This window comes from Rhinolophus ferrumequinum, chromosome 12 (assembly GCF_004115265.2).
Source record: "Rhinolophus ferrumequinum isolate MPI-CBG mRhiFer1 chromosome 12, mRhiFer1_v1.p, whole genome shotgun sequence".
In the NCBI taxonomy this organism is placed as follows: domain Eukaryota; kingdom Metazoa; phylum Chordata; class Mammalia; order Chiroptera; family Rhinolophidae; genus Rhinolophus; species Rhinolophus ferrumequinum.
Window position 1 is genome coordinate 69,946,899 of NC_046295.1, and position 288,358 is coordinate 70,235,256.

Below are 288,358 nucleotides of genomic sequence, written 5' to 3' on the forward strand. Positions count from 1 at the left end.
CTCTCTCTCTCTCTCTCTCTCTCTCTCTCTCTCTCTCTCTCCTTCCCTCCCTCCCTCCTTCCTTCCCTATCTCCTTCTCTCTCTGTAATATCTTCATATCTAATCCCAGAGTGAGAGGATGGCTGTCATTTTTTTTTTCTGCTCGTTTTGATTATAGCTAATATATTATGAGTAAATTCTGTGTCAGGAACTGTGCTAAGAGCTTTATGATCATTTGCTTATTTAACCTTATAACTGTGTTATGAGGCAGATATTAATGTAATGATCGTTGCTACTATTATTGTTATTATCCCCATCTTAAGGTGAAATGAAGGCTTATGAAAGTAAACCAACTGTTTCGTTGAATAGATGAATACAGATCATGTGTATTTTACTGATGGGGAAGAACCCCAGCTAATACCTGCATGCCGCCGTGGATTAATCTTGTAACCACCATCTAATATTTTATAATTCATCTATTAGTGTTTTTTATTCAAGATGAACTATATTTTATATACTTGTAAATTGATTCACGTAGGCTATAAAACATTTTTTACAAATAATGTTGTCATCTAGCTCTCACTTGTTCATGGAAATAAATGGCCATCTTGTCTTTTAAAACTTTTATTAAAAAAGAAATGCATGCATATGGTGAAAATTTTAATAGTTTAATGGTAAAATAATGAAAACCAAGACTCCCTGAAAAGTCGGCCTTATGCCCACACACTAAAGAATACTACTATGAACTGTATATTTTTGTTTTGTTTTGTTTTGTTTGTGTGTGTGTGTGCGCGCGCGCCCGCGCGAATCTTTCCAGAAATGTTGAAAAGCACAAGCAAATATGTGTATCGTTTATTTAATTTGTTGAAAACAGGTGAGATCATACTATATACTGCTCTGCACATTGATTTTGTTGTTTTTCTCTTGATGTGGATTAAATATCCTTTTGTAATTATATATAAGAAAATTCTTAATCTTTTGAATTGCTGTAAAATATCCCATTGCATGGATGTACCTTAATTAGTCTGTTTTGGACATTCAGAGAAAATTCTTACACATATGTGACCAACATGCCTATAGGATGAAGTCTTAGAAGTTAAATTGCTGGATAAAAGAATCTGTATGTATTTAAAGTTAATTGAGGTTGCCAAAGTGACTTTTAATCTACGTATCCATCAGATACATGAAAATGCCTGTCTCCCTACATACTTGTTAACACTTTTTGACCTTTGGCAAAATGATAAATTAAAAAGGTGTTTAGTTGGTATTTTAATTTACTTTCCTTTAATTATGAGACATTTTGGTAATCTTTGTCTGATACTTCTTTACTGCCTATTCGTGTGTGTCTGTGCAGGAGTGAATTTTTCTGTGAACTGTTTATGTGCTTTCCAGTTTAACATTGGGCAATGTAGTTATTTTTTCTTAGTGATTGGTAAGAGTTCCTTATTCATTAGGGGAATTAACCACTTTTCCTGCGTGTTGAGTATCAAAATTTCATGTTTTACTTTTTTATTTTGGTTATTATTATAAATGTTGCACATAATTATTTATGTTTGTGTACCTAATAACCTGTATTTTGGTAGTTTGTGCTTTTAAGCCAAATATACCAAGGACTTCCCACCTGAAAATTTCTTTTAATAATATACTTTTATATATTTACAGTTTCACACTTCATCTTAAATCTCTGCTCCATGTAGAATTTATTTTGATGTGAAAAATAAGATAGGGATTTAGTTTTCACTCCTCTGCTCACACCAAATGGCCAGCCTGTTGTCCAAAAAAAATCTATTTAATACGCCATTTTTCTCCCTCACATTTGAAGCTCTATAACAATCCATTTGTTTAATGGACATTTGGGCCTATTTGGAGAATTTTTATCATGTTCCATTAATTTGTTAGTTTATTCTTGCTATAGTAACATAATTTTATTGCTATGTCCTTGTAATGCATTTTCATATACGATGGTAGTAGGCCCCTTTCATTTCTTTTCGTGTTCAAAATGATTCTAGCAATTTTTTCTTGCTTATTTTCCAGATGAATTTTGGAGTTCTATATTCAAATTCTAAAGTGAAATTTTATATTAATATATTTGTTAGGATTACATTGAATATTTAGATTAAAATAATTGATTTTTCAACCATTTACACTTTCTTATACAAGAATAAGGTATGTACTTTCATTTACTAAAGACTTCTTTTATGATTATCAGTAGAGTTTTACAATTTCTTTTCATGTATGCCCCATACATATCTTGTTAAGTTTATTCCTAGAAAATTAATCTTTATTATTACTTTTATAAGTGAGATATGTTCTTAAATTAAATTTATATTAACAATTATGTTATTGGATTTTTATTAACGAGTCTAACCAATTACTTTATAAATTTTCTTCTAATAATTTGTCATTTCTCTGAGTTTTTAATGATATATAATCATTTTATGTGTTGATAATAATCTTCCATCTTTTTTTATATGTCTTATTTTCTTCTCTTCTCTAGCAATGGCTAATACTTCCAGAACAACGTTACATAATAACACAGTATTTTCCTTGCCTCTTTCTTGATTTTGATGGAAACGCTTCTATTGTTACAAAATTAGCAACTTTTTGTTTGACCTGGGTTAAGGAAATATCCATCTATTTCATATTTTATTAAGTATCAAAAAAAAACAGGTATAGATAAATTTTAACATTTATCTGTTTCAGTATTTATTGAGATAACCACATGCTGAGTCTCTTTTCCTGTGATTTATTAAGATATTGAATAATATTAATTTAATACTTAATCTTGAATAGTTCTTTCCTTCTAAGAGAAAAAAGAATTCCACTTGGTTATAATGTGATAATGTGTTAGTTCATGTGGAGGAGGATTCTATTTGCTAAGAATTTAGGGTTTTTATATCAATATTCAGAGATGATGTATCTGCATTTTCCTATTTTATCCTAATTGTCTGATTTTGGTATCAATATTGTCTATTTCTAGTCACCTTGCCCCTCCGCTCAACACATACAAACACACAGATACTTTTTTTAAGTCAATAGTTAATGGATGATCTATTTTTTCCTCCCAAACAGCCCCGTGTCTTTTTATTTATTAAGTCTACTGTGTTTCTATTTTCAAAATCATTAATTATGGATTTTACTTATTAATTCCACCTTTTGCTTTCCTCTTATTTTTCATTTTGTGACTTTTTAGTTGGATAATTAATTCATTTATTTTCATGCTGTTTTATATAGTCATGTGCATACAACTATGAATTGTTCTCCAAGCATAATTATAACTCTCACATAAAGTTCGACCTATGGCATTTTCATTATTGTTATTTTCTAGATATTCAGCAATTTTAGCTGTGCTTTTCTCTTTGTTCTGGGGTCATTCAAAGAAGAAGGTGGAATTGGAGGATTTTCTGACCTTGTCCTTGTCCTTGAAAATCCATTATGATGTTATTATGATCAGAAAATATAATCTTTCAGTTTCTACTCTGATCAACTATTGAGGTTTTAATAATAAACAAATACAAGATTGAAATATGTAAATAGTCCATGGGCACTTGTAAAGAATGAGTATTTGCTATACTTTTGTGTAGAATTGATAATACCTTACCTGCTTCATTGATTATGATATTTAGGCAATATCTCATCCATTTTTTTTCTTCTACTTGATGTGTCATTCTTAATCTGAGAGTTTAATTGAGAAGCCTTACCAATGTTGTTTTTATGTACAAATTTTGACATTGTCTACATTTTTTTCTTAATGTCAATGCTGTGATATTAGGAACATAAAAACCCATGGTAATGACTCTCCATCATTGTATCATTATAAAGTACCTTTGTTTGTCTTATTTAGTTATGTTTCCTCTGACTTTAATTTATGCTTGCAACTTAATTCCTCATTTCTTTTTGCTTGAATAGTATGCCTTTATTCAGCATTTTGCAATTTTTCAAAGGTACTTGTTTTTATTGCTTCTAACTCCATGTTATTTTCTGAATCAATATGATGATTTTTTAAAACAATTTGTGAGTTTATCTCATTGTAATTAAATAAGATGTCTGGGTTTTGTTTTAGTTCTCTCATTTTATTTTGTTAACTTTTTATTTTTGTGCCCATTAGATTATTTATGTTTTGTTTTTGTATATGTGCTTCTTTGATTAATTTTGTATTTCTGATTTCCTTCTGATACTTGGGAAAGTTCTCTGACAGTTAAAAACAACACCCTATTTGTTACATTGATAGTAATAATGTATCCAAACATGTTTTTTCTCAATTTAACAAATATAAGTAATATTTATAGAATCCTCCCACCACAATGAAAATTTTTAAAGTTAGCACATGCATACACACACTCAGACATACACACTTCCTTCCACCTCCCATGTTCCCACTTCCAGTTTTTGTTTGTTTCATTGTCGCATGTATTTTCATGGTTTATAGCAGTAACATTTTGTATAGTAACCCAAATCCTCACAATTCTTTAACCTTAGTTCTACATTAAAATAAATTCACGGCCTAAGAACTGTGTTTCTATACTTATTCCTTTCCGTGCATTTTATTTTGCTTCATTTCTTGGTCCACTGGATTTTATGACCACGTCTTTTTGTAAGAAAGGCTCATGGGAAACATTTCCTCTGAGCTCTACCACATATAAAAATGGCTCTCGGTTGACTTTATGCTTGAACACCAATTTGGTATGGTACAAAATTCTTGAGTCACACTTCCTTTCCCTTGGACCTTGGTAGACATTGTTCATACACATTGCTTCAGTCTGCTAGCACTGAATGTTGTCTAGACAAACCGGAAGCCACTCCATTCCTCACTCCCCTCACTGAAGGGGATTATGTGTATGTTAGAATGCCTGTAGGGGGTATTTCTTTAACTCAACATTTTTTCTGTAACATTATAAAAATATTGGGGATTTTTATCTAATGGAACATTAATCATCCATATGTTACTCTCTTCTATATTGCATAGCTATATTTTTCTTTCTAATCACTTACTCTTTATTTTATTTTTCATGTTATTTTACATTATGTTTCTAAACCTGCCCTCCATAACATAGTTTTTGGTGTTCAGTGAAGTCTTAACTCTCTTTTTAAAAACTTCTCATGATGATTTATTTTTTATAATGGAATTCTAATTATTTGCTTATTCTCTTCTAATCATTCGCTATGTCCTCTTCCCAGGGATCACTCTTCTCCTTAGTGACTGATTTCTCTGTTTCTGCAAGACTAAGTCTCTTGTGTCTCTGTGGAATCCCTACATGGTCATGGTTTGCTAGGAGATGATTTAGATCTGGTTATCTTTGTTCAGCTAATGATGCCATGTGGGAAAGTTTACAGAGACGATCCAGCAGCAAACCTGTTTTCCAAAGTGGTATGCAGGAGATGAATTCAGAGACCCCCTCAGAGGGCATGGTTGCAATGCCTAAGAGATTCATCAGATCAGAGTTGTTACCAGCTTAATTTTCAGACGTCTAATGAGTGAGGATTTCATATAACACAACCCTGTGCAGTTGTTTATCCGATGGTCATGGGGAAAGTCATCTCTTGCTTCACATCACACCTTCCCAGCTACCCCCACACCTCTGTCTAGAGCCAGTAATGCCAATTCCACTTCCTGGCTGTTGCCACTGTGACCCCAGAACAATTGAAGCTTAAAGGATGGCTAACCACTTCATACCTATTAGAATGGCTGATACAAAAAGCCAACAATGCCAAATGGTGGTAAGAATAGAGAGCAGCAGGAACTCTCCTTTGTTGATGCTATGAGTGAAATGGTAAAGCCACTTTGAAAGATAGTTTGGCAGCTTCTTACAAAACCAATATAGTCTTGCCATGCAATCGAACATGTGTGCACCTAGGCTTTTTCTCAGTTGATTTGAAAACTTATACCCGTATAAATCTGCACATGAATGTTTATAGCAGCTGTATTACAGTGACCAAAAACTGGGAACGTTTCAGATGCCCTTCAATAGGTGAATGGATAAACAAATTGTGGTGTAACCATAAAGTGGAGCAAGAAAGAAAATAAGCTATTAAGCCATTGAGGACATGAATGAACATGAAACACATACTGCTAAGTGAAAAATCCAGTCTCAAAAGCCTGTATACTGTATGATTTCAAGTATATGCCATTCTGATAAAGGGAGAACTTTAGAGACATTAAAAATATTAGTAGTTTTCAGGGGGAAAGTGTAAGAGGGAGGGTTAATAGAGAATGTTCAGAAAGGTGAGTCTCTTCTGTATTATGCTGTAATGGCAGATACATGACGTTATACATTAGTCAAGCCCATGGAACTTTACAGCACAAAGAGCAAATCTTAACATATGCAAATTTAAAAAATCATTTAGAAGTTTGATCATTTCAGGAAGGAATGCACACTGTGACAAGAGAAACTAACTGTATTACAAATGTATGAAACAGCCCCAGTGAAGGTGGTGGTGGGAAGGGAATACAGACTTAACGAACTCTGGAAATGAGTAGGGTCTGTAGACAAAAGACAAAGAAACTGCACATGAACACTCTACTCTAGTTGATAAAGTTGTTTCTCATGGGGTGTGGCGTACAGAGAATTCTGCATTACACACCTACACCTGCGAGGAACAACGGGTCGTGAAGATGAAGATGCTACGCACTAGAAATATCAATAAAAAGAAAACTTTATTTCATCGATACTCCTCATCAGCTATATATGTTGACCATTTTACAGAAAATTGAGCTTTTAGAGGGAGGAAACACAAAGCTCAAGATCATACATTTAATTAATAGCAGAATCAGTGCTCACAATTCAAAACATCTGACCACTAATCCAATGCTCTTTCTAGATGATGTACTGTCTCTGAGTCTGCAAATACGTACCAGTCTCAAATGGAGTTCTCGGGTTATTCCAAATCCCTGTTTATCTCAAGAATCAAACACTGAAATTCAAGAACGACCAGCAAACACTTAGGGCCCCTTCGAGTTCCCACTCCGCGGTCTAGACAGACATTTGAGACAATGGGAATGCGAGCTGGCTTTCAGGCTTGTGGCAGACAGTGCCACATAGTGTCTGTGGCAGGACCTTTGCATTGGCTGACTGGGTTTGAACGTTGCTTCTATTATGTATCAGCTGTGGGAACCTGGGCAACTTATTTGATATCCCTGCGCATCCATCTGTGATTATTTGTAGCAAGAAAAGTAAATTCTGTCTGGAAAAATGCATGGAAAATGAGCTGGCACAAGTGAGATATTCGATACAGCTGCAGTAATTGTAATGGTAACCAGTCGTTGGTAGAATTCGGTTGGAGGTTGTCCGCTCTCGCTTATGGCCTACAAGGCATGGCATAATCACACGTCTACTAAGTTGCGTGTGAGCTGTGTGTGTGTGTGTGTGTGACCATGACCCCTACGAGCTCCTGGAGAACACACAGAAAAGCAGCATCGACTTTTCCTCACCGAACACAGTCCTGACCGTTGAATAATAGATGATTGCGGATACAAAATGGGAAGTCATCATAGATCACTTCATATTCTAAGCTGATTTCAGGACCCAGGTGCCTCCAACAAGGATGGCAAGAAGAAGAATTATGGCCATGGGGTAAGCCAGCTTCTCACTATACTTACCAAGTCCTTTTATTCAAAAATGCTGGATATGATTCCACTTTATTCTGCTGGGGTCCCAGGCAGGCTGCCCTTAAATATGCCCAGAATGGCATATGGATGATTTTGAATTAAATACTTGAAAAACAACCTGTACTAGAAAGGCATGTTGACCCTCTTTTGTCTCCTTGGATGCAGGAGCTAAATCTCCACAGTGAACGTTGCCCTCCTTACTCCAGCGGGGCTGAAAGGGACATCCTTATTACCAGGTGAAGGAATTCAGAGATCCAAAGCCTATATAAACAAACCCCATTACTTCCTTAGTAATTTACTATTCCAAGCCCTCCTTCTGTTCAATTTTTTTTTTTTATGAATGAGCACTAAAATCTAAGTGTCTTTGTCCTGTCAATCATCACAGATTTATTCTTTCTTTCACTAAAAAGTATAAAATGCTGACTGCTTCTATTATTTCAGTGAGCATCATTTATGATGTCCCGTGTGCAGGTAGTGTCCCCTCCCCTCTCCCACCGTAATCTGGTATTGTGTCAATGCTATTATTCGTTCAGCCTTAAGAACTCCAGGGGCATAGACGATGGGATTTCCCCTTCCCCAACAATTTTGTATAAACTATTTGGGGAGAAAGACATGTTAAACATTATAAAATGTTACTGACTTTTTTACAGTTTTATGTTGATAAAAATAAGAGTTCATTACAGAACATACTTACATACTTTATTTCTATGAAGTAGAAAATAAAAATCACTTTTAATGCTACCAACCATAAATATTCCACTTCGTTTTAAGATGTTTCCATTGTTATTTTTAATGTATACACACATATATTTATGTGTACGTACAATATGTCTATAATATATTTAGCATTATGGAGGGGAGTGAATTTGATGAATATTTTGAAAGATATATAGCCTTATCGGTTTCCAACTCTACCACTGACTAACTAAAGGAAACGTTTACAAATAGGAAATTATTCTTTGAAGAACAAGTCTTTAGCGTTAATGAACAAACACAAAGGAAATTGTTTATATGTTGATGGCCCTTCTGGAATCCCTGAAGATGTTTGGGAACACTGCCGTTTAAAAAAGTGAAAACTTCTCCGTTCCCTGCAGTCTTATTTCCACCATTAATTTATTTAGAAAATCTTTTTACTTCTAGATAACACAATGTTATGTTTCCATCCAACCTGAATTAGTGGAGTCTGAATTAATGAGGTTTGCCTGTATTTAATTCAGCTTCTTCAAGCATGTGTTTCTCCTGATAAAATCACCTCGGATGCAAGAACAACACAGTAAAAATTAAAATATGCAACAGCCCAGTGCCAGCTCTATACATACCTTAAGAAATCAATGAGATAGCATGAAGGCTTTAAATCTTGCCGTGAAACCAGGAGGTGAGTTGATTGTGTTTCAGCTTGGATAAGCCATTCCAGGACACGGGCTTGGCATAGAATGTGCCCTACAGGTACTGGGTCTCTGGAGGTACAATTTGGGCTGTCAGCAAGAGCCTTGCAGCAAAAGGCCTTAAGGGGGCCGCAAGGAAGGCCCTGCCGGAATCCGAGTGGCATTTGTGCAGGTTGAGCACCAGGCTGGTGTTCAATGGAGCATGTGGTTTAAACCATCGTGGTTAGTGAGGAATCTAGATACTGAGGACTCCAGTCCAATCATGAGAAGATGCTGGGAATAATTGGGAAGTGGAGCCAAAAGAAGCAAATGGAGGTGGGGAAGGTCGAAAAAGAATAGATGTTTTTGCAATGCAACTAAGAGATGAGTGACTCAGAAATGGACCACTCTGTCATCTGTACCTTGACTTTCTCCTGCAAATGCTTCTGTCATTGTTCTTAGGATACATATATGCATTATTTGTGAGCATGTCCCACTTCGTAAAACTGAGAGTAAACCCTTTGAGGCAAAGACTTAGTTGTTGTATCCCCCGAAAATAAAATAGCATATGACACATAGCTACAGCTTAATGAATGTTTATTTAATAACAAAGAAAGGACTGAAACTAAGACACAGAACCCCTGTGTTTCAGAATAGCTTTCATAGTCTGTAAAATGGGAGAGAGCTGAAATAGGGCTCGAAAGGGGTTGACACACAATAGCTGGCTGCATTCCGATATGATGTGGAGCAATTTGAGCTCAATTAAAGGTTTATGCTTATTTTAAGTATCAGGTATGGGCTTTGGGAAATAGTCCTGGGTCTGAAGGGAGGGGAGTTGTTTTCCTTAAACAGATGATGTAATTAACTTCAATAAAGGTTACTTAGGGCAGTTTGCATTTTAAACATCTGCAGTACTTTACACCTTTGAGACCCTGAGAGTTGGAAGTCAACAATTAAAAGCACAGTGCTTGCCATGAAGTCAATGTACAATGAGAATGGTGTTGGAGGAAACATCCCCTCAAGGACCACTGGGAATTCTAGTGTCCTGGTAGCATCACTTACTTTTTTCCCCTTGGCTCACTGATCCCAAGCAGAAAGGTAGAAGCACATTTCAGGCCACTTTCCACCTCATTCATTCCTCACTTGATAGTGGAGTGAGTGTTATAATGGCTGCACTTGGAAGAGTGAGTGACCCCTTTTTTCTCTGGGATCTGCCTACTTGCAGAGTAGTACACTTCTGTCCAACATGCCAACACTTGGGCTAGAGGCTTTATCTTCAAGGAGAGAGGTCTGGCTGTCCAGTAACATTCTGTGTAACTCTGGTACACACCTAAACCAAATCTCCCAGTCTTTCCTTTAACTGTGTGACAGGTGATATTTAGATTTTCAACTGCTTAGCCACCCCAATCTCCACGGGTTAAAATGCAGAGGACATTGAGCAGCATGAAACGGATATGACAAAACAGGTGCTCTCTGAAGTTTGATGAGGAATAAAGAAGATGATGGGTGGATAAGTGGATGGTTGTTTCAGGGTTGCCCAAGACCACCCTGAGGCTCAGTGATTCACTAGAAATACTCACAGGACTCAGAAATTATTATACTCACTTTATAGATTATTATCGCAAAAGGATACCGTTTTAAACCAGCAAAGGGAAAACGTACATAGGGTGAAGTCCAAGAGAAACTAAATGCAAGTTTCCAGGTACCTGTTCCCTGTGGAGTTGTACAGACATCCATAATTCTCCCAGCAGTGACGTGTGACAACATGGTGAAGGATTGCCACCCAGGGAGCTCACCCAAGCATTGGTGTCCAGGGATTTTACTGGGATCAGTTATACAGGCATGCAGTGTTTATGTGGCTGACCTCAGCTATTCTTACTCCAGGTCTTCAGAGCAAACACAGACATTTACCCTAAATCACATTTATTAGCAGGGACTATCTGGTCAAACTGGTACTGCATGGCCCAAGGCCCAAGGCATACAAAAACATTTTTATCAGGCAGGATATTCAAAGCGCTCAGAGCTCATCTCCTGGGAGTTGGCCAAGAGCCAGTCATGAAGACAGGCCTTTCTTGGAAATGAACATAGTTTGAGCAGCCCAGGTCTGCTAAGTTAATGCTTTCCTGTGTGATGGTCAATTATAAGTACTGCAGCAAAGCCCCGCCCTCCCCCTTATCTGCAGGGGGATATGTCCTACAACCCCAAGTGGATGCCTAAAATTATGGATAGTACTGAACCCCTAATACTCTGTTTTTTCCTCTACCTACACACCTATGATAATGTTTAATTTATAAATTAGGCACAATAAGAGATCAATAACTAATAATAAAATAGAATATTTGTAACAATATTGTAGAAAGTTACGTGAATATGGTCTTTCTCTCCCTGATAACCAATCAGATAACTGAAATGGCTACTACATGACTAACAGGTGATTAGTGCGGGGACTCTGGAAAAAGGGATGATTCACATCCCCCACAGGACAGAGGGACAGCACGAGATTTCATCACGCTACTCAGAACAGCGTGCAATTTAAAACTTAAGAATTGTTTATTTCCAAAATTTCCCGTTTAATATTTTCAGACCATAATTGACCATGGGTAACTGAACCGTGGAAAGCAAAACCACTGTAAGAGAGACTAACTACTAGACTCATCTATAAGGTTAAATTTCTTAATGTGGAAAAGTCCTAGAAAGAATGAGGCCCATATTTCCACTGGAAGACTGTTATCCTAAAGAATATTGTGAAAGCTTTCTGACTGGGGAGGATCCACCATTTCCTTTTGAGGCAACAAGGCATCTAAGTACAGTGCCAAGCACATAGTAGGTGCTTGAGAAAATGCATGACTTCAATAACATGAGTTTCAGTATGAGAGCTGGTGTGACTCGGCGCTTCCAAACTCTAAAGGCAAACACATTTCCCGAGACTCAGTTTCCTCTTCTTAAAATGAGGATGGCTATGCCTATCTTTCTTTCAGAGTCCTTTAGAGAATTAGGAATATGAACCTACAGCTCAGTGGTCGGCACATAAGTAATATATGGGTCTTACTTTGTGAGGCACAGTCAGAAGTCAGTCCAGCGCAGGGAGGCCCACTGCTTACCTACGACTTTAGCCTCGTGCTGAACTGATATCAAAGCAAACCAAGGAAAGGCTTAAATGAGAATATCATCATGCCAGACCTTTGCTCTGGCAACCATGAGAAATATGCCACAATCCAAGTATGAACATCTCCTGATACAACACGATTCCCGCTTTCTACACTCAGCATGATGTTTCCATTCTCTTTGCTTCCTATCAGGTGTCTTAAATTTACATATTAAGACTTCAAAATGTTTATGTTTTAATCAGCTTATTAGGGAGTTCATGTAATGTCCTCGGTAAAACCATTACATGGCAGCCAATCCCAGCTGCTATGAAGGGTTCCTTGCAACCTGACAGATTTAGGTCAGCGTCATTAGCAAACATCCAGATTGATGTTGCCAGCTCGATGATCACAGAAGATGGTGAATTCCCTTTGCCAGAGGACAGAGAGAAAGAGGGTTTGTCATACTAGATCATTTTGCCCATCCGGTGGCCTGGACGAGGCAGAATCCTGAACCAGATGCTTCCGGAGAAAGGATGTGAAATACCTACATCGGCTTTGAGTAGAGCCCTGGAATGGAAGTGAAATCGTTTCATCCCTGATTTGTGTTACGCGCTAAATGTTTACGCACCCCACAATTCACTTCTTGACACCCTACAACTCAATATGATGCGATTAGGCGGTAAAGCCTTCAGGAGGTCGTTAGGCTTAGACGCAGTCATGAGATGGCATTCTCAAGATGGGAGCAGGGTCCTTACAAGGAGAGTCTCGAGCTCTCACTCTCCGCCATGTGAAGACAAGATGGCTCTCTGAAACCAAGAAGAAGGCCCTCACTGCAAACGGAATCCGGGACTTCTCAGCCTCCAGAACTGGGAGAAATAAATGTTTGTTCCTTAAGCCTCCCACATGAACCTACTTTGTTATGGAAATCCCAACTGACTAAGGCACCCTGTGTCTGTCCATGGCTCAGGATCACCTCGACTAGGTCTCTTTCACCACTCTGAGCCTCTGTCTGTGCATGTCTGAAATAGAGAAAACAGCACATGGGTAGTCTGCTGTTTCACTCAACAAATACTGAACACACGCTTGGTGTAGGCACTGTGCTCGTACTCAGGGCACAACGAAGGTCAAGGTAAATATGGACCTTGCTCTGACACTGTGACTTCATAGCTGTCTTGCCTACTTGGATATAATGGATATTGGTTTATTCCACAACCTACAGGTGCTAGACACGTTACGTTTCTTTTTCTTTTCTTTTTTTTTTTTTTAAATTTATTGGGGTGACAATTGTTAGTAAAATTACGTAGATTTCAGGTGTACAATTCTGTATCACATCATCTATAAATTACATTCTTTTCTTTTAATCATGTTTCTGCGTTGTTACCTACCTGACTAGCAGGATGACTCTCACACTCCTTAAGAGGGTCCCTCTAACCCTCTCTTGGATACTGAATTAATCAGGCACACCTACGATTCCAGCAAAATGAGTCAGAGGCCTGGTCCTTGGTCTCTATTGCCACTACCTAGCAACTGTTACCTGGAGATGCTGTGGAGGGTCTTCCTGTCTGCTGCTTCTACAAAGGGCCACACTGAGGTCGCTCAGAGGTTCCTTTCAGGCCTCAGAGTCTTCACAAGGTGACCTAAGCCTTCACCAGGTGTCCATTCTCCGAGGCACCTAGACAGGCAGGCAGGGTGTCCTCTGAAACCAAAGGAGCAGCTGGCCTTTCTCAAGGGTTGAGAAGACCCCTTAGGGGACCAATGATGCATGCTGTGGGTGGTCCATGTGAATGCACAAAAAGGACAGTCAGGCTGGATGGTTACTTCTCGTTCATTTCTGACGGGACTGTAGTCAAGAAAATAAGACACAGTTAATATCTCAGTCAGGGTATTCTGCTTCATTAGTGATAATAATTAATAATAATAGCTGCTATTTTCTTGTGTTTACTATATACCTGGTGCTTTATATGCATGATCTCCTTTAATCTTCCAGTCTTAGGAAGTCATTGTAAGGATCAAATCAGAAGTGTAAGCAGATAATGCACTTGCAGAGGAAGGATGGAGAGGAATAAATATTTTACCCCTAGTCTGTGGAAGGTGCTAGTCTAGCTATTTTCTCTCCGTAAGTCGTTTTTAATCTTCCTAGCAGCCCCCAAGAGGTGGGTGCTAATATCTTCATGTAAGGATGATGAAGCCAGAGTCAGAGGGATGAACTAACTTGACAAAGGTCACACAGCTAAGGCTTGGTAGAGGCCAGTGTTTACCCCCAACGGAAGTTGATCCCAGAGTTTGTGCCCTTAATCACTATTCTGAAGAGGCGGTGGGCCAGATGGATTTCTTGCAGCATCACTAGGCTGACCCAAACTTGATATGAGACAAGTCCTTTGAAGTGGATCAGTTCCTGGGCAAGTGGTTGATTCAGACGCAGCTGCAGGCTATGGGAAGATGACCACTTAGTGGGCTTTACCAGGTAACAGCAGGATGAAGAAAGAAATTGTGAGTGACAGGGAGGTAATCCAATCAAATAGCATCATGGGAAGCCATAATGGTACATGGGGTAGGCAGGAGGGGCATGAGTCTTAAACAGGCAGAGTTAGAAGGGGAGAGGTAAATGGACGATACATGTGCTCAAGTTCAAGCGAAAACTCTCCGTTCCTCAGGGAACGAGACAGAAGACCAAGCCAGGAGTTCAAGAGGCTAGATGAATGCCCAGGTACTGGGATGCCAACAAGAGTGGGATGGCAGAAGGGCTGACTGGACACTTGTAGGACATTTGATCACATGTTGTCATGCTTGAAATTCTGCAATGGCTGCCAGTTGCTCTTAGGATAAAGTCCAGAATCCCCATGTGAGTTGCAAGACCCTTCATTATATGACTACATAATACCCTTGTCCTCTGATATTCCTCCTCCACATTCCCATCCCCAGTTCTCTCTCTCCCTCTCCCTCTCTCACTTCCTCTCCCTCTCATTCTCTCTCCCTCTCCCTCTCCTCCTCTCTCTCTCCCTCTCTTCCTCTCCCACTTCCTCTCTCTCTCCCTCTCTCACTCCCACTCCCTCTCTTTCTCCCACTCCCTCTCTCTCTCTCTTTCCACCTCTCCCTCCAGCAGAACTGGACCATGGCATGAACTGTTTACTCCACATGGAACAGTGTTTCCTTCCTTTCTTCGTTCAGCAATGACTTTTCATTCAATACTTTTATTAAACACCAGCTCTTCTGGTGCTTTCCACGACCAATCTTGGTCAGGGGCCCGCGCTATACCTGCCCCCACATCATCTTATGGTACCCCCTCCTTCAAAACTAATGCCTATCTTCCTTTGTAAACTGCAAACTTCAAAAAAAATATTTGCTGAATGAATGAATATAGAGTTGAATTCTAACACCTTCAATATCTACTGTCTAAAAACAATATTTTTTTTTCCCGATCTACTTTGAGATTGAACTTGTGGGTAGTAATCAAGTGGCTGCAACTGTTGGGAGAGGTGGCTACATGAGCTGCAAACCAGGCATGTCGCACAGGCAATTGCCATATCAATATTCAATGAGGCCCTTACCAAGCCCTTAGCCTGGCAAAGCGGTCTTGGCACATCAAGTTTCTGCAGTGTTCGACAGAAATAAAAAATTCTATGTTTTCCCACTAATTTAGACTGAGTGTTTCCCTGTTTGTCTGCCTTTCTGCTCAACCTAATCTCTCAGAAGGCTCTCCTCCCAGGTGCTTCCCATTTGCAGGTGTCCCTTGTGCTGTAGGCGGGGTTTCAAGGGGAAGTTTGGTCCTTTTCAGGACTGCAGTAGCAGCCCTTAATGCACCAGCTCAGAGCTCACTCTGCTGTTCTGGGCTAGGTTGCCAAGCAACATCCCTGCTTGCCGGGAAATGGGGTGAGGCTGTACCAGGCTCTGTCAGAGAGGACACTGGGAACAGTCTCTGGAGCTGCATGTCTTCATTAATTCTCTTACAAACTCAGGCTTTCATTCTCCTTTTCCCTGATTCCATTTTTTATCATTTAAAAATGATGTCTTCTTTGATAGTATCCTGCCCTTATTTGGGGTTTCAAATATGTGTGTCTTCATTAGTCGCCTGTAAACTTTTGGAAGACAGAGATTTGTCTAACTCTTCCTTTGGTTCCTGTGCTGTTGACGATTCCAGAGGACTCACAGATGCAACAGGAGAAGCCGACGGGCATATGGGGCCATGATTTCAAGCCCCAGCCTTGAGCCACGCCTGGCCCAAAGGAAGTAGGAAAGCTCACTTTTATGGAGTGCTTACAATGTATCAGGGAGGATAAGCAGGGTACCTGCACGAAACTCTTGTCAAGGGTGGAAATATGGCAAAAGAAATATCCTCATGGCAACCGGATGAAATGGGAGTTATTATTCTCCCCACCTGCCAAGTGAAGAATCTGAGGTACACAGAGATTAAGTAACTTCCCAAGGTCACAGAGTTTGTACAGGGGACCAAGAATTGTCCCCTCAGGCCTTAGACCTCATGCTGCTAACCACTCCATCTTACCACTTAATTTTGTGCTAAATAAGTAAGTTTAGTGAAACTGAAGTTCCCTGACAGCTCAGTGTTTCAGTTTCCTCACCTGTCTGATATAAATAATAACACCTCTCCCTTAGGGATTTATGAACATTGAGTCAGACACATGGCAAGTAACTGGGACATAGAAGGATGCAGTGAACACTGCATGCCTTCTTTTCCTCTTCTCTAAATGTGTGCTGAATCTCACTTCCTAAGACCTGGCTGGCCTTACAAGGTTCGAAGGTGAAAGGGGCATTTATAGTCCTCTTTCCATAGACATCGCGTGAGAAAATACATGTACAGGTGATGTGTTTTTGTAAACACTTAAAATCCTTTCATCACAATATAGTTTATTCATTCTGCCTTTCTGCCAACGGGGTCTTCATGCCCCTGTGAAGGAAAGAAAATTGCTTTGGGTCATGTGGGTGAGAATTCTGGGACTTCTGAGATAAGGGAGATGCAAATAGTTTGAGAAAATTGGGTGATAGCGGGAAGCTGAACTAGCAACAAAGAAGGCTGTCTTCACACTCTCCCTCTGAGTATCACTCTCCCTCCTCCTTCTCAAGATCCCCTCCAGCTGTGTGAGTCTACATCGGATGGGCAGAAACCTGGGATCAGACTGGCTCCAGCTCCAACCACTTTGTGGGAACTGGCCCAGCTGGGGATCATAGGCCACCCCTCGGGATGGCAGCCATGATGAAAGACTGTGGTTTTCATCGCCTGCTCCCCACCTGCCCATTTCATTCCCTCAGTACTCTGCTTTTCCAGAGAAGAGTCAACAGCATTTTGCCCAAAGAGGTGGTGTTCCTACCTGGAGCCAGGAGGCTTCCCTGAGCTTTTAGAGAAGGAGTATAAGATGTATTTGGATTATGTATCTCTCTGCTCTTGCAGATGGAGCATCTATCTTAGACTGCCCATTCCTCCTGGGTCCCTATGGAAGCTCTGTGATTCCAGGAGTCAGAACATTTCACGCTGTCTGGATACCTGTGACTCTGGCTCACAGAGGAATTTAATGGTTATTGTGGGGACAGAGTCCCAGAGAGCAGTTTCCAGACACTTGGCCTCATGTGGAAAGGTGCTGGCTCAGATAGTAGATGGCCGTCAGCTGTGGCTAGTTGGCCATCAGCGGTAACCAGTTAGCCAATTAGCCACTGATATAACAGCCATGGTTAGTTGGTTGGTTGGCAGGCAGAGAACCGGACAGCGAATTGTGGATCCTATGGATCCTACTTCCTGTGTCTCACCTGACTGCCAGCGAGACTGGGGTGTGGGAAGATCCCTTGTTGGGGTACTGGCATGGCAGATGTTTGCTCCCTGTGTCTCCAGCACAGCCGCCAGCGAGAATATAGTGGTATGACTCCCCTATCTATGGCTCCTTTTTGGCTTCACTATATCCTGTGTTCTTGTACGGGGAGCGGGACCAGAGACCCTGCATGACAGTTTTGTAGTAAAAGAATAGTGCCAGGTGTCTTTTAAGGTCTGGGTTATTCTTACAGATCACTTTGTTAGACCACTTATTTGCAATTATTGGGGAAACTGTAGCATAGTTAGGAGACCTGATTTTGGAGACTGACACGTCGTAAGCCCATCACTAGCTGTGTGGCCACAGACAAGGTATTTCATCTTTCTGAGACTCTTCCTATGTAAAAATTGAAGTGATGATTAGCCCCCACCTCAATGGGTTGCCATGAAGTTAAATGTATAACTCACCTCAAATTCGTACTGTAGTGTTTGGTCTGGAAAATGAGCTCAAATTGATCATAGCTATTGAGATAATTTGCGTATCTATCTAAAGTATATTTTTATGTATATCATGTATTTAACAAACAGAGAGGCTTTCAATATGCCAGTCACTGTTCTAGGCTCTTTAAACATACTTAATTCTCATAACCATATTAGAGAGGATCTATTAAGAACCTTGTTTTTTCAGAAGCAATTGAAGCACAGAGAGATTAAATATCTCAGTGAGTTGCATAGGCAGAAAGGGGATGAGCTTTAATCACTAGCCCCTGTCTCCAGGAGAATTGTGCCACCAGATACTTACCCATGTCAAGAATAATGTTGAATGTGATGGTTAAATCACTCACCGGGGAACTGGGAAATTTGAGTTCTAATTCCAGTTCTGTAGGTGCCTAATAATTCAGGAAAACCTGGCTCCTGGGTCTAAGCTTTAAGCTCTGCATCTGTTGGCACACTAACAAAATATTAGGTGACGTTATTATTAATTTGTAATTATGTGTTATATAATTAATACCATATAATTAGCAATCCCTTGGCAGTGTTTATAGCCATCCTCTCGTTTATAAGACCATTACAGTTTCCTCAGTCGTGTAAGCCTGTGGCAAAGTCAGAGCAATCTTCAGTCTCTGGTTAAGGCTGCAGCGATCACTTGACAGGGAGAGCACAGCATCCCGCTGACATCGGTACCAAAATGGAGACCTGCAGTTTGGCTGGCGAGCCCTTCTCATCAGCTCTAAAGCCTTTACATGTTTTATCAAAGTCATTGTCTTCTTGGGGTAAATGACTCCATTTAAAAGTTTCATCGAGACTGAAACCTTGACTGGGTAGGGGCTCCTGTTCATTCTTAGGGAAATAGTGGCCCGTGGGTGGAACCAACACCATTTTGTGGGGGTCACCTACCAGACAAGGAGGTTTGGGGGAAGAGGTCAGATACTCAAGTCAGAGCAGCTCACCCTGTGATTCATGAAGCTGCTTTGTTTATTCCAAGCTATTGAATGGTGGCTTTTCTCTTCCTGATTTAACTGGTGTATGTTGAGTGATTTTGTTCCCCCAAATGCATAGGTTGAAATCCTCACCTTCAAGGTGCTGCTGTGAGGAGGAAGAGGGCGATCAGGTCATGAGGGTGGGGTCCTTAGGAATTGGATTTGTGCCCTTAGAAGTGCTTGCCTCTTCTGCCATTTGAGGACACACTGGGGACATAGCCCTCTATGAACCAGGGAATGGATTCTCACCAGACATCAAATCTTTAGGCACCTTGATCTTGGACTTTCCAGCCTCCCGAATTGAATTGACTCAGACGGACACTCTGTTCTTAAACTTCACATACCCCTGTACCAGGTTCAGTGAACCAGGCTCTCTAATTACTGGTGATGCAATTCTTATTAGTGCATTCTTGCTCGTCCTTTAACCTAGCACACTCTTTTCCAGTTTAGAGACCTCTTTCTCTTAGTACCTACAAAGACTGTATCTACTTAATACATTTGGGATTCCATATATGTTAGGTTTTATTAAAGTGGCCATCACTGCCATTTCCATGAAGATAACTATCTTTATGTTAAAAACTGCCTTCCCTGAGGGCAGGATTTTGCTGTAGGAACTACATAACTTGATATGTGATCCTAGGCCAAAATGTGCTTGAGATGGTGAAAGGGGGACTAGGCTCATGCTCGGGGTGTTCAAAACTCAGTGTAGAATAACTTCTGGTGTAACGCCTCATCTCTGAAGGTTGAAGGTGTGTAAATCTTTAAGGACCCCTCTTGTCCTGTAAGTCTATGGTTCTATGTACTCACTCTTCTCTCCACCTTCCCTGGTAAATTGGCCGTCTTTAAACCTAATAATGTGTTTTGCCTTAAAGTCTGTTTTGACTGATATTAACAGTGCTACATCAATGTCTTTTAGTTAATAAGTGTCTAGTATATCTTTATCGATCCTCTTATTTTCAACCTTTTTTCCCTTTATTTCTTTAAAATTTATAACTTGTAGTCTGATTACCTCTGTCTTTTTAATGATCATTTTTGTCCAGTTATGTTTATTGTAATTATCTGTGTGGTAAGTTCTGATATCTTCCTTGTGTGTCCAGCTATTTTAATGATTCTTTTCTTTTCTCTTTTTCTGCTTTCAATTTAAAAATTTCCCTATTAATTTAAAAGTTATACAAGCCTTATCAATTATTTTAGAGGTTAATCACTCCTCACCTTTTGACTCTATGATCTCTTCCCTCAATCATTGATCACCATCTAGTGGATCCATGTTATTCTTCTCTTTTTCTTTCCACAGCAAAGAGAATAAGAGAAAATGTTTGTCATTGAGATTATTTTATCAGCATAGACAAGCGAAAAAGATACTCCACATTTAAAATTATATTCTTACACTTGGATAATTCCGAAGCCTCTTTCCTTCTATTGTGTCCATTTGTTTTACTTCCTAATATTCTTCTACTTGGTAACATTGTAGTCTCTGTGCTGCTATGATGTTAAGTCACTGAAGGGAGCCTTGCTGTTAGTGTGACCTCTTCTTGGCCTCCTCTTTGAAGGGGGCAGATATGCCAGGGTCCAGAATTTTCCAATAATTTTATTTGATAGCTAATTAATGGCCTTCTGTGGTTTCCATGGAAATGCCACGCTTTGCTGCCAGGCGTTGTCCAAATGGGCATTCTGCTCACTCTTCTGCCTTACCATCAGCATGTTAATCAGCCAGGATAAGTCCTTGGTTGCTGCATCAAATTGGTAAGACACTAATTGAATTAAAATCTCACTTGAAGCCTTCAGGCTTTTCTTCCTCCCACCTGGAGGGGAACTTTGCTAGCTCAAAGGGCCAGACCCAAGGAGGAGACATTTGGAAATCCACAGAACTTCATGTCCTTTTATAGCAAAGTATTTTCCTTTCACCTCTGAATAAATATTTTGATGTCTGAATCTTTCCCTCTCCTTGAAAATTTCTCTATTTCCCTGACCTTTTCAATCATTAGACATTGCTGTATTCTCTTTGTATAAAGGAGTTAGTATTTTCAAGATGAAGGAAAGAGGCCTTTCCTATACACACACACAAACACACACACGCACACACAGTTGGTGAAGTCTGGGGAAGAACTCAGGTTGAATGGTGATAAGGATTAGATAACACAGTACATATGAAGATTGCTTAGCAATATATAAAGTGATGGGCAAATACAGAAGGTTATTACATTGTGAATTGTTGGAAGTGCTTGGAATGTAGAGATGAAAGAGAAGAGGAAGAGAGGTAACTGGGAGATGATCAGTTTTAAATTCATTGTTCATTAAGATTAGGGGTGATCATTTCAACTTCCCATACAGTCAAACTCCTCACTCTCCTTGGTCGGCATCCCATTTAAAATGATAGCTTTCTAAAACTATCATTTTAACTGACCCTCGAGTACACCATGCCTATTTATACCTTTGTGCTATTGCATTCGCTGTTCCTGGGCCCTTTGCTCCTTGCTATTTGCACTAGTCCTATCCATTTTCAACACCCAAAATGAACTTGCCCATATGATGCCTTTACCAACCCAATGAGCAGAGTTAAACACCTCTTTAGGGCTCCTTTCTGTGTGCCTAACCCCACAACAGCAGTCATCATGGTATACGGTAATTATTGTTTCTTTTATAATTGGTTCATATGTCTGTCTTTTTCATCAATTTATGAGTGGCACAAAAGCATGGATCGTTTCCTTATAAATCTTCATTTTTCTGACATGTTCCATTCATGTCAGAGATGTCCTGACATGCTCTATTCATGTTGAAGAGATGTTTGATTATGTACTGACCTTCTACAAAATCTTGTGCTCGATGAATAGCTGCTATGTGACCTCTGGAAGGAAGAACTTAAATGAACCTAAATGAACACTGAATACTCTCAAAATCTGAGGTCCAAAGAACTATGTTAATTCATACTAAAAACTGGAACATTAAAGTTGTAATTTACTACCATTAAAAAAAAACCCCTCTAGACACACTTAAATAAACTATTAGGTTGGTGCAAAAGTAATTGAGGTTTAAAAGGTTAAAAAAAAAAAATTGCAAAAACCGCAATTACTTCTGCACCAACCTAATAGATAATTCTTTACCTCTTATGCACTAAAGCCCTCTCCTTCTTTCATCTTAAAATATAGTGGGAATAGTGTTTTCTTTGAGTCACATTATCATAGACTCTGGTGAACTCTAGATAGGCTCATTGTATTTTATCTAGGCTAGCATTACTGGGAGAGAGAAATGCACATTTCTTAAGTGGAAGCAGTGGCTGGAAGATACGCAAAAGCTGGTCAGGGTATGGAAGGACTGTCTAAGAATTGGATCTGCTCTGTAACACAAGCTGGAATGAGCACTATTGCTCCCTTTCAGTGAAAGAGGAATCCACAGAAAGTGTAAGGAGGAGCTAATTAGCTTCCTGTCCCTGAGATGGTCCAGTCAGCCAACAGTGGTGATCTCCCTGAGACGGTGAAGAGGCTATTTGTCCTGGGCAGAAGTTTAGACCAGAGGTGTTGTATTTTTCTCTTCCAACCCTAAGATGTGTGATCTGTTTCTTTGCCAATACAGAAATGAATTTCCAGATACTCAGAAGCATGTCTAGCAAGTACCATCTTAGCATAAAGATACAAACATCATTCCTAGAGACTGAATGATATCTGCCCAAGTCCTCTGCAGGAATGCTTTGAGGCTCTCATTTCCTTTTAACCCCAAGCCCCACACAAGGCTTCTCAGCTTTCATAGGTGAGACATAAATGGCAATGTTAGTGTGTGTGTGTGTGTGTGTGTGTGTGTGTGTGTGTGTGTGTATTCTGAGTTAATCAAAGAATAATTTTTTAGATACTCGGGGAAAATGGTTTGGCAGACCAATGCAATATTTAAACCTACCTTGTTTTATTTTGTTTTGGTCATTGATTTTTATTCAAATTAAAATTTAATATGCAAAGCATTTCTTTTTGGAGAAAGAGGTGAAAGGGGTTTCTTGATTAAAAGAAAAAAAAACAAAAACTTGAGACTGAAAGTCCGTCCCTTGGCAGTTTAGTTGAAGGAGAAAACACCACAGTGGCAGCATGATTTAAAAGGTGGAGCACTGCCGAGGGACTCAAAAGGTGGGGCTCAAATCCTTAATCAGGCAGTAATGGTTGTAGCCAGGGGCATGCCGTTTCTATTTCCCAGAGTAAACCCCCTAGTAGTCCGACAGCCCATATCTAAGGTTCCTCATTGTTTTAACACGCTTATGATTCTGTGAATGCCTCTCTCCCCAATCCCACTGTTGTCCGGTTTTCATGAGCTTCCATTTATTCAGCATGAAAGAAGCTAGATGGATAAGATAGCGCTGTCATTGCATCCCCCCACCCTTGTGTAAAAAGGAGTCAAAAGAACCACAAGGAATTAAGCAGAAAGAGGGAAGAAATCATAACCGAAGAAATATCTTCTTTATCTATGTCCATTTCCTCCCACAAGGAAAAATGGCAGTGTCGGTTGTACATTACATACATCTCTCTTTCTTTTCAGTGTTTAATCTTAGCACCTGCACAGCAGAGATCTTCACAATTCATCGCATATGCTCTCCCCCACCTGCCCCTCAATACAGCACCTGAGGCCTAAGAAGCACCTCCCTCCGAGCCCCTCCAATGGCCGAGACCCTTCTTCATGACAGAGTACAGAAATAACAAACATGCCCCACGGTTTTATACAGTTGCTAGAACGTTTTAGCTTCCAACGGATGAAGATTTTCCTCCTTTTCTTCGAATAGTAATTACAGTTTACAAATTTTTGTTGGTTTCATTTTGCTTTGTTTTGTCCTGTTACGTTTGCACAACAAAAGGGAAAGTGCGTGGCAAGGGGTCCCAGGTTAACAGAGTTTGGCTGTCATCTGGTCCGACTGTTTGAGGATCTCGGTGTTGTAGAGGTCCAAGGCGTGGTTCACGCGAATGATCTCGCTGTTGGTGAGTTTCAGGCGGTGCTTCAGCATACAGGAGAACAAGTCCAGCTGGGGTTTCCCCGGGGCCACGGGAGGGGCCAGGCGATTAATTCGGTCCCGAATATCCAACAGGAGGAGCATCACCGACGAAGAGGAGTAGAACTGGCCGCCTTGCGTGTAGGACTGGTTGACCTGCTGCACCGCGCTACGAAGGAGGTCGGCGTTGAACCTCAGGCTGTAGCCGAACACCTGCACGTCCGAGATCTTGATGTAGAACTGCCTCTTGGAGGGGTCGGACAGGTCCACGGGGCCCTGGCCGGTCTCATTACGCAGGAGGGTCGTGAGCCGAGTCCGACTGCGTAGGTAGATGTGGACCGTCTCGAAAAACGTTTTCCACCGATTGCCCAGCAAGAGAGTCCAATTGTAGCACTGGCTGTTTTGGAGACGGACCTTCTCCCAGCGCGGGTAGCCAAACTCCCCGAAGGGCATATTCCAGCCCTCCGAGTGGCTCCCACTGAAGGGGTTCACGTAGACAAAGAACATGGGGTCCAGGCTGCTGTTGCGCATCTGGCAGATGCGCATGGACATGCCGATGACCATGTGGACGAAGTCCATGCGGTTCTTGTTGCTCTTGAGCGTCAGGGACATGCGCTTGCGCCACCGGGGGTCAAAGAAGGTGTCGAGGCGGATCTCGTTGCTGATGAAGGTGGTGTGGACGTAGAGGCGCGAGTCCATCTTCTGCAGCAGGTACTTGAGCTCCAGGTCCTGGAAGTCCAGGTCGGTCTCGAAGCTAATGAACTGCTCGCTCCGCTCCGAGTCCACGTTCTGTGGTTCGCAGCGGCCTCGGTACAGCTTGTAGCCCTTGTTGCAGGAGCCGCAGAGCGAGATGTTGGCCAGGCTGCACATGGCACAGCTGTTGTTCCCGCCTATGATGCAGGGGATGGGGCGCTGGCACAGCGTGGTGCTGCCATGGCACACGCAGCTTCTCTGGCTCTCCAGGAAGGTGCCCCAGAAGCCGTTCTCGTTGCAGTAGAGAAGCGACTGGACCCTAGCAAGCCACTGCTGAATTGTCCTGGGGGGTAGAGGGAAAAGGGAGAACGTTAAGCACCGTGGGGAGGACGGGAGCGATGGTTCTCCCACTGATAATGCACAGTGGAGATGCCCAACGAATAAAAGGGCTGGGTCGCCCAGTTACAACAGGAAGGGCACTGGGCGTAAGTTGTAAGAGCTACAACGTCAGTCCTTCTACTGCCACAGACCTGCTACGTGATACCGTGCTTCACCCTTCTAGAGTTCAGGGTCTTCATCTGTAAAGTGGTGGCGTCGGGGTACCTGTTATCTGGGGTCCTTCTAGCTCTATGAGTCCATGTACATTAGCACCAAAGAAGTTTGATTCAGGAAATTAAAGTGTTTAAACTCAAACACCCCTTCTGGATAACAACAAAATAAAATCAGCAATAGATAGTAACTAAGGGGTTATTGCCTTTCCTTTGTCCGGCATCAGATGGTTCAGCCTTCTTCACAGCTCCTCCCACAAGGCTATAAAACATACAACAACGTCAACAAAAACAAATAATACATTATAGTACTCTGGAGGCCGTGTAGTGCTTTCATGCTGATGGTGTTACATGATCCTGACAATGGCGGTTCAAATCATGGAGGAAAGATGTTTTACCCCCATTTTCCCAGAGCTCCAGACTCTCAATTCAATGGACTTTCCATCGCAACATGCATCTCTAGGTCACCCTCCCCGCGGCCGCTCAACACCTTTATAAACAATAGCCAATCCGGTCCCCAGATTCCCTCCAGTGAATCATTCCAAGTAAGGCAGATACTCAATCGGATAAGAAGAAACAGAAGAATAGGTAAAAATATGTAAGGCGGTCAGCTTAGCGGCCTTTCATATTTCCTCATTTTTGTGCAAGTCACCTAGGCTGTCTTCCACACTACGAATAATCCCTTACATGTGTCTAGCACTTTTTCCCCTGTAAGGGCACATTCACTCCCATTTTCTCACTTGAGCCTCACAGCAACACCCTGAAAATAGCTTTGGACTTCAGGTCAGTCCGAGATTGCTTAAAATCCTGGCTCCCGCACATATGAGCTGAGGTAATGCCAGGCCGTTACCTTCACCGTCCTAATCATCCCTACCACATAGGGCTGTCGTGAGGATTATATGAATTTTTATGTGAAAGCTTAGCCTCAGACTTGGTAGTTATTAAGGGCTCGATAAACGTTAGCTCTTGTTATTCCTGCAAAGGGACTGTCAGCTCCATTTTATAGACACTGCAATAGAAGCTCAGAGGTGAAATGATGGACCAAAAGCCAAGCTGTGTGTGAGGAGAGCAGTCTCTTGGCTCATGGCTCTGGCTTTTTTCATTGAATGTCAAGCGAGAGTCAAGAAAGCCTTTCTGAAGTGGTGATGGTGGTGGTCACGACGATGGTGGTGGCAGTGGTTCACGGTCCCCTCATTAGGATGCCGGGCACAGAAGCCCTTTTTCCATTGTACGGGCTACAGTAGGAAGCAATCCATCTACTCTGTCATGTCCACCATCAAGCCACATGGCCAAGGCCAAAAACAGTAAGATCGGTGGTAGAGTCTAATAGGGAAAGTATCTGTGACGGCCCAAGCAGGGCGGAGTTCAAAGAGCTCAGTTTTGTAACCAGGAACACATCTCTTTGTCTTTCCGCCTCAGTACCTGTATCCGAAATGAGAAGAATATTGGCCCATCTTATGTGGTGAGTTGGGAGGATTGAGTGAGACCATATATTTAAAGCATTAAGCACAGAGCCCGGCACAGAGCAATTATTGGAAAGGTAATAATAATATGCACTCTTATCCCAGAGAATAAGCTATTCCTTTGAAGGTATTGAGACACTCTCAGGGATTTCACTATCTCTCTGGAGTTTGAGGAAAACCATTTTGTCATATGAGACATTTGAAAACGGATACTGTTGAAACAGCTTCCCAGGATGCTTTGCTTTAAATGAGTTGCTTATCAGCTGAGAGAAAATGGAGGAATAATTAGTGCTCTCCTTGAAACTGCTCTGCCTTTTAAATCCACAGAACCATCCAGTCCCCAGCAATGAAACCTCCCTCACAAAATTCAAAACATTATATTCAAACCCCTGGTTTTCTTGTCAGTTTCCCCTCCATGCTCTAAGGCTCAAGAGGGGGAGATGCCATCTTCTCTAAGCATCTAGCTGAGAGCCTGGCTCCCTATTAGTGTTTGCTGAATGAATGAATGTTTGCTGAACGAATGAACGACCAAAAATAATATTTTTCTTCTTCTTTTTCATTAAGAAAACCCAATTCCTCTTCTCCCCTCTGGACTGCAGTATTAGTTTTCGATACCGTCCACCCACACAGCTTCAGCACCCTCCCCCCCCCACCAGTCTTGCTGCGTGAGACCAATCCTATTACAGCCTGGAGAACAGCAGCAGGCCCAGCCTTCAGGAAACGGACCTGGAATGCTGATGAGCTATGAGGCTCCACCCCCCAAACCAGAACATTGACTGAATATTGGCTATGAGTCATCTGATATTTTTGTGAGCTGCAGGGACCCGCCACACGTCTCTGATTGCGCGGTTCCATCTGACGACAGCGTCATTTCAAAATGCCTCTTTCAAATGGCCCACACTTGCCCCTGTCACTCCCTCTCCAAGTGACAGGACAGTACCCCATTTAGAACTCCTCTGTTCCCATCTGCAAGGCATTCTATAACCCCGCAGAGCACCCCCTTTCTCGTGTCTCATCATTGGGGTCCTTTGTCAGGACTGCAGCCCCCACTCCTTGAATCAATGCTTCATTGTGGCTGAACTCTCAGAATCCTCCGTGGGGGAAATAAAAAAGATGAAAGTTCCTGGTGATGCTGCAACAAGCAACGGGGCGAGTGGCACATTAGGATTCCAGCCCTGTCGCGCAGGAGGGACTGGGGACAGAGGCCCTCTGAGGCGCGTTAGCGAGCTGCATGGCACCTGCATCTCCTGACCTCAGAATAATCATGAGGTTGTGGGCTGTATCAAAGAAGGCATTAATGATACAGGGAGAAGCCTGCAGGGGGTGGGGGCTGGCAGCAGAGGCCCAGGGAAAGAGGGTCGAGAGAAACAGAGAGAGGTGGAGCCTGGGGAAGGGTGGTAAGAGAGGAGAAAAGGACATGGTGTTGGAGATGGTGGGGGAAAAGTGAAGGAGCCTGACCTATATGAGCAGACAGGGCCATGCAGGAGGAGGCAAATGAAGAGAGAGGATGTGACGGAATGAAATTAGAGTGGGTAGGACGAAGCAAAGAAATTCAGCCAAGCTTTAAATTGTCGTAACTCACAGATTCAGGGACTGTGGACACTGGATGGACCATTTGATGGCAAGTAGTCCTTTTCTGGAGAGGCAAGAGGCAGCATTTGGTGGCGGTGGAGGGTGCAGAGAGGGGAAGCAGTGTTACCAATGAGTCCTGATTCCCAAGGTCAGTGAAATTTCCTTTGCTTTTTAATAATTTTGAGAAGAGTGAAACCAGGAAAACAAGCTCATTACAGTTTTGTTTTGTTTTTTTATGTGTCTGGTTTTAACACAAGCAACTTCCAACAATGAGGACTCCAATCTCCTACACCTTCTCCATCTCCAGCTGGTACTCTAAGTGGTGGCACTGATATTCACAAGCCCTGCTCTGCTCAGTAGCAGGCAGCACCCTACACTGGCCAAGGCAATCAGTGCTGACAACTATTGAGCACCACTGTATACCAGGCTTTATGCTGGAGGCTCGGCCCCACCCACCCCGCAGCATGGATAACCACCCATCTGCGTCACAGATGAAGACAGTGAGGCCGTGAGAAGTGAGAAAACTTGTCTGAGATTACCCCACATTCAGATACCAGGATCTGTAACTCCAGCCCGGCACACCTCCTGCGAGGTACTCTAATGTACAATGACCACAGCGAGGCAAATAGGAAGAAGGAAGCCGGCCGCAGAAAGGCAATAAATTGGAATAATGGAAAAATACTGAAAGTTTGAGCATGTGAAGGGCCTATTATCACATTCCTCGCTTCCTCTGGACCTGCCAGGATCCCTCTCTTCCATTCACAGATAATTGGAGCTCACCAACAAGTGCATGGGGAGAAGCTGGGGACCAGGGGTAGGAGGGACTGCGATCTATAAATACCATTTCCCAGGCTACCTGGTGACAGCCTGCCTCAACCCTGGCGACAGAGGAGCAGCTTAATAGGCCAACTGGAGGAGGGTGAGTGGGCGGGGTCTCACCAAGGGCTGACACAGCTCTACTGCCAGGCAGTCAGTGCGAGGTGGTAAGGACCAAGGTTTAAAATGCTCTTCTTTGTCCCTGGGGACTCAGAGCATGGTCCGTTTGCAGCCACAGCTGAACTCCAATAGCTCTAAATCAGCATGTTTCTGCTGGATGGGATTTCGATTCCTTCTGATGGAGGGCTGAGGGGAGGGAGAAAGGAGGAAGGAAGGGAGGACAGGAAGATGCATTTGTATTTCCAAAGCTGACAGGGAAGCACCCGCAGACTCACAAGGAACAGCTTGGAGCACAGAAGTAGAAATCTAGAAGCAGCCTCGGAAACGTTCAGACCTGAACACTGAGACTCCGTTGCTTCTGTGGAGGATCCCTGTTTCTTGAGTGCTCTCTGCATCATGGCAGTTATCCCTTGATCCTCCCATCAAGCCCATGAGACAAGACTCCCTGGTCATTTCGAATCTACTGATGCAGATGGTGAAGGCCAGAGAGGGACTGTGACTTTCCCACACTCACACAGCATGGATGCAGCAGACTCGAGCTCAGGGTTTCTAGATCCAAATGCAGTGCTCCCACGGTTCCTCCACTGTACTTCCTCGACCCTCTAAAACCCAGACTGGAGGAGAAGCTAGGCTCCAGGCCATGCAGACACCTACACTGCTCCCCTGCAGGCCTTGTCTTTGCCTCAGCCAGGATTTTCTGGCGACATGACAGGTCTCCCAGTGACACAGCATGGAGTCACTCATCATTCTGAGGACAGAGGCTATACCACCCAGGGCTTCCCATCAGTGCTTTCAAAGGCACACATCTCCCTTTTAGAACCACCTGGGTGGGGAGCCCAGGCTGGGATTCCTAATTCAAGCAAACCTCCTGCTGATTTTAATTGGAGGTTTTGCCTAAGACAGGAATGCAGTGTGGGGCCAGTGGCATTTGAGGGAAGATCATACAAATCTGTGCCAAGGAGGAGAGGGGGAAAAATAAATCTAGGCTAAAATAGAAAACTGTAATCCATAATTCCCATTTGCCTGCCAGGGGTGTTTCTTTAAAAGTGGAGAGGAAATGAAAAAAAAAATGGAGTTCTGAATTATTCTGTTATTTATGCCCTGTGCTTCTTCCTTGGCATTTGTTTGACATTGTAATGGGTGTCTGAGTAATTTCGTGAGACTTCACAAAATATATACTCTCTAGGCCATAGACTAGACTGGGAAGATAAACAATTGTTTGTAGGTTTCTGATGGTGCATTGTTTTTTGGATGTGCTGTGTATGACTCTGTGTGTGTGCATGCATAAGTGTGTGTGTGTGTGTGTGTGTGTGTGTGTGTGTGTGTGTGTGTGTGTGTTTTAAAGGAATGATGCTAATAAAGAATGAATACATCGATGGTGACAGAATGCTTGGGGCTTAACTGAAAGAAGCCTTGGTTTATGTATATGCTCGTATGAATTATAACTGGCCATCAGACCCACTCTGTGTTCATCATTTTTCCCAGATAAATATTTAGCTTTTAAATCATTCCCCTCTTGAGTTTCTATCATTGCCTGAATAACTTGTTTTCCCTTCTCCTTCTCAGCTCTTCACATGCCGTCAGAGCCTCATTGCAATAAGGAAGGAAAGACCAAGAGAAGAATTCTGTGGTCCCTTGCCACGATGAAGATGCTTTCTAGTTTGGTTTTGTGGAGGCAACAGGTCTTACTTGCAGAGGCCATGGGTAAAGTGTAGAAGGAGGAATGGGAAGAACAGCAATGTAAAAATCCAATAGAGGAGTCTTTAAAATTAGGTTGTCAGGAGCTTAATTGGGGAGGATTATGAAACAATTTTTGCAATTACACAATTCTGTGTCTGGGAGGAGGTGACAGGCAACACCAGCTGCATATTCAAATTCAGCTGTGGCTTTGGGGCATGGATGTGCTGGAGACAAGTGAAGGAAGGAGCCAGAAGCTTCTTTAAAGCTGACAGAACGGCTAAGAGCAGCAGGGTTCTCCAGGTGGAGGGCTGCAAGAGTGGTTTATTCTTCCTGGGCCGTAGTTAGGCAGAAGAATGAGACTCAGACCAGTAGTTAGGCAGAAGAATGAGACTCAGTAAGAAGGGGCTCATTGAGTTTAATGGTCTAACAGTGAGGTACAGTAATGGTTTTCTAGGTCAGTGATCTGGGCAGTCAGGTGGGGGTGAACGCAGGAGTGGGAGTCAGTTAAGTTAATGCTGGACACCACCCTACCACTAGTTGGCCTTGTGAATTTGACCTTGGATAAGTCATTTCACCTCTTTGATCCTCAGTTTCCTTATCTGTCAAATGGGGACAGTAATACCTACCTTACATTTTGAACTCTAGTCCTGAGTTCAATTCAGGACTAGAATTGAACATGCAAAGCTCTTGGGAGGTTTGCCGTAAAAGGAGGTTACGACTGACCATTAACCATTGTTGTTACTGAGGACAAAGAATAGCTGTGTTTTATAAATGTTCCAGGTAAAAATATTCCTCTGGGTTACTAGAAAACCCAGTTGATTATAGCTTAACATCCTACTCTCACCCGTTACTCACCCTCCACAGTATAATGAATGCTGTCACCACGATGCTTGAAGAAAGATCTAGAGACGTGGGCTATGGAGTCAGAAAGAATTGCGTACTGAATCATAGGTCTGCTACTCATTAATTAACCTTGAGCTAATTGCTTGTCTTTTCTAAGCTTCAGTTTTCTCAACCACTGAAAAGAGTAATAATACAGTACTTGCAGGTTTGTTTGGAGGATCAGATAAGACAATGTATATAAAGCTTCCGACAGAAAGTAGGAGCAGTGTCCTCATGAAAAAAACTACTGTGTTCCTCTTGAGCTCACCTAGAAAATGGTCCTTTTGAAATAGGTAATTATAGATTTAAAAATCCAGGGAAATGGTTCAATACCTGTTACTGGGTCAGCTGAATATTGATATTAAAACAGCAAGAACAAAACCTCTTCTTGACACTTCATCTCTTCTGTACCCCTAAATCATTAACAGGTGGATTACAGATCTAAGTGTGAAAAGTAAATAGTAATAATACCAACATCAGCAAAACAAGTTTTCGAAGAAAACACAGGAGAGCATCCTTATGATACTGGAGAAGGCAAAGATTTGTTAACAAAGCTCCCCATAAAGAAAAAGAAATGATTAATAGGGATGTATTAAGAGTAAAACATATCCATCAAAAGATACCTCTCAAAAAGTGAAAAGCCAACCGTTAATTAGAGAATGTATTCGCAATACCGCTAGCCAATCAAAGACTGTATTTATTTATGATACGTAAATAACTCCAGCACTGGTTGGATGCTGGGCATCCATACTCAAAGGCATTTATGCTGCCTGAGGTTTGCCACTCCTTTCTGGGTCTCTTTAAACCAGAATAGATGCAATTATCACAAATTTTATTTATCTTGAGAAGGTTCTCACTGAATTATTTAATAAATGTACTTGGTCCCAGAAAAAAACATAACAAAGTACAAATCAGTAAGAAAAAGTCAGATCACCAAAAGGGAAAACATGCAAATGATGTGAATAGGCCCTTCATAAAAGGATATTCAAAAGGCCAATTAGCACATGAAACTCCACTTCATTAGTCATCAGGACAATGCCAATTAACATTGCAGTGAGATACTACTGCAGCGGGATGACTAAACTCAAGATAAAAATAAAAACAGAAGAGATGGGAAACACTATGTATTGGCAAGGATGCAGAGGGCTCCAAACCCTCCTGTGTTCCTGGTGGGAGAGAAAATCGGTTCAGCTAATTTCCAGGAAAACAGGAAGTATCGACTCAAATATCTATGAAGCTGAACCGGTGAACACTCTTAGGTCCCAGCAATTCCAGGCTTGGTACACACCCAACAAAAGCGCACACAGAAGGTCACCCAAAGACATGTGTAGGACAGCAGCACCATAGGTCATAGCCCCAGACTGGAGACTATGCCAATGACAGCAGCATTACAAGAGATTTCTACAAAGACAACGGAATACTCTTGAGAACGAACGGGCCAAAACTACACAAAACAACGTTGAGGCATCGCATCAAAGAATGAAAAGGTGAAAGAAGCCAGACACAAAAGAGGCTATACTGAATAAAAAGAGGCAAAACTGCGCTCCAGAGGGTGGAGCAACGAGAGGAGTAATTTCCTGGAGAAAAGGTTCCTAGTGCCCAGAAAAGGGGCACAGCAGTGGTTTCTGCAGCGCTGATGAGCCCTATTTTATTTATTGATTGATTTTTAAAAATCGGGGTGCTGTGGGTCACACGTGTGAATTCACTAGGTGTAAATTCATTTTGCGGTGCACTCAATGATCTTTTCACTTTCTGTATATCAGTATTACTTCCATACAACACCTTAAAAAAGTCATCCTTTAAAGGCAAGCAGAAGAATACTATTAAGGCAGCAATCCTTCAGATTTTTGTATCACTTTTAAACTTTCCCGTTGTGACATCACTTTTTACCGTTCTAAAGCTCTTCTGTTTGGGACTCTAATGTTGATCTTTACGACTTTTCTGTGTCCTAGGTTGGGTTGAGAGGTTATCATTGAATGTCGTTGTACCAATATAACAAACTGGGCTCAGAGCGATGTGACTTCCTGAAGGTCACCAGTATGTTGTCCCATCACTAGGATTAGAACTCACCCATGTGTGGTTTGCTGGCCCGGGGGAGGGTGGAGAGGGGGAGGAGTGGGAAGTGGCTGTGAAGGAGGATAAGAGAGAGCCGTCCACAGACACTGTAAGAACCTTGTTCTATTTCTGACTCCATGTTCTGAGCCTCCAGATTTTATTCCGAACAGGAAGCCACTTCTGAGCCCCAAGGGAGGGAAAAAAAAGGCTAAAAACAACAAAAAGGGTCTGGAGGTGCTTATTTTCTTGCCTTACGTCAGCCGAGTGAGTCAATTACCCTAGTTGTTACAAGTGCAGAATAACAAACGGGGAGGAATGGAGATCTGACTAGTACTGTTGCGTTGCACAAACTCTGCACATCGCTCAGAGAAACTCAGCCGCTGGCACGCACCTCCCTGCCCTGCACCCAGGTTATACACCCCTGGGTGGCTGAGGAGTTTAGCCTCGCTGACTGCTTTCTTTTTACCCCCATAAATACAGAACAAATGCCAAAGATGTTCTTAGCTAAAAGCTTCACTGCCCCAGGGGTGGGAGGGCACTTGAAGCTTCTGTGATTGACAGCCAACTGTCCCCGGCTAGCCCGGGGCTATCTGTGGGCTCCTACCTCTTCTTTAATAGGACAATTTAAGACACACTTAGAATAGGTCTTTGTCCGAAAATCGCCAACAAACCTCCCTCCAAAACCAGTGGTCAGGGACTATCAGCAGCAATTTACTCCAAAGGGAACTGTCTGTGGGTATGGGATGGCGGATTTCTGGAATCCTGGATCTGAATGATGCTAAGACAAGGCCTGGTCCATGGGAAACAACCCAGACAGGTTATGTGACTTGCTTGAGGTCACACAAGTAGTACTTGGAAGCCCAGCACCAGAATCCTCCCCTTGAGGGAGGATCTACACACTGTCATACAGGTATACAGGTCACCTTCCCCGCAGCCTCTCCGAAAGGGACCAACAGCATTTTACCTGGGTGACTGTGCCTTGGGGAAAAGGAAATAGTCACACTTTTCCAGGATTACTGGACCCTGGCTCTGAACTGATACTAAATCCAGGAAACACAAAATGTCACTGAGGTCCCCCAGTCAGAATAGGTGTTTAGGGAGATCAGGAGATTGATTTTAGCTCAGGTCCTTATAGTGGGTCCAGTGGTTATTTCCTGCAGTTACTTCTGTGGTTCCAGAATGCACACTTGGAATTATTCCATAGTGGGAATACTCAGAAATTGGCAGAATCTTCATCCTTCCCACCTTCGATATCCACACTATACATATACCCACCAAATAATAAAATAATATTGTAGAACATCCTCTCCCACGAACCAGCTTCCAAGACAATAAAACAACAAAACATGCATGTAGCAAGGGGTGTAAACCTTCAGATAAATCCGCTAAACGACAATCTTAATTGACAAGGGTTCTAAAGGGCGATTTTATATTACAAAATGTTTCCTCACAAGGTCTCTGAAGAGTGCAGTCCCCTCTGTACTAAAGTGTATTACAATGGAAAAATAGGCAAATGGTAAACATACTATGTGTGGCAGGTAGCCACAGACCCTTTCACCTTAGATGGGAGGTCTCTGTTCCCTCCCCGGAATCTGGCAGAGTCTCCAACTGCTTTGACCAATACAATAGGGCAGAAGTGATTGATACAGTTTACGGACTCAGCTCTCAAGAGACCAGCAGCTTCTGTCTCTTGGAAAACTCCCTCTTGGAACTCTGAAACCACTTCCAAGCAATCTGCCAACCCTGCTGGAGCAACCACTTGGAAAGACCCTGGAGAGGGAGAACTGTCCAGCTGAGCCCAGTCTTCTTCCATCTCTGTGAAGGCACCAGACATGTGAGTGAAGCTCTCTTGGAACCTCCAGCCCACCCAGTTGCCAGCTGACTACCAACAAGTGCCTTCAGACAACTCCATGTGGAACCGGAAGAATTACCCAGCCAAGGCTGGCACCAATTCCTGACCCATAGATCATGAGTATAATAAAATGATTGCTGCTTTATGCCCCTGAGTTTGGGTCAATTTATTATACAGCAACAGATATTCAAACTACTTTATACCACGAGCCCCAAAGAAAACTCAGGATAGCTCTTCCCCATATATTACTGTGTCAGGCAGAATTCTAAAACTGACCACTGCCTCCCCAAGATTCCAAGCTCTAATCCACGGGACCTGTGACTATGATATGACTTCCAGGATAGAGTTCTCTCTCTCTTTTTTCATTTACTAAATTTATTGGGGTGACACTGGTTAGTAAAAGTGTACATTTCTATAATACATCACCTATGTAATGCATTGTGTATTCACCACCCAGAGTCAGGTCTCCTTCCATCACCACATATTTGATACCCTTTTGACCTAAAGATTGGGAGATTATCTAAGTGGACCTAATCTAGTCAGATGTGCCCCATTAAAAGCAAAGTTTTCTCTGGCTGTTGGCAGAAACAGAACTCAGAGATCTAAACCATGAAAAGGACTTGCTGCATCTTTCTTCTTTTGAAGATGGAGGGGTCCATGCGCAAGGACTGGAGCTAAGGGTGAACCCCGGACAACAACCAGCCAGGGAAAGGTGACCTCAGTCCTACAACCACAAAGAAGTGAATTCTGACACCAACCTGAATGAGCTTGCAAGGGGGTTCTTCCCCAGAATCTCCACATCTTGATTTCTGCCTGTGAGATGTATGCAGAAGATCCAACTAAACCATGCCTGGACTCTTGACCCATGGAAACTAAGATAATGAATGTGTGTTGCTTTAAGTCTCTAAATTTGTGCTAATTTGCTACCCAGCAATAAAAAATTAAGATAGTTACTTTGGCCAAGACACTTCCCCTAATGAAATGACAGGAATAGATCAGATGATATTTTTGGTCCTTGACAACTATGACATTTTATGATTCTGTGATTTCAGGTCATTTAAACTTCCTGAACCTCAGATTCCTAAAGTAGGGAGAGTATGGGTGCAGGACCGGTCTGGTGCCAAGTTTTTCTTATCTACTAGATTTCAAGCTCACTGGGAATAGCAATACCCTTTGTCTTGTTCACCACTCTACCACTACCCCTTGCATAATGCCTGGAACGTAGTAGCTGATCACTAAATATTTGTTGAATGAAGGACTGAATGGATGAATGAATGACGATCTGTATAAATATTCATGTAAACATCCTTTGACAAGAACAAAGGACGGCACCTACGTAGGGGGCAGCAGAGGAGGACTGGTTCCTAATATTCGGTCGGTCATTAATTTCTCTGAGCCATAATCATCTCACCTGTAAATGGGGAGACTAATCCTTGCTCCAGCTGCCTCACAGGTTATTATAAGGATCAGACAAAATCACTGGTATGAAAGCCCTTTGGAAACTTTAACCTGGGCATGAGGTATTTGTCTTACCGTGTTTCCCCAAAAATAAGACCTAGCTGGACAATCAGCTCCAATGCGTCTTTTGGAGCAAAAATTAATATAAGACCTGATGTTATGTTATGTTATGTTATATAAGGTCCGGTCTTATACAAAATCTGGTATTATATTATGTTATATTATATTATAGACTTGGTCTTATAGTAAAAAGAATTAATTTTTGCTCCAAAAGATGCATTAGAGCTGATTGTCCAGCTAGGTCTTATTTTCTGGGAAACACGGTAGTAATAGTTTATTTTTTTAAGGTTGAAGAACATACCTAAGCCAGATGGTTAAAATCATTCCCTAGATAACAGAAAATGAGCACCTTCCCACTGTTACTGTGGTGGCTGCTTTTCGGCAGTCACACCAGTTCTCAGCCCCAGTGGTACCTGCTGGGACACAAAGTACTTCGTACCCATTCAATCAGTGTTAGAAACTCAACTCAAAGAAGACTGGCTGAAGGATGAGGATCTCTAGTGACCGGAGGGAAGCACAGCCTGTGGGACCACACCAAAGACTGGGTTACCGCCTCCTTCTCTGGGGGAAATCACTCTTTTCCATGGCTGTGTACTGAGGAACGCAATCTCTTGGAAAACTTCAAAAAGAAGGGGTTCCATGGCCAAATAAGATTGAAAAGTATGCATACTTGACCCCTTCTCTACTTTTTTTTTTTCATTCAACATTTCCTAAACTTATTCAACCAAAGATACTACTTCCTTTCTTCCCTCCCCCTGGAAATATTCTATAGGATTCATTTGAGGGAATTCATTTTTGCTTGGTCTCTACCAAGTGCATGTATAGTGAGGAAAGACCATACTATTTACGGCAGTGAGGGGAATCTTCTAATCCAAGTTTAGTGTGGTCCCCAGAGCAGCACATTGTATCATCTAAGAACTAGGACCCATCCCAGACCTACTGAATTAGAAAACCTGGGGGTGGGGCCCAGTAATCTGTGCTCAGAAAGCCTTCCAGGTGGTAGTGGTGCTCAGTCCTGTTTGAGAACCACCACTGTAACCCACACATTTGTGGTAAAGCTCGTGGCAGCACAGGGAAGAAACAGGGAATTCTTTTACACTTAGAAGAAGAGGTTCCATTGATTTTCTAATTCATCTTTCAAATGGCTACCAGAGAGCACTAATTGCATTCCTTCTATTTTTTACCCCAATGGCTACTCAACACCTATAGGATAATATGCAAACATCACAACTAGGTATTCAATCCCTCCACAGTTTCATCTCAACATACCGGACTAATCTTATTCAGTAACAATAAGGACAATTACACAATGAGCTAGTATTTATTGACCACTTATTATAGGCTAAGAACTCTGCATATGTATCTTGGATAATCTTCACAGTAACTCTATGGAGAACGTACTGCTATTATCCTCATTTTACAGATGCGGACACGTCCGGGCTAGAAGACACCGAGCGTCCAGTTCATCACCATTTAACACCAGATCATCTGGCTCCAAAGGCCATGTACTCAATCTTAATTTATGTGTACACTCTGTCTTCTGCTTTCCCATTTCTGGCTAAAATTAATCTCACATTCAATTCTTTGTAAGTACGTGTTGTTTTTTTGAGTGGAAAACCATTCTCTCCACCCCAAGTGCAAAGTATCGTTGTCACTCAACTCCAATCTGACATGCTCCCTCACTTCAGTTCAGCAAATGCTGTGTCATTAGGTGCCAGGCACTTTACCTGTCACTTTGGGGTGCTGGTGGGAAGCAAGAAAAAGAGTCCTTGTTCTCATGGAATTGGGATCAAGTAGGGGAAGGCTGGGATGAAATTGCAAATGTGCCAAGTGTTAGGAAAAAATGCTATGTGGAATGCAGTAGAGACATATTGCACTGGGTCCAGGAGAAGCATCCCTAAGAAATGGGGATTTGATCTGAAATTTAAAGGATGAATAGAGTAATCCAGGCAAAGAGGGAAGGGGGTTCTCTACCTTTCCCAGCAGGAATGTATTTCTCTCTTCTTACCTTTGTTGCTATTTAAATTCAATGTTTATAAAGTAGAAAGCATAACAGAATGTGTTTATAGGGTTGCTGTAAGGATTAAATGGATAACTATGTAAGCATTGAAAACTATGCCTTGTACATAATAAATGGTCAATAAATGTTAAGTATTATCATCTTTTTTTTTTTTTTTTTTACCATATAACAATTGCAAGTTGCTCAACTAATAGTGGCAAATTAGTAGGAATAAGAACTTCTGTCTCAGGGTGAGCTCTCGCAATTAACTTCCATGTAAGTGACTGCCACACACCTAACACTCTCCCTCCATCAGGTGATTGTGGTGTGTGAAGATCACAGCTCATTTAATACTCAGGGCAGGTTGGTAGTGATCCTACAGAGCCTGCTTCTGTTCCCTCCACGTGACAGACACACCTACGGAAAGTCAGTTTTGTGTGTTCCCAAACCTGTCCATGCCAGTTGCATTTGCTATTATTAATCACAAAATTAAAAGTCAAATAAATGAAAGAAATACAAGCTTTTTCTGTGGACACTAATGTGAATTGTGTGAAAAAAAATCGACAAAGACCAGTTGCTGAAAAAATTCCCATCCATTTAAATAAAGGGGGAGCATCTGAGAAAGACTGGAAGGGTTCATAAAGTTCTACAAACGTGTAGATTGTTTCTCAAGAGTCTTCGTCTACTGTTCTACTTTAAATAAACCAAAGTTGGAAATATCATACTATCATTGGTCAGGTTTATGCAAGGAAGCCAGTAAAATGTCAAATGGAATATACCTGCATGCTCAAAAAAGATGTTGGCCTTATTTGAAAAGGCTGGCCAAGGAACATATATTTATATATTGTAACTTAAAATAAAATGTGTTTATATACGGCAGCAAGTATACTTTTTAGGATTCCCTATTTAACTTAACTTTTTCTATTAACCGACAAATTATTGGCCTCCAATTTGTCTGTGAAAGAGCCCTGTACTTTGACTTTTAACTATGTATTCTTTTATTGGTTTTCCAAAGTTAGGTATTATTTTTGTCTCCACCATTCCAATTAGGAAACTGAAGCTCAGGTACCTTAACACAGTGTCAAGGTTACACAGCTAGCAGATGATAGTCACTCACCTTGGCCTGTCAGACTCCGGAATCTGGCGTCTTAGGTATCTTAAGTTTCATTGCCTCCCTACATTTTGTTGAGCTCATGCTTGATGCTTGATTCTTCTCTAATGGAAACATCTGTTTCTTGGAAGCAGAAACAGTGTCCTCATCAAACATCTAGGGTCCACTACTGCTGTGCTCTTGATTGTATTATTATTGTATCTGTTCATTTCTTTACAGGTTATGAAGAGTTTTCACATATATTACGTGACTGACAGGGGCATAAACGCCATGGGATAGCTACTCTTATTATCTTGATCCTATAGATGAGGAAACAGAGGACTCAGGGTTAGAGATTTTCGGAGGTCATGCATCTAATAAGTGGCAGAGCAGGAACTGTCAGACTAATAAACTAAAATTGACTTTAGTTTAATAAAATATAAGTCACATCTGCCTGCCCCACTGCAGGAGTCTGTGCAGATGAAATCCAGAGGCAAGTAAGTATATGGTTCAGAGAGAAGAATCAAAGTCACCATGGATCTTGAGGGTCATCCTAATAGAGATAACAATTATCTTGGTAGCCAGAAACTTTCCATAGACACCAATTAAACACTGTATGGAGCAGGAACTATGTTGCAAGCTCACATAGGTTCAGAAGCTGTGGCCCCAGGATTGGAGCTGGAGGCGGATGCCCCCAAGAGATTTTCATCTCAACAATGCATAATTACACTGTGCTTGACGAAGGCCTGGACTGCTAGGTCAAGGCCATGTGAATATGAGAAGTAAAAATAAACCAAGTCCAAGAGTCACCGGAAAATGCCAATAAATATACTGCCTGCTCCTCAAGTTAAGGTTCCATGGACCTGCTTCTCTCACGCTACTACAACCTCTACAAAAATCATGTGATAGGATATAGGAAAGAAACATCACATCCCAATGACATGAACCATCAACTTGGTGAGAGGACTTTTTCTTCATTTCATTGAATTTAATAGACTCCGAGAAATGTCTATTTTTGCCCTTTTATTTTTTTTTTTCAGTAGGGTTCATTTCTCAAAGTTACAGACTTAACAAGAGATACTTTCAGGATTTGGATGCAGGTTAGTTGAAGACAATCTCCTTTTGCAGCTCAGGAGTGGGTGGGTGGACTGCCAGTCTGAGGGCCTGACTTTTAGTCAGTCGTCGTCTGTTCACAAATTCCTGAGTGACTTTGAACAAGTCACTCCGTTTGGCCTTCATTTCTTCACTTGTGAATGAGAAAGACGATCTAAACATACATAATATATGTGAGGAAATCTGTCGGTTGTTTTGATGGCAATGGACACAATCTTAAAAGGTTATGTCAACATGCCCTTGGAACCTCATTCCAAGTAGAAAATAATTTCTTTGTCCATCCATTGAACACAGTTTTTTCAGCTGAGCTCTGAAGGATAGGTAGAAGCTACTTCAGTGAAGGAAAAGGAAGGGTTACTCCAGGTAAAGGAACAGCCCCTGTGAAGCCTGTAGAGTTGGAGGGAGCAATGCACATTTAGCGAACTGAAAGGAGATTAGTGGGGCTGCAGCTGAGAGAGCTAAGAAAAGATGTCAAACCCAGAGTCAGCGGCAGGCAGGGGCCAGAAGATCGCGGACCTATAGGTCATCGTGAGATTCTGCTCTTTTTCCACAGAGCAGTGATCAGTCACCACGAGGTTTTCAGCAGGAATGTGACAAGATAGAATCTGATTCTTAATAATTCTGACTGCCCTGTAGAACGTAGATTGGAAAGTGATTAGATTTGGGGAGACTTAGTGAAAAAGCCATTGGAATTTTGGGGAAAAGAAGATCTTAGTTTGAACATTAGACTACTTATCAAAATGGACTAATTAGCATCATCGGAAAGCAATGCTGCTCCAAGATACAATTACTGACCTTCTGTCAATATTTTGGAGATGAACGTTCTCATTCTCTGTTAGTGATATTTCTCCCAGTGTTGGGAAGGACCTCAGAGAAACTAAGCCCAGTTGTTTCCAAATTGTTTTAAGGAAAAAACGAAAGAAAGAAAGGAAAGAAGGAAAGAAGGAAGGAAGGAGGGAAGGAGGGAAGGAGGGAAGGAGGGAAGGAAGGAAGGAAGGAAGGAAGGAAGGAAGGAAGGAAGGAAGGAAGGAAGGAAGGAAGGAAAAAAAAGTCACTTTATTTTCCCAAACGCGTTTTAATTCAAATTCCATAAAGAAAACGGATAAAAGGTGACACAAAAGGTGAGGTACTTAACCTGAACCCCACCCTTGCAAGGTGCATTTATTGCACCAGGGTTCTCTGGAGTAGGTGCCAGGCCTCCTGTATTTAGTCCGGCTCACACAGGGCAGGGCCATGACTTGAACTCAGGACCACTGGTTCCAACCAGTGTCCTTTTCACATGCCCTGAGGCTAGATAATGACATCCTGAGGACAAAAGCCCTGTTGCTTGTGTCTTCAAATGCCTTCCAGTGTCTGGCACAGGGCTGGGGGACCAGGTGGTTAGCAAACATTTATGGAATTGCACAGAAGTCAGCTAATTCAGCATCGCTCACGGTGATTTTGTGTTTCTTCTCTCCCTTTCTCCCTGCCTTCCTGCCTTCTTTTTCGCTCTCTCTCCCCCATTTCCTTTCTCCCTCCCTCCCTCCTTTGCAAGGACAGGTGATTTCCACCACCATGCAGCGTTTCCTCAGGCTTCCCCTTGAATCATCCTGCCTCAGGGCCTGGCAGAACAGCAGGAGGTTACAGGAAAGAACTGCCTGGGTTTGAATCCTGCCTCTTATTTGCTGTATAATCTTCAGCAAGTCACTTCACATCTCTGTTCCTGAATTTCTCCATTCATAAAATGGGAAGAGTTAGTCCTACCTGCTTAAATGAGGTGAAAGTGGGTAGAACAATACTGGCATGGCAAATGCCTTAGAAGTATTAACTATTAAACGTTGTCTTGGACCTAAATTCGGCCCCATTCATTCTCTTCCCGATGAATCTGGCTTGAAGTTCATCCTGCTTGCAGAGCCTCCTTTCAGAGAGCACTCGGAGTTTACGAAGTGCTTCTGGACTCAGGTGAGCCAGGGACCCTCTGAGGCAGGAGGAAGAAATTACTATGCCAGTTCTACAGATGACAAAACCACGGTTCACAAAGTCTCCGGGCCTCGTAATAGTAGTGACCAAACTTAAAGCCCGCTGCCCAATCTTTCTCCCTTTCTAACTGTGTAACATCAGGATCTCCTGAGAGTGAAACAACCCACAGAAACCTTCCTTGTGGGTCCCCCGTCTTTCCCCGTGGGTTCCCCGTCTTTCCCCGACCTACCCAACCACAGTGCCATGGTCTGACACTGGGCCAGGTCCTGCACAGGCTAAAAGAAATCCACTGTGGTATTCCTGGGACCCCCCCAAAAAAACCTTCTACACGATGGGCACCCAATAAATAAAAAGAATCCACCACGGTATTCCTGGGACCCCCAAAAACCTTCTACACAATGGGCACCCAATAAACATTTGGTTGGGTGTTGGATCCCCTGGCAAGTGTGGTCTAGAAAGATGCCCTCATCCTAACGAGTGTTGAGCCTGAGACTGGGATGAGTCTTCCTGATCTGGGGGCTTCCAGAGCTTAACACAGAGTAAGCTTTCAGGACATGCTGGCTGCACTGACCTGCACTGAACCTGACCTCTTCTCTCTAACCACAGATGTGTCTGATGTGTCTGCCTGGGTTTCTGCCTGGGCTCTGGAGCTGACTCAGGGCTCCACGACTGGGCCATTTCCTGAATGTCAGCACACCATAGGAGACACTATAAAACTCTAATCCTGGTCCGCCACCACCTCCATGACCTTGATGAGCTAACCCTGCCTTTGGCATCACTACACACTCAAAGCAGGGGGCCCCGTCCAAGCACGGCCACCTCTCCACGCTGCTGCACACGGCTTCAAGCCTACACAGGGCTCCTGACCACCGAGCCCAGCAAGGAGTCAGCGAGACAACTCCAGTTCTGCCACTTCCCTGCCCTGTGACCTTGGACAAGTGACTGACATCTCTGGCTCCTCAGTTTCCTCATGGATAAAACAAGTCCAAGAGCATCAACGTCACACAGATCGTGTGAGGATTAGAAGAAAAAACTGTATGTCACCTTCATCAGTACTCACGCTCACTGAGCATTAAGGTACGCTCAATAATTGACATGCAAAATATCAGTGCCTGGTAAAAATCACAATAAGAAACGTAGCTAACATGGAGAGCGTGTTTTCCATGTGCCGGGCACCACCCGGAGCATTTCATGTGGGTTACATCACTGAATCTCCAAAACAGCCTTAGGACGTCGGCACTACTATTGGGCCCTTTTTATACATGAGAACACTGAGGCTCAAAGATGGTCGTCAATTCCCCAGCGTTACAATATAAGCAGGTGGCAATGCGAGGATTTGAACGCAGGCCGCCTGATTAGAATCGTTCCAGTTAGCCAGCTCCATTGCCTGGTATGAATACCTGCTCAATAACCGATTATTATTGTTTTGTGACGGTTATTATTATCGTGAAGCTCCTTTGCCCACATATAGAGTAGTCACCTGTAGCTCTAATTATACTCAATTTATCCTGCGATATATAATCTCCAAAGACTCCCTCTGCCCTCAGGAACCCACACCTGTCAGTATTCACACCCTCGAATGTGGGGTTGGGCTTTCGGCTAATAAAACATGACAGACGCGATGCTCTCGGACTTCCAAAACTAATTTGTAAGCAGTCTTACAGTGTCCTTTTAGTCTCAGGGTGCTGCCATGCTGCCAGAAGCCCAGGCCACACAGAAAGGGCCCCTGTAGGCACTCTGACTGGCAGCCAGCTGAGCTCCCAGATGATTTCAGCACCAACTTGAGAGACCCCCCCCCACCCCCAGCTGTGTCCAGTCAACATACAGAACCATGAAAGACGATCCTAAACTGTGGTTTTGAGCCACTAAAGTCTTGGGGTGAACTGTTTAGCATCAGTTGATAACCAGAACACCCCTTTTGCCTTCCAGCCCAATATAAAGTTTCCAGTATGCCTCGAAACAGAGGTCTAATGATCTGTATTGGACGTCTCACTAAATTTTACAGGTAAACATGTCTTTGACGTACTAACAAAATAATGAATATCTGTTGATCTTGGGCACATTACTTAACTCTCTGTGCCTCAGTTCTCTTATCTGTAAATAAGAATAGTAAGACAGCAAGAGTACCTCGTTCATAAGATTGCAGTATGGAATTTAGTTAGTTCATATAAGATGCTTAGAACAGTACCTGACATTTAGAATACATATACCAAGTGACAACTCTCCCTCCCTCACTTTAGTATCTCTTCTACTTTCTTTTAACGAAGTCAGGCACTTTCCTAGGCTTTTTAAATTTTAAAATCTTAATTCCCACACTTCACCCAAAGCCAGCGTTGTCATGCCCCATTGCAAATGAGGTGCTGGGACTTCTAGAAAGCCTCCTGATTGGTAAATGATGGAACCAGGATTCGGACCCGCTCTGTGTGCAGCTATCGCTCTTTCCCTCTCCCACCCAGCCTCCACAATGCCACCTCTCTGTGACACAAGTAAAAAGCCCTGTGACACGTGCAGCAGTGACAGCATCTGCTTGGTGGACTCACCTCCCACGGAGTCTGGCATGCCAACAAATTGCAGCCTAGAAATCAGTTCATTTACGTATTCCAGCTTGCTCAGCTCAGGTGGCCCGAGGTCCCCAGTGTTAGCACCTCTGTCTGACACTAGTCCTGGGCAGGGAGGTGTCCTCCCTGCTGGTGTGAGAAACGCTCATGAAAGCCTTCGATTCAGATGTCGGGAAGCAGCCCACAGCCAGCAAGGAGGTGCCGCTTCAGAGGACCCAGCCCAGGGCCGACCTTCTGTTCCCCACACCCCCACTACCCAGCAGTCAACACTCCTTAACTGAACATAATTGAGTGGCGCGCCAAGGTGGAATTCCAGACGTCCTCTCCAGGTGAGTGGAGGAGGAACGGCATGGTTAGGGCAAGTTTTCTCATCTCAGGATGAGAGATGGCAACATGGCAAGTTCTTCCTTTGAAGGTCCTGGTGGTCGCAGGACACCTCTAGTGTCTACACCTGACAGCTTGCACAGGAAGAGCAGCTTGTTCGTGTATGTGAACACCTGTGCTCAGAGAAGTGAAGTGACTTGCTCAAGGTCACACAGCTCACTAATTAACGGTAAGGCACCATCACCCAGTTTTGTCTCTCCTTCCTCCCTTCCAATGCCTGTCTAGCTCCTCTCCTTCTGGAACTCCCCTGAGCTGTCCCTAGACCCGGAATAGCCGTGGTGCTCTGCTCTATGCCTAGACATTCTTCTCACCTTTGATAAACGTGTCTGCCCAGTGTCTTTAGGCCTTTGGACCCACTTCATTCTCTGATGTGACAACCAGCAAAATTGAAGAGACAGGTATCTGTTTAAAGCCAGGTGATGGTTACTCTTTTCCACCAATTTGCATTCAGCATGGTCAGGCCTGGGGATGCAGTTTCCTCACCTAAAGGTCTGATCAAAGGCCACCTTTTACAGAATTTTTGCTCAATTATTTCCACCCCCAAATTCCTACGTTCAAGTCCTCACCCTGAGGACCTCAGAATGTGACTCTATTTGGAGATAAGGTCTTTAAAGATGGAGTTAATGTAAAATGAGGTCACTGAGGACTGGTGTCCTTACAAGAAGAGGACATCAGGGCACAGACACACACAGAGGAAAGACCATGTGAAGACGCAGGGAGAACATGTCTACCCACAGGCCACAGAGATGCCTCAGAAGAAACCAACCCGGGTGACACCCCCATCTCAGACTTCCAGACTTCAGAACTATGAGAAAATAAATTTCTGTTGTTTAAACCACTCAATCCGTGGTACTTTGACTATGGCAGCCCTAGCAAGCTAATATATGTATGGGGTGGTTTTCCTGATGGCCAACAGAACTCCTCACTCTTTCACAACACTGTTTACTGTGTTCGCCTCCAGTTCTCTCAGTGCTGCAGGTCACATAACAGATGCCGGATGGATCTAGATGGAATCTACTTCAGACACTCACTCATGGAGGCAGCTTGGGCATCTGTTGCAGATGATAAGAAGGGGTTTTGTGACTGGACCGCTTTCTCAGTCCCTGGTTCTGCGGCCTTGCAGCAAGTAAGCCACCGCCAGAAGGAATTCTATATGATTCATAAAAAATAACGATCACATACTTGGTGCAAAGCAATGGGCTCAGAGTTGGAGGGAATGGGGAAAACAGGGATGAGCACAGACAAGGGTAGAAGAGAGAGGTTTCATAATGGGCAGAAAGGGGAAAAATATGCTGACGGAGGCAGGAGTTTTAGATTAATGGGAACTTAAAATAAAGAGCCTTTGGCGGGTGCAACCAGAGAAGACTTCATGAAGGAGGCAGTACTTGATTTGGGTCTAGAAAAATGAGAGAAAAACGGGTGCTTGGATGGGGGTGGTTGGATGGAGGGAGACTGCTTAGATTAGTCCGGTGATTTTTAAATTGTGAGTGCCCATGGGGCATGGTGATTAAGAACACAGCATGTAGATCATTGAGTCAGGGGACCTGACCTCTTGTCTCTTTCTCTTACAGCAGCAACACTTACTTTGCTGGGGGGAACCGCACTATGCAATAGCACCACCACCCCTGTTAAGATAATCAAAACTCTCTTCAGATATTTCTAAATGTGCCCTGGGGACAAAAATCACCTCCAGTTAAGAACCACTGACTTACACTGTAGGTTTGGACCAACCACTTGACTTCTCTGAGCTTCAGTTTTCTGGTCTGTTCAATGGAGTAGCAATCATATATATTAATATGTGGCTGACATTGAATCTATTGAGTGAACGTGACTTAGCCTCAATCTTTTAAAGAGGAGATAGAGCTCTTTCCAAATAATACTGAATGTGGAATGCCCAAACATGAAACGGATGCTTTGGCTGACACAGGGTGGAGAGCCCCCAAACCTGCAGGCTTGCTCTCCTGTGATGCCGTCAGGGATACCCTGGGGCCACCACTACAGAAAACCCCAGGGGCAACGCACAGAGGCCCTGGGAGGTGGAGTCTGAAAGATCTGGGTTTGAAGCCTGGCTCCTTCCCTGGGGGTCCCTGAGAGAGCAGATCAAGCCTAAGAGCTGTGAAGCCACAGCTGTCTGTCTTGTTCACCCCATGTGCCCTACCACTCATCAGACGATATCAAGAGCAGGGCTGGGGCTAGCGTGAGGCTAAGGGGGCACCCAGGCGTGAAAGGAGGCACTGGGTCTCAGGGGAGGATCCTGCAGTCACATGACCCAGAGTGGGAGTGCCCCTGACACTTTTCATGGGCGGTGCCTTGTTTGCTTCACTCTGCTCCTGGCCCTGATCAAAGGCCCTCAGTAAAGAGCTGACTGCTCAATTAGTTAACCCGGTTTCTTCGCCATTAAGATAGGATGCTAACATTTGCTTTTCCAAGTAATTTTAAAGTTAAATAGATAATGCATTTTAAGCAACAAGAATCACGTCCCATAGCAGTCAGGACTAGTATTAGTTTCCTTCTTCAGTCAGGGAGATCAGACAGAACACAGAGGCCGAAAGCTCAGGGTATATTCAGGAAACAATGAGCAATCCAGTGTAGCCAGAGCCAGTAGAGGAGAAGCCCGAGACAATCCAGAAAAACGACTGGTCCTGCACCTCCCAATGCATCGTCTGCATTGCACTGCCCTCTGAAACAAGTGAGTGCACGCTAGCACAGGTCCGAGCCTGCAGAGGCGGTTGGGGTGCCAGCACTTACCTCTCTCTAGGCAGCTGGTGGTTGGGATTGTGGCGGCAGCGGACACTGAGGCCGAAGAGCTTGCGGGCAGTGCGTTGAATCTTCTGTCTCTGGGCCTCCATGGCGCTCTGCAGGAGCTTGTAGCGATTCTGCAGGTCCCAATCGTTGCCCCAGTGCTGATGGATGCTCCCAATAGTCAGGAAGTGATTGCTGGGGAGGCGCTTCATAAACGATTTGAACTCATCTAGCAAGAAACAAAGGCCGGGAGAGGAGGGCTGAGCATGACAGCCGCCACCTGAGGCTGCCCACCCACCAGTAAAGCAGGCCAGCAAATAGAACTAAGTTGTGTGTGGTCCAGAACACATGGCAGTGCCTGCTCTGCTCCAAGCAGGCAGTGCACAGGCCACTGCACTTCCAGCGTGCTGCTGCAGGAGGAAATGCACATGCTGCGTCCGTGTTGCCGACAGGGCATTCGGGACTTCTGTCATCTGAGTGCCACCTGATAATGATATTCACATATCACTTGTACTTTTACTTCCTCAGGACCAATTAAACCACATTTGTATCCAATTCTACATAGAAAACCATGATCCTATGCCTTCAGTAAAAGGGGAGCTATAAAAATAAAGCGGTTAAAATAAGGATGATGCAAACATGGTTAATTAATTCTAGCCAGATACTGTCACCTGCTAAAAGACCAAACCCCTGTACCTGCTCTTACTTTGAAATACAGGAAAGTAGCAAGTGGTAGAGGTGTTAAAGGCACATTAGCACCAACTTAAACATTCTCTTTGATGGAATCTGCAGGTTTGATAGAGAGCCAGGTGGGTCAGTCTCCCCATTGTGTGATCCAGTCTTAGGAGACGTTGTAAGCATCTTACGGCATGTCCCATCTTGGGAAATGCCAGTTTAAGAGATGGGGACACACTTGTGGTTCTCCTGGGGGAAGGTTTCTGCCTCACTTTGTGATGCTGAGTTTCGGAATATCAGCTAGCTTTCTAGTTCTACATATACGGAAACTGAAGTCCAAGGTGGGAAAATGACTTTCTGAAGGTAGAACAGCCTGTGAGTGACAAGAGGAAGGACTAAAACCTGAGTTGCTGTTTTCTGGTTTAATATTTACTCCCCACCCCAGCCATGCCCCCCTTCAACTAATGGGAAACTGAAAGAATTAAGGGGTTGATCATTTTGCAGATGAAAAGGCGAAGTGATTACCGTATTTCCCCAAAAATAAGACCTAGCTGGACAATCAGCTCTAATGCATCTAAATTAATATAAGACCTGGTCTTATATTAATTAATATAAGCAAAAATTATCTTCAGATAATCCCGGTCTTATAGTAAAATAAGACATATCATAAGGTCTATGATATGATTGATATGATATGATATGATATGATATGATATAAGACTGGGTCTTATATTCATTTTTGCTCCAAAAGACGCATTAGAGCTGATTGTCCCACTAGGTCTTATTTTCGAGGAAACAGGGTAGATTACATACATAATGAAAAATATATATATAGTAACAATACATATACAGAGGGTGCCAAAAATATATGTATACACATTTTAAGAAAGGAAAAAAAAATCTTAAAATTACACTGATGGTAACCATTTTGAGCACCTCTTGTAACTGCAGAAGTCAAACATGACTTGTATTCATCTTTTGTTACCGGTATATATTGAGTATTACAATTTTAACTTTTTCTTTCTTAAAATGTGTATACATATTTTTGTCACACTCTGTATATGTATCTTGAGCCTAGTATTTTCACTTTACGTTATAAAACTTACAAGGAAATTTCAAGTACATTAGGCATTCATTTTATTTTTAAAAATGCTTACATAGCTCTCGATAAGCACCAGGCTCGGTCTTAAACACCTAATACATATAAGTAATTTTATAGCAAACCTATAAGGTGGGTACTTTTATGCCCCTTTTTATAGAAACTAGGACACAGAGAAGTTAATTAACTTGCCAAGGTCACACAGCCAGTAATGATAGAATTAGAACTCTAGACTGGCTCCGAATGCTATGCTCCTACTTAGCATATTATGCTTATTCTCAACACATAACAAGGATCAGTGTACTGGGAAAAGAATAAAAGGTGCTGGAAACATACATCTAGGTAGACGATCTCTAACTCCTGGAGAACTCCAGACACCTCATTACAGACAGACAGGCATGCACTGACATCGCATCTCGCCCACCCAACAGCTGTGTGACCATTATTCTCTCAACACTTCAGTTTCCCCATCTGTCAAGCAGGTATAATAGCATCTAATTCAAATGTTGAGAGGGTGACATAGGATTGCATCTGCCTACATAGCTCCCGATGTATAGAAAGTGGTCGATGGAAGGTAAGACGGAGAGGATAACACAGGACTGCATGATTGATTTATTCAGTGAGCTGGCTGGAGGCGGGGCACTGGCCCTAATGACTGCTGCTTTGGCCAGCCCAGCCCTTCTTACACGGAACATATGCAGCTTATCTTGTAAAGCTCTGTTGACCTCGAAGGAGATAATAGTCCTTTCAATGAACTTGAATTTGGGTCAGATAAGAAAACACCATTTCAAAGTTAAAATGATTTCATTTTCTTGACTAAAAGTAGGAGGGTTCCCTCCCAATAAAGGAGACAACCTCCATTCATGTGTGTAAACTAAGTCCTCTCTGACCACGGACACTCTGGAACCATCAAGGAATCAACACCGGCTTTTATCTTTGGCTGGTCATGAATCCACCCAAATTACCTGGTGCTAAGATATTAGGTCATGAGCTGAAAATGAACAGGAGGAAAGTACACATGCACAAGCCACACAGACATGTATGAGTGGATGGATTTGCCTTAATGGGTGAAAACATTTCAAATGGATAAAGCATACGTGTGCTCTTTCAAGGAGAAAGCAGGACACAAGTAATTCCCACGACCTAGTCAGCCTACTTTGCAGCATCGCCACTTTCTGTGTTTCCTCACCCACCCGCCCACTCAAAGTGTTTTCTCTTCCTTGGAAATAAGGATTAGATGCTAAAGACCCCTACCGCTTGTGCATACAGCCTACGTTCTCTGCTTTAAAACAACTGGTACAATCCCCTTGCAAAAACATTTTATCAAAAAACATTTTTTTTTTTTGAGGCCAAAGAATCGTCACAATACATTTCCATCATGACCCTCTCTCTTTTATGTGTCCCCAGGATTTCAAAGGGACTAATGGGTGCAGGTTCATAAGGCATCCACAGCTCCACTGAAGCTGATGCATCGTGTGCGCCCAGGGCTGGGTGGGAACCAAGAGTTCGTGGAAACCAGCAGTTTTCCAACACAGCTCAATAGAGCTCAGCTTTTATCTGTGGTACACAGTGGCTCCAAGGTATGATTTTGTTTGATCAAAGGGTTTCTTGGCTAAAGATTTAAATAAATTCAAATATTAAACACATAAACATGTCTTCTCATTTACCAGATGAGGGAATTGAGGACGGGGGTGGCGGGGGTAAAGTAGAATTAATAAGTTACAAATGCTGCTATGAGCACTGGGTTTGGGATCCGGGATCCCATTACAGACGCTGTCGTGTACTAAGTATGTAACCCTGGGGAAGACACTGGGTTTTGGCACCCTCCCTCCTCTATAATATAGGAATACCATTACTTACTTTAATGCAGCTGGTGTAATAGATTTAGGGAACATAAAGCTGTTTTAAAAGCAGGGATGTTCTATAAATATGCCCATTCATTTAACAGATACCTGAGGACATATTATAAGCCAAGTATCTACTTGGCATCTCTTCTTTGAAGTCTCAAAGATTTCCAAGCTTTTCGTGTCCAGAAATGAGTACACAGTCTTCTTTCCAAACCTTCCAGGGTGTTCTAGCTCAGTGGATGGCACCAACATCCATCAAACTGTCTAACAGACATACCTAAAAGAAGTTCGTGGATCTCACTGCAATACCCTTCTCTTCTTCAGTCCTGTTAACTCATCTTTCTAAAGATCGCTGCACCTGTTCCATTTCTACTGCCTGTGCCATGGTCCTCACCCACATCCGTCATCTCTCTCCTAGGACACTGGGATGGCCTCCTGTTGGTTGGCCTGCACTCACCGTCTGATCTCTCCACCACAGTCAGGAACTTTGACTTCCGCTCCCCCTCAGGGGGGCCTCTCCTGACTCTCCCCACCATATTAACCCCGCCATGACATGATTTGCTCACAGTAGCTTCTCATTCTTTACCCACGTATGATTAAAATGTCACAGTCACTAGCATGGTTCTATGATTAATGCCTGGCTTTCCCATTAACCAGAAGCTGCCCGAGGGCGGAGCTCCAACTTCACACCTCACCTTTGGGTAGCTGATTTTCCTCCCCTGACACTCATTTTTCTTAACCAGGAAAAGCAGGAATAGCTAAGTCACCTGAAAAGGGACTTCCAGCGTTGACAGCTTGTGAAGTCTTTGGATATCCCTATTAATATCTACATACATATGGACGTGTACATATTTACACATGGATGTGCACTTTTTATTTAAAGAGCTAGATAGACACACAGACTCAGGAGTCAATACAAGTACCTTTGACTCTCCCTTCTCTGGAGGCTTCCTACGTGCTATTTCTCTGTCTTCTGGGTACCACAGAGACAATGCATCACTGGACCACAAACGTGACTGTGTTATCCGTGATCCCATTCAGTGGAGATTTATTGAGTGCCAACGCCATGGCAGCCCCTAGTCCTGGCTCAGAACCCTCCAAAGTGAAAGGGTAGGGAGGGCGGGACTATTCCCTCACAGCAGTCACAGCGTCGCCTTTTCTAGACGTGGCTCAGGGCCATTCGTGCAGCAGTACTAAGTGAGGCACGTACCTGAATTCTCCAGGTCCTTGTAAGCTTCGGCCCAAGACTTGGCCATGTTGGCCAGCGTGAACTCCATGATCTGGATGTCGGTGAAGGGGCAGTTGCACTGGGGAAACTCCTCCGCGCACTGGCAGCGGCACTGGCTGTTCTGGCACACGTACTCCCCCTCACCGTTACACATGATGTAGCTCAAGGCCGACTGGACAAACTTCTCTTGCAGATACTGAGGGAAGATTATCTGAAGACCTGTTTGAGAAGAGCCAGAAGGGGAAACAGAAAGGTTAAAAAAGGTGTTTCATTAACAATTTAGAAAGGTGATGCGTGGGATTCTGAAGCTGCTAGCTGTTTCCCGGTGTATTATACCAAAATAGTTCTGGGCCTGCCTGGATCCAGGCAGGGCATTACCCGCAAGGCCGCCAGTGGTACCGCTTCTACTTAAACATCTCAGGTCATGACCTTGGCCATCTCTGAAATGCATCCTCTATTCTGTTTTATTAGGACTGAGGCTAGCAGAAGATCTGAAATCCACTTTTTCCATTTGGGGAGAAAACTATTATTCAAAGCATGAGATTATTGGTTTTCCTTATTTCCTTCATTTCTTTCCTTTTCCTTTCTTCAAATGTTTATGAAGCGTTGAGTCGTGAGCTAGACACTAGGTCTACAGAGATAAACACACACACACACACACACACACAAAACAACAGACATGATTCTAGCCCGTGGGGAGTTTACCCTGTAATCAGCAGGGATAGACATAGACACACATCATCATAACACAGCTTTATAGACCTGAAGCAGAGACAGCCACACCAGGCAACGGGGCAGCAGAAAACGGCAAATGACACTGCTTGGAGAGCAGGCAATCCTTTTTACAGGAGATGGTACTTGGGCTGGTTGAAAGGTGAATAAGAGATCATCGTGTAAAAAGAACAGCAAGTGCACTCCAAAGAGAGGAACAGCAAGAACAAAGATATAGCATGTCTGGCAGTTGCCGGTCAATGAAATGAACTTCGGTGGGTGGGGGTGCAGAGCTGTAGGAGAATAGGTTTTAGAGGAGAGTGGATGCCAGAGTGCAAAGAGTGTATGCTAAAAATTTTGGACTTCATTCTGTGGATCATGGGGGTACTTTGGTACATTTCAAGGGGAAGAATGATATATGAAGAGTGCTCTAATTTAATAAGATCACAGTATCATAAAAAGAAAAAAAAATGCCAGTGGAGAATGACATCAGAGAGAATTAATTTTCTCTTTTTGCTCTAAAAATAAAGAAGCCAGACCCACGGAGGGAAAGTGACCAGCCCGTGGTTTTAGGAGGAGCACTCTGACCACATCTCATGATCTTTTCTCTATACTTGACTAAGCAAAGCCTTAATCCTGAGAGCAGTGATAGGGACGGATTTATCTGGGCGTGAGCACTACTGCTGTACCCTTGAAATGTCAGCAGAGCAAGCTATTGCCGATGGTGCCCAGATAGGATAATTCTGGGCTAAATTAATTCATTAACACACTTTTACCTGGGACATTTCTCTCCACCTCATTGGAGCTGCTAACAGTTTTTAGCCACCAATGCATATGGACATAATGGTTTTACTACTCACTGTGTAAAAGAGAGCTGGGTTATTTGGATTAATTTTTTTTTTTTTAAATCATTCATGCTTCAGGGACACCCCCTAATGCTACTCATCAGAGAACTGCTGAATAAGCTCAGCATTTCTCTCTCTCTCTGTACTTCACAGTTGTTTCCAGATTTTTATCTTTCCTCTCTCACCTTCAAATTATTTAAAAAAAAAATGAAGTGCCATCATTTCAACCTGTCTTCATACGGCAGCTAAGACTAAAGGCTACGTTAGAGGGGGCATTGTGGGAAAGAAGATTGTCCTGCAGCGTGCCTGATGGTAAGAAACCATGATAAGGTAGTTAAAAGCAGGGCATCGCTGGAGTCAGGCTCTTCTTCTCACTACCTAAGTCACTGTAAGCAAGTTATTCAACTTCTCGAAGGCTCCACTTTCTCTTCTATAAAGTGGAAACACTTTTACTACCTACATCAGAAGGTCATTAAGAGGACTAAGTGAAAGAATTCCTGCAGATTGTCTAGCACAATTCCTGGCGTGGAGCAAGCAAACAATAAATGGCAATTATGCCTGGTTTTGATGATAAAGATGATAGTGAGGAGCTTACTCTTTTGATTACAGTTTTCTAAAGTTCCAACAGAACCTTCAGAATAAGTGGACAATAGCTGTGGGTATTTAATCAAAAGAAGATAATACTCAGGAGGCAGTCTTTAGCAATTCGGAGAGATTTCATGAGAAATGGGGTTTAGGGTTCTATGCCTGTTGAATGGGCAATGAAGGGAGGGCTATTCAGGAAGGTGGAGCCTATGTCACTACGCACGGAAGGTGCTCTAACAGATCGAGCTGAATAGCTTGGGCAGTGGTCCACTGAAGACTGAGAGAGTTCCACATCTGTGAGGAAGGGGTCCATGTGAGTTTGAGAGACTACTCAGAAGGGCGTACTGTACAGGGAGGGGTATGATACAAATACCAAAAGGTGGAGCAAAACAAGTCAAGCGATAAAGTCCCTTCTAAACCAAGTCTACAATTCTTTCAGCGTATGCATTATTGAGTCACTTTATCTGTATCACCATTTTCACTTCCAAAGCAAAATTTATTTTTAGCTGCTGCTCCCAATCCCCTATAGGCATCTGAGTCTATGGATTGGGGTTAAGTTTCTGTTGCTTAAAGGAACTCTACAGACTACACTCTCAGTCCTGTTTTTCTAGCTTGCTCATCATTTTCTTTCTCCCTTTTGTAGGGGATAAAATATTCTATTCTTGGTCCCAGCCCAAAAGGAATTCGGGGAGAGCATTTTTAGAAAATTGCGTCAAATCATTTCTCCGTTTGGCAAGGATACAAAAGGCAATATTACCTACCCCATTTAATGCAACTGAAAACAGATGAAGTTGGGGTTGGGGGGTTTCTGGAAGCAGCTGAAACACAAAACTGGCTGCTCTTTAAAAATGGAAACTCAGAACATGTGAGCTGTCTCTGAGGCAGAATCTCCTGGGCAAATTTGAAAGAGAATAATGAAGACATAGCAATTAAAAAGCACTTTTCTGCAAAATGTCATTACTGTTTAAAGTTACATAACCATTTCTACAGCAGCGGAGGTTCACAGAGCAGTCACCACCAGAGCCATCGCCTGATGACCTGTGTCCAACAAAGAGGCCATTGCTGACCTCCGCGATGGGTGCCTGAATCCTGCCCACTTCAATGGGAGTCGTAAATAATTTGGAGGGGGATTTGGCCTGTAGATCCACTGTTTGAAAGATATACAGCTGCCGGCTGGGGTGGAATATTGTGTCGCCATAGTTCCCAAAGACAGACAGACACACACACACACACACACACACACACACACACACACACACGGAAAGGAAAAACTGAGAAAATCAGAGAGAGAAAGAGAAAGGCCACCATTATTGCCAAGCATATAAATTTTGCCTCACAAAAATCCAGGAAGGCACTAGTTGAGAGTTTCATTTGAACACCAACGCACCCACGCTGAACATATGGAATATTTTCCCTTCAATCTCATTATACTTTGGGGGGAAAAAAGAAACAAAAAAACCTGATACTTTAAAATGGAATGCTTCAGTGTTCCACAGAGTGAGTGGGTAATGTAGACGTGGGAACACCCACGTCGCCTTTATTCTCTTTTCCTCATTTTTGCCCCATCTTCCTCAGTCCTTCTTCCCCCATCACCTTCAACACATACATCTGACAATATTTTTTTTTGTATTTTACATACAGACTGAGATATTATTTCTCCTTCTCTCTGGCACAAGGTAGAATAGCTCTATTTTTTTTTCCTCCCTCTTTCCTCTTATCTCCTAATATTCTTTTCTTTGTTCAGAACACACCAGGCATCCTGCCTTTTCTTCGATCCCTCCGTGTGCCAGCCATATCATTCCTACAGCTTTGCACTTGTCCTTCCTGTGCCTAGAATATTTTCTCGGATCTCTGCATGGCTCGTTGGTCCTATAATCCTAACCTTCCCAGACCACACATATTAAAGTGCTTCTTCTACTTTCTTTATAGGATTCGTTACTTACTAAAAGTACGTTACTAATTTGTTTTCATGTTTATTTTTCTATCTCCCCCATTAGAGAGTGGGCTTTAGCGGGGACAGGGACTTGTCTGTCCACTGCAGACCCCCAGAGTGTAAATAAAGGCCAAGCCCAGCACAGGCTCTGGGCTCTCATTTGTGGAATGCAAAAACTATCCTCCTTTTTATCCCAATGAAAGAAAGAGTTGCCCCATTACATTTGGAAGATGTTAGAATTGAAAAGTTAGGTGATCTGCCCAAAGCTCCATAATGAAAGGGACAGACTCAGGACTCAAATCCAGGAAGGCTGACTGAGTTCTGAAATACACGATGGTCCTTCCATCTCTCCAGTGGGCAAGTGTGGAAACCGAGACAAAATCCTGGCTGAGTGTTCCTGCACAGAGTGGCCTCTGGGAATGCCGTAGCCTCTCGGAAACTCAGTTTCCTTGCCTGTGAAGTTAAAATCCCAATAACCACTTTCCAGAGCTGTTGTGAGAAGTCAGTGAGGGGAAAACAGGCATAAACAGCACTTAAACAAGAACTTGGCTGTCACAGGCTGAATGTTTGCATCTCCCTAGAATTCCTATGTTGAAACCCGAAGCCCAATGTGAGGGTATTAGGAGGTGGGGCCTTTGGGGGGAGATGATGGCTAGATTAGGTCATGAAGGTGGGGTCTCCACAATAGGATTAGTGCCTTCATAAGAAGACGAAGAGAGAGTCAAGCACCCCCCTTTCCCCTCTCCCCCTTCTCCCCTCTCCACTTTTCCCTCCATGAGCACACACCAGGGAAAGACCACGTGAGCACACAGCGAGAAAGCAGTCTACAAGCCAAGAGCATGCCTTCACCAGACACGGAATCTGTTGGCTCTTTGATCTAAGACTTCCCAACCTCCAGAGCTGTAACAAATAAATCTCTCTTGTTTCAACCACCCAGTCTATAGCATTTTGTTACAGCAGCCCAAGCAGACTAAGACATTGGCATAATTAAGTGTTCAATAAATGTTAAGTTCCTCCATTTACATCATATCAGAACATAATCCATCACCTGGATCCAACTTGAGCCCTTCCTGGAAAAATTCTCCTTCAGTAGCTCCATTTGGGCCAGTAGGAAAGATGCCAAGAGTGCATTTTCTTTTTAATAGTAGTTATTATAGGTCTTCATTATTTCTCACTCTATTGTTTGTACTTCAATGAATTTTCCTCCCTCCTTCCTTCCCTCCCTTTATCCTTTTCATCTTTCCCTCTTTCCTTTTCTCCTTCTCTCTCCCCTGCTTTCCACACTATTGCTTACGTCCTACTATGTGCCAGGCACTCTGCAATGGATACCAAAGTGAATACGGCGGGCAACCCCCTGCCATTGCAGACCTCACAGTGGTGGAAGGAGACAGACGTGTGAACAACTTCCTGATGTAGTGAGACCAGTGTTCTACCAGAAGCACAAGGCTGCTCCAGGAACACAGAGCAAGAACACGTAACCCAGAATGGAGTGATCAAAGAGGATCCTAGAAGAGGAGGCATTTAGGCTGAGATGTAATGGATGAACAGGAATTAGGGGGTGAGAGATCCACAGGAAGAGTGGTCCAGAAGACGAAACCACCATGGGCAAAGGTCTCAGGCAGGAGGACTCCTTCCAACTAAGAACCAACTTAGCAATCACCTTCCTTTCTGATTAAGGTGCATCTGTTTTTGTGTGTTTGATTCCAGGTTCCCTAGAGAAGAGAAGAAAGAGTTCTGATACCTAAGAGAAGATCAAAATTCTAAAGGGAAGAATGACACAGCCCGAGATCTGCCAGCTCAATAGAGGAATAGCATTACATAGAGTAACAAAAAACAAGGTTTCATGTCCATTACAGGCAGGAAGAATAACTGAGACTCAAAAAAAAAGAAAAAAAAAAAGAAAGAAAATGAAAAAAAGGAAAGGGGTGGCTGGTTAGCTCAGTTGGTTAGAGTATGGTGCTAATATAGAGTGAGGTGCTAATAACACCAAGATTGCCCTTTCGATCCCCATATGGGCCACTGTGAGCTGTGCCCTCCTTAAAAAAGAAAAGAAAGAAAGAAAGAAAAGGGTTGAGTTTCAACCATTAGGCAGTGCTAAAGTAACAGAACAACTTTCAGGGAGACCCTATACTGCATCGCTGGAGATCTTCCATTGTCAATATTATTACAGCCTAAAGCAAGCACCGGGTTTAGGTGACTATGCTCAGTGAGGCTGGGGAACATTTAATGTCCGGAAAAGAAGACCCAATCCACCAAAGCTAATGGTGCCCCTCAGATCTGAAGATTGTGGTCCAACAGTACCTCTGACTGTTCTTTTTTCAGCAAAAGTACCTGTTCTTTTGCCGAAAGGAACTCTAGCCTCCTCCTTCTTCCTTCAACAAAGGGAACTGTTGGAGGAGATCCTTCCTTCCTTGTAAGGACACAGAGGGGCTACTTGGAGATCCTAAACTAACGCACAGAATCCAAGACAAGAGACAAAGGACTTAACTGACAATTAAAACATAAAAAGTAGCATCATGTCTGGTACATAGTAACAGACTATGTTTAATAAATATATTTAATAAATATTTCATTTAATAAATATATTTCAAATACCGAATGAGTCAGATCTATTATGAAGATGAAAGAACGTTAAGTCTGGAGACAATAGTTATGGAAGACTCTGTGGTGTGTGGGAGAGATGGGTAGAGTCTTGAAACATGGACATGGTCTTAATAGGTGAAGGGCGGCCACTGTGTTCCATGAAGAGGGCAGACCTTGAGCAAAGATTAGTGTGTGAACACCTTGAGCAGTCCAAGCCTGGCTCCAGGCAAGGACCATATATCTATCTTCCTGTGCGTTTTTCCTCAGCTTTCTTTTATTCTAAATCCTAATTACTTAACAGAGACTATTTTTGATAGATTTGCGCTCTTCTGACCTATTTCATTAGATAGTAAATGCACGCTCTCGTGGAGTGCTAAGAGGAAGAGAGAGAAAAAAAAACAGGTTAGTTTCTATTTTGGTTGAGTATAAATATTTTTCTCTCCTGTTCTTGTGTCAGGATGTGGCCGCCTGCAGACATCTCTAAGCACTATAGGAGTCCCAGCTGTTGTCTTGTACCTGCTAAGTTCTGCTTGTCAGATTCCGTCTATTTCTGAAAAGCACGAGGAGGGGAGAACAACAAGAAGGACTGCACCTTCTGCAGAAAGTCATTCTGATCCCCTTCCTTGTGAAAGCCCAGGGATCTCAGACTGGCAGATAAAGGACTTTATGGCTCCAGCAGCCATTCTGAACTCCAGTGTAATGAAGGCATGCAGGTCAATTACCCATCTGTTTGTGTTTCTATTGCTGTGAATTACAGTATCCATCGCTGACAGCTCATTGGAGTGGAATGAAAATAAGACGATAATTCACCGGGTGAAACTGTGCAGAAAGGGCAAAAAGGCTATGATCTCATTCAGAAGTTCAGCCCTGTCTCCGTGATGGGTCATTTGTTCTCTAGGAAATAAAGGCAGCTACCTGGGGGAAAAGTGGGTGGGTTCTGGCTCCGCCTTCTGGATAGAGTAACCTCTTCTGTTATCACATGTCATCATCTACTCGGCAGGACCTGCAGGGGTAGGTAGACTTGGAACCCTTGCATGAAATATGCAGGCCAGTGAAACTCAGCACAATACAATTACCATCTTTTTAACTACCAGAAGTTTTGAGGTTCGAAGAAACAGGTTGCTTTAGTAGGTAGAGGACTCCTTCTTCGTCATTGGATGTGTACACGCAGAATTTGAAAGTTGACACAGTAAGAATGCTCTAAAGAACCAAAGGTCCAAATGGCATGTGGTAAGTTGGGTTTTCATTCACTCATATTCTGTCCCCCTCCGTGCACAGTCCTTCCTTTGGAAAAAAGACAAATCACACACCCCTGCCTTCTGAACTCAGGTGGGTTCATACGATATGTTCTGGCCAATGAAATGGGGGTGTAAGTGATGTGTGCAACTTCCAAAATGAAGCTATGAGAACCAACATATGGGTTCATCAGTTTCTCTTTTCCCATCACCACAAGAACAGCAATGCTTATTATACAGGCCAGCAGAGGAACAGAATCACAATTGACTTGTGTCCCCATCCTATCTGGAATCATCAATAAGAAAGGAGCATTTACTGTTGCCAAACACTGAGATTCAGGGGTTGCTTGTTAGCACAGCATAACCTAGCCTACACTGACAGGTAGAGGAGTGGGCAACCATGGGGCATGGGCCAAATTACCCCACCAGCTATTGCTGTAAGTTCATTGGATTGGAGCATGGCCACACAGATTTGTGTAACTATCGTCTATAACTGCCTTCATATCACAATGAAAGAGTTGAATACTTGCAATCGTGACTATGTGTGACCCGCAAAGCCTAAAATATTTATCAAAGGGCATTTTTTCTGAAAGAGTTTGCCAGCCCTTATACTAATCGATCATTACGATTCTTGATTTCCTGTGAGTGTTCTGTGCTGTTGTTCATTCACTTATTATGCAAAGATCAATTGGTGATCATTATGTGCCAGGAACTCTTCTAGGCTCTGGAGAAAAGACAGGGAACTAGAAACAAAATCCTTGCTTTCATGGAATTTATCTTTCATGAGGGAGATAGACAATAAATGAATAAATAAAAAGAGAGGAAGATGTAGACTCATGAAAGGGATTGGGGGCAGGGAAAATTCTAAATGGTAATTTCAACTTTAAAAAAGAGAACATAGTCTAAACTATGACATCACCAAGGATAAAGAGGCCAACATACTTTTAAAGTTAAAGTTCATAAAATTTCAACATGAAGATACTCTTGAAACTGTAAAAAGAGGTTGATTCAACTTAAATAAAAGCTTCTTCATAGAATTCATGATAAAAATCAGATTTCACACCTATAAGACTCTGAGTTGCCTGATCCCAAGATCAGCTGATGTCTCCGAATTCTCCCCTAACCTGTCCGTCTCTTGCTGTATCCTGTAACACCAGTCATGCCAAGTTCTCTCCTGCTCAAATTTTGGCTCAGCTCTTACTAACCACAGTTCCTCGGGAAGTTAAGACTAAAAGGCTTAACTTCTCTGATTCTCAATTTCCTCCTTAAAGCTTCCATTGTAGGGCTGGTATAAAAACTAAATGAATAATTTTCTATCTTGACTGTGGTGGTATCTTGATTATATGACTGGATGTGTTTGTCTAATTGTTAGAGCCCATTCGCCTCAAAAGGGTGAACTTGTCTGGATATAAATTATACCTCAAATTGGAAAACAAAATCAATGATATAACACGTTATAACTGTCTTAGTACAAGACAGTCGTTCAGCTAATGTCATTTGCTGCCCTCACCCTGTTTTCTGTTGCTTTCCCTGGAGGCCTGTGACAATCTCAGGCATTCCTTGTGTGGGAAACCAAAAGCACTTCGCATATATCTGAAATTCTAACAGAACACTGATCACATCGTATTATGTGTGTTTATGTGCATGTTCCTCCTGGTCTGTGAGCTCCTTGAACGGAAAAGGCAAAGTCTCATTCGTCTCCCATTTTCCTGTCACTTAACACATTAATGGGCACCAGAAAATATGTTTGAGTGAAGGTGAACTTGGATAGAATATGCTTCAGAGAGGCCTGGGGTTGTCTGCTCTGTGCTTGGCATGCCCCACCCCTCTAGAGCTGCCCTTCACGAGCAGGACCTGAATCGTGTTTCCCTACATGACAGCTTGAAACCTGAAGCTATATTAACTTCAACTCAGTAGTGAAACAGACAGGTGCTCAGAAACATCTGAGGGGGAAAAAAAAATCACAGATCCACAGAACATCCTAAGAGGGCAATGATACTAAAGGACTTGACCAGTAATTTCAGTGCACATTTTGTTTTAGATCCATAGCTACAAATTATGATTCTTGAGGACTACAGCTGTTTTTTTAATTTTTCTTTTTTTTAAATTCCTTTGCATTCTTTCAATGATATCAAGCACAATGCTAGATCATAGTAGGTATGCAAAAATTAAACTGCTCAATTCAGCAACTATTTGGAAAGTCCTTTCACTCATCACTTTATTAAACCAGGTGCTGCAGTAGATACTAGAGATATGGAAAATGACAAGGACATGTTTTCTGACCTCAATGTGCAAGGGGATAGGACTGAATCTAAATGGTATACATAGTCCAGCATTTGCCAAGTTGTAGGACACAGAATCATACATCTGCAACTGTATCCAGGATCGAATACTTTCAGTGAACTCTGTATTTAATCAACCTCTTGAGACTCACACATTAGCACAGTTAAGGCTATGCACTGAGAAGGCTTGCAGTAAGTAAATAAGTGTGGTCTATGTCGTTTAATCCGATGTTTCAGGATTATTGAGCTTTTGTTCAGTTACTGTGTGGTAATAAATAACCTCAAAATCTCAGTGGTTTATAACCACCAAGGTTTATTTCTTGCTCATGTTTCATGTTGCCTTGGCTTTGACTCTGCCCCAGAGGTCTTCATCTTGGATTTAGGTTGAAGGGATGGCCCTTTTCAGGTACATGCCATTCATACAACAGAGGGAAAAGAGCCAAAGCAAAGTCAACGTCTCCTAAAGTGTCTGCTAAGATGAGGCATGCATTTCATCTTCTCACATTGCATTGGCCAAAGCAAATCACCAAGTGCCAAGTGCACTGCCAACTAGAAGAGAAGTGTATAGCTCCCCCAGGACCGCGCTGCCAGTCACACGGTAATGCACTGACAGTCCTCTCAGAGGAAGTGAACCGTGTAATCATGTGCTCTACCATGCAATAAACTTATTTTTGCACCACACCTTTTAAAATTTAATTGTCATATCATTCAGCAATTCCACTCTTCAGGTATGGACCCAAAATAATCGTAGACCGGTCTTCAAACAAAAACGTATACACAAATGTTCACAGCAGCAGTCAAAAGGTAGAGGCAACCTAAGGGTCCATCAACCTACCAATGGGTGAACAAATGTGGTACAACCATAAAATGAAATTCAGTCAGCTATAAGAAAATGACATCTTACAACATGGGTGGACCTTGAAAGCAATTTGTTAAATTAAAGAAGCCAGACACACACAAAAGACACAGATTGTATTATTGCATTTATATGAAATATTCAGAATGGGCCAATCCATAGAGACAGAAAGAAGATCATTAGCTGCCAGGGAATGGATGGTGGGTGGAATGGGGCATGACTGCTTAATGGGTACAGGATTTCCATTGGGGGTGGTGAAAAAGGTCTGGAATTAGTGATAACACTGACACAACATTGTGAATGTACTTACTGCCACTGAACTGCGCTTTTCAAAATGGTCAAAACATTAAACTTTATGTTATGTATATATTACCACAGTAAAAAACTAAGATTCCAAACAAATTGATTTGACCGTTTAAGTAAATTTCAATCAGTGCATATGTACTGAGTACCTACTAACAGTTAAACCCTGAACTAAGGAGAAGCAAATAATGAACAAATAAAAAAAAAAGGATACGGTTTCTACTCTCAGGGATCTGAATTACAATTTAGCAGCAAATACGAACAATTGTGCACATAAGACAAAGTAGAATGCATCCAGAATATAAAGTAAAGGTACATCAAAAGTGCTTTGTTTGCAGTGTCAAAGGAGAGCTTAATTTTGACGAAGATGAATTGGGAGAGAAAAAATAAGGATTGACTTAACAATCTTAAAAAATAAACAGGTACCATGTCTACACAGCATCAGTGAATTAATTTCCATGAGTGATTTATTTTGGTTTTCACCACCCTGATGCCTAGATTCGGTACAATCAAGGAGCTCAGCAAAGAACTGAATGAGACGTGGTTGTTACAGGAGACCATATTGCCACAGCGACCATTTATCAGTCACAATTTCCTTGCTGCACACTAGGCCAAAAGTTTACTGAAAAGTAAAACTCCATGCAACTGCATACCAAGAGGTAAGTGCTCTGATATGCCTTCTCTCAACGTCAGCTTACACCCCATCAGAATTTCCACCTCTTTCTTTAAAAGTCTGAGTCTTGAGTCATCAAATGATTACAGATTTCCTAGGTCAGAAGCCGTGCTTTTTATAGTCCTGCACACCTGGAATGTTGCAAGGCCTTAGTAATCGCCTGCTAGAAAGGTATTTGATCTTTTCTGGTTCTGGATCCTTTGGGGAGTATGAGAATAGCTATGGAAATGGCACATCTACCCACCTACACAAATTGGCAAATTATTTTAGGAAAATCACAGACTTTCTTAAGTAACAGCAGAAACTATAAGCACACAGAAAGGGCTATAGAACTACTTGCTCTAACAAAAACCATGATTATGATCTATATGTTTCAGGTTGAGAAACGATCAGTGGTCCAGCCTACGACCACTGGCGGTGAGTGGACCTGGATTCAGATTCTTGCTCTGTCACCTATGACAGTTAACTTCAATTTTCAAATGTTGAAACTGTGTCTTTGTTGAGGGTTATATGAGATATTGATATAAAAAATGAGCTCTATATTAACACATGAGTATTAACCAGTAAATCATGGCTATGATTATTATTTTATATCAGCCTTCTTGGTTTATAGTTCAGGTGGTTCCTGAACAATGGTTCCAAGGCAGAGGTGTTTTGATTGCTGTTTTGCAGATTAGATGACCCAGAGAAGCTCAGAGCCTTCAATAATTAACTAGTCCAAGGTCTTGCAACTGTCACATTTACTCTCTTGATCCTCCCTACTCTGTTTGTTTTCTGACTGGACACACATGTTCACTCCACTTCCCAAGACGAACCCCCCGTTCTCCTTCGCACAACGCAGAGAACAGCGTGCTCCCTGGCTCATAAAGGAAAACCAATATTTGGGTGCCACCAGGTGGTTGGAAGTCAGCAATCCCGTTTGGCATGAAGGGGCTGCTCTTTTTTTCAACAGGCCTCACAGACAGAGCCATGGGAAGGCAGAAACATGGATCCCCCTGGGTGCTGCATGGCCCCTGCTAATCGGACAAGAATGGCCTCAGTCAGAAGCCATCGCCTGGGACCCTCGGTAGATCCTAGGGAGGAGTCATCCCCAGGCTGCTGACTAGAGCAGGCGCTGGCCACAATCGCTCATGTTCCTCCCTGGGACCACAAGGCCACAAGAGGTGACGGGGGTGTGAAAGAGGAGCGGGCTTTATGAAAAGGAGAACTGATCATGCTCAGTGCCCTCTTCCTCTGCCACTGATGTTGGGCCGGGATGTATTAGCATTCTACGCACATCTAGAATGTGTTGTGCTGACTCAGAGCTCCCTCAGAGAAGCCAAGTAGCCTTGGAGCCCAGGCGACTAGGAAGCAAAAGCTGCGGGACCTTGGGAAAGAGAGTTTAACCTTTTGATCCTCAGTTTCTTCATCTGTTTAAGGGGGATAATGAACCCTGTCTCTCAGTTGGTGGGAGAGACAAATTGGCTAGTGGACATAAGCACGATGTCTAAGAAGGAACAGCAGCTTAAAAAGATGTTGTTTTAAAACACTTTGACACTCTCCATGCCTCTCCAACTGCTTATGGCTAGCTGATTTTGAAATAATCATCTTCACTCCATGTATCACGCCTACCTATTGAGGAAAAAGATTATTGGTGCTACTTGTCTTCCTAGCCTCCTCTCTTATTCCTCCGCCTCCTCCCGCCTTGTCCCCTCCCGGTTTTCCTCTTCCCCTCCTCCATCTTTTTCTCTTTCTTCCCTCCCTCTCTTCCCACTGCCTTTTCCCTTCCTCTTTCTCCCTTTCCCCCCTCCTTCTGGTCTCCCTCCTTCTAGTGTCACATCATATACAAAACTTCCACTCAGCAAATAGTAGATCTGGAGTTCCTGTGTCCATGGCACTCTGTTGAAAACGCTGAAATACCAAATCCCTCCCTTAAAGAGAAGAAATAAAACTGAAACACAAATGAATATTTGCAAGATGAGCAAAAAAATTACACCATAAAAGAGGTCTCTACAAGGGCTTCTCAGAAGGGGTTTCAGAGGATTAAGGGGCACAGCCTCTGTCTGGAAGTTGTAACATCGAAATCTGTAGAAAAGGCACATGAACTTTTGAAGAACGCTATCCATGCTAGGGAGCACAGTGTCTGGCACACAGTAGGCCTTCAGGAAATGGTCGGTAGGTTGAACTGCATCCAGTATGATGTGGAATGAGAAGTGTAAGAGTTCAGAGAAAGCAGAGCTCACGATGTGCTGGGTGATTCACTCATTTCATTATTTATTCATTCATTCATAAATTCATTTAACAAATATCTCCTGAGCACTGTTTATATACCAGGTTCTATATATTACGCTAGAGATAGAGAAGGTCCCTACCATCGAGGAATTTACACCTCAGCAGGGAGTCAGATTAGTAATAGAATGATGGTGTGTGTGTGTGTGTGTGTGTGTGTGTGTGTGTGTGACAAGTCCTAGGAAAGAAGGTGGGTAGGATGCCCAATGACCTGGGCAGAGGAGGTAAGAAAAACTTTCCTAGAAGAAGTGGAAGTCCAGGAATTTAAGAGACATGTGCAAAGGTGCAAAGCAATACAAAATAAAAACTAAAAAGATGGCTGCAGTGAAATGTAAGAACTCCCATGGGCCTGGAGTAAACATATGGGTGTGTGTTGGGTGATGTAATAAGACAAAGATACAAAGTTACACAGGGGTCAGATTATGTTGCCTGGTGCCAAGTTAAGAAATGTAAATTTTATACCAAAATCTCTACAGAGGTTGTGAAGGGTTGGAAGCGGGAAAGTGACAGTCATTGGATTTGATTTTAAGAAGACCACACTCGCTGCTGTGACAGGGATGAAAAGCAGGAGAGATCAGAATCAAGGAGTCTGGTTGGGCAATCTTTGCAGTGGTCTAGGAAGGGAGAAATGATGAGGGGAGGAGCTGAACCACGGCAGGGGTGGAGGAGGAATGATTCTTAATGGCCATTTGTGTTGGGCATCGAAAGATGAACTGAACTCACTAAAAGAGAGAACAGAGGCCACTGAAGGCATTAAGGGATTCTGGGTGCATGAGCTCAGTTTGGAAGGAGCTGAAGTTTCAAGCAGAGACAGAGGAAAAGAAAAAAGAGGGGGAAAGAGGAGTAGAAAGAAAAAGGAAGGAAGGAGGAAGGAGGAGGAGAAATGATTTGGGATCACCAGTGAAATGGGCCATTTGAAGGTGAATATTAGAAGGAAGCTCTCAGGACACACCAGTCTCAGGTGGCCCTGTCTGGAGGTGCAGAGAGTAGAGGAAGCCTTGTGTTATCCGCCTTTCATCCCATGTCTCCTCACTGCCTAACTTCCCATCTTTTCAAGATCTTTACCTTCTTCCAGCCCATCTTTCCCTTTTGGAAGCTGAGAATAGGCTAGTGACCTCACTCCTCTTTTCATTAAGAAAACTATCACATGCCATTGAATCTGAGATGCCATTCATTGTAAGAATACCATTGTTTAATGTACACTAAGGACAAAAAATGCCTGCCAGTTAAACTATGACACACCATCAGTTATAAGAAACATTCTAATTTCACGGATGCAAATTAAATCTGTGAAAAGTAATCTGAAGAAAAGTTCAAGAAAATGCCCCCAAACCCAATGAACTGTGCCCTTCTCTGGGCCCATATGTTCTCCTTCCCCGCCCTTCACAGTGGACGAACTAGAAGGAACTCTTATCTGAGGCAAGTAATTCCAGTCGTTCTCAAGACCCTCTTCACTCTTGCCTGCTCAACTTTAACCCTAAAATAATCCCTCTTGCTTGTAGAATCAACTTCTCCTTCTCTGAATAATAATTCCCATCAGCAGATAAAAATGTTGTTGCTTCTACATGAAAAAAGAAGAAAAACTCAGCGAGTCCACCTCCCGTTCTGCTCTGTGCCACTTACTGCACTGTTCCTCTGTAGAGTTTCTTGTCTCTCCTGCCTTCACTTTCTCTCTTCCCACTGTCTCTAGATGCCATTCAACTCAGGCTTCCATCTCCTTTAATTCGACGGAACCATCTTTTGTCAAGGTCGCCAAAGACCAATCTGTTGTGAAACCCACTACTCAGTTCTCAGCATTTGACACAGTTGATCAAGATCTCTGTTTTGAGAAACATTCTTTACTTGGCTTCTAGGAAACTGTACTCTCTTGGCTCTCTTCCCACCTCCCCAGCTGCTTCTTAGCTTGCTTTCCTTGATCCTCATTATTATTCCATTACCTCAACCCTTCAAATATTAGTCTCCATGGCTCAATAACTGGGTTCCTTCTCTTCTCTAACGACACTTTCTCCCAAGGTAATCTTATCCAATCTCACACCACTAAATATCATCTCTATGCTAATTCATATCTCTGCTTCTCTCCTCTGACTTTCCAAATGCCTGTGCAGCATAATACATTTGAATATATAATAGACTTCTCAAATTTACGTTCAAACCCAATTTCTCATGTCTCATCAAAACTTATCCCCCCCACAGTCTTCACCCTACCAGTAAGGGAATTCCATCATTGCAGTTGCTCAGGTGAAACATGGGGACTGTCTTCTGCTTCTCTTTCACAAGTTGCTCAATCCATGACCAAAGACTGCCAGCACTACTTAAAGACGTAGCCATAATTTGGTCACTTCTTACAACCCTCATTGCCACTACCATGGTCAGGCGACCATTTTCTCTCACTTTGATAAACACCAGAGCCCCCTAACTGGGTTCCTATATGTATTCTTTCCGTTGATCTAGTCAACAGCCACAGTGATTCATTTAAGATGTGAGTCAGGTCAAGCGACTGCATGGTCTGAATTTGCGATGGCTTCTTCTTTCATCCTGAGTAATATCGAAGGTCTTTTCCATGGTCTACACATGTCTAGCTGACCTGTGTCTTCGCTATCTCTCTGATTGTAAAGAATGTATATTTCTTTGGTTACTTGTTTATTATCTGCTTCCCCCCCACATACTAAATATAAGCTCCCAAATCATCGAGACTTAGCTTATGCACAGATGCATATCCAGCTCTTAAAACAATATCTGACTTATAGTTCATGCTCAGTAAATATTGCTAAATAAACGAGTGACTGTGTGAATGAATACATTTCCGGATCATCCCTAGATTTCAGCAAAATATTCTCTCTGCATCCTTTTCCACATCACTGAGCTACTGAGGCTGAGCGCTGCTCTCTGTATACCTCACCAGATGGATAGTAGGTTAAATTACATGACAATGTCAGTAAAACACTCCGTGGGCTTCCTGAAGCGAGAAGTATGAAAATAAGAAGTGACCATTATGCTATTAGCATCATTACTACGAGTTCGGCTGTCGCTTGGACTAATAGCCGCTGATCATTTCCATGATCCTTTCTTTCTCGTTTCTCGTCTCCTCTAATCCTCTTCTTTCTTTTTCCTATTTCCCTTTTCCTTTGCCCTGTTTCGTGAACATTTTATGAAACATCACAAGGTAAATATCATCAGAGTGCCGTTCATATCACCGTCTATCTACCAAAATAAACCTGTGCAGACTGTCCCCTCCCAGACTCAGTCACGGGAATCAGCAGAGGGACAGAGAAGCTTCAAAGTCAGGCTGTTGGCATTACAATTCTGGCTTCATCTCTTCCTGAGTAACCTCTCTCAGCCCCCGTTTCCTCACCTACAAATGGGGGATGTTATTAATGCCTTTGTCATAGCAATGATGTGAGGATTACAAATGTAATAAAGACAATTGTATACTAGAAATAAATCTAATTGAAAATAAATAAAAACAAACATGAATATATATACACACACATATATATATAATCAAAATAAACAATCACAGTTCCCATCACAGAAGGAAGCCCTGAATAAATAGAATCAATTGTTATTTTCAGCTCCTTAAGCCTCAGTCCACGTGGCTTGGGCTCTGGCTGGGCTGGACCACCTCCTGCTTTTTTATGTCCCTGCTGTATTCATGTTTTCTCTTTTCGGAGGATGTCAAGATGGAGCAGATTATTAAATAAAATTTTAATAGCTGCATATTATACACACAGAAACATCTGCCTATACATCATGTATATACAGCTCTATGTATTTTCACAAAGTAAACAAACCCATGAGCTGCCACTCAGATTAAGAAACAGAACATTACCGATACTTCCAGAAACATCTTTTGTCTCCCCTCAGCCACCTCCCCATAGATTAATGCTCAGTGGGCTTCTGAAACCATGTGTTTGTTTTTTACTGCTTTTGACCTGCGTAAGAATGGAATCATACCACGTCTACTCATTTGTGTCTGGCTTCTTTTCTTCGACGTTATCTCCATGACAGCCTTCCCTATTGTTGCACAAAAGGGTACGTATTTTCTCTGCTCTCATTTCTGTGTTGTAGCCCATCGTGTGAATGTAGGACAATGTATTTATGCATTTTCTTGTTGATGGGCATTTGGGGCTACTTCCATTTGGAAATTCTGAAGAAAGCTGCTATGAACATTCATGTCTTTGGGTGCATAGACGCAACATTTCTGTTGGGCATATTTCTAGGCGTTGTAATTGCTAGGTCAGATGGCACGGACAAATTGACTCTTTAGTATATACTGCCAAGAGAATTTCCCAAAGTGGCTGTACTCATTTACTCCCCTACCAGCAACGCGTGGAAGTCCCCACTGCTCCATGCTGTCACTCCTTATATTGTCAGTGTTTTTCCTTTGAGCCAGACTGATTGCTGTGGTATGATATTGAACTGTGATTTTAATTGACATTTTCTGAGGACTAGAGAAGTTAATTACCTTTTTCAAATGTTTATTTGCCATTTGGATATTCTTGTTTGTGAAGTGCCTGTTTATCTCTTTTACCCATTTTCTTATCTTACTGGATTGTCTGTCTTTTCCTTATTGTTTTTTAGGACATATTTAAATGTTTTGCACAAGAGTTCTTTGTCAGATACATATATCATAGATATTTCCTTCCACTCTGGAGCTTGCATTTTCATTCTACGAACAGCAGCTTCTGATGAACAGAAATTCTTAATTTTAATGTAGTCCAATTTATCCGTCTTTCTCTTATACTTAGTGCTTTTTGTATTCTACTGAATAAATATTAGCCTACTGAAAAGTCATGAGATACTCTTCTGTGTTATTATTTAAGAAGCTTTTTTCTTTAACCTTCCACCAGAAGATTATTCATCCTGAGACAGCATTTTTATTTTTTCCTTCTGATTCCTCCACCTAGACAGACAGAATGAATCACCCCGTTTTCTGGATCTCCATAATAGTATGGATTACTTTTATTATCTCTATTATATTACATTTTGCCTTGAGTCATATGTATTTTCCTGTCCATCCTCTCTATCTCATCCCCACACTCCAGTCACTCGATGATCTAAAGTTTTCATGGTCTTTTCACTAAATCCTGGCCATGATGCCTTCTAAGTAACTCTAAAATTGGTCAATTTTCTCAATTCCAGCTGCTACCTCCATGTCTAAATTTGTGGCATTTCATCTCGAGTACCGAAATAGCCTCTACCTGGTCACCAACCTCTAATCTACCCCTCTCTAATTAATTGACCACACAAAAGCCAGAATGATCTTCCAAAACATCAACCTCTTCATGCTTCTTCCTTTTATAAAACCCTTCCAGGGTGTCCATTACTCTCAAATTAATGTTCAGCTCATTACGCTGTGCTGCGGAAGCCTTCCAGGATTTGAAGGATTATTTTTCCTTTCTCAGCATTGATGCCTCCGCTTTAAGCTCTTAAGACTTTTTCACTTCCTTGAATGCCTCTTCATAAGGGCTCCTCTGTCTGCCTCCATATCCACGCCGCCGCCCTGGTCTTCATCCTCCAGGTTTTGTCCTGTGCATCTTTTTTAGCAAGAAAACTCCCTGATTCCCTAGTAAGTTAAGTCCCCATACTAACCAATACTATAAAACACTCATATTTTTATCCCTTAAAATTCACTATGCTTCTTATGGATTAAGTCTGTCTTCTTGGACAGAGCATATACTTCCTTCAGGTAGAAACTGTGTTTTGTTTACACCGCTATCCTTGGGCCTCGCTCAAAGCCAACACGGCTCCTTACAATGTGAATGGAAATGGACTTGTGCTCGTATGCCCACAGTCTGACAGTGGATTTGGCACATAGTCAGTCTCAAGAAAGATGTGGTGATTCAGTGTGTTCCTAAAATCCTGGACTCAGTACTGAGAAGGACTTAGAGACCACCTACTTCAATCACCCCACCCAATGGAATGATGATTAATTAATCTCTAACATTCGTACCAAATGCCACCTCTGTGTAACTCTGCGATGACAGAGAGCCACTGCATACTTCAGCAGGCCATTCCAGGCTTGGCTATGAATGTGCATTAGAAGATCTATTTTATACTGAGTTTAAACTGAGATCTGTTTTATCTCCGTTAAAAGCTGGGGTCCTTGTAGTTTTCTGTAAGTAGTACAGTTAGCCCATTTTATCCATATTAGTGAAGTTGACTATCTTTTCTGCAAGACAATCCTGTAGGTATCAAGTCATTTTGTTCCAAGGCAACCTTCTTTAGCTATTTATCATAAGATACCCTCTTCCAGGCACACTGTAGTTCCATAATGACCCTCTTAAAGTGTGATGCTCAGACTTGAATCCAATCCTCCAGATGTGCTCTGACCAATCTAGAATAGGACAAGCTGTTCCCTCCTTTGTTGTGGATAATATATTTCTAGTAATGTAACCAATGGCAGAGCTGGGTTCTGGAGGACCGAGACTTAGACTTTAGTTGCTTATGGAGAAAAAGAATTCAAAAATTAGATATGAAAGTGAATATTTAGAATGAGAAAAGTTGAGGATTTAGATGGTGAGGGAGCCCTGGACCTCAAGCTTCATTAGCTTCGTGGTAAATCACCTTCTAAATGTCCCTAAGATCTTAATAATTTCCTAGTAACATCCTGTTAATCCCTTCTAAATTTATTCCAATTATAACTCACAGGTCTCTCCACCTCCAATGTGCACAGCAGGGTGATGAAATGCAGACTGAAGCTGAACTTCCTGGAGTCCAACCCTGCTGGCACTTTGCAGGGTCACTGTCGGTATTAAGATTACTGGCACACCCAAGGCAGATCTGTTTTTTTTTTTTTTTTATCTACTTTCTTATGAGGAATCACCAAACCCATCTGTCTCTTCTTTTCTCTACTAAAGGGGGTAGGGTTATTCTTCATTTGAGGCTGTGTTTTGTTTTAACACTAAACCACTTTCTTGGCCTGAATTTCCCTGAGCATTTTCCTTCATTGCTCCCAAGTGACACTTCCAAGCTCTCCCTGCACCATTTTCCAACCATCTTCTATAACAGGAGCCTGAATCAAAGAGTTGCCAAGGATGTAAAAGTCATATTAAGCTCTGCTTAGCTCTACCTGCCAATCTTAACCCAACTTTCCTCCCACTGACATTCAAAATCACCTTTATCATATACTTTTCTAGAAGGTCACATTTTTAGTCTGATCAAAGTTAAAGCACATCATTTTTTTTTTTTTTTCTGACTATGAAGTTAATACATGATCACTGTAGAAAAGTTAGAAACGGAACTGGAAGCTCAAAATAAATCATCTATAACCTAACAATCCAAACCTCTTTTAACATCTCAGTATATTTCCTTGCAATATTACTTTTCCTTATCCTTTTACATTGTTCATATCATGCCATACATTCAATCAGAAACCATGCATTTTTTAAATTAACATTTTATCAAATCATTGTCACACATTCTTGGAAATTCTTTATAAACAACATTTTAGTACCTGCCTAATACTATGTTGTATGGATGCTACATTAATTCATGTAGTCTCCTCATGTGGAAAATTTAGATATTTACATTGTCTTTTTTTCAATTATAAATTATGCTTTTTAAAACAGAACTATCTGTACTTAAAGCCTGATCAATTTTCCCCTATAATATCCTCTCCTCTTTATGATGAATTAATAAGGATAAAATTACTATGTTAAAGGGCATATTTTCTTTATGGTTATGAGTATATATGGAGCATCTAACATAAACCTGACATATAATAGACATTAAATGAATACAAATATCTATATATATATCGACAAATCAATCCTTATAATTGTTACAGTCTCAGTAGCAATGCCTAAAAACATCTGTCTCTCTACAGGCCAGCCGGCCCTGAGTGTTCTGATTTGCAAACTCTGCTAAAAGCACACACATACACATACACGTACACATGTCTATACGAATATATTGAAGACTACGAGTGATTAACAAATAAGGAGAAAGACAATTACATAGGCCCCAAAATTCCATAAATTCCCCTATGGTTCTTGGAATTCAAATAACACCTGCCAAATACATTGAAAATCAAACTCTATTATGTAGGAAATTCAGATGATATGATATGAAACTTTAATATATATTAGATCTAGATCATCTATAAAATAACACCGTTTAGATGTTTTCATCAAAATGATCAGATAAAGCTCACATTTTTGGGTTCTATATCTGAATACTAATTAATAACCATGAATTTAATGTCCTGTATATGTTAAAATTTTTAAAAGGACATTATATCATGACTGTCTTGATTTCCATGTTGGTAGTTTTCACTGGTTTCCCTGTCTCTCTTCTTCTGCATTCTCCTTCCACATCATGCCTTCTTCCCATGCTGCTTCCCCGTCCGCCCCCCTCAGCCCCAGGCTCTGGTCCCACCATTGCCACCAGAACCCTACCTTGAAGGTGCAGTTTGCTCTCCGTGCTTTGCAGAAGGACGGAACTCACAGAGTCCAGATTGTCATAGCTGTTACAGCCCAGAGGCCCAGTGCGTGTCTCTGTGACCTGGAGGGGACATCAAGGGTTGCAGACATGAGGCAGACGCCCTTGTCTGGGACGGACTCTGCAGAGTCAGCCCCCAGCAGGGCAAAGCCAACAGAGCGGTCTCCTGCCCTGAGCCACCAGCCACTTCCTGAGCATCCTGCCTGTGCAAAGGACCATGCCTGGCTGCCACCGAGCAGATGACAAGATAGCAGGCCCATCAAGCACACAGACTGGAACCAGAATGCCAGGTTCTATCTGTGGTACTCACTTCATACAGTCACTTTAAGTATTGCATGAACTAAAAAGTGGAAGCAGTATAGTAGTATATTTCCAAAGCATGGGCTTTGGACTCAGGAGAATCAGTGTGAAATCCTGGCTGCGCCATTTATTTGCTCTGTGACCTAAAGAAGTCACTTCAGTTCTCTAAGCTTCTGCAACCTGAAGCTCGTAAATCCTTCCCAGGAAGGTTGTGAGACTAGACATGAAGGGTGTAAGTGCCTGGCACATGGCATATGCTCAAAAATGGGCATCTCAGTGTCAAAAGCCTCTATAAATTGTAATAAGTACACATGTACTACTACTAGTAGGCAAGAAAAATAAAATTATCCCCCTTTCCCCCAACAAAAGCTTTGCAAGGAACACAATCAGCACCCCTGCAGAACGAAACACCCGAATCCTATGGAGGTGTGTTTCCCCAACGTCGTCTTAGAATAATTGAGGTGGTAGACAATAGGGGAACAGCCATTCAGAAAAGATAACCTTGAAATAGGAATGGTTTAGTATGAAAAGAGCTTTCTTTGTCCCTCTAGCCTTCACTTCCCATTAGTTAATACAGGCACTTGTACGGCTGTTTTGAGATTTGCACCCAACTACAAAGACACAGCATTGACTGTTTTGGGAATTGATGACTTGGGAACAGCCACAGGGATCTCCAAAAGCCAGTTCTGCTTGTTTCCAGGCGTGAAGCCTTGGATCAGTAATTGCCTTTTCTAAGCCTCTATGTCCTCATCTATAAAATGTCACTAATACTCTCACCCACCTTGATAGCTCAAGGGGTCATGTTTTTGAAGTGTTCAGCACTTAGGGAACAGTAAATAAATGCAGGATCATTAGCTTTGGGGTTTTAATAAATAATTTATTCTTTTAAAAAATGTTTTTAATTAAAAACTTTTTTATTATTATTTCAGATGTTTTGATTATAGTTGGCATTCAACATTATTTTATGTTAGTTTCAGGTATACAGGGTAGTGGATAGATGATTATATCATTTTTTCTTTTGTGAACAGAATAATAACATAGTTATTATCACACCGTTATTATTGAGTGAGAGTCACAACTACCAATTAATTTGGCCAAAGATACCCAGGAAAAGAAAAGCATGGGAAAAACTGCCCCGCCTGGGTCAGCTGTGTGTCTTACTTAAACAAAGCTGGCAATGAGGCCCATTCCAGCCAGCTAGGTCTTGAGGTAGTATCAAGAAATGTCAAGGAGAAGCCAAGTCCCAGATTGCGTGTGGAAGGCTGTGCTAGTCTAGGAATGGGGTCTTGAGCGGCTGCGCTGCAATTTCTCTGAGAAATTCTTCATAAGGAGGCAGGTCGCGCTTCCAGGATGCACGAAAGAGGATTGCCCTGTGACAGAGCTTCAATATCTCAATTCCACACTCCACCCAGTGGGGAGAGAACCATTTGGTGATAATGCAAACCAGACCTTCGCTTCTCTCTGACTCTGACGGCTTCATAAAGATCAGTCTCTCGGTGCCAAGTTCCCCAACAACATAGTCCCCCAATGTAGGCGCTTCTTCTCGGCCAAGTGGCTCTTGGTTTGTTGGTTGGATTTATTTCTCTCCTTCCGACCTCCCTCCTCAGTAACTCTCTCCCTCCCACATTTTTCTCTTCCCTTGGTCAATTTCTGACTCATCTGCCTGCGTCTCCCCTGACACTGCCTCCCCACCCCCACACATATACACTTTGTTTTCCTAGTAATATCTTTGAAAGTCCTAATAAAGGCCAGGTCTGCATTTTATTAAGAAAAAAAAAATTAGACTGAAGATTGAGAAGGAAAGGGCAGGTATAATCTTGTTTAAGGAAGTCTGAGGTGCAAAACCTCTGTATTGAAACCATCCGAAGAACGAATCCATTGCATCAAAATGATGGAAGGGGAGTTGACTCTGGGTGGTGAACACACAGTGTGATTTATGGATGATGTGATACAGAATTGCACACCTGAAATCTATGTAATTTTACTAACAATTGTCACCCCAATAAATTAAAAAAAAAATGTCTTCCCTTAGTCTTTTTGTAAAGGTAATCCCTGAATTTATTGCATCTAAAATGCAATCTGCTTTTTTTAAAGTTCTTGTGCTCTAAGGCATTGAACTGAAAGTTTAGAGTTGCTTTATCCAGTGTGGCTATTAAACTTAAAATTAATTAAAATGAAATAAACTTACAAATTTAGTTCCTCAGTAGCCACATGTCAAGGGCTCCCTAACCCCATATGACTAGTGGCTACTGTCTTGGCCAGAACAGATATAGGGCACTTCTGTCATCTTGGGTCAATTGGCTAGCACTAGTGTGGATGAGCATGACAGACTGCCTGTGCTTGTAAATAAAGTTTTACTGGCACACAGCCACACCCACTTGTTCACATATTGCCTGTGGCTGATGTTTGTGCTATAGCAGCAGAATTGCATTGTAGCAACAGAGACCATACGACCTGCAAAGCTTTAAATAGTTATTATCTGGCCCTTTACCGAAAATATCCATGGACCTCTGGTCTAGAGACTAGAATTCTATCCCTGTTAAAGTATTCTCTATCTGTGGAATCCTGTATGACCCTTGGACCTCAGAGTTTCCATCTGGAAAACGGGGGTGGGGAATGAAAAACCCAGGTGAGAAAAAAAGTATCGACCTAGGCATCATAATCCGACTCCCACGAGCTGTGTGACCTTGAGGGAAAGCCTTTATCCATTGTTGCATCAGTTTCTTCAGCGAGGAAGGCAGCTTGAACATCATCTATACAGGAGAACTTTGAGAGTGGAGGAGAGGATTGTTGCTAATTATGCTGTGACGGTAGCCAGGGCAGCCCCAGTAAATCAGTACATACGGTCACCCTAATGACGATGGCCATGCTAATAGAGGACACTTGCCAGCATCAGTCAGAACGGTGGGCAGGGGGTACTGTCAGGCAGGTGGGTGTGAAGCCAGGGATCGTCCCTGCCACCGACTCTCAGAACACCTGTAATGTTGTCTTAGGAAGCTGCCACCCCAACCCACCGCAAGCCGTACCTTGATTGCTCCAGTGGATATCTGGATCTCATGGAGCCTCCTCATGGTGCCGTCACGGTCGACAAAGTAGGACGATGCGAGCTGGTGCAGAGCTTCCACACTTTGAGTGGCATTCCCTGACTTCCTGTCGAGGCGGCTCTTGTCCATGTACATGGTTAAAGCCTCCTCCCCTGCATGGAAAGGGAAGAAGCTCAGGCAGCCTGCCCGCCTTTGGGGCAGCGGGAATAGCTTCAGGGCCTGGAGGCTGCACATACCCTCAAACCTCCCAATAATTTTGCCCACATTTCTTTCTGCTTCTGAAAATCAAAAATGCCATGAAAGAGGATTAGTCCATAAGTGGCTGTGAGCAAGCACCAAGCTCCATTAAGACAAGGATCATGGAAAAACGTAGTCATCAAGTCCAAGCCCCACTAACCCACTTCCGTAGTTCTCACCGGCATCATCTTAGAGCTCACCTCCTCTTTGGGAGGTTCAGGCTCTTCCATAAATTGATGAATTTGCCATAGATGGTCCCTTCCCACCCCTTTCTCCTCCTCCTGTTTCCTCCTCATCATCCAGTTCCTCTTTTCCTCTTCTCATCTCCCCCTTCTCCTCTTCCCTCCTTCCTTCCTCCTTTCCTTTCTCTTTCTCCTTCTGCTACCCCTTCCTAGACTGACAAATGGATGGATGAATGGATGGATGGATGGCTAAAGAGATAGATAGATAGATAGATAGATAGATAGATAGATAGATAGATAGATACATAGATAGATACATAGATACATAGATACATAGATACATAGATACCTAGATACATAGATACATAGATAATAGAAAGAAAGAAGGAAAGAAAGAAAGAAAGAAAAAAAGAAAGAAAGAAAGAATATACTTTAGAGGCAGAGATAGATAGAAAGGAAAAACTGTGCCTGTATAGAGAGAGAAAAAAACTAAACTGCCAGCTCTGTGATCAGGCACTATCTGTTAGCCACTTCTTTACCCTGTACAAAGCCCAGTGCTTAGCATACAGTAGATAGTAAATACTTAATTCATCCTTTTTTCTTCTTAAATACCTACATACACCAGGTTCCATAATTTTGAGAGTGCAATGGAGAAGAGGTTACTTCTGGGGGAGAATGGAGATGGCAAAAAAGTTAGACATAGGGAGGAGGGGATGAGAGAGAGAGAGAAAGAGAGAGAGAGAGAGAGAGAGAGAGAGGAATATGTAAACGTCGACATTTTACTCCATGAAGTTCTCTTTAGAAAGACATGCATAAATTAATCACCGTATACATTTATGGTTTATTTTATTTTGGATAACAAGATGTGTCACCAGACCTGCAGACAGCAAGCTCCACATATGTCTACTAATAGAATCTGGTAACTGTACATCTGGTTTCTCCCTCCACAAACTGTGAACTTGGGGACATTTCTTAACCTCTCAGTTCCTCAGATTACATACTAACAATCTTAGGAGAAGCACATACTCCATAGAGTTACTAAGAAGAATAAATTAATCATTACATGTAAAGCCCCAGTGTCAGTGTCTGGTTCATTGTAGCAATCAAAACTCGTTTGGAGAGCAGTGAAAAGCCATCTCTGGAACTAGACTGCCGGGACTTGAACTAGCTGTATGAGCAAGTCGCTTACCCTCTCCATGCTTCAGTTTCTTCCTGTGTAAAATTGGGGACACTAACTGTACTTACCTCATACAGTTGTCATAGGATTAAATTAGTTAATTACATACAGTGCCTGAGCCCTGCCTGGTACACAGTAAGCAGTATGGAAGCGTTAAGTACCATTATCTAATGACTGCAAAGTACCAACTGGGTGAGATTTATGCTTACATCTAGTCAACCCAATACAATAGGATAGAGAACTAACATTACCAATACTTTTTGAGGACCAAAGCCTAATATCTAAGATAACTGAAATGTCTTTAGAATGCTGATGATTTTTTTCAGTTGAAGAGAAAAAACAATTTACTTTAAGAAGGACAGTGGTTATCGCAGGAAGTGGCACAGTCCTGACCCACAGGTTAATTCTTCTGCTGCAGATCCTTCCACGGCTGCTTCTAGAACATAGAGTTCCATTGCCAGAGTTCTCCACATGCAGCCTCCAGTCTGTCTTTTCAATGCCATCTCTCTCGATGTGTTCTATCCAAACCATTCCTTCTGCCTCCATGATTTATTCTTACCAATTTTCTTCCCAGGCTTTCCTCAGCCTCTTTGTGTTCTGCTTAGAATGCCATTCTGTCCCTGCCCTAAATGTCTGACTGTTTAAATCCTACCCAGCTTTCTGGGCCCAATTCAAATGTCATCTCCTCTCACTCCCCCTGCTCGGTCCTTGAGCTGGCATGCTGCTAGGGACTCTTCAGAACCTGCCCAGCCATCACCTTCCTGGTGAGCTTTCCCCAACCATCCCCCACTGCGAGAGAGATGCCATCACCTTCCTCCTATCATCCCCTAGCTTGTCCATTCAGCTTAGTTCAGCACGCATGCACTGTGTGTGCAGAGCTCTTTGGCAGCAAATGAATAAGATACTGCCCTCATTCTAGAGTCACGGAGTGATTGCATGCATGATGTGCAATAGGGGAGCCAATGGCCAAGTGCCCACTGAGCACGTCAGGGGCGGTGGGCGGTGGCCTGGGGGAGCAAGGACTCAATCGGATTCTTCTCTGCAATGTTTCCAGTGCTTCTTCCAGATCGGATGAAGAGCGGATGTTCAGTGATTGTTTGAAAGATAAATGGATAGATGGATGGATGGATGGGTGGATAGATGATTGAATGGACAGATGATAGATAGACGGGTGGAAAGGTAAATGATTAAATAAGTAAATATGCTAGAAGTTAAAGGCAAGCAGCAGAGGAAATAAATATTCCAAGAATCAGCTCAGGCTCTCCAAGGGGCCTATGGAAGAGAAGGTGAAAGAAGCCCAGTTCCCTCTGGACTGAGAACTGGCAGCGGCAAAGCTTAGATCAGAGGGGTTAATGGACTTCTTGCTGCATTATTAAGACTTGAATTTTTGTATATTAAGAGAATGTGCTGTTTAGAGTTGCTTTCCCATTTGGGCATTCCTGCAAATTGGCTCTTTGCCCCACACAGGTCCTTCCTCAGGCTCAGTCCTCCAGGGGCTTTGCCTGTCTCTTTGTGGTGCGTCTTTCAGAGGGCAACAAAGTGGGACTCAGACACACAGGGATGCGGGATGAGGTGGGAGGTGATCACATTACCTTTTGAGTCAATAGGGGATACAACTTCCAGATAGGGGATGGGATCCTCTGAGCCCCGGGAATTGATTCTCGGCCTTCCTCTTAGCCAAGGGGCCATGTCCCAAAATGCAGGGTGGGGAACAATGAACAGACACACAGACATACACACAAGTACAAATCATGAACCCACAAGCATACAAAGATATTCATGCAATATACACACATGTACATACATGTGCAACCTCACATATACACATACATGTGTACATTGCATCCATATGCATGAGTCCGATGAGTGTGTGTATACTGAGTCTGTGTATCTGTCCATGTATAGATTAACTTACGCTGAAGTAGAAGTAGGCATTTGCACACATCTGTCTATGCATGCATGCAAGCGTAAGCACACATATCACACAGGTACCCAGGCTCCAAGGTGTTTCCTTTGGTTCAAAATACGACCTTACAAGGGACTAAGCGAAATCGGTATTCCAGTCATTCTAGACCCCCAATTTTTCCCATCACCACCCTCCATAAGAAAACCACTCAGACCAAGCATTTTAGGAGTTCAATAGATTTCACCAAAAATTCGAGTATCCCCTGGAAATGTCTTAGTTGTCAGTCCTCCCACCGGCTCCACTTCCTCTTTCTCACTGCCTTTCCTTCTTCTTTCTCCCTCGGGAGCCATACAAATGCATTTACTTGTCCCATCTGTGACAGTTTACAGATCATCTTTTGTTGTTTGAGTATGCCCTTAGGAACTTACCTGACATCTCAAACAGCTTATCAAAGTACTTCTCCTAAATGAATACAGTGTTCTCCTTAGGAAAAAGTATAGTGAATAAAATTTTCTGCACCTCCTTAGACTTAGATGGGAAAACTGATATCCAGACAGAGAAAGTGACTTTCTCAATGTCTCCCATTCATCTAGTGAGTGGTAGGAACGGGCTTTCATCCCGAGTCCCCAAGTTCCATAACCCCACTAAATGAAAACAATAATAATATTAAGAATGACAAGACTAGCAATGATTTGTTAGGTGCCAAACACTAGTCTAAGCTCTTTAAATGCATATTTTCTTTAATCTTCACAATACCAGTTAAGGAAGAACTATAGTTATTTCTATTTATACAAGAGGAAACTTAGAGGATTGCCAACGTGACGCTAACCTGGTGATGAGCAGAAGGCAGGATTGGAACCAGGCCATCAACCTCTACAGGCTGCCCTTTCACTCACTACAACCTACCACCTCCTTTCTTTCCCATTGCATGAAAAGGACCTTAAGAAATATTTTTCCATGAAAGAATGAATGAAACGATGATGGAAGAAGAACATCGCACGGTGTCTGGCACATTATGTTCAATCAACAGTAAATATTCCCCCTCTCCCCACCGCCCCCCCGACACTGCGACACTGAGGAAACATTTAGGACCTGCTGTCTTACACCAGAATTTAATTCAAAGCTGTGCACATTGTAAAATATCGTGCTGTAAAAGCAGGACAGGAACAAGGCTCTATAATTCACCACCCCGCCTTTTGGAGAAATTATTAAAAATATATTTCACTGCAAAAGAAAGGTCATTGTTATTTGGGTTTTCCAGAGACTTGGACAGAACACAGCTTCTAAATGAAGAACTGAATTGGGCACAATATATTTTTTTTTTTTTCAGGTGAAATGGGAAGTAGGAGAAATTCAAAGAAAAGGGGACAGGTTAATGCAACACTCATTGTAGGCCTGATTTCATTTTTCCTTTACAATAGAATGATTTAACTCCATGATTTACCATTCAAAGTCCTACTTAACCTAACATCTGACTAGCAGCCAGCCACAAATACACGTTGCTTGGTTTAAGAAATGCATGAGTGAGTGGGTGAATGAGGCGATTAAACAGATGACTGACGTTGGGTCAAAAACCACGCAGACTTTCCGGACAGAAAGCCCTCAATGAAAAATTGAGGGTTAATTGCTTTTGTTTAAATAAATTGAATGACAAACACACAAAACTCAGCTTTGTCACTTACTAGCCATACCTCTCCTGAGCCTCAGCTTCCTTATGTATAGAATGGAGATACTTTGACTTACTTTGCAGTTTTTGAGGACTAAAGACTGCCGTGGGCAAATACTCAAGAAGTGGTGCCTAGTATTGTAAAAATGAACGAGTTGCCAAACCAATGCTTCCATCCACGTTCCCCACACCATCACATTCTTAATCTGATCTTCCTCAAAATGCATACTGTGTGTTCAGCCTAGAAAGCTTTGTATCTTCCTTCCGTCTATCCAACTCCTGTCAAGCTAGACTGCCACTTCCTCCGTGAAATTTGTACTAATCTCTCCAGCTCGTGGTGCTCATCCCTCCTCTGCAGGAGAAGACCTACTGTTACAATTATACCTCCGTCCACCCGCCTTGCCTCCGTCAATACACCCGTCTTGTGTAGAGCTGCCACGGGTCACATCCAAATGCAACTTAGCAGCTCTCTGAGCAGGTGGCCTGGTGCTCCACCACCACAGGGGCTTCCTCAAATTTCAGTGGATCTGGTCGTTGTGGTAGAAAACTGGCGTCCAAAGGATTGTAGCTGATAATGTAAAAGGACGCATGCAGGCAGGACCCATAAGCATCTAAATGCACGGGTCTCTACCATTTCCTTTTTCCTTTGTTTTTGGTGGCTTTCCTCCCTTTTATCCTCCCCTCTTCTCCTCACTTCCTTAAAGATTGATTGGGCTTGATGGGGAAGGATGGGGAAGGCTGAGCAGGGTGGAACACTGAGTCTGCTTTCCTGGTAACTTACTCCAAGCCCGTGTGAGATACAAATGACACCCTATCTGTAAAATGCCTGCCAACCTCATGTTATCAGGCCCTAGAGCAGACTAAAATAAACAAAAGAAATTCTCTAAACGACATGTGAAGTTTAATTATTCCCCCAGGTTAGCCTACATTCCAAAGGGAACTGATCTAACCATCAGGTTAAGCAGTCCCAACGAACTGAGCTAATTCCAAGGTGAAGCCAGATTGCCACAAAAGTCAGTAAGTTGTCAAGTCAGACTGTCCCAGAGAACAGGATCAACTGTCCGCAGCTGACCACAAGAACCAAGACAATTTGGCTTATCTGGCAACATACCCTTTGGAATAATGTATGATGGCAGAGATGTTCATTCAGCTTTGATCCCAGGGCATCCCAGCCTCCGCCCCGTCCCAGACCCCGTCGTGACCAGGCTCTGGCCCAGTGGCTGCTGACCTACCTCCCAAGGTGGCCGAGATGAGGAGGTGGGTGCCGTACTTTTTGATGATGGTCTCGATGAACTGCTGAGTGGTGGGTCTCCTGCCAAGCAGGCGGATGCTCCTTTGAAACTCCGGCATGAGGGGCACTGGGTGACGGACCAGGTCTCTCCTCTCGATGGCTGTGTTCCTCACCTTCCAACGGGCAAACTCCCTGGGCAGGAGAGATGAGCGAGACTCCTCAACTTCCCACCTCCACCCCCGAGCCAAAGTCCACCCAACCACCCCAACCAGGCATCTCCCCTTCGGGGAGACGGGAGAGAATGACTACAATTATTTTTACTATTTCAAGTAAAAATATTTTACTAGTCAAGTGATACTTATATCTGGAGCTCTCAATCCTCTTCAGCCAACAAGTATTTATTGTGCACTGTCCTCATCCCCAGGATATCGTGGTGAACTCGACAGGCACAGCCGTGCTCTCATGCTGTTTACAAAGCATCAGGGATACAAAAATCTTTGTTGTCTAGGTGGTTATCCATCTCTCTCACTACACTGTGAATGATACCTAGAGATGGACTCTTCTTACGTACATGGTGCCTGTTGCATGGTGGGGTTCATCAGGATGCTAGCTGGATGAGTAAATGAATGAATGGATGGATGGAACGAAGGGAGGGAGGGAGGGATGGAGGGAGGGAGGGAGGCGGGCTACGTAACAATGGACATGACCTAAGGCACAAAGCAACGAGACCTATTCTAAGACAATTACAAAATCAATAATAAGCCCAGAGCTAAGTTTGATTCAAAATTTGAACACGCATCCATTGAGCAACTACAATTTGGAAGAAATTAAGCTGTGTTCTGAAGAGCACATGGGGTACTTTCCAATTTCCATTCTTCCCTTCACTAGTGCTAGAGTAGATCAACACCCAAGAGCACTGAACTTGGGAGTTCAGCATCTCACGCTGCCTCTCGCAAACTGTGGGGTGCACTTGGGCAGAGTGTGTCCCTTCTCTGGACCTACCTTTCTTATCTATAAAATCCAAATAACATTATCTATTTCCTATTGCTGGTGCACAGTGTACCTGAAACAAAGGGTGTGAAAATACCTTTGGAAACTGCCAGGCACCAATCCAGTGTGAAAAATAGTTTTATAATTTTGTTTCCTCTCAAATTCCCAGACATGTACATCATTAAAGGTTCATGGATGATGCACAAGGAGCACGCACACAGAATACCAGTAGAAATGTAAAGGGCCTTGGTTCAGGTTCTTTTGCTTAAAATGACCTCCATTCCTACCAAAGACGAAGCTCCCCCAGCACTACCGGCCCCCTGACCTGCCTGAATTACAAGCTCCCGGTCCCTTGAGAAAAACAGACCAGCCACGAGGACTGCAAGGTCAGCCTAGATAAATGATGGGAACCAGAGTTTAATGAAAAGGTCTCTCTCTCCTGCCACAAGATAGGAGAGACAAATGAAGGAAGGGGTCTGGAGCAGGATGCAGAATCACACCAGAATATGCCCCGGTCATTCAGGGGTGGAGTCTGACCCCGATGCAGAGGAAAGTCGGTCTGAAGAAAGCTTTCAAACGAAAATACATTCCCAAGTCTCAGAGCTGATGGTCTGTACCTGCTAAAGGAATCTCTGTCCATCATTCATAACACAGTTCAGATTCTAAATCAAGTGAGCTCAGTACCTTACATACCACAGGTACTTAAATAGTCAATCGGCTGCACTCAATGAATTCTTGCAGGACACCCATCAAGTATGATGTCTACAGGAGGGGGATGGACACGTCACAGCCCACATCCTGAAGAAGCTCGCAGTCTGGCAGGGAAGAGAAGACGTTTCTAGTGTATTCAAAATCAAGGATTTCAGGATGCAGAAGAAGGAACACAGACTTCTCGGGTCTCCAGGGGATACTTCAGAGAGGATGTCATATCCGAACTATAGTTTTGAAGTTTGTGTGGGATTTAGATAAACAGAAATGCTGTTTTACACACACACACAACCACCCACATGGCGGAAAGGGGAAGAGCAGCGTGAGTGAGAGGGGGATAGATAATACATTATGGGAATAGCTGAGCAGGACAGGAGGAGGACGTGAAGAAGGGGGTGTGAAAGGAGACAAGATGGAGCAAGTGCGGTCCCCAGACATGGGGAGAGGGTGGGGGATGTGAGAGGCAGCTGAAGAGAATTTTATAGCTCTGGTAAGTGGTCTGTGACATGACCGCCAATGACCCCAGACCCCTGGTGTTCACATTCCTATTGAGTGTGGGCGGAAACGGATCCAGCAACTTGCTTCTAATGAATAAAATATGAAAGGGATGGAATGTTACGTTCGTGATTAGGTTATGGAATATGGAATATGGCAACTCTCTCTCTCTCTCTCTCTCTCTCTCTCTCTCTCTCTCAGTCTCTCTCTGTCTCTCTCTCTCCCTTTCTCCCTCCCTCCCTCTCTCTCCTTGTCTGTCTCTCTCTCCCTCTCTCTTACCTCCATTTGTGAGAGGCTCTAAGGAGAGATCCTCAGGGAGAGGACCTGAGGGAAGCCTCAGGCCAGTAGCTTCTGAGGAACTGAGATCTCACAAGGAAATGAAATCCTAACAGTAACCGCATGCATGAGCTGGAAGCAGGTCCTTCCCACTGGGGCTCTGAATGACTACAGCACAGCCAGAGCAGGGGCACCCAGCTAAGCCACGCCCAGACTCCAGACCCACAGAAACTGTGAGATGATAAATACTGTGGTATTAAACCACTGAGGTGTGGAGTAATTTATTACTCAGCATTAGATGATCAATAAAAGGCAAGGAGAATCATCAGCTATTTCTGAGGAAAAGAGTCTTTCCTCATCAGCTTATCCCTGAAACATATAAAATTATATATACATGAGTTATGGAATTATATGTATGCATAGAAACATACATCTATTTCCATAGACATATACCATTTAATAGATGAATAATTTTACACATGTTACATTAAATATTATATAACCATATCACCTATATATCACTTTTATGTATAACTTACAACCTTGGGTTACTATTTTTTGTAAGTGAATATGCCTACATTCTTCAAAACTAACAAGTACTTACACACAGAGAGGTTAAGTAACGTGTTGAAAGTCACACAGCTAGTTAGTGGTAGAGCTAAAAGCAGAAAACTGGTATCCTGATTCTTAAATCACTCTTTTAATGTAGATATTGATAGAATATAAAAACCGTAGTAGAACCAGTGCTGCTACAAAGGAATAATGCGATCCCCCCACCCCAAATTATAAGCCCATGACTCAACGCCTTTTCTTCCTTTTTCCTTTTTTTTCTAACAGCTTCCTGATGCTCACACTATATACACAAGGCCTGCCATCTGTGCTGCTTCCTTGAAAAAACCAGGGAGGAAGCTGACGCTGGCTTTCCAGTTCGTCCTTCACAGGGTGGACGCAAAGTCTCAGTGAGGGGGGCTGGTGGCCTGCTGAGCACGTGCCAGGCTCTTGGGATGGGCTCAGTCACTGGGGCGTGTGATTAGGAAGCACTGCCTCTGTGCCAGGCACTGCCTGTGCAATATCACGGAGTTCCTGACCCAAAGGGATTGCTCCATCTTACTGGAAAAAAAGGTGGATGTTTAGGAAAGCTATTAAACTATGGTGTGCTATTTGCGATGGTCGTTTTATCACAGAGGGATCAGAGAAGGGGGGATCAGACATAGTCTGGAGGAGGGGCTGTGGTGGGAGTAGATGTGTCAAAGAATTCTCCTGTACAAGGATTTGGACAAAGAGAGCAAAAGAATGTTTCAGGATAGATACCTAGGAGTGGAATTACTGGATCATAGGGTAGTTCCATTTTCAGATTTTTGAGATACCTCCATACTGTTTTCACAGTGGCTGCACCAATCTGCAATCCCACCAACAGTGCACAAGCGTTCCCTTTTCTCCACATCCGCGCCAGCAATTGTTGTTTGTTGATTTATTGATGATAGCCATTTTGACTGGGGGGTTTGAAAATTAATCTGGGGAACGTAATTTAGTGGTTACCAGAGGGTAAGGGGGGAGGGGGGTGGGAGATGAGTGTAAGGGGGATTAAATATATGGTGATGGAAGGAGAACTGACTCTGGGTGGTGAACACACAATGTAATTTATAGATGATGTGATACAGAATTGCACACCTGAAATCTATGTAATTTTACTAACAATTGTCACCCCAATAAATTAAAAAAAAAAAAAGATAAGAAAAATAACCAAAAAAAAAAAGAATGTTTCAGGAAGAATGAGCTTCATGTGCAAAAATGGAGGGGAATGAGGAAGGATAAGATAGTTGGAGAGTGATGCATGCACGTGTGTGCGTGTGTGTGAGTGTGTGTGAGTGTGTGTGTGCGCGCGCGCATGCATGGATATACAAACGATAAGAGGTAATGACAGAGAGGTTGTCAGGGACCACGTGATGAAGGGCCTTGTATGCCAAACTTTGTTATTAGATTTCACTCTATGAACTCTGTTCTGATTGGCCAACAATCCAGACTAAAAACTTGCAAAGAATGAGTTAACGGGACTCTGTGACCGTCATAGGGATGTTAGAGCAAAGATCGGAATAGTCACAGGATTCTACAACTTTATATTCTTTAAGAAGATATAGTTAAGTACAAGGGCTTTACTGTACCTAGATCTATTCAGAAGTAGATTTAGACAACATTACAGCTGAAATGATTGATTTATGTTTTCACAATTTGAATGCCTACTATTATTTTTCCAGATCTGAGGACACAGCACTTGAACAAATTAAGTTCCCGCAACCAAGGAGTAAACATTCAGGTGAGTGGACAGATAATAAAGAGACAAGTGTGCTACATGTCAGAGGGAGATACATGCTATGAAGACAAATAAAACAGAGGAAGGAGGTCAGGATGCTCAGGGGTGGGGTGAGGGTGTGGTTTAGAGAGATGAGCAGAAAAAGCCTTCCTGATTTGATGACATTTAAGGAGAGACATAAAGGAAATGAGGAAGAGACCATGGAGCCACTTGTCAGAAGAGTGATCTAAGAAGGAACAGCAGGTGCAAAGGTCCTGAGGTAAAAATGTGTTTGCCAGGTTTGGGGAACATCAAGGACGTAGGCCTGCTTAATGAGATGGGATGAAAGAAAGGGTGATAGAAAAAAAAAATCCAAATAAGGAATCAACAGATCTTGAAAGGCTATGTTAGATTTGTCAAGGAGCAGGCAATTTTTTATTTTCTGTAAAGGGCCAGATAGTAAATATTTTAGGCTTTGCCACCATAAACAGTACATAAATGATGAGCATGTTTGTGTTTCAATAAAACTTTATTTACAAAAGAAGGTGTCAGGCTGGATTTAGTCCACAGGGTATAGGACTCCTGTTCTAAAAGCATCACTATGACTTCTTTCATAGAAGTCATCAAATTTAACTCAATTCATGGATGGGAAAACTGAATTTTAGAGACATTGAGTTATTTGCCCAAGATCACACAGCAAAGGGCTGGCAGGGCTGAAATCAAAACCCAGGGCTCAGGACTCCAAGTTCAGTGCCCTTTCTACTGCAACTTGCCACCTTACAGAAAAGTGAAAACTAAAGGACAGTGAGAAAGCCTTGCTTGTCATGCTGCCTAACTGTTCTGCTGGCCCAGGAACAATTTTGTATAAGTTCTCAGTGAATTGAGAGCAACATAAAATATGTCTTTCCTTCTGAGCCCACAGAGCAAACAAATTTTCCTTGGAGGAAAAGGCAGAGCTCACAATGGTACAGGATCTGTGGAATATGCTTATGCCCAATTAAGCATCCCAGCAGGGCAGGCAAACCAATTAGACTGAGATTAAAAAAGGATCCTGGATGGAAGGCATGGGGTGGCTGCAGGAAGGCCCATCCCATTGGGGGAGCGGAAGGCGAGAGGCTGGTGATGACAGAGGCAGAGGAAGGATGAAGCCTGGAGCCAGGGTGGTAGAATTTAAGGTGAGGCTAGAGAGAAAATCGTAAGTCTGAAGCTTAGCATTGCCTTTATAGGGTCTCTCTGTCTCTGTCTCTGTCTCTGTCTCTCTCTCTTTCTCTCCCTCTCTCTCTCTCTCTCTCTTGTCTCTTTCTCTCTCAATGACACACTGAGCATGAGGTTTCACTGAAGGAGGAAAGAACAGTAAGACAGGCAGGAGGACTGACTCTGTGCCCTTGGGAAGGTGTTTACTCTCCTGGGAAATAAGGTGATTGTATGAGATGGTCTTCAGTTCTGCATCTCTCAGCCTGGGCTGTGGAGGTAGATATCTTGGGTTAAAACCTGGCTCTTCCACCAATTAGCTATGAGATTGTGGACGAGTCTATAAAATGCAGATGTGATCCAGGGGAAGCACATTTACCTTAGAGGGATGGGTTTAGGACCATATTAAACCATGAAGCACAGTGTCTAGACTATAATAAGCCCTAAATAAAAAGTCAGCATTCAGTATTAGCAGTATCATCATTGTTGCCATGGTTATGTAAGAGGCTACAACGGGAAGTTGGGTGATAGGGGTGCAGAGTGGGGTGGGAGAGGAAAAGGTACAATCGTGATCTTTTTAAAGTCACCAGCAGGTAGAAATTTGGGGATAGCTGGGATTTGATTCTTGTGAAGGAGGTGAACAGTAGTGAGTCTGAATTTAAGAAATGGATCAACAGTTTATATACTCCCTCCAAGTCTATTTCCTCATATGTGTGAGGAAACGTGCATCTCTCCAAATCGTGCTGAGTCCAGTAAAATAATGGTTGGATAACTTCTTTGTAAATTGCAACAGGGTATGGGCAATTGTAAGCTTCTGTTGGTGCCTTTTATTATTATTTGCATAGGGAACACATCTGACATATGATCAAAAAAATACAGTGAACATTTAAATTAAAAAATAATTATTACAGTAAAGGACACATTGCTATGAGTCCCCCTCAAAATACTCCCCCAAGCTTTCAACACACTCATCCCACTGTTCTTGCCACTTTCTGAAGCAGTTCTGGAAACCCTCTTTCATGAGTGTCTTTAATTGTGCTGTCATGGCTGCCTCGATGTCCTGAATCAATTCAAAATGTTTATCTTTCATGGTCATTTTGACTTTGCGATAGAGCCAGAAGTTGCACGGTGTCAGATCCAGTGAATGAGGTGGGTGAGGACACACCATAATGTTTTTGTTTGACAGAAATTGCCATACTAGAAGCGATGTGTGACACAGAGCCTTTCTGTTGTGATTAATAAATATGGTGAATGCTGCTGCCAAGTGCCATCCAACAGAAAGGCAGGGATCTTCAATATGGGAAGCGGCTCATCGAAACTTAGTAACAGTGTGTGACAAGTTTCAACTTGTTTGGTGCAGTCAGTTGGGTGTGAGCTACGGTTGAGAGAAAGTGTGTTTTAAAGTGTATCATCCGTAAATCATCCTCCATCATGACAACACTCCGTGTCACACGTTGCTCCTGGTATACGGCAATTTCTGTCAAACAAAAACATGATGGTGTGTCCTCATCCACCTTATTTATGGGATCTGGCACCATGTGACTTCTGGTTCTTCCCCCAAGTCAAAATGATTCAGGACATCAAGGCAGCCATGACAGTGCAACTAAAGACACTCACAAAAGAGGACTTCCAGAACTGCTTCAGAAAGTGACAAGAAAGATAGGATAAGTATGTTTGAAGCGAAGGGGAGTATTTTTGAGGGGGATTCATGGCAATGTGTCTTTTACTATAATTTTTTTTTAATTTAGACATCCACCGCATTGTTTGATCACACCTCATAATGTTTTTATTGTTTAAATTTTCTTTTTCGATTGCTCATGTGTAAAGTGGATGATACAATTTCTAATGCTCAGGGTTGTGTGGAGAGCATCTCCAGAAGTGGTAAGTCCATGGTAAATGTGGGATAAATGTGAGTTTCCTCCATTGTTTTGTAGATAATCAAGGTTACAAATGACCTCTGCAAAAGTGAAGGGTTGCTTTCCTCTTCTTTAAGGAACACGTTTTGCAGCTTGTTTTTTTGTTTTTTTTTTTTTTTTTTTTTTCCCTCAAATCTGATCTCATAGCAGAAATAGTTGGAGGTGATTTTCAAAAACACACATAACATACAGACTTAAAAACATAGAAAAATGGAAAATAAAGAGAGAAAAATAATTTAAATTTTGGGTTAAAATCGGCATGAAAAAAACTGTATAAAGTCCTGAACACTTGATAGAAGTGGACTATCAATTTCTCCGAGCTTCCTCGCAGCCAAAGGAAAAAGGGGACCACATTCAAAAGAACCATGTAGTCAAGAAGATAACAGAGCAGTTGTTCAAAGTTGTTAGAGAATGCGCATTTCTTGGATGCTATGATAGGACACAAGCATCCCCCCATCGTTTCAAAGAAACAAATGGATGTAGTGGATGCTGGTGGGTGATCTCAATAATACTCCAGTGTTTGATTGACTCAATGGAGCCTAGTACATATGCCAAAGCACCCTTCAATAAAGCAATTCCATGAGTCAAACATACTACAGTCTAAATACGTAGCTCTCTAGTGGTCTGACGTAATCCAAGAGTACATTTAAAAATATTTTATAGACACTGTCCCTCAATAAATGTTTATTAAAAGCATGACTGATGACGGTTACTGGATGTCTGCATTTATTTACTCCTGGGTGGCTTATCCTGTTGGTGGTTTCAACTAATCATTTGGAAGTAGAATAAAAACAAGCCTCTGAGTGTCAAGGTGCTGGGGGCTGGGGACTCTGGGACCACTTCAGTTATGTTAGTAGCAAATTAACACAGAGGATAGTGAGGCGATGAAATCATTGAGCTGAGAGAGAGAGAGAGAGAGAGAGAGAGAGAGAGAGAGCATTTCTCTTGCCTGCCACTGTCTGTCTCTCCCCACATCATCCCCAGTCAGCTCTGGGAAAGGTGAACCCAAGGACATCTGTGAAGTGGAAATGATGCATCTTAACAAGTAGGGTGCCCACTGCAAATGCCCTGTCTGCCTCCACGCCCCAGAGCATTAGTGAGAGAGCTCCTGACGGGTCCTAGCATCCAGTGGGTCTCTGGGGCATTTCGACCCCAGAGGGATGAGGAGAAGAAAAGCAGGAAAAAAACCCAAAAAAAACCTATCTCTGAAAACACGATTATAAATATTAATAGTTTTATTTTAATTGCAAGCAAAGACATTGAATTAATTTTATAGCCTAAAATAATCCCTGCTTACAATTTGCATATAAGCCTTTCTGTTTTCCAGATGTGTTCATTTAAGTAATAGTATTTTTATTCTTACACCAACCCCAGCAACAGTTCTGAAGGCTCTTATGAGAATAAAGTTCAGAGAAATGGGGGCAACTAATCCAGGGGAAGCTTCTTGGAATGGAACTACCTGCTTCTCACTGAGTAGAAACTTGAGAGGGAAAAATAGAAACACAACAAGCATACTTGGAATAACCCAACTTTTATATAAATGGACCGTTTTCAGAAAAGCAAATTAAATTCTTCATGGAGCACCATTACTGAGGACAGGGCCACGTAGGGGTCATGGTAATTTACCATCGGGGAAGCAACTTAGGATGCATTTGGTTTATTTTATTCGGAGCGGCCGGAGTTTCCTGAGAAGCCTTCAGTCACCTGAGCTGCCCTCAGTCACCTGAGCTGCCTCATTGCCTTGCCATACAGAATCTAAAACATCAGAATGGAAGGGCTTTGGAGTGATCATCCAAGGACATCACTGTCATTTTACAAATGAGGAAACTGAGGCCCAGAGAGAGGCCCAAGGCCACAGCACCACTGGTGGGAAGAGGGACTAGCTTCTGGGTTCCTGATCTCACGTCCGGTGTCCTCCTTCCTGACCCACTGTCCCATGTCATTATCTTGATTTTGTGGAGTCTGTAGTGCACTTGGTCCTTTACAAAACCCTGTCATCATATCCACTATCCTCCTGACAACCTGGAAGACGGAGAGTATTGCTATCGCCATCACTAGTGGAGGAAACTGAGGCCCAGGTCCAGCAAGGCCACATGGCAAACCCATGCCAGAGTGGGACACAAACTCAGTTTTCAGGATACCCTGCCTGGGTTCTTCCCTGCTTCTTCCTGCTTCCACCTCCTCTGCCCACTCTGGTGTCACCACAACAGTGAAGGACAGGTATTACCTCACCCAAATCACCTTACCAGGAGCCACCTGCTGTGTTCTGCAGAAGAACAGAATATAGGATATCAAGGAAAAACAAACGCTCATTCACTGTGCATCTGAAAAGGAACACAAAATAGGTTCTTTTCCAGAGATGTGGCACCATGGGAGGTGCTCAGACTTTAAAGTCAGAAAGGCCTGGCTTTGAATCCTAGCAGAAAGGCATTCACTAGCTGAGTGACCCTTTGCAAAACCCTCAGCCTCTCTGAGCTTCTTTATCAGTGCATTAGGAATCCTAGGGCGTACTTACCTTGCAGGGTTGCTGGAAGGATTAAGCGTAATGAACGCAATTAATCTGGCAGTAGTAGCTACTCAATAAACGTTACCTATTTATCCTTTGGCAAGGCATTCTAAAAGGGGAGTTTGTAGCATAACATATAAGTTTTAATGGATATTTTAAATGATCTTAATATGCCCATGGGCTCCAGGGATTACACAAACTGCATATAAATAAAATATTTAAAATTCTGTTTAATCGATTTGTCTCTCTGCTTATTTCCAAAGCATCTATTGTGAAAGCATGACTCATAACTAAATATAGATTAATAAAAGTTTGGAGCAGCAATTATTTTCCAATTATCATAAATCCCATTAAACATTGCAATTATATGAATTTTCTCTTTCAGATCACAAAATTTGAGAGCTCCAAGGGACCACAGATAACATCTTCGTACTGCCTTCAATCTTTAGATGGAAACACGGAGACTCTGAGAGGGGGGACAGATTTCCCAGGGACACACAGCTGTCAGTAGCAGAGCTGGTTTTTAAAATCCACTTCATGTACATGCGGACCTCTGCTCATTTCTCTCTGCCGCAGTGCATCTTTTTAGGGGGGAAAATGGACAAGTTCTTCCCCTGAAAGTAATACTACATTTAATTGCCAATTTTTTTCTTGTAAAAATATTTTAGCATTAGCCAGTGTGCTGCCATCTCAGAGCCTCCCCTAAATCCACATTCCTGGCTCGGTCTTTTTGTTTGTTTGTTTCCGTGCGGAGAAAGCACCCATCCCTGCTCTAAACTAGTTAGGAAATAACATTTTCTTCAACTCATTCAACACACATTCACTGACTTTTTGGTTCTATATCAGGAATTGGGGATCTAAAGCTATCCTTAACTGAAATGTATCAAAGTCCTCAAAAATAATTAAACTCGGGGGTTGGCAAACGATAGCCCACAGACCAAATTTGTCCACTGCCTGTATTGTAAATACGTTTTTACTGGAACACAGTCACACACGTTTGTTGATGTATTGTCTGTGGCTGCTTTCACACTGCAATGGCAGAGTAGAATAGTTGCAACAGAGGCTGTAGGGCCCACAAAGAATCAAATATTTACTATCCAGCCCTTTACAGACGAAGTTTGCCGACCCTAATTTATCTCATTGATCTGGCCAGTCAAATAATACATTTTAAGGAAATAATCAAGGATGCCAAATCAAAGGTTTATAGATTGAGCTACTCAAATGGTAGATCAGTAAATTCTGTATGTTTTTGTAACAAAAAGATTTCCTTGCCATAAAAATATTTGGAAACTACCGGGCCCAAGTGAATTAGAAAACAAGGATTTTCCCACACAGCATGCTTGGAGCACCTCTAAGCCTAAATAACAAAGTCAGTACTAAAATATAAATTAGAAGGAACTGATATTAAAAAAAAAAAAGGACCAAATCACACCTGAGTTAAAAAAAATGAACATGTTTCAAGTGGAATTTATGATTTGATGATTAAACAAGGTGATTGATTTAATATATGCGCTGATGGGAAAAAATACCAACTGGGGAGTCTAAGGCATTTTCAGAGGTATTGGATTGCCCAAACACCACAAGAAAAGAAAGACACCACTATAACCCGATAGGTTGTAATTCCGTGAAAACATGGCTCCGAGGGCTAGAACTAGAATGACAGCGAAGCACTGACAGCAAAGCAAAGCCCCACTCAATAAAGCGAGCCCTTTCTGACTGTCAGAACTAATCAGAATAGAACAGGCTTCCCTGGGAAGTAGGGAGGCCTCTGTCTGAAGATATGGAAGCAAAGTTTGAGTCACTGATTGATAGAGCTGCTTATAGATGGAATTCAGAACCCACACGGTGGTTGGAAAGTGTTGTTGCTGCTGTATTTACTGGCTAGGAGGCCCAAAGAGCCTCAGGAAAGAAAAATGTGTCTGGACCATTAGGAACGGTCTTCTGAGTGCCCAAATGAACTGGAAATGTTTCAGTCAGGAACCAGTCACCATTGTATCCACAGCCAGGTATGTTAGCTTCACCTAGGCAGCACCAGGGTGATAGATGGCACTATGGAGGAGAGTACCCACTTAGCTTTTTTTGTTCAGCTCTGAGTCGGTTGGATGATACCTCAAAGCACAGCGAGAGAGGTCAGCCCCGTAGCTCTGTCCTGCAGATCTCCCCAGAGTCTGAATTTTAATTCTGTTCTTCCTTGTAAAGCATAGAAAAATGGTTCCTCTCTATCAAATGATCTTTCAGTTCCTCCTTTTTGGTGTCCCCACAAAGGACTACCAAATGTCACTTTCCTTGGGCATACAGGCATTTCAATGGCTACTTCCTAGAAAGCCATTGCCTGGCAACCACTCTCCTGCAAGCTCACTTGGTACTTTCCAGAAGAGCCCCAATCCCTCTCTCTCATAGGTAGATGTTTATCCACCTAAATCCATAGACTGAGCCACAAATAATACCTATTTTCCAACACTGGACATGCTCGATTCTTCAGCTCCATATGCCTAACCATAAATATATATTGGTCACCTACTAGGGGCCAGCTGGTTTGAATTAATATCCACAAGCACCCTGGGAGGTGGTTACAATCATCCCCTTTTTACATCTGAGGAAACTCAGGTTCGAAGACCCAGGCAGGTGTAACTGTCTACTACACTATGTGCACGTCACATCTGACTTAGGGTTACCTTCAGCCCAAGGTTCTGTCTGGCAAGCTAATTGCCTGTGAGGAACCTCAAGTCCATCGATACACAGAGGCTGCCAAAAAATGTATACGCATTTTAAGGAAGGGAAACTGTATTAAAATGTAATACTCAATATATACCGATAACAAAAGATGAATACAAGTCACATTTGACTTCTGCAATTACAAGACGTGCTCAAAGTGGTTACCATCAGCATCCAGACACTTCTGATTACGGTGAACTACTGCTTGAGCAACGTTGACCAAAGTGTCCACTTGTATACCTTTTTTTGGCACACTGTATATGAACTATTCTTAAACTACCTTGCATTTCTTGCTTATTTCTTGCATGTTTTGCAAAGTGCTGCTAATATTTTGGCCTCCTTAAAGGCTGACACTGGGTCTAGAGGTACAAGCACTGAACTGTGAGCAAAGGTATCCTAAATCGACTGATCTCTTTACCACAATAAGCTGGACTCTCTTAGACAATAATGATTCCTCCTTGGATTTCACTTTTCCCGTCTGTAAAATGGACAGTTGGACTTTAAACTTTTGTTTGGATATGAAACATCTAATTATTAATGCATTCTTTCAAATAAGTATTTTTGCTTGTTTTGGAGCGTCTACCATGATTCTGTCTCTAGTTTAGGTGCTAGGACTACAGAAATGAACAACACAGACAATGAACTTGCATTTTGCTGGGAAAAAACACAAATGATAACATTCCAAGAAATATTTTGAAAAACAGGTAAATTAGATATAAGCAGAACTTCTCTGGGAATGGATGGTCGCAGAACCCCAAGCTTCCTCTTAAGGCCGTATGCTTCAGGCTAAGAAGCCAGTCTGAAAACTGTCAGATGTAGATTCTATCCGTGCTTTGTGAACTGAGGCCCATAAGCCACCTGCATCAAACTTCAGTGGGAATCCGTGTAAAAACACAGAAACAGGAGTTCCCTCAAACTCAGCAAATCGTGTCTCTCCCTATGTCTGTTTAACAAGTTCCCATGTGATGCTTCTACATAGGAAAATTAAGAACTTCGGGAGTGATGGGCCCCTGAGGTCTCTGCTTTGGACAGTTTTCTCCTGCAATTCCTCCTTGTAAACTTCTTTCCAACATACTGGACCTCGGCCGGAAGTCACTTCTACAGGAAACTTTCCCTGATTCCCCCAGCCAGCTCAGGTCCCCCGGACCACTGAACACAGCTGACAATTATGCTGTGGGATGATTTTACTGTCTGTCATTCCCTCCCCTAGACAGTAACCTCCACTGGGCGGGGACTGTACCTCTTTTGCTCAGCTCTAGTACATTCCTGAAACTTGTAAAGTGCCCAATAAATAATTCTTAAATAAATCAAGGCCATGCGAGTGAGTTTATGAATAGATGTCTCCTTTCCAGTACTGAGAACTCATGTTTTTAGGCACCCCCACAACCAGACTGTTTCACTGCCAAGGCTCAGCCCCTGGAATCTGGCAAGTTACCTTAGGACTCTGTTTCCAAGTTGCCCAGGTCTTCAGTGACTTCTTGTTTCTATTTATTACTGCGCCCTGTTCCTTGTGTAGGCAAAGGTGGCAATTTAAGCCTCAGGAGTGAGAAATTGTGGAATTAATCTGTAACACCCTGGTGCTTTCATTTTTCCCTTTTCCAATCAGTAGTACATCTAATAAGTCCAAAGATTTGTAGGAAAGGATTCTGACGGAATTAAATAAAACAAGGTACTTAGCCAAGACACATGGAGACACCGCCCACCTGGTTCCCCTGCTTCCACCCTGACAACCCTACAATTCTCCTCAATATTATAGCCAGAATTCTCTCCTCTAAGTGGGGGATGGCACATGCCATCTCCTCCGCCTTGTTGGGAAGCTGTCAATGAGTCCCCACTGTCTGCAAAATAAATAGGAAACTCTCTGGATTCCTATTCAAGACTCCTTATAACCAGAGTTGAATTTCAAATTTCCAGTTTCTTCCTCTATGACCCTATCCTTACTCCAGTCACACTGAACTGCTCTGTGGACCCATTCATAACAAATAGCACCCACCTTCACCATTTCCTGGCATTTTTATGAAATTTTAGAAATTGGCCACTATGTGAAATATAGCCCAGAGCTCTTCATTCTGAATATAATGTCTTCTTCCATGACCTGTCCTGCCTACGACCCTCCAGTTCTTCTTGACACCTGACCTCCCCCTGGTCCCGGCAGGTACACAGTTTTATTTTTTATTCAGCTCCATCAAGTGTACAAACCCATTCTAACCTAGAGGCTTTCCTATCTGTTGGGACCACCATCCACCCCACCCCACCCACACACACGCATACACATACTTCATCTGGTTCGTTCTTACTCACCAACAGTGCTTTGCACGACCCCAATTAAAGTATGTATTACCCTGTCCTAAAACTGTCTGTTTACTTCTTTCTGCCACTGCCACATGATCCGTTCTGCATGAGAAAAAAAAAACAAGTAGCTTGTTCAAGGTATTCTTAGCACCTAGTTCAAGGTCTGGCATAGAGTAGATTCTGAAATAACTGAGGAAAGAATGACAATATTGCTCTCGTGATCAGTTGGATCCCTGACTTTCCACCTGTTCATTCATTGCTCCAACAGCATTTGAACATCTACTATGTTCAAGATAGTCTTCTAAAGGCAGGAGATCCAGCAGGAAAAGGGCAAACAGATGCCCGCATTACGCTGATATTCCAGTAGGATAGCCAGTCAATAAACAAACCAATGAATATGAAATAAAATGCCAGACAATGCTTAGTCTCGTGGAAAAATAAAACAAGGTAAGAGGACAGAAATTACTAGGACAGACAGGGCTCATTTTTACATAGAGGCGGTGGAAGCTTCTCTAATGAGGAGGAGTATGACCAAGAGACCTGAATGAAGTTAAGGAGACTTAGATCTGTTCCAGGCAAAGAGAAAAGCAGATGCAAAATGTCCCATGCTGTGAGTAAACTTAGAGCATTTGGAAAATGACAAGAAGGCCTGTTTGGAGAGGTAGCAAGGGCTACCTGAAGTAGGTCCTGGTGAACCAGAATGAGGACTTTGGATTTTGTATGAAATATAATGGAAAGCCATTGGAGGAGTCTGAGAAAGGTGGCGGAATTTGAGTTCAGTTTCAGAAAGACCACTTTGGTTCCATTATGGAGAAGCTAGGGATGGGACATAATTAAAAGCAGGGATGGCATGAGGCAGTCACTGCAGTGGTCCAGATGGAAGCTGATAGTGGCCTGGATGAGGGTGGCAGTGGTCAAGATAGCAATAATGCTGGAGATGTATTTTATAAGTAAAATCTATAGGATTTGCGACTGTGGGGTGTGAAAGGAAGAGAAGAATCATGAATGCTTTGAGCTTGGGGTATAAAAAAATGGGTTGGTAGTGATTGCCATTAAATGAAAGTGAAAACATAGGTAGAAGAGCACATTAGAAAGGAGAAAATAACAATTCCGGTTTTGATATGACGCATTTAAGAAGGCTATTAAATAGTTGGGTGTTTGAGTCTGGAGTCAGGGGAGAGGTCGAGACTGGGGCTATAAATGTGAATCATCAGGATGGATTCTATAAGCCCACAAGAACAAATAAGAAAAGATGAGATCATCAAAACCTGGGCATCTATAGAGAACAAGGACTAAGAACCGCGGTGCTTCAAATACTCTAGAGATTTAAAAGAGAAGAATCCAACAAAAGCTCTGAGAAGGTGATCCAAGTGAACAAGGAGGATCAATGAAAGAGAAACTGAGTAAAGAACTTATTTTAGTTAACGTAAAATCGAAACTCTCTACCATAGCTTAACTGACCTCTGCTTACCTCTCCAACTTCATTTTCGGCCATTCTTCTCCCATTAACTGCAACCCAACTACAGAGGCCTTGTTCAATCCCCAAATAGGTCTGGGTGCTTTGGTAGCCCACAGGGGGCACACTTCCCTCAGATATCTGCAGTGTTGCTCCTTCATCATTCAAAGCTCAGTTGTCACCAGCTGAGAGAGGCAATCTCAGACCAACAAAGCTAAACGAGCCCCCATCCCATTACTCAATTTCCATTTATTTATGACAACTGTGTCACTGTCTGCAATTATTTTATCTATTGGTTTACACTTCAGTATCTTTCTCTATATATTCTCCAGGTCTCAGTCCTTTCCCCAACTACAGCATAAACTTCAGGACAAGCACGTTGTTGTATTCACAAGTTGGTTCATTGCATGAGCCTATTAACTGTGCCCAGAGCTAGGAGGTACTCAATAAACATTTGTTGAACACATGAAAGACTTCATCTGTCCAAATCCCATCCATCAAGACCAAAATAAAATCCTACTTCATTTACGGAAGCTTCCCTAACACTTTCCACTCAAAGCAAAATATGAGCGACAGTAACACATAGCAGAAGGGTGGGCCTGGAAATCAAATCAGAACGGGGTTCAAGACCGAATACGGTTTCCAATCAGCTATGTGACTTTGCATCAGACACATCAATTCTCTGGGCTTGTTTCCCCGCATAGTGGGGATCATAAAGGTCCTTCCTCCACAAGGATCCTATTAGAGAAAATGTCCATAAAGGGCTGGCCACACAGAGGTGCTCACAAAGGGTACTGTCTTCTAATCGTTATCTTTCCCTCCGCTGCATTCCCAAAGCAGGCACCCGAACCTCTCCCGACCCTGGATTACAATTCTTTCACATGCGGGGTTTGTCCTCATCAAACACTGTGAAATTATCAATATCAGTTCAACTCTGAGTGCGATGACTTGCAATTTCTAGATTCCTTGTAATAAATGCGTGTGGAATGATTCACCCTGGCCTTCCTCAGAGGCATGAAGCGTTTTCAGCCTGAGTTTCTTCCACTTCGTTTTTGCTGGTATCTTAGCCCCTTCAGTGCTTCCTTGGGACTGTGGGAGTTTGCTCATATAATCCCCATGCTGGTCACCCCTACACTTCATGGTTTCTTTCTATTCTTTATTCTTCCTTTTTTCTTTATTTCCCCCTTTTTTAAGTTCACATTTATACAATGCCTCCCTGTTTGCAAAGCACATTTCAGACACTTGAGTTTAATCCCCAAGGCTGCGCTATGGGTAGAGATTTTTATTTACTCCATTTTTAAAATGTAGAAACTGAAGCTCTATAGGCGACAATGACTCCAGGTACATGTGACTTTGAACTCTCTGCTGTCTCTACTTTTCCACGCTCTTCATTTACTCATTCAATTTTTCATTCATTTATTCATGCAAACATTCATTCAGCAAATATTTATCAAGCACCAGACACTGTTCTAAGCACTTGAGATAGATCATTGACCAAAACACTCACAGAGCCACAACCCAAGACAGTAGTGTGAGCCGGGGAGTGACAGGAGAAGAGGTGAGGCATTGTCAGATTCTGGATCTGTATTTTCAAAGTAGTAAAAGTAGGATTTCCTAATGGATTAGATGAGGGGTGTGAGACAACAGGGGGAGTCAAGAACGTACAAATGGTTTTTGGCTTAAACAACTAGAAATATGAATCTTCCATTAACTGAGATGGGGAAAGCTATGGGCAGGATGGATTTGGTTTGTAATGGGGAGAAGTAATCAAAAGGATAGGTGTGGACATGATATAGTTGACATGTCTATCTGACATCCAGATGAGATGTCCAGAGTACAGCTGGGTATACAAATCTCGGTTTGGGAGATGGTTTAAGGTAAGAAATATTATTGATACCCCTGCCCCCACTCACTTTCAAAAATTATCTGAGTGAAGATTTATTCAACCAACCAATACAGCCTAATCTTCCCTAGGCACGGCACTAGAGATTGGTGCTGATATGGCTGGGAGAAAAGGGGCATAGTTCCTGCCTCGCAACGTTTACAGCTTATCAGGAAGACAGAATAAGTATAAGGAAAAAATTCTAATGAATAAAATACATTATATTACAATATGGTAACGTCTTTCTTGGGGGAAGGACAATGGGTAATGGGATTATACAGTTGTGGCATCTGACCTATACCTGAAGAAATATTTAACCAGAGGCACAGGAGGAAGAGGAGTATCTCAGGCAGAGGGGATGGCCCGGAGGTGAGAGAGAACACTACGTATATAAGGGAATAACAAAGTTTAGAGGTGATCAGGTAAGCGTAGGGTGGAGGGCTGGGTGGACATGGTGAGACATGATGCCAGAACGATGATGGATACTGAGCAGATCATAAAGGATCTGAAACTCCTATGTTTAGGTTTCATGTAGAGGATAATGAAGAAGCAATGAAAGTTACAAATAGGAGATCACATAATGAGATGACAAATTTAGAGCTTTCTCTGGCTGCACATTCCCCATCAACGAGAAGGTCTGCAAGATATTAGCAAAGAGCTGTTGTTTGCCCCAGTTGGTGGCACAAACTCTCCTATAGCTAATCAAGACTCCAGTTACCTGCTTACCTGGAGAGAGAGAGAAGGAGGGGAAAAGAGAGAGAGAGAGAGAGAGAGAGAGAGACAGAGAGACAGAGAGAGAGAGACAGAGAGAGAGAGATCCCTCTGGAAGGCCAGGTTATGGAGTTATTGTGGGAAGCTTAGACCCAGTCTGTCTTATGCATTACAACTGAAGCTAAACCCAAACCTCACGATCTCCTTGGATTAGGCAGAATGTAAACAGGAAGACGAGGGGCAATGGGAACTGGAAGTACGGCCACCACAGAAAGCCACACACCTGGAAGGAGGAGAGAGGTGCTAGGACAACCTCCATATGAACTATGTTACTGAGGACCTGGAAGGGAGAGAAGAGGAATTGAGACAGATACCAGATGAAACCATAAGGTAAAAGGCTTATCGATTTTCATCCATTCATTCAGTCTGTGGACACCAGCGGCTGAGAGTGATAGTAAGTGGGTAATATTAAGAAAATATTTGACCGGGGATACTGGGGTCTACAAACACTGCCCTAGATCGGGAAGTCTTCCCAGAGAATGCAGCCTTTGTCACCCGTGGTGCTTCTATTCTCAACGGAAGTGAACGCAGCTGGTCCCTGTGAGGAAGGTTGATACTTGAGTCAGATCAACATGAACAGTCTTGAACCAAAGCTGATCTGAAGGCCACCTTTCCCCACTTCTACTCCACAGCTGAACCCAGTCTTGACCTTCCCATTCCATTTCAAGGACAGGATATATGTACGTGTGAGTACAAAACAGAAGAGAACACAAGAGACCATTTCAAGAACAGGTCGATCAATACCTACTCCTCCAAGACCCCAGCCTGGAACACATTTTCTTGTCAAAATCTATGACTCTGACCAATCCTGGGTGAGAGAAAGGGAATAGGTGTGAACTTCTCAGGCTCGTCCAGCTGGTGGCTGACATGACTTGCCCAGGAAGTCTTTGCTGGGTGCTAGGGACATAATGGTCAAAAAGACCAATGCGCACTCTCAAAGAATTCAACCCAATACAGAAAACTAGGCTCTAAGCTCTGGAATGTCAGGGAGCACCAAGACTGCTCTGTTTACTGCATCATCCCTAGAGCTTAGCCTGTGACAGACCCTCGGTATAAATATTTATGGAAAATGGTACACCCTCAATTGAGAACAAAGGTGAATGGGAACTTGTATTAAGAATTCCTATGGTGTAACAAACACGTCCTGCTGAAGGCATTGGCAATTGAGATTTTGTGTTCAGTAGAAATGAACATGTAGCATGGGTGGGTGAGCAATGGGAGGGACGGGTGGTTAGGGTCACAGAGATGATGGAAATTATTTACAGTCTAGGAACTCAAGTGCTTCCTCTTCTGGGGCAGGATTCACACACTTCAGTCCCTGGGACCCACACCTCTGGGACACCGAAACGCATGAAGCCTCTGTGTCCCGTAGTCCACACATTCTAGGGGAGGTGATGTCAGGAGAGGAAATGGAAGAGCCCGGGCTATGGAGGCTGGATGACAAATCACATAGCCCACAAAGTTTTCCTTCCAAAAAGGTGTATCCTGAATCTAATCAAGAGTCCAGCCTTAACTTCCAGTTTACAAGAAGTACGGGGGACAGACAGGCAAATTAAACAACACCAGAAGGAAACAATCAGACAAATCCAGAATGGGAACTCTGTAAAGACTGCTCTGGAAACTTCACTAAGTTAATGACATTAAAAACGATCATAAATAAAGTCTGGGGTAGGCAATTTTATATTAAAAGAGATTAGAGAGACAAAAAAATGTGATGTGTGAACTTTGAGTGGATCCTAGAAAAAGGAAAAACAGTAATGAAACTCATAGACACAGACAATAGTTTAGTGGTTACCAGAGGGTAAGGGGGTGGGGGGTGGGAGATGAGGGTAAGGGGGATCAAATATATGGAGATGGAAGGAGAACTGACTCTGGGTGGTGAACACACAATGTGATATATAGATGATGTGATACAGAATTGCACACCTGAAATCTATGTAACTTTACTAACAATTGTCACCCCAATAAATTAAATAAATAAATAAAGAGTCTTGGAGAAAATTAAGAATATATGAATAAATATATATTAGTTATTAGATTGTATTATGGAACTATTATTAATTTTCTAAGGGGTTTTAATGGTATAATTATTTTATACTATAAAACATATATTTATTATTTATAGGGGTATGTATTATTTATATTAAAAATTTTATTTATTTATTATTTATGCATGCCTTATTGCTAGAAGTGTGCTGAAATATTGTAGGGAGAATGGCATGATGTCTGCATTTCTATTATTTCAGAGAAAGGGAAAGCAGACATTGCAAAACATTAATGATTCTCAAATCTAGGCAAAGAGCATCACATTGTTGATTTTCCTTTTCTTGCATTTTTTTTTTTAATTTTTCAAAAATGTTGCCACTTGGAAATATTTCAAAAATATTTTTCAAAATTAAGTGATTTTAAAAGTTGATAATATATATTGAACTTCAAAGTGACAGCCTGTTGAGGGGGCCGACTGGGGTGTCCATGCTGAAATGAGTGTGAAAATGACCAGTGCTGAATTCATAAGAGCAGATGAAACTGTTCCTTCCCAGTACGCTGTGGAAAATGCCACAGGGACATCACCTGCAAGTCCCGACAAGCCAGCTACCCAGGCATAAGGCGGATCGCAGGGACAGCCCACAAGGGACACAGGTGGGCTGTGTCCCTTGTGTGTGTTGAACGTGCTACTTCCAGTTTATTTCCACACCATTTCCTGCTCTAGCAACACTCATGGAAGACCAGCTCCCTGGAGGCCAAACTGGCCCAGGCAGCTGCCGCATAGCAGAAGCAGACGCTTCTCCTTGAAGGTTATTCCTGGACTAGCACCCTGTCTTCCTCACTCAGTAACTCAGGGTGGTCTGCATGTCTGTGATATTCATTCAAGTTTGTAAGTAAAACTGAAAGTAGTGTGAGCTAAGCCTCAGTGTGTAGGTCCTCTGTCCTTTGATGTAGCTGCCAGGTCAGAGAATGTGAACCAGAGAGAAACATGCCTATGAAATTCCCGGTCCCCTCCAAGGAGCAGGTGAAGTGACACCTGCAGCAGAGGCTTCGGGCGCTGCAGTTTCCTGAGCGTAGTTCTAGCAGCTGTCAGCACCCACTGCACAGGGAGGACAAAATAAGTCAGGTTCTCCAGAAATGTATAATCTACATAGGGAGACAAAACTCAGAACACTCGGGAAAACACAGTGAATCTAGGATCCTACTATTTCTGGTTCTGTCATCAAAGAGTTCTGTGGACTTGGGCCAGTGGTATCTCCTCTCTGAGCCTCAATTTCCCCATCTATAAAATCGAAGGTTTGAAAAATATTTCCCTGAAGTCCTTGCCAATGCATACTATGATTTTCTGAACCAATTAGAGAACAAATGAGTGCGAACCCTGGGTGATTCTTAACCTGAATCCAACATGAGGCCAGAGAAGTTCTGATGGGCAAATGGAAGGGCAGGATTTGGCTCTTTTTGGGGGAGTGGTGAGGATTTGAGTGAGCAAAGAAAAGGGATAAGGGGATTCCGGGGTGGGGAGACTTGTGAGCAAGGCATGGCGGCTGCACTGAAAACAGCAAGGAGGGAGGGAAGGGAAGGGGAGGCAAAGGCATGCGAGGATTGGCCCACTCTGTCCAGTATACCCTGCAAGGCCAAGCACAGCACTACCTACTGCCTCCAGGATTCCTTCCAGACCACTAGCATCCACAGTGCCTCTCCAGCCAGAATCGGTGCCTATGATCACCTCCTGAGTACTCATTAGTCAATACCAAGTACTGACCACCTCTTCTGAGCCATATTTTAAATAGTGTCTCACTCAACTGTTTCAGCCAAAAGGCCACAATGAAGATACAAAACTATCAGGCTCAGAGAAGTTATATTACTTGTCAAAGGTCGCCCAGCTAGACCAAATCTCTCTGCAACTATTTCCTTCTGTTTGTCCATGGCTTATATCCCCCCTGGATGAAGAGTTTCCCAAGGACAAGCCACCTCTACCTCTATATTCTCAGGGCCTGACATCGAGTTGAAGCTGCCACAATGCAAACTCACTGAGGTGATATTGGATGCCCAGACAGATTGCAGAAGGCTAGGCAGCGAAAAGCAAACAGCGACTGTGATTGACAACTCACCCTACTAAGTCAATCACATTCTGTTTTTATCCTGAGTCATTCCCCAGATTGCCCAGCCAAGGAAACCTCTGCCCTCCTCGCTCCTCCCATCCACCAGCTGTGTTCTCTAAACGGCAGGTGTTTCCCAGCTCAGAGAAATAGAGAGCACATCACAGGGAATGAGGGCGGAGGGGAAAGCCACCTCCCTCCTCTGGCCTTGAGTGATCCAGCCCTGGAAAGTAGGACACAGGGATGTGACAGCACCAGAGAGAGAAGCAAACTAGTAGGAAAAGCAAAATGAAGAGTAAACAGAGTTCAATGCTTCTACCACAGCAACTAAGAGATGGATTTGGTGGGGATTCCAGAGAACCTTTGAGAGCCCACGTGCTTCTGCCAATGGATATAGCTAGATGGGCCTGGATTAATTTCCCTGGACCAGACCCCAGCTGGCCCTGATTTGGGAGAGACCATGTGCAGAGCTGCAGGAGCCCACATTCTCTTTCTGGGCAATCCGGAGAAAGTCCCTCCGACTTGCTGTGCACCCGTGTCCTTCTTTGTAAAATGGGAGGGGTAGTTCCAGCCCTTCCTACCTCACAGGTCAGCCCCAGGGCTCAAATGAGAACATACGCACGGAATCAACTGCATAGCCATTCTGTAAATTAGATAAATGGGACTCAAGAGAGGTAAGTGATTTTTGTCAGAATCATAAAGCATCAAGGGGTGGGTGGCTCCAAGTCACAGAGAGTAAATTCAGCACTTATCTTGGATAAGGTCTTCTAACCAAGTTAGATATAGATATAGATGATATAGATACAGATGTAGATATAGATGTAGATGTAGACATAGATATATAGATATATACAGATACAGATATAGCTAGATATAGACATACACACACTACACATAAATGTATGTTACATACATGTCTCTAGTATGTATACAAACATGTATACATGTACACATACAGTGTACATATAAAATATATTGGGGGAGCCAAAAAAATGTATACAAGTGGACACTTTGGTCAACGTTGCTCAAGCAGTAGTTCGCCATAATCAGAAGTGTCTGGACGCTGATGGTCACCACTTTGAGCACCTCTTGTAACAGCAGAAGTCAAACGTGACTTGTATTCATCTTTTGTTATGGGTACATATTGAGTATTACAATTTAAATACAGTTTTCCTTTCTTAAAATGTGTATACACTTTTTGGCACCCTCTATGGCACTCTCTGTATATGTAATATATATACGAACACATATACACACTGTGCTACTTATGTTACATAATTACAGTATTTAATGCTCGTCATAATCCTGCGGGTTAAATCATACCTCCATTTATATACAAGAAAAAGGAGACTTAGACAGGAAAGTGACTTGCCCAAGGTCGCTCGTTAAGTAAAATCAGAGCTGGGATTTGAATTTGGGTCCGTCTGACCCCAGACCTTGCGTACCTGAATTATTTAATTACTTGAGTCCTGCTAATAGATGGTTGGAGTTCATAATGCATATCTAACAAGAAAGTTCACTTATTTTTTTTAACAGCTTTATTGAGATATAATTTACATAGATACAATTCACCTATTTAGAGTATGTAACTTAATGATTTTTAGCATATTCACAGGGTTGTGCAACCGTCAGCACAATCTAATTTAGAACATTTTTATCCCCCTTAGAAGAAACCCCACACCCATTAGCAGTCAGTTTCCATTCCCACCTTTCCATCAGCCACACCCAGTCCTCACTAACTGCCAATTTACTTACTGTGTTTATAGATTTGCCTGGTTCTGGACACTCCATATATATATATATGGAATAATCCAATATGCAGTGCTTTGAGACTGGCTTCTTTAACTTAGGATATTTTTTTAATAAATACTTTAGGCTTATAAAAGTCCAATTTCCAATGAATAGGACCTCTTCCCGTCATTGAGGAAACACTGCAGTTAGTTAACGTCAAATCATCTCCATATTCCTTGCGATTTGTCCTACCTTGAGTTATGTATATATTCCTTACTCCCACCAGACAGTGAGCTGACACCTGTAGGGCTCTAACTAAGTCTGTTTATCTCTGGCCCCTCTGTCCATTTAGCAGAGTGCCCGGCACACAGTAGTTGCTCATGAAATATGTGGTGAGCCCAGGAGGACCACGTAGGTCCTTTAGTCTGACTGATGAATTTAAATGATTCTAATGAGCTAAGAAGAGAGGTAGGGAGGTTCCATACACCGTCTTAATATGATGGATGCTCCAAGACGAATCCTGAAATGGACAAACTATTGAGTAGATCCAAGGCAGCATACCGGTGCTTGTGACCAGGTCCGCCCAACAATACCGTGAGATCTTCTACAGCATCCTCAGTCACACCTGCAGGGCTATTTTTGTGAGTTTTTGCTGGTTACATGAATCCCAAGGCAAGAGCCACGAGTCTCTGGGCACCTGTTATCTTGATGGAGCGTACTCTCCCCAGGGCCCACATTCTATGTGGTACGAGCGTGAAGGTATCTCAGAATCCAGCCTATTAACTCGGAAGGCTGTGATGGAACCCTGGCTTCCCTAGGGAATCCTCCAACAGCGGAACAGAGCCATATCTCTCTCTCTCCATCCTCCCTGTCTTATCTCTCACTGACATCTGCCCTTTGCTCTTTTCCTCTCTCACCTCTTCCTCTCTCCTCCAGTTTCTGTTTCTTTTTCACTCTTTTTCTTTATCCCTTGTCTCCTTTATTTTTTTTTTCTCTTTCAGGTCCCCCCCTCCTCCCCATGGCAGCCAGACAAAATAATTTCACTGGAGGACTCATTTTCCTGAAATTTCCACAGCAGTAATCTTAATGGGGTTCTTTTCTAAACACATCCAAAACAAGGTCCATAAGTTTCCATCATAATATTTCTTCATGACGGTTCATTTATGTTTAATTATCCAACCAATACGTGCATGTAATTTATTTGTTTTTTTAAAAAAGTTTTAATTATAGATAATTGCCATTATCATGGCAAAACTTTCCTGATTTTTATGTTTATATTGACATGTATATAAATATACTCTTAAAAACGTTTAAGTATTGTTTTGTATGTGCACATGCATGTGTATGTGTTTTAATATATGTGGGGGACACTACTATGTAGATTGGTCTGTACCTTGCTTTTATGTCCCAACAAAATCCCCTACAGAACCTTTTATGTCAGTAAGAATAGTTGTGTTTCATTCTGTTTAATTATTTCACCGTGTTCTACACCATCAGTAAGCGACAATGCATTTATGCACTAACCTCCTGTTGGGTATCTAGGCCACGTCTAATATCTCCACTGTTATTTCACAGATCATCTGGCAGTGAACACCCCGGTCCAGGCCTCCCAGTATATGGGTACACGTTTTCTCCAGGGATGGTTCTAAGAGAGGGCATTGCTGGGTCAGAGAATTTTCCCACTGTACATGATATCGATACTGCCCAACTGCTCTCCAAAGCAGATGTACAAATTTACATATTTTTGCTTCTTAATTTCCTCTATAATTATCTGTGGATACACCACATTAATTTATCCATTCACCTGTTGAAGGGCATTTGAATTGTTTCCTGTCATTACTTTTCCCTTATTTTCATATCCTTCCCTCCATTCCCTCTTTCCTCTTCTCCCAATGCATTCATTTCTGCAATAGACAAGATGCAGGGAAAGCTCCGTAGAGGAAGCTGAGAACACAGGTCTAGACATTGGTTTGCAGAAGTCAGCTCCTACTGGCTCCTGAGAGCTAATTGTGTGGCTGTTTTCCTAACTCCACCTTTAGTGACACCAAGTTGGTGGTTTGATCATGGGAATATTTGCACCATGGAGGTTGGCAAGTACTAATCAACAGAGCTTTTGTAGGGGGAGAATATACACATTGTTAATGGTTGTCAAACACACACTACTGGCACACCACTGATTCCAGGAGAAGAGCCTAACAGGACTGAACTAGAGGAAAACTCCAGAGCTATTTCAAAGGTCCCAACTGAATGATACAGATTAATGCAGATGAAAGGGAAGGGCCTGATAGTCAGAGTTAGGTGCCTTGCATCTTCAGTTAGGACAAAAAGGTTATGACTTTTCAGAAAGAGAGAAAGGCTCCCAGGAACTGAAGCATACTAGCAATCTCTCAAGGCAGACTATGGCATCTGTGACAAAGGACAGCCCATCCCACTTTTCACTCCGTATTTACTCCCCAATTCCCTCTGTTTGATATATTTCAAAAGAAGTCACCAACCTCTGCTTAAAGAACTTTCAAGAAGCAGAGAGTGGAATGATGGCTTCCATGGACTGGGGCTGTGGGAAAGTGGGGAAACATTGGCCATGGGGTAGAAAGTTTCAGTTACGAAGGATGAATGAATTCTAGGCCTCATGTCGAGCCCAGTGACTACAGTTAATAACATTGTGTTGTGCACTTGAAATTTGCTCAGAGAATAAATATTAATTGTTCTCACCAAAAAGAAACAAATCAAAAAAAAAGGTAACGATATGAAGTTATAAATATGTTAACATCTTGATTGTGTAATCATTTCATAATGTATACATATATCAAAACATCCCATTGTATACCTTAAATATATACCATTTTTAGTTGTCAATTTTATCTCAATAAAGCTGGGGTAAATAAAAAGAACTTGCCAGGAGCTGGCAACTCCTGACTTCCTTCAGGCCTGATCCTAATCCGTAATGACTCAAGCTGCACCTGTGTCCTTTGCCCACTGTTCCTCTCCCCAGTGCTTGGGCCAGGGAGAGACAAACCTTATCCCTGTTACTCTCCTGCTCTGGGACCTTCTCCTACATTTACAATTCGGGGTTTGTACTGGATGACGTCTTATATCCCTTCCAGGACCCTGACTCCAGCCAGGTGTTCCCATGGGTCCCCTCGCAGCCTCCCCTCCCACGGCCCCGCTGCACCCAGGACATGGGTGACGTGTGGGGCCTACATTTCCCTGCGCACTGAGTCATTCTCACATAGTTAGAGGTGGTGCTGTGTCCCTGGCTGATTGTTGGCTGATTTTGTTTGGCACTTTTCTTCTGGCCTCATATAGAGCTTATTAGGAAACCATTTTCATGTTCCATAGATTTTATTTGTGGCTCTGCTCCAACGGGGAGCTTCAAACAAGATGGGTGAGGGACTCCTGAAGCGCTAAGGGAAGGCCCTGTATCAATTGAATAAGACAAAAGCATTTCCCTACATACATGTTTTTTTAACTTACAGCATTTTTCCATCAATGGCTTTTTTATACTCAAAATATGAGTATTATGAATATAACTAAGGAAACAGATATAATACTTTATTTCCAAATCATTGATGAGAAAACTGAGGTGCAGACACATCACTGTTTTGCCGGGGCTCAGAGGAAATCAATGAGAGAGCCAAGCTTAGAACTCTGATCCTCTTTGTTTCTCCCCAATGTTCATCACGGAGGAGAGAAAAAAAGCAACACCGATTCAGGCTGTTTAGGGGAAGTTCAGTCTGAATTCGTGAAAAGGTTGAGTAATTTAATAACTGAAAACAAAGCATCTAGTAAATAGTAACTAACACATGTGCTCCCATATAAAGTCTTGGGTTGGCAAACTCCCAGTCCTTTAGAGCTCAAGTCTGGTATACGACTAAGCGAGGGAATTCTGCCCTGGACCCTGGCTCTGTGAGGGGTCCCTCTGAGGTCCCTCCGCCATTTCCCTCACCCGCCATGCTGCACTTGTCGAAGTTCCAGTCTCCCTTAAAAGACCTGAGCTCCTGCAGAGGAAGGGCCCTGTCTTATTTACCACTGTCCTCAGCACCTAACACAGTACCCAGCAAGGCCCAGGTGCTTAATACATGCGTATTGAATAAAACCAGTGGGGGTCCCTTCAGAGGTGGCCAAGGTCTGTGCAGAAAAGGGTGGGAATTAGTTAACCAAGTATTGATTATTACAGGCTGCGCGAAGGAACCGATGAGAATACATGATAATGAACACGTCCATACCATATGCAAGAAGAGATCCCTACAAAAATGCTTAAAATGTTTGCATGAAATAATGTAAACAGCATCCTAGAAATTGTGTCCCTGCCAATTTATTATTTAGCAGCTTTCCTTTCAACGGGAGAGTAAGAGAAAGCTCACTACCTGCCCAAATTAGCACAAATTCTGAATTAGTGGGGTCAAAATTAATGAGGCTTTTAAGAATGTTCATATGCTTTGACCTAATAATCCTTCTCCTGAGAATCCATCCTAAAGAAATAATTCAAAGAGCAGAAAAATGCTATATGCACAACGGGGATCCTAACAGCCTCGGTTATAACTCTGAAAAGATGGCAATAAAATAAAATGTCCAACATAAGGAAAATGGTGGATGATCTCAGGAGAGACGTTTTCGAACCCAGGCAAATGTTGAGAAAATTAATGTTAGAGCTATGGACATGTGGTAACACACAAAGAAAAAGATGCATTGGCTTGAGGTAGTGAGAGCATGAGTGAAACATCTAGTATTTTGAAATGCGGTTGAATTAAGCCCAGTGGAAATTCAGTAGTAATTATTTAGTAGGTCTAACTGAACCAGGACTCTCCCTACTTAATGTATTGCCTGATCATTTCTTCCACATTCATCCTGTATTTCATTCACTGAACATCTACTATACATGAGGAGGCATTGGGTATACGAAGAAAAACACACGATTTCCTGTCCTCCAGAACAATTTGGGGTAAGGAGTGGGCACCAATGAGTTTAGTACAACGCAACATTAAATAACCACTCTAATACTAGAGCAACTGGGGTCTGTTAATTCTGAAAGAGCAGGGAAGTATGAAAGAAGACTTCACAGAGGCGCAAGCAGTCAGCCAGATCTTGAAGACTGCTTAGGATTTTAACACATGGAGGAAACGTAAGCAAAGCCCCAGAGTGCTGTCTAGGAAATGGGAACACACTCAGAGCCCTCAGCCCGAAGATGCAGGAAAGGGAGGTGATGGAGACAATTGTGGTTTGGGGATGGATGGTGGAGGGACCTTGAGTGCCAAGCTAAGGAGCCCAGCCAGGACTGCTCACACTGGTTCCCTGGGTGTAGAAATGAGACAGGCTACCGATAGGTCAGGAATTACACACGGTTCCCATTGCTCACTGCCTTTCATGCCTGGCCTGGCAGAGAGAGTTCTCCTCATCTGGGATATTTTATTCTGTTTTTAAGAGCTCTTCATTCGTCATTTGGGACAGAAAGTTGGAACTGGTTGCAATCTGCAATCAATCAGCCTGCCTTTGTGGAACAAGTACCGGGATACTAGTGTTCTTCCTCTGTGGGTCTTTTAGCATTGATGTAAGCATTCAAAAATCATTTACACAGTGCATATGAGCAGAAAGGGAGGGGGGAAGGAGGAAAGGACAGATAGAAAGACAGAGAGAGCGTGCAAGAGGGAGGGGAAAGAGAGAGATTAAGGCTGGATGGGATTTTCTCCTGGCAAGTGGGAATAAATGCGCATTTGCCAAGGAATGTGAAGACCGGGTTGGGGGAGTTCTTTTTAGAAAAATATTAAAAATCATCCATCATGCTAGTAGTTCATTATATATTTTCATACTTTTATTTCTTTTACTTATGCTTATATAAATCTAGCATCCGTGCCTATAGACACATAATTTTTCTTTTAGCAAAAAATCAGGTCGTGTGTAACTTGTTTTATTTTGCTTCTGACAATATATCATAATTTTTTTCCAGGTTAGTAAGCATAGATATTAGTATGCATAGATATCTCTATTCTTTTTCATGGCTTTGTGCTATTATAATTCACCCTAATTGATGTGAACAATCCTTAGTAATAGGTGTTAAGGTTGTTTCCATGTTTTTGTCCTTTGTTGGCTAGTACAAACAGTGCTGCAGAAAATGTTGTAAGTACAGACCTCTGTACACAAAGTATGTATTTCTTGAGGATGCATCCTAAAGTGGAATTACAGAGCATAATGTATAGACATGTTTAGTTCTGCAAAATACAGATTTGCACTTCTATCAACAAAGTCTGAAAGTGTTGGCTTCTCCACATCCTCTAAGGGTTTAAATCGTTTTGATAAGACCTCACCCTGGGTCTAAACCCAGCCGTGTCCCTTGCCTGAGAATTACTACACGTAGAAGAGATGTCATTGTTGAGAAGTTTGCTAAACTTGAGCACAGTGCTGAGATGGAAAATGGTTGAAATCCACAGTGGGAGGGTGCTAAGCACGTGGGCCCAGCCACGGCCCTGCAGCTGAGCAGGACTGACATCCTGACTATGCCCCTTCTAGAAGTTCCAGCAATCGGGGAACGAAGTTTTCTGGACCTTGGTTTTCCACCTGGGAGACAAGCAAGTTGGATTTGATGAATGAGGGTCTCTTAGAGCTCAGACACCCAGATTCCAGGACAGGAGGAATGAAGGAGAGGAAGAATAGAGAGAGGGAGGGAAGAACATAAAAGAAGAGTAATGGAGAGGAAAGAGAAAAATGGATAAAAGAAAAAGAGAAACCAAAGAACGGAAGCAATGAAGAATAAGCCCATCTTGACTGTCATTGTTACAGAAAAGCCTTTTAAAAATTCAATATGTAGCAACTCCGGGAGCTATAACCTTTGGGAGAAAGAGAAAGGAATTTCAAAAGGGGAGTGAGGAACGAGAATGTTGTTCTTTTATTTTCAAAACTCCCCAATTTAATTTTGCCCAGAAATAACCTTTTTCATGTTGAGCAAAACCAAGGGGAGAGTAATAGCTGGTCACAGGGGAGAGGAGAGAGCAAGGTGATAGATTACCTTTCACAGTTGTGTGTGTGTGTTTCTATGTGGACCACAGAGACAAAAGCACTCTGCCCCTGGGAAGAAGGCGGGTTCTTTTCTCTTCAAGGTTATATTAATCACAACTGCCCGAGTCATCATCCTCACTTGACCACCACTTCTTAGATTCCTCTTAAACCTTTTTAGGGACAGGCATGGATGCTAGGACCTGACCAAGGACACAGAGCTACAGAGAAGCAGAAAGAGGTCTGGACTCCGCATTAACAGAGTGTGAGGCCTGACTCCACCCCTCTTGGGTCCTATAACTAAGCAAAGCCATCTTCCCTCTCTGGGCCTCCTGTGATGTTCTCTAAAATGAAGGGGTTGAAAGGAAACAGTGGTCCTCAAAGTTCCTGAATGTGCCAGCATCACCTGGGAACTCGCTGGAAATGCAAAAGCCTTGGCTCTGCACCGGACCTCCTGACTCAGAAGCTCTGTGAGCGGGGTGAGCAATCTGTTTTAGCAAGCCCTCCAGGTGACTATGGTGCATGCTCAAGTGTAAGAATCACTGAACCGAAAGATCACAAAAGTACCTGCCACTTTCATAGAATTTAAGCTTAGCCCTAGAATTTAAAAAAAGGGAGGAGGGTTGGAATTAAACAACACTTTACTGGTCAGATATTCTAGGCCAAGGGTTACACAGAAGCCTGATGCTGTCACCCCTCCTGCTCCCTCCTGAGGCCTGTCCCTCACCTCCTTGCTGCTTAAACTGTCACCCTTGTACCAAGAGCATCCGTGTCGCCTGGGAGCTGGCTAGAAATTCAGAATCCCAGGTCCCACTCCAGATCTGCAGACTCCAAATCTGCATTTTTAAAAAGATGCTGAGCTGATGTGAACAAACGCACGTTAACGTTTGAAAAGCCTGCCATAAGATCGCTTATTTTCCTTTCCTTCCCTCCCCTTTCTTGATTTTTTATTCGCTCATTTTCCATGACTCTTCTTTTTCTTTTAGTGACCCTTGGAAATGCCCGTGCTTTCGAGAGGCACTGATTAGCGGGAGGCTGACCATCACACTGAATACACTGCACACTACTACCCAGTGACTTCAATAGTAGACTTCACATTCGGAACCAATGGCTAATGAAGCTGCACTTCTCTCTTCTCCCTGTGGGAGGCAGTGTGGTACAGGCCAGAGTCCAGAAATCAGCCTTGGGCAGATCAGATTTCCAGTCCCAGCTGTGACCCATCTCTGCGTTTGACAAAATCTTTTAACCTTCGGAGCCTTATTTCTACGATGGGGATGCTCACACCTTTTTTCTGGGTTGGCTGTGAGGATCAAATGAGATAATGGAAATGAATGAAAAAGACCCTATTCAAATGGAAGGCACTGTAATGACTATTACCAAAGCTACTCTTTCCCTCACCCTTTCCCCAGGGCTTTCTAGGGAGCAGATCTCAATTTCTGGGCCCCTCACCACAGGCTGCTGAATACGGACACCAGTTTCCACATTCCTGAGCCTGTCCCCTGGGAGTTTTAATAGGAAAGCAAATACTGAATTGCGCCACTCTTTGCTTCTCAATAAATGTGTTGATCACCTAGTGAATTCCAACATAACAGTAGCTAGCGATGGATAGAAAAGGTTACCGCCAAGAAAGGTGTGTCATTCCGCAGGAAATTTGGGTTTAATATGTACAAGAGAGCTGGCACATGGAAATCTCTTCGGAAATGATAAAGTCCTATAATGAAAAATACCACTACAATACTGGGTTCATTTCAGCAGATAAATATTTAATATAGATCAGCCAAGATTAATTGCCTACTGCAACGCGCCCAGCCTCTGGCTGGTGAGGAAAAAGAGCATCTTTACGTTAATTTATGAGAGTTTTTGAAACAAGCAAAGCTTAGATCGTCCTGGGTTCATCTTTGCCTGCCATTGAGAAATGCATGGAACAGCTCCCAAAGCCTCTGCTCTGTCTCAGCTCCTGCTGCAGTGTGGAGTGCACCAGCCACTTCTACACATACTAATCACGTTCTTGCAAACATGAAGAAAAAAAAATAGAGAATAACTGAAATCAGGACATGAAACCAACTAGTGAGAAAGATTGTCTTGGTTCTCGTGGGGCTGGAGCAGAGTGGATCTGCACGTTCAAAATAGAACAGGGACGACAGTGGGTATGAAGGAGACGAAGGAGGTGCATGCGTGTGGCAGGCACTGAGGAACGTGACCTACCTGCATTTAATCCTCACCAGTGGGAGAGATCAGTAAGAATGTCCCCATTTTATAGGTAGGGTAGTGCTGAAGCTCAGAGCAGTGAACTGGTTTACCCACGCTTCACACAGCAGCGTAATAAGTGGTAGAGAGACAATTTCAATTTAGAAACTTCCGATTCCTTCTAAACCTTAATCTAATTACTCATCTGATTGCTGAAGTTTTGTATTTAGAGATTAATACCATAGAGAGAACTTCAAGTTCAGGTCTTTTGGTCTCAAACTCTATACTTCTCCTCCTCTCCTCTTCCCTCCTCTTTTCCTCTCTCCCTCCCTCCCTTCCTTCCTATTGACCCATTCTATCTTCTCTGACTATCCACCAGGCTTTCTGTGTCCCTCCCCCAATGGATGTCTGCTGCCTCAGCAGTGGCTTCTGGTATCATTCAGGAAGAAACCACTTCCCCAGAGGCTCCAGCAGGGTCTTTCTTCTGATTTTATGTTGTAATATGCTACTAACGTATTTTTTATTTTTATTTTTAGAAGTGGGATCCAGCTTGTACTAGAAAGGAGAACCAAATGGATTCAAACAGAACCACAAACATGCCTGGGCAAAAAGTTGAGCTACCTGGAAACAGAATAATACTTCTCATCCCCCTCCACTTAGCAGCACCTTCAAAATCGTCACTGCCATCATCTTCATCATCATTAATATGAACACCTGCATTGGCACCAGTTGCAGATATTATTGTTACCACCAACAAAATTGCCATCGCTCATCTCTTCATTGCCAACATCACCAGTAATTTTTCCCAACTTATGTAATACATTCTCTGCATAGCTGAGGGCATCAAGAATGTCATCACCAGCATCATTTTTAACCAAGAGCATCAAATTTAGTGTAAGTCTACTATGGGCTGGAAATAGAAAGAATAAAGGGTACACCCATTGCATCTATGAAACGTAGTTGGGTAGACAAGATAATTGACATTAAAAGGCTTTGATTTTAAATGTCCAAAGAGTGATGTTTGGTATTTTGAAAGATCGCAGACAAACCTGCTACAAGATGCCACACAACAGGACCGGGGGATTCCTGGACAGTCTGTTCTAGCCTGGTGTCTGTCATTAATACATGCATAATTTTGATCAAGTCATCTAACCACGCCTATCTCAGTTTATTCAATGGAAAATGAGAACAAAGTGCTAGACAGAATTTAAACCGTTTTCCAGGACTTAGGATTCTTCAAACACTTGAATGCGCTAACGTGGTTGGCTGCATTTTTTCCCCCCAAGTACCCAAATTGTCTGGTCGATTTCACCGTGAGGAAATCAAAGGCAGAGAGACATTTGAGACAGGAGGGGGGAAAAAGCTACCAAACAAATCTCATCTGATTTCTCTCTCCTCTCTGGGGACCCAATCTTGGATTATTCCAAACTCTCGGTTTACAGGGTACGGAGCACTTTAGTTTTAAATAATTCACACATGGTGCTTTAAGTTCTCCCTTTTGAGAGTTTTCATTCATAAGAGGGACCTGGTCCCAAGGAACACTTCTTGAATAACATCCTTAATATATCATTGCAAGGTGAAATGTCCTCATTATCCCTGCTCAGAGATGGTTCGCATTTTTTACTTTTATTCCACATACTCTTCTGGGAGTAGACAGCTCTAGGTTTGAATCCTAGCTCTCCTCATTATTTTCTGTGTTACCTGGGACAAGTTCATTAACTTCTCTGGGCCGTAAACACCGCATCAGTAGAAATGTTACAGTCACATCTCTATGGTACGGTAGTTATGATAATTCAATTGGCAACATATATCAGAACACTGAGCCTGCTACACTAGGCTTGTTCCCTGAAGATCAGAGAAACAGACATATAAATAAGGCGATATAAATAACCTAGGTAATCAAGGTCTCAAAGGGTTTCAGGGCCATGGAAGTAATGCTCAAGTGTGGAGGTACCCACTACACTCACTTAGTGGTAAAGTCTGAGTACTGTCCACTCTGAAAGGAGTAGCTGTCACACACTTCCAGCCCATCGTTAATCTGAACAAATGATGGCAAAGATTTATCAGACGTATCAATGTTTGAAACAAACAAACAACAAACAAAAAACAGATATCTGGATTTTTCACTGAAATCTTTTTTTTTTTTTCCCCAGAAGCCCCTCTTTCCTTTTAAAAACTCATTATGGGCCAAGCAAAAACATATCTTGTCTTTGGGCCAAGGTTTACATATTCCATTGCAGAACCAGAACAGATGGGTGGGCGGTTGTTAAATGTCTGGTCTATTTGTATGCAAGGACTTCTTCCCACCATCCTTCCTTCTTCTCACCTCACCTGAAGAGATTCACTGAAGGAGGACAAATGACTTCAGCCTCAAAGTTGCTTTCTATAAATAAGTCACTGTGAATGATGTTGTCAGTGTGTGACTCTAGGAGGCCAGATATGTAAGAGGTGACAGTTACCACTCCGTGCTTTTTTTTCCACTTTTTTGGGATAACGTTTCCTTATGTCAGATATAAAGTGGCAACCTGATGCATGCAAACGTAATGCCAAATGCTTTGGACAAGAATGGATGACTAGAATATGAACCTTCACTTCATCACCCAATAGAATCCTTGTGGTGATGAGAAGGAGAAAAGAGTAGTGAGAATACAATACAGATAGGAAAATAATATCTTTCAGCAGTCATTAAATTAAGCAACAACCAGTGAGTGCCTACGATGGTGTTATGCATCAAAGGTAAAATAAAGGCTGGGAGTAACAGGCGTTGGAGGAGAAAAGTGTTAAATCTGAAACAGGATCCCACCATGTGTTGGTGATAGCTTAAGTGAGGGACAGGAAGAGTCTTCATACTCTGTCTCATAGCCTGGCACTAGTAGATGCTCAATAAAACATTTGAATCAAATGAAAAGAGGCGAAGGCACCAAAGAGGGGATGTCATTTAAACCAATTCTTGAAGTCTGAATATAGTTTTAAAAGGCAGAGGATGGAGAAGAAGGAGAAAGAGCAAAAGAACAGGATGACAAAAGGCACAGAGGCAAAGCAGTGTGAATGAAATTCGGGGAGTGACAAGTAACTCGGTATGGCCTTGCCTTTGTAAAGAAATACAATAGTAAGGAAATAACTGGAAAATGAACCTAGAGTACTTGGATTTTATATCTGTAAGTCCTGGAAGTCACTAAAGATGATAGAGAAGAGGGAATGTGTAGTCTGACCTTCGTTTTAGAAAAATCAGTGAAATCTAGCTGTTCTGTGCAAGGGGGAGATCTAATGAGGAGACTATTGGAGCTACGGGACTGAGAGAATTTGATGGTGTGTACTAGGGCTCGGGAATGGAAATAAGAGGACAGAAAGGGTAAATCAGAAAGAGGAGTGTTTGATGCCCCATTTGATACGTTGAAACTGAGAAGAGACATGTCTAATATTCTCCATTAATCTGGCTGAGAAACTTCCTTAAGGATACAATCTTATACAGGGCCCCAACCTCCACAGATAATGTCTGAACAGTGCTGAATGTCCCAATAGTTACTCATTTTAAGTTCTCATCAGCTCAGAAACCTTGAAGAACCCAAGCATTGACCAATAACCCACTGACATAAGTCAGAAGACTGTTGTTTTCCATCCTTGATCGATCACATGACTTGGCACAATTCTTTCATCTTAAACCTCTTGAATTTGATGGTTTCTCACAAACTCCATTAAAATCACCTAGTCCAAGCCATTACTATATCTTGCCTTGGGAATCCTGAGAGCCTCTTTCTTGGCCCAAGCTTTACACTCTATAGTTTCCCCTACTGGTAGATTTACCTACAGTGATCCCTAAACAAGTAAATTAAGAACTTCTGGTAGAGGCATCAGAAGAAAATGGTCAAGCAAAACCTCCTACAGATAACAAATAGAAAAGCCAGATAAGCTTTAAAAGAAACACAACAACAGCTATTTAAAGTTCATGGAAAGCACACAGAAGCCATAGGAAAGTTTATTCTTGAAAAACTGCAACTGGAACAGATAAGAATTGCAAATCTATGACTTTCTGGCCTGAGGGTGCTCCCCAACCTCGAGGCAACCGTGCTGAAAATCTGTAACCTCACAGGCTTGGAGCAGCAGAGAACAGAGGTCAGCAATGGAAGAGTTGGAGAAAATTGTAAGGGAGAGTCTTGGTAGCAAGAGAACTGCAAAAGGCGTGAGGACCAAAATCTGAGTTAAAAACTCTGCCCCAATCACCTGCTGATGGCAGAAGCACACATGTGTAAGGGGACCTGGTGAAAGAGATGGCAGAGAACAGAAAAGAATCCACCCATCAGTTATAGGATTGGACAGGGAAAGGTCTGTAAGATTGCTGCGTTTTCAAAACGAAACGCATATCCTAATCTGCACAGTTTAAATGGCAAAGTTTTCATTTTTATGGGCTTGAAATTTCAGAAGACAAAACCAAAGGCAGGCAGAAGAGCTGAAAATAAAACGGGTAGAAGGAATCCTTAGAAACAAGGAAATCAAAGAGAGAGAAACCCTCCAAACTGGAGCACAGTCTCACCCCACATGTTTGGCTGACCACAAAATTGCATAGGTACAGAGAAGACCTGCAGTGGACCAAGCTGATAAAGTAGCAGCTGGGAGTCATGAAAGCAAAGCAGGGATATTAGCACCTGCAGACCACAACTGAGACAAATTTTGCAGCAATAAGACCAGGCAAGTTAAGTGCATACAACAACATATATTCCGAAAAATACAAGATAATCCCAAAGTACTGCATCGTGTTACTGACAATGTCCAATTTTCAACTAAAAATTACTATACCTGCAAAGAAAAAAGAAATGTAATCCATAAAAAGGGGGGAAAATACTCAGACAACAGAAACTTACTCCGAATAAACCCTGACATGGTCTTTACCAGACAATGATCTCAAAGCAGTAATTATAAAGGAAACAGTGAATGAACAGGGAATTACAACAAGTAAGTGAAAATTATATATAAAAAATGGGAAAGCATAATGATTAACATTTAAAAGTCTGTAACATAAGCTCCAACAGAACATTTACAAATTAATAACATAATTTCAACAGCATAACTGAGATGGCAGAAAAAAAGTAAATTTGAAGATACCACAAGAAATTATATAATCAATAAATGAGAGAAAAAAGATTGAAGAAAATGAACTGTGCCCCAGAGACATGTCTGAAAACAAGCAGTCCAAGAGACGTTATCAGAATACCAAAAGAAAAAATATGGGGAAAATTTCTAATGAAATAATAGCTAAAACCTCCCCCAATATGGTTAAAAATATTAACTTACATGAAGCAGATAAAGCTCAAGCAGAATAGAAACAAAGGCATAAACAAAAAACCTCTAGCTAGCATTATATGTAGCAGTGAAAGAATAAATGCTTTCCCTTCTAAATCAGTAACAAGGCAAAGATTTACACTTTCAGCACTTTTATTGAACATTTTACCTGAGGTTCTTGCCAGTACAATAAGGCAAAACAAAGAAATAAAAGGGAGAAGTAAAAACTCTTCTGATGGTGTGATTATATATGAAGAAAATCCTAAGGAGTCTACAAAAAAGTTACTAGAAGTAATTAGTGAAGATAGTAAGGCTAGAGAACATAATATATAAAATTCAATTATATTTCTACATACTAGCAATGAAAATATTAGAAAGTAAAATAAAAATTTGAATTTCATTTATAATGCCATTCAAAAACATGATTATGTTTAATAAAGTACATATAAGTCTTACACACTGATAACAGTGAAATGTTATTGAATAAAATTAAGTAAATAAATGAAGCAATAAACTATGTTCATGGATCAGAAGACTTGATGTCGTTAAGATGCCAGTTGTCTCTAAATTTATATATAGATGCAGCAAAATCCCAATCAAATTTCCAATGAGTAATCAAGAAAGTGTAGTATGGGTATAAAGAATAAAATACAGTGTTCACACATAAATGGTCAACTGGTTTTCAAGAAAGATGTTAATACAATTAATGGCAAAAGGAATGTCTTTTCAACAACTAGAACTGAAAATGTGGATATTCATAATGGGAAAAATATAAACATTGACATTTACCTGACACCATACACAAAATTAACTTGAAATGACTCAGCCCAAGTACCACAGGTCTATATGTCACTATCCGATATGAGAACAGAGAGATATTAGAAGCAGCTCTTATATAGTATCTGACCAGGAGGGGTAGGCAGTAGTGCCTAAGCTCTTCTTTCTGTTTTCAGCTTATTATAATCTACGGCAATTTATACCGTGTTTCCCCAAAAATAAGATCTAGCTGGACCATCAGCTCTAATGTGTCTTTTGGATCAAAAATTAATATAAGACCCGATCCTATTTTAATATAAGACCGGGTATAATATAATATAATATAATATAATATAATATAATATAATATAATACCGGGTCTTATATTAATTTCTGCTCCAAAAGACGCATTAGAGCTGATGGTCCGGCTAGGTCTTATTTTCGGGGAAATACAGTATGTCCATAGTCAAGTGGGATTTGTGAATTCTTCATCTAGTTTTAACTAAGTCAACACTCCTAATATGAAAAAATAGCCTTGACAGTTTCCTGGCAAGAAACTACCAATTGAAGACCAATACAAGCAAAAGAAAATGATAGAGCTGATATTTCTCCTGTATCTGGGGTAAGTGCTTCAGCGGTCATCATATAAACTAAAAAATCAGGATGAAGCAATCATATCTGCCAATTTTCTCCCCTAAATTTAAAATAATCAAAAACACTATTTGACATTCGAGTTTATACCTATCCACAATTGTTAATCACACTAAAATAAACTAAAATATTTTTTAATTTACCTGTTCATATTTATTCCTTCATATCTTTTAATATGTCTATGTCTGTGCTGCTATAATAATGAACATTACTAATGAATATTGGTACATGTTTATAATATGTAAATGAACACAAATATGTGGTGACAAGGGCTTTTTTTTAAATGATAAGAATGCACAAAATTAGCAACTACTACCTTAGGAAAGAGGTAATGGAGAAATAAGATAGAAAAGAGAAAGCTGCAATAGGGGAAATGTACATGGATTGGAAGACATATACAAGTTCAGAGAGGGAATGATTAATTGGATATGAGAGCAGTATATCAAGGAGATTAAGAACACAAATTTGGGGTCTTGAACCCTAGTCCTTCACCTACTAACTGTACAAGCCACTCGTTTCCTCCGTTTATGAGACGGGGCAACAGTTACAGGGTAGTGGAAGAATTAAGCAATGGCATCCATGTAATGTGGTTAACATAGAGTCTGAAGCACGGTAAGCACTCAAATATTGGCAGTCACTATGAAATTATTATTATTATTATTATTATCATTGTTACTACTATTATTGGGTAAAGGAGAGGAATGACTCAAGAATATGTCCAACCTTCTGGCTTGGACCCTTGACTTACGATGGCTCCATTACTTAAGAGAGAGCATAGGAAGAGAAATAGACTGGTAGAGAATGGGGGAAATGAGGATTCTGAGATTTCATGAAAAAGTCCAGTGGAAACATCCATTTGGAAGTTGAGGAAAAGGCTTTTGGAGTTTGGAGGAGAGATGAAAGCTGAACATAGATACCTGGGAGTTTGTTGGAATGTAGATGATAATGGAAGACATGGGATTGAGTCTGACTCCCCAGGGAGAGGGGAAGAAAAAGCAGCCTTTCACTGATATGTCCAAGAGGAGAGGCTCCTAGGGAGACTTCGATAAAATATCAAAAATACAGTAGGAGTGTCTAGATTGTTAATTAGACTCTCAGGAACTCCACTCATACGACAGACTCCATACAAAAATTAGACAAAAGGTGCTCTCTCCAGTCAGACAATGACAGGAAAGTATCCCTTTTAGGTGTAATTATGCAACCTTAGCTTGTCAAGGGTATCAGCGCTCACTGAAGCCAATTTTCCACCTGTGCTTACAGTCTCATTTGTCCGACTACACTAATTAGAATCATTTTAGTGACAGGAGAGTGACTGCCCCCTCAGTTCTATGAAGGTGCTCCCTTCCATCTTCTAGCAATTCTGGCCATTAAAAGAGTTCTCACCTGGAAGACTGTTTTCCAGTAACCACTTCCAATTCTCTCTCTGGAACTAGGAACTCTCTGATCCACAGTTCACGCTCTGTATATATATAAGTTCTTAAGATTCCTGCACATGATATATATTGATCCAGAGCCAGGGGCTACTTTCCCGGCTTCTCTTTGACAGAAAACCTTCCAAGTCACTACTGAAAATCCAACACCTAGTGACAAGTAGATGATGAAGTTGAGACATCTAAAGATGTCTTTCACCTGGCCTTGTCTCCCAAAAGTAGGTGGGTGGTACTCAGCAAAAAGACTAAGATCCAAAAAAAGGAAGAGAACTATAGAGCAGACTGAAATAAAATGGCATAATAACTACAGCTATGCATCTTCTGTCCACCATCCCCCATCAGTAAGAGACAAAAAGATCTCTACCCTAAAGAGTGGTGAGTTGGTTGCTTTTAATGATATCACATCAATCTGCTTATTTTAAGAAAATAATCTTAGGAAAGATACTTTTTTCCCCAGAGTCAGGGAATGACACTCAATGAGAGCTAATTTTATGAAATCTTTGAGAAGCCAAAGGACCCGTGGAACCATATCATATAAGAACTGCATATGCTTCATTCTTCTTTCAAATATCACCTCTGAATCCTTCTGCATGTACAAGGTGAAGCACTGCAGGTTTGAAAAACTCTCCTCCATTCTCCCTTGGTAAGTGCTGCAAACAGCATTAATGATATACCTACCTAAACTGGGTACCAGTGATAAGAGAGGCTCATCCAACAAAATGGCAGCTGTGGGACAGTTAAAATAGGTATCGAGAGGTGTGTCAGAAGGCTTGGATACAAGTCAGTGTGCAGTCACTGATCAGATATATCACACTGGACAAATCACTCAGGTGCTCAAAGCTCTGGCTACCTCATCTTTAAAATGGGGTGGCATTACCTACCACCTATGGGAAAGTGCCTTGTGAATGCCAAAGCATTACATATGGAGGGAGGTATATTTAAACAGGAAGAACAAGAGTGGAAAGAGGAAAGAAATAACGGAGGAGAATACACAGAAGGGGAGAAATGAGAATTGTGGGGTATTAGAGAAGGAAAATTTGCTCAAGTCACAAGGTGATTCAGTGTCAAGGATAAAGTATGACACAGGCTCCTTGATTCCCAGGGCTGCTCTTCCTTCACCTCCCCAGCACTGGCTGGAGCCAGTGGTTACAAGCACATTGTCAGGCTTGGAATTACAGCTGTGTGACCTTGAGCAAAATACCTCTGTGAACCTTCATTTCTTCATCTGAAAAATGGAGGTTAAAGGTAGTAGCTGTCACGTAGGGTTCTTGTGAGGATCAAAGGACTTCATCAGGCTATTAGGTTACTTAGCTATTACTATACTCAGTAGCATATGAAACTAGTTTATTAGCTCCATCCTGTGTGTGCTTTGTTTTATTTGTTAACGTTACTCTTGGTTCTGGAATAAATTCCAACTGGATTCTATTTTGGGATTCTCCCCATTAGTCTATTCATTTCAGCTCAACTTGCAACATCAAGGGTGGGGGAGTTACTTCCGGAACATTCTCCCTTTGAAAAACCCCTGCTCTCTAGTCGCACAAGTAGCACAAGTAGCACAAGTAGCTGGTATAAACTGGAGGTGCTCAACATCGTCAGAGCCATAACTGCTTCCTGCCCATCCTCTTACATTTCCTTAATCAGATCCTTCTATTGTTCTGCAGGTTAACGATTTCCAAGTATCTCCAAACAGTACAAATCTTTATTGCATTCCCCAGCACCCCTTCCTCAGTCCCTTTCCTTGCCCTTCTATTATTGTTGTTGTTGTTGTTGTTGTTGTTATTTAAAAGCAGGGTGAGCTGAAGCTATTAGAGAGTGAGAACTCTGAGCTGTCTACAGGAAGTGCAATATGATCTACATTTCCCTTTTGCTGACAAGCATCCAGGCCTGGGTGCCCCTGTGCCTTTTTGTAAATCAGAAGAATATTGAGCTCATTACGTTGAAGCACAAGTTATCCCTTTCATTGGTCGATTTGTCTGGGTCAACTGTTCTAGCACATTTATTCTGGACATCTAAAAGATGGGACATCTAACGGTCCATCTCCAATCTTACAGATGCCATTCACTTTAGTATCCTAAAATGATATTCTGAAATTAGGCCATTCAAATGCAATTATTAGGTTCCGAAGTGCTGTCTTCCATCAGAACAGTGGAAGGAATCCAAAGTCAGTCCCAGGTACCTATAAACAGGAACAATAGGGTCCATATTAACAGTAAGGTGCAGGGTTTACCAGGCACATTTACTTCTACTTTCTCTTTTGAGCATCACACTCTACAGCTCCGTGGGGGAGGTAAAGATTATAAGCTCCTCTCTGAGGAGAAGGGAATTGAGGCTCTGAGAGAACAGGTCATCATTCAAAGATCTATTAATGGAGAACGGAGGGAAAAAAAAGAGCTCCAATGCAAATCTTCTGTTGGAGATCGCAGTTCTCTACCTCATCCTCTTCCTTCATTTCTTCCTCGTGTTCAATAATCAACTTCCAAGGTATTCCTTTAGGCTAATTGAATGCTGCAGCACCTAATTTTCCGACTGTGTCTTCACCTCAAATGCCTAACACCCAATACCTTCAGCATCTTAGCCCGTTGACCTCCTCCACCTCAATGACCTTCACTCTCTCCCTCTTCCGGCATCTTACCTCCTCCATGGTTACTCACTCCTAGAACAAGAATGTGTCACATCTCCCACAGCCCCTCTTACCTGACGTATTGTGTTAAAACATCCCAGTCTCTGACTCGTCTGTCATGACACCTGCCCCCTACCTGTTCAAGGCCCCTGGGCCCATGATGACTGTCTTTCCCTTCATCCACTATCAACTGTCTTCATTTCCTTTCGGATTGACTTAGGTCCAATGATCCAGCTCTATGCTTACTTTCAGCCAGCACTTTTAACTCCTTTACCCAACTGTCCTGTCATCACACCCACTTGGCAAACCCCAACCCCATTTGAACCCACATCCACCATCCACGCTGTTTCCTCACATTTTCAGTTCTTTTGGAGAATAACATCCCAGCTGCACAGACTGTAGCTGGTATAAACTGGAGGTGCTCAACATCGTCAGAGCCATAACTGCTTCCTGCCCATCCTCTTACATTTCCTTAATCAGATCCTTCTATTGTTCTGCAGGTTAACGATTTCCAAGTATCTCCAAACAGTACAAATCTTTATTGCATTCCCCAGCACCCCTTCCTCAGCGATCGATTTCATATCCTACTTCACAAAAAGAACAGAGGCCATCGGAAGTCCCTTCAAACCCCCAGAAGTAAAATCAATAGATTTTATCTGCACCTACACCTCTCTCTCCCTTATTCCTTCCTATTTCAGCTGAAAGGTGTCCCTCCATGTATGTGCTTGTCTTTTCCCTCCCTGCTTCCTGAAAAAGTGCTTCATCAAAAATAAGCCTGTTCTGCCCCTCAGTAGAGTCTCTCCCTCTCGGAATAATCTCTCCCCTCTTAGAAACCAAAGAAAAACAACCAAAAGACCCTCTTTATTTCAATTCTCTGCTCCCCTTCTCCATCTTAGAAACCAAAGAAAAACAACCCAAAGACCCTCTTTATTTCAAGTCTCTCCTCTCCTTCATAGCTTTGCTTCTTTAAAGGGGGAAAAAAAAAGTCTACTCTCTTGCTCCTCACATTTCAATCCAATCTGACTTCTGTCCTCAACATTCAATTTAAACAGCTCTTGCCAAGGTCAAGATTTAAGTATAAAATACTACTTTCAGTTCTAATCTTCTGTAATATATCAAAAACCATGGTCTTTGATTCCCCATACCTTCCTTCTTAAACATTCATTTATTCTACCTTTCATGGCACCAAATGTCCCTGATTTTCCTCCTTTACCAATGGCTATTGTTCAACTTCTCAGTGCTTTTCTTGGCACGTGCTAAAGAGGCTGCTCCATGAGTGAACCCATGCCCAGGGCATATTTACAATTACCACTGCTAACCTGATGAGTCTGAACACTATATATATATTTGTAATCCAAGCTCTCTCTTTTAAGAGTCAGAACCATTTATAAAACAACTGTCTACCAGGTCTCTTTAAATTTCCAAACATTCCAACATTTCCAAAGCTGACTCATCGTCTTCAAACATACACAACATCCCAAAAGGTTCTTTGCCTTCCAGGGCTCCATAGCTTGATGAAAAATTACCACCACCCACCTCGCTGACCGAGTTAAAAAATGGCCCCCTCTTTTTCCTATTTAATCTAGATCCAGTGATTTATCACTTAAGGTATGATCTTGCCAAGTTCCTTGCTTCTTGAGTCTTCCCTCTTTCCACCTTCATATTCAAATACCTAAAAGAGTATTCAAATACTGAGTCTTCCATCTCCTTGAAGTATCTCAAGTTATGATTTCATTTATAAGGTGTTCTTGAAATGGCAAAATCATAGAGATAGGCAACAAATTAGTGGCTGTCAGGGGTTAGTGATGGTGGAGGAGAAGGGAGAGGGAGGACTCTAAAGGATAGCACAAGGGACATCTTCGTGGTGATTGAATTGTTCTGTATCTTGATTGCAGTGGTGATTACATGAATCTGCACATGTGATAAAATGGCACAGATCTATACAAACCCATCTATTGTCAAAACCAGTGTCAATCTCATGGTTTTTATATCCTACAGTCCCGTAAGATGTTAACCCTTGGGGAAAACCAGGTGAAGGGTACATAGGACCTCTCTGGACTGTCTTTGCAACTGCTTACCAATCCATAATTATTTCTCAAAACAGTTTTATAAAAGTTTTATAAAATCCACATTGATGCTACTTTAGTCCAAGATACTGTCCTCTCTCACCTAGGTCACTGCCATTGCATTCTGTTTTCCTGCCATACATTTTGCACCCTCTTCCATCTTTCCCCTACCAATCCATTTCTCTCCTTTTTAGCAGGAATGATGTTCCTGAGAGGACAACCTGAACGTGCTATCACTGGGCCCAATCCTCTAAATAACTCCCTATTGTCCTGCGGGCCTAGTTCCTAAATTGTGTGTTAGGGTACTGCAGAGCACAGCAAACTCACAGAGGCACAGTGGGATATTACAAACGTTCCAGGGAAATAAGGTACACTTGACATTTATTGGGGATCACAAAAACTACTAACTTGAGGTAGTTCACAGTTTCAACATTAACACTACACTCCAGTCCTTTCAATGATGGCACAGCATAGTGAAGCTGGGTATCTAGCAGCTGGGACAATTACAAAGTTCTACAGAAAAATTAATGAGGAATAAGAAATGAGGGTGGCAGGATCCAAATGCATGGTTTGAGCATTAGTAACTGTGGTTGTTTACAAATAAAATAAAACCATTGTTTGTTTGTTTTCCTTTAGATGTGCATGTATTATTTTTCAAATGGCCCCTAACTTATTGGGGCATAAATATTTCATTAAATTATTTGGACCTAACTATTTAATAAATAGAATTATTAATATTCCTCTGGCCTAGATGAATCATAACAACATCAATGAGACATTAAGAGCCTCTTGAAATGAGGAAATGTGGGGGCCACCACCTGAAGATGAGGTTCAAACTCTTTTATAGAATACACATCAGGCCCCATCATGACCTAACCCCCTACGGATTTCTCTGGCCAGCATTGGAACATTTTCTCTGCCTATAGTTCACACTGACTAACTTGTAGCCCCTGGAATATGTTTGTACCGTTCTGAGCACCACCTCAGTGCACACAGACACACACACATACACACAGACACACACACACACACACACACACACACACACACACACACACACAGAGCTCTTCCTTCCTTCCTTCCTTCCTTCCTTCCTTCCTTCCTTCCTTTCTTCCTTCCTTCCTTCCTTCCTTCCTTCCTTCCTTCCTTCCTTCCTTCCTTCCTTCCTTCCTTCCTTCCTTTGCCTAACTCTTACTGCTCAGATCTCTACTGTAAAACAAACAAACAAACAAACAAAACCTCTTCTTCTAAAAAGCCTTCCTTAATCTTGCAAGACCCACTTGAGTGCCCCTTCTCTGCACTGCTGTTCCATTTTCTACGTCTTTCCCAACACTTCTCCTGCGAGGTTCCAAGTCGACTGCGTATGGTCTGCCTCTGCCCAGCTCCCGTACAGTCCTCTTCGGGGGCACAGCTCAGCAATGCCTTGGGGTCATCAGAGGCTGATGTAGTCCTCACACGATAGGAACTCAACAAATATTTGTTGAATGAACACACGGGTGGGCAGTTCCTTTCAAAATCCGACAATCCCCAACAGTTTAGCAGCACCAAGACGTCCATATCATTTGTATTCACCTCCTTCTTTCTCACACAAACCACCCACCCCCTGTGATATAAAACTGCGTGTCACACTAGAGTCGCAGACAGGCTGTCACAGGTGCTCAGGAGGAAGGCTGCACCTTGCTGCCTTCTCTGAACAACACACGCCTGTAATTTGTAATTTGAGAAAAAGCGGCGTTACTCCCACCACACCGACACACCCCATCCCGAAATGCAGCTGATTGCTGTGAAGGGGCTTGGGTGAAAAGCCACCCCTGAGGGACCCACGTCTTCTGAGTGTCAGACATCAAAGACAACCTCTCGAGCACCGTGCAGCGGGAGCTGGAAGATGCGACGTCGCAGACGGCTCCCATCACCTGGGCTGATTAATAAATTAGGCGCTTGCAAATCATAGGACGTGTACTGTTTACAGGAATCGATGCAGGCTGACAGCCTGAGGACACCTTGCCTGTACAGAGGCCTCTGGATTCCTGCCCCATGTGCCCCAGGGCATCAGAAATCTTCTCTCTGATATTCTTTCTCCATCTTCCTCCTGGCAAATGTCCCCTTAGTCTAAGAATGGAGCAATGCTGGCTCCGCAGGGCACCTGAGCAACTCTGCACTCTGGCCCAGCCCCCTGCCTGCTGTTGGGGGTCTCCTGCCAGCCTTCACAGAGTCCCTGCTGAACTCCCAGGGCTTTGAGAGTTGTTTAGGTTGCAGGCCCCAAACACTTGCTCTATGCTAAATGCCATCATACTTTATCTTCTGAAATCTTTCTGACAGTCTTGGAAATGTATCCCCATTTTGCAGATGAAGAAATTGAAGCTCCTAAAGTTTAAGTAACACACGCCCAGGATCACATAGGTGGGAAGCGGCAGAGCCAGGACTCAAACCAAGGTCTGCCTGAGTCTAAAGACGTGTCCTTCATTACTGAGCTGTAGCGACTGTTTTAGGGTTCACATAAGCTCAGCTACCGACTTGCAGCTGGAAGTTTCCATCAAGGTTTGCAGGGACAAATCAGGTGTAGATAAAGGGTGGAATGCAAAGCCTTCCTCCAAGCCATGTCTGGGAAGTCACTGCTAATGAAACCCAGTAATTCTTATGCCCAGAAGGAAGGCCTTGAGAGAGAAAGAAATTGCCTAGAGGCAGAAGCATGGACATTCTGGCTCCTTTCATGAGATACACAAAGGTATCCAACCATTGCAGAACTCCACACAAAATAATGCATCCTGCCACAGGTACCCAGAATGGAAGCGGGACAGGTAAGCTTGGATGCAGCCCAGGAAGAGAGCTGTCTGATGGGTAGCCTAAACAGCTCTGTTGGTGACACTGAGTGGTACTTGGGAATTAACGAACTCCATCCTTACTGCTTTTGTCTGGGGTCCAGCACTTGCTTCCTCTCCCTTTAATTACTGCCATGGCTCTCTAAAAACCCTTCCCTCTTACTCCTATCCTCAAATCCCTCATGCTGCAACCAGAGTAGTATTTCTAAATGTATGTCAGACCATGCCAGTCTCATGTTTCAAACCTATCATTGATTTCCTGTGGCCCGGATCAGATAAGACACAGGTTCTAATCTGCTTAACCCATGGCAAACACTGCTAATCAAACATGGTACAGTTTTCCTAAGCCAAAACGTGACCACAACATAGTCTCAAATCAGTGCTTTTCAGACTGAAAGGCCCACCCTATTAGTGGAGGCTGAATTCAATTTAGTTGGTAGGCACAAGCATTTTTAAAAATAAATGACTCAGAAAGGAATAGATTATATTGGAATGGAATACAATATAAAATATCATGATGCATCACATATAGCAAGGTTAAGTATTTTTTCATGAATTTTCATTTCAATCACATATCTCTAGGTTTATTGAACGCCAATGGAAAATGCATTTTTTTTTTTTAGCATGAGTTAGGGCCAAAAAATGTAAAAACAAAACAAACAAAAAACAGTGCTCTAAATAGCTATCTAGTGATACCCTGTAACTAGAGTTTGAAGGTTAGTTAAAATCAATCTGCCATTCCAAATTCTTTTGCCCCCTTGCCTTTGCAGATGCTACTCCATCTCCCTGGGCTGATTTTCTCCCTACTGTCTTCTCACCAAATCCTAACCCTCTTTGAAGACTGAGTTCAATACTCCTTTCTTTAGGATGCCCTCCTAGATTTGTCTTTTCCTCCCATCCTTCCGCACTTTGAGGATCTCCTCCACACAAATGTAGCATCCAGGGCATTGCCCAATCAGAGAACTTTTCACCCAAAATACCCGGAATTCCTTGAGGGCAGGGATCAAGGTTTTCCTCTTCCTATCCCAGGGAACAGTACAGAGCCTGGTTAGTAGGAGTCTAGAGAGCAGTAAAGATTTTTCAAATGAACGAGTAAGCTGTAGGCGCTCCAGAACACAAATCCAGTACCTTTCTTCCTTCCTTGGCCAAGATTTGGACGATAGAATCTGAAGCCCCAAGGGCTTGTCTCCATTCTCCTAATTTCCCCAGTTACAACAATGGCCATATTTTGCATTGGTTTAAAGACACTGTGTCAGCCAGTCAGTCCATAGGAGGGAGGCGTGCAAGCCAGTTCAGTTTCAGACATTGCTCCTGATTAAAGCTGGGGAGTTGCTCTGCGAAGACTGTAGCCAACCAAGGTTTGCAGCTCATGGAAGTCAGGTCAGTAATGGCATGGGAGCAAAGAGGTAAAGTACTGCATAGGTACCAATTCGGTAGCAATAAAACTATCGTTTTTGGAAGGGGAAGATCAATTTTAAATAATCAACATGGATGATTATCTGTGACTTGACAACAAGTTGGCCTGAAAGATGTTTGCTGCATAACCTCTCCCCATGTCTCTCTATCCGGGGAGACCTTGAGCAGACCTTTGGATTAAATGAGGGATAGGATAGGGGGAGAGCGGAGGGATTTGGCTGTCACCAGTGATGCCAACCTCTAAGTGGCATCTACAACCACAAACAGGGGACATCGTCCTGTTTTCATCTTATTTTGAGCCTAAGGGCATGCTCTAAAAGAAATAAAAAGTATTTGTGAATGCACTTGCTCCAAACCCGTTTTCAATGACTCAGGCAATGTGTACACAATGAAGCCTAAACGTCTTACTTCCTAAAGAAGGAGGAGGGGAAACTCATCAGATCTCCCAGGTCTTCTGCAGCCATGGAGACTATGTTTTCTGGAGTGGAGAACTAGTGTCTCTGAAATGCTGCCTCTCTGCAGCTGGAAGCAACAATCGATTCACCTTTCTTAATGCATCAACTGCCACCCTGTCTGAGGCCATGTCTAAAACCATGGAAAAATCCATTTCCCTTCGGTCCCGTAGCCAGACCCTTTGGGCATCTGGGCCTAACACTGGTCCCTATATTTCAACCATTCCAACTCAAACTCATGAAGACTAAAATCCAAGACCATTTATTCTGATATCCTTCCCACCACCTCTTTTCATTTCTTCCCAAAAATACTTGCTCTAGAGCAAGATTTCTGAATCTCTACCCCACTGACATTGTAAGCCAGATAATTCATGGCTGCAGAGGGCTGTCTGTGCATTGTAGGACGTGTAGCAGTTCCCCTGATCCCTGGACTTACCCATCAGATGTCAGTAGCACCACCCCCACCAATTGTGACAACTAAACATGCCCCCAGACATTTCCAGATGTAGCCTCATGGAGAAAAGTATCCTGATCGACAGTCATCGCCCTAGCTCGGTTTTCTCATGTCTGTCCTAGACTGCTTAAATCCAGTACCAGAGGAAGGCACCGGTATGCTTTGAAAGCTTTGCAGGTGATTCTAATGTGCAGACACTTCTGCGCAGACTCAATCAAGAACTTTCCTTACTCCTCAACTGCGCCACTGGCCTCTGTGAAACTTCCTATCCCTTTGCCACAGGGTGGAACGCCAAACTTAGGGATAAGACATAGCAGTGAAGGAAAAAAAAGAAATAGCAGTGCAGGAAAGAAAAATAGTAGTGCAGAAATTCAGCAAACAAAAAGGGAGAGGAAAAAAAAGATAAGGCAATTACTTGTAATAGGAAAACTGAAGCTACTAATTACATTTCCTTTTAATCATAAATCAGGAGGTAGATTTAGTCCAAAGTGCTCAAAGCAAAAGCTCAACAGGTAGGGGGGCTTCCTCAGCCAGGTGCCGGCCTCCCAAGCTGAAGAGGTGCCCTTTTAAGAGTGCTTTGACAACAGGCTGGCATCCAAAGCAGCAATACTCAAGTTGCCCAAGCTGGGTCCAGCCAGTGACTCCTTAAACTTGCTCTCGAGAATCCAAATCCCTCTGAGAAAAACAGGTTGTATGGTCAAAGAGGTTTGGTCAAACATTGTTAAAGAGTCTAGTAAAGATCTTGAAAAGCCCTGTGGTCAGGAGCCCTGTGTAGCTCTGTTTGGTTTCCCAAACAAATTTATTTATGTCATTTGGGAGGCAACATAACACGGTTAAACACGCAGGGCCTGGAATCCGCCTGCCAGTGACATACCCTACTTTACCATCGATTAGCTCTCTTTCTTTGGACACGGAGAAGATAACAATACCTGAAGTACAGGATTATCGGAAGGATCAATTAGCTGGAATAATTTATGTACACCCTGTCCATGTAAGCACCGGATAAGCTTTAATGTTAGCAACTATTATTGTTGTTATTATTATTATTAATTTGACCATGGGATCGTTTTCTTTTCCCCAGAAAACACCTTTAACATCACATTAGCGTTCCATGTAATATACTTTCAGAAATGTTAATTTAGACTAATTTTAGCCACCCTAAGAGAAATACAACTTTTGCACTATGTGATATCTAGATTCTACCTGGAATCCAGAGGTTGGTTGTTTCCTTTCAAGTGCAACCACAAGCACCCTGAGTGATGCAGTGGTGTACTTTTTTCGCACCGCCACTCCTCTGTTAGCTCCTTGAAGGCAGAGACCTGTCTACCTTGTACATCATCCTCTCCCCAGGGCATAGCATCTGGCACACCTAGGTGCTCAATACACATGCTTGAATGGTTTCTAGATAAGGACCACATCCCCTTTATCTCAATAGAACCAGCCCCATTCATTTGGCCAAGTAGCTCTACCACAAAACCTACTAAGATATTTTTATGAAACACAGGAAGGAACCATCAGCATAGCAGATTAAAGCTGAGCTTCATGCAACTCTGAATATGCAAGACAGGCAATCAGACTCAGTTTACCAAGTTTGATTTACACTCAACTTTTAGATACTTATTTAAGGCTCAGAGAAGATGCATCATAAGCCACAAATCGCCTGAGCCACAAACCACCTGATTGGCAACCTGCAGAGCGAGCCGCTCAGTATGAAACCAGCTTTTAAGGCACAGGGACCACCATGATAAGTATCTCTCCTCTGCCCTGACTCTCCAGAACCAAAGTCTGCAAAGGGTACCACCATTCTCCTATTAAATCCATCTGAAATAATTGCTAAATTTATAGCAACTACTGATGATCTCAAAGTCAGGGGTGGGGGGGAAGAAAGAAAAGAAAATACAAAAAGGTAGTGGAAACACCTTGGGACCCAAATGACTTTTAAATACACACGAGAAGAAAAGCAATAATTTCTAGCAATGCAATCAGCTCTCTAAGGCAGAGGAGAGGACTTGATGCCTGCAGCTCCTGCAAAACACCAAGCTCCATATGGTGGAGAGCTAAGTTATTTCTCACCACAACCGCACAAGACATTGCACAACACCTTCATTTGACAGATGAGAAAACTGAGTCTCAAAGAGGTTATGACTTGTCCCTGGTCAAAAGTCTCTCACCTTTGCTAATGAAGCAGGTAGTTAAGAACCAGAAAGAGTCATGAACACATAGCGTTAAGGGCTCATCTTGTGGAGTGTCCCAGGCCGGCCTGTGATCCCCACCCCAGCTCGGCCACTTTCCAGATGTGTGACGTGGACAAGTTGCTCAGCCTCTCGTTTTTTCATTCGTAATATGGACAAAAACAGTATTTCCCTCGCAGAATGGCTGTATGTAATGACTAATATATGGATGACAGTAACAGAAAGTTAAAAATAAATGATTTTGTCAGAATGGTGATATAGAACCATAATGAAAAATAGTCCAGATGTAAGAGAATTTCAATTTTTACAAAGCGTTCTCACAAAATTTTATTTCGTCTGACCTAGCGCGTAGGGCAGACATCATTATCCCTTCCTACAGAGGAGACAAATTGGGTATCTGGGCAGTTACTCATTCATTCCTATCCATGGAATAATGTTTATTTGTTTATTGACTCTTTTTTCTCTACCCTTCACCCCCAACCCTGAGGCTGGTGAAGGAGGGGGTGGACACTGTGGGTTGTGTGTGCACGCTTTGTTGTGTACTTTTGCTTGTCTCCTTATCACCAAATCGCAGCACAGCTTACGGCATATGATTGGTGTTAGGTTCCAAAGCAATGGAAGTATGAATGAGTGAATGGTGCGTGAATGAATTTGGCCAGGATGACAAAGTTAGAAAGTGGCTCCAAAATAAACAATACCTGAGTCTCCAGACTCCAAGTCCAGAGTCCTCTCTGCTACCTATGCTGTATTTTTAAATGACAACATTTCACAGAATTATGGAGTTCCGGAGATGGGAAGACTTTGGAGACCACCTCAGTTAACACTCTCATTTTGCAGATGAGGCAACAGGGGTTCAAAGAAGTTTCGTTACTTGGCCCAAATCATGTATCAAGGATGTAGACGAGCTGAGCAAGCATCAAATTCTCTGAGTCCAAGATCAATGCTGCTGCCAGTGGCAGATTCTCACAGCAAACTCCCCCAGTCTCCACGTGTCAGCTCAGGCTTGTGAGTGATGGAGCGTGCGCTTTCTATGCCCCAACCACTGGGCAATACTGTATTATTGTATTATATAATAATACTGTATTATTGTATTAACTGGTGAACCAACATGGGAGAGAACTTCTGCTGGGATTTAATCTGAAAGGTTCTCATTGTTGCCTGTGGCAGGTCTCCCCACCAGGACTCTATGAGCTGAAACTAGCCTCTTCATGCATATGCATGAGGAAGGAGATAGCCTTAACCCACTTCAGTAAGGACAGCAGACTCCCTCCCAGCTTCTTTCTAAAGCTTCCAGATCACCTAGGGCTCAGGCCAGGATTCAGGGTGGGGGATACTGGCCAAAGCTTGAGGTCCAGGACATTTCAATGAGGCTGGCCCTCTAGCATATGACAATATGGCACATTCTGGTAGTAAATCCTGACTTTCATGATGCAAATGTCAAGTTTCTAATATACTATGTCCATGTCAGCACATAGGAAGACACACGGAAAATCACTGGTAGATATGCTTTAGTGTTTCAACAAAGCAGTATGCCATGAGAAGCGTCAGACAACCACCCCAATGAGCGTGTCCTAGTTGGCTTTTGCTCTGGTCCAAACCTGGCTTGGATGGGCTCACGTGTCTCTAGGTACTTATTTGCATGTCCATGTCTGGAGTGTGATAGGAGCCCCACCCACTGATTACACATAATAGGTTCCAGATCAATGTATATGATATTAATGGGGTCCCACTTAGGCTATCCTACACTCTTTACTTTGTAGCACACGTGCGCATGCATGTGTGTGTGTGTGCACGTGTTGAATTAATAGCAGTCTCTCCTATGAGAGCAGGGACCATGTTTGTTTTATCCATCATTGTATCATCTGCCCCCAAACAGTACTGGGCCTGTAGCTGGTGCTTAATAATTATTTGAGGATTAAATAAAGGAAGGAAGAAATAACTAGATGACCAAGGGCCTGACTTCTGGGTTGAACTCCATCATTTAATTAACCATGTGACCTTAGTTAAATCTCATATTTAATTTTAGAGCTAGAAAAGAGCTTAGAAATCAGCTTGTTGGCTGATTGCAAACTTTGTTTTAGCCATAAAAAAAAGAAGAAGAAGAAGAAGAAAAGAAAGAAAAAGCCGAAGTACAGCCTACACACAAAAGCAGAAGAAGCGAACCTTCTCTTCCATAATCACTGATCAACATCAAGCTTGTAGGTATGGAGAGCGTCCGTTTCCCATTTCCTCACTGGGTAGCTGAGCATGGCAGGATCTAGGAGAGGACGGAGCTTGCCTAATGTCACAAGACCGGTGCCTAGAGAGCTAGAATTGGTACCCAGATATCCTGATCCCCAACCTCATTAGCAATTCACTGTTCAGCATCTCTAAAACTACCCCCAAAATATTTACAAAGTGGTTGTGAGGGAATAGGATTGGAAGAGTCCTTGCAGAGCTCCAAAACACTCTACATTTGGATACCGTGCTGAAGGAGCCATGCAGCATAGTGCTTGAAAGGGGGGCTTTGGGCCAGGTAGCCCTGTGTCTGGACCCCAGTTCTCCTCCTCACCAGATGGATGAGCGAGGGCAAGGCATTTCACTGCCCCAAGTCCTGGCTTTCCTATCCATAAAACGTGAAGGCGCTGCTCCTCTCCCAGAGGGTGTTGTGATTACTGAATGACCTCCCTGCTTCACGGTGCATCCTAAGTGCTCAGTAAAGGGTTGGTGCTGCTTAACATTCTGTGGTTCTGTGGTATCTGTGGTTCTACTCAGGGTATCCGTTTAAGTCTAGGTTATTTCAACAGCAATCACAGACACATATTAATCTTCTAACATGGGTGAATGCTCTCTTATAAAACTCCATTACAACCGTCACCACGTCATATCAGCACTACTTATATCCAGCTTATCCTTAGTGGCTAGAAGGCTCAGGCATACAACAGTTGCTAAGAAACATCTTAAACAATGAATGGATGCCTTTAGTTCTAGCATATTTATTTGTTTCCAGTCTAGGCTCTACTGTTTCTAAGCTACATACCTTTATTGAAGCCAATCATCTTCTGAACTTTAAAAACTGAAATATGAGCCCCAGTAATCCCAACTGTAAAGTGGAATAACTAGGCTCAAATGTCAGAGAAAGCCACATATAAAAATCAAGAGGTTATTATTTTTTGACAAAACACAAACAGAATAAAATATCTAGATATTTACGACTTCTTCTCTTCCCCTAAACTCAACATGTCAAGCCAGTATCTTTGCCAGGACCAGGGATTTCAGATATTGGAGTGTTCTGTTGAGTGATCAGTGAGCTGCCATGTTTGCTTTAGGCATATTTACACACAGCAATGGCTGTATTCTGTCAGAAACTATGTTAAGGATCAGATTTGAGATTCAGTAGATACTATTCTTGGGTTATATAGAAATAGTTCTCCCAAGGGGTAACTCTTCTAATCAATAAGATTAAAAAGTTTTGAAATTCTGATATTCTTATCTTTTGAAGAAGAAATGCCCCATATTTCTCATCCTTGTGCTTTTTTCCCTTTTCTTACATACCCCATATTCATTTTCCTTAGTGTGTTCCTGGTTTTCATCATGCCCAGAGAACCTTTCCCCAATAACTCTGATTAATTACCAAACTTCAAGGCTCACAGAAGGTTCATCTGTAAACACTTGTACAAATGGAACCATTGCCAGACCTCAGTCACTAGTGGGCCAACTTTAAACTAGGATTTGAATATTCAACACAGAATCAGAGTCATTTGCAGCTGGTAGAGATTTCATGAATCACCCATTCCCAGTCCACAATACCACAAAATGTGCAAAGGAGACATGCCCATTTTCATATCAAATGTATAGAAGACATAAGACCGCAATCCATGCCTTCCAGCTGCAGGCCAAGGTTCTTTCCTTTACCATGCTTTCCGGCGCTCCTACCCTAACTGGCCCAGAAATGTTCAGGTTTGCCCTTCTTCCTTTAACTTAAGACAAAGATTAAATCTCTAGAGAGTTTTTTGCATTCTCTAATTCATTCATGTCCACAACATTTATTATGTGCTTATGATACAATGCAGAACAAAAATCATTCTGAGGATCCAGAAATGAATTATACTGCGGGTGCCAAAAAAATGTTTACTAAACATTTTAAGAAATGTTATCTATGCTCAAGCAGTAGTGTGCCATAATCAGAAGTGTCTGGACACTGATGGTAACCACTTTGAGCACCTCTTGTAATTGCAGAAGTCAAACGTGACTTGTATTCATCTTTTGTTATTGGTATATATTGAATATTATAATTAATAAAGTTTTTTCCTTTCTTAACATGTGTATACATTTTTTTGGCACCCTCTGTTTATATCCTGTCCTCAAAGAGTTTCCAGTTAGGTAAAAAAGAAATACAAGAATGCATTCTAATGCCAAATAGCTTAAAACTAAAGAGGTATAAGTATATAGAGCTACAGATATACCAAAGAGAGGGTATCAAGTGGAATGGGGAGAATCTAAGACGGTTTCAAAGACGAAAGAACTTGGGGCTAAGTCCTTTGAGGATGAACGGAATTCCAAAGGGCTAGCTCAGATATGCTCAAGAAAAGGTTGTTCACTGAGTGTCTATACTTGTTTCTAAATGTATGCAGGTTTGGATAGGACATTGGGTGTACTAACAGTATTTGCAAACCAACACTACCTATACTTCATGTGGTTGACTCAAAATACTTTGACTATAGATGAATCCCAGGGTTTGAATAGCCAGGGTTTGAACCCCAGTTCCACCACTTACTGACGATGTAACTTTAGACAAGCTATTTCACCTCGCTGAAGCTCAATGACCTCATCTATACAGGGGAGAAAACGGATAGAACCTATCTCTGATGGTTATTGTGAGGTTTAAAGGAGGAAGTATATATAAAGTACCACGTACCATGGTCAGCACACAATAAGTACTCAATAAATATTAGTTATTTGTTCACCTTGCCATTGTTATTCTCTTGTGCAAAGTAAAACAAAAACAAAAACAAAAAAGGTGAAAAAGTGACTAACAGCCTGCTGAAGCATCACGATCCCTTGGCCCAGGTGCCCCCCCATATAGCAAGGCCCATAACAATGATTGACCCCCAAATGCATTCTATAAAGGAAAAGCTAGGGCTAGCTCAACCCAGATCCTACCTGTATATTTTATATCTGGTTGTAAATCCTTGACGATGTCTTTCCACAAAGGATAGGTAGCTCCTGGAGTGGTGGAAAGGCCCCCTGTCTGAAATGAGCCAATCAAATTCCTTGGAGACATGTTGGTCTGTCCCAGCTGGTTCCTGGTGGGAGGGCTGCACTGAGATACGGCCCCATATAAACAGGAAGTAGAGGAGCTCAACAAACCTCCAGTTCATGCTTTTCTGCCGGCCTTTTTCCTCTCATTCTTGCTCCATTCTGTGGAGTCCTATGGAGAAAAAGAAAGAGACAGAGAGAGAGAGAGACAGAGAGAGACAGAAAACACAAAATAAAAGGAAGAGAGAGAAAGACAAAGGAAAAGAAAAATGACATTAACACATTTTCATAATACTACCTTACATGGGTAGAGAGCTTTAAGGTTTACAAAATTCAGTACAGTGTCTGGTGAAGAGCATGGCATCTGTGCAGATCCGGGCTCCCATCCTGCTTCGCTATTCACATGTCATGTAAACATGTATAAACCACTGCACTGTTTAAGCAGTTTCCTCATCTGTCAAACAGAGGATGGGCTGAAGTGTCCGCAGCTTGGTACTTGGCACATCATAGGTGCTCAGATGTGTTTAAAGAATGAATGAAATGAATGAACGCAGAAACAGAGTCTCTTACAGCCCGTAAGGGATGTGGACACACAACTCAAGTGTCTGTCCTACCTAGTGTCTTCACAAACAACCTGCCTCTCATGACAAGGACAGCCAACAGGCCTTCCTTTGTCTCCTCCTCTCACATAGACATGTACCTACTGAGTGTACACTTTGCTTTTGCTTATCACATGAATGCATAGAGTCATAGGATGGACTATGAGCATGACCAACCCTACAAAGAAAGTTTGTGCAGTTCCTTAGGGTCTACTTCAATAGGACCTGGTGAAATGTCTCCTTCACCCCAAGGAAACATGACCAGAGAATTCACCTGTCACTGCCTCGAGCCTCAGTATTCCCTGGTGTTCAGAAGGGAAACTAAAGCCAAGGAACTAGGGGGTTCTTGCTCTCCTCATTATGGAGGATGGTAGCATAGCACAGTGGTGCCATGGTGGAGAGATTATTATGACTCAAGGAGAGCCTAGGTACAGGCTGCTTGTGGGGAGGAGAGGAGAGGGACCACAAGGCCATGCCGACCACGCCTTTGGAAATTTTACATATTTGGTATTTATCATTTCATCAGCATTCTACTTACTAGCCTCACACTGTCTGTGTCTCCCACCCCCATTTATTCTAGAAGAGCATGTATTACTCCATATTGAAACGTAGCTTTGAATCCAGGTTCCGTCAGTTATAAACAGTACGATTTCAAGCAGGTCATTTCACATCTCTCGATTTCAGTTTGCTCCTCTGTAAAATGTGGTCAATAGTAGCATCTACACCCAGAACTAATGTGACAATGAAATGACACAATTGATGTCAAGTGTCCCACCCAGTGCCTGGTATTTAGTAAGTGCTCAAAAAATGGAATCAATGACCAGGACAGGGATAATGGTGAATGCTGGCACAGACGATGTCCACAGAGTCCCTGCTGGGAGTGTCTTTGCTCACATAGTCTCCACTGCCCAGCCAAATCCTGTTAATTCTTTTTTTTTTTTTCCCTGTTAATTCTTCTGTTGCCATCGGAGTCAGTCCTCTAAGATCATTTCTGTTTTTTTAATTCTTCTCAAAAAGTGTTAGTGGATCCTCTCTCTCTGCTCTAGTTGCTCACTTTGCATAAGCATGTTAGTACTTATTAGCTTTTATTATGCTTAATTGTTTCTGTGTCTTCATCTGCCTTGCTCATTGGGCTGTAAGCTTTAACTGGCAAGAACGTCTAAGAGACTCCTTCTATACATGGTTGGCTCAGGGATTCTGGACAATCATGCCCTCTCTCTAGATCTCAAATTTTTATTGCTACCATTTAAAAATGTGGCGAGGACAAAACAGTTTGTCAAGTGTAAAAATATGTATAAAGACGAAGAGATATGATACCTTATTTGTCTACTCTTCCACTACTTGTCTACTCCACTATTTGTCTACTCTTCCACTATTTGTCTACTCTTCTGAAGATGGGAAGAAAGTGGAACTAAAAACAGAAATTCAGAAAGAGAGAGATGGAAGTTTCCTATTCAACTGACTGTCTCCCTGTGTTGCCCAATTGCACCATTTATTATGAGTAGCTGCAGAAATCTGCTTGGCAGTACAAGCCCCAGCTGTCAGGGGCAAAGGAGAGAGGCATGTGAGCAGAGGAGTGGGCTGTCAGAAGCTGGGGCTGAAGTTTTGTTCAGAGCCTAAAACAAAGCCCTACATGTTGAGTGTAGAACTGGAACAGCTACGGCTGCCAGAACTGTCTGCCGGAGCCCACCTGAGTGGCAAGCAGGGGGTGGAGGCGATTGTTCCGAGATCCCAGTGGGGAGCTCTAACACACTGAAATCACAGTGTGTCACCCATACAGCCCTTCCACATGGCTTCTGTTGTAAATGGGTGTGGGGCGGGGGCCTGTGAGAGAATGCTTGGCTGTTATGCTGATTGCAAGGAAACAGGATTCAGAACACTGCAGCTTTCCAAAGTGGAATGAAGCTATACATGGAACTGTAGTGTATGTGTGTGTGTGTGTGTGTGTGTGTGTGCAAGAGAGCAATTTGTCAGCCTACAGTCCTAGAATTAGCTGAAATTGGAAAGATCTAATCCAGCGTTTTTTTATGTGGTGGCCATTTTGTCCCACCACCCCCAAGGGACCTCTTTGAATGTCATGATTGAGGGGGTACTATTGGCATCTAGTGGGTAGAGGCTAGGGATGCTGCTAAAAATCCTACAAAGCACAGGGCAGCCCCCACAAAGAATACTGGACCCAAAGTATATTGGACACAAAGAATATTGGACCCAAATGGCAATGGTGCAAAAGTTAAACCCTGCTCTAATGTAACGTTGTTGTTGTTGTTGTTAACATATCATGACCTGAGTGGCCGATTAGGCTAGACTCCTGTTTGCTAGCTCCTCGTTTTCATTCTGCCACATTGTCTCAAAAGGGCAATGGGTATATGCAGCTGTGTCTGAAACTTCTCAGTTGTTGGGGCCTGAGAAACAATCTACATTTGAGCAAGTAGAGATGAGTGCTTCATGGAAGACATTTGACTATACCTCTGTTGACTAAGAAAATCACAATAATCCACAGAACATTAAAAATGAAAATAAAAGATTCTATAAGGTGCATTTTAATTGAAATGGATAGTTCGTTGGGCAAGGAACAGGAATAGTTGGTAAGTTGCCTAAATGGTGTCATACGACAGACACCGTGACTCGTTCTGTAGACAAGCCCAGATCAGCATCAACTGTACTGGAGACTGAAGATCATGGAAGGGTCACCTGACTCGCACCTGCTGAGCATCTCCTTTGCCTGGATCTTGCATCTGTTCTGAGGGTACCAGCCATAGCACCCAGTACAGAGCAGATGTTAATAAAGGCTTTTTTTTTTGTTTTTTGTTTTTTGTTTTGTTTTGTTTTTTGTGGCCACAGCTATCCCATTTCACAGATGAGCACCGTAGGACATGAAGAATAGCTTTCCCAAGCTCAAGCTCCTGAAGTATTAGATTCAGGATTCTAACCCACGTAAATCTCACTACAAAGTTGCATAATTGCCAACACATCCCCACCTTCATCCCACCCGAGTGATGAAATCAAGTCCTGCCCTTCAGAGGTTCAAACTATCGCGAGTAAAATGCGTGAGGAATTTTAATATGAAATATGCTGTCGTAAGCATTATAACAAAAGACAAAAGTCCAATGGAGAAATAGAGGCCAGGGATAATGTTTCCAACCAAGAGATTTGAAAAGGATCCTGTGGAACAAGGGGGATTTGAGCAGGGCGTTACATAGCATGTAAGGTCTTATTAAGCAGAGGAAATGCCAGCAGAGCACGTGGCATAGAACAAGTCTCAGAGTGGCAGAGGGCAGAGGGATGGGGTGTGTGCCCAGGCTGGGACACGGGGTGGCAGAGGTTTTAGTGGGAAGAAGGGCCATGAGGCATTTGATCACCCATATTTCTCTTTCTCTCTTTTCCTCTCATTCCCTCATCAAGCAAGAACGGCATATTTCATTTTGGTGCTAAATGCTAAGGACAAAGCATTGGGGGTGCTTAATACATTCATTCATTCATCCATTAACACAGGTAGCTGGAAATTAAATAGTAAACAGAGCAGCCAGGGCTTATTTTTCTATTGGGTTGGGCAGAATAAACAAACGAGCAGTAACTACGGTGTATCTATGATGGTGAGGAGTGCTCTGAAGAAAATCAAAGCAGGTAAGAGGGACCTGAGAATGAGGGCGCTGCTTTACACACAGGGTGTTCAGGAAAAGCTTCTCTGATGAAGTGGTTTTTCAGCAGAGACCTGAAGGAGTGAGTGGTGCAGATACCTGGGGGGAAAGAAATGTCACTGGAAGGAAGAGAAAGAGAGAGGCTCAGCACTTGTCTACTTCTGGATCTACTCAGAGGTCAAGCTGCATTTCAGGCTCCTGATGCTTAGTTTAGTTGCCATGGGAATCAGTTTAAGAAAGGAATCACTCATTTGCTGAGCATTTACTATGTGGCAGGACCACCAAGAAAGTCAGTTTGAGGACGAAACTGTGTATTAACTAAGCATTTACTATGTGCCAGGAAATGCACTACGTGATTTACACATGTGACCTCGCCGCAATATCATGAGATGTTATGGTCCCTGCTTCATACTTTGGGGGAGGGGAACTGAGGTTTAGAAAGTTTAAGTCACTGGGTCAACACCACAGAGCTGGCAAATGGCAAATTAGAAACTGTGCTGTCCAGTTTGGAAGCCACTGACCACGTGTGCCTCTCAAGTACTTGAAATGTGACTAGTCCAAATCAAAATGTGTTGTAAGTTATAAAATACACACCCACCAGATTTCAAAGACTTGGTAGGAGGAACAGAATGTAAAATATTTTATATTGGTTACATGTTGAAATAGGACTATTTTAGATGTATTGGATTAAATATAATGTATTAGAGGTTGGTGCAAAAGTGATTGCGGTTTAAAAGGTTAAAAATAATTGTAAAAAGTCGCAATCACTTCTGCACCAACCGAATATTAAAATTCATTCCACCCGTTTATTTTTAATTGCTTTACTTCAAATGCTAACACTTTAAAATTACATATGTAGATGGTATTCTATTTTGTCGGCCAATACAGGGCTAGAATGAAACTTTCCAGCTCTATGACACTGTCTGGGCAGGTGATCAGCCATTTCCACATTTCTATCAACATTTGGAGAACTCAGTTCACACTGCCCTACCATTGTTTGGTTGAACCACTGTGCACTTGCTTCCTCCCTTCAAAATCAATAAACAAACATCAATAAATACATTACAAATAAAAACTCCCTCACTCAAGGGCCACATCTCGCAATCCTCATATCCTAGAGACAGCCCCTGGATATCTGCTACTGCCATGCATTTCAGAACTATTGTTTTTTCAAAATTCATACAGGGAACTGTCTGCTACTGGGGTTCAGAGCCTTTAAAAGAGAGGTTGGTTCTATTCTGAGTACTGTCCTTGAGCCCCCCGACCTTCTGTGAGGCACAGGCCCACTGCTGGGGGTGCCCTGGTGGACGATCGTGGAGCAGCTGACTTGGACTGAAGCACGGAAGCACGTGGGGCCCTCGGCTGAACTGTGCTATAATAAGCTTGCAGTGTTATTAAGGGATTCAGGTTCATCCCACATACAGCACGTTCTCTAACTGTTGCCGCTGTAAAGTATTTACATCCGAGAAGCACACACACGAGGAAGTGATGAGAAATGAGAGAGAAGAGCCTAGCAGCAGGGTCACCAAGCTCCTTCTCTAATTCTGCATGGAATGCTGGGCAATCGCCCACATTCTGGGTCAGAGACTGGAAGGAAATGCCTTCTCCATCCCGCACCTGCAGGGTCCCGAAGGCAGGTCACCCAGTCTGAGCTAACCCACTGTGCCTGCCTCTTAGCCAGGCTCAGCCTGATGATCTCATCCAGGCTTCAACTTCTAAACCTGGAGCTCCTGGATCTTCTCACCAGACATACACCTACAAAGCTGGGTGACCTTGAGCACATTAAGAAAACCCTTGTGCCTCTGTTTCCTCCTCTATAAAATGTGGGCAATAACAGGAGGATGAGTACCTCTTAGGGTTCAGATAAGGATTCAGTAGGATTTTCAATACAACTGTTCTAGACTCGGTTTCAACCAGAGCTCAAGACAACAGACACCATATTTTAAAGAGTGGTGGATGATCGCTGTACAGGATTTCCAAAATGGTAGCCAAACGCACTTTTTGAGATTCTCAACCTTTCAGCCACATGACGGCATAAAGAGTGAAATGTGGGGACCACGAATGGAGTTTGACTGAGAACTGACAACATATTATGAATCCTCCTGCCCGTCCTCAAATAACTCAGGGGCAGAATCAGGGTAGAAGTCCCTCATCTGGAGCTCCAAGACCACTCAAAGAACACAATAAATGTCCCCAGAGGGTTGGGGAAACACAGCATATTAGTGTCTGACTCACAGGGGAGAAATCTCAGAAAAGAATTCTAAGGAGGGAAATCGAGAGAGGAGCAGGCTGAGACTTGGTGACGGAGTAGGGGCTGCAATTTTGGAAGTAACTACTTAGCTCATGTGTAAAGGAGTGTTCTCCCGTGAATGACAGGTGGCCCATACGCAAGGGAAAGCCAAGCGAGGTTGACCTAGATCCTAACCTGGGAGGAAAGGGGATCCCAGGAAAAGGGAACTGGAATCACCCTGCTACTTACCAAGGATCTCAGGAATGACTGGTAGGCAAGCAGCTGAAAAGAGATTCATTTTCCTTCATCAGAGGAGTCACAGATAAGAGATCCCAGAGAAAAAGAGAAGCTCCAGAGACCCCCAAAAGTGCTGTATGTGAAAAACATTAGCACTAAACACTAGCCAAGTTCGCAGAGCACGCACGGATGTTAAGTTGCCGAAAAAGCACTAGTTAAGGAAGAGTCTTGCTACTTCGTTATGTCTCCATCCTTGATCAAACCCTGAAGAAGTCAAGATTCAGGTTACCCAGACAGAGGAGATATAGCAAAATCACAAGTTGGGGAAAGACAGGAGAATCGGAGGAAGAGTGAAGTTTCCACTTTAAATAAAATTTGATTTATTAGACATAACTAGACACATTAATTACTGAACCAAGACTATACATGAGCAATATAGGTGAACAGAAAAAATGTTGAATGCAACTTAAAAAAACCATGGACATGCTGTAAGTTTCATACAAATGCCAGGGATTCCTGATCCAAGAATAAGTTTAAACAGTGGGAAACAAGAATCAAGGGGTTTTGTTCTGTTCTGTTTTGTTTTGTTTTCTGATCTTACTCTGTGAATCCTATTTGGTGAAAGGCAGATTTCATTTATTAAAACACTTAACACAGTGCCCAGTTCAGTGTAAAAGTCCAATGAATTCCAATTAGAATTTATTTGTCAGGGCACACAGGGCAGGAAGAAAATATCAGAACTTCTAGTGTACATGTTTATTACCTACTTTCAACACTTAGCCCAAATGTCAGATAGTCACAAGAGACGCCAGAGGGAAGAGTAGGACCCTACAGCTTGGAGAGGCTGGGCTCCATGATCCCTTCACTTTTGTACAGTGGTGCCTTGCATTTTTCTGTGCCTGGTGATATGGAGTTTAGAATTATATTATCTGATTTAACTGAACCAAACTCTCACAAAATGGGCAAGTGGATTAAAAGGAAATTGTAGATGACAATTCAAGCCAACATGGACTACAAAATGGCAGGGGATCCGCCAGAGTACAACGCTAAACCAAAACAACAAGGGTCTAATGACATTTGTCAAGAATTGGCCAAAACAATTCAAGATGATCAAGAGGACTAATTAAAATATGGATTTACATATGCAGCTATTAATGCTGATCTGTGCTCTAAATTAACACTGGAGCACTGGGGAATTGTGATAATGGCTAGTGAAGGTAATATGTGTAAATAATTCATCTGCATATATTCATAGGGAGGCAAATCATAAAATAATTTTTACTGTTATGTTTGTGATTACAAAAAAAAGTCTAGAAACCACCAGAATGAGTGTTCACTATAACTGGTATATTTTATATTATTTTCAACCACATAATCACTATCTCTAGGGAATCCCATAGGCTTCTTAAACTCAGTGTATTCCAAACTAAAGTCGTCATCACTCTCAAATTTCGTTTTCTCCTGGTATTTCCCATTCAAGTGAACCACACAATCTCCCAAACCACGCCAGTGGAAGCCTAGGACATTTCCTGGGTTCCCCCCAACCCCCCACTTTATTAAAGCATCTCCACCATCACCACCTTCTCCACATCTTGTCTATTTACTTTGTTTTCATATCCATCCACTTCTTTTGACAACTTTAGCCTCCCTCCTCCCACCTTCTCTGTGAACCTCAGCGTAACCCTGCATTTTTATCCCCTCCTCCTTATACACTTCACCTTAGAGACGTCCTCTCTAAGCCCAGTCACTCTTGATATCTGTCATGCAAAACATGGCTTTCCCTCCCTGGGGCTATCACAATCATTTTCCTACTGGTGTTCCTGCTTCATATATCTCCACCACCTCCACTCTAAGCACCACTCTATTTTCCAGAGCACTTTTTGTAAATACAGACATGACTATGACCCTCCCTTAATTTAACAAACTCAACAATTTCCTATTGATCGCCCTACCTCTTTGTCTGGCGTTCATCAACGTGTATGAGCTGGATCCTTTGTATAGTCACCTTTTCCTACTTCTACTCTTCTACTTCCTACCCTCAGTTCACTCTGTTCTCTCCCCAACTGCTCTGACTGAACACACTATAAACTTTATGCCTCTGTGCCTTCGCTTATGTTGTTCCCACTTCCTGCAATCCTCATTTCCCAACTTTACAAGAGGCTATTAAGGCTTCACATTATATTTTATATGCATTAATAAGAGTGGGTAAAAGACTACTGTGCACCTACTATACGCGACATAGAAACTATGCCAGACTTTCTCATGCCTTATGACACTAAATCCACAGAACAATCCTATGACAGAGAGAGCATCATTTCTATTTTGCAGATAATAAAACCGGGACTCTTCTAAAGAAATCTGGTTACAGTTTCAACATCACGTTATTTAAAAAAGGCAGAATTAAACGTCAACCTCAGCCAATTCTGAGTTCTATGACTCAGTGCTTTAACACAGTAAGAAACCACATCATCGTTAGTTGTCGTTTTTTGTTTTGTTTTGACAATCATGAACAACCACAAATTAACTGTAAAGATGTGAACGAAGAGAATGGCTGGTAAGTCAAACTGAGGTGTGAAACTTCTGGAAATGTTGAATCTAGAAAAGGCCATGGCACTCTGATAGAAAACTGAAATATGTGGAATACTTATTTTTGTGATGTTAGTGGGATCCTAAATACTGTTTGTTCTTTTGCAATTAACAATATATCTATGAAGCCACATTTAGAAATGTGAAGTTCTAAACTAGAAATGTGAAGTTCTAAACTAGAAATGTGAATTTCAAAAAGAGAAACTGCCTTTTAAGCGTTCCCTCAAATTATCAATAGTTTTTGCAGGAGATCTTTCAAAAAAGGCAGTGAAGTTAAGATTTGGAATGTCTTTTCTGGGTCAGTTTGATAAAATTCAACAAATATTTGTTGAGTTCCTACTATTTTAATTAGGTCTCACAGCCCAGAGTAGGAGACAAACAAAGAAACAGGTAATTTACGTGTAATGTACAGGGTATACCCAGTGTTCTGAGGGTCTCTGAGGATGCTGCCTGGAGATGGCATCCAGGCAAGGCCTTAGACGATAAAGAAGCACGGGTGAGGTGACAAAATGTGGGGCCTGCTTTACAGACCAGGACAAAAGCATGTGAAAGGAATGCATGGCTGTGGTACGAATATAAACTCTATACACATTTGAAAGATACTGCAGTGGGAATTTTGAGGAAGGGAGTGGCAGGAGATGAAGCAAAAGAGTTAAATGAGGTCACTTGTTTTACAATCTCGTCTATATATAGGACTGGTAGTTTCTTGAAGACAAAGATTCTTCCCTGCCTCCCTCATGTATACGCAGGATCTGGAACCAGTCATATGGTAAGCACTAAATCAGGATTTATTAAATGAATTAACTGAACCAATCAAGAGCTGGTATTAGTCCTGTGGGATCACAAGAATCCAGTGAAGGTTTTTAAACAGAGGAGTTCTATGTTAGTTTCATTTTAGATGGATTACTCCAACTGCAGGGTGGTGGATAGGTTTAAGAAGGGACAAGGATAAAATTGAGGAGGCTATCACAATAGTTTAGGCTGGATATGGTCTGAACAAGATACTTTATATTTGACAGACAGGAAGTAAAAAAAAAAAAATTTGTTTTTTAATTGAGAGGCAAAATTAGCAAGATTTGGTGACTGTGTGTCTGGGGTGGGGAAAGACTCCTAGATCTGGTTTGACAGATTAATGATGCAGACATTTGTGATGAACCATAATGAAAAAAGATGGGCTTATAGTGAATGATGACAAGTTCCCTCCTGGACCTTTTGAACTTGAGAGGTCCGTTGGACACTCAAGTCAGAATTTCCAGGAGGCTACAGAACCCTCGAGTCCAGATCAAAAGACAGGCCAAAACTAGCGGTAGAGATTTGTAAATCAATATGACTGACAGCTCTGGAAGTGGATGAGAAAACCTAGTGAATATGTGTGAGACAAGAGAGATAGAAACAAATACAGAGCAGTGCTCATATTTAGGCAGGATGAAAAGGGAAAGAATCCCACGAAGTAGATTAAGAAGGGATTGTAAGAGCAAGAAGAGAATCATGAGAGAATGGTATCAATAAAGCCAGAGCAGCAGAAACATTTAGAAGAGAAGGGTCTCGGGTTGCAAAAAGCTAGAGTGATTCAACATGATAAGGACTCTAAATGCCTACTGGACTGAAGAATCCAGAGGTGGTTGACAGTTTTCAATGTCTTGATGGGAACTGAAGATTCAGTGAAAGAGATTCAGGTATGAATGGGACATGAATAAATGGCGGCATAGAATGTAGACCACTTGGCGAAGAAGGAAATATCCAAAAAGCAGTAGCCAATGCTTCTATTTTCTCTCTACAAGAGAGGGAAGCAAAGAGTCAAAGGAAATTGTTTTTCTTCATAGAAGGATGAGGATATTTATACACTCAGAGGACAGATACAGAATTAAAGAAGAAAAGAAAAATATGAAAGAGAAAGAAAATTAGTACTGATTGAAAGAATGGCATGGGGCCTGGAATTGGGGTGGAATGCCAAACTACCAGCCAGTGGGAAATCAAAGAAAAATACGAATGTGTTCATGGTGTTAGGGAATCATAAGCTGGTAAGAGAGGTAAATCCTTCTACCTCAATTACAAAACGATGGATTGAGTTTTATCAAACACCTGAAAAAGTGTTGTTGGAACAAGAGAGGGGAAAAGTAAGTCCAACAGAGCCAGTTGCAGAAGATTTCGTAGGGGCTCTGAGATTTTACTTGGACTCTAATGGCTCCATCGTGATTTCCACCTGAAGGGAGAAAAACTAAATGGAAGGCATTTCAGGTAGTGGGACTAGTGTGAGCAAAAGGCATGGACTCATGCAAACCTACTGATTACATGAAAATCACTAAACTGGATGCTGCATGGGATACAGAGATGGGTAAGAAAAGGCTGCTTGCCCTACAGAGCATCCTGAAGAGTCTCGAGTTAGAGCGGGGTGCCAAAGACAGGAGCTGGCATTACACTGGTGCTCAAAATATAATTGTTCAATAAATAAACAGTGTTCTGCTGAGTTAATGGCTCCAAATTCTTCCCTGTGGCTAATCTATTCTTAATATTCAGTGGAGCAAATAAATAAAACACTTAAGTTCCCATCGGAACCTAAATTTCAGCATTTACTCATCAAAAGCTCTGACCCTTGGCTTGATGTTTCCAACAGGTCACTAATGAAAACAATGGAAAGGTTCCTGGTGGATGCATTTGGATAGAAGCTCCTCGAGCTCAGCTACGTTTGTGCAATGGGTTCATTCTTTTATGCAGTGCTTTTAAAATGATGAATCCAAAGGACTGCTACAACTGCTGCTTGTTCATGACAACCATGGAACACAAGGCAGAAGGCAGGAGACAGACATCTGAAGTGTGTAAGCAGGTGCTGGGTTGCAATCACAGTTTCAGGAAAATGTGGTCTGTTTGGAGACTGTGGGTGCCCTTTCTCACCGCCAATCTCTTAAGGCACACCTCATTCCATCCTTGCATTCCAGTAAGACTTCATGCTGAAAATGCACCGAGCTTCCATTTGACCTTAGAGCCACATTTAACATACAAAGGGCAGGGATTCATATCTCTTATTCCAGAGATGAGAAGATTAACATTCAGCACGGTAGCAGAAGTAAATTATTTTAATAAAGCGTATGTAACTAACTTAGTCCTCAAACAATCCTCCGAAGGAGGTATGACTATTATTCCCATTTAATGGGAGAGGAAACAATGGCCAGGAAGGTTCAGTAATTTACCCATGGTCTCACACAGCTGGTGTATTACTTTGTTTTGCTTTTTTGTTTTATTTACTTAACATTAATGCAGTGTGCGTTTGGTTCTCTACTGCTAGCAACTCACAAAGCCCTTCCGGAGAAGAGCAACTTTTCAACACATGTCTGCATATATACATAAAATTTGCTCTACTAGTGTTATCTCATTGACTCTCCTGTGGTTCTTGTTTTGGGATGTTCCTGCTGCTATGGGCGTTCCTCAGTAAACATGTGCATGGCCACGTCGGTCTTCCTCCATCACCATTGTCTCTTTCCAACACTCTCTAAGCCCCCACAGAGAGCTCTCATCTGCCCCAGATTTCCAGTCCTATCAATGTGGGAATCAACCAAAGATGCAAGAGATTCAGTATTTCCCTCCCTTTGGGACTCTCTCAGGTTTCAAAAAAAGTATGCCACAGACCACCTAGGACAAAATCACTAGAGATGCTTAATTCATATTTAACCTCCAGGACCCATCACCAAACCTATTGATTGAATTACAACCTCTAGTAAGAAAGGTATAAAGATCTGCATTTTAAATAAATGCCGAATATTGTGCACACTAAAGTGTAAGACCCACCGTCCTGGCAGGGGAGGGACATGAGCAGGATCATCTGAGGCCATTGCTTAACTCTAAGAAATGCCTCTCTGTCGTTGGAACGTCAAGTATCATGAAGCTACGACCAGTGTACTTCCTGTTAGCTTTCAAACCCCAAATAAAAAATCACACTGTCTGATTCCTAAGGGCTCCGCCTGCCCCATCTGTGTGATTTTTGAGAAAGTTTCATCACCCCTCTGAACATCTGTTTCCTTGTCTCTGTCGCTAGATTTGGGAACTCTGGATGAATCATTCCAGCCACCATTCTGGAGCTCCTTACTATAGTAATGATCATGGTGAACATAATTAATGAACATTGAGTGTACGAGAGAAACTACGTCAAGAACTTTACAAATATTATTTCAGTTGATTTCCACAACCACCTAAGGAGTAGGTATGGTAGATTAAGGCTCCGAATCACCACCCTTCCCTATAATCAGGCACTTTGTCACGTAGCTTTCCAGTTCTTGTATTACAGAGGGGGAGTATCGTGCCCATTCCTTGCATTTAGGCTCATCATCCAATTTCCCTTTGGTCATTAGAATGAGACAGAAGTGATAGAATGTCAGTTCTGAGCCTATACATTTACAAGAGACCTCGTGGGTTTCTGCTTCACCTCTGCACTTCTACTGCCACAAGAAGGATGTGAGTGGAGTTTCAGAAGGAGGATGAAAAACATGTAGAACAGACCATGCAGCTAACATGCCTGTCAGCCATGCTTAGATCAGAGCCCCAGCTGAACTGTGGGAATAAGAGCAGCCCAGCCTAATCAGTGGGACTGGGTTGCATCAGCTGGCCTCTCGCTGACCCACAGACACACAAGCTGTAATAGTAAATGCCAGTTGTTTAAAGCCACTGAATTGGGAGAGGCGTGGTGGGAGGGTAGCTAACACACACACTAAGTAATACGACTATTCTCATTTTGCAGTAAGGAAACTGATGGTCAGTGAAGTTCAGTAATTTGTTCCAAGTCACATCACAGATGGTAAGAGTCAGAGTTGACATTTGATCCTAGGTCTCTCCAAAGTCCAGGCTCTTAACCACACTACACTGTCCGTGAGCTGGGGACTGGGGTCCCCAAGCCAGGCGTCTAAGTTAGTGAGTCCCAAGCATCCTCTGCTTTTAAAATGCATTTTTACCTCCAGACTTCATCAGAAATTCTGATGGTAAGGTCCTAGAATCTGTAGTCTTAATACACTCCCAGATGATTTAATGCATTTGTGGGGATGACTGGCCCACAGTGGGAATAGGAGAGGAGAGCTAGTCCTGAAGAAAGAAGGCACTGAGCTTCACTGGGGTATTTTTTCACAGGCTGCGGATGTGTAGTATAACCTAACCCATCTATGCATACAAAAGGAGGCTGCAGGTTTTAAGCCAGAAAGGAACATAGTGTTTCTTTGGGAGCTTGAGGAAAGAAGAAAAAAAAAATGCATCTTTCGGATGAAAGGATCTTTAATCTTCAAAACAGAAACCATTTTTCCATACCAAAGCCCCTTCAAGCCTGGGAAGTCTGCTGAGGCCTCAAGTCAGACAAACACCTTGTGTTTTGCAGATTAAGGAGCCTTTGACCCAAAGGATCCATTTTTGTGAAACTCCAAAGGAAAGGACTGGTCTATTTCTAGCTGATATACAACCTGACAGAGGCAGCTTTAAATATGGTCCAAGAGAAGAGCTGAGTCCCTGCTGGGAGGGAGGCTTAGCACACAGTAGGCAGTTAGATGAATGGGAGAGCTCCTATAAAGACCCCTGCCCTAAAATATCATACCTGCTTCCTTGCCAGGATGCCCCAAATGCTTATTATAGAATAAACACAAGTTTGAAATAGTGAATGTTCCCAAGGAAGAGGCCTAGTAACACCAAGCAGCAGGAGTAGGCATATGTCTAGCACTCTAGAACTGAGAGGGCACATGACCTCATCCAGTCACCACAACAACACTGTGTTGACTACAGGATGGGGAAACTGAGTCCTCACTTCATAGACAAGGAAACTGAAACCCTGAGTCTAAGCTTGTGCAAACATACTCTCCTGCTCTTTCCTGGATAGACCCCAGCCCTGGGGAAATCAGCAAAGATAAAGCCTGAAGCCGGGTTATTTATGGAGGCTGAAGGAGAGGAATCCATGAGGTTTAAGTGACATTGGACTAGGTTGAGTCAGGTTGCCTAAATTCTAGCCCATGCCTAATACCACTGCAGAAGCAAGATGGGGTAACTGATAACCCCACACCTCTAGAACTTGGCCTCTGTGCCTATTAGAATCAGAAAGGTTGGCTTAGGTGTTGTCTTAAATTTCTTCCAAATTTAATATTGTTTCAGATTATGATTCTATATTGGTGAAATAAGAAGACCCTTACTTATTACTAGAGAGATAAGAAGAGAAGAAAGGAGAGAGGGGAGAACTGATGGACAAAAAGAAGGGATGGAAGGAAGGAGAGAGAACCATGCTCAACTTTGGCTTGTCTTGGTGAGGGGAAATTATGCCAGACAAGAGAGATTGAATCTGAGGAAGTGAATGGATTTGATTTGTCTAAGCCTTAGGAAAGCAAATATTACTGAAATGTTGGCTGACCGCCACTGACTTCCAAACAGAAAATGGCTTCCAGATATATTGTGGGAGCTCAGCAGGCTCTGTTAGAGTGACTGACGGGGGCACCGTGTGCTGCGGGAGAGCAGGGAGAAAACTATAATGTTCTTCTGACAGAGACCAACAGAAAGAGCCAGCCCAGGAGGAGGAGAGAAGACACCAGCTGGGCCTCCCCCAGAGGGCTCAGATCATTTACAAAAAAACCCACAAGGGCCTCTAGAAATGGTTAACCTAAGACTGAGCCAAGTTACAATGTGGGCTGCAATGAGAGTTGATCAGTGTGAAAAGCACTGGTTTAGGCACCAGGAGGCTGGAGGTCCTGTCCCAGCTTCGTCTCCAATTCACCATGTGGATCTGGGTGAGGCTCATCCTGTCCATGGACCTCTGTTTGTCCAGGTAGAAAACAGTCTAGTTGAATAGAAGTCCTATAACTAAGGATATAAAGAAGAAGTAGCGTCAAGATTGGTAAGAGGGGCAGAAACACGGAACAGGCTGGTCCCTCACCCAAGTGTGGCACTTAAGAATCGAGAGGACTATCTTGGCTGTGGTAGACCCCCATCCCTGAGGAGTGAGGGGTGCCAGCCCCACACCAGGCTGCCCAGCCCAAGCTTCCAGTGCCAGGAAGAGAAGTCCCCATAACTTCTGGCTGTGAAAACCAGCAGGGGTGGTGGCTAAGTGAAATGGAGGACAACTGGAGTCCCAGGTGTTCCTCTTAAAGGGCCTGCACATGGACTTACTCATGGACAAACTCACTCACTTCGGAGCTCCAGTGCAGGGGCAGCAGCTCGAAAAGCACCAGGGACATACAGGGAGGAACTGAATTGTCTGGCTTCAGGGTGAAGGCTGGAGGGGCAGCTTTTTGCCAGACAGAAGTGCTGTTAGAAGCGATCGTTCCTTTGCTGAACCCTCCCACCACCCAGGCTGTAGGGGCAAACAGGCACCATATCTAAGTCTGCATCAATCCGGCTAACAACTTTCACCCCACCCTGGTGGTTCCCTGAGACATCGACCCATGTAAATTGCGGTCCCATTCAAGCAGCTTCCAGTGGCTTTTCCATACAAATGACGTATTGTGGCTCAGGCTGTGGACTTTCCTAAAATCTCTCAAAGGTTTACAAACTCTAAACAAGTAGCATCTGGCATCAGCATACCCCATGCCTCTTGCTAAGCATCCTCAAGCCTGGCACGAGTGGCAGCTGGCCTCAGCTTACAGCTTAGCCTCTCCCAGGCACCTTCATGCCCAGCACAAGTAATAGCCATTTGCAGATCATTTGTAGCTCATACCAAGTGGCCTTGGGCAAGGCACAGGAAACCCCTCCCAAGAGGCCACAGAATCAATACACCCGGTGGACAGCTTCAGACCACACCAGAGCATCACCCAACCACAAAGGACACACCCAAAGGGCAGATAGGACAGGCACCAGCGCCCCGCTAAAGCAAATTGTGTTATGTAGGGTCAGCCCATGTACAACAGCTCCTCCACTGTAGTTATGTTGTGTCCTCACGACCAGTCACCCTGAGGGTCAATCCCTCCCATTGATGTGTCAACATCAGTCAAGACTCAACTATAACAGGAGGTCACACACAACCCACATAAAGGACATACTTGTAACACCTGGCTCAGGTGACCAGGGAGACTGTGCCACTGGGCCCCACAGGACACCTACTACATAAGGCCACTTTACCAAGACCAGGAGACATAGGAGCCCTACCTAATATATAGAAACAAACACAGGGAGGTGGCCAAAATAGGGAGACAAAGAAACATGTCCCCAATGAATGAAAAGAACAAAGCTTCAGAAAAAGAACTAAACAACATGGAGACAAGCCATCTACCAGATGCAGGTCTCAAAACACTGGTCATGAGCATGCTCAGTGAACTTAGGGGAAGAATGGATGATCTCAGGGAGAATTTTAACAAAGAGATGGGAAACAAAACCAAAACAACGAAAAGAAAACAGTCAGAGGTTTTAAATGATCTCGAATGGCCTTTCCGACTCAGGAATCCATGACATACTATGGTCAAATACCAGTGACTTTCACTCATTCAACAGGTACTTATCGGACACCTGTCACACGTCAGGCAACATGCTAGGGGATAAGGCAACTGACATTCATAAACCTAAACGTGGCTTTCTGTGAGATTATCAACACTCCGCTGCAGTGGGGAATGGCCCAATGGTGCCATCCGATCTATCCTGCTCTCACTAGGAAGTGCAGAGTCTTACCACGGTCTGTTTTACTACTCCTGATGATTCATAGGGAAGGCAAAGGGCTTTCCTGAGGAACCACTAAGCTCTCACGCAGTCAGGAAGGTCTTCTGTTGAGTCTCAGGTGAGCTTTGACTGCTCTCGAGGGTGGTTGTTCTTACTAAGGCTATAATAGATGGAGAAAAGTCTCCTGATCTGCACACCAAGGTGTCTTACTGGCACCACCATACACATGCCATGAAAAGGTTGAAAAGAAAGCCCATTCGAAATGTCCTCCTCATACTCTGAAGTATTTCAGGTTGAATGGTCCTTAAAGAGGATCAAGTGTAGCGGCTTCATTTTATTAAAGAAAGAAACCAAGGCTTGCTCAAGGTCCCACAGCTAGTTAATGGTAGAAACCAAGGGTAAAGACCAAGTTTCTGTGCCTCCTCCTGTGTACAATTTTTACTACTCTAAGCATGCTTTCCTGTTCCTACAGGCATCTTTCTTCCTTCCTTTCTTTCTTTTTGTAAGGTTTTGTTTTGTTTTAGCACAAGGACCATTTCCAGTGAAGCCAACTTCCCAAAATTTGGCAACTCATTGCTCTAAAAGCAATCATACGGTAATGTGTGTGAGGGATGGAGAGACATTTGGGCCTTTGGGAAACACTGGAGAGGTGATGGAAAGGGTGAGCTGTGAGGGTGGGCAGCAGAGAGCACCTGCTGGGGAGCAGAGGGAACAGGAATGCTGCAGACAAATGCAGACCTGGAAACAAAGCAGTTGTATTGATCTGAAAAGACTGCTCACTGAGGTGGAGGCTGCCAGCCTGGCTCTTCCTGGCAGGTCTGGGAAGGCACATAGGCACCCTTGGAGGTTCACAGCCATCTACTCTGTATGCCTGGGGTGAGGTGGAGGGAATAGGGACCAGATGGGATGTGTCCACTTGACAAAATGAGAGAGAGATGAGAGAAAGACAGAGGGAGAGAGAATATGAGAATGAAAGAGGACGGATCCCTCTCCTCGGCTGAATGTAATATAAAAGAAACCAAGTGAAGGAGTCTAAGAGGACAGGTACCTGATTCTGTGGAAGTGGGATTAGGCCACTTCGCCTTTAAAAGGAGGGCAATGAGGATCAAAGGAACAGGGCCCAACCTCTTCCCTACCAGGATGGTTCTATTCCTAAACTGACTGCAGCCTCTCTCATTTCAACCACTGGACCAGCCTCCTAATTTATCTCCTGAACTCAATCCTTCCCTTCTAAAGCCTTGCAGGAAATAGATGCTTAATAAATGTTTGATGAGTAAATAAAGTCTCCGACATTGATTTCATCATATCAGTGATGACGAATTTGTAGCGTATCCCCATTTCTTCAGGAAATGTAAACTCACAACCCTAGAGTCCAGGCCATAAACATGAGGGAATGAAATGGCCAGGTATAGAGCTTAAAAAGGGAGGGAGTGACAAATAAGAGGTACATGGCCCCGCCTAGGACACCAGACAGCCTCCATATAGGAATGACACATCTCGGCTGCCAGTTCAGGAAAAGCCAGAAGAGAATCTGGATTTTTATATGAAATCTCTCCATTTTTAAGCACTGACAAATGATCTCTCCTCCACCCCTGACCTGTGGTGGCGAGGGTCAAATACAACACATCCACCTGCCAATAGGTACATCTATTTGTGGCCCTGGGCTTCTAGGATAAGTCCAAGTATCTTAATTAAACACCCAAGCCTCACCCTTAACTAGATCTAACCTAATTCCCTAACCTTGCCATACAACAGTATAGATCCTGGAACCACCGTAAGTCCAATTGCCTAATACTTTGGGAAACAGGTTGCTGGGTTGCTTTTTTTGGTTTGTTTGTTTGTTTGTTTTTAAGTGTGTTTTTCCAGGACCCATCAGCTCCAAGTCAAGTAGGTGTTTCAATCTAGTTGTGGAGGGCGCAGCTCACAGTGGCCCATGCGGGGATCGAACCAGCAACCTTGTTGTTAACAGCACCGCGTTCTAACCAACTAAGCTAACTGGCCACCCCAACAGACTGCTGTTTTTGTAGAACATTTTTTCCTGCCTGTTTTACCAACTAAGCTCTGCCTCCTCCAGGATGCCTCTCCTGACTGCATCAGCCCCTTCTCAAACCCTATAACTAGGAAGAGATATAATTGTTTTTTAAAACATATGCCACAATTCCATGGTTACTTAACAGAATCTTGCAGTGGAAAAATGCGTTTGGGAACTTGAATACCTGGATTCTAATCCTGACTGTTCCCCCACTTTACTGTGTGGCCTTGGGCAAGTTAAGTCCTCTCTCTGAGACTCAATTTCCGCCACTTTCACAATAAGAATAGTAGTTTAAGGTAGCAGTGTTTAAAGTGGGCTCAGAGGTGGCCATGATGCAGGGAGTGGTGTGGAGGTACAGGGGAGGCTTTCCCGGCCAGTCCTGCTACTACCTTGAAAAACACCAACTTCTAAGGCTCTGACTAGTTTCTGGCATTCAGATTGCGGTGTGTGTTTTTTTGCCTCTGCAGTTATAGACTGGGCTTTTCTTGAACTCGGTTAAGCTTCACTGACCACTTATTGTGTACCAGGCGCTGTGTTAAACCCTTTCCCTGTATTTTTATATCTCTTGTCTCCTCTTCACTCTTAACCATGGTCTGTGTACACAGTGAAAGACGCAGGAAGAAAAACACCAACTGTGAAATAGTTGTTCTTTCAGGGGCACTCTCTGGCCACCTTATCTTGGCAGTCACTTCCAGTTTCTAGAGGTCAATGTCCTCTTCTTAAATAGACAAGATTGGACTAGAAAGAATCTTTCAGCTCAAAATAGAAGGAGAGGGAGGAAGGAATGAAGGAAGGAAGGGAGGGATGGAGAGAGGAAGGGGGGAAAGGAGGGAGGGAGGATAGGAGAGTAGAAGAAAGAAAGGAAACAAGAGAAAGAGAAGGAAGAAAAAAATTAGGGATGAAAGGAAAAATGAAACACTAAATGAAGAGGGGAGATAAAAAAAACTTTAGCTTTCTACCTCTTTTTACCTGGATAGGAGCTTCTACGAATCTTATTTCCCTCTAGACCAGGAATAGAAAACTTTTTCTTTAAAGGGCCAGGTAATAAATATTTTAGGTTTTATGAGTCATACTGTCCATGTTTCAATTACTCGACTCTGCCATTGTAGCATGAAAGCAGTCATAGACAGTAAGTAAAAATGTGTATGGTTGTGTTCCAATAAAACTTTATTGGCAAAAACAGGTAGTGGGCCAGATTTGGCCCCTCCCCGAATGCCTTTGTGTTCCAGAAAGGATTCACCTCCCTAAACCACCCTCTCAGAAACAACTTGCCTTTTCATCCAGAAAAGGACCCGTGAGCTGTTTTCCCTCTCCAGAGATGACACTAAAGTGATTTCACTTATTTATTTAGAATTCATACCCCATCTACCCCCCAGACACAGCTAAAGTGATATTACGAAGTTAAATAAGATATAAATCAGGACAATTAAAAATAAAAATGGAACAAAGAATAGTTCAAATGAGTGAAGGGAGAGATGATACCAGACACCTGGGAAGAGCTAATTGATCTGGATTTAGTTTTGAGGTCCCTGGCAGCTGAAGTAAAGTGAAGTTAATTGGCCCCCAAGGGGCTCAAATCTGTGTGTAAGATCTCATTAGCATCATTCCTCCACCAGTGAACAAAGAAAGGCTGAGCTGAGAGGTGTGAAAGTGTGCCCCACCCCCAGGGTGCTGGGACAGGTCCCCAGTCCAAGATCCACTTCTTCCCCGATGCAGGAAAATCTTCAACACATCACAGGGAAAAGAAAGCACAGGTTTTGAGATTGTCACACTCTGTAGGCCTCAGAAGCTGAGGGACCTAATTGATCCTCTCCAGGTCTCACTTCCTGATGTGTCAAATGAGACGCCAACCCTCGCTTACCTCACTGAGCTGTTTGGGGGCCGTGAAATGATATATGTGACAAATGCCCAACCAGTGATGGGGAGAGAATAAATTTGTGATTCTTGTTCATTCCTCCTACAGAATTTTTAATTAAAGTTTATCGGTGTGACACTGGTTAGTAAAGTGACATAAGTTGCAAGTGTACAATTCTGTAATGCATCATCTCTATATCATGTGTTCACCACCCAGAGTCAGTTCTTCTTCCATCACCATATATTGGATCCCATTGACTCTCATGTACATAGTTTTTTAAACTGGTATCAGCTCTTTTACAATTCGTCTCTGGTGACAAAGGGAGAAATAATTAGATAAGAATCATGGGAAGGGTCACAGAGAATTGGAAGCTACTGGACATCAAGGCAAAATGATAAGAGTGAAAAGTTTAGAAGGGGAGGATGTGACTGAGGAAACAAACTTCTAGCACTGGGGGTTTTCTCGGCTCTGATCCCTGCCTCCCTTCTAGATGTTTCAATATTGCTATAGACTAGCAAACGCTCTCCTGTTTCCTTCTTCTACGTCTCAGTGTAGACTCATACCTTTCACTTCACCATCCAGTCAAGCCTACTTCTCTCATACTGGATCTCTAAGTATCTGAGGACGCTGAAGGACGCTGAAAAGATTCTTAGAGTTCAAAATATGCAAGAGCTGGGGAGATGCTACAGATCCCCGCGTCTGGAATTGCACAAAATCAGGGCTGTCTACACTGGCTGGGAGAGACATGGCTTTAAGTGGAGACCTGGTTTTTCATAAAGTAACTTTAAGTCAGATAGTGAAAAAAAAAATAAATTCCCTTTTCAACTCTCTCTCAATCCTGATTCAGTTACAAAGAAAGACACATTTTAGTGCTACTATGACTTTAGCTGCTCTGTAAACATTTAAAAACATTCCTTTGTATTTAAAGAGGGCAGGCCTAAAGATTAGATACCAGGCAGGCAAGACTATAGCTGAACATATAAACGAGACTATAAATTACAATGTCCTTGCGCTATTTTTGTTTTAATCGTATTATTTGTGCAGGTACCATCTATTTAGTTGCCATCTGTTTGGCAAACAATGTTTTTCTTAAAAAAAAACAAAATTGGTTGTAGTGATAGGAAGTTTCCTTTGTAAATGTATGCATTTATATAACACGTAGATTAATTTAAGGGAAAACATTAAGCAGTACAGATGGAATGAGAAAGAGAGCAGAAATTAAGGTCATACCTGAAAAACTGACATTTCAGAAACATTGATCTAATCCAATTCCTTTGTTTTAGGGACAAAGGAACACAGACAAAGGCAAGGAGAATGGCTCGCGCGCGCGCACACACACACACACACACACACACACACACACACATCATGCAAGAACAAGGACTTTGGAACCAGATCAGCCTCAATTTAAACTCCAAAGCTGCCAGCTCCCACGATCACCTTGGTAATATTACACGGCTTGTGTCTGCCTCCATTCGTGTATCCACAAAATGGGACTCTGACTTGCATTTGCATCACAGCCTGGAGATAGACCCAGAGTTACTATGTTCAGTACTTGGGAGACCTCTAAACTCGAGACCAGTAAGACCCCACCTATGGGTGACAGGTGATTTGTGAGAAAAACGAACTCAGTGGTGTTTGTGATGACCTTATACTTACTTTCATTTCTACTCCTAAAACCTGACTATTATTAGAACACTACCCCAAACTGCCCCTATGTTTGTGATGAAAAATCTATGCATGGCATCAAGCAAACAATATGCTAGGTTCTTCTACCCAGTTCAAATCCTAGGCTTGCCATTAATTAACTATGTGACCTTGGCAAGTTGCTTTATTTCTCTTTGCCTCAGTTTACATATCTATAAAATAGAGGTTAATATAATACATGGGGCTGTTGCCTGGATCAAATCAGTTAATGCATGTTAATGCATGTGAAGCAGTTAGCAGAGTGCCTGGAACAGAGGAAGTGTGCCCTAAGTCTTCCTGTTATTGGAACAGAGTGTCAAGCTGAGCTTCCTTAGTCATTCGGCACAATGACACTTAAGCTGCTGTGCTGTGTCCATGATGTGACCCACCAGGTGTGACGGAAGAAGGATCCACAGCTGTATGAAGTGCAGATGCAAACAGATAGCTCTGCACTGCCTCCAGGGAATGAGATAGAGAGTCAGTGAAGGGTGAATTTTAGAAGAACATCCGATTAAAAACACATCAGGAGAGAAAGCTGGCTATTTGGGTCATGTTGAAGTCATAAACCTTGAACTTAACAACTGCTCCTCTCCCGGCCGGGCACCACGCAGCCTTTCTCTCCTACTCATCCACTGGCATTTATCACATTCACTGCATTTACATTGCACTTGATGGATCTGGCTGTTTTCGAAATGTTTCCTCTTCCTGCACAGTACCCTTTGAAAGCCGCCCCTGCCCCGAAAAGGAATCCTTAAACCTCGAAGCCCATCTTCCTACATTTAAGACCTGCCTCCTCATTCTTCATCTCTGCCTCTGTAGGGTGGCTTCTACTCAGGTCAGGGAATCCTCCTCCCTTAGGGTCCTTGAGAAGTAAGTGATCCTTGGCAGACACTGAAGTCTGAGACACTGTTACCTGCCCAAGATCGTGCGGTGTGGAAGGACTGGAATGCCCCTCCCTGGCCTAGACTCCCTGGCTGCCCTAACCAATCTACTCAGAGCTAATTATTCTTTCTCCGTGGTCTGGGATGGTTCAGACCTCCACTTTGCTCCCACTCCCTGAAATGCTCTACCCAGACGTGTCCTCTTGATGAACTCTTACTAGACCTACAGCACCCAGCAAGCATTTTTCCTGCCTCCGCCCCATCTCTGAACCCAAGCATGTTGGGTACCCTTGCGTCCAGAGTCCCTACCGCATGTTGGGGCAATGGGACAGATGGAGAGAAGCTAAGAGGACGGGCGCTGGAGTCAGGACCTCAGTTTGTTCCCCACTCTGTTTCTATTCTTTTGTTTCCATGGGCAATTTATTTTTATTTTTATTGTTTTTCATTTTTATTGGGGAATATTGGGGAACAGTGTGTTTCTCCAGGGCCCATCAGCTCCAAGTCGTTGTCCTTCAATCTAATTGTGGAGAGCGCAGCTCAGCTCCAAGTCCAGTTGCCATTTTCAACCATTAGTTGCAGGGGGCGCAGCCCACCATCCCATGCGGGAATTGAAACGGCAATCTTGTTGTTGAGAGCTCGTGCTCTAACGAACTAAGCCATTCTGGAAGCTCGTTGTCTTCTATCTAGTTGTGGAGGGCGCAACTCACTGGCCCATGTAGGAATCGAACTGGCAACCCTATTGTTCAGAGCTTGCGCTCTAACCGACTGAGCCATCCGGCTGTCCCCGGTAGGCAATTTATTTAACGCCCTGAATCTATTTTCTTACTGGTAAAATTTGGCTAATAACTGTATTCTGCCTACTTCAGAGAGTGAAAGGGAGAATTATTTGAGATAGTACATATACAGTGTTTTGGTACTGTGCCTCGCACATAGAAAATGCTTAATAAATAGACATTATCATTATTATTATTATTACTATTATAATCTGGAATACATACATACACATACATATTCTATCACTCTCATATTATACTCTATCTGCTTAATATTAATCTTTCTCCTGAACTGTAAGCCCCTTAAAAGTAAAGGTCATACTGTTAATTTTATCACTAGAGTGTAGCACACAGTAGGTGCATACCATACATTTATCAGTTGATTTAACTCCTCCAGAGCAGGGTCATATCTACTTTATAATTTTAACTGCAGCCTCTAGCACAAAGAGAAGCCTTTCCATGCATGCTCCTTGCATGAAGAGGTGAATGTGTGAGCAGATGGATGGATTTCCAAGATGCTCTACTTAAAATGCTCACCTAATATCAATGCTGAGATTATGAACCTTTCCTCACCTCCCAGTTTCTGGCCACACATTCAACCTCAAACAGTACAGCTACCATCCAATTGTGCAAATTCCTTTGTTTTGCTAAAAGGGGCACTCAATCAGATTATCCATTCAGCATTCTCTATTCGTGTCGTGTGTATGTGTGTGTGTTTGTGTGTGTGTGTGTGTCTGTGTATTTTAACTCAGTCCCTGCTGTGGTTTACCAAGCTCCCCCAAGCACATAAAAAAACAGAGCCTCAGACTTCTTGGCCCCACCCCATGTGACCAGTCTCCTCTAGTAACCTTAATGCTCCAGCAATTTTTCTTCTCTGCACAAAAATAAACAAACAGCATTGTTGAAAACTTCTGAAAATCAGCAAGAATCCATGCCACATCTTGGAGGCAGGTATTATCCAGATGGCAGTCTAATCTCCGGCTACAAGCGAAATCCAGAGAGCCAGAATCACCCCCAACCTCTGTCTCATTGAATATTCACAAGCACACATCTGATTCCACTCACGTCGTGCAGAAGTCCTTTCCAGATTGATCCCATCCTAAGTATACTTGATAACAATTCCAGACCCTGAACCACATTCTACCAACTTGAGTTCCCTTAATTCCATTTTCAACTTTAATTTCATCTTTTCCTCAACTCCCTTATGATAAGAAGGGCCTTCATCGTGGTAGTAAATTCCTGGGAGAACGGAAATTTTCATCAACTGCAATAGTCCCATTAACTACAATGTCCCATGAACTGCAATAGTTTCAATATCCCCTACCCTACAAGAACAATCTTACTAATTCTTCAAAGAACTTTCCAGAAAGAGGAAACTCGGTGGCTCTCTTTTCCATGGGCTATTTTACATTTGGGGCACCCATTCCACGGCCTTCTGTATAGCAGTACCCGGATCATCCTTTAAGGTCTGTCCTCATGGAGGCTTTTTCAACTTCACCCTGCTATGCACATTAGCTCTCCCTGAAGTCTTACTGTTAGTTCTGAATCTGGTTTTATACAAAGAGGTTAGGTGACCTCCAAGTTGACTCAACTACCAAGTTGTGGAGAAGAAAACATACGAGTACACCTGGTCTTCTGATCCTGGGCTCCCAAGTCCATCATTTCTGATCACGTAAGTCTTAATGATGAGAGTTTAACATCTATGGAGCATTTCCTATGTGTCAGGCACGGCTCTAAAATCTCCACCTGGATCAACTCATGTAATCTTCCACAACAACTCTAGGAGACTTTTATTAGGTTGGTGCAAAAGTTTAAAAGGTTAAAAAATAATTGCAAAAACCACAATTACTTTTGAACCAACCTAATATCACACCCACTTTACAGATAGGGTAAGTGCGATGGTACATTGTTAAGTACCTTGCCTAAAGTCTGACAGCTAGTTAGAGGGCTCACACCCAGGCAGTCTGGTTCCAGAACCACTAAGCTTACTCAACTCGGAAGTCTTGACTGCAAGCTTCATATCAGATTGAATTTTTTTTTTTTACACAAATGTGCATGCTTCACTATATCAAGCAGCTCTGAACACAGAAATGGTACTCGGTACATTTTTGATTCCCTGGAGATTCACTTACTTTATTACACACTTAATGATGACCTACAATGGGCAGTATATTACAAAGGTATTACAGGAGATGATAAAATAGACTAAGATCTGATAACAGCATTCTGGAGTTGAGTGTGGAATAAGAAACAGACTTATTCTGTGCGGCCGACGGCATCATCATCAGCCTTTCAAACTCCATAGCCAAGTTGAATTTATAAAACCAGTTATTTGGACCAACGTGAAGTTATCCACATCTTCTTGTTCTAAGAAAGGGCAGTTAAGTAAACAGGAATTGCAATTACTATTACCGGCATTTCATACGAGAGCATACATTTTACCCAGCAACGTAATCTCAAAATAAAAGATTGCTTGTCAAATTTAGACACAAATTTTAGACCAGCATTTGAGAGCCATCAATCTACAAGTCTTCTCCAAAGGAGAACAGCACAGAAAGGCATATGCAGAAAAGAAAAGCCCAACAGGCAGGGACGGCAGTGATAGAAGAAGGTGGAGCTAGAATAGAATGGGCGCGGCCACTGGCAGTCACGAACTTAGAAACGGGCTAAAAATCTCAGAGACATTGCACACCTCAGAGCTTGTGATGCTATGTATCTCCTTGCAAGAATTTTAAAAAATGGTATAAAAATGTAATTACAGAAGGACAAAAACGTAAAGCGTATGGGTTGTTTTATGGCCTTTTCACTTCAGGGCTCTGTCTCTAAGTGGATTGCCAAGGAAGGGAGCTTCCATGACATTATCCAGAAATGTGAGGTATCGCCTGGGAACCCACCAGGGTCAATGTGAAGGATGCCAATTCACAGAACGCAGAGGGCCTGACTTCCTCCCAGATTCCCATCTGCTCCCTGAGGTGAACCCAGCAGGTGGCCAGATAGACTCCTCTCTTTGCTCCAAAACGTCTCCCTGAAAAGGCTGGGAATTATGCCTGGAATTCTACCACCGGACTGACTTCTTTCTCGAGTTCTAAGGGATTTTTTCCCCCTCAAAGTAACCACAGTTATTACTTGCTCAGCCTTTCCCTCTTTCCCAGCTCCTTTCCAGAGCTAACCAGATATTCCTAAAATGTCAATCTGGATAGTGAAGAGATTTAGAGCAGACATTACAGGCAGACAGACCCGGTTTGGGCTCAAGCGGGGGGCCCACTACCTATGCTGGTAATTCTTGTCAACTCTTTTAACTTCAGTTCCGTTCCCACATCAGTCAAATTGGACCTCTTCCATTGCATCTTATGTTTTGAGTATTTGATGAAATGATGAATGTAAACCATTAACACTGTGTCTGGCACAAATAGACTAGTGTTCAGTAAGCGGCAGCTATCATTATTAGTGCGTCTTTGGGTGTTCTGAGACCCTATTTCAATGTGTGTGCCAGGGCGGGTGGGTTCCCACACCAACAACAAACAATGATTGGACACCAGCGGGGTGTCCTACAATGCAACTCAATTCTGACATATCTACCTAGAAAGACCCCACAGGTTAAGGGTTCAGGCCCATAAGACTGTCCCTTCCGCAATCCTTTAGATGGCATTCTCAAGCCCAGGTCATTCATTACCTGTCCTTCTGACTGACTGCCTATAGATCAGACGTTCCCATAACCTACTTCTTTAGTTTGATCAATTGGCTAGAGCAACTCACAGAACTCAGGAAACCCTTTTACTCACTAGATCATTGATTTATTGTAAAAGGATACAACTCAAGAACAGCCAGATAGAAGACATGCACAGGGCAAGGGATGGGGAAAGACCTCAGAGCTTCCATGCCCTTCTGGAGGACGCCACTCTCCCAGCACCTCTACTCGTTCACCAACACAGAACCTCTCTGGACCTTGTCCTTTTGGGTTTGTGTGGAGGTTTCATTACATAGACATGATTGATTAACTCATTAGCCACGGGTGACTAATTCAACCTGCAGCCTCTTTCCCTTCCCGAGGTCAGTGGGGTGGGGCTGAACGTGCCAACCGTCTAATCACATGGTTGCTTGTACTGGTAATCAGCTGCCATCCATGCTTTCCAGAAGTTATTCATTGACATAACAAAAGGCACTTTGTTCACTCTCATCACTTAGGAAATTCCAAGGGTTTTAGGAGCTTGGTGCCAGAACTGGGGATAAAGACCAAATATGGATTTCTTATATAAATCACATCACATTGGGCTACTTCCTTGATTATATCTACCAACGGCTCCCTCTGATCTCTAGACGTCAACTATTATATTAGCTGGTGTCACTGCATCCCATCATTACCCGCGTCACTCTCCACGCCTCTTCCCGGCATACCTGCCTGTGCTTTCTAGATTCCCTGAAGATATTCTCAGCATGCTCCAATCTGCTTTACCCCTCTGTTACGTTTCCCCAAGCCAGTCCCTCTGCCAAGGATGCTCTCTCTACCCTATCTCCATATCAAACCTAATAAGCTCCTTATTCTTTAATATTCAGTTCAAGGTCATCCCTTCTTTGAAGAATCCCCCGATTCTGAGGAAGAGGAGATCACAGCCTATTCCTGATTCTATGCCAACGGTTATTATGCTGCCATACCTGGGGGCTTTTGGAGGGTATGGATTTTGCCTTCTTCATGTCAGTATCACCCACGTGCATAGCATTCATCAGTGAACGTCCCAGAAATAAATAAATGAAAAATGAACAAACAAAATGAACTGGCAGAGACACAGCATGACTTGATATGTGTAGCAAGAGTGCAGCATTTCACAATTTGCAGAGCATTTGTGTTTCAATTAAACCATTTGATCCTCACAACACGCTGGGGCTTTCCCAAGAAATCCAGGCTCAGAGAGTTTGAGTGATTTGCAGGTTAAAACAGGACAAAGTAAGGACTTGAACTCAAGTCTCCCAACGCCGAGTCCAACGATTCTTCACAGCAAACTCCTTATCGTTAAGAACGAATGATAGTTTGTTAGAAAAACCCCAATGTAGGATCCAGCTTAGAATAGGCAGCAGACAATAATGTGAACAGAATTGATGGTTCCATTGTAAAGAAGAGTGAAAAAAACCTAAATGTGGGGTGCCCAGCATACACAGGGGGACATATTCTCACTGGCTGGGCACATGGGAGAATCTTTAGTTTGGGGAATTGATAATCAAAAAGATACTGAAAACAGATTTTGCCAATTTCCTGATCTCACTGATGGCCAACCCCATTTCCTGTACTTCATTCCTTGCTACAACTGAAGTTTTAGCCCTTGGAGAGAAGCCGAGAGATTTCTGCAAATGTTTTCTCTTCAACAGATGGAGCAGAAATCGAGAAGCGTTACAAGGAAGATGGATTGATGCGTCACATTTGCAACAATAGAAATACAACAACGGTTAAAAGCAGTTGCAGTTAAATAGAACTGGGAACCCAGGGTTGGCCTAAATCTTTTTTTAATTAAAAGTGAAGGAAAATTTCAAAGTTCTATTTCAGCCCCTTGGAGCGTCAGTGCAATGAATTTGGAATGTTTATGTGGCTTGGCTGGGTGTCAGACTGCTTGAGATTTATGTGGGTTCAGATCTTAGCCTGAGAAAAACCCCCAGCATAGGAAATTGTGAGGGAAAGTGCAAGAGCAGGGAAGAAAGCACATGGCAGGAAAAGCTGGGTTCAAATCCTCTTGGATGCTCTGCCCCTGCAGCTCACACAGTCCACACTCCCCTGGCTCCCAAGACCAATCACACAGATTTGCTTTGCTGGATGATTATCATTTCAGCTGGTGTGTACATATTTACTTTATATCTATTCATATATTTACACACCCATACATACTATGGGATGCATATAAAAAAAGAATGCATGCATACCCACATGTCCAGGGCCATGCGTGTGAACACACACACACACACACACACACACACACACACACACACACACGCAGCTTCCATGGTATAAAGCAAAGAGCTCTCCACACCCTACATACTTCTTAAAGCCGGGTACCTCCTGTAACAGTCAAAGTATGCCACTGGATCTGAGGTCCTGGGAGAGAGGGTGGAAGAAACAACTGCTACACACACAATGGATGCCAGGTTACAATTTGAGGGGAAAAAAAAGAAAAAGTCTTGGTAAAACAAGCTGATACTTCAGAGGAAACGTGAGCAAGGACACAGATAAACAATAGTTTACCATGTGTATACAAGAGGAAGCTCTGAGGGAAAAGACAGCAAGCTAAATTCCTGAAAAGCCCAACTATGCAAAATCCTTTGCTAGAAACCTTATAGAAGTCATATCACTACTAACCTCCTGGACCTTCCAGTCCAATGAAAGAAGACCAGTATTTAGGGGACTATTTGCTAAAATGACAGTATAGCTAAATTTGGCCAACATAAAGAATTATATGGGATGGTCAGGGAACAAAGTCATTAATTCCTATTTTGTTTCAAGCTTTCTATTACTTAAGATAAATGTGTTAGATATCAGTAAAATAGACAATGACCCCACTAAGAACTTTTATAATATTCAGAAACTCCACCTTTCTCTACCATCAGGGCCCTTTGTCCAATATATCCACCAGTAGTGTTATTAAGCATTACATTTCCTTTATGGCCACCTTTTTCCTGTATCAAGATTCTCAAGAATGCTTGTATTTTTAATGCTATATTAGTATTTTCCATGAAGTGGGAAGGAGGGTAGACCAGATACGGTAATCATAAAATGCCATTCTCTCTAAATGACTCTAATTTCATGATTCTATGATTTTTAAGATTTGGTGGTACTAAGAGTTTATTTTTATATTCTATGAATATTACATTTTGTGAGTCTATGAGTCTCTGACTCTGAGTTTTTATTATTCTAAGAGTCTCTGATTCCCAGTTTTGAGAGAGCCTAAAAGTCTACAACTATGATTCTAAGATGCCAATACTATAAGAATCTGATACTTGGAGCTTACAATTGCAAGCCACCAACACCTGAATGCAAATGTGGTTATCAGACTCTTCTCCATAAGACAGGAGGAACTGAAGTCAGGGTCGGAGTACCTGTACATGAATGGGTAAGGCAGAGTGGCTGTGTGAAAAGAGAGAAGACTGCCCAGGACGAGCTCCTAAAACACATCTCAGGGCTTTCCGAACACTCCTGTAGCCCAGTTTTCTTCCTGGACTCCATTCTATGGCTTAGAGATTGAGAATATTTATCGCAGAAATACAGGTGCCACAGAGGCAAGGCTCAGCTGCGGCTTGCCATTTTACCCCCTAGCATCTAGCACAAAGCCTGAACCTAGAAGGTTCTCAATGAACAATGTGTGATCGAATGAGTCAATTAGACTCATTCTTCCTCCTCTTTCTTTTCCATTGCCTCTTTCTAATCTTCTTCCTCCTCCTCTTTCATCCTCCTCCTCTTTCTCCATCATCTCTTAATAGGACGTTAGAATGTCCATGTATGCTAATTATACAATCCTCATAAGAATCCAGTGGTGTCTGGATTATTGACCTCATTTTACAGCTGAAGAACCGAAGGCTAAGAAATGAAACAACTTACCAAAGATCACACGATTAAAGTGAGAGAAAAAGGATCAAACCTAAATTTGCTGACCCCGAGTTCCAGTGCCCCTTTCCTTATTCCACAGCTGCATTATCACGTTCTTAATAATAATGCAAATAACAATTTCATGAGAGATTAAGAAAACAAATGTCGCGAGAGAAGGCCTACACTCTCTATTCCTGAATTTAACTCTGAATTCATTTTCTCAATCAGTACGAATTCTCATTTCAGGATTTCCAATAATGGAGGGCCTACCACACCCAACTGTTCATTTCACCTTCTAGCTTTTTCCCCTTCTCTTGAGAGTGCTGTACGTGGTGTGTGTTTATTTTCCAATTAAAGCAAATTAAACTTAATTTTGTTTTGAGAATTTATTTTTTAGAATTTCACAGCCCACAGTGAGCTCATTGAGATCCTGCTGCTTCTGGAAGCACTATTTAGAGAGAGCAGGCCTAGATCTGGCATAACCTTGAAGGAAGTGAACTTGAACCCCTCGTCCTCCCGAGTCCCACCATCACAGTATTTCTCCAATCCATTCACTCCCTCGCCATTGCCCTAGCCTAGAAGGACATTTTCTCTCTTTCATCTGAACCATAACCGTACCCTGTTAAAGGGCCATCAGACTCCCCCTTTCCCTTCCTCCCACCCTACTTGTCTTTCTTAATCTCAGATCTAATCAAGTCAAACTTTTTCTTAAGAGCTACCAACAATTTTCTAAACACAGATGACTTGAGTTCCAAGGCTTTATAGGTTTCATCCCCAGATTATTTCTCTAGTTTCATCCCATCGCATGCTCTCCCGTCACACGGAACCATTTCCTCTCCCAGTCTGCTTGGAGTGCCCACCCTCCATCTATCCAATTGGCTACTCGACCTTCATATCTCACACAGGCAGACCTCCTGTCTGCTCCCTACCATGCTGTGTTTGCTCCAATTTCAGCACCAGCTACTCTGTTTATCTCAGGTTGCACATCTGTCTCCTTATCAGATGAGTAGAGCTTCAGATCAGAAAAAATGTCCTATTAATCAGAGATTGATGTGAATATGGATCATAGCAACTCATCAAAAAAATGGGGAAAAGGGATGAGAAGAAAACAGGAATAAACTGAAAGAAGGATAGAGGAGAGGGAATAAGGAAGGGCAGAAAAAAAATCAGGAAAGTAGGATGGTAAAAAGCTGAAGAAAAGAAAAGAGGAAGGTGAAACTTACAATATATCTGGGAAACTTCCCATCTTACTATTCTTTGATAAAAATTTTAGTATGACCATCATTTCTGAAATAATATGGACCATCAGAATTGCTTATATAAAAATTCCCCATGTACATAATACTCTTATTTTTCTATGGAACATACATTTGTCTAGTGTTGAGTTTCTTAAAGTAAGCTATATAGGATTTTAATAAGATTTACATGAAAAATATAGAAAGTTGAAATTTTGTGGTCAAATAACTTGGAGAAAGCTTGAATTAGACTTTAAAAGTCCCCTTTATTACAGAAGTTGGCAGAGCCTTGCATTTGCTTATATATAATATGATTTGCAAGAGGAGGGTAGACTATGAAGCATCACCCAAATTTATTTGACTACAAAACACAGTTTCCTCTGAATTTTGGAAGAACTAGTATACCATAGAAAAATGACAGGAAAATGCTCTGCCAATAGAATAATTGTTGTCTGGGAGTCAGGAGTCTGGGGTTCGAGGTTTAGCAACCCTACTAATAAAGACTTTGGCCTGTGCACGACTCTCCCCGTCAGAGCTTTAGTTTTTTTTATCTGAAAAAAAGCAGGAAGGCCAGATACGATAGCTCCTAAGGCCCTTCTAGCTCGGCTCTCACATGCTATGGTTCTGTGATGAAAAACAGACATAAGCTGGGGTTCATGGGTGTGTGTCTACCATGTCCTCTACCTGGAATGCCACCTTTCCCACTTCGACAAGTACAGGTCCCTCCGTCCAATGCCACTGCCTGTCCCACACCTTTCTGGGGCAACTCGAAATTAGCATGCTTTCCCTTCTGAGGTTCCCTATGGAACATTTCATTTCTATAACAGACAGACTTGAATACAGCTCATACTTTCTTGAATTCATTTAATCTGTTGATGGCAATTATATGCCATGCGTTGGGATCCCAAAGATGGCTAAGACACCACCTCACTATGCCTTCTCCTCCCACTAAGCCCTTAGGGGATGTGTCATTATGGTTTCCCACAGAGCTCAGTCAATGGCATAGTCTACGGCAAAATCTGCCACGTGTAAGTCCACTTGAGAGACCATTTAAAGTTTAAGCCAACGATTTCAAGTCAATATTTTAAAGCCTTGAAACCACCCCTTATTCAAATCTGATACAAAAGAGTAATAAAGCAGAGCAGGTACAGTGAAGCTGCTCTGCTGCAGAGAAGAGCTGGGGACACGGATCTCCTGTCACCTGCTGGACTCCTCCCTACCTGCTGTGAGGAGCCTCGGAGGGTTACTTAGAACCACCAACGAACGTCAAGCTCTGATTTTACAAGTGAGGGAAGTGGGGTGGTCCAGAGAAGGGATGGGATTTCCCCAAATTTAAAATGAAGATACAGTCAGAACTGAAGTTTTCTGATTCCAAGGTGGTAGCCACCAAACCTATGCTTTCCAAATCATGAAGCTACTTCTGGTACGTGGAATGATTCTAGGTGATACAAAGGTACAACAGCCTTTTCTTTTAAGGATGTGATAGGTATCTTAATGTGCACTAGAAAGTATAAATCACTTATCATTAGTCTTTAATTTTTGTAAGTATTATTACTCAGGTCAAGGTCAAATTAATAAAATAAAAAAAAACCTGAGTTTATTTAAATTTGATTTAGGACAAGTGGCCTAGAAATTTAGCAAACTGCTTTAAAGCATGGGCCTCTGCTTTGGGTCCTTTTCTTACCGAGAATTGGTCACTGATCCTTCATATCCTACTATTTAAATGTTAATTACCCAAGTAACACACATTTATTAGAGAAACATTAGGAAATACAAGTAGGTATAAAAGGGAGAATGAAATCCACTCCCAACTTGTCATCTAAAGATAACCATTCAAATATTCAGGTGTGTCTAATAAAATAGCCATGCTATACATAATATTTTATACCTTATATATTTTTAACTTAATAGTTCAATAAAAATATGTCCATATTCATAAATGTCATGAGTGTCATTTATTGAGCACCTACTATATACAAGGTATCTTGTTAAGTGCTTTAGGTATATGATATTCATTCTCATAGCAAAACTGTCACGGAGGTACTGCTGGTAGCCCCATTTCACAGATCACGTTCCCTATTAGCATTCCATTTTCTAACTTATAAACGTGCTCCTCCATTCCTAACGACTTAGATATTCCATTGCACATTTTCTTCTGTTGTTTCTTTTTTCTTTTTTCCCTACTCTGACAAAGTTCCTTCTTCACACACCTGCACACGTATAATGAATTTACTTCTAGAATGGGGAATTTCTTGAATTGGAAAGATTTGCACTTTTAAAAAAACTAGGAAGAGAGATAATGGCAGTGCCAGATATCAAAATGGAGAACTGATCCCTGTTCTCTCTAAAACGTCACCTCTTCTCCTGCTACTTCTCCTTGACGTGTCACTGCAGTCACACTGGTCTCCTCACTGTTCCTTTCACTCACAGGGTGCAGCCCCACTTCAGCAACTTTATTCTTGCTGCCTTCACCTGGGATGCTCGTCTCCTAGATGCCACTTTGCTCTCTCCCTGACTTCCTCCAGATCTCTGCCCCAATGTCAGTATCTCAGGGAGGGGCTCCCTTCCCACCTGTACAAAACAGAAGCCCTCCCCCACCATGCCACCTGCTATCTCTCTTATACTCACCCTCATCTGACTCCCTGTACGTTTACTGCTTTATTTATTTATTCTCTTCTCCCTCACTAGAATTTCAGCTCCAAGAAGGCAGGGACAAGTCAGTTTTGTGCATTGCTATATTTACAGCCTTTGTAGAACAGCGTCTGGCACAGAATAAGTGTTCGATAAACAATGTTTGTTTGTCTGCTTGTTTGTTTGTTTGTTACATGAAAGAATGGAAGTCACATTTCATAAAAGGCTGTATTCAATATGGATTTTCACCAATGCCACACAAGAGTGTCTTTCTGCCAAGACTAGATGCTGGAATTAAGGGGAAAAAAATTGATGATGCTAGATGGTATCACGCTGCTGTTTGCGTTTCCTCCAGTACTAGGGGAACCTGAATATTTTGTGTTTTTATAGGTTTATTGGCCAAGTGTGTCCCCCATTCCATTTTTAGCTGGATGCCCCACCCACAATCACATTCGAATTAATAGTAGATGATTTTATGACTGTATCTAGGCTTGTGTTCCACTAATAGGGAAGGAAACCTCTGCCTTGAACATTTCTTTGTATTGTTCTTCTCCCTATTTATTCTCCACCACGTTCATATTCCTTGCTTTATACGTGTGTGTGTGTGTGTGTGTGTGTGTGTGTGTGTGTGTGTGTGTTTGTAGAAATATTAGGTACATACACATATATTTTCTCTTGAAATACCTGGCTGTCACGATTCATGCCACTTCCACCTGCTACTTCCTGAGCTGATTTTAAAAGGGCTACCGTTACCAGACTCCATTCCCAAGAAAAGTAAGATCTCAGCTCTGGCCCAGAGTTAAAAAGTAGCTTACTGTATGACTACTGGTCCTGATTTCAGCAGCACTTGAACTTACAGAACTTAAGGGTACAGATAAGCACGAGAAGCGGAGGTTTCCTGCCGAGTCACTATGAAGTTCAACTGCTATTTTAAGAAGCTATGAAGTTGGCAACCAGAAAGCACTGGAATAGAGGAAGATATTCGTGATGTTGACAGATAAAGAAGGAAATGAAGGAAAATGCAGGTTATTAAGAAGATTTAAAAAGCCATTTATAATGTCTCCTGAAACATATAACCCAGATGCCTTTCTCATTTAGATGTATACAAGCCCACGATTGAGGGCGGGGATTACAGGACAGAATGCTGAAGATTTGCACCAATGGACCTGACTAAGACAATATAGACGGAGCAACAATAATCAAGCTTGATTTGGGGAGGCCACTGAGCTGCTAGGAGCTGGACAGTGCCTTAGAGGCGTGGATGGAAGGAGGGCAGTTCCATGAAAGAATGTTATGTTTTGTGTCCTATGATACAGCTTTGAGACCTGACGCTGTCACTTATTGTATAACTTGGGGCAAATCCTTTCATCTCCGAGCCACAAGGTCCTCATCAGGAGAAAAGGGAGAATAATTCCAACTGCAGAGTGTGATTGTACAGGGTAAGTGAGATACAACATGTTAAGACACGCGAGCACTTGCTAAAATAAATGATAACAATGTGGAAGGGGTAGGAAAGGAGAGGCTGATTGTAACACTGTTCACTCCAGAGCAAGCAGCATGCTGTCTGTCAATCAGCCGCTCTCCCATAGGCACTTACTGAATACCCCGGTCTTAGATGAGAAAACCAAATCAAGAGGTACAATGACATGGGCTGCAGAGGGCATCTAGAACCAATTCAGATGCAGTCAGATCTAAAGAGAAAAAAGTCTTTTTATAAAAAAAATGAGGGGCTGGCCCAGTGACTCAGCCCTTTTGGAGCTCCATGCTCCTAACGCTGAAGGCTGCCGGTTCGATTCCCACATGGGCCAGTGGGCTCTCAAGCACAAGGTTGTCGGTTCAACCCCTGAACTCCTGCAAGGGATGGTGGGCTGTGCCCCCTGCAACTAACAATGGCAACTGAATCTGGAGCTGAGCTGCGCCCTCCACAACTAAGATTGAAAGGACAACAACTTGACTTGGAAAACATCTTGGAAGTATACACTGTTCCCCAATAAAGCCCTGTTCCTCTTCCCCAATAAAATCTTTAAAAACAAAATGAGAGAAAGGTGAACTGGACTATGATAAAGATAACGTTTATCTCCAATGGGATAAAGATAACGTTTACCATCCTCTATCTGTATCTGGTTCCTGACCCATCGTAATAGAGACAATAAAGAAATCTGGCTCAGCCATTTGAAATCTTTCTGTGCCTTTTCCACTCTCTCAATCTCTTCCCCTAACTGTTGGTATCAATCACATTGTCCCGTGGGGGGGGGGAGGGGACGGGGGGCGATTGGGAAAAATGATTGAGCAAGCTCATTTGCAAGGTAGCGCCTCCAACCTGGTAATAGTCTCTTTCCCACAGGACATTTCCAGGTGGAGAACATACCTGGGGTCGTGGGCAACATTTCCTCTAAAGCAATACGGTATAATAATAATAAAAAGTAATAACAGTTAACATTTATATAATGTTAATGATCTGCCAGGCATCATTCAAAGCACCTATCATACAAACTCATTGAATCCCCACACTAGCTCTATGAAGAATTTCTAGCATCATCGGCATTTTACAGATGAGGAAACTAGCACGGGAATGTCAGGTAATCTGGCCAAGGTCATAGAGCTAGCCAGTGGCACAGCTGCCATTCACACTCCAGCATCCAAGCTTTCACCCACTACCCTTTCAAGTCAGACAGGAAGAGTCCAAACCTCCAACACATCACTGACTTAGTGTGTGGCCTTGGACAAGTGGCATCACTGTACTGAGCCTCAGTTTCGTCACCTCTAGAATGGAGGATGTACCACCTGTGCATGAGCGTGATGAGAATATTGAACAAGAGATCGATGTCAAATACCCATTTCAGCACAAAGAACACATGTCATGCTTGGCACATACACTGTCCCACTCCAAGAATGGTTTTTGTAATTGTGGCATTTCAGCCATCTCTAAACATTGTGAGTGAAGATCCTTCCAGAAACCCCTCAAATTCTATCCTATGCTCTGCCTAAATGTTTCCTTCCCATTGTCAGGAATGAGAGGAGAGGGCAGGTAGGACTGTGGCAGATCTGCTAGTATTTTCAGGAATCATCTGGAAGGTTTCACTGGACTTCGAATGATGCTGTCCTGTCGATGTGCATGCAGAATCAGTGACCACTTTTTGATCCCTCTCAGCTCTCCCTTGCCTCAGCCATCTCTGGCAATGGCATCTGATGAAGACCATTTCATCTCAAAGAGTCATGCCTCCAAAATTTTTCCCAGCAGAAAAACCATATTACCGCCCCCGCCAGGTAATCTATTTTTCAGTCTTTCCCCTACATTCCTAAACATACCAAAATGCTGTTTTCATTTTTGTTTTTAATGGCCCCGGTGCTCTTTGCAGATGTTTTTATAGTGCCAGCCAAGGCTCCTTGGAGGTCTGTCCCCTGTGTGCCTATAGACTCACGGCCCATCAAACTCCATGAGCACGTTAGCTCATCCACTACCATATAAACTGAAACATACTTACTTAAGGCAGATGTCTCTGTCACAGCTCTCAGAAGGTTTATTTTGAGGTTTCTGGAATCTCTAGGAATTCCACAGTGCACCAGAGTTTCATTTAGTTTTGTGGCTTGCTAATTCTTAGAATGGAGATATGAGAACTGACCACTTGGAAGTGTAGGTTCTCTAAAAAGCAATCATATCCTAGATGCCTGCCCTTCCTCCACCTGAAGCAGCTTGCAGTCTGTAATACAGCTGCTCCGCGTTATCTCCAGGTCCCATTATTTCTCACAGAAGTTCCCACTGGCTCATCTGCAGGACCTTTAAAATGTGAAATAAATTACATCTCAGGAACTCTTCCAGGCCAGCACTGGGTTAACCCTTACAAAGGGTTCTAGCTGTTCAGAGGGGTCATTTATTTGGAGCCCTGCTGCTCCGACCTTAGCACTTTACACAAAAATGATTGCATCTTGCTTTTGTTAATTGCCTTATGAATCTATCTCCTCACCCTTGGGGAGATATAGTCTCTTAGCTGTTCCCAAGATGGTCCCAACATCGTGTACACAGCGGTATACCCGTGAGAAAAATCTCGGCAAATGGAGAATGGGATTTGTTCAGAGGGAGAGCAGACAGGCCGGGTAATTTGCTACTCTTAACTTTCTCACACTCGGTCTATTTAGTTTGTTCTCCTTAAGTCCACCTGCAATTTCCAAAAGATAGCTCCTTTGAGAGACAAAGATCCCCTTCACCCACACATGAAAAAAAAAAAAAGAAAAAGAAATTAATTTCACTTTTCCTCAGCTTCATTATCTTCTTAATTGTATTCTTTGCCCTGTCAGTCGAAAGGACTGTCTATGGATTTCCAGGCAGCCTTTTTAGGCTGCTCTGTTCCAGAAGGACAGTGATTTTCATGCTACCGTTCAATCACTCTGATACTTAGAGTTACAATAACAACATGTCCATCCCACGCAGTCACCCTGTCTTGAGCCACCATCTGTGGCCTGAGGTGTGGCTTCTTTTAGATTTGTTCATTTTGGGGGAGGACGTGTAAACCTTATGAAGAAGTCTGGCCAACCTGTGTGTGTCTCTCTCGGCTTTTACAATCGTCACGCAACATTTCCAAAGAGCTGAGCAAATCCCTGCAGTGAGACAGGCCACCATGTGGTCCTTCTCAATTGGCAGAAGGTAGGCCCAGAGAGGGGCACATGTGTTCAGAAGGTGGTCCAGACATCCAGTGGTAGGAACCAGGACTCGAATCAGGTGCCCTGAGTCCCTGAAGTCTTATTACATGACATTTAGGATTAATAGAGAAACCAAATGAAAAGATATAAAATGGAAAGGCCATCTTCCTCCTCCTCCCTCACCTCTGTGGTGATCGTACTCTAATCTTACCCTTCCCCCAAACTCTCACGGACCTTCTGAAATGACAATGATCAGTCTACTGTGAATGACCAGTATTTATGAATGCCCTCTATTAGATCGCCAGCATCTAGCAGGATACATCACCATACCCCTCAGTCATTTTGTTCAAGGCCTTTCCCCGACAAGATATGCAATAAATATTTGCTGATCCAAACTGATTTTAGCTTTCATCCTTTTCCCACCGACTTGTGCAATTACTTTCTCCCTGGATATTCATTCCCTTCTTCCTTTTCTATCTATCTTCCCTCCTGCAGTTTCTCCCTCTCCCTTTAGATTTGAGTATTTCCAGAGTGTGTAGCACTCAGAGCAGGACGACCGATTGAGCTTCGATTAATTCATTGAAATGACTGATAAAAAATGGACATGATGAAAACCTTTCCTGAGAACTTGATGATGAGCTTCTGTCAATCTGCAAACTCTCCTCAGCTCAGTCCTCAGACGACTTGCTTCCCAATCAGGGAGATTTGAAGGAGATACCTTGACTTTCCAGTCCCTCATCTTGTGCAAGGTCTTTGGGATCTGGCCCCTGCCTACCTTTCTTACTTTTATCTCGTGACTTCCTCTTTCTCATTCAGAAGCCTCAGCCACACTCTCCCTGACATTTCCTAAGCTTGTCCGAGCTTGTTTAGTGACTTCATCTTCGTTCTTCTCTCTGCCTCTAAGATTCTTCCCCCACATAAGCACCTGGCTGGTTCCCTCTGCTTAAATCTCAGCACCAATTTCACCCCTCAGAGAAGTTTTTTCCTGACTGCCCTATCCAAAAGGTATACCATCTACATTCCTTTCTAGCCTATTACCCCAGATTATTATTTGCATGACATTTACTTATTATATAAATTTATTGGGCTTATCTATTTGTTTACTCATTTATTATCCATCCCTCCCCCACCAGGCTATGAGTTCCATGAAAACATGTTCATGATACATTTCTACTGTCCAGATCTGTGCTGTGCACTACAGTTGTCACTAGTCACATACAACTATTTAAATGAAATGAAAATTAATAAAAAATAAATAAGATTAAAGACGCAGTTTATCAGTAATGTAGCCACAGTTCAAGTGCTCAGCAGCCGTATGTGGTTAATGGCTACCATACCTGACAGCGCAGAGAACATATCCACTATCACGGAAAATCCTATTGGACAGTATTGGTCTAGGGTGATGCTTAAAAAAATAATTGACACCCAAAAAATATTTGTTGAATAAATGAATGAATGAATGTCCCTTTTTAATCCTCATTCGATTTCAGATCACCTCCACCTTTTGTAGCTTCAAACCCTAAAAGTGAGATAAACTAGATAATGCCCATTGGATAACATCCTGTTTGATGAGGGGACCTAACAAATGTTACAGGAGACAAGGCTGTGAAGATGCACCCATCTAGTCTTAACGGGAATACTTGCGGTTATATGATCATGCTCCCATCATATGTGAAGAGCCCGTAATTGGAAAATAATTATTCTTGTGTTGTGTGATTTCAGAGATTCATAGATATAAGGTAGATTTAGGGTCAAGTTTCCAACAAAGCTCTTTCTGTACAGCATACGCTGGTTTGTGTGGTAATGAGTTCACTGTTGCTAAAAGTACTAATAATGAGACCGAGTGGCCATGTGTTATGGATATTACAAAAAGGATTATTGATTCTAGAATGAGGAGAAAGGTTGGGCTATTGAGGAACCTGAAAACACTGAGATTCTTTGACCCAGTGACTCCCTGAATCCTTCGTAACATCCATTTCAAAGAGTTGACATATGTCCCCAGCTATTCCTAGCACCTAAGGAACAACCAACCCAACCCTGTTGGCCATCCACAGTGGTTATCAAGTCAGTGGTACACCGGAAAGAGCAGAGATGGTTAAGCAAGAAGGACTTAGGTTCCTATCTTCTCTTTGATGGCTATAGGACCTTGGACCAGTGACCTAGCCAACATGAGTTTCACTTTCCTCTCCTGTTAAAGGAGCTGTATCTGCCTTGCTGGGTGAGAAGAAAGATTAAATGAGAATAAAACTAAAGACCTGGAACACAGTAGGGTAATGCTCACTTCAAGTAGGACATAATTTTATCTGTCTGTATCATCACCGGTATCCCTATATCGTAAGTATACGAGGTGCAGTTTTGAAGTCACAAATGCATTGCTTTGAGTGAATATGAAACAGTTATGAGAGAGAGAGAGAGAAAGAGAATGAGAGAGAGATTGGTTACAGCTTCTGTTGAGACTGGAAAACAGCAATAGCAAACATTTATAGACCAACTACTATGTGTTAGTCCTTGGGGATAAAAAGATGCTCCAAAGATGACCGTATGGAAAAGGGCAATCTAGACATATACCTGCAGAGCTATAAAACAAGGCAAACGGATGCAAGTTAAAATAGAGTTTCAGAGAAAATTACACGAAAGAACAGGGAGAAAGGGATTCATTCCAAAATAAGATTTGGGGAAGACTTCTTAGAAGGGTCATTTGAACTGGATGTTGAAATACGGGTATAATTTTTAAAAGTAGAGGCTGAAGTGGAGAGATGGAGGAAAGATAAAAGTATTCCTTGCAGAGGAATGAGAATGGAAAACAATGAGGAAATGATATTTGCAGGCTTATTCCCTTGACATGACCCCCATTTTTTTCTTTGACATGATTACCAGGCGTTCAGGGCCAATTTGTTAATCTTTGGATTTTAGCAAGGGGGATGCAGGGAGAGAAGAAAGGCAAGTGGCCTGTGCAGGTAATACGTATCGGCGATTTTGTCTAAGGAACCAGAAGGGGACAAACTAGAGGATGCAAATCAGAAAATGTCTCTTTACACAACTGAAAGCCCCTTGTGCAAAGACCTTTCCAGACACATAGAAGACTTTGTGGTCAATAGCATAAAGTCTTGCAAGCACCAAGAAGATGTTTTATTTGGACTGACCACGGCAGAGTGTTTTTAAGGTCCCCACCTGTACGGCTTCAAATAAATACATTGTGGCCTCAGCTGGGCCTTGGAAACTGACGGGCCACAGTAACTGATTTGGAATCTCGGAGCTGCTTCTCCTTGGTTGAAATGGAGTCACAGCTCCCCCTTCTGGGAACTGAAGTGCCATCCAGCCCCGGAAAAGCCTGCATGGAAAAGACTCTATTGCAGATGGGCCTGAAACCCCCATTTTTTTCTCAGTGCTCGCTTGCACCCCGAAATGCCCATGTAGGAGTCTGGGTACAAATTGTGTGTGGGCCTGATTCTGACTTCTCAAAAGCCTATCTTTCATAGGGCTTTATATTTCTCCTTCCCTGTGACTATGAGTCCCAGTCTTCATGTGGGTGATACCTTTATCTAGGGGAACACAATTTGGTGCGGAGCCTGCAATTCCCTTTTGGAGAGTACAGCCAGTAGGAAAGGTTTCTGGATCTGTGTGTGCACATGTCTGTAGGAGTGCATGCATGCATGCATGTGTGCTGCACATGGTCCTGTGACTGAGAGGCTGATAATTGTAAACGACAAGGTTCTTGTTAATATAAAGAAATGAATTTGCCTGAAGTATTTGCATCGGTGGATGGGTGCACACTTGGCCCTATGGAAAGCACGGTGTTCTTTAATAAAGAGCTCAGGTATAGTTCAGGTGCTCTTCTGGACTCTGTCTACCAGTCATAGTCAGCATTGGTTCCCTCCCTGCTAAAGACACTGGAGAAAGAATGTCTGGTGTGTGTGTGTGTGTGTGTGTGTGTGTGTCTCTACTGAGGAGACTGATTGAGGCATTGGACCCTTTCTCTCCAGAGTCATATTTCCAGATGGAGCAGCTTTAAAAGGCATCTCTGAAATGAAAAGTTTGATGAGGGAAGACAAGCGATTGTCTTGGGTGGGAGCAAAGTGGCAGGATAGGGGTAGAGAGCAATGTGCAGGTGCTGGACAGTGTGGCAGAGTGGAAAGCATGTGGATCTGCATGTCAGGCGTCTCAGGTTCTAGCCCCGGCAGACCACCAACTCGCTAGAGAATCGGGGGGAATTATCATTTCTGTGGGCCACCACGTCCTGCCTGGCTGCTTTTCCATATTCCTTCCTGATTTGATTTTCTATGAATTGAAAGAGAGACAATGAGAGCAGTACCTCACATCGGGGTCTCCTCCTCTGCCTTCACACCCCCACCCAAAATGAACTTGGGAACTCTGTTCCGATGTGAGTTTCTGGAAGCAGGTTTCTTGTGGTCCTGTGAAGGCTTCAGTCTGAGGTGTCAGCCTCTGGCCAGAGAATGGTGTGTCTGCAAGTGCCTGTAGGTAGCACCACCACCCACGGCCAAGGTAGGTTCCTGCAAACACGTTCGCTTTTATCTCCCCCAGAATATGAATATGTATATATATGTAGGTCCCTGCATATATATATATATATATATATATATATATATATATATATACACACATATATACATATATATCTATATATGCAGATAAATATTTTTTAAGACAAGGATATTTCTACTTTTATTTTCCCAAAAGGTCTTTTCAGTGGCCACTTTCCAGTTAGGGTAGACAAGAGGCTGTGTCCCAGCATCTAAGCCCTTTTCTTCCCATAGCCTTGTTGCCTGAGAGCGGAACGAACAGCTGCCTCTTACCTTGGAAAAGTAACAGCTGCCGAATCTGGAAGCCATGAACAGCAGTAAAACTCAGCATTTTTGCTGAGTAGGGCAAGCCTTTAAGAGGAAGCCAGGAATCAAATCAATGGCTAGCCCCATAGTCCAAGCCTGGCAAGACTTAGCCAGGGGGCCACGGGGCTTACCAAGAGAGCCTCCTAGGAGGTGGAGGGAAGAGGGAAGAGGGACTTGACCTGAACTCTGTTCCTTACCGAGATTCTTCCCACTACCCCAGTGCCCTCAGCAGTATTTTGGAGCCAAGCAAGAGATGTGAGGTGGAAATCCACAGGAAAGCAGTTTAACTCAATTACGGCCATATCCTGCTGTGAGTTCCCCACCCACACCCCATTCCCAAATTGTAGGTCTCCTTCAGTACTGAAACGCGCAACACACACACACACACACACACACACACACACACACACACACACACTGCCTCTCTCTGCCTTCTCTCAGTATCCTCCTAACTCCAGGGGAGCCATGAGGAGGCACAGTTTAGGGAAAGACTTCCTAGGGCTTCCCAAGCCCGTCTAAAATGGGGAAGGGAAGAAGGAATCTGTCTTATGGAAATGCCCCATCCATCTCCTTCCATATTACCCAGCATTTCCCCCAAAAGAAATCTGTAGGGATTTGAGATTCTGTGTAACTATGATGGATTAGCAAGTCCCTGAGGACTCTTTCTCCTTTTCCTTTAGGGGGATCCATGCAAACTTGCCCATATCCTCCCCAAAAGCACCAGAAGCAGAATGTGCTGTTATGCTGTTTCAATTGCAAACGGGGAAGCGGGGTAGCTCTATCCCAGACTTGTCAAGCCTCAGATAAGGAGCTCACCGCTGGCTTCCCCCTTTCTCTGTCACCCACTGCCCAGTGACTCCAAATTCCCATCAGAATCCTGGAGTCTGCCTAGTGTGGAATTTAAAGTGACAGTGTCTCATTGCCTCAAGGTTTGGCCATTTCTCTTTCATATTAAACGGTGAGTCCAAGTGTAGCAGGTCTCCATCCTTTGGAGAAATTTTCCTTCAAGGGTACCAATATTGGGCTAAATAAGGTGCCATCCTTATCCCCATAATTCTCCCCAAACCCCAAACCCAGAGCCCCAAGAGGAAGTCCACAGTGAGTTTCCCGATGGCTACGTGATCCTATAGTAAAGGATCCCATTCCGTGTAAGCTAGAGACCTAATTAAAAAGACACACAAGCGCACACATACAAACACATACATACAAACATGCACACACAAATCGCACCTTAAATAGGTTATAGAACCTCTCTTCAACCCTCCCCTACACACACACACACAGACACACACACACACACACATCAAACGCAAACGACGCTTCACACGCAAACACACACTAGCACCACATCAAGTTCCAACCACGGTACACACGTTGGGAGCGTGCCGGGAGCACACAGGCCACGTACTAAAACCCGCATTTAACCCTTCGCACCCCAAAATACAGAGACCTCCCCCATTCCCCGGAATCTGAGAGGACTCGGAGGCCGCGGGGTGTCGAGGGAAGAGCGGAAGGGTGCTGGGAGGAAGGGGGGCGGGGTGGGCAGGGGCACCCGGAATGCGGCCCGGGGCCGGGGCCGTCTCCAAGGGCAGATGGCCCGTGGGGCGCTGCGCCCGGCGCCGCCTTACCTGGAGTCAATGTCCGTCTTTGGCGGAGAGCTGCGGGCGGACGCTTTTTATTCGGCTCGGTGGGAACTTGGGAGAGCCCTGCGTCCAGCTCGCATACCGGGAACGGCGCGGGGACTGCAGGCGTGGGGGTACCTGGCTCCTAGCAGCCTGGCTCATACTCAGCCGTAAAGTCCCCTTGGCTGGTCCCGAGGACAGGCATGAATCCCAGCAACGCAAGGCAGTCACTACTCCTTCTGCCCCCAGGCTTTCTCCCTCTGGCTCTTGCTCGCTCGCTCGCTCGCTCGCTCTCCCTCTCTCACTCGTTCGTTCGCCTGCGCTTTCCTCCTCCCCCCGCGCCAGATCAGTTCGCAGCCGTGGGGACCCGGAGCCAGGCGGCTAGCGAATGGAGAGGGAAGTCCAAGTGCGCCGCGGTCTCCGGGCGGGGAGCAGCGGAGGCCGGGCTACACAGGGGGAGGGACTTACCCGGCGACGGGCGAAAATGAATGGGGGAGCGACAGCCGGGGGCGGGGAGGGAGGAGCCCAGAGCCGGGGTTTATTCTGAGGCGTGTTTTGTACATTTTTCGGCGGAGGAGGAGAAGGGAGAGGAGGAGAGGGAGGCCTCCTCGCGGGAAGGGGTGGGCTGAGGCTGAGCCGCTGGGGAGTCTCGTGGGTCTGAGGATCGGGTGGCGTGTCTCTGTGCGTGAGCACCCAAAGGCGCTGTGAAGCGCCGCATCGCGGTGTTCCTAAGTGTTTCTGTAGCTGCCTGTGTCGCAAGTATCTGAGCGTTGCTGGGTATGCGGGTGCTTGTGCGTCTGTGTGTATCTATCCGAGGGTGATTTTGCCTGGAAGTGCCGTGTGGGTCCGTGTGTATCTGGGCGCCTCTCTATGAGTATTTAAGTCTGTTTGTTTCTCTGTGTGTGTAGGCATGAGCCCACGTAACCTCCCAGAATTAAGCAAGTACTTCTCTACGTGGGCAGGATGTAGAAGTGAGAAGCTGAGAGGACGCAAAGTTCTGTGGCTTAAACCAGAGGCAGGGAAGGGACGACGGTTCTAGGTGCTAAGGCATTAACATAGAGAATCGAAAACTCGGAATTTAGCCTGAGATTCAGACTGGGGTTGCTGACCTGTGTGTGTGGGGGGGGGGGGGGGGCTCTCCCTGAAGCAGAAAAGAAGGCCAGTGCACAATCTGAAATCTCACATAGTGCACATTCAGTATGTTTGCTTATTTTGCTTTCTTTTTAAATTTTAAACTAAACCAGCAATGAAAATTTCTAGTCCCTGGAAGCTTAGGCAATGGTAGGTAGCATCGCCGAAGCTACCAGATGGAGGGGCAGAGAGCCATAAGGAAAAAGTGATGAGAAATTTAAAGGAGCCCAGGTTCAGCAAAAGTGCAGGCTCTAGACGGGTTGGAATCCTGTAACTATATGATCTTGGCCATACTACTTATTTCTAAAGCCTCAATTCGTCATCTGTCATAATAGGAGAGTATAACTACCTATCTAACATGGTCGGTGTAAGAATTAAATGTAAGTTAATGTATGTAAAAGTACTTAGAATACTCCCCGACACCTAGTAAGTACTCAAAGCATGTTATCTGTAATTATGATTGCTATTTTTATTGTCATTATTATTCGAAAGGTCATAGGAGAGAGCCGTGATAACTAAGGAGACCTGGAAAGATCTAGGGGCTACTGAATTAATCAGAAGAGGAATCTTGAAACAAAACAGAAGAGAAATTATTAAGTGAGGAGTTGAGAGCTCGAGAAAAATTATTTAATTGACAAGGATGGAAGGGAAAAGAGAGGAGGAAAGAGAGAACGAGTCAGAATGACCCTAGGTCTCAGCAGTCCAGGACTGAGGAGAAGGGGAAAGGAGAGGGGAGCCAGTTCAAAGTTCCTTTCTGCTTCCCTCTCCTTCCCTCTAATCCAAGCTAAGGGTCGTCAGCACCACGGACAGTTCTCCAGCCACAACTGGTTTCTCTCTCTGCCAAGTGGAAACTTCTCCCTTTTTGCCTGGACAATTTTCTCCTTCCCTCGGCTTCTGGCCCAGGTTTAGATCCTGGGCAGTAGTTACTGAGACAGTTCTGACCTTGATTTCGACCACAAAGAAATATGTTCGCCACACACGCTGTTTCTCCCACCCATTTCAGTATGCAGCCCTAGGTTGCCATCTCCTATTCCTTCCTGCTTCTTTCTCTCTTGCCTTTTCTCTCTGTCTCCCTCTTACCCCATCCCTTCCTTTAGTCTTTCCTCCTTTCTCTCTGTTTCTCCATCATCTCTCCTTGAGTGAGAGTAGTCAACAGGAGCCCTGCTGGGAATGTAGTTTTGAAATCAGTCTGAAATTACCTAGTTACATAGCTTCACAGGAGGACCAAGGCAGAGACTAATTCCTCTTAACTCTGCTATCTTCGTCAGTCTCCCAAGATGGGCTGTGGTCCAGATGAATAAGAAAGAGAGGACTTAACTCTATGGAATATTTTCCTATCCTCCTCTCCTCCACCCCACACAGCTAGTATTTCCCTCAGGAAACACAGAACCCTTCCAAGTTCCAACTACTGTCAGATAAAGAAAAAGAGATTAAGAAAAGAGATTTTTTTTTAACTTTCACCATGCACTGGGCACTTCATTTGGGGCTTCCCTCTATTATCTTTTATAATTCTCAAAATGCTGTGAGGTATGTGATAGGTAATACTATCCCATTTCATAGGAAATGGGAGCTTGGAAAACTTGAGTAGCGTGCTAAGCTACAGCTGGTAGGTGATGGACTCAGGAATTCCACACCAAAGACTACATCCAAAATCCTTACTACGTCCTCTGGCAATAATGCAGAAGCTTTGGAGTGATTGAAAAAGCTTACAATTTAATGGGGTCACCACAACCTCACCTAAATATCAACTTAAATGGTTGAGACCATTGCATCCTCTGTACCAATGGAGTATTTATCAGTTCTTGTCCCTGGAGGAGGAGGTGAAAGCTTTGCATGGATAGATAAGACTTACCCAAGTCGTATGGTTTCTGAGTTTAGAATAAAACTCCACCCTTTTCAGGTGCTTGTTCATTTGCATTTGACTCTGTTTAGTGTCCCTGTTTCTATAAAGGAAAGGCTATGAGGGCCATTTTAAAAAGTCTCCAAAGACTCCGTGGTCATCAGAAAAGTTATCAGTGCAAAGCATTCCTAATGACTTATGGAGAAAGCTATCGAAACCATATGGATAACATTTCTGCAGAAATACACACGGTGGCAAAAGGTTTAGAGGCCAAAAATGTATTTCTTTTTTTTTTTCTTCTTTGCCAAAGAAAGAACATTTAAGGCAGCTTGAGATATGTGAGAAATGTCTTGTTCTTTCTTTGGGGTGGGTGTTGGTGAGCAGCTGTTTGCTATTTCCACTGAATTTCCCAAGGGCCTGCATGGGGAGGAGGTGCCAAGGATTAGGGTAGACTTAAGAAAGAACTTTCTGTCAGTAGATCTTGGATGATAATTGAAATGGGACCTTTTTCCAAGGACATTTAATGAGACAAAGTAATGGCTCCCTTTTAGTCTTCCCATTATGATAGTTTGATAAGCATTGGATCATATTTTCAAAGTCACAGACCCTTTTGAGAACTTCACAATTTCCAAAGACTCTCTTCTGAAAAATTTAGTTACAAAAACACCCACGAAATTTTGTGTGGCATTTCACTGAGTCCCTCTTTGCCAATCTCATTCCTGGATGTCTCTTCCTGGACCTCCAGCTTCAGAACCTCTAGAGTAGATGAATTTTATGGCCTCCAGCCTGACCCTAGATTTTTTAGGTTGCTTCATTTAGATTTCAGCTTAAGAAACTGTAAAGTGGAAGCCAACAGGGAAATCAAAACGCAGGTACACAGTCTTTTTTCTAGATATCGACAATAAATACAGATAAATGTTCAATGATGAAATAGAGGTTTCACTTCCCCCTCCTGAAATAAAAATAAGACTTAGCCCTATTTGTGCAGGACTCTGAGCCACCTGCCACTGTCTCAAAAGCTTAAGTTTACGACTCCTGTCAAATCTCAAAGGAGTTAAAATCCCTTAATCTGGAGTCCTTTGGGTTCAGGACAGATTGAACTGCAGAAAGAAGCCCACATTTGTTAAGTGCCTACTGAATATGAGGTGGTATGAAAGGTTCAGAAATAAATATCTTCCCTGGTATCTGTCTTCTAGGAGTCTGCAGTCCATTGCTGATCCACCCTTATCTCTAAATAATGACAATGCACCGCAGAACGTAGCTGGCATGTGCAAGGTCCACAGGAAATGCTACAAGAGCTAAGAGGAGGGAAACTGTGCTGTTATATGACACAGCATTTTGCACCAATCAAGAGCTATTTTTATTTTGTTTTAAAAGCAGTTGAATTAATATTTACTTAGTGGTTACTATGTATGAGCAACATTCTAGCCTTCCATGCCTCTCTCATCTAGGCTTTTATGAGCATCTCTGAATTGAATAAAAATGCTATATGCCATTTTGTCTTCTCTCTCTCTCTCTCTCTCTCTCTCTCTCTCTCTCTCTCTCTCTCTCTCTCTCTTTCCCTTTTCTTTCCCCCTCCCTCCCTTTTTCATTATGACCCTTTCCCAAACCTTCTGGGGCAATATGCTTAAAACACAACTCTTACCCATCATTCTACTTATCCAAAACCTGGAGGGTTTTAAATTGCATACCAAAGCACCAAAGTCAGAACGATTCTGCTCAGAATTCAGTGCCCTCCATCATCTGCCTCCTATGTTCTTTACCATATTATTTATACCTCGTGATCACCTCTCTACCTCCTCTGTTAGCAAAAATTAACTTCTAACTGGTTCATGGTTCCCACTGTCCCTCTCTCTGTGGCCTTCATTAGACTGGCCCATCTAATGCCGTGTCTTTTTCCCCTCCAGTAACTCTTCACTTCTGCATGACCAAATCTGACCCCACCCTAAATATTTAGCTCCCATTTTCACATGTACAAGGCACGATTTCTCCTTAATACCATGTCTCCCCCTCCACGCCAACCAAAGAATCCCTCTTCCAATTACTAGAGTTTACAAAATTCCTTTATGCCTCCAAACCTTCGTGCTAGCTATTCCCTCTGTGGGAAGCCACTTTCCACCACTAGCCAAGTCCTGCTTCCCTCTAAGTGTGAGAGTGGATGTCACTTCCCTGATCTCCAGATGAAGGTAGGTCTCCTGTTTTCTGCTCTCTCACAACCCTTAATGTCTCCATCGTAACGTCCATCATTGTTGTAATTAAACACTTATCGGTGATATTATTTGTTTAATATATGTTTCCTGAGGTAGAACTAAAACTCAAAGACATAAAAGATATATTCATAATGAGACCTTCATACATAAAAACACAGTGAAAATGTATTAAGCATGCCCTATGTCTCAGGAAGTACTCTGTGTGCTTCACAAATCTTATTTTATTTAATCCTTCAAATAGTCCTGTGATGTCAATACTATTATTATGAATATAATCCCCATTTTTAGATGAGGAACACTGAGATGGAGGGAGGTTAAGTGTATTTCCTAGTATCACACCAGTTTCAGGATTCAAACCCAGGCCACTGTCTTACAGAAGACAAGCCCATAGTTACCGTGTTACCCAACCCTTTACATGGGAGGAGCCTAGGATATAGTTATTAAATAAGCAGGAGTTCTTCATAAGTCTTTCAATGGTATTTTTTCTGTTTCTTTGTTTTTTTTAAAATATATATATTTTTTAATTTTTCAATTACAGTTGACATACAATAATACATAAGTTTCAGGTGTACAACATAATTATTAGACATTTATATAACTTACAAAGTGATCACCCCAATAAATCTAGTACCCATCTCACACCATAAACAGTATTACAATATTATTAACTATATTCCTTACGCTATAATTTGCATCTCCATGACTATTTTATAACTACCAATTTGCACTTCTTAACCCTCTCCCCTTTTTCATCCATTCCTCCAACCCATTCCCATCTGGCAACCATAAAAATATTCTCTGTATCTATGAGTTTGGTTCTGTTTTGTTTGTTCATTTATTTTGTTTTAAGATTCTGTATATAAATGAAATCATATGGTATTTGTCTTTCTCTCTCTGACTTATTTCACTTAGCTTAATATCCTCTAGGTCCATCCATGTTATTGCAGATGGCAAGATTTCATTTTTTTATGGCTGAATCATATTCCATTGTATAGATACAGACCACTTCTTCTTTATCCAGTCATCTATTGATGGACACGTAGGTGGCTTCCATATCTTGGCTAATGCAAATAGTGCTGCAATGAACATGTGACTACATATATCTTCTCCAGTGGATGGTTTGGGTTTCTTTGCATAAATACCCAGAAGTGGAATTACTGGACCCTTCTTTGCCTCTTATTATAGTCTTTGTTTTGAAGTCTATTTTGTCTGATATAAGTATTGCTACTCCAGATCTTTTTCTTTCGTTTCCATTTTCATGATATATCTTTTCCCATTCCTTTAATTTCAGTCTTTCTATCTGAAGTTAGTCTCTTGTAGGAAGCACATGTAAGGTTCTCATTTTATCCATTCAGTCATCTAATCTTTTGATTCGAACATTTAATCCATTTACACTTAAAGTAATTATTGATAGATATGAAGTTATTGCCATTTTATTATTCATATTTTTTATCTTTTTTTCTTCTTCTTAAGAAGTCCCTTTAATATTTCTTGTAATACTGGTTTGGTGATGATGAACTTCTTTAGCTTTTTTTCTTGTCTGGGGAGATTTTTATCTGTCCTTAGATTCTTCTTAATGGTAGCTTTGTTGGGTAATCTTGGTTGTAGGCCCTTGCTTTTCATCACTTTGAATACATTGCCAATCCCTTCTGGCCTGCAAAGTTTCTGTTAAGAAATTAGGTGATAGTTTTATGGGAGCTCCCTTGTAACTAAGTGCTTTTCTCTTGCTGCTTTTAAGATTCTTTCTTTGTTTTTAACCTGTGACATTTAAATTATGATGTGTTTTGGCGTGGGCCTCTTTGGGTTCATCTTGTTTGGGACTCACTGAGCTTCCTGAGCTTGCATGTCTATTTCCTTTGCCAGGTTAGGTTTTCAATTCCTTGCCCTCTCTCTTCTCCTTCTGGTACCCCTATGAGGCAAATATTGGTATGCTTGATGTTGTCCCAGAGGTCCCTTAAACTATCCTCGTTTTTTTTATTCTTTTTTTTTTCTTTTTATGCTATTCTGATTGGGTGTTTTCTGCTACCTTATCTTTCAAATCACTGATTTGATCCTCCGCTTCATCTAATCTACTGTTTTTTTCCTTCTAATATATTCTTCATTTCAGTTATTGTATTTTTCATTTCTGACTGGTTATTTTTATATATTCTCTCTCCATTTTTCTGTGTCCTGTCTCTTTATTAAACTTTTTACTGATATCACTGAGCATCCTTATAACCAGTGTTTCAAATTCTGCATCTGGTAGATTCTTTGTTTCCATTTTGTTTAGTTCTTTTTCTGAAGTTTTGTTCTGTTCTTTCATTTGGAATATGTGTGTCTCCTCATTTTGGCTGCCTCCCAGTGTTTGTTTCTATATATTAGATAGAGCTGCTACCATGTTTCTCTGAAAATAAGACCTAGCCAGACAATCAGCTCTAATGCATCTTTTGGAGCAAAAATTAATATAAGACCCGGTCTTATTTTACTATAATAATAGGCATATAATATAATATAATGTAATGTAATATAATACAATATAATACCAGGTATTATATTGTATTATATAGGATAGGTGTATAGGATAGGTGTATAGGATAGGTGAGGGGATAGGTGAGGCTCAACAAAGGAACAATGGCTTCTGCCAGCACATCTGTCTGGAAGAAAGCTACCCCTCCAGCCCTCACTCTGAAGGTAGACAATTCAGTTCCTCCCCATATGTCTTGGATGCCTTTCAAGTTGCTGACCCAGCACTAAAGCTCAGAGCAAGTGAGTCCGTCAGTGAGTAATTTTGTGTGTGGGCCCTTTAACAGGAACCTCTGGGACTCCAGCAACCCTCCATCTCAGTCACAATCTCTGCTGATTTTCACAGCAAGAAGCTGTGTGTATTTCTCTTGCTGGTACTGAAACTCTGGGTTGGGGAGCCTGGTGTGGGGCTGGGACCCTCTTGCTCATCAGGGGGTATCTCCTCAGCTGAGATATCTCTCTTAATTTTTAATCACCACACATGAGTGTGGGACCAGCCCGTTCCATGTCTCCAGCCCTCCTACAAGTCTCAATGTGGCTTCTTCTGTATATCCTTAGTTATATGACTTCTATTCAGCTAGACTTCAGGTAATTCTCAATGATAGCTGTTCTGTAGTTTAGTTGTAATTTTGATGCGGTTGTGGGAGGAGGTGAGCACAGTCTTAACCTACTCTACCATGTTGACTATAAGCCCTTCAATCTTGAAGAATATCGATACTCTTCACTTTCTGCCTTTTATGATGCCAATTTGCACATGTGAACCTTTATCTTGACATTCCCAGCTACTGGCTGTGTTCCTTCAGCAAACACACAGATATTCTGTAGCCATGCCATCAACTGCTAATACCTTGACTAGGAGTTCCATACTCCCTTGTCTCCCAAAAGGCTCCCTCACTCATCTCCTAAAAGGCTCCCTCAGCCACAAGAATGAATGTATTATTTGGAAATGAGCACATGCAGACTCGTTTCACTAGACATGCCCAGCTTTCTCTCTTTCCTCCCTCTTTCTTCTATGTTGCTAAAGTTCCAGCTTTCTTAGGTCTGAGCTTGCCAAAGCCATTACCCTGGTGACATATGATGTTTAAAAAGGGTTTTAAAAAAAGGTGTTCAGAAAAATACTATCCTGTTGGCTTAGGCTCAAGGAATAACCCTATTGTGAATTTCAGTACTTTACTTGAATTAATAATTCAGCACATACAAGCCCTTTTGAAATCTCAGTGTCTTCCATGTTTTGGTTTGTTTTTTTGAACCTTACTTTTTGCAATGACTGAAATATGAGGTAGGCATAGCAAGTAGCCCCACTTTACAGAAAAGGAAACAGGTTCAGGTAGTATGACTCGCATGAATAATACTTTGTAACGATGGATCCATGACTTGAACCCAGGAACTCAAACTAATCAAGGCTAGTGTACTGGTTCTCTTTTTGCTTCTCTGTTAAACACTGTTTTGGTGGCTTAAGGATCAATCTATTCTACTCTATTTTCCCTACCCCAGCTGTCACTCTCTGCCACATTCCACTAGGGGGAGCCCTCCGTAGGCATGTGGTAGCATTTGACTACCTCACATCCATTTTTTGCCTGTGCTAACAGCGCCTTTATTTTCCTTTGGGAAACAAGCCTTTTTTGTTTTCAGTTCCTTTGGTTCTACAGATGCTGATTTTAGCCCCTGGTGCTAGGGTACATGTTCAAGGCTGGTCAGTCAGGGTGTTCCATCCCGGTGGTCACTATGGTTGGTTTAGAGATGGGTATTGACACAGATGGGTACAATGAGAGTCAGCCCCAGAATATTTACTGGAACCATTATTAAAAAGTATTCTTAAAAATAAAGTGGTAATTATGGGCATTGTTAACTGGTAGAATCCAAGACTGGAGTTCTGGTGATTAACTTTTCCATCAAAATGAGGAAAAGATTGGGGATGAAGGCAACATGGAGGAACATTGAACCACACAATAGATCCAGAGATACCTGGAATCATAGAAAGATACTTGATCCTAAGAGCCAAAAATGCTCTTTTCTGTTTAAGCCAGTTTGATTTGGGTTTTTGTCACTCATGACCAACTGTATCCTATCATCGCATTATCAATCAGGATGATTCAGTTTTAGGTACACAAAGTTGAAGCATTGATCTCCAGAGACCAGAAGTAGAGAGATGAACTTGGAGCAAGAGGAACAGCCATCAACCCAGTTCTGTCTCTAGTAAGCCCTGTGCTCCTGACAAATCAAGTCTACTTGTCCTTCTGGGGCAAGTATTCTCAACTTACTGGGTAGGCAGGATGGCAAAGTTGACCCCCAGCGACCCTTGTCCCTTTCCTTTGAGTATATGTAGAACCTGTGAATATGATGAGACACTCTCATGATTATGTTAGATTATATAACAAGGAACAGTAGCAGCTGATAGTCCCTGACTGACAGCTAGCAGGAAAAGAACTTCAGTCCTACAACCAGAAGGAAATGAATTCTGCCTTCAAATTATGAGTTGAGGAGAGAACGCCAAGCCCCAATAATCACAGCCTTAGCTGACCCCTCAATTTCAGTCTGATGAGACCTTGAGTGAAGAACCCAGTCACTCTATGCATAGACTTCTGATGTACAGAAACTGTAAGTCAAATAAATGTGTGTTTCTTAAGTCACGAAATTTGTGGAATTTGTTGCACTGCAATAGAAAATTAATATAATCTATAAATTAGGTAGTTGGATCAAATCATCCCTATAGTCTTCCATTTTGGCTCTGGGGATTCCTATATAACATCTGACAAACTGATAGCCTAACTCATGGCCATTCATAAATACCTTTCAGGCTACAGAATGAGAAATCCCTCCCACTCAGCTTGTGAAACTATCCCATCCAGTGATTTATTCTCTATACAAAGCCTTGCCCTGTTGATGCATGATTTTGAAGTTAATTCCATCTGGATAAACATGATTATTGGGAGTGAGGGATGTGAAAATGAGTGTCTATTTGCCCCAGAGCTTGCTCCCAAAAAGATGGTCTTCCAACCCAGTGACATCATTTTTTGCTGAGCTATGACTAAACACTAGCCATTTTCAAGTCAGTAGGCATGGTGGATATGAGAAATAGAATTTGGAATCAAACATATCTGGGCCCAAAATTGGCATCACCACATCCCACAGGAAGCCTTACCAGGACCTGTACGTATGTAACATTAACCCTTCATGCCTCGGTGACTTCATTTGGAAAATGAGTATCCAATAATTTATCCAGAACTTACTTATTGAGTATCTTCTCTAAGCCAGACATCTGGTCTATAGCAGTGAACGACTATTCCTCTTAGAAATATAGTTTCAATAGGAAGTAACACATATCCCAACAAGGTTGCTGTAAAGATTAAACGAGATAAACACTTAGCAGGAACCCGGACATGCAATAAGCCTCAGTCAATGGGAGACATGCTTAGAGGAGTTATACCTCTGAATAGGAAATATTAATTTCCCATTAATATAATTATTAATAACAGCATTTATGAGCACTTACTTTGGGCTAGCCATTTCTCTAACTGCTTTCCATGTATTAACTCATCTAATGTTCACAAAAAATCTCAACAGGTAGATGCTACGATTATCATCCCCAAAGAGAAAAGAATTAGTAAGTATTAAACTAAGATTTAAATTCACATAGTTGAGCTCACCATTCAATGCGCTTAACCATGATTTCCTACCACCTCTAATTTGATGCCTTTAAAGCAAAACGGATGACACAGGGGAAAGAGTTTTTGTTTACATTTTTTTTTTTTGAATAGTGAAACCTCCCCTATACCCCAATTGCATACACTGTGGTATAACATACATGACAAATTCTGAGCAAATTACCATCACTGACTGGGTCAGACAAAATGATATCGCTAGCACTGCTGTTTTTCTTTATTGTTTTTATTTGCCTCATGTTTCATGCTTACAATGTGCCTGAAAGTTTGCTAAGAGCTTCACAGATATTATTTAAAATAAAAAATTACTTAAACTTCAAAAAAAGCCATGGGACACAGGTTATCTCTACTATCATAGAAGCAGAAACTGATAATCTAATACTATCATAGAAGCAGAAACTGATGATCTAAGAAGTAAAATGATTTTCTTAAGAACTCACAACTAGCAAGAGCTGACAATTAGCTTGAAATCCCAACCCCAGGAGTCTGTGTTCTTAATTGCTGCGCTCTCCTATGCTCAGCCGTGCTGGATGCCACTTTTGCACACTGTACCACAGGACTGCAAGTCTCATTTATTTGAGTCCGTAGTGATATTAAACTGGCATATAAACCCGTTTTCTTTCACCTTCAGCATCACTGTTTCTGAGAAGGTATGGATGGCTTGTTATTTTATAACATACATCCTTTTGTCAGTGTTTAGAATTGACTTCTCTTGTAATTAGCTTGAGTTTAACTGGCTAATTTTTATTTTGTTTCAAACCACCAGATAGTCTTAGATTTTCAGTATCTCTTGGTGTCTCCTTAGTGTTACCTCTTGCCTATCTTTTGCCTGGGGCAGCCACTGCTAATGGATCACAGAACCCTCTCCCACAAAACCCCCAAACATTTCTTAGTACAACCCTCTAGGCAAAAACTACCAACCAATTAGATTTGTCATGAGAGATGAAACCTAAGTGTCAGACCTGCATGTTCTTTTCCTGGGACAGGTGAAGGCCCTCTGTAGATGTCAGACATTAAAACAGGCCTGTCTGATGGCAAGAGCAAATAGAAAGAATTATCTAGGTTGTGAAATAAGAAAGATATCTTTATCTTTCCATCCTGAAGGTCAAGCACCATGTAACTTTTATCACTCTCTATGTTTTATTACAGATGTCAGCACAGAAAATTGTTTACGGAGCCTGGGTCCCTACTACTGCTTGTGTAAAATACAGTATTTATAAAATCCAGACAGATTTGTAGATATCAAACCCTCTTTCATTGATATGTGGCACTGCAGGCTTTACTAGGGACAGGTATCCTAAAAAACAAATTAATGACTGATTGAACAATGAGAGAGTAAACAGAGCCATGGTTAATGAATTTGGTCCTTGTATTTCTCCACTAGGACATGTGCCTGTATTAGATTTTGCTGCTAATAACACTGTTAAGGGATCACACCAGGATACTACCAAGCCATCTACTTTTTCATGCTAGTCATCTTACCGGATCACTACACACTACAGGGCATTACAACACCCTCGGAGAGTATTTGAAAGGGAGCAGTTAATCAAACTTGCATATCCATTAGCACTCTCTTACTTATAAACGACAAGAAACTCATATGAAACTGGCTGCAGCAAAAACAGAAATTGATTGGTTCATGTAACTGAAAAAAACAGACATAGCACTTGCTTCAGGTTTGGCTTCATGTCATCAGAACCCATCCTGCTTGTCTCAGTTCTTTGTCCCTTAGGTTTGGCTACACAATCAGGCAGCCTTTCTCTACACATAGCTAGAAGACAAACGTTAACTGCTCCCAGAAGTCCCAACAAAATTCCTAATATTGTGTCTAAATGGCGATAATAGGGTTGCATCCCCGTCACTGAACCTCCATCATACTCCAGATCCGGGGAATGACTCAATATCACCGCAGCCAGATGGATTAAGGGGAAAAGATGGCTCCTTGGAAGATAACTGGGGGTGCTATTACCAGAAATATGGAGAAGAGATAAGTACCACAAAAGCAATAATGTCCACATCACCAGTCCATTTGACATGAATCACGGCTGGCTATTAGTCTCTCCTGGGAAAATACACACACAAATAATTTTTCATTTTTAATAGTTTTTTAAAACTTTCACCTGAAAAGCACTGGCTGATGCTTAGGATATTCACCTTCACCACTAATTGTGTCACCCTCGGGGATCTGTTAGAACCCGTATCTTTGTCTTCAATGTGGGGAGCATATTTTTCTTACATCTTTCTCAGGGTTGGTTCAGAATCCCAGAATACTTTATCACAGTGATTCTCAAAAATGTTGAACCTTCCACATTTTACAATTCAGTGATCACAGTTAATTTTGAAATATTTTAATGATATTATTAAACATCACCAGAGATAGTAAAAATTGATTTTTTCTTTTTTTTTTTAATTTACATGCCCAAACTTGCAAGCATGACAAAGAACAGAAGAAAGTGCCTATGATTAGAAAGTGGAAACTAGAAATGTTTTGTTGTTGCTGTTTTGTTGTTTTGTTTTTTTAATTGCCCCTTTTTACTGGCTCAAGAGACCACAGAGCATAATTCAGGTTATGTATTGAAAATATCAAATCAGTTAGCAATCACCTGCAAATGGCATTTTCCCACTCTTTGATCTCCACCAGTAGCTTGAATATATTGGTTTCTTTAGAGCACATGGATGGCCATGTCTAATCAGCATGTTGAGAGGTCTATGAAATAGGCATATAAAAGAAACAACCCAAGAATGAAATCCAGAGGCCTGTGTTCTCCTTGTGGCTTTTCTACTCATTCAACAGTGTGACCCGGTGCTTAGCACAAACTCTGATGCCCAGGTCTCAGCTCTATGGCAACAGAGTCTCAGCTGATACCCTGCTCTGATGCACTGTGCATAAAGATGACAACGGTCTGCATTCTATGCTATCAATTCATTGCTGACCTTCTAAAAGCCGGCTGGCAGAAACAGTCACACATCCCCTGACATCCCATAGAGATGTTTAGGGTCAACATATGAAATCAGTTCTATCACAAGGAGACGTTATCGGAGAACAGTTCTATGTGGTTATAAAGACTCTCACAGCGTGGTAAAGAGTATCATCTTTGCAGCCAAGCAAGCGTGGCTTCAAATTCCACCTCTGCCATCTCGTTGAGCCAGATTGCTCCAATTCTCTGAGTCTCACTTTTCTCGTGTGTAAAATTGGCCCAATAATATTTAGTTTCGAGAACTGAGTAAGGATTAAAACTATTACGGCTTGACAAAATGCCTGATGTGCTTAATTCTCAGGCCAGTGTATGATGAAATCAGATTGTGTTATCTCATTGTCAAGGGAACTAAGGTTCCCAAAGTGGCCCCCACCTCATGGTTTGTGAATGGCAGATTCAAGATTAACACTCAGAACCTAGGGTATCATCTGGCATAGAGCATGCATTCAGTAAAGGCCCATTGAGTGAAGGAATGGAAAAATTAAAACACCTACGTTCATCAGCACCTAATCCAATCTTCTTTTTCCTCATATTTTTTTCTTCATATAAAGATTAGAAATTCTAACACACAAGGAGCAACCAGAATATGTTTTCTGCATCATGCATTAACCTGGATAATAAACTAGTGAAACAATGAAAACTATTCTCTTAATATATACAATGTTACTTTTTTTAAAAAACCATATACAGTGAGGAAGGTAAAGCACATGAAAGAGAGAAGGCACTTTTTGTTTTCTTACATTCACGCTGTTAAAAAAAATAATTACCTGTATGTTGAAATGAACCTGGCAGCTGAAAAATCTCTGGCTGGTTCACCAAATCCCTGACAGGCTACCCAGGGTGGCTAGGATATGTCCTGCTCACTCTGCAAACCTTTGAAGGCAGCCAAAAGGTTCCCCAAATAAGGGACGCTTCATTTCCTGTTGGTATTTTATAGACAAGACTAGCTGCAAAATCCCTTGAGCTAGAATCAGACCCTGTTCCTTGTTCCTCTTGCTGTTTTCATGAAACGAGCTTGTGAGCTGGGAAGAGGCAGGGAGGTGTTTTTCCAGCCCATTTTCAAACTATGCAGCATGCATTATTTTCAAGTCGAAATAGTTACGTCTGTTCATCACAAGCTCAAACTGGGTTGAATGTGCTCCTGGAGAGGTGTGTTGATACTCCGCTGCTCTCCAAGTCTCTAGTGGAATACGAACTTCATTTCTCTTCTGCAAATAAATACCCCTCTAAGTGGTGATCCTATTTGACGGTGCCCAGAATTCGTTGCGCAAACACCTGTCTCCTGGGAAGTTGCCATCTACCTTCCAAAAAATCAGTAAGCCTTGACTGCCTTCTAAATTATCATAGGTGCAGACCCCTCCCACAAGCCTCTTCAGAAACACAGGTGAGGCCGGATCTCTCCCAGGGTTTCTGTGCTTTTCAAAATCCAAGGGCACCTTTTCTACACATTAATAGCTACAAAATTTCAGGATGAGCAGATTCACTTGGGACTGTCTGGCTCCAAGAGATCTTGGTCGAGTCTTGAGAGTTGAGATAAAATATAATTTCATTGGTCAATTAAAGAGACTTATTTTTTTATTTATTTATTTTTTTGTTTTTTATTTTTGTTTTTTTTTTTTTTTTATTTTTGTTGTTGATGATATTTTGTCACAACCATCACCCCTCTCATCCAATTTAAACTGCATAATCCTCCATGCCTTAGTGAGCTTGCCAAATTTAGGATATGGTAGACTGAGCAAGAGTCTTACACATTTTGGAAATATTTGCATTTATGCTGCACAAACGAAATCGCTTGGAATCCAACAGCATTTAGACTCTTGAACATTGGATAGGAAATGGAAGGCAATGGGGTTCTAATCAAGTCTGACCCACTCTCTCCCCAGCTTTATTTATCTGAAGGACTGGAGGTGCCTTTAAAAGTATTCATGGGGCCCTGAATTAAGGCTAAAATGACCTCTAAAGGTCAAGTCTTGCACTCTACTCCATCCCATTTTTCAATCTGATGTTTGAATCTCAGCTCTCAGGAAAGATAGTCAAAATGATTAAAACTCCAAAACTGAGTTGGTATTATGGAGTGTTCCCCAGGTCACTGGAAGGTTGTTGACACTGAAGAATACCAAAAGCGTCCAGTCCCCAGAAAGAAGAAACATTGTCTCCTCTTAGACTAGTTCTTGGAAGTGGCAGGGGCTAGCCCACATGTGGTTATTGAGAAACTGAGCTACGAGCATATGGTTAGTCTGAAATGATATGTGCTGTAGACATAAAATGTCTACCATTTATTAATATGGAAAAGGGATATAAAATGTCTATAATGTTTTTTATATAAGTTACATGCTGAAATGATTGTATATTTGATACATGGAGTTTAACGAAATATTATGATTCATTTCATCCATTTCATTTTACTCATTGTAATGGGGGTACTAGCTATTGCAAAAAATTTAGGAAAAGGGGATGGTCGCTTTAGATGGAGATGATAGAATGATCAGATCCTGAGAGAGGAGAGTGACTTAGTCATGACCCTAGAGAATGGGTAAAAAGTAAATAATAAATGCGAGCTAAAAAAATCTCCAATTTCTTCTTTGGATTAATATCCAAATCTTATTAATATCCAAAACAATTCTATGGTGACATCAATAATTGTGATCCCATTTGAAATATCAACTAACTGAGGCCAGTGAAGTTGAGGTGGTATGCAGAAAACCTAGCCAGAGGAAATGGTAGAACTGGGAGCAGAAACACAGGTCTTTCTACTGTCAAACCCATGCTCTTTCTTCTATACCGAACCGCACATCTCTAAAATGTATTTATTTTAGTATAGCCAGTGGGCTGAAGATTTTTAGTTTTGATGCTTCATCTTCCCTTATCTCTTTGTGTCCATCACTCACAGGACTCACAAACAGGATTTAAAATTGTTATTTTATTTACTACAACCATTTCTGGCCCCTGCACTTGGCTTGGTGCTATTCAAAAATAGTTTGCCCTTTGGGAAGAGAGTGCTGGGTCTGTGTACCTCCATGCCTGAGTCTGTGTTTATAAACAAGGCAGGGTAGAGGAGATAGAAAGTTGGCTAAGTATGGCTCCAGGGGGAGTGGATTTCTGGCCGAGTTGATAATGGAAAATGGAGAATTTCATCTCCAGGTCAGTGACTGAATCTAGTCCAGTCTTTCACTGTCTGCCCTATATGATTATTTGGTGGATAGAAGCTGGGATTTTGGACATTCCCCAAAGATTTCTCTATTCTCCAAATGCTTTCCCTCCCTCCTTCCAACCTAATTCCCTGCCATTCTTTTATGCCTAATTTTCTCCAAAAAACCTCCCCTTATTAATTGGAAGTGAAAAGTTAATTCCCACTCACCTCACTTCCTCTCATACATGAAATGAGAGAAAGAATTAAGAGCAAATGATACAGCAACACAGGATTAAATGTCATCTCTGTATATTCTAATATAGTTACTATTATCATCATTAAACAGTATTAATTTAATAAAATATCTATGTGATCTGCTTTGGAAACGAAGGCTTTAATCATATTATGAAGCCTTTTTGAGTTAGTGGCAGTTATTAGGCTGTTTGATAATATTGTACATATATATCAAGCATGAAGTATGATTTTTCAAAAGATGGAACACAGCAGTACAAAGAAGAGTTAATTAGATTCAGAATGAGCAGAATTACATGTGGATTGGATGCTTCTATTTACCTTATATGTGATCTTAGGTCTCTTACTATCTAAGCCTCAGTTTCCTTCTGTATAAAATGTAAACAACAAAATGTGTGCCTTTTTGAGTTGTCCCATATCAACTCAATACGTTGGTTACCATGACTGTTTATGACATATTTTATATTTGAGAGTAGTGGTCTCCAAGGTGGGTGGCGTTACATCTTAGATATGTAAAAATAATCCATTATGAGTTTTTTTGAGAAGAAACTATTAGAATTCTATTTCTATTTTTCTCATCCTTTCAAGTTTATTTTTCTTATATATGTAGGTGATGGCAAATATACTATATAGCTGTAGCAGTGCACAACATTTATGAATAAATACATTACATATATGGAGAGTGTATATTTATGATATTTTTACTGCTGGGATGCATCAAAAGTACTATAAAGACCACTGTTTTAAAAGGGAGCATTACGTTTTTGTTTAAATCATGGAAGTTGAAGATAAGACAGGTGACAGTAACTGAACTAAATTAATTATAATGCAAAATCACGCCTTAGAAGATAAATTTTAAAATTAATAAATCATAGGGTTTTAAATGTCTCCTTCTTTTTCTCATAATTTAAACATTGTTAAAGGATAACTGTTTAAAATAAAACATGCTGGCAGTGTTTTGTGGAGTTTAACATATACAGAAGTAAAAGAGTACGAAAACAATAACATGGAGGCCCAAATAAGGGAACTGGAAGTATGCCGTTGTAAGGTTTTTATACAACATGTGATTTGATGTAATATCACTTGAAGATAAACTGTCATAAGTTAAAGATGTATACCATAAGCCCTACAGTAACCAACCACTAAAATAAAGAAAAAGAGGATTACTTGATGAACAAATAGTAGAGATGAAGTTGAATCATAAAAAATGCTCAATTGATGAGAAAAAAGGAAAGTAAATAAGAAACGATTTAATTGTGTGATGCGTATAACCACTTAAACGTAAAGCCAGAGATATAGTAAAAGTAAAAGCATGGAAAAATGTATACCACACTAACACCAAATAAAAGAAATCTAGAGTATTTATATTAATAATCAAATAAAATAGGCCTAGAAAAGAAATATTAGCACAGGACAACAGCAGAAATCTATATTCTTTCAAGTAAACATGTGGTGATAGGTAACCCTTAAAATCTAAATAAATTTTAAATGATCAAAAATTTACAGAGCACATTCTCTGGCCAAAATGGAATGAAATTAGAAACCAGAAAACAGAAATGTTTTTGGAAAAACCCTCAAATATTTAAAATTAAACAACACATCTGAATAATTATGAGTTCAAGAAGAAATCACGAAGGAAGTTACAAAACATTCTGAATTGAGAGAAGATAAACACAACGTGACAAAATGGTGGCTTTCAGGGAAGTCAGTGCTTAGACAGAAATTTATAGCATTATATACTTATGTTAGAAAAGAAAAAAGTCTCAAGTCAATGTTCTCGCTTCTAAATAAAAACTAGAAAAAGAAGAGCAAATGAAATCTAATTTAAGTAAAAAAAAAAAAGGAACACTCATGGTAAGAATGGAGAGCAAAGAAATCGTAAAGCAAGCAAATAATTGAGAAAATCAATGAAATGAAAATCTGGTTTTTGGAAAAAAAGTCAAAATTTGACACGACTTAGCCAGATTTAATAAGGATGGAGGAGGGCACAAATTACCAATATCAGGAATGAAAGTGGGACATCATCACAGACTCTATAGACATTAAATGAATAATAAGAGAATATCACATCATAAATATCTTTGTGACAAAAATTTGGATAACTAAGATAAAATGTATTAAATACTTGAAAGACACTAACCACCAAAGTTCACTGAAGAAGAAATAGGTAACTGGAATACTGTGTCTATTAAAATTATTGAATTCATACTTAGAAATCATCCCGCAAAGAAAATTCCAGTCCCAGGTGACTTCAACGGTGAATTCCACTAAACATTTAAAGAAGAAATAATACCAATTCTACCCAGATACTTCAGATAAATATAAAAAGAGATAACATTTCCTACTCTGTTTTATGAATACAACAGTATCCTGATATTAAAACCATTAAAAAATTAAAGGAAAAGTATAGAAAAAAAGTCTCTCTCATGAATGTAGAAGAAAAATTCATTAATAAAAAATTAACAAAATGAATTCAATGATATTTCAAAAAGGATAAATTTTTTTGAGTAGTTGACATTTTTTTTTTCAGGAATACAAAGTTGGCTTAACATCAGCAATATTGCAAAGCAATTGTGACACAAACTACCCTCAGCACAGATGTCACAAGTTGAAAGCACAGTCCTCAGTAAGACTGCCATGACTCAGACACTTGCCACAAATTGCAGGGTTCCCTGGCCACCCACACTTCTGACCAACTGGCTGCACACTAAGGGTTTTTCACTATCCCCTTGGGTTCAATAATTCACTAGAATCACTCACAGAACTCAGTAAAGTTCTATTCTTATAATTATAGTTTTATTATAAAGAATACAAATCAGGACCAGCCAAAAGAAGCAACCCATAGGAGCAGGTCCGGTAGGGTGCTGAACATGAAGATTTCATGTCCTCCCTCCCTTGAATCTAGGCATGCCATCCTCTTGGCACGTCAATGTGTTATTGAATCAGAAAGCTCAAATAAACTTTGGTGTCCAGAATTTTTATAGGGGTTTCATTATGTAGGCATGATTGATTAGATTATTGGGCATATGATTGAATTTCCAGCCACTATCGCCTCCCCAAAAGTCAGGCTGATATCTGGTTCAAAACACCAAGCCTCTAAGAACATAGTTGGTCTTTCTAGCAAAGCCGGAACCCATCCTGAAACTATCGAGGGGCTCAACATGAATCACCTCAGTAGCATAAACTCAGGAATGATACTAAGGACCCATCTTGGATAACAAGACACTCCCGTCAATCGAGAAATTACAAAGGTTTCGGAGCTCTAAATCCCCTTTAGAGAAATGTCTATTCAGGTCCTGTGCCCATTTTTTAACTGGATTGTTTGTTTTTCAGGTGTTAAGTTGTGTGAGTTCTTTATAAATTTTGGATATTAACCCCTTATCTGGTGACTATCTTCTCCCAATCGGTAGGTTGTATTTTTATTTTGTTGGTTTCCTTTGCTGTGCAAATGCTTTTTAGTTTGATGTAGTCCCTTTTTGTTTTCCTTCCCAAAGAGATAGATCAGAAGAGATACTACTAAGAGCAATGTCAGAGAGTTTATTACCTATGTATTCTTCTAGGATTTTTATGGTTTTGGGTCTTACATTGGAATCTTTAATCGTTTTGAGTTTATTTTTGTGTATGGTATAAGAAGGTGGCCCAGTTTCTTTTTTTTTCTTTTTTCTTTTTTTTTTTTTTTTTGCGTATATCTGTCCAGTTTTCCCAACACCATTTACTGAATAGACTGTCTTTACCCCACTGTATGTTTTTGCCTTTTTTGTCATAGATTAAATGACAATATAGGCATGGATTTATTTCTCAGTTCTCTGTTCTGTTCTATTGATCTATGTGTCTGTTTTTAGGCCAGTACCATGCAGTTTTGATTACTATAGCCTTGTAGTACATAGGTTGGTATCAGGTGGCATGATACCTCCAACTTTGTTCTTTTCTCAAGATTGCTGTGGCCATTCAGGACCTTTTGTGGTTCCATATAAATTTTAGAATTATTTGTTCTAGTTCTGTGAAAAATGCCATTGGCATTTTGATAGGGATTGCATTGAATCTATAGATTGCTTTGGGTAGTATGGACATAGTAATGATGTTCATTCTTCCTGTCCATGAGCATGGTATGTTTCCATTTATTTGTATCTTCTTCAATTTCTTTCTTCAATGTCTTAGAATTTTCCAAGTACAGGTCTTTTACCTCTTCAGTTAAATTTATTACTAAGTATTTTTTTTTTTGGATGCAATTGTAAGTGGGATTGTTTCCTTAATTTCTCTTTCTGATAGATCATTGGTGTATAAAAATGCAACCGATTTCTGAATATTAATTTTGTACCCTACTATTTTTACTGACTTCATTTATCAGTTCTAATAATTTTTATGGAATCTTTAGGGTTCTCTATATATAGTATCATGTCATCGGGAAAAAATGAGTTTTACTTCTTCCTTTCCAATTTGGATGCTTTTTATTTCTTTTTCTTGTCTGATTGCTGTGGCTAGGACTTCCAATACTATGTTGAATAAAAGTGGTGAAAGTGAATATCCTTGTCTTGTTTCTGATCTTCAGGAAACACTTTAGCTTTTCCCCATTGAATATGATGTTAGCTGTGGGTTTGTCATACATGGCCTTCATTATATTGAGGTATGTTCCCTCTACTCCCACTTTGCTGAGAGGTTTGTTGTTTTTTTAAATCATAAATGGACTTTGTTAAAAGCTTTTTCAGCATCTATTGATATTATCATATGATTTTCATCCTTCAATTTATGTGGAGTATCACATCAATCGATTTGTGGAGATTGAACCAACCTCACACCCCAGGAATAAATCCTACTTGATCATGGTGTATGATCTTTTCAATGTATTGCTGAATTTGGTTTGCTAATATTTTATTGAGGATTTTTGCATTTATGTTCATCAGGGATATTGGCCTATAATTTTCTTTTCTTGTAATGTCTTTGCCTGGTTTTGAAAACTATATTTTTAAGCTGCCAATTGTCCCCAAACTAATCAATAGATGCATATAAATCCTAATACCAACCCAATGAACACATTTCGTAGAAATAAAAAAGTAGACTATAAAACATAGATAAGAATTCAAGCAACCTACAATAACCAAAACAATTTTGAAAAAGAACAAAGTTAGACTTAAACTATCTGATTGAAAGACTTATTATAAAGCTACAGAATTAAGGCAAGGATGTGCTGGCAAGGATACCATATAAATCAATGGAACAGAACAGAATATCAGAAATGGATTCAAACATAATTGGTTAATTGATTTTTGACAAAGAAGCCAAGGAAATTCAATGGAGAAATGTACTATTCCCTTCAAACAAATGGTGCTGGCACAACTGGATATGCACATATTAAACAATGAACCTCAGCCTTTACCTCATACCAGTCAAAAAAACTAACTCAAAATGGATCATAAAATTAAATGTAAGAGCTGAAAAATAATTTTGAAAGATAATATATATGAAAATCCTTGTCACCTTGGGTTAGGGAAAGAATGGGTAAACATGGGATATCAAAACAAGAAACTATAAAGAATTTTCAAATAAGGCCTCATCAAAATTAAACTTATTTGCCCCTCAAAAGCTGTTTTAACAAAAATGAAACGGCAAATTACACACTGGCAAAAATATGCAATAAGTATATATCTAATAAAAGACTCATACCAATATATATAAACAGCCGATTCAACTCCATAACAACAAAAAATAAACAACCAGATAAAAATGAAGGGGAAAAAAGAAATAATATGAACAGATACTTCACCAAAAAATAATACATAGGCGGAAAAATAAGCAGGTGAAAGATAATCAATATCGTTAGCTGTTAGGTAAATACAAACTGAAACCACAGTGAGATCCTTCTACATGCCCATTTAGAATGATGAAAATTAAAAATGATGGCAGCAAGTTTTGCTCTCCCACACTGCTGGTGAGAATGCTAAATGATACAACTACTTTGGAAGACAGTCAGCAGTTTCATATAAAGTTAAAATTTAACTCTGCATTTCCATTCCTAGATAGCTACCCAACAAAAAGGAAGATGTATGTTCACACAAAGACTTGAACAGGAATGTTAAGAGCTTCATAACACCAGGCAAAACTGGAAAGCTAAAAGTCCATCAACTGGTGAGTGGATAAACAAATTGTTGTATGACCATAAAAATGGGACAAACAATACACAACAGCATGGATGAATCTCAGAAGCTTTATGCTATGTGAAAGAAGCCAGACATGAAAGACTACACTGTTTCATTACAGATCACTTTGAAATCAGACCAGTGGTTGTAAGGGACCGGGGTGGGAAGAGGAGATTGACTACAAAGTTGTCACAAGGGATTTATCGGAGGTGAAGAAAATATTCTAATCTTGACTGAGGAAGTGGCTGCATGGTTGTATATATTTGTCAAAACTCATTGAATTGTAGGCTTAAACTTGATGACTACTATTATATGTAAATTACACCTCAATAAATCCGATGCTTAAAAACAAACATGTATATGTTAGTGAAAAGTCTAGATGGAGGTACTCTTCATGTTAACATTGGTTATCTCCGTGGTTCAGGATTAGGTGTGCTTTTTTGTTTCTCTTCTCACTGGCATTAATTTACTTATTCATATATTCAGAATCTATTTATTAATTAGTCCCAGACATTCTACAAATCACTGGAGATACAGTGGGTAATGAGATAGACATAGTTTCTGCTATCAGGGACTGTACACACAAGTCACCTGTTTCTCCTCTGTATGCCCTAATCTTTCTATGATGAACATGTTTTAGTTTTGTCACAGGACAGGAGAAAAAATCCTCATAACTTCCAGAATTATAGTGTCTTTTGATTCTCTTTTAATATATGAGGTTGGACAATTAAGTTTGCAAACTCATCCTAGAAAAAGTGCTACATACCTCATTGCTGAATATCACTACAGTCACCTTCCAAGTACGTCCCTTGGGAAGCTATGCACTGATGCCAGCACCTAGCCCACCCATCAAAGCAATTTTGGAACTCTTTTTCTGGAATGGCCATCAGAGCTGTCGTCATATTACCCTTGAAGTCTTGAATGTCATCCAAATATCTTCCTTTCAATATTTCCTTTATCTTTGGGTAAAGAAAGAAGTCATTGAGGGCCAGATCAGTTGAGTAGAGAGGGTGTTCCAGTACAGTTATTTGTTTACCGGATAAAATCTCCCTCACAGACAGTGCCGTGTGAGCTGGTACACTGTCGTGATGCAAGAGCTATGAATTGCTGGCGAAAAGTTCAGGTCATCTAACGTTTTCACACAGCCTTTTTAGCACTTCCAAATAGTAAACTTGGTTAACTGCTTGTCCGGTTGGTACAAATTCATAATGAATAATCCCACTGATATAAAAAAGTTAGCAACATCGTTGCAACAAGTTTGCAAATGTAATTGTCAGACCTCATAAATTTGCTTCTCTGATTCTTTACTATGTTACTTTCATAATCATTAGCATATATTCAGTATACAGAATGCACTGCGTAGGTCAACTGTTGTCACTATGAAAAATAAGAATAAATGAGAATCTGACTACTTTCCAGTATGTTAGAGAAAACATATGACATATTTCAAATTTTACACCAAATGAATTGATACTGTCATTTTAAATAGTTGCATTGTTTATATAAGTAAATACCCAATTTATGTAATCTACAGAAGAGAAAAATAGGAGAAAAATGTACTGGTATATCAGGATGGAATGTGCTATTATATGAGTTCTAGTAATATAATATAATGAGTTCTAATAATATAATCACTATAAAGTTTTTATAAAAATCACAGATTATTTCAGCCAGTAAAATATTATTAATCATCTACTACAATATTCAAATTTTACATACTCATGATGACCTTTGAAAATAAAATGACCTTTTGAAGACCACACTGTTCATTATTAGAGGAGTTAGAAATAGAATCCACGTGTGTCGATGACCCAAAATCCAGAATACATAGATGCCTAGTACTTTGGAACTTGGAATTTACAAAGGTTTTAAATTATACGGCACGTGTCCTGCCTTTTTACCAGTACCAATTATTAGTCAATCACAGTTTCTGGCTAAACTATAACACAGCCTCAGAATCCGTCCTAACAGTTCTCCCCACAGTTACGATGAATAGATCAGAACAAACACTTAAGCTGAAAGCCATGTGAAACAGACACACACACACACACACACACATACACACACACACACACACACACACACATATCCCTTATGTACATATAGCAATCCATCAGTCTTCCCAAATAAGTCTTTCCTTTCCTGTCTGTGTCCCACAGTCTTCATCTGGAAAATGCAGATGATAACTTCTACTCTAGCTTGACTTGAAGAATAGATGACATAACATGTGAAAGAACTTTGAAAGTTCTCAGATTGGACAGTGGCAAATTGTCTCTATTTCCTGATCTCCATTTCCCTCCTTCCCCCAAAGTTTATATGGCCGTAGCATAGCACAAGTTCATTTATTCTGCTGAAAATCCGCTTGCGTCTTGATTTAGGATGAAGGTGTAGTGAAAGGGATTTATGTTGATTACTTTTTATTTTAGGGTTCCCTTTCCATTATGTACAGTGAAAAAAAATTAACTATAAATATGGTAGCTGAGTAAGATGCTCCCAAAGAGAATACCAATGGAAAAAATAATGTCAAGTAGTTGTATGGAGAAGTTAGTGATTCAAAATCCTCCTGCCATATTCCCTTATCAATCTGACCAGCTGAGCAATAATTTTCTCCAGCCATGAGCTGGAGGAAACATAGATATAGTTGTTGTTCTTTAAAGTACTTTCTCGCATGAATGATAGACTTAGAAATTACACTTGAGCCCTAAAACACAACATTTGCAGGAAGTAACAACCCCTGTGAGTAACCCCCAACTCTCTTTTTTGCAAGGGTGATACATCTGAGGAAAACACCTTCCTGAGACTTCCATTATACATTTCATTTTATGGCTAAAAATTCACTCCGATGAGGAGCACTAAATGTTACACAATTATACAAATAAACAACAGAAAAGCACACAGTGAGGTGCTGCATGAGAAACAATAATACAGGAAAACATGGATACAATTTTTCAGATGGACAGGGCAGGCCCATTTGAGAAAATGCTATCTGAGCCAGGACCTGGGAGATTTGAAGGGGTCAGCAGCAGAAGTGCTGAAAGAACACTGCAAGAAGACGGCCTGAGGGCAGAAAGGAGCTTGGTCCAGACAAAAATCCCAGTGTGGTTGAAGGAAGAGTGTGCAAGTAGCTAAGTGGGTGGGTTGGACGATGTGGGTAAGAGATATCATAGTTTGGGATGATGCAAGCTATTATTTAAGTAGGGCTTCACACAAGATGGAAGGCATTTGGGTTGTGGTTTTCTAAATCATTATAGGCAGCCTTTCATAGTCTGTACAAGCAACATGGACTCCTCAGTCCTGGAGAGAAGGGACAGGAGAAGTGAGCTTTTAAAAAGATGCAAACGTTTTTTGGTTTGTCTGGTAAAGCACCGTGAGAATACAAGCTCCTCTTCTAGCCTTGCTGGTTTAAACCCAACAGATCTGCGTGGGCTCCCAGAGATCACATGGAAATGTAGACACATAAATAAACACCACTCCCTTTCTCTTAACAAGTTCTGTGCTACCTTTAGCAAAAGGCTTGGCTTAGCTCAGAGACAATTAATTGTAGCTGCTTGGAGGACAGGACATGTTGTGAGTGAATTAATGTGCTTCAAGAGCCCTGTGTGTCTGACTTTTCATGTTGTCTAAATTTGTAACCTGTAAGACTGCATTTCCATAAGTTTTGAAATGCAATGTGTTCTGTGGCGCTCGGAATTCGATCAGGATGAAAAGAGCTTTAGAAAGTAAGATGTTATTATTGTATTTGCCTTCATAAGAGAAAAGAGTCAAAGGAAGACAAACAGAGAAAAAGGAAAAAAAAAAAGATCCTATATAGATTAGCACTCCCACACATGCTGCAACCTGGGGGGAATAAAAGAAGAGCAGGAAAACTAGAAAACCTGGCATCAGAATAAACCTTATCAAAGACTGAACACTACAATCAGGCCTCTGTGAGGCAAAATTTTTCCCTTTCTGAACCCCAGAAAGAAAATTATACTCACTAGAGGAAGAAAAAGAGTTATTAACAAATCATTTATCTGATGCTTAAATAATATACCTGCTAAAATGAGCCTTCTAAGGAAACCTACAGTGGAGCTAATTAGTTCAGCATTTTGGCAATAACCTCATCTCCCTTTCTTTTCACTTAAAGAGAGAAAGAGAGAGAGAGAGAGAGAGAGAGAGAGAGAGAGAGAGAGAGAGAGAGGCTTAAACTATTAACATATAACACCAATTATATGATAAAACAGGTATTTTGAAGAAATAAAATTGGTAGGCTGGTCTTCAAATCTGATTGCTCTTCAAATGTAGGTGAATTTGGAATTTTCATTAAGGTTTCTTAGCAGAGCCCTGCTTAGGAAAGTGGCCGTTCTGAGTCCTAGACCTGGTTCTGCGATTTACTACTGGTGTGACACTAGGCTAGCCATTTAACCTCTTGGAGCATTGGGTCTGCCGTTTCTACAGGGGGGATATTAATATCTATTAATATCTATCCAGCTTGTTTCATCAATGGTTGTAACGAGCAAAAAAAAAAAAAAAAAAAAAAAAAGATTGCCGGTGCGAGTATTTTGAAGCTGCTTAAGTTCAACACACATATAATGACTGTTTTACAAGGAAATAGAAAAACAAGGTAAAATGCTAGAACAGTGCTATCTAATATGATAGCTGCTAGCTATGTGTGGTTACTGAGAGTTTGAAATATGGCCCAGGTGATGAGGAATTCAATTTTTACTTACATTTAATTTTATATAATTTAAATTTCAACTCAAAAGCTGATAATTCAGTTAATGAAACAATTTTCAGTATGTTTGGAAAACTCAGGTAAATGCATTTACATTTCCAACTGCATAAATCTTACAAAAGATGAATTCGGATCAAGTTTTTTGATGAAAAATTAGAGTTCATATTGAGGTATGCTTTAAGTATAAAATACATACTGCATTTTGAAAATTTAATAGGAAAAGGGGGATACTTTTTAAAATAGTTTCCTAATGATCACAAATTGAAATGAAAATATTTTGGATATAATGGGTTAAATGAAATGTATTTTACCCGTTTCTTTTGACTCTTAAAAAATGTGGCTACTGTGCAATTCAAAGGGACCAAAGTGTCTTGCTTTTATTACTATTGGGCAGTGCTGGGGTCTTCTGTCAGCCATGTTTCCACAACTCAGTATGTGCATGCGTCATCTCCATTTCCTGAAAGGAGACAGACTGGGAAGGATTAAGTACTTGGCATAAACCCATGCAGCCACAAATGTGCAGCTGGGATTTGAACCTGTGACCTGAAAGTCTCTGTTTTCTTCTAACATCAGACTGAGGCAGGGAGTTCACCACTGGCCACTCTAGTGGAAGAAGGATATGCAGATAGAATTCTGGTCTTAGAACCAGCAGGTCTGAGTACCAAGCAGCTCTGCCACTAAATCTCTGAAAGACCTGCCTAGGCACAGAACCGGCCTCTAGCTGAGACGCAGTTTTCTCTGTGTCACTAGGATAGTGCCCTTGAAAAAAAAAAGTGCTTTCAAAGCGAGACATGTGTGTCACTGGTGGAGGCATAGTTGGTTTTAGGAGGCACACAGAGACTTACAGCTATACATAAACATTAACTATATTTGGCTTATAATAAAAAAGCTATATATTTCTAAATACAGAATACATGTAATGTGCATATCATGCTTGTGTTTTCAAAGATTGTATTGTTTTCCTTCCGAAATGAATTCATTTCACTTTAGAAAGCAGAAAGGTTTAAAGAAAATGAAGCACAATGAGGGCAACATTAGCAACCAAAAGATCTTGAGGTGGCATGCACACATTTGAAGTCTGAGAAATTGCTTTAGAAGACTTGCAAGGTCCCCTTGAATTCAGGGATTTTATAGTTGTGTGTCACTTGCTTCTGAGAGACAACTTCTCCCTTAGAATGCAGTCTTGCTGTGAGGTAAAGTGAGGAGCCCTAAGAGCAGATGGAGAGATGGGAATTCTGCTCTGTCTCATGGAGGAAGAGGGTGTTCCCGGCTGCACAGGGCAGACCTGAGAAGGGGTCCTAGGCATTGACCTTGGCTGGGCCCTGAAGGATTGGGAGAATGGAGACAGGCAGCGATGAAGGGGCAGGGTATTTCAGAGGTGTGCTTTCCGGCTCTGACACCCTGTGGATGAAGACGGAACATTTGGAGTCCAGTGAGCCCCAGGCACTTCCTAGAACATATGTTTGTGTAAAAGGAATCCGGGTAGCGGGCGTCTGTCTTCTGCTATGTAAATGGCATCCGGCATCCCAACTGCAGGCAAACTCAGATCCCCGTACAATGAGTTCCAACTGTGCCCATTGGACACCTATTTGCAACGAAATTTAAACAGTAATCAGTGCCTCGGCATCCGTACCCCACTAGCTTGTCCTTGATGCGATTGTTATACACTCTTCCAGGTCCTGAATATAAATCAATTTTCATGACAGCGGGATATAGTGAAAAGAGCCCTGGGCAGGAGGCAGGAGCCCCAGGTTCTCTATTCTGCTCTCTCACCAATTAGTAAGATGACCTTTCCCTTAACACGCATTTATTGGACACCTGTAATATATCAGGTGCTGTGCTGAGCACTAGGGTAACCATGGGCAAGGGTAGACTGGGCCTGCTCCCTGCCTGGGCACTGCACTTACTTCCTCGCCCTGGGGGAAGGCAATGAACTGAATTACTACAGAGGAAGTCACTGCCATTCTCTGGCCTTGTTTAGCCTTCTCTGATACTAGTGGATATTAGGTGATGTACTGGGTAGACTCTTCCACTCTATTTATTCATGCATAAATACTTCCGTGAGTTCCTACTATGTGCCAGGCACTTTTCTAAGCCCTAGGGCTGACCTGTCCAATATGGTAGCCCTAGCTTCCTGTGGCTTTGGTGCATTGAAATGGAGCTACTCTAAACTGAATTGTGCTGGAAATACAAAACACACACTGGATTTCAAAAACTCAGTATGAGAAAAGGAATGCTCAGTACCTCACGAATACTGTTTCCTACCGATTGCATGTTGAAATAACATTTTGGATATATTTATCCAAATAAAAGATATTATTAAAATTATATTCACCTGGTTCTTTTTACTTTTTTAATGTGGCTACTAGAAAATTCAAAATTACAAATGTGGCTAGCCTATGCGGCTCATATTAGCTCTCTGTTGCACACAGGTGCTATAGAGATACAGCAATAAACAAAAAAGGCAAAAGTCCCTCCAGGATGAAAGCCCATGTAACAAGATGAGGGGGGAAAATAGCCCTGGGAATCACCACTCCAAACGCACTTATGAATTCGTACTGAACTTAATCCCGTTGAGGGTAAGAGTTTCACTTTGCTCATGTTGGTTTCTCTGATCAGTCGAGAAACACCGCACCCATCTTTGGCAGGGCCTTAGATCAACTCCGTTGCATCCTGGGGTCATGAAGGCAAATGGGAGGGCCAGACATTGGGATCTCTTTCGGGCTCTGCCACAACTTGCCTTTGTAGCCTTGACTAAGTCACCCCACCTCTGGGCCGAGGTCTCCCCATCCATATAATAAGGGGATTGAACACCGTGACTTCTGTAATAAAGCCCTTCTCAGGTCTGAAATTTTATGAACCGGGAATCATGAAGCCCAGGCACAAACTGTCCCATCAAACGCCAGCCTTAAACTACCTTCTGATTTATTAAGAGTCATTAGACAACATATCTACAAACCCCTTCTCCTGCCTAGCAGGGTGTTTATGAAAAATTAGAATTAATGAAGAATCCTCTAAACATATTGTGTCAAACTTTAAAATATGAACCCGCAGAGAAGGGGGAAGGGCAAATCCTTCAAGTGAAGGCATGAGTAGCTGCAGGGCCACCAAAGCTGCCTGGAGACCTTCTGAAATTCCTTAGGAGATTACAATTAAGCTACTCCCTCAGAGATCAGAGAGGGAAAACCGGGAAATTCCTGCTCATGCCACAGAGACCAGCTCGGGGTAGGAGCTGTAACCACAACTGGCATTTGGCAACCAGGTGGCAGCCCGCAAAACACGGTAGTGTCAGAGTGTCAGGAGGGTCCTATCCCTGGGGTCCAAGGGGCCATTCAACCTGAAGCTTCATGTTCATGAAGGGCCCCAGGTTTTTTACAAAATCTACAAATGAAGTTATACATCAAGTCGTGGGTGTGTGGCTGTGTGTGTGTTTGTGTGTGTGGGGGAGAGAGAGAGAGAGAGAGAGAGAGAGAGAGAGAGAGAGAGAGAGAGAGAGAGAGAGAGAAAGAGAGAGAGAGGGAGATTGAGCGCAGGGACATTCACTTCGCCAGTTTTCACATACTAATAGGTCACCATTTTGTTTAAACACTGTTGGGCATTTGTCTACTTGTTATATGGCCTTGGCTCCTCACTACCTCTCAGAGGTGGTGATCCTAGAGGGACGTATTGTTCCACCTCGTCAGGAGCCCACTGCTACAGTTTCCTTCAAGGCTGATAATGGTATTCAATTGCAAACACCACTGAAGGAGGAACACAGGCTAGGCCAGTGTGAATGGCGTTCACACTAGGCTGCAAAGGAGAGACTGATGAGTGATAAGAATCCACAAACCCAGGCTGCTCTGTGACCTTAACTCAATATCTATCTCTGAGCCTTGTTTTAATCTCTTGCAAAATCAGCATGGATAAAATCTAAAATCTCTTTCAGTGTTAAAATTCACTTTGTGTATTGCACCTTGAATACACATTGGAATTACCTGGGGTGAAACATTTAAATCAGAACCAACTGGGGTTAGGGCATCAGTTCCTCTGATGATTTCAAACATTGGAAACAATGCACAAGGTGAGCCAACATTTTCTGATGAACTAGCTGGCTAAGATTAATAGTTAGGAGGTCCCTCTAAGAAGGGAGCAGTGGGGATAGGTCTCAGGGTAGACAGGTGGCCCACGTATTAAAAGAACAGTCAGTAAATTAACCACGGCAGGGGGATGGTATGGAGCAGTGACGTCCAATAAAAATATGATGTGAGTCACGTGTCTTTACCTACAATTCCCTAGTACCCACATTTAGAAAAAATTTTAAAAAGGTAGAATCACTGTTAATTTAAATATAGCCATTTTATTTTAAATCAGTATATCCCAAATAGGCAAACATGTAATTAATATATGTAATTAAATTTTTTCAGCCACATTCAAAGAGTAAAAGCAAGTGAACTTCATCTCAATGATATATTTTGTTTAACCCAACATGTCAAAATAGCATGATTTCGATATGCACACACTGAAAAATGACAAATGACATATTTACATTCTTTTTTCTATCAGAGGAGTTGGAATTGCTATGTACCTTCTACTCAGGTTACATCTCAATTTGAACCAGCCACATTGCAGTTGCTCTATAGTCACAGGGGGCTAGTGATTCCCTAGTTAGCACAGATCTAGGTCTTCTTCCTCAAGTGTGGACAGTGGACCACACCTTGGGCATCACCTGAGAGCTGGTGGGAAAGGCAGAATCTCGGGGCTCCATCCCAGAACTACTGAATTGGCATCTGCACTCCTCAGGTGATTTGTTTATGCATTAAAATCTGAGAAAGTCTTGTCCTTTCCGACTACCACCAATGCTCACCTGTAGTAGCATTAAAGCCTCTTCACTCAGCCCCTTAACCCATGAAGATCTAGCCACTGCCTACTTTGCTGGATAACTTCCTCCCACTTTCCCATCCTAGCCACAATGCACTGCTCTCAGTGACTCACGTCAGCCTGTCCTCTTACCTGTCTGAGCATTTACACACGTTGTTTCTTCTAGGAAACTCTCCATCTCCCCTGCCTCCCTTCTTATGGGTGATTCCCACTTGAATTTCAGCTTTGATGCCATTTTCTCAGGAAGACATCCATTATCCCTCCCCTCAATTCTTCTAGCCCCTTGTATGTCTCTGTTCCTCCAATTTGTATTACCATTTAGAAATGACGTTCTCTTTCCTGTTAGGTGGGAAGTTCCCTGATGAGAGGGACGGCATTGGTCTTAGTTACCGCTCCATGCCAAGCACCCAGCACAGGATTGGTATGTTGTAGACATTTGGGGTTCAATACAGCTTTGCTGGAAGGGAGTGAGAGAAGAAGAAAGGCAGGAAGGCAAGAATAGAAGAAGGAAGGTAGGTCCCTCCTAATGTGAAATTGAAATCGTATTTTTGGTTTACAAAATTCTCAGCATTAACACTGAAAGTTTAAGCCAAAGGGAAGGGAAGAAAAGGGAACCAATATGAATGAAAGGCTGCTGTGGCAGTTGTGCTTTACAGACCGTAACTGCCAGGAGTTGGGTCACAGGGGGTCTGAACAAGTCACTTCATCTGTCCAAGCCTCAGTTCCCTCACTAAGAAATAGGGATGAGGATGCTTACATCAGGCATGAAAATTCAGTGAAGAGATGCATCTGCAAGGCTTTGTAAACTGTCAAGTGCCGTAAACAAGAAGGAATTGTGGTTCAGTTCCCTGACATTGCGACCCCTTCCCCACTCCTCCCCAGGCACCGAGTTTCATTTTCCACTTGAGTTTCGAAGTCAAATATTTAGCTGCACTAATGGGGTATTGGATCTTTTCATGACGGTCCCACCACTCAGGGTGTGCAGCTTTGCCGCGATAATAAAGGATGTGAGACCTGGCCTCGCAGCTGTTTAATGCAGAAATGCTATGGGAACACACCTGGGCTGTGACTTCGCATGGAATCCGTGGTGAAGTCAGCCATGTCCCCAGCAGAGATAAAAGCATTAATATCCTATTTCACCCTCAGCCCACACTGGCATGACATTGATTAAAATTATTTCTGCAGTTTGACTTGTTTTTTTTAAGAGAAAATTTGTAAAGGGGTGTGTGTATGTGGGGAGGGGGGTTAATAGGAGTTGGATTTGATACCTCTGCTTGAAGTCTGCTTTTAGATCTAGTTTTAATGACATACATTTCACAGTCCCATGGCTTGAATGAGGCCACAGGGAGGTTTTGTTAAGTGCACAGGGCCTCCCCCACTCCCAGCCCTGTCTTCTGATCTTCCATACTCGTGAGTGTGTGTGTTCGTGTGTGTGTGTGTGTGTGTGTGTGAGCGCAGACCTGTTCCATGTGACACAAAAGAGAAAGCCTCTGGTGCAGAGTTGGCGTGTCTCATGAGAACTGGTACAGGTGAGTGTGTGAGTGTTCCAGGCTCCTGTCCCAGGTACACATACACATGTACACGTGTGGGTGTGGGGGTTTGACTGGTGTGGGGATAGGTGGCAGCTGAGGATAAGAGGACTTATTTGATGAGAAAGGAGAGAATTACATGCGAACCATGATCTAAGGGTGTAGGGTCCAGTATATGGAAGAATAGGCATGACCATTGAGAAGGACGTACGTATAACCATATGTTTGCTCACAAGATTGATCCAAAGGTGTGTGTGTGTATCAGTCTGCAGACATTATTGAGCATCGACTACAAATCAGTCAGTGTGCTTGTGGCCCAGTGTAGGACATGAGGTTATGAACATGACAGCCAAGATCTCGATCCATATCAAGCCCACTGTCTGTGACCGGGTTTCTCAACCAAGGCCCTACTGGCATTTTGGGCCAGATGTTTCTTTGTTGGGAGCGGGCCTGTCCTGTACATTATAGGGCATGTAACAGTGTCCCTGATTTCTAACTAGAGATAGCACCTACTAGCTGTGACAACCAAAGCTGTCTCTAGATGTTGCCAAGTGTCCCTTGGGAGCAAACTCACCATATGTTGACAACCACTGGTTTATGGAGAACGATAGATATTTAAAAATTACAGAATTGATTATATAAGCAACTACATGTTATGAGGGAGAAGAGCAGGGAGTTATGAGAGCTTACAACTGGGGTAAGCTGGCCAGACTGTCAGGGTAAAGGGTTAGAAAGGCCTCTGGGATGGATGAGATGGATATGTGGTGCATGAACGACGAGTATGGCTCAGCTAGGTGAAGTGAGCAGGAACAAATGTTCCAGAGAGAAGGAACAGTAAGTGAAGAAAGGCCCTGATAAAAGAAGGGAGGAGTTCATCACTCAAAACAAACCAAACGAAAATGCTAGGAGCACCTGGAGTGAGTAGGAGAGTGGAGAGTGTGAACGATGAGACCAACTCTTGGAGTAGGATGTGAGCTCCCTGTCACCAGAATATGCAAATGGGGAGATGTCGGCATGGGACAGGGGCGCCCGAAGTGTCATTCCCGCCCTGAGATGCTCTGTATCATTGAAAGAATCTTGTGATTAGGGTGATGAAAGTGCAGATAAAGGTTGCACACCCTGCATACATCTGAGGAGGATTCTGTTGAACGAAGAGAACTTGAGGCAGCATGGTGTCATGTCCCTTGTCTATGAGAAGATCCTCTCAAGAGAGCTAGGTGGTTTCAGTTTTATGGAGAGCAAGAGGTACGCTTTCCCAGTAGAGTGTTTCCGCTTACCTTGGAGGTACACCTGGGATCCCAGCTATTTCTCTGGCTCACCCACAAAACTGCACAAAACCTCCTCCACCGGTGTGCACATACGCACACTCATTCCCTCAAACAATTTCACCGACTTATCACTAACCAGTAAATCACGGGCAGCACAGGAATTGCCTTTGGACATACAGCCGGGCCTTTCACAATTGATGTTCCCAAGGCCCTGTCTTCAAATTACAGATGAGGAAACGGGAGTCCTGAGAAGTTCACCGGACTTGCCCGCAGCCACACATTCAGGCCGTGGCAGAGCGGGGATGTGACTCCGTCTGGCTAGGCCTCAAGGCACCTGCTCACACGTCTCTGGGAAGCGTGCACACATCCCATGTCAGATCAAGTCAATCCTTTTGATAATCCTCCAGCTGCTCCGCAGTGATTTGCTAGAGCTCCTACTATGAGGTGTCCACTCCTGACCCAGCCCCCCTATTAGCACCCACCTTCCAGCCACTTCCCTGCCTGAAGTCCATCAGTGCCCCCCTCCAGCGCTGCTCCAGAAAAGGTGGCCCCTCACGGGGCTGTCAAAGTTCCTTCACAAACTCTTCTGCCCGTCTCTGTAGCCTCAGCCCTGCGGTGCTCACAACAGCCGTGTTCCTTCACACTTCACGTCTTTGCATGTGCTGTTCCCGTCTCTAGGAATGGCCTGACCCTTTTGCTTTCATCCTCTGCTTTAAGAATCCCTACTTATCTCTACAGGCTTAGCTCATTTGTCACCTCCTCTGGAGCCTTCCTCGACCAGCCGCTAGCATGTACTCATACTTACACCCCTTCCCGTCTCCTCTCCACGTCCCCTCTCCCCGACCCCCCCCACCCCGCCCCCAAATTACTTGACTCTCACTACCTGCCCAACACACCAAGCTCACGGCACCCTGGGCTGTAGCTGCCTGTTTGGTGTGTCTCCCACAAGTCTGGGAGGTCCTCCAGGGCATTGCTTTGATCTCTGTATCCTTAGCCCAAGAGATACTTTATTATTCTACTCCTACACAGCCCTCTTTAAGTGCTTTTGCTATCTTTGGGAGAGGGAGCACCCAGTAAAGCCTGCCAGGTTAGTCACCTGTTAAAATCATTAGAGAGAATGGCACGGGGTGAGGGTTGGAACAGAGGGAGGAGGAATGGTGCATGTGTGTGTGTGTGTGTGTGCGCGCGCACGCAGGGGGAGGATGTTCTTTAGCAGTAGGTAGTCAACACAGGCTTTTCTCAGAGAGCCCTGAAGACCTCGCCTCCTTTGATCTGTCTCCACCCACTAGAACTGGACGGGGTGTGGTCCGGTCCACCGACTCTGCCTCTAGGGAGTCAACCACTGCAGTTACGTCAAATCAGGGGTCTTTCTTCAGTGAGCCAAATGGGAAGTCCAGAGACTGTTGATTACCCCAGCAAGACGGCAGAAAATGCAGCAATGCGACCAACTCAAACTCCGGAATTCTTACTCAAGAGCTCCACTACTAACCTAGTAAGTCTATTTCTCTGTCTGCCTCCAACTAACAAGTTCCTTCTGTCCTTCCAGGTTGAATTCTCAAAGAAGAAATCTGACAGATTCAGCTCACCCTCCCAGGACAAGCTACTTCATACTTCACTACCAGCAGATAAATTAACTTGTCTGTCAGGTGACTATAAACTGGTGCCGTTAGTATCTATCCCCAAACAGCAGAGCACCGTAAGCGGGGCATTTTGTCCAGAAGGGGAGGTTGGACATAGCAGACACAGCAACTGATGTGTTCCTAGCAGCCTGATAACCACAAGAGGAAGAGGCGGGTTTGGTGGCTAGAACCTGGACTAATCCCAACCATTCAGGCAGAGCAGACCCTGAAGACCCAAACCCACATTTGGAAGGGCATTCCTTCTAAGGATGAAACAGGCCAGGGTAATATGCAATGAGCTCAACACAGTGGGCTTTGGGTTTCCATTGTGAGAAAGTCAGCATTGAGTAAGCATGTGGCATTTGGTGTGCTTATCACAACACCTACCATGGTGTGACACTCTGAGCATCTTGAAAGCCTGGATCGTGTCCTACCATTGTTATTTTCCAGGGCCTGACATAGAAGCTAACACAGAACCAATGGTAAAAGGAGTTTATTAAACTGAACTGAATTCCTTAATATCTACATTTAGGTCTGCCTGCTGTCTCAACAGTTTGTGAGCTCCTTGAAAGACGGACTGTGTCATCCTACTTATTCTGGTGTCACCTTATTAATCTGGCACAGGGCCTGACAGATAGTAGGTGTTCAACACCTGTTGAGTATGTTTCTAAAAATCACACCACATACACATGCCTCTCAGTTTTTCCTAGTACACACAGACCCCGTCAGGTCTGGAGTCAGTTACCTAGGTTCAAATCCAGGTTCACCACTTACTGACTATTTGACCTTGAGCCAGTTACTCTCTGTACCTGAGTCTCCTATTTAAAATGGGAATAACCGTATCTACCTTATACAGCTGTTGTGTGTGCTGAATAAGTTAACACATATGAAATGTTTAGAACAGTGGTTGACACAGAATAAATGCCCACTAAAATGCATTATGCTTCTTTTCTCTCACATTCAAACGCACTCTACAAATAGTTCCAAATACACATGCACCAATCCAATAATTATTTTTTGCCTCCTGCCTTATTTATCTGGAATGGTTTCAAAGCTTTTCTTTGTTCCCAAACTCTCAATCAATCGATCGCTTCCTAAGCAGAGCAACGAAAATGGCCTATGATATTGTTCTCACGAGGTAACACAGGCCCTCTTGCTCATGGATAGCCACCTAGGTAAAGGACTTTTTGTTTTCTTGTTTTTTTTACAGCTTCCCCTGGTTACTGATTTTCTGTGGCCACCATGGACAGTCTTCCAGAGGCTCCTGATACAATCTGAGTTTGGATGTGAAACCCAGCCACATGGCTGCCTCATCCTGACCCTGATGAAGTCCCAAATATCAGCTGCCCTGAGAATACTAAACACACAGAGGAACAGGAGAATGACGATGGAGAAGGAGAACACACACTGACATCTTACCATGTTCCAGGCCCTGGGCTACTGACTTGACAGGGATGAATAAGACATAGAACCACCTGTGTGGTGCTCACCACATGATCGTGATTTGGTGAGGGTCTTGGCAAAGAGACATGTCACAGAAGGGGATCTTTGGTTCTACTGAGAGGGCCGGAGAAGACTTCACAGGAGAGCTGGTGCTTGATCCAGGCCTTGCAGGATGATCCAGGCATGTGATCATTCATGCATTCCATCATTCGTGAGTTCAGCCAACGTGTATCAAATATCTACTTATTGTTGGGCATTTGGCTAAGCACTGGGCATACAGAGGTACCCAAACTTGATTCATGCACCCACAAAGATAGTCTAACGGTGGGGAGAGCACACCAGTGACTATTAAATACAATAGTCGATTCCATGATTTCAGTAACTGATGCACATTCCAAGTACAGTTGAGTCATTCTTGGCATGATGGAAATAGCACCTACGTCTGCATATGGGAATAAAAGAAAGTTTCAGCGAGGAAGTAATATTTGAGCTAAAATGGTAATGAAAACAGGCCATTCACTGAGTACTCTGCATGTGCCGGGCGTTGTCTCCACGCTTCTTATACATTAGCCAGCTGAATCCCCATAACATCCAGGAAAGGTAGAGAGCATTGTGTCCGTCAGCCAGGGGAGGCAACTGGGAACTGGCAGGAAGGTGAGTAACTTGTCAAGGTCACGCAGGGAGCATGTGATGGCAGCCAGTATTTAGCATATCAAGTAGCTGGTATCTGGTCTATTAAGTAGCTGGTATCTGGTATATTAAGTAGCTGCCACACTCTTGGCTCTTAGGTATTCCCTGTATGGCTTGGATTTCTCTGACAGCGAGGAAAGATCCAAAGTAGAGGGAAATTTAGGAGAAGGAACTTGCACACACAAAGGCAGAGATACAGAAGAGCCAGCAGATTTGGGAACCCACCAGGCAATGATGCTTGTGGAGCAGGCATTGGGTGGAGATGAGCACGGATGGACGTGACTCGGGGGTGCAGGGAAATGCAACCACGAGGGCGTTTGTTGCTACAGTGAGGACTTTGAGTTCTGGGCTGTACGCTACATGGAGGCAAGAAAGATTTTGAGCAAGACCAAGATAAAACCAGGTCTGCCCATGGGAAAATGGATTAGAGCAAAGGCTGGGGGCTTCGAATGCCAAGCTAAGGAGTGTTTGCAATTATGTGAAAATGTATTGGCAAGAGTTAAAAGAAACCCTCTTTTGCTTTTTTCTCTCTGCCTGTCAATCTAACCCATTGAGATGGAAAGTTGTTGAGTTTATTTGATTTCAGGAAATGATATATTCTTTATGGTGTTTTTTTTTTCTTTCTCTCACTATCTTCATTTTCCCCCTGGACTGCATATCATTGCATGCAGTGGCCTGCACATTCTCAGTTTACGCCGAGAAATGTACTTGCGGGGTTGTTGGGCCTGTAAAACATGAAATTAACCCGTGTCATATCTTTCACGCCCTCCTCCCTGCTCACACAGAGCCCAAATTAAATTTCACAGTGAACAATCTGAGCAGCTGACATGCTCCACAGACACCCAGCACAAGGCTTTGATGGCTGCAAGGTGTACATCTCTGTCACCAGGGTCCATGACAACTCTGCCACCACTTCTGTTTTGGTGGCAAAATTTAGCTGACTGTTGACTTGGTCTCAAGCTGTTGTGAATTCCCCCAGGACGAACAGAATCTGTCCCAGAGTACATGCATGTTTGCACAGAGGTTTACAGCTTACAAAGCGGCATCCATGCATGTCTGTCGAGCAGGGACTATTATACACATCTCGCAGGTTGGGAAACCAACACTCTGGGAGGTTACGCAGGCCACACAGTGGGCTCAGCACGCTCACCCCCAGGACAGCGGTCTTTTGGCCACCTGGCAACTCCCTGCTATACGTCCAGATCAGAGGCTTTTACGGCAGGTAAGGAAAAAAACTAATAAAAGGCTGTCCCCTTGATAATTTCTTGAAAGTAGAAATTGTCACATTTTCTCTTTTAATCCCCCCCTTTATTTTAGACCCCATCTTCTCTTCCAATTCTATAAGAACCATATCATTGTTCTTCCCACAGCCCTTGCAATACCTTTCTTTCTCACCATGTCCAGACCCGGCTCAGCACATCCCTACTTACCCTGACTCTACCAACCTGTACTCTCCATCCATCACACTTTCCTCCAGAACACCTATTTGTCCAAGACTTCCATCTTCAACCTCAGCTCAAATCATCCATCCACAAAAATGCAGTGTCTTCTCATCACAATGAATTTGTCCCTACCCCTTGGTCCCATCCAACTGGAGTTCTCACAACACATCCGTTACAGGCTGCCATATTTCACTCTGTAGCCATGCTATCTGACGCCAGGGACCATGCCTAGCTCATGTTGGATCATTAGGCGAAGGACAATATGCATACAGCAGTCATCAGTGTATGCTTTACTAAATCCAGTTTAATCCACAAAATCAAAAATGCTACTGTGCTTCTTCTTTCATTGCTTTCCTGGCGAGAGCATCTAAACTGGTTTTAGAGATCACCTTGGTGATAGTTCACCTTACGAATAAACCTAGAGAATGCATGTAAGGGGTGCTAAGGAGTAATAGTTCTTCCAGGATTTGTTTACATTTTATGTTGCCTAGCACAGTCAGTTGACAAACTTTAAGGGCAGGGGAGGGTCCAGGGGGAGAAAAAAAAAAAAAGGCAAGCGCTCCTAGCTGTGAAGAATAATCACACTGAAAGCCATGTTTGAGTACATCTAGTCCAATATTTAAATTTGTCTACGTTGTTCTCCCCCAAATAAATCCTCCTTCAATTGTTTGAACTCCTCCTGGAGCAAGGGGGTCATTATCTCATAAGGCAGCCCTTCCTATGGTAGAATCTCATTGTGAGACAAACTTTCTTTATCAAGCTTAAATGTGCATGTTTCCTTCCATGCAGTGGCCCTGGTACTGCCCTCTGGAACAAGCCTAGATATTCCTTCCATGACCAACACTTTCAAACATCTAAAGACAACTCTCGTGTCGTCCTCATCTTCTACTTTCTTCACTCCACCAGTCGACAGAACTTCACAGGAGTTTCAGAGAGAAAAACAGACTTACACAAGACAACAGAGTTGCAGCCATAACCACTGTCCTGATGACCTTGACATTATAGCACAAGGAGTGTGACGGTTCGCTGTCTGCGCCAACTTGACTAGACGAAGTCGTGCAATCGAATACTAACGTAGGTGTGTTTCTATGAAGGTTCTATAGATGCGGTTAACATGCATAATCCGTTGACTTCAAAGGAGATTATCTTCCATAATCTGCATGGGCCTCAGCTAATCAGTTGAAGGCCTTACCAGCAAAAGTGAGGTTTTAATGAGGAAGAAAAATCCTATCAATGGACTGTAGCTCCTGCTCTAGAAGTTCCAGTTGGCTGGCCTGCCCAACAGACAGACACACAGACCCAACAGACACACAGACACACAGACTGATCTCTCTCTCTCTCTCTCTGTCTCTCTGGCTCTGCTTCTTATCTGCTTCTGCTTCAGTTTGTCAGCTTGAACCCTGATTAATACAAGGAGCTTTATGCTTTACCCAAAGACCCGATTATATGGGGTGGGAAGGAGGGAGGATTTCAGACTCCAAGACAAGACGGACAGGCATTTACGGAAAGGGAGACTCTGAGCTCCTCTCACTGTTGGCCATTAAAGTCTAGAGTTGGTCATGGCTGCATTGCTGGACTGGTGGCCTCCCTAGATCACAAGAGCTCCATGCATTCATGGAGGGGTGTGGGTAGGGGGAGCCATGCCTTCTTCCTACGCTATTGGAAGAGGAGCTCACTCTGGCCCCTTGGCAAGCAGACCCTTGGCTTTTTCTTCTGCTGCACCAGGCTGAATCTGGGAGAAGGAACAGGCCAGACTGTGTTTCTCCCTAAGGCTAATGCGATATATCAGATGCAGGTGACACTTGGGTTAGGCAAGCACCTGCTCTTCTGAGGCCCGGGGCTTTCTACTAACCTGGGAAGGAATTTGCTGCTGCAGCTTGCTCTGGAAAGGTTAGTCGAAAATTCCTTGCAGTGGAAAAGACTTGGAATGCTTTCAAAACTGCCCTAGGACACCACTGAGTGCAGAATTAGCTGGGGATGGGGGTAGAAAAAGGAGGGTTCTGCTCCTGGGATCAGCTTCCTTATGCCTGAGAGGTGGTGGAGTGGAGTGCGAACAGCATGCTTTCTGGCTGAGCTGCTTAATTTTGGATTTCTTCCTTACTAGTTTGGTGACTTTTCTGAGACTCAGTTTCCTCATTTGTAAAACCGGGATAAAAACAGTACTTCCTCAGAGGTCTCCAGGAGGGTTATTTAGCACATTAAATACAGGTAATACATGTAACGTGTACAAATTTCCTGGCAGCTAAGTGCTCAATAAATGTGTGCTATTGTTACTGCTATTCCTGTTCATCCTTAACACATTTGATGGATGTTTCATTTGTTCTCAGTCATGATTGGAAACTATTGTCGTTCGCAGGTAGGAGAGTGGTGAAGAGCACAGGCCTTATCATCATGCAGACCAGGGTCTCTCCCTCGTTCTCGCTGACTTTGAACAAGTGATTTGACTGCTGTCTCAGTTAACTCATGTAAAAATGGGCATACGAATGCCCAGGATGGTGATGTAACATAATGGGTATGAGAACAGCATGACGGTCAGGCTGCCAGGGTTCGAATCCCAGCACTGTCACTTGATAGCAGCGTGGTCTTAGACAAGTTATTTAATCTCTCCTCTGCAGTTTCCTATTTATAAGCTGGAGACAACAGTAGTACCTATTTCCCAGGGCTCTTATGAGGATTAAATGCATTAATATGTATAAAAGCTTGGAATAGTGCCTAGCACTTAGTAAGAACCTGATAAATGACAGTGATTCTCATTGTGCTCCGAGGAAGGATTAAATGAGATAATGCTTTTAAAGTATCTGGCGCCTACTAGGTGCACAATAAAATAATAGCAACTGTAGTAGTTGCTACTGTGTATACCCCATTTCCCCTAAAATAAGACCTAGTCGGATAATCAGCTCTAATACGTCTTTTGGAGCAAAAATTAATATAAGACCTGGTCTTATATTGTAGCAAAATATAATACTTGCTCCAAAAGACGCATTAGAGCTGATTGTCCGGCTAGGGCTTATTTTCGGGGAAACACGGTCGTATTAATAATAATAACAACAAGAATAACATCATCATATTCTGACTTCTGAAGACCTAATACACTTTCTGTAAGGTTATATTCATCCTTAGGTCTTCTCTGTTTTAATCCCTTTTAATTTTCTAGATTAATCTGGCTGAGTCTCAGCTCCATGTGACTTATTTGTTAAAATAATAAGTCTTCAGTAACTTCTACTTGCAGAATAAAATCCAACCTCTGGGCTTCTTTAACCTCCATAATTTCTCATTTAATGAGTATCTCTAGCTTCATTTCTAGTCTCATACAATTCCTCCTCTCTTCCCTGTTATCACTGCACAATCTGCGTGCCCCCTCTGCACACAGTGAGTGCCTGTCTCTTGATGGACCCAAGACGACAATTAACATTAGGCCATCCAGTCTGAAATGGTGTCAGCCCGGACGATGTAAAGATCATACAGCATAATAGCAACCAGGCACTAGCTGCCCGCTGTGTACCAGGCACTGTGCTAAGCATTTCACATGCAGTCTTCCCTTTCAACTTAACACTCACAGTGACCTTGGGAGGCAGGAATTATTAACCCCTTGTTAGGAATGAAACACGTGAGGCTCAGCAGGTAAAATAACTTCCCCAAGGTGCTACGGCCAGTCTCTGGCTGAGTTGCTCACGAGTTTCATTGTCTTACATTCCTGGCTCCCTACACATTTAAAAAAATATATTCTATGTAAGTATAACCTGTTCAGAAAAGTAGAAATATCGTAAATACATGGTTTTATAAACAGAATAAATCCGTGAACTAAAAAATCAAGAAAGAGAACATGAATGACACCCCCAAACTCCTCTGAGGCTGCCTTCTAGCCACTACTTTCCGAGAGTAACCACTACGGTGATTCAGTGAGTCCCACGACCCATCAGTCATGTGTTCAATGACGTGGGCTATTTTGCTACTTTTGTACTTGATAACAATGGAATCGTTTGTACCTGTGTGCTTTAGCTGAAGATGTATGTGTGAGATTCATCCACCTGTTGGCTTACAGTTATAGATCATTCATTCTCACGACTGTATTTCACATAGCATCGCCTACAATTCAGCATTGGCTGGGCCTGGGCATGTGTAAAGCTTCAACAGAAAACAGTCTGCGGATGTGAATAAACATCACAGCACTGAGCAATTGGAAGGTAGTGTTGGCACTCGACATATAAGCAGGCCACGCGTGTGTTCAAGAGTAAAAGAAGGCAGGATCAGCTGAAACCCTTCAAGTTCAATACCCACTCATGTATTATTTTAAAGATTGTGTCTAAACCCGAGCACACAAGCTTACATGCATGACTAAGAATTTGGAATTTCAGAGAATTTCATTAGAAAGCTATGAACCCCAAATAGAGAATACAATGAATTATTTCTATGCAAGAGTCACAAATTCTCAACCCTGTTCACCCTTCTTGTCTCACTGACTCTCTAACCTCCATGATCCGGACACTGCCTGCTTCCCTCTATCGGAGCTGACCTCCCTGGGCATGATACCCTGGCCAGCCAAAACTCGTGGCCTCTGCCAGGTATGTCCTGCTCAGCAGCCCCACAACTTACTTGTCTCTTCAACTATTTGGGGTATTGGTGTAGTTCCCAGTTTTCCATATAATGCTGCCATCAGCATCCTGGTACCCACGGTGCCACCACAGGCATCCCGGTACCCATGGATGCTTTTCTGGCCTTGTACAGTTCTATCTCTGTCTCTATAGCTTTGTGCTAAACTAGACTTGTGTGTTAGAGCTCTTAGGTGGCCGAGCCGCATGCATGTTTTCCTTCTAACAAGCAGAAAAATGAGCATGCACATCCACACAGATCTTATTGCTTTATTATCTCTGACAAGGAGCAGTCTTTGGAAGAGGTTGAATCTGGTGACTAGTTACTGTCACAAGAACTGCCTCAGTGCCAACGACACTAAGCAGAATGAGCCTGTTTTGGCAGGTGTTCTCTAACATCTTAGAGAGAGTCGTGAATCCTCCACATTCAACAGGTGAATTCAGACAGCTATTTTAGGGGATCTTTCATGGCCACCTCACTCTGTAGGTCTATCAGGATTTGGTCATATTCAATAATAACCATGACACCTCACATTTGCACAGCATTTGGTAATGCAGAAAGCACTTTTTACATGTGTTTCTGAATGCCACGGGCATACCCATGTCTATTTTATCAGTACCCCCTTTGGCTGCATTTTACAGACAGGAGAACAGGCTCAGAGGTGCAAGTGTTACTCAAGTTGCACAGCTCAACCAAGTCTCACATGTGGCTCTGTTGACCTTAAATGCCCTTTTAAAGACATCCTGCCCTTTTGCCTAAAACAAGATATTTGGGTGTCTACGGAATCCTTCTGTAGATAAGGAGATTATCTGGCGGTTCTTATCTTCAAGAAAGAAAATATGGGGTTCAAGTAGTCTCGTCCAGCGACACAGAAATGTGGGTCTTCCGTCAGCTACCAAATTAATTCTCAGCAGCTACTTGTATGCCAGGATAGCCCTAGAAAGCCCTTTAACAGCAAGTTAAAGGGCAACACCAAACCTACAACCTGTAGTCCACCAGAGTTAGGCTGGACTGCCTGACCCTCCATCCCTGATTCCCCAAACCTATTACTTCTGGTTTCTAGTTCTGGAAGCCACCCTACTCAGCTCAAGCTATCACCCGCTTCTGAACCTCAGTAATTGATCCAGCATCACTCTTGATTGTGTTCATGAGTCTGGGGGATTTTGCCACTTCCTTGCTTTGCCTCCAGGTTTCAGTCTTGCTACCTCATCCCCTTCTGCCTGTCCAGGGCTGGGGAAGATTCAAGGTTCTTTTCTGTGAAGAGATACTGATTCTGCTACAGATATCCCTTCCCACACCCCCGTCGCCACCTGGGGTGAAGTGGGTTAAACTTCTGGTTGGAAGAGAGTAAAAGCCGAATTCTTAAAGTCTTCCTAATGGGATGACTGTGTGGTCCACTCCTCACCTGGCATTTAAAACACAGACGAGTAAAGAAAGCACCTAGCATAAAACACAAGATTTTCTATTTGACCAGTGACTGGGTTATCTACATGAGGAATCAGCAAACTTTGCCTATAAAGGACCAGATAGGAAGTATTTTAGGCTTTTGGGCCATTTGGTGCCTGTGCCAACTCTGATTATAGCATAAAAGCAACCATGTATAATATGTAAATAAATGAGTATCACTGTATATTCCAATAAACCTTAATTTACAAAAATAAGCAGTATCCCGAAATTAACTTACGGGCCATAGTTTGCTGACCCCTGATCAGCAGAACCAATTCTGGTGCCAGGATCCTACCACCAATTTACTGCAATCTAGAATCTGCCAAAAATTAGTTCTGACATCAGATATTTGACAGCAGAGTCAACGGCCGTGTTAATTTCTCTTCATCTAACCCTCCCACTGGATAGACAGCATGCTAGATTGATAAAGCCTCAAAATAATTTTCCTACATCAATTCTGAAGGGAAGAAACGCTAAGGGGTAAGACAGGGTAAAGAGAAAGTGAAGATGTTTTTGGGTGCCATAAAGAATCTTGCCTCACAATGGCTTGCCTCAAGGTACATGTCACATTCATACAGTTAAACCGGACTCAGGTGATCTCAGGATTCGCTGAGTGGCTCTAAACTTGTTTTCCAGAATACAGACCCTTTGCATTTCTACCCTGCCCCTCTCACCATGTTGGCTCTGCATTCTTGTGTTCGTCAGCTCAGAGCTGTAGACAGATGTAGTACCTCAAACATCACTTCAGCACAGGTCTGTGTCCAAAGTAGGAAGGAAAAGGATTGAGCAAAGGACCTTCCACTTATGTAGATTTCCTTTATGAGAAATAAAAATATTTCCCAAGAACACCCCCTGCAAAGACTTCGCATCTCCTTAGCCAGAATTAGATCACATGCTCATCCACAGCCGGTTCCTAGCGAAGAAGAATGGCAAAGGCCCGATGGCTTGGAAAAGTCGTGATTCATCCTCTAGGATGGGGTCTATTCTCCTCAATTAACCTGAGTATTATGTGCAAAGAAGCAGGTGTTGGAGGGAGGAGGGGCTGTGGTGACGGCTGGTGGGTAGAAAACCAAGAGTTTAGATCACATAAAATGCGAGGAAGATACTAAAATCCTCTGTGAAGGTGGCATCACGCAGAGCCTGCTGGGGTAAGGTGAGGGTGATATACAATCTTGAATTCAAGCTCTGGCTGAGCCACGGTTTTCAGTCCCAGTGGTTCCCAAACATTAGTGTTCCCAAGAACCACCAGGGGCCCTTGTTAAAATGCAGTGTCCTGGGTCCCTACCCTAGGAATTCTGATTGAAGAGTGCTGAAATGAGACTAGGAATATGCTTTCCAACAAGTTCCCCAGGAGACTTTGATGCAGGCGGTCTGCTGCTCAGACCACGACAATCACTCACTACATGGATTTTGAAGCCATCATTCCATACTTCCTGCTTATCTTAAGAGCAAAGATGCAGATATGTAAATACGGGGGGCTCAGCACTTCCCTTTGTTGTGAGAAAGAAATGGACTGGGGACTTTTTAATCAGGACTATCAAGCCAAGATGCCTGTATCTCCTACTCCATACACACAGAGCTGCAAGGCTGAACATGAAGTCGGGGAATTTATGTGCACGTGGCTTGTGAGCGACACAGTATGTTATACAGACGGCGTAGAACAAGAGCTCTGGGTGCAGTGACACTTGGGTTTGATCCCTAACATTATACATTTGGACAATATCCTAAACTTTTTAACCTCAGTGTCCACTTATATGAAATGGAGGAAAATGTCTTCCCTCTATCCTGTGATAGAGTGATTAACCAAAAAACTAAGAAAGAAATGAACTACGTAAAACATTTATCATGGCGCTTAGCTCCTCTAAATGCTCAACAAATGTCAGCACTCATCACCATCTTTGTCCTCCTTCTATTTGTAGCCATAGCGATAGTTTTACTTACATTTATGCATGTTTATAGTTTTTAAGGTTTGTCTGACTCATTTTCTCATTTATAGATGTGAAACTGAGTCCCAGCTATCTAAAATACCTTGCCAAGTTTACCAAATTAGTTGGCTGAGTTGGGTCTCGAACTCAAATTGATTTGTGATTCTCCTGACAAACTCTCTAATAATCTGCATACTAAATTCACAATGAACAAATGTGACCCAGTTTCCTGGCACAAGTTAAGAAAGTACCCCACTCTGGGGACAGCAGTTTTATTTTAGCCATCCCTCCCCTACCCCCTCCCCCAGCCTCATTCCTTCTCTCTCTCTCACCACATTGGGCCCTGGGCCCTCTGCAGAAGGCCTACTGGAGTAATTAAAAAGGGGAATCAAGGCACTTATTGGTGGGACCAGAAGACAAGTCAATGTGGCTCAATCTGCTGGGAATTGACTGCGATCAATTTCTCCGAAGGCCTGTCTGAAGCTGCAGCTGGAAAGCGCTCAGCGAGCTGATCAATGGTGGCCTTGAGTGCAGCAGAGGGAGAGACAAAGTGGTGGCGGCAGCCGCGGGCCAGTCTGTAGCCATCAGGCCAGCCCAAGCCCAAGGTCAGCCTCTGTATCCTTTTCCCCTCTTCCCTCTCCCTTCTCCACACAGCTCCCTGGCAGAAGTGTCAAAACAAGATGGGGCAGCTGGAAACACATGAGAAATGTTCCTGGAAGCTCTGGGGGGAAGAAAGAAAACTCATTTGCTAAAGATAATAAAAATAATAATAATCTCATAATCATCATCCTAACTGTAATGACAGTTGTGGTAATAATGACAGGGCCTCTGATTTTATCTTCTGCTCTCCGAACGTGAAAGTACATCTCTATATCCAAATGAAAGTCATTTAAGGGCCGTTGTTTTGTGGCAAATAGAATTCATTACATTTAATAAAATGTTAATTGATGTGGAGGAAGGAAGCCTAGTCTTTCTGTTTTGTGCATTTGCTCCTTCATCAAAGAAAGACTCAAGCACTCTCAGAGTATAGCACCTAGTATGCATTGCATTTGCACATAGTAGGTGTTAACTTCATTTTTTTAAATGTGCAAAGCACTGTTATATGTCGTGAATAAAAATTTCCAGGAATTCATATTCTAAAAGTAACATGTAAACAGAGTATCTTAGTCCATTTGGGCGGCTATAACAAAATCCCAGAGACGGGAAAGCTCATAAACAAGGGAAATTGATTTATTTCTCCCAGTTCTGGAGGCAGGAAGTCTGAGGTCAGGGTGCCAGCATGGTGGCTGAGAGCCTTCTTGCAGGCTGCAAACTTCTCATTATATCCTCAAGTGGGGAAGGGGTGAGGGTGCTCTGTGAGATCTCTTTTGTAAGAGCACTAATTCCACCCCTGAGGGCTTCACCCTCAGGACCCAGTCACTCCTGAAAGGCTTCTAACACCATCACATCGCTGTTTTGTGGCTTTTTTTCAATTAAAGTTTATTGGGGTGACAGTTTTAGAAGTCCAACAAGTGAAATTTGGGGGACACATTCTAACCATAGCACAGGGGGTCATGATGATAAAGATATGAACTAATCAGTGAAGGAGCCAGAAGAAGATGGCTTAGTTCTTCTGGTGGGGCCGGAGGTGAAGGGGATGGCGAGGTAACTGGAGCTCCAATTTGAAAATTAGATATAATTTCTCCAGGAAGAAAAAGCCATTCACAGCAGAGGGAAAAAGCACCAAGGAAAGAACGTGTATAGCAAGTTGGCTGGACGCAAGCAATCTAGTGTGCTTAGAAGGTGCTTGAAGGAAGAGTTACCAAAGAGGCTGGACAGGTGGGTGGGAGCTTAGAGAGAAGGGTCCTCTTGCAAAGAAATCCACATATTTTCCTTTTCCATCCCTTAGCCAATGGGACCACAAAAGATTCCTAGTAGGAGAATATTCAGTTCTCATCGGGAAATTGGATCATTATAAATAGAAGAGAGAGAACGGAAACAATTATGCAGAATAGGTGAGAAGACAGAGGCTCCAAGAGGTGAAGTAAATCACTCAGGTCAGCAGGCAACAGTAGATTTTATACCTAAGGGTTAGGACTCAAATTCCAGCATGTTTTCAATACTTTGTACCAGGAAGGCAGGTACGAGCACTGATTCTGGAATTCAGATAGATGTGATTTAAATCCCGGCTCTGCCACCTTTGGGCTAAATGACCTCAGGCAGGTCAATTAATCTCCCTGAGGCTCAGTTGCTCCGTCTATAAAATGGGGACAAAATGCCTATCTACTGGCATAATAGTGAGAATTGAATGTAATAATATAGACAAGGATTTCAAAAGAGTTCTTAACATGTTGTAAAATTTTGATAAATGTTAGATGTCATTAATATTAACTTCAAATATACTCCCCATGTTTCCTTTCTGAACCTTCTTTCCACTTCTTTTGACATCTTTTTGAATACTTTAGTACCTTGGGTTAATTTTAGGCATGATGATGGACTATCAGAAAAGCTATTTTGGTTTGGAGGGACTTTCCCTCACCTTTTTGAGCACACCATCCAGCTGAATACCACATGAAGAATGGCTAAGGCAGAAGAGAACATGTGGAAGGGTGCACAAACCATCTGCATGTATGTCCAAAGCTATCTGTATTAAAACGGATAAGACTCATCCTTTGTTGACTTCAAAGGTAAACATTTCTCCAGGAAGTGGAAGTTACAGAGAAGTTTGTTTTGTTTTGATAGAGAATTCTAATGACTGGGGCTGTCTGCCAATCCAATGTGCTAAACCGTATGGAAGCAAGTTCCCCATGACTGAAAGGATTTGAGTTGAGATGGATGGCTGCAAAAGATATTTTAACAGGAGACCAAGGGAAATGATATCCAGAGCCCTGTCATTAAAACCATGAAGTCATCCACCCAATGTAAATAAAGTAAGCCATTTGGAAATGTGTTGGGAGTTTCTAAATGAGATATTTAATGTAGTAGGGTATACACGCTGAGAGCCAGGAGCCAAATCCATTCTGTACGTGGGTGTATGTTTTCCAGCACAGTGGCAGGTCATATTCTTTCTAATTCACCACAGTCCACACCATTCCCTATCGACCTACCCTACTGAATTTTACCCATTTACTTTCACTGCTTGACCTTGTAAGGAAGACGCCCTAGACCAAAAAGTCAGGAGACTGAGTTCTGCTCCTGGCTCTGCCAGCGATTTCTGTTCTTTTCAGTCAACATCTTCCCCTGTCTCAGCCTCAGTGTCTTATCTATAAAATGAGGATTCAATACTGAAGAGTCTTTTCTGCACTAGTGTTTCGAGATCTATTATCATAAGGAGGAAAACTCACTCTAGTGACCTTCTTTGGAAAAGCAATGTCTTTCTCTGTACTCTCTGGAGAGGGGTGTATGTGTAGGTGTTGTCTTTTCTAAGACATATCATTCACGATCATTAATAAACACTGATGAGTCTGCCATCAGCCTTCTTGCCTTTTTCTGAATTCCCAAATTATTCCAAATAATGAAAATGCCCTAATATTGTTCTCTGTTGAGAGAAACGCTTTGTGGGGTGTGTACTCGGTGTAGCTAAATCCCCATTCTATCTTAACTGAACTGATTCAACTGACTAAAGGTTGATTGGTTGGTTGTTGTCGCTGTCATTCCCCTACAGAGAGTGACAGTTAAAAATATGGAGGAAATGATAAAGAAGAGTCTCTCAAAGATTAACACAATGGAAAAAAAAAAAAAGTAGTAACTGCCTAGAAACAGAATGGCCATTCTGAAGCTTCTGTGTGAGGTTCTTTCAGTCCAAAAAGCAACTCCACTGTGTGACTAGAGTCCATTTACTAATTGTCTGACATCGGGTGCTCCTCCTGCTCCCATTACAGTAAAGTCTCTCTTATCTGCTGAGATCAGGATCTGTAATTGCAGGTTAATGGAAAGTCAGTGAAAGCAGACTCGAACTGGTGTATTAAAGAGCTGTCTACTGGCTAGGAGGCTCTACCTTGCAATGGGCATCCGTCACATCTTCAAAGAAAACGGGAAGCATCAGTTAATCCAGAGAATTGATTAGTGCAGAAGTCAAGGATGATCCTATTTAGACAATTAGAAAATACAGAAAAGCAAAAAGAAAGATAATTGCCCAAATTCACTCAGAGGCAGTTAGCATTTTGATGTAAGTTCTTGTAGAATTTTCTCTTCAAAAATATTTTCAATATGTCATTTAATATATGCAAATGCATTTTATGATATATGTAAATAATGTATGTAAAGAGGGCGTATGAGTCAATTATTTTATAACCCACATTTCACTTCACATGTCATAAGCATCCATTAAGAGTAATAAATATAAATACATATCAATTTTATTAGCAATTTTATTTCCTCATTTCAAATCCTTAGTTACTAGCCAAATGCCACCTGTGACACATTTCTATGTTTTTCAGGTTTTCTGCAATGAGCACGCATTAATTACGAGCATGCACTGCAAAATGTGAAAAACAGAAAGACAAACCCCAAATGTAAGTATACTGGCTAAGAAGTGGCATAGTTAAAGGTTAACACTGCAGATTTGGGAATCAAACATAGCTGGCTTTCAAATTTCAGAACTGTTCCTATGAACTGTGTGATTTGGGCAAGTTACTTAACCTAACTGGGCTTCAATTAATCATCTAACAATGGGGGAAATAAATCACAGAAGGTTATTACATGGATTAACGAAACTAATGTCTGTGCAGGGCTTTGCACAGACTTACTGCACAATAGTTAGCAAATGGTTATGGTCATCAGCCATCAAATGCTTTATCTGATTTTGAGAAATTATGTATCAAAATGGAAAAAAAAAAAGACCAAAAAAATCCACTTTGTATTCAGAAGTTCCTGATAAAAATCCCAAGAATTTTCCTTGCTTCTTGGATATTCTGTGTAGGGATGTCCCATTCCAGTTAGAGACTGTTTCCCTTCCCAATTAAAAATAGCTATGGCTATTATTGATTAAGAACTATTTAGGACGATTTATAAAAATAATACAAATTCAAACAAGTAACTGGTCACACAATTTTACTAATGGGACATTGCTACCCCCCAATTTTTTAACAACTTTGAGATAATATTCACAATGTACACAATTCACCCAATTAAAGTACGAAATTCAGTGGGTTTTAGGATATTCGCAGTTGTGCAGCCATCATCATGATCGATTTTAGAACATTTTAATCACCCCCCAAAGAAACCTCCATATCCATGAGTACTCATTCTCCATTTCCTCCCAACATTTTGAGTAACTGCCAGAGTGTTTTCTAAACTGGTGGCACCATTTTACATTTCCAACAGCAGTGTGTGAGGGTTCCAGTTTATCTACATTCTTGTCAACATTTGTTGTTATCTGTCTTTTTAATTAAGCCATCCTAGGGTGTATGTAGTATATCTCATTGTGGTTTTGATTTGCATTTATTTAATGACTCCTTATGTTGAGAATCTTTTCTAAGGTTTATTGGCCATTTGTAAAGCTTCTTTGGAGAAATGTCTATTGAGACCTGTTGTCCATTTTTAAAAATGTGGTTGTCTTTTTTATTTTGAGTTGAAGAGTTTTGTTTGTTTGTTTTTTACATATTCTGTATACAAATCTTTCAGCAAATATTATTTCCATTCTGTGGGTTATCTTTTCACATTCTTAATGATGTCCTTTGAGGCATTAAATTTTTAATTTTGATGAGGTTCAATTTATTTGTTCTTCTATCACTTGTACTTTTAATGACTTAACTAAGAAATTGTTGCCTAACCCAAGGTGACAGAGATTTACATTTTCTTCTAAGAGTTTTACAGTTTTAGCTCTGATATGCAGGTCTAATATCCATTTTGGTTAAGTTTTGTGTATGGCGTAAAGAAGGCACCCAACTTCATCTTTTTCAGTGTGGTTATTCAGCTGTCCCAGCACCAGTTGTTGAAATAAACATTTTTGCTCACTGAATGAATTGTCTTGGCATCTTTGTTGAAACTCAACTGACCATAAATGTGATGGTTCTGGGCTCTCAATTTCATTCTATTTATTTATATCTGTATTCTTATGCCAGTACCATAGTATCTTGTTTACTGTAATTTTATGTTGTTTTGAAATCAGAAATTGAATTCTCCAGATTTGTTCTCCCCAATTAAGGATTCTCCCCTCACCACCAGGTACCAGTTATGTTGAGTCCCTTGTATTTCCATATAAATTTTAGGTTCAGTTTGTCAATTTTTGAGAAAAAGGTCAGATGGGATATTGATAAGGAATACCTTGAATCCATAAATCAATCTTAAGAATATTACGTCTTCTGGTCCACGAGCACGATGTCTTTTCATTTATTTGTATTTTCTTTAATTTCTTTAAACAATGTTTTATATTTTTTCAGGATATAAGTTTTGAACTTCTTTTGTTAGATTTATTTACATTTTATTTTCAATACTCTTATAAAAGGCATTGTTTTCTTATTTTCATTTTCAAATTGTTCATTGCCAGTTTATAGAAATATAATTGTTTTTGTATGTTGATCTTGTATCCTAAAAATTGTTGAACTTGCTTATTAGCTCTAATAATTTTTTATTCACTCCTTAGAGTTTCTACATGCAAGATCATGACATCTGCAAATAGAGATAGTTTATTTCTTTCTCTCCAATTAGAATGATATATATATGTATATATATATATTTATATATATGTGAAAGTCATATATATATATGAAAAGGCATATATATATATATATATATATATATATATACACACACACACACACACACACATATACATATAGGCATATATGTATATGCCTTTTCCCTCCTAAATGCCCTGTATAAAACCTCCAGTACGACACTGAATAGAAATGGTGAGAACGAACACATTGTTCCCGATCTTAGAAGGAAAGCTTTTCGTCTTTCAATATGAAGTACGCTGTTAGCTGTGGGGTTCTTTGTAAGTGCCCTTTATCAAGTTGAGGAATTATTTCTATTTTTATCATGAAAAAAATGTTAGATTTTTATGAAATGCTTTTTCTGTGTCTATTGAAATTATCATGTGTTTTTTGGGCTCTTATTCTATTAATATGGTACATATATTGCATTGGTTGATTCTTGTATGTTAAACCAATCTTGCATTCCTGGAATAAATCCTACTTGGTCATAGTGAATAATCATGTTTATATTTTGCTGGACTCAGTCTACTAGTACTTTTTTAAAGGTTTTTTGCATCTATATTCATAAAGGATCTTGGTATTTAGTTTTGTTTTCTTGTGATATCTTTGTATGATTTTGGTATCAGAATAATACGGGACTTACACAATGAGATGGGAAGTATTTCCTCCCCTTATATTTTTGGAAGAGTTTGTAAAGAATTGTTACTAATTCTTCTTTAAAAGTTTGCTGAAATTCACCAGTGAATCAGGCCCTGGGCTTTTCTTTGGGGTGTTTCTATTATAAATATTAATTTGATCTCTTGTTATTTAGATTTCCTGTTTCTTCTTGAATCAGTTTCAGTAGCCTGTGTCTTTCTAGGAGTGTGTTAATTTATTCTAGGTTATTAATTTGTGGCATATACAGCTATTCATAGTATTTCCTCATAGTCCTCTTTATTTTTGTAAGGTCAGTAGTAATATTCCTTCTTTCATTCCTCTGTTTTTTTTTGGCCAGTCTAAAGATTTGTCAATTTTGTTGATCTTTCAAAGAACAAAGTTTTGGTGTCATTTATTTTCTCTGTTTTCTATTCTTTATGTTTCTTTTTTTCCTCTCTAATCTTTAATATTCCCTTCCTTCTCCTCACTTTGGATTTAGTTTTTTCTTCTTTTTTCCAATGTCTTCAGGTATAAAGTTAGGTTATTTCTTGCTCTTACATTTTCAGGAGTGTAGGCTGAGAGATAGTCAGAATAGTAATAGCCGCTGTTTATTGAGTGTCTATTGTGTTAAGACAATTGCATACACTATTGGTAAACTTCATTAAGAAAAACCCTGCAAGTCAAAGCATTCTTATCCCCCTTTTTCTAATAAGAAAACTGGGTTCAGAGGAACAAATTGAGTTGCCCAAGACTACATAGCAGAGCCAGTAATTATACCCAGTTCTAGATGGCTCAAACTTGGTGTTGTTTCTGCTCCACATAGAAAAAGAACAAAACACGAAATTGGAAGTCATTACACCTGAGTTCATGTCCAACATCAATCCTTCCTGAAACTCTGTTTTCCCTATTCTTTGCAGAGTCAGTGCCTTCTCATTCTTTGGGTCTTAGCATCTATATTACTTCTTCTGAGGCTTTCTTTGATCACTCTTTTCAAAAGAGGTCCATCTCATTGTTCTAGTTCTCAGAATTCTATTTGCTTACTTTGTTCATTTAGTACATGTGTTAATGTGCTGTCATTTACTTGTTTATTTATGAGTTGTGTTGTCCTATCTTCCTGTTGGTCTTTTTTCCCTGTTGAAATGCAAACTTCCTGAGGACACTGTCATGTTCATTGTTCTCACTTCTGTTATAGACCCTGGTTCATCAAACACATTCAATACATATTTGTGAAATGAATGAATGGGTAAGACAAGAGGTACCTAAAGTCTGCTAGGGTACAAAGTTATGGAATTCTCTTGCAGTTGTTTTCCAGTAATAAACATTCTCTCAGAGAAACTCAAGAAAAAGAAAGTGAGAAACTCTGCCAGAACTTTCTCTCTAGGAACCTGGACTTCTATTTACCATGTATTGTAGTCTTCTAAGGACAAGTTTCTTCAGATTAACCGTAGTCCATCATAGCTACTCGAAAACAGTTGTTTTAGCCCTGGAGATAGTTGGCTTTTACACCTCTAGTGTCCAAAGTTAACTGAGTCTCTTTTTCAGGTATTGATTTCAAATTCTAGAGAGATACAGTCTGATTGGGCTATGGGTCAGTGACGCTTCTTTGGGCCAATCAGTTATGACCATGAGTTTGAGGTTATGCAGTACATAGAGAGGCACTTTCTCTGCTCTCGGGCTAGAAATGGCTGAGGTTGAGGAGATGACTGGCCGGTCTATTACAAATCTAAAATTTTGTGTTTAAAATTTTAATTTTATATTTAAATTATCCACATGAATGGCCAAGTTCATATGGATAGTGAGTGAGACTAAACACCAGGTCTTCTTACTCTCAATATACATAGTTATTTTCGACAAAGATTCCAGATACCCTGTCCTGGGCCCACAAAGCAGAATCCTTTTTGTAAAGTCCATTGTTTCATGGGAAAGGAATCTGACTACAGTCCACTTAAGGGACATTCGGCCTAGAGAAAGTCTCTTGACTCTTGCTGCTGAGGAAATTGCAGTATTGGATTTTTAAATAAACCATTGGCCAGAATATCTAAGAGATTTTCTTACAGATCTTGACCAGTTTATTTATTTATTTATTTTTCATAAAAAATCCTGGCCTGGGGCGAAATGAAAATGTCTTCAGATTTTGCAATCAGAGCTTGTGTTTCAGGTGTGAAATGCATGTTAGAAACTGGAGTTTGGTGTGACCTGATCTTGGGACTCCATTCACGGCACTGTTGATGTCCATGAATTTGAGTATTCTTTTTTTTTTTTTTTTAACTTTTGTTTATTTTCAGTGTGTTTTTCCAGGACCCATCAGTTCCAAGTAGTTGTTTCAATCTGGTTGTGGAGGGTGCAGCTCAGAGTGGCCCATGCGGGGATCGAACCGGTAACCTTGTTGTTAAAAGCGCCATGCTGAGCTAACCGGCCGACCTGAATTCAACTATTCTTGATGAGAGCAGCCCTTGGTCATTACCAGGGGACAAGAAAGACACTCAATTACCCCTGTGTGAAGGTCATTTTCCTTCTTCTTTCCCATATGTTAATCAATCAGTCAAAATAGCCCATGTGATTAAGAAAACAGGGCAGAGGAAAGATCCATAACTGTGTATAAGGCCTTCTTGCATCTAACTGATTTAAATCAGAAAAGGTTATGAATGTGCACACACACACACTCTTACCAACAGGGGCCGAGAGCCCACTAAGAAGTTGACACTGAGTCAACACCGAGGCAGCATCTTCAGAAGATGCACGACTTAGGGCTCCAGTTTATATTTTCCAATATAGGAAATTGTTAGAGAAAGGCTCTTAGCCCCCATTAAAATAGCAGTCACATACAATGATACTTTGTCGGGAATTTTCATAAAAATGTTTGGATTTCACACACATACCTCAAGAAGACAGTGCCTCGGGGCTTGAACTAACAAACAATTTTCTTCCACTGTGAGAGGGTAAATAACACTTAATTCATGCGTTTACTTTATTTACTCCGTTATTAATACTCCCCTGGTTCCACAAGGATTAACGCAGAATTCTAAGAAGTTTTTTTTGTTTTGTTTTGTTTCTTTCAATTTCCCTGGTAGAAATCTAGTTTTTACATCCAAGCTTAAGTCGGAATGTGAAAGCAGGGTAGAGATCTTGGAGGACCCTCTCCACACACAGTCCCATCCAAACTTCACTACTGTACATATCTGCAAAGCAAAATTCCAGTGAAGCAACTGACTTGAATCCTCCCAACTAACCAGAGTTAAGACTTACATTCTAGTCCTCTGACTCTATCCCTAACCCGCTTTTCATTATCTATGAGAATTATGGAGTGATTCAAATCACTCCAACTCAACAAATCAAGCATCTGCTCAGGGCCAGGCCCTGGGCTGGAACTGGGCTCAAACTGATAAATGAAACACAGCTCTGACTATTTAAGAGGTCACGGTCTAGTGAAGAAACAAACAAATACTCATGACCGTACTGCAACAATAGCTATGGGAGAAATTGAAACAGTTATCAAAGAATTACTTCTCTGAAAGCTGCTGATCCCAAATAGTGTTTTTCCCCCAGATAATTTCTTTCAAAGTTGCAAGAAACAGATAATTCTCATATTTCATAAGCTGCTCCAAGAGCCAAGAAGTTGAACGGCTATTTCATTCAGAGTCTGACACCAGCAAAGCTTGCCCAAACCAGGATTCACAGATCTGAGGAAAAACAAATGCCAGAGGCTGCGTTTCTACCATATGGTGCAGCCCCAACCTCCACAGTGCAGCATGGAGCCCTGAACCAACGTCTGCTAATCCACTGGCTGGCCAGCACCTAATAGAGTCTCTCTCTTCAGCTGTTGGGAACTAGAATCGGAGAGGATAGTGGGTCCATGTTCAATGTTGACACTAAGAGGGCAGGTACACATTTAGCTGCATGTGCTGGCAGAGAAAGTTTTCTAAGAAAGAGAGCATAGAGACAAGGATAGATCAGAGACTCAGGAAGTGGAGGGAAGCAAAATGTTACGTAGCTCCGAAGAGACAGAGAGTGGCTTTGGTTTCTAGTAAGTTGCCTAGCTCCAGTGCCCACGAGACCACGCTGTAGCAGGCTTCCGTTTCCATGGCTTTTCCTGGTTATGTCCTTTTGGTAACAGTCTCTTCACCACCCTCACCAGACGATTCACTACTTCCTTGTGCTGTACTGGATACGTTTCTGTTCTTTACAATAAAGATAGCTTTGCTAGAATAACCATGGCTTAAAACAGAGACAAAATTATCATTATTTGCAAAAGATGTATTTTGATACCTAGAACACTCAAGAGAATCAACTGAAAAACTATTAAAATTAATAAGAAAGCTCAGCAGAGAGACTGGTTATGAGGTAAATACACCAAAATAATAGTGTTTTTCTTTAGTGGCAGTAATTACTTGGGAAATATGATTTTAAAATATCTTAGTCACAACAACAGAAAACATAAAATGCTATGAATAGGTTTAACAAGAAATATGTAAGATGCTTATGAAGAAAACCACAAAACTTTACTGTGAGATGTAACAAATATTTGACTAAATAAAAAGATAAACAGTGTTTCTGGGCAGAAGACCCAAAAATGTGGAGGGATCAGTTTTTCCTAAATGAACTTACAGGTTTATCATATTTTTTAATCAAAATCTTGACAAGATTTTTGGTAACTAACAAGATGATTCTGAAGCTTATCTACAATATTGATAGGTGAAAGTAGCCACGTCATTTTTGAAAAGGAAGACTTATTGGAAAGGTTTACCCTCCCATATTATACAGCGAAAATCATAAAATTTTTATATTTCTGGTGTGACAGTAGACATCACAATGGACAAAATAGGTATTGGAAAATAAGATTGGGTTTACACACACACACATACACAGAGAAATTTAATATGTCATCAATGGGAACATAAATATGTAGGGGAAATATTATTTTTAATACATGGTTATGGGCGCCTTTTACAAGGGGTTAAAGAGAAGCATTCAGCAATCTGGTCTTCTTTAATGAGGTACAGATATTTATAAAAGAATTAAATTAAATGCTTTAAAATTTTTTAAAACATAAAGTAAGTCATAGTGAGAATCAAATTGAGTGGCAAAGGGAAAGAGAATATTTTAATTTAAAAAGGGAAGAAATGACTCACAACAAGAAAAACTAGATGTCATTAGATAAAAATATAAAATAGTCTGTACTTAAACATCAAAGGCAAAATCAAAATACCCAGGGGTAAACTGGAAAAATTTTATGCAAACATAAGACAGTAAGAGTTATCCTTAAGACATAAAGGAAACTGATACAAAACTTTGAGATTCCAACTAATAACTGGCCATATAATGTCACAAGAGACAATTTATAAAAGAGAAAATTCAAGTGCTAAATAAGCATGTTTTAAAAAGGCAACCTCACCAGCAATTAAATAAATGTAAATTAGAACAATGAGCTATTATCCTCACCTCTCAAATTAGCAAACCTGTGAAACAAAACTCTCCTCCAAACAGGGACCTCTGAGATAAGCACTCTTCTCTGCTTCTGGGAATATAAATTTGTATATCTTTTGAGCAAGCACTTCAAATATTGTATCTAGAATTAAATATATTCCAATATTTCAAAGCATTATTCCATTTATAAGACTCAAAGAAACTAATTTGCAACACAGACCAAAATATACACTGAGATATACATTGCAGAGATGTGTGTGTATGTGTGCGTATCTGTGCACATTTTAATAATAGCATAATTAGAAGCAAAAATATACTCAAAAAGAAAGAATTGATTAAAATTGTGGTACATTCCATATGATAGAAATTGATGTAGTCATTGCAAATGAGACTTGGGAATGATTTTTAACTTTAACATGTCTTTATTGATATTACATTTTCAAGAATAGAAGCACCACTCCATGTAAGTTATGACCTCCACTAAGTTCACACAGCAAAAACACTGCAAACACGGAGCCACTGTCTGGGATGGACACATCTGGGAGAAGGCATGACAGTGGATTTTCAACATTTTAAAATTCTGTTTCTGCATGTTAAAATTATATATGTAAAGGAATACATATTGCTTGTATAATCAGGAGCAAGAAAAGGAGAGGAAAATTGGAAGACTCATCTGATTCTAATGAAGCAAATGCTCCGATCACGGTCATTGCTTTGAGAGCACCAAATCTGGCTCGAGGGGTCCAGGAGGAAACATTTCTGTTGGAGCTTAGAGAAGTGGGCTCTAGGGGAAGAGCATGGAAGGGCATTCTTGGCAGGGCCAACTTAGGTAAGAGGAGAGAAGAGGAATACAAATTTGGAGTTAAACACCACTGTAAGATATGCAAATGTGGGAATTAACATCTGTTTAGGGGGAAAAAAGCATGAAACAAAACTGGTAGTTTACGCTAAAGGAGAAATGAGTAATTAATCAGTCAACGATGAGATGTGGGGATAGATTTGGGGTATGGGAAAAACAAAGCAAAACAGAACTCAGAGGAAATAAAACTGAGTTCCCAGTGGAGTCCTGTCTTCAAGCCTTCTGACCTGTGCATTCATGTAGTCCTATGCATGCATTCATTCATTCCATACATCAAATCATCTGACCCTTTCTCCAAGTCTGCCTTATTTCTCACTCTCTACCAGTCATTTCTACAAGGATAGAAAGAGAATCAGGGCCTTTTACACTCTGGTAAACTCCGGGGACACTCGTTTTCTCTGTAGGACACTCAACTACTACATTTAAGGTGAGACTGCTGCTATGATTTCACATTTGGCGTGTGCCTTTTTGAAACATTCCCACCTGAGAAAGGAAGGCACTTCTACATAGAAGAACACCGAACACTGCAGCAGCTAATTACATGCTAAATTAATGCACCAGCAATGAGATACAGAGCCTCTTTCCTATGCAAGACATGCTAGATTGATGCAGGATACCAGAATGAATGGATGGATTAAGAAAGAATCCCCACTGCAATAAATTTATAATTTAAACTACTGGATCTTAAAGTTGGCTGCCCAGGGTAATCACCAAGGGAGCTTTAAAAAGCACTGATGCTCAAATCTCGTCCCCAGAGATTCTGATTTCATTGGTTTAGGTGTGTTCTGGGCATGAGGAATTTTAAAAGCTCCCCAAGTGATTCTGATGGTCAGCCAAGTTTGAAAACCACCATCTAAACCAGGGGAGTCCAAACTGCAACCCGCGGGCCAACTGCGGCCCAGGATCCACTGTTAATTGGCCCGCAGCAAATTCCAAAAATATATTCAGTTAACTTAAATAAACCAGGTGAGGCAATACGTACTTCACCTCGAGTGAGTGGCCCGGCTGTTTGTGTATTTTACCGCAAATGGCCCTTGGTGAAAAACGGTGAAAAAAGTTTGGACACCCCTGGTGTAAAGGAAGGGGAAGACAAAATGCCTAATCATTAAATGGTCCTGATCACATCACTTTCCTGGATCAAATGCTCAGGGTCTTCTCTAGTGCATGTGGAAATAAGTTTAAAATTCAGTTGGCATTCATGGTCCTATGTAATCCAGTATCTACTGACCCTCGTGCCCCTGAGCCTCCCCCAATAGAAGGAAGGTCTATTGCGTGAGCATCCCTTTAGTTTGCCAGCTTTGCTCCAGAAACAGAAAACAGGCAAATATCTGCCAGCTCTAATTGTTTGCTATTGGCTCCCTGGCGACACGTGCTTAGAAAGACCCCGAAACCGTTACGGCACTCCACAGGCAAAAGGACCATGGCCTACGCGCACTGCCTGCCGTGGGTAGCGAATGGAAAAGGGCAGTTCCACTGCTAGGTTATTCCTTTGCTCCCCCTGTGCCCTTGGTCCATACTGTCCTCTAGATCATGTGTTTTGAATGCCTTCAAAACACAACATAGGGAACTCTCCTCTCTGAAGCCTGCTTGTTGTCCTCCAAGTTCTCCCCTCATATAGTTTATCAAGCTTTCCTCTTGAATCTCCATTAGCACTCTCTTGTCACTTTTACTACAGAAATCAATATCAACTTTTGTAGACATGCTTCAAATAATGTATGACCGACTCTAAGATTTTAGCTTGCCTTAGAATCACATGGTGGGGGGTGGTGAGTTGTTAAAACACATATGGGGGAGGCGGCTGGATGGTTCAGTTGGTTAGAGTGTGAGCTCTGAACAACAGGATTGCTGGTTCGATTCCCACATGGGCCAGTGAGTTGCACCTTCCACAACTAGATTGAAGACAACCACCTGTCACTGAGCCTCTGGGGGCGGCCAGATGGCTCAGTTGGTTAGAGCACGAGCTCTGAACAACAAGGTTGCTGGTTCAATTTCCACATGGGATGGAGGGCTGTGCCCCCTGCAACTAAAGATTGAAAATGGCAACTGGACTTGGAGCTGAGCTGCACCCTCCACAACTAGATTGAAGAACAACTGCCTGGAGAAACACATTATTCCCCAATGTTCCCCAATAACAATTTTTTAAAAACCAACAACAACAAAAGACACACATCCAGAATTTCCAATTTGGTAGGTCTGGGGTATGGCGTGAGAATTTGGGTATCTAAAAAGTTCCCAGGTGACGTTGATGGTAGCTGGCCTGGGTACCACATTTGAGAACCACTGCTCTAACACATTACATTGTCCTAGAAAACCTGTCTCAACTTCATCTTGATCTATGCATTCCTTTTAGCAATATTCTGAACACAGTAGGTGCTTATTTTTCATCGAATTAAGCCACAGCAATCCAAGACAGATATGATAAGTGAGAAATGATTGGTGCAGACACACACTGTAAGAAGTTCAATTGGTTTGGAATGATGAAAATTCTTAGGTGACAGATTATGTTTCAGAGAGAAGGACAGAGGTCAGGTTGATTTCTGGCTCCTGTGTGAAGCTGGGGCCACAGAGATAAGGGAGAATTTTCAAAAGATGCCAGGCTAGAAATCTGGAGACATACTTATTGTCTCCATCAGTCTCAAGTCAGCAGGACCAGATTCAACTGTGGATTTCACAAAAAGGAAGAGAGCCTGTAAGTGTGATCAAGAGTGAAATGGGGGGCCAAGGGAAGGAGAAGCACTGGAGGGAGTCTTCAGAAGGATTTTCAACTTGCATCTCTGGAACTATGTCTCCATTGGGTTTATTGAAAGCCACCTCAAGGCTGGTGGGTGAAGTGGGGCAGTTCATAGAAGATGAATGAGATGGCTCTCTGGGAAATTTTCTCCAGCTCTCACCAGCTGAGTTTTAAAAGCCATTTCAGCAATTGTTCAGAGCTGTCAAATATCTCTGTCAGATCGATAGGTTACTGTGGAATTTGCCCAGACTGTTGGCCAATCAAAATGTAAATTTCAGATAAATTTAATACATAAACCAACTTGTCTTCCTCAAGCCATTTTGAAAGTCATGAAAAGGTATTTGACTTTTCCTCTTGACTGTCATACAGGAGACACATTTCTGCTGTTGTTAAGCATTTATTTGGCTTCAAAATTCATTGTGGGTCCAGTGGTGGCAAGGGAAGTGTAGGGTATATGTATATGTATGATCATGTGATGCATGTGCTTCAGAGGGAGCTGGTAGGTTCGATTATTTGGGTGCCCTTTATGGGAAATACATAAATTAATGTGAAGATGTGTGGTGTCTGCATGCACACAAAGGTGATTAAAAAGCCATGAACTCCCTTTTTACGGCTCCCATGGGCAGCCTCATTTTCTACAACATGCAGTGTGGGTCTGGATGCAGGATGATACAGATGCATGTTGCAACCTATCTTCTCCAACAAGAACCATAAATCTTTACATTGAAAGGAAAGATTTACAGCCCAGCCAGGAATGGCTCCAAGCCCCATGGGAAAGCAAGCATTAGAGACATGTCCTAATTTTTCACACTGAAAAAAGTCATAATGGGAAAATCATGTAAGCAAGAAGCATAAAGCTTTAAACTCAGGAATGTCTAAAGTAAAGATTTTGCATTGCATCATTTTCCCTGTGGTCATTAGACAGCTGACGACTTACCTCCATGTGACATTAGTTTATGAAACACTTTCATATCCATTATGCCATTTGATCCTCCCAATGACACATTGAAGTAGGTAGGCTGGCCCTCAATTTGCAGATGAAGAAATTGAAGCCCAGGTAGATGAAGTGGCTTGACCAAAGCCATACAGTAAGGGTAGAGATAACACGTGAACCCAGGTTGGCAGAACATTCTCCATTGAACTCTCAGATACTCTTGCTACCCTCCCCCATCCGACTCTTCTCTTTTATGCAATGCATTAGGTAGGCTCTTGTATTTATTTATTTACTTATTTATTTATTTTGTGGCTGCCGTAACAAGTTACCACAAATTTGGTAGCTAAAGACAACAAAAATGTATTCTCTTACAGTTCTGGAGGACAGAATTCTGAGATGGGTCTCACTGAGTTAAAATCAAGGTGTCTCCAGGGCTCTGTTCCTTCTGAAGGCTCTAGGGGAGAATTTATTCCCTTGCTTCTCCCAGCTTCTAGCTGCAGTCCTTGGCACCTTTCAAAGACTTAAAGGCAGGTGGAATCCTTCTCATGCTACCATCTCTCCAGTTCTTTTCTTCTGCCTCCCTCCTCCATTTGTGTGGACCCTCCTGATTGCATTAGGTCTACCCAGATCACAACATAGGGATAATCTCTCTATCTCAAGGTCAGCTGATTAACAATTTAATTCCATGTACAACCTTAATTCCCTTTTGCCATGCTATCCAACATATTCACAGACTCTGAGATTAGGACAAAGACATCTTTGAGGAGCCAGCATGCTGCACAGCACAGCCCTCTTGCTTTTTAGCCTCTGGTGAGTTGAGGCAGTATGGGACACCAGCAGGAGATCAGAAAGCACAGACAGGTCCAGGTATTTATTTCTCCTGTTCTCTCCTGATTGTGCTGCATTTCCTCAGAGGCCGCATCATTCTGTTAAGGCCACAGGTCTGTTAGGTGGTCCTTTCCTGAAGCTCAGTCTTCCTTTGGTCCCACAAACACTTCTTGCCCTGTTCCATCAGGACTGGGGCGGGGGGTTGTAACAGCTTCCCTTTGTTGCTATCCTATATGGCTGTTGGTGATGCCCTTAATTTTCCCCACACCTTCGTCAATAATCCTTCTGTTAAAGCATTTTCAATCACTCCTTTAAGTGTGACTTCTGTTGCTTGCCAAGACCCTGGCTGATGGATGAAGGAAACACCTTCCAAGTCCAGCTGTTTCCCCCTACACCATACATGGCTAAATCAATGGGATAGTAACCCAGGCTACAGAATAGGAAAAGACATAGTTCTATTTCAATAATTATTTCCTATTTTTTCTTCCCTGACTAGGGCATACAATCAGAGCTAACCTGACAACAATGGCTACTAATATTCTCACTTTAGTGGAAGGGGCCCATTTTGGAAAGCAGAAGAGAGAATTCCCTCTGGTTCAAAGCGGCCTGACAAACAATGAGAAAAATGTATCCATTTCTTAGGTGTAGTGAATTTTAACACTCAGAAACAGCTACACCTTCTGCTCATTCCAGTCTCCTTTCTTTTCTTCTTTTTCTTCCTTTTTTTTCTTTCTTTCCTTTTTTAATTAAATTTTTTGGGGGTGACATTGGTTAGTAAAATTATATAGGTTTCAAGTGTACCATTCTGTAATACATCAACTATCTATTGCATTATGTGTTCAGCACCCAGAGTCAGTTCTCCTTCCAGCACCATATATTTGACCCCCTTTTCCCTCATTTCTCATTCAGCTCTGCAACTAGCCGACTTTGTGATGTGGAATAAATGCCAAATCCCTACTGTATACTCCAGGCCTTACCTCCTGGGCTCTTGCCTCCTTCTCCAATCTCGTCTCCTACCACACCCTGCCCACCTGCCTCCATTCCACTTGAACCACCCCGGCCTACTCCACTCCTCTACCTGGAAACCTTCTCACCTGAGGCCTTCGCCCTTGCCGTCAATCTTCCTGAAAACCTCTGTACTCAGAATCTTCAAGTGGCTAGTTCTTCTCAATATTGGGGTCTGAGCTGAAATACCACCTCTTCACGGAGCGCTCCCCTGACCAACCCAAACGAGGGCTCCACCACAGCACCCCGTTTTTCTTTACGGTACTGAACGGCATCTGAAAGCACCTCAAGCCATTTTCTTTATTGTCCATCATTCCCCAACGGCATCTCTACTCCCAAAGCTCCGTGGCCTTGTGCCCCCTTGTATTCATTGCAACACCCCCCGTCCTGCACATAGAGTTGTTATTATATTCTTACATTTAATGGTAGTAGCTAAAATTTATTCAAAACTCGTGTACCAGGCACTGTTCTCACGGCTCGATGGGCATTTACTCATTTTTATTCTCTGCAGCAACCCTGAGGTTGATACCATTGTCATCCTCGCTTTACAGGGGTTGGGGGGGAAACTGAGGCCAAGAACCTAAGCTTGATGGTCCGTAGTTAACAGTTCGCACAGTTGGTAAATAGCAGACGAGGGTTTTGAACACAGGCAGTGAGCTACAGGGTGTGCCCCACTCTCCAGTCCCGGAACAAGGAGGCGTTTTGGGCTTTCCGTGTACGTTATCTTGTCTCTCACGCTCCCTCTTCTCTCTCTATGCCCAATCGAATGTGAGCTCCTCCTCAGATTTCATCATCCATCCCTGACAGAATCCTTCTTGGCTACTTTCCCATTATAATTTCCTATTACATGCACTGCTGTTGGGATATGTATCAAACCAAGTCAGTAACATGGGCTAACTTTCTAATTGTGGATTCTTTATGGTAGAAACCCTCATGCCTATCTCTAGTGTCCAGCACAGCGCATATTAAGTGCTCAATAACTGATATATAGTAGACAGGTGGTATTTTAGACACTCCATAATTATCGAATAAATAAAAATGCTTTCTGACTTCTACACCGTACAGCTTGGTCCAAAGGTATAACCATTTAGTCCCAAAGTTCCCAAGACTACTGGAATCAGTAAACTTGATTAGGAAAAGATGAGACAGGATGTGGCAAGAGCTCCCTCATGAAACCCGATCTGACACCAGCACCCACAGAAAAGTCAGGGAGGTGAACGTATTTCCAGAGAAAGTAGTTGCATGGGGACCACTTGACAGAAATGGAGGGGGGCAGGAATGACAGGGAAGCAGAGAAAGAGGTTGAGATGTTGCTATGAACTCAGCAGCTCATCAAAGCTAAGAGGGGATCCCAACACACACGCAAAATGTCAGTCTGGCCTTTCTTTTTACGTCTCTTATGCACATGCTTATTTTTTACCTCCCAGCCTTTGCCTCTACTCGTCCTGTCCCATCAGTTGGTGCACCCACCCTTTCTGCGTCACCTAACCAAATATAATAACTTACCCTACAGAGTTTTCAAAAAGAAAATTGAAAGAGTTAGGGACTGATTAGGAGCCGTGATTTCCATTATACGGCCATTGGTTCTAAAGTGATGGTAGTTCAGAAGCAAAATGGATGACAAGTAAAAACAATGAAAAGGAAAAGGGGGGAGTTGTTGATGATTTGTGATTCACACAGCTCCTTTGTTAGAATTTGTTTATCAAAACGGTGGCTCATAAAAGTGGTGAGGACAGGTAAGAAGCCTGCAGGAGCCATGAAGCTTGAGGTGGTATTAGAAAAAGATTAAATCAAACACAAGATTTACTCAAGACGTTTAGATTTTCTAACCCTATCATCATCTAATGTAATAACAACAACTACGATCATAGTGATAACAATAACCAACCGATTTTACTGAAATTCTTGCAAGAAAAATATTGTGAAACATGAATCTAGTCCTAGGAATGGACCATCCTCACCATTGATAAATTAGTGTGTGATAATTAGGTTTCTTTGCCTTGTTTTTGTAGATCAAGCCGAGGTTCCCATCCTGCCTAGTTCTACATGGAACCTCATTGCTTCCGTCAAACAACTACATTAATAATTTGGATTATTCTTTACATCGTTTTCATGCATATTTCCCTGCTACCAATAAGATTATGAACTTGCAGAAAACTGCATGCCTTTAAAGCCCCGAATGTAGGTTGAGTTGAATTAGAATGAACTTTGCCAAAAGGATTTGCGGAGTGTTGACAGATGTGCAGGAGTGTGAGGCAGGAGGGAAGGGTGCGCAGGTATCCCTGGTCAAATCTTTTGGGAAACACTGGGTTAAACAAAGTTTAACAGGTTTGGTCTCCTCCATCCCTTTGATTTGCAAATGTATGTTATGACCCTCTGAGAGGGGGCTTTCCTGGGCAGAATCTGCAAAACATATTTGCCATAAAAGCCTTTATTTTACATAGAAATTTACAAGATTAGTACTCCACTGAAAACACTTGGGAAACATTGAATTTAATTAAATATAGATCAAAAAGAACCTTCAAGATGATCTTTTCCAGTCCCCTCACTGTCCTCATATGAAAAATGGGGATGATAATGCCACCTACCCTAGAAAAGTTGTCTAAAGATTAAATAAATTAACATATTTAAGGGACTTAAAACAACAGATGTTTACTATCACCATTTTATAGGTGAAAATATCCGTTCCTACTGCCTATGTCTTAGGGGTTCAAAGCCAAGGCTTTGGAATCAGACAAAGGTAAAGTGGGTTTGCACGACCTTGGGCAGGCGATGCAGTCTCTCTTATCTTATCCTCTGCTTCCTCATCTGCGAAATGGGGCTAATGAGAGCCACTTCATGGAGTTGTTATGAGGGGTAAAGAGAAAAATGTGGGCAAAGGGCTCAGCCCAGAAATTGATACCCAGGGCCCATCCAGTAGGTGGCAGCTCCTTGTTAGGAGATAATATTCATTGAGAGTTACCTAGGTGCAAATGCTGTTCTAAAGGTTGACATGTATCAACACATGATCTTAATAAACTTAAGAGGTAGGTGCATTTTTAATCCCACTTTACAGAATGCAAATTGAGGATCAGAGAGGTGGCACAGCTCTCCCAAAGCACATAGTTAAGAAGTGAGTCAAGATTCAAATCCCATCAGGCTGACTCCAAAGCCAGTTCTCTCACCTGCTGTGCAGTCTGCCCCTCCTCCGCTTCATCCCAGCCTGTCCCCATCCACAGCAGACGGCCCTGACTGGGTCTAGCTCTGAGCTCCTGGCTTCTCACTGTGGGCACACTCAGAACAGGACGCATTCCATCAGGGGGCACCTTAGGCCCTCAGGAGTCTTGATTAAGACCTCCCCATGTCTGTACGTAGGATTCCTGTCCCAGGCTGAGGAAGCTGCAGCCACGTAGTGTGATTTGCGGTGGCTGTGTCAGAATCACTCAGTCCAGGCCTACTCAGGCAGGTAGACTCCAAAGTCAGAGGCTCAGCAGACCCCCTCCCGAAGCGTCTAAGGATGCTCAAAGCTCTTGGAACAGTGGCCCCTAGTTCTTGCCCAGAGAGACTGAGGACGGGGGCATTTACAGGGTCAACACAACTTGGATACACTCCTGATAAAACCGCATAAGGAAGAAAATACCACAGCCACTGACTCTTCCAGAGGAAGCTTTGAGTCTGACTCTGACTGAAGCCCGTGACACAGGCAATCATTCTCCCTCTCTGCGTAAACTGAAGCCTAGAGAAAGAAGGTGATTTGTCTTTGGTCAGTGAACCGGCAAGTTGCAAATCAGGGACTTGAACTTCAATTCTTTCACTGCAAACCCTGTTCTTTCTATACTTCTCCAAACAGGCCCAGCAAATAAAGAGGGGTGACAAGGAAGGAACTGTGGGTGAACATAAGGTACCTCCCCATCCACGGAGAGCTGTTATCTGCGGATGTGATACAGTGGGCGTCGGGTTTAACTAACACGCATGAGTTCAGAGATGCCCAGGGTGAGAGCTGTGCCTGTGTCCAGTTCTCTCTAGAGTTATACGCGGAGACCAAGACATCCATCATTTTTCCTTCCAAGGAGTCACCTGATGGTAACCGAGGTTATGTCAGCATTTCCAGGAGGTGTATTTATGTAGTGCTTTTATCAAGAAGGCCATGGCCACAATCCCACAGCAGGGCCGGGTCAGGCAACTGAAGCATTACATCATCTCAATTGAACTGTTTTAGAAAGAGGAGCCAGAAGAAAAGGGGAAAGGGGCCAGGATGGTGGGGAGGAAAAAAACTCACATGTTAAACAGCTGATGCATGCTACTACATTCCAGACATTATCTGATCAGTCTTCACAAGAGTCCTGCAGAGCAGGCATTAAAAACCGGTTGTACAGATGAAGAAACTAGTCAAAAGGGTTAAAGAGGCCCTATGATTTGTCATTTGAACGATTTAGACCCACATCTCTCTGATTCCAAAGTCCACACTGTTTGTTCTAGTTCTCGCTGCTTCTCTGTCTTGAGAGTCTAATACTGATTCTCCCATTTAACTTATTCAGGGCAAACTTCCTTCACCTCTCTGAGCCTCAAATGTCTAATCCTAAAATAATAATAGTTCTTCCTTATTCTAGAGACTGGCAGGACCTGAGGAGCGAAGATTTGAAAACATTTTGATCAACTAAACAATAAGTATGTAGTATTTGTGTAAATAGAAGAATGAGCTATTGAAAGAGGGAAAGTACTGCATATATATTTATTTGCCCTTTTCTTCTTTTGAGTCGCTCTTTTAACATATATATGTTAGGTACGCATAGATATATGCAATTCATAAGCCATTCAGCATTGTGCGCTTCCTTTCTGACATGTTGATTTCCTTATGTTTTCTTTTTAGAGGAATCATAATGTCACCTTAAATCATGCGACGCTTTACCTTGAAAAGGTTCATTTACCATCCCTTTCAATATTTTAGTCTCTAATTGCGTCACTGAATGATTTATCTTCATGGTTTTGTGCAAAATGTAGAATGCTTCATGTGCTTTGTGAGTTTTCCTGTCCTAAAGCAAAGCTAAGGTCCTCAAAAGCATATTCTCTAGTGTGGTGGTAGGAACGTGGTCACTAGAGCTACCCTGGGTTCAAATCCTGACTCTGCCACTTACCTGCTATGGGAACTTGGGTACCCTGCTGTCCCTTCTAGGTGTAGAATGGGACAGTATTAGTGCTTACCTCCTAGGCAATAAGAGTGTATGTGTGAAACACTTAGAACAAGGTCTGGAACATGGCAAGTGCTCAATAAACACTGCCGTGATGATTTTATTCCAGCTCTAGGAACATAGAAGATATTATGGTAAATTATCTATGACCACTGTTTGTTTAAACTTGCTTTCAGGTACGACTAATAGAAGTGCATCTAAGTCGGTAAATCATTACTTCAGTGAGGGATTGTATAAACAAACACACAAATAAACATACGATTTCGAACTCTTAATTAGTACTTTGAGGGGAAATTAGCAAGGTACTCTGATAGAGTAAAGCAGATTAGCATATTTTAAACAGCAGTTTCTTTCTATAGAAGGACTCCTTAAGGAAGAAACATTTCAGGGGAGGCCTGAAGGATACAGAGAGTTTGGCCAGGCTGAAGGTAAGAGAAGGGGTCAGATTTCCAGGCAAAAGGGAAAATGTTGCAAATGCATTGTGCCATAGAAGAGCTTGGGACACTTGAGAAGGACCAGTGTGGCTGCGTCCTGGTGACCTGGAGAGATGAGAAGAGAGAAGACAGACGGGACTATTCAGGTGGGGCTCTGTGGGTCACGATAAAGAGTTCAGATTTTAGTCTAAGAAACAGGACGTTACAGAAAGGTTTTGCACAGAGAAATGTTGTGATCAGATTAGCAGCTGGTGTAAGATCAGACTGATGGCCAGGTACCAGGAACAGATGGAAAAACCAATTAAGAGGCTCTTGCTGTAAACAGGGCCAGAGGTGACGGTGGCTTAGCCTGGGGTGGTGGCGATGAATTGAGACAAGTCAATGGGTTCAAGAGGCATTTTGGAGGTGGAATCATTACAACTTGGATGGCTTGGGTATGGGGGCTACTAGTGTCCCAGGCAATGTGCTTTGAGATTCAGTGTATTGAAATAATTTCCATTAAAACAAGGATAGAACTTAGTCATTGCATGGAATTCACTAGGAGGCCCACCTGGATTAAACGTGAAGAAGAAACTGCCAATAATTAAAATCATCCCAAAGTGAAATAATCTGTCTACGGTGGTAATAGGTTCTTTGACTTTGGAAATGATCAAAAAGGATCTGGGTCATGGTATGAGAGTCTATGAAAATTGCTTGGGGATGACACCGAAGGACGTTTCAACATTTTGGGGAAAGAATATGTATCAGAATATTCATAATTGACTCACTTATCAACATAATAACTAACACTAGGGAATGCTCACCGTGTGTCAGTTTTACACGCTTAACATAGATAAATTCAGTTAACTCTTAGAGCTGCTCTATGGGATCATACTCTAACACTATCCGCATTTTACACACGAGAAAGTTGAGATAGAAACGTATTAAGTAACTCACCCAAGATCCCACTTTGAGTAAGTGGGTAGAAGCAGGACTCAAACGCAGGCAATCCGGATCCACTAGACACTAGACACAAGATGGGGAAATAGTTCAGTACATTAGAGCACGGCCATTCCTTGGAAGAGTATTATGTCAATAAACACAGTGGTCATGAAAGTTATATAGTAACAATGAAGAAGGATTAAAACTAACTTTCCTGGATGTATGTCCCAGTTATCACTGTACCAAGCACACCCAGACACACAGAAAATTGTAGAGGAGGGATTGTCAGGGTGAACAGAATATAGCTGACATTTTTTTCTCTGTTTCCTCTTCCAAATTTTCCCCAGTGTGGCAATACTGCATTTATTCAGAAACTACAGTTGCAATTCAAAACAGATGACACCACTTGCACCAAAAAAGAGCTGGAAGGAGATTGGACTTCTCCGAACTTTCCCAACATGGAAATTCTATGATTCTATTAGAGAGGGCTTTTTTATGGGCAAAGTGGGTATCCAGTATGAGTATCTGGATGAAGACAAATCCATCACAAATGAAATGCAAATTCTCAAGTGAAAAATTTTATTTTGATTTAACAGTCAATAATCCAAACTAAACACCAGTCGATTAAGACAAATATGTTTTTGAGGCCTCACAACTCTATAATATTAGTCACACATCCCTGACAAAGTTGCAAAACTTCCATAAATATGTTTTTAATGATCGGATAATATTTATCTAATGCACGTTGTCTCTCACATTAAGTTGAAATTAAACGCACTGTTTACTGTGTCATATGCCTTCATGGCTTCAACAATCCTCTCTTTTATTCTCTTTTGAGCTCTGATAACAATTTTCAGTGCAGCTGTGTGACATCTGGGAGCTGAGAGAGGCTGCTGAAGAGGTTTTCAATCCCAGTGCTTGATGGGTCCTGATACGTAACAGTAGGCCATTTCTCGTCAACTTTTCCCGGATGACACAAGGCATCGAAGGAAACATGTTTGGGGAATGTCCGTGTGTCTACCATTTTTCCCACCTCTGAGCTGCGCAATATTCCACAAGTCAATATATCTCACCTCAGAAGACTATAAGAGAATACATCAAGGTCTCTCCCACCGTTTTTTTTTTTTTTTTTTTTTTTTTTTTCACTCGGTATCAACTACCTGACCACAGAATAGTTGATCTAGGCTGAATTAGCACTATTTCTTAGGAGGGTCTATTCAGTAATGGTGAGGTGGATAATAATACGTTTTTACCTTTTTTTTGAAGACATTTCCAGACGTCTTTTTTTTAAGAAAAGCACCTTGGGAAAAGGTGAGACACACCACATTCAGGTACATTGCAAGTGTAAGACATAACCTCATTTTAGAAATGCATTAAAAATGAAAAAAAAGCCTATATCTCAAAATACAGAAAATATGATATCTGATACGTCTAAATTGGCAAAATGGGATTGTGTTAATTTTTTCCGTTTCCTTTTATTCTCCAAATAAGACTGTGAGTTGCATCTTATTTTTTTTCCACCTTTTGATCTCCTTTTTACAGATGAGAAACTGAGTCTCAGAGGTTAAGTGACTACCTGATGGCAGAGGTGGGACTCGAAGAAGATTTCCCCAAGCATGTCTTCACATTAAGGAGAAAGTCTCCCTTCCTCGCTCTAGAACCCGTGGGGACGTGGAAGCGCACTGAACTCGAAGGCACAACAAGCTGAGCTCCTTCCCATGGTTTGTTCCCATCAGTGGCAGAGTTTGTGCCTGAAGTTAGCTTGCATGACTTCACTGTTAGCCACAATAGCTGATATTGAAAGTTATTTCCACTGTTAGCAAAGTTCATGAATTACGAATTTAAAAAATCCATTGAAATTTCATCAAATATTTGCCAACTGTTTAATTCTTTATCGCTGCTCTAGGAAAATAGGGAAAGAACCACTACCCAGCATGTAATAGTCTCTACATGCTATGTTTTACCCCTTTATAAATACATCATAAGAGTTTATATTCATAGCAGGTCTATGAGGTAAGTGAATTATTTTACAGATGAGGAAATCAAGGCACAAAGAAAGAAACATAACTCAACATCAGGAATTCAGATGTCGATGTTTCTGATTCCAGAGCAGGTTTTTAAATGACTAAATTAACCTACTTTCAAGACACAGGAAGAAAACAATGGGGAGGGAAGTCTCTTCCCTTAAGGAATTTAAAAACTACCTAGTAAGACAAGATTAAACATCTATAAAATGATAAGAGCAAAATGCCACCTGCTAGATATTACCCCATTTTTCAGATGGATAAATAGCCTAAAGCTGTAAAATATCAGGGAGACAAAATTCAAAACCATGGTTTTTAAGCCCTGTTCCACTATCTTTCTACCTCTCCATTGCGTCTGCCATCCCATTTCATTTTTGAGAGGGAAGGCATGTCCAAATGACATTCATCAATGGTCCCAGAATGAAAGGTTTATCAAACTTTGATGATATGGCTGAACCCAGTGATTTGTGTCTGAAATTCTGAGGATGGTCTGTGACAACTGAAAGGTTCTGTCTTTTAGATTCTCATGTTTCCTCCATCCCCATCACTTCCTGCCCGGTACTCACTCACCCCGATCATAAATACTGCCTGCCACTTTTATGATTATTGGTGGTTAGATATGATGAATTCTGATACTAGTCAACTGTGGAGGAGATATTAAATACGTTAGCTAATTTTCCCTTAATGCCTGATCCAATATGAATCAATATTGGTTTAATAATTAACATGTTTAAACATTTTTATGTATATTTCATGACGAGACGATCTATGTTTATTTTATGAAGATGAAATATTTAGCTCCCCGCCATCAACAGCAAAACCATTCCAACTTGGCGCTTTCTCTTGAGCCTGCTCTGGGGCCATCATTTCATGTCCTGGGAAAACTGGCTGGTTCGCACATACTGGAACCTGGTAGAGGATGCTGAGTTCATAATGAGAAGTTGAAAGCATCGGGACAGAGGAAAGGCTAAAGGCTGGAGAGTGAGTTCTGAGAGAGCCTGATGGAATGGTGGTTCCAGCTCCCAGCTCTGCCTTAATTCTGCTCTCCTCCAGGCTAAAAGTGTATACTGAGCTTTGGCGCTAGAAAAGATTCAGCTCCCTCACTCAAGGAGAGACAGCATCATGAGGTGGGGTTCGAAGCATGATTTAGAGCAGTGGTTCTCAACCAGAAGTGGTTTCTGCTCACCCCTCCCCGCCATGGGGCATTTGGCATTATCTGGAGATATTTTTGTCATTACTGGAGGGTACATTAATAACATCTAAGGGTAAAGTGCCGGAATGCAGCTAAATATCTTAAAATGCACAGGACAACTCTTTACAACAAAGAATCATTTAGGCCAAACTGTCAGTAGTGCCAAGATTGAGAAACCCTGGTTTATAGTTAGACAGCACTGGGCCAGCTCCCCGTTCTGCCAAATGTAGTTATGTGAACTTAGGAAGTTTCTGGTCCTTGCCTACCTAAATCGGGGATGACAATCATAAAGTTACCTAATTTGCAAAGTCTGGTAAAAATTAAGTGAGAGGACAAATCCAGTGTTTGGCATATAGGGATAATCACCAGACACCCAGCTGAATCTGGGATTGCAGGAAGCAGCACACTGCTGACAAGAGGTAAATGAGACAGATTACACAAAATGCACACAATTCATGAAGCCGGTGCATCCCATCTTCATAATGTGACTTTGAAGTTCCTTAGTATAGAAGTTTGAGCCTAGCCCTCAAGCGGCCTTGGGTATTTCCAGTCATTCTCCTGGAAGCCTGTGACCCCTAAGTGAACAAGCTGGAGAATGGGAGACCACGTGGGACAAAGGTGAGTTATCCTAGCTGAGGTCTTCTCAACCTGGCCCAGCAGCAGACCACAGACACAGAAGAATTGTCCAGCTAAGCCCATCCCAAACTGACAAGTGGCAGAAAACTGAGCAAAACAATGGGTTGTTGTAAGCCGCCAAATATAGGCATAATATGCTACTCAGCAAAGGCTGACTGATATAGTGAGCCAGAGCTGAGTTCTGGAGGGTCAGAGGAGTGAACCCAGAGAAGAGGACAGAATGTACAGAAAGATCTAAAGGGAAGAGGGAGAGCAGAATTCCTACCAGATCCTAAATGAAAGGCCAATTGCCTTTAAGATGCAATGATGGGTTTTCTTCTTAAAGGATAAATAGCCTTTTTATTTGTCTTCAACACTTTGTCTTTCTTTTCCTCCTTTTCGGGCACTTTCTCATCAGTACCGCCTGAAGACCTGGTCAACTAGACAGACCCTGTCCTGGGCTCCAAGCGCCATCCTTCACAACTGCGCTGTCTAATACGGTAACTACAAGCCACACGGGGGTATTTAAATTCGAATTAATTAAAAGTAAATAAAACTTAGAGTTCAGTTCTGCAGTGACACTGGCCACATTGCAAGTGCTTGCTCACCATGTGTCAGCTTAGATACAGAGCACTTCCATCATCACCAAAAGATCTACTGAGAGTGCTATTTCGAGAGGCTCCTTCTGGCTCTTCTTTGGGGAAAGGAGGGGAGAACTCTGTGGAGCAAAAGAGCAAGCTCCCCTGGAGCTGATAGCTCACCTTTCAGACATTGTGTCAGGAACCCAGAAACCCAGAATGATCTCTTTGGATGGCTCCAAGGAGACCTACACAGTTTCACCCATGCATGTGTCCCCTTGAGATCAGACTCAATTTCTGGTGTTACACCTCTGTCCAAAACTGCCCAAGGAGCACCTGCCAGATGCAAGGGGTAGACGTGTGGGATGGTTTCCACATGCATGCTCACGAGGACCCTCTTGATGCAAGCAAAAGCGGGGATGAAAAGAGAAGAAAGGTAGGGTCCAGGCCAAGAACTAGATCTCTAATCTTGTCTTGAACCCAACAAATGTTAGAGGCAGTCCTGTTTATCATATCTGCTGCATAGCTGAATAGTAAGTGTATCAGTTTCCTATTGTTGTTTTACCAAACTTAGTGGCTTAAACAATATAAATTGATTATCTTACCATTCTGATTGTCAGAAGCCGGAAATGGGCCTCATTGGGTTAAAATCAAAAAGTCAGCAGGGCTGCATCCCTGTCTAGAGATTCCAGGGGAGAACCATTCCCTTGCCTTTTCTGGTTTCTAGAGAAACTAGGTCTTTTGGGTTCTGTACCTAATTCCAATGTGTAGGAGGAGGGGTTTTCCATAGCACCAAGCAATTCTCCAGACACCAACTGGGTGTCCTACAATTCAGCTCAATTCTGACACTATCTACCTGGAGATAACATCATTTTTCACACGTTAAGATTCAGTCCGATGGTCATGGGTTTGAAAATTAATCTGGGGAACGTAATTTGGTGGTTACCAGAGGTTAAGGGGGTTGGGGGGTGGGGGATGAGGGTGAGGGGGATCAAATGTATGGTGATGGAAGGGGAGCTGACTCTGGGTGGTGAACACACAGTGTGATTTATGGATGATGTGATTCAGAATTGCACACCTGAAATCTATGTAATTTTACTAACAATTGTCACCCCAATAAATTAAAAAATAAAATAAAAAAAAAAAGATTCAGTCCCACAAGACTGTCCCCCACAGCTCACACTTTAGATGCCGATTGCAAGCCCAGGTTGTTACCTGTGCTTCTGACAGACGAGTTACAAATTGGACATTACAATGACTCCTCCAACTCAGGATGACAATCGCAAGCCTAGGTTATTATCTGTATGTTTGATTAACTGTCTATAAACCAGAGGTTCCAATGACCCCTTCCCTGGGTTCTATTAATTTGTTAGAGAGACTCACCAAGCTCAGAAAACCCATGGGCTCACTAGATCACCAGGTTGTTATAAAAGGATCTAACTTAGGAAGAGCCAGATGGAAGAGATACATAGAACAAGGTCTGGTGAAAGGGTTGGTTGCTACCATGCCTTCCTCAGGTGCACCACTCTCCCCACATTTCTACGTTCACCAACATGGAATTTCTCTGAACCCCATCTTTTTGGGTTTGTATGGAAGCTTCATTACATAGACTAGGTTGATTAAATCATTGGCCATTGGTGAGTGATGAAACCCCAGACCCTTTTCCTTCCCCATAAATCAGGGGGTGAGACTGAAAGTTCCAACTCTTTACTCGTGGTTGCTTCCCTTAATAACCAGCCCCCATACTTAGGTTCTTTACAAGAGTCACCTCATTAACAGGAATCCAGTGGTGATGGAAAAGCGTTTGTTATGAATAACAAGACACCCATTTCACCTTTATGTCTGAAGCGTTTTCAGGAACTGAGGATGAGACCAAATATCATAACAAAAGAAGCTCCCACTGCGCTCACTGCCCAGGATATTCCAAGGGTTTTGGGAACTGTGAGCCAGGAATGGTGGAAAAAGACAAAATATATTTAAGAAATGTATTTTGGTCATGTTCAGTGACCAAATATATTCTTGGAAATAACAGTATCACACTACGCCACGCACACTCCTTGATTGGTGGCCTTTTTCACCATCTCCAAAGCTGATAACATCAGATTTGTTATCATTTGTTATCATTTGTTATCATTCTCCTGTCACCATTTCTCCACGTCTACTCTTCTGTCTCCCTCTTCCACTGGGAAGGGCCCTCATGATTACACTGAACCCACCCAGATAATCCAGAATAATATACTTACTTAAGGTCAGCTGATTCGCAATATTAATTCCACGTGCAATTCTAATTCCCCTTTGACGTGTAATTTGTTAATCATATTAGTAATCATAGGATGCAATTATTTCCACTTTATAGATGAACACTCGGAAACAAAGAAGAGGTTATAAAACCTGTCTCAAGTCCAGCTCCTTGTGTAGAATCAGAATTTGAACGAGGTCGTGCAACTACAAAACCTGAGCTGTTGTCATCCGACTTCCTGCCAACAGTGAGTCTGTCTAAATCATCAGAAAATGTGTTTCCTCAAGTACTGAGAAATACCACTTCTTGATCTCCTGTTAAGCCTCAGGAAGCATGTCAGGGCTTTTGCATACATTATCCAGTTAATCTGCACAACACGAATAATAATAATACATGCTGTTTATTATACTCCTGCTGTGTGCCCTGCATTTCCTATATGTTATCTCTGTTCCTTAGAGCAATCTTACAAAGTAGGCAATATTACATCCACTCCTAGAGTTGAAGAAACCAAGATTGAGGAAAGTTAAATAAATTACCTAAAGTCACTTTGTTATGTAATCACTTAATTTTTAAGCTTCCACTATAAATCAGGTACTGTTCCAGGAGCTGGGAAGACAGCTGAGTAGCACGCTTTCCTCCTCATAGGAAAAGACAGATCATAATCAAATCAATAAATAAAGTAATTAATCATGTGAAAAGTGATGAGTGCCATGGAAAAAATATAAAGGAGTTTAGAAATGGAGTGTTCAGACATTGTGTGTAGAATACTATTTTATATAGGCTGGCTAGCAAAGTCATCGCTTGGCAGAAGCACTGAGTAAGTGAGAGACCAGTATATGAAGCCATCTGGGATAAGAACATTCTAGGGGGAGAGCATGTCACAGCAAAAGTTCTAAGGAGAGAGTAAGATGGGTGGGGTCCACGAACAGCAGGAAGGCAAATCTGGCTGGAGCAGGTGAGGGAACAGGAGAATATTTTACCCTGATGAGCTCCAGAGGAGTCCAGATTGGCAGGGCAGTGTGGGTCATTGCAAGGACTTGGTACTCTGAATAAGGTAGGAAGGTATTAATCAAAGGAAAGTTTTAAGTACAAAAACGACAAATATGGTTTATATTCAGAAACAAATACCTGGGTGCTGAGAAAAAAAAAAAAGACTGAGGGAACAAGGGAGGCAGTAGGGCGACCAAAGGTGGGCTCTTACAGTTTTCCTGGAGAGATGATGGTTAGCAGCACAAGTTGTGAGAAGTGTTCACATCTAGGATACGTTTTGAAGGAGAGTCAGCAGGATTTGCCAACAGATGGGAGGTAGGCTATCAGAAAGCAGAGTGAAGAATGAGCCCAGAGTTCTGGTCTGAAGAACTGAAAGAAGTGAGTCGTCATTTACTGCAAATGGGGACATCTAGGTGGGTCTGCGGTCTAGGGAACTTTTTTAAAGCATGGGAGACATTGCTTCATATTTTTAGGTTAATTGGTAAGATTATCCAGAGAAGGGGAAAAAATGATTCAGAGAAGCTGGGATGATTTATAGATTACAAGTAACCTTGGGCAGAGATTGGACTAGGGGATGTGAGAGAAGTAGGGGTGGTATCTAGAGGGAGAAGTGGGCAGATCAACCTTAGATAAAAATATGAACAATTTATCTATAGCAACAAGTATGAAGGCACAAATCCCAGTAGGCTGGTAGTGGTGGTGGGGTAGGCAGACATTCTCAATGACTTCCTAGTGAAATAAGTGTCAAAGTCAGAGAAAAGAGAAGTGGGTGAGAGGTTCTGGAGATGTGAGGGAAAAAAACAGAAATAAAATAATCATGATAAATGAATTAGGGGAACATGGTAGCATTTGAATTCAGGTCCACTAGGCTCCAATGTCAGCAGACTTCTCGTATACCATATGGTTTAAAAATTATCTTGAAAGGTAAATATATCTTAATCCAATCTGAATGAACAAAATGGAAATTTCCAGAGTTTATGTGGCCCCAGATTCAGTTTGTTGTTGCAAACTCAGATTTCAAACTAAACCTTCAGACAACGAATTCACAGCCCCATGAACCTATTCACAATTCCTTCTGTAGAGAAAGGAAGTGCCATAGATGAGAACTCTGAAAAGGGGCAGTGAAATTCTGGGTCCCCACCTCAAGCCGCCTGGAATGACGGCAAATGTAAAAATTACCTGTAGGTTTCCTTGGGCTTTCTCAGCTGCATTTTGTCCTAATGCCTCTGCCTGATCCTTAGTGAACTTATCCCTTTTGACTTCAGCTTTCTTTATTTCTCAGGTCAAGTTGAAGAAACAGATGTAAGACTGGCTTTGACCTGGCCCTGTTTGTCAGTGACACGTGGCAGGATATCTCTGTGTTGAGAGCTTTGAAAAAGGGCTGAACTTTCCTGGAAAAGATGAGATCAGGATACAATACCTGCTTTTCCTTTTTTTTCCCCCCGCGCTCAGGGTTCTATCCCTCCATTTTCTTTCCTTTCTTCATTTTGTGAAATATCATAGCTACATATGTCACTTCATGAAAACTTTGTGTACCAAGTAATTTTTTTTTATGATTTCAAGTCGTGGCATGTTCCTCTGGGTTACAAGTGGCCTTGGCGATAGCCACGCCCAGTCTCACTTTGCTCAAATGGGGAAACTGAGACCCAGAGAAAAGAAGTGACAGAAAATGCAGGATCAGAAATCATGGCTCTTTTAGTCCCATCAAGGGCTGAAGGAAAGTTCCAGAAGTTTGCATAGTCTTAAAGCTTTAGAGTGGGCCACAGAAAGTAAAATAGGATTCACAGTTTTCCAACCAGACTCATCAGTTCTAAAATGACATTTGGAAATAGCATCAGGGAAAACATCTTTTTTCCTTTGTTTTCGATGTCTAAAGTTTAAATTTTCTTTAAAGGTTGTATTCTAAAAAGGTTGAGTTCATGGTGAGTCACTGAGCCCAAGACAGACTGCAGGCGTATTTAAAACCAGCCCTGTGGCTTCTAGTGCTTCCGCCACAAAAGGCACTGGCGGGGCCCAGAGAAAACTGGCTGTAATATAAAGTGGGGGAAAGAGAGGGAAGTGGGGCCAACCATTCAGACAACATAACGATTTCATGCTACAGCGCCCTCAATTCACTGCCTGCCTATCCCACCTACAAACATAACTGCTTCTGTGCTCACTACCTGCCTTCTCTCCTGCTTCAGGGTCTTGTATCACCGAAGATTTTCCCCTCTGCTCCATGTCTTTGAACTTCTCTCTTTACATCTCTTCTAAGATTTTACTCTGTCAGTTGGGCCCTCCATTGCTGAGATGCCTAACTCTCCTTCTCTGTTCCCATCTTCCTTTCAGTCATCATCGCTCTCCCATAGCAGCTCCACCTGGGTGCCATGCTCTCCTTCTTTCAGCTCATCTTCCTTCAGTCCTTCAAAGATGAGTGCTTTGAAGAGGTTCTCTGCCTTGACTGATTGTACGTTCTTATCTTCCATTAATTTCCCAACCCAATAAAATCAGATCTCCTCTCCCAAATGTTTATCACCCCTCTCCTGCCAACAGCACTAACAATTTCCTAATTGCAAACTCAGTGGACATTGTTAGTTTCTTTTCTTACTTGATGTCTGTGCCATTGGGTACTGAGTACTTCCTCCTTGCAACATTTCTTCCTGGGACTCTCAGGTTCCCACAAAGATTCCTTCTCCTTCACTGACTTTGTAAATATTGATGTGCCCCCAGGGCACTCTTTGACCCTTCCTCTTGCCCTTCAATTTACTTGTCTTCCTTTCCCTCCTGTTTTCCCATTTCCCTCTCTTTCCTTCCTTTCCCTTTATTTTTCTTCCCTTACACTTCTCTTCCCATGCTATACTCTCTCCTGTGACAATAACACTCAAGCTTGACCTACCACTCACAGTCTAAAAATTCTTAGCTTGACATTTTCTTCTTAGCCTTTTTCTGAGCACCAGACACATTTTTTATAACTGTCTATTAACTATCTCCACCTGATTTTTATCAACTTAAGTCTGCTTTCCCAGGTCCTCAATGCCACTGCCACCCCCAACCCCAGACACATAACTGTTTACCAAGTGTGGCTTTTGCTACATTCTAACTGTAGTTCTGCCTGGTGGAACTATGCCCATGCATTTGAATTACAAGAGAGACAGCAGAGCTGGAGATGCAGGTTGGGAAGGATCTAAAAGAAAGGAGAATTAAGGGTAGATGAAGTCACCTAGGAATGAGCTCATGACAGAAAATCAAAACCTAGACATCCACGTATGGTCCCCCAAAATTATGTCCAAATTTACATGTTGGGTATATATGTACACTTGAAAGACAATTCATAGCTTTCATCATGTTCTCAGAAGGATCTATTGGCCACAGAATTCTAAAGAACCCCTAGATTAGGGCAAAGAGAATATTTTTTAAATTATTGCAAAAAATATAAGGAAGACCTGACCACATGTCAATAAGCAGATTTAGGAACTAGCCTTGGATTTGCCACTTAACAGATTGTGTGGCATCAGGAATAAACCTGATGCTTCAGGCCGGTAGGAAACTTTCCCACCCCACCCTGGACTCTCCCTGCAGGCCTTTGTACATCTGGGATTAGGATTTGCATTATTGGTTTAATGTCTGTCTTTGCCACTGGATGGGAAGCTCCAAGAGGGCAAGATGTATGTGGCTCCCTATTGTACAGTGAAACAGTACACATAGTAGGTATTTCCCAAGGTGCTAGGGAGTAGGGTGGGGACCAGCCCCACCCGGGGATTCAGGCAGAAACCATCCAGATGTAAGCTCTTGGCTCCTCAGAGCAGGATGCACATTGTTCTGGCCAGGTTAACGCTGGGTCCTAATGACCCTGGCCGCAGGCAGGCAAGCCCATATTACTCCTTCCTAATCATTTCACATGTCGCCACCCCCCTTTTCAATTTCAATTCAGGACTCACAACTTATAAAAAACAAATTACCTGGCTCCATCGTGTGTAATTTTCAAAACTACCTGTTCACTGCAGCAAAGCAGCAATGCCCGTTTCCCAAAGGAAGCATTGTTCTCTGTCCCCCTTCCTTCCAGGCAATTTGTGTGCTTAGCCACATCAAGTCCAGAAGGAACAAACACACCGGAATTCAGCCCACCTCGTGGCTTCACTCCCTACCCTGCACAGCTGCCATTTGAATGTCTTTTTTTTTTTTTTCCGTAAAGTTCCTTCCATTTTTCTCCGCATGGTTTCTCAGCTTTTCTCGCTTGGAATGATAATGCTTTCATTTTTATTATTATTTTCTTTATTAAATACACGTCTTGAAATTACTTATATTTCCAGCCTACACCACATTTAATATAATAACTTCTCTATTTCTCTATGTCTATTCCCGTTTTAAGCCCCCTATTAATGTGACAGCTTAAAAAAACCAACTTAATCTTTTTTCAAAAATCTACTTTAAAGCCCAATTCTACACTATAGCCAATTTATTGACCTAACTGAGCCTTGGTTACCTCATCTGTTAAATGGGGACAGTAACAGTCCGAGGACCTTCTTTTATCACTTTAGTTGGTGAGGTGTAGATCACAAATCAGAGGGTTGAGTGTTTTATAAACTCTGAAATGCTCTATGTAAGTATATAATCAGTATTATTTCTTTCAAACTTCATGGTATGTCTCACATCCTCAACTTTGGTTAGCAACCCCCTTCTTTTGTCCATCCCCCTTCCAATTTTACAACTTTGATCAAATCACAAAATCCATCTCTCCATGGCAGTGAAAATTTGCCCTTTTTAAATTAATCAGATCAGTTATTAAAAGAAGTGATTTTGCTAGATGTTAACTTTTCATTCAACAAACATACATTACTCCTATAATACTTCTGAGACGTGGTCTTTGACTTTATACAATGCTGTTCCAATACCCTCTGTGACACCAGATAGTTGTGATGCTTACCCTTGGTGTAACTGATCAAGGCTAGTGAACTGATAAGGCAGATAACTGCTTAAGCAGGAAACTTTAATTTTTAGGAAGTGATTCTTCATGTCGAGCTAATCTGTGTGTTCCGGCAATTTCATTTATTGTATGTTTCTGACATTCAGTATCTTCCTGCACAAGTGTTCAGATGTCTGCAGAGACCTACCAAGTCATCTCTCCCAAAATTTCCCTTCTCCAGGTAAGAATCTGAAGTTCCTCCACTCATTCTGGGTATTTGATTTTCTCTTCCTCTCCTCCTTCTGGTCATATGCTGGTTTGTCATCTCTGAGCCTACACTGAGGTTACGTACACTCAGGATTGCAGATACGGTGAAGTAGAACAGAGTTATCGCTTACTCTTAGCTCAACCTGTAATAGTGTTAGGAATTTTTGTTCCAATCCAAGCTCATTCTTGACTCATGCCACAATTAAAGAAAAAGACAACCTCAGACTTTTAACCTATCTTTCTTTTAAACCATATCTTCCTTATCTTACATTTATAGAGTTGGGGTTTTGGACCCAAGTGAACAGTTGATACAGGTCCCAGATTTAATGTATCTATTCAGAGTTGTGTTCTCGCTTCCCAAGAAGTTGTTGAATCCTGATTATTATTTGTGTATTGGCTGTTCCTCCAAACTTCATGCCATGGAAGGTTTGAATCAATAAACTTTCCATGTACTCTGGTTGTTAGTGTTGTACAATTGAGATTAAGAATGAAGTTTATATATCACATAATTATAACCTGGTTATTTTGCACTGCCTTTTCTAATCTTCACAAAGCACTGTAGAGCATAAAGATAAGACACTGTAAAGTATATAAGGGTTACCACATCTAGCACATAACAGGCGTTCAATACATGCCTATAACTTATTGAATGAACAACAACAACAAAAACCCTGATTTTGAAAAAAAAAAAATCAAAGAAAATACACAGAAAAAAAATAAGAGGATCCTCCGCACAAAAGTTGATGAGAGGGAACACAAACTTGTAAAAATAAATTAAATTCTCGATGGAAGCCAAAAGCCAGAAGTTGCAGTATTCTAAAACTGGGAGGGTGCCCAAAGCACTTTCCCTGAAATAGCCCTGAGCTGATGGATAATATCAATGGCCTTTTGAAAATGCTTTAATGAGCGAGCGAGAACAGACAAAAGCAAAGCAGCCCCTCAACACATAGACACAATAATATTAGCTAACTCCCATTAAGCACCCATGGCGGGCCAGGCATTCTGCTGTCTCATTAAAGTCTCCCAAAACCCCATTGGGCTTGATACTGTGGTCATGCTCACTGTATAGAAAACTGAGCCTTATAAATAGGTTACATGAATTGCTCCAGGTTATGCACATAGTCAAAAGTAGATGGAGAACTTGAACCTTCGTATATCACTGCTACCAGAATTCACAAATGTCTGTTTGCAAACTTAATGAAGCTCCTTCCTATTCTCTTACCCATTATAAACACTGGCTACGGTTAATCCATAGTTAAATGCAAGGGGAAAGTGTTGTCACTCAAAGTATCATTCCTTAAATACAAGTAAAAGAACTCCTATGTGTCTTGATCTAGGTCAGATTTCTTTCCACAGAGCCAGGTCTGGCTTTCTATATATTTAATGTATCCAGTTTTCCTAATATTGCTTCTTCCATCACACCTGGCAATTCTGATTTATTTCATCTGCAGTGTACATACTAATTAATGTTTAGATTGAAAAATTAAGTTGGCGACATCAAGTCCATGGCCAAGGATCACCTTCCAACTCCCCATCAATCCTACTCAGAGTCAACTTAGGTGGTCTACTTATGACCTTCCATCTCATTGCCTTACCTGAGCCAGCCCGCCTCTCCTTCGGCTCTCCTACTTCAGTGAGCAGGCCAGGGCTTGATGTCTGTGTTACAAAAAGATCACTGGGACTGGGAAAGATAACACGGAGACTAGTAATGGACTGGTTGGAGGTGGGCAATATTCAGACTGGACAGCAAGCACTGGAGGTGAGGATCAAAACAGTCAACTCCCAGACGGTAACCACAAGCAGCTTACTGAGGGGGAAGTGATAAGTTTCTAGGGGATGCTCCTAAAAGCCCACAGATACTTTATTTCTTCATCAAGTTTTCATGGACAGCCTACTACGTGTGCAGACTCTGCTAGGTACTGAGGGTACAGCAGAGTGCAAGACAGAACCAGAAATAGGAGTTTACTGTCCATTGTAGAACAAATGGAAGAATGCAAGCCGAGATGCCAAAATGTTAGTACTAACTTTGGTGAGTTACTAACACGTTGGTGTACTAACACGTTGGTGAGACACCTGGCCTCCCTGTGACTTAGTTTCCTCCCCTGCAAAACGTTCAGGTGAAGAGATGCTGGGCTGTGCTGAAATTAAGGTCCCTTTCAAGCATGGTGATTGAGTTGTTCCCCTGAAACGTTCACTAGCCCAGCTCCCTTGTTGGCATCTTGTCTCAGGTTTGCCATCTGGGGGAGGGGATGGGAGGCTACCTGCCAGAAAAGGTTCTGTCTCATTTTCATAATAGAGTTATGTACTCCCCTCTGCAGGTCTTTAATCTTCCAGCATTTATCCCATCAGTTCTGTCTCTAGTGAGCCCTTATCCCAAGATGTTTGTCTATTAAATTAAGAGTTTTGCAGAAGGGGAGAGCCATTTAAAGGCTGTAAATCACTGGGCAGTCTCTTAGCTGTTCTCTGCTCAGAGTCCCACTGCATCATCCTACACTCAGCCTGCTGCGGCTGCCGCCACCTCCCCTCGCACCAGGGCTCTGAGGCAGACAGCTTTGAGCATGGAACCCACACAGACCTGCCTGCTCCCAAGGCTGCTCCCATCTCCGGAGCCAGCCTGACCTGGGCTGAGGGAATGGGGAGTGTACGTGAGTCCTCAGGAGTACCACAGGCTGCTCAGCTCTCGTCTTGCTTCTTCCTTCACCTCCGCCTTGGTGCTTTTCATGCACCCAAGCCCTTGCTTCATACCTCAGCTTTGATTACTGCATCTTTTGAGTATATGCAGGTCCCTGACAAGAGATTCTAAACAACAAGGCAGAAAAATAACACATTTCTGGAACTTGATCCATTACGAGCCAGACATTGTATGTGTCCTCTAGCACTTACATTTCCACCATTTACCTATGAGTTGAATTATATCATTATTCCTATATTACAGATAAAGAGACTGAGGCCAGCACAGACCACCTAATGGCTCCAGGTTTTATAACCTATTAGGAATGGAGCTAGAATGTTGAATCTGAAGCTATTTTGTACCAAAACCTGTGATACACATTCACTTATTTATCGGGGCTTTTTGAATGACTACCATGTGTCATGCAGTGGACCATGCTAGTGTTAGAGTGGTAACCAAGACAGCTCGGATTCTGACACCCTCCTGGAGCACACACTGCACCCTCCAAGACATTACCAACATCAGTGCAAGCGCCTTCTCTCTCCCTCTCAGCTTGGTGATGGGAGCTCTATCCACGGATGCCTGCCATCTTCGAACTCTTGCCCTGGCCATGTTTCTGGCTCTCAGGGAATTGTCATCGACTACCCCAGCCATGCCTCTATACAATGGCCTGTGTGCTCCCATCCTCTATGCAATGGCCTGTGTGCTCCCATCCTCTGCCTGCTTGGCCCATCCTGCTGCATTTCACCTTCATATGCCGACTTGCCTCTTAAGGTCAAAGCAATCACACACGATGGTGAAACACAGAGACAAAACCAAGAGGTGTGTTCTCCATTTACCTGCCTCATTCCTCAGGAACCCACGAGCTCAAGCTGCTCCTTGAAACCTGCTTTCCTGCATTCCACCTAGTTCAGCCTTTCTCTAAATGCCCCACGCCCCCCAATGACCCTCCCATTCCCCCACTCATGATAGTGTTCTCCAGCTTCATGAGAAGCTACCATATATATAAGTAATATGAAGGATTCATACATAATGTGTAGAATGGGAATCACATGGGGCCCAAAATCACGAGGCTTAATTCAAGTTCCAATTCTACCAATTACCAGCTATGAGAGATTAGTCATGTCCCACACACTCTCTGGGGATGTTCTTTCCTTAATTATTAAATGGGAATCTCAGAGGCTATGGTGGCTTTATAACGTGTCAACTTGGCTAGTCCGAACTATATTTCCCAGAATTCTTTTTCTCGTATGTTTTTGGTTAGGATATGCCACAAGCGAGACACTTGAGAGTGGAGGATGGAAAAGGAGCCGCCGCCATTTTATAAGCTTATTGGCTTGAAGTAGCAGCTGATCTGCAATTGTTCCACCTTCCACTGAAGGGTCCTCCTTCAAATTCTCTCACTCCTGGGCCAGGTGTATATGTTTACCTCTGTAACAAAGGATGCATACGCCTTCTGTAGAACATCTATACCACCAAAGCCAAAGGCAGTTAAGAACTAACATGAGTTTCAGCCCATCCTTATGGGGTTCCAGTTTATGCTTTAAAGTTGAGCCTACCCTTGATATCCCCCAATTTATATCTATATTCTTCTCCTGACTTACAGCCCTTTAGGCTTTGAGCTCTAGCAACAGATGTGGATAAAACACCTTGTAGAGATGCTTAACTAGTTCTCATAATTGCACAAGGTCCGATACCTGTGACAGAGACTTGTATGTATATGTGTGTATAATGTGCATGTATTTGGGTGTGTGTGTGTGTGTGTGTGTGTACATGTGTGTGCCCTGAAACTGCTTCTCTGGTTGAAATCTGATCAATATAAAGGATATATTAAAAAAAATCACAAAATCTCAGGGGCATAGAAGAATAACTATTTATTCAACTTATGGATCTGAAAGTCAGCTGGGGCGATTCTTCTTCATGCAGCATGTCTGATAGTCACCTGGGATGACTTTGTTCCACTTGTGTTTATTCTAGAGCCCAGTGTGAAGGCACAGGAGCTACCTGGGAAAAGCTCTATTCTTGGAGATGGCAGCAGCTCAGCAGGGCAGTCCCAACCGAGCAAACATATTTCAAACCCTGTAATGTATCAGGTCTACCAACGTCCCCTTGGCCAAAGCAAGTCACATGGCCAAGTTCAAACTTAAGAGGCAGAGAAGTGCACTCACTTTTTGTGGGCGGAACAGAAGTACATGGGAAAGGGCATGGCTGCAGAGCAAAGAATTGAGGCCACACTTGAAACATAGTGGCTCAGAAAATGTGTCTGGAAACCCGCTTCTATTGCTTACAAGCCATGCCATAACTAGATATTATTATGAATGAACTGAGAGATCTCTTTCTGTTCTGACTCTGCTACCAAGCAGCTGTGGGTTATTGGGTAAGTTAGTTCATCATGCTTTGTTTGGAAAATGGGGATAATAATGCTTATCCCTAGGGCAAGATCAATTGGATTTGATCTTTTAATGATTCTATGATTTAGGGAGAAATATGGAATCCATAGTCAACACATCTTGGAAATAAAGGTGGGTTTGTTTTCTCTCTTGTATTTAGTCATTTTAAAATCCCCTCATTTTAAAATACTTTTTTTTAAGATGACAAGTAAAAATAAAAGACTGCCATTAAAACCCTCACACGTGATTCCATATTCAATTCTCCTCACAATGGAAATCATCGTTGGAATGTTGCCTATATCTTTCTACATCTTTTCATGACTTTATGTATATGCATGTATTACACACATCATCATATTCCTCCACACCGTACCTTGCTCTTTTACTTTGCTGTATCTTGGGCTTTTCATTTGGGTCTATGTAAATCTATTTCATTCTTTTAAAATCTTTTGTATTCCCAAGTGTGAATCTACCAGAATATATTTAACACTTGTTCCTTTAATGATCACTGCAATGCTTCCAGATACAGTAGAACCCCCACCCCTTATCTGTGGGGTACACGTTCCAAGACCCCCAGTGGATGCCTGAAACCATGGATAGTACAGAACCTTATATACATATATATTTCCTGTGCAATGCTTAGAATCAATGACCTAAGTATTACCCTAAAAAGCCAGGTGAGAAAAAAGCATGTAAACTCAATGTAAATAGAGGAAAAGCAATAGTAAAGAGCAGAAGACAATGAAATACAAAGATAGGGAAAATTTACAAGCCAAAAGCTGGGTCTTTGAAAAGATCAACAGATCTTTTAATCAACTCCTACCTAGACTGATTAAGAAGAAAGTACAAGAGCACAAATTACCAATGTGAAGAATGAAGGGGTTATCTCTACAGATCTTATAGACATTAAAGAGGTAATAAAAGAATATTATATCAACTACTTAATATCAACAAATTCGACAACTTGGAATAAATAAAAAAAAATCCCTTAAATAATACAACTAACCCAAATTAACATAGATGAAACATAAATAGTCAATATCAAAATTAAATCTTTTATCTAAGACATTATCGCAAAGACACTATTCACTCAGAGAAGTCTTTCTTTGGTGAATTCTACAAAATATTTTAAAAAGAAATAATACCAATATTAAACAAAGTCTTTCAAATCAGAGAGGAGGAGGAAACACAATACATTGCATGAGTAGATAAACACTGTGCAAGGTTAGTTTCACATTCACTGAACTGTTCACTTTAAAATGGTTAATATAATGATATGCAAATTTCACCACAATAAAAAAATCAAAGAATATAATTCACCATATTAACAGAATAAAGGGAAAAGCACTATAATCATTTCAATAGATGCAGAAAACATTTTATTTATTTATTTATTTTACAAACTCCAGCACCAATTTGTGATAAAATTTCTGAGCAAATGAGGAATACAAGGAAACTTCTTCAATCTATATAAGGGCATCTATAA

General features: G+C 42.0%; 1 protein-coding gene across 1 annotated transcript; it reads right to left on the bottom strand.

The window, feature by feature from the left end:
• Window positions 1–23,960: 23,960 nt before the first annotated feature.
• Window positions 23,961–194,494, bottom strand: BRINP1 (BMP/retinoic acid inducible neural specific 1). Its single transcript, XM_033123206.1, has 8 exons — window positions 194,091–194,494; window positions 146,337–146,604; window positions 86,585–86,775; window positions 80,167–80,336; window positions 76,798–76,903; window positions 54,107–54,343; window positions 49,282–49,504; window positions 23,961–25,267 (listed from the first exon to the last, which is right to left on the bottom strand). The coding sequence occupies exons 2-8, from the start codon at window positions 146,552–146,554 to the stop codon at window positions 24,127–24,129; spliced, it is 2,286 nt and encodes a 761-aa protein (XP_032979097.1). The 5' UTR covers window positions 146,555–146,604; window positions 194,091–194,494; the 3' UTR covers window positions 23,961–24,126.
• Between the last annotated feature and the right edge of the window lie 93,864 nt (window positions 194,495–288,358).

Coding starts and splice junctions, on each gene's coding strand:
- BRINP1 (XM_033123206.1), bottom strand. CDS start 146,554: ATGAACTGGAGGTTTGTTGAGCTCCTCTACTTCCTGTTTATATGGGGC. Junction 80,337..86,584: donor CATCTCGGCCACCTTGGGAG/GTAGGTCAGCAG, acceptor CTTTCCATGCAG/GGGAGGAGGCTTTAACCATG. Junction 25,268..49,281: donor CACCAGCTGCCTAGAGAGAG/GTAAGTGCTGGC, acceptor TCTACCCCCCAG/GACAATTCAGCAGTGGCTTG.